The sequence below is a fragment of the Pongo abelii genome, chromosome 4 (assembly GCF_028885655.2).
Source record: "Pongo abelii isolate AG06213 chromosome 4, NHGRI_mPonAbe1-v2.0_pri, whole genome shotgun sequence".
Taxonomy (NCBI): Eukaryota; Metazoa; Chordata; class Mammalia; order Primates; family Hominidae; genus Pongo; species Pongo abelii.
Genome location: NC_071989.2, coordinates 152,984,094 through 153,272,451, shown reverse-complemented (window position 1 = coordinate 153,272,451; position 288,358 = coordinate 152,984,094).

The window sequence follows — 288,358 nt, the reverse complement described above, 5'->3', positions numbered from 1 at the left end:
CTCAACAAGAAAACAATCAGATGGGCAAAAAGATCTATACAGATACCTCACCCAGATGCATAGATGGCAAATAAGCATAGAAAGAAATGCTCAACATCATATGACATTAGCGAATTGCAAATTAAAACAATATGTTACCACTACATACATATCAGAAAGGCCAAAATCTAAAACATTAACAGCACCAAATTCTGGCAAGGATGTGGGAACAAAAGGAATTTCCACTTATTGCTGGTGTGAACAAAATGGTACAACCACTTTGGAAGATGGTTTAGTGGTTTCTTACAAAATGAATCATAGTCTTCCCATATAACCCACCAATTGTAGTCATTTGTATTTACCCAAATTTATTGGAAACATATCTACACAAAAGCTTGCATAAAGATGTTTATGGCAGCCAGCTTTGTTTGTGATTATTTAAACCTAACAGTAACCAAGATGTCCTTCAGTAACTGAATGGATAAATAAACTGTGGTACATCCAGTCAATGGGATATTATTTTGAGTTAAAAATGCATGAGATATTAAGCTATAGAAAACATGGAGGAACCTTAAATGCATATTATTAAGACAAAATGATTCCATAATGCTACACACTACACAATTTCATCAATATATTAGAGTATTATGGAAATTAAAACTATAGATACAGTAAAAAGATCAGTGAAGACCCAGGGTTGGGGAGAAGGATGGTTAAATAGAAAGAACACAGGGGAATTTTAGGGAGGTGAAACTATTCTGCCTGATACTACAAATCATGGATGCATGTCATTATATGTTTGTCCAAACCCATAGAGTATTCCACATCATAAGTGAACCCTAAAGTAAATTATGGACTTTGGGTGATTATAATGTGTCAGTGTAGGTTCATTTATTGTTCCAAATATTCTACTGTGGTGCAAGATTTCAATTGTAGGGGAGGCTGTGTGTGGGACAGGGTTATATGGGAACTTTCTGTACAGTCCACTTAATTTTGCTGTGAACCTAAAACTATTCTAAAAATGAAGTTAATTAAATTTAAATAAAACTGAACAGTTAAAAAATCAAACATTCCAATTAGAAGGTGGAAAAAAGACTTGGAGAAATATTACCCAGAAGAGCAATATGATAAATAAGCACAGGAAAAGATGTTCAATATAATTAGTTATTAGCAAACTTGCTAATTAAAATCACCCAGTACACACCTGTTTGAATGAATAAAATAAAAAATAATGCACCAAAAATTGTCGAGAATGTTACTGATTTGATCATTAAACATTGTGTACATATATTAAAATATCACTGTGTATCTCATAAACATAAACAACTATTACATATTAACTAAAATTAAAATTAAAAGAAGAAATTAGATCCGTAATACATTACTGGTGGGAATATAAGTTGATATGACATATTGAAAAACAGATTATATTCTTATAAAATTAAACATTCCCTTACCATATGACCTAGCAATTGCACTTTTGGGTATTTATTCCAGAAAATTACCTGTCATTTTACAGATAATTTACAACAAATGTAAGATTGTGCACTGATGTTCACAGTAGCTTTATTCATAATAGTAAAAAATTGAAAACTATGCAGATGTCTTTCAGTAGGAGAATGGTTTTGTCAAATTTTGGTACATCCATACCCTGGAGTACTAATCAATACTATAAAGGAACAAGCTATTGATACAAACTAGAACTGGGATGAATCTCCAGATAGTGTGTTGAATGGAAAAAGCCAATTTCAAAAGTTATATACTGGAGAGTAGCACTTATGCAGCATTATTGAAATTAGAAAATGTTACATACAGAGATCATATTAGTGGTTGCCATTGGTTAGGAATGGAAGGGCAAGCATGGGTGGGAGGTAGACATGGTCGTGAGGAGTAATATGGGGAATCTTTGTGGTGATGGAACTGTTCCAAATCTTGACTGTGATGGGGGAAACCAACACGTGGTAAAATTGCACAGAACCAAACACACATACACACACACACACACACCCCCGAGTACAAGTAAAAATAGGGAAATCCTGAGTAACATTGATGAACTGTATCAATGACAATATCCTAGTTGCGATATTGTAGCATAGTTTGGTAAATGTCACCTTTTGAAGGAAATGGGTAAAGATTACATTGGATCACTTTGTGCATTTCTTACAAATGCATGTGAATTTGTAAATTTCAATAAAAAGTATACTGGTAACTAAGTTTGAAAACTAAAAAAAGAGAGAGAAAACAGGAAGAAAATAGATAACATCAGTTTCTAAAGCTGCTTATTACCCCAGCTAAGCTTTATAAATCATTTTCCAAAGCTTCTAGATCCACTAAGTTGCAGCTTTTCATAAATGCCAACATCATTATCTTGTAATGTAAGCAAGACACTGTAATATGTTTCTCAACATCTCCTTCTTCATTATCTTTGCATTCAAAGACGTGAACAAGATATTTACAATACATGCATAAAACAAAGGATTTGTATACATGAATACGGCAAGAACTCACTCATTTCTCACTCAGGGAGAACATTAATCTATTCATGAGGGATATACACCTATGACCCAAATACTTCCCATTAAGTCCTATTTCTAACACTGGGAATCAAATTTCAGCCTGAGATTTGGAGGGGATAAACATCCAAACTATAGCAAGCACAGGGCACCATCCTCCAGGATGCAGTGTATGGGTGAAACAAAAGTATTTGTAGAGCTGTGTCCCCAGTGGGAAGAAGGCATGGATCCAAACAGCAAACTATAGCAAGACCCCAAACCAGAAATAGCTGTGCAACAGTCTAAACTGTAATTAAATATTCTTGCTGCTTAATCCATAAAATCCAGCAGACTCTGTGGTACTGATTATATCCTAGGGGCAACTAAATGTATCAATTTTGTGGCAAAACCCAGTAGGAGAAGAACATCTCAGGCCAAGGGAAACTAGAGTAAGGCTATGCTATATGTGGTAAAGAACTATATGCACATTGAGAAAAAAACAACCCTTGGCCTGCTACTGAGCACTGATAAAGTTGGAATTTCAGACCGTGAGCCCGTGTGCCTAGAACTGGCAAACCCTACAACTGAAGAGGTCAGGCCAAGCAACAATCCACTGTAAGACGGAAGTGAGAAATTCAAGATTGAGCATAACAGGATTAGAAGGCCCAAGCAAACGTTATGATCAGGTAACCCACATCCACAACTTCTGCGCCACTGCTGCTTCCCTCAGTGTATGTCTATGACTACATGGGGACCCCTTGCTACTGATGATAAAAGAGGAAAATAATTCATATTCATCTTTAATTGTCTTTCATTGGTCTTTAATTGTCTTAATATGTGGTTGCAAATTGAAATGAATGATGGCAGCACTGAGGCCCACTTAAGGGTGCCCTTCAAGGGGTTCTGAGGAGAAATCCTCTCAATGGGTGAAGTATTGGCCAGTGCACCTGGTTATTCAGCTAGCCTGGAAAGAACAGTGGCCTGAGGTAAGGATGGATGGATGGATGGATGGATGGATGGATGGATGGATGGATGGATAGATAGATAGATAGATAGATAGATAGAGTCCCAAGGGAAATGACAAATGGCCTAGCCAGATGGTCAGGGATCTAGAAGGAAAAAGATCAGGATATTGGGAACAAGAAATTCTAGAGTAGAGCCATGTGGATTGAACATATGGGAGTGGATAGAATATGTGATGACCGTTTTACAATGTATCTACACCTTCCAGATGTAAAATAAAACAGGTACTAAACAACCAAGTAGAAAAATTACCCTAATCTGTTGGCATCAACCAATTTTTGTTGTAGGTTTCTCCACCAATACTAACCCAATGGGCATGTGAATGAAAGTGCCCAAATTATAAGAGATGAGAGTTTTTCAAAGTCAGAACAACATGAACTTGTGATTACCAAGACTGGTTTAGTTATAGCTGTTGGTAAATGTCCAAACTGCCAAAACAGAGACTAATGCTGAATCTTCAGACTCAAGGAGACTCATGTACATCTTGGAGCAAATTGACTTCATTGGGGTACGTACATAATGGAGATGTCAGTGATTTGTAGATGTAGACGTGTTCCAAGTACAGATTTTCTGTTCCTTCATGAAAGACCTCAACCAGCACTACTATGTGAGGGCTTAAAGATATTTGCTCCAGGCCAGGCGCGGTGGCTCATGCCTGTAATCCTAGCACTTTGAGAGGACAAGGTGGGCGGATTACCTGAGGTCAGGAGTTCAAGATCAGCCTGGCCAACATTGTGAAACCCTGTCTCTACTAAAATACAAAAAAAAAAAAAAAAAAAAAAAAAAAAAAAAAAATTAGCCGGGCATGATGGTGAATGTCTGTAATCCCAGCTGCTCTGGAGGCTGAGACAGGAGAACTGCTTGAACCCAGGAGACGGTGATTGCAGTGAGCTGAGATTGCACCACTGCACTCCAGCCTGCGTGGCTGAGTGAGACTCCATTTCAAAAAACAAACAAACAAAAAAAAGATATTTGCTCCAGTTATATTTGTTATAATATAACACTGCATCGGACCAGGGTATTCATTGTTCACTGCCAAGGAGGTGTGGGGTGAGCTCATGACCATGGATTCCCCGACTGCATCACCCAAAAACTGATAATAAGGTATAACAAGCTGCTGAAGGAATAGCTGAAGCACTAGATTAGTAGTAAAACTCTGCAAACATAAATGCTATCCTCCAGGTGCTATCCTCCAGGATGCAGTATATGCATGAAATGAAGATACTTGTACAGAGCTGTGAGCTCACTTGGAAAAAATGAATGCATGGATCCAAAAAGCAAGGGTGGAAGACAATGTGGCTCTAATTTCCATTACTTCCATATATTGACTCTGTTTCTCCAAACTGATGGATCAATGGGATTGGAGATCTTCGTCCCCAAAGGGGGCACACTGTTACCTGCAAACACAGTAAGAGTTCCATTGAATAAAAGCTATGGTTTCCCCCTGAGCACTACAAGTTCCTCGTGTCCAGGGACCGACAGGCAAATAGTCACTGTCATGAAGGGGTGGTAGATGGGATCATTAGGAGGATGTAGACATACTTTTACCCAATTGGAAAGAATAGAGCAATAAAGCAAGGTAATCCACATGTGTGCCTCCTGCCACTCTCCTACACATTTGTGACTAAATGGAGACACGAAACAACCCTAAGAAGGACATGGTGACCAGGGGTTTGGAAACCTCAAAAATAAGTTCTGAGCCACCTCTAACAGGTAAGGCAATGAGGTCAACAGTGGTGTTAACTGAGGGCAAGGTGAATCTAGAATGGATGGTGAAGAGCGGAAACAATGAATATCCACTGCAGTCCAGAAACCAGATTCACTGAAGCTGTGGAAGCCATAGTTTGTCCCAACATACCTCTCTCTCCTAAGTTTCTCCTCAGAAAGAAAGCCCACTCAAGTCTTGGAGAAGAAATTGCTTCTCAAAAATACATGGAGAAGTGAATTTCACTGCACAATGACAAGAACACAGAGATAGACTCCCCAGACCCCACAGCAAAGAGGGACTTGCTGCCTGTCTCTAGGAAGTGCAGTCAGTGGAGACCATTCAGTGGCGTGTCTACCTCAGATACAAACAGCCACTCTCTTCTCAGGGCAGCCTGCATTTGGTGACTCAAGAAGGTGGTGCTTAAAGTCTTGTCCATTTTAGTCTGATGTAGGATATTCTGAAGGAACTGCTTGCTGCCAGCTTCTTCTAGGCTTTGTTGGTCCTGCATTGCAATTTGAGTTTTTTTCTTCGCACAATCCGTTTTCCTCTCTCTCTCTCTGTACAGGTGTTGATCTCTAATAAATATCCAGTTCCCAAACTCCACAAGAACAATTTAAAACTCACATGGACCTAATATTATTGCCTTGGATTATATGAAGGAAAAGGTTAATAGACCTATAAAGAAAAAGTAGAACACTCACCCGCATAGTAAGATATTTTCACATGTCTCTATAAATGGTCATTAAATAGAAAGTCTAGTAAGATTAGTGAAGTTCTTAAGAATATAATAAAAAGTTTGATCTATGGGATGGAATAGAGTATTACACTTAAAAATGGAAAATACATATTCTTCTCAAGCACTTAAGAAAATTGACTATGTCTTCTACCCTTGTGCTAACTTCATAAAATTTGAAAGGATTGCTACAGTAAAGACCATATTCAAAAATAACAATGCTATGAAGTTAGAACTTAACAACAAAAAGAATTTTTAAAAACCCCATGTTTGTAAATTTAAGAAAAATTTAAGAAACTCATAATCCAAAGAAGAAATAATAGTACAAATTTGAAAATACTTGAAATTTAGGAATTCCATGTCCAACCATAATAACAGAATGAGAATTGAACTTATCATCTCATAACAACTATAAAACTAAACCAAATGACTATTTTCTGCCATTGGACAATAGGTATAGGAGAAGCAGAAATATAATCCCTGTGGTCCTTGACAAAGAAAAAGGGAAACATATAGGTAAGTCTCACTTTTCCTTCTGTGGTGCAAGAAGAGGCACACAAACTAAGAAATCAGATACTGGGTTCAGGACTAACAGGTGAGCTGGAAGTTAAGGATGGTTAAAGGAAAAGGGGTGATATATAAAAGGAACCCCACAATTCTGCAAGGTGGCTTATCATGGGTTCTTGATTGGGTTTGCATGTGTAGTGCAAAGTGCCACAAAACTTAGCAGAGAACAGCTGATTTGTGCTGGGAGAGGAACAGAGATAGCAATAGGTATTTCACAGAAGAGGAAACACAGATGACTAAGACAATATTAAAAGATGGTCAACCACATTAGTTGTTAGGAAATGAAAATAAAATTACATTGGGGTATTATTTTATACTCAACTCATTGCTCCACCTTCCACTCTCCTACATCATCAAAAATATAAATAAATCAAGTCCAGCAATATCAGGTATTGGTGAGGCTAGGGCAAATAAGATTCTTATACACTGAGAATATGAAAAGTCATTTGTTACAACTACTGTGACATAGTTTGGGCATTAACTAGTATATCTGACATAGTGATTCTACCACCAAGTAGACCTTAGAGAAACTTTTGCCCATGTGTCCAGGAGACATGTGCTTGAATATTCACAGCAGCATTGTTTATGATTGCTTATAATAGCTAAAAACAAAAAAGTAATGCCTATCGACTGTAGAATAGACAAAATACAATTTTGTTAATATACAGAAATATACCAGTGAAAATTAATGAAATATGGCTTCATTCATAGATCTACAAGAATAAAACTCAAAAATAAAAGTACATCAAAATTTTAGTAAACTACATACACTATTATATAAAGTTCAAAGTAGAAACAATGAATAATATAGTGATTAGGTATACTAATATATAATCAACATATTAGAGGGGATATATGGATAGAAAGGTAGGTAGGAGATAGAAAGATAGATAGATAGATGGATAGATAGATAGACTATAATACATAATTGATATGTTAGAGGCAAAAACCATAAAGGAAAGAAGATAAATATATAAAATTAGGTTATTCATTACCTCTGAGGAGGGAGATGAGCTATATAATTAGAGAGGGGCACAGAGAATATATACTGGTATGCTTTCACATGTAATCTGATGGATGGATCACAGTTGCTAATGTTATTCTTTTCATTAGTTGTTTATTAATACTTTTTTACCTGTATGTTTGTGTGTGTACAATAAGCAGTTTATATATTTTTGTATGTATGATATATTTTATAATAAAATAATATTTGGTAAAAGAATTGAGATTTAAATTCAGAGAGAATTACTGTAGAACCCATTGTCTTAATAAATATACATACAATGAATTAGTAAAAGGATGGAATTATCTGTTCACATTTGCTTTCCTTTCACAGGTGGTCTTTCCTTTGACATCTTTCTATAATTTTGAGCCTAATAATTCATAGTCATCAAGATATGCTTCTAAATCTTCATTCAGTGTTTGATGCAAACACTTTCTGTGAATGGTCTCTTTTAATCTTCTCAACAAACTGACATGGGAAATGCCATTTTTATTTCCAATTTACAGATGGCAAAATACCGGAGAGGTCACACAGATGTGAAAAGTAAGAGTGGAGATTCAAGACCTGCTTTATCTGTCTCCAAAATGAGTGTTCCTTAGCACCACCAAATATTGTCTAAGAAAAACAAAGGTTAGCTTTTCTGTGTTGCTACCTCTTTAGGAAAAGAACTACTAGTCCATATATATAATACAGCACTGGTGACTATTTCAGTTCTCACTTTTCCAGATTTGCTCTATTTTGTACAGCTTACTCATACACAAAATGGACATATTACAAACTCCATTAGACCAAGATCTTTGTTCTAACTTTATTTTATTGACAAGCTTTATAATTTTTATTTAAGCAAAAATGTGTAAAATTGAGAAAGGAACATATTTCATAAATTAAATTAATCTAGGTAATTTTGTTTTCCATATGCAGATGTATTCAAATTGACTGCAAAGTCCTGAGTATGGCAAAGTGCTGGCTGTGGCAGCCAATTTTTCTGTATCTCATTCACACTTTCTTTTGCTAGGCTCTTTCAGTTCATTTCAAATTAGACTAATTTGTATATTTGTACACACAGTTCTATTTTGTTCTCTATGAGTATCTTTCTAAAGGATAACAAAAGAAAGAGAGTAAGACCTTTAAAAATCTTATTCCTTATTTTTATCACTTTACTTGATGGAAATTTGCGGGGACAATTTAATGTAGTTGACTCTTCAAACATTCTAAAGTTTTATTTCTGAGATACTAATGAATATTAATAAGCCTTTAAGTGATTTGCTGGAAAAAAATTAGGAAGAAAGCAGCAGATTGCAGCATTGTGAGGATACAGTTTAAAATAAAGAAATAGTTATTTTAGTTTCACATTAAAGCATAAACTGAAGTTATCTCTCGTATTTATTTTTTTCTGTTGCAAAACATGAATTGAAAATAAAACCCACAAACTCCCAATAAGGAGAGCTTGGGGCTTGAAGTTCCTAGACATATGCAATATACACATACGTACGTGAAACTGGCTTAAGTAGCTGAGGATTTTAGGAGTGAAAATAGCCTCAGTGCAGCTGTAAAAAGGACGCAAAAGGACTTTCTTTCTCACTATCTCCCCATCCTCATCCTCACCATTTCTCAGCAATACTTTCTCAGAACCATCTTCTTTCTCAGCAAACCTCTTCCACATGATCTCAAGATGACTATCAGCATATTAGTGGTTCCATATTTTTTTGTCAAAGTCCATATAGGGAAGAAACAATCTTTTTTTCCACAGCTAAACATCTTTAACTGAATTTCACTGACTTTGAATTAACCTATTTTTGTGTCTTGTGCCCATGTCTGAGTTTATTGCTGTTGCCAGGAAGATAAAAGGCTGATGACCTTAAGAAAACTTCAATTAAATTATAAAACTAGCAGTGAAATCAATTCCACTCATTTATATAGCCTGGAAATTTGGAGTACTGCTAGGAAGAAAAAAGATAAAATGATTATAAAAGAGAAAAACATCAAATGACCACTGAAATATTTATATGGAAATTCAAGCTAAATGTGAGGAAATAAAAGTATCATCTTAGGTCAATCCATGGTGGATAAAACTAGAATTCCGTCTCTGAAGGTGGCACATGTCAAAAAAAAAAAAAAAAAAAAAAAAAAACAGGACAAATGTGTGCTAGTCACAATGTCTTCCTTAGAGATTGGGGTAGTCCCTTAACTCACTTTAATCAACTTTTCATTTTCTGATTGAGTTCAAACTACTTTTAATTAATTTCTCACCAATAAATTTCTGTGAAGTAAAATATAATTTTCTTGTTCCTAGAACTTTGTTTGTTTGTTTGTTTGTTTTGAGATGGAGTTTCACTCTTGTTGCCCAGGCTGTAGTGCAGTGGCATGATCTCGGCTCACTGCAACCTCTGCCTCCCGGGTTCAAGCGATTCTCCTGCCTCAGCCTCCCAAGTAGCTGGGATTACAGGCGTGCACCACCATGCCTGGCTAGTTTTGTATTTTTAGTAGAGACAAGGTTTTCCCATGTTGAGCAGGATGGTCTCGAACTCCCAACCTCAGGTGTTCTGCCCGCCTCCCAAAGTGCTGGGATTACAGGCATGAGCCACTGCACCCACTAGAATCTTTACTGGAGATGGGTAGTGATCAAGCAAACATGACTTTATTTTGCACTCTGCTGAATTACCTGCATCAGATTACTATGCGTGAAAAAAGAAAATTCCCACTTTAAAGTTGGCACTAATTCTGGGTGTGTGCCTAATTGTCAAATGAAGAGAAAAATCAGACACCTTGTGCTTATAAATAAAAATACCCCTTATATGAAATTCCCTCTATCCTTAACTAAACCCCTTAAAATCTAATGGAGGAGGTAGATGTATTTCCCTGCAATATTTGAGGCAAAAAAAGAAGATGTTTAGACAATAGTTTTAAAGCTAATAATATTAAATATATTACCCATATAGGAAACTATCTTAGAAAGTGGGCAGATAGAATACGTAACTAATTTGTTTGACTGAAAGAATATTCAGTCAACGGTGTCCATCTGCACAAAAATGGGTCTCAAAAATTTCTGGTCTTTAATTGCTTCACGGACATGATTAATTCCAATACTATTTTTGAGTACTTTCTTGTGCTGGTTACTGGGAACTTGAAGATGGAACAGAAAAGACAAAGACCCATACTACGTTGGAGCTGGGATGACTATCTTTTAAAATAATTCCAACTAGGCGGCTAATATTTCTCAAGATAGTTACAATCGTACTTACAGCTCGTTTTTTTTTTTTTTCTGAAGCATGTTTATTGGTAGAATTGGCCACGTCAGTATCATAGACCTTGGACTCAAAGGGTCTCCCCATTTACCACTTGAGCTTTAGTGCAAATGCTTTAATCTTAACACTAGTAATTTTCTCTTTTGAAAAAGGTTGAGTGATTTACTTTATAATAAAGTAATTTTTATAATAGATAAATAAAATGTAATGTAGGTAAAGAGCTGAGCAGAGTTTGTGGTATAGAGTAAGTGCTCAACAGATGTCAGATATTATTATAATTTTTATTATGATGGGTAATTATATGATGGGTAATTTTAAGTGTCAACTTGATAGGCTAAGGCATGCTCAGATAACTGGTAAAACATTTTTTCCAGTTGTGCTTGTGAGGGTGTTTCTGGAAGAGATTAGCACCTGATTTGATAAACTGAGTAAAGCAGATGGCCCTCCTCAGTGTGGGTGGACATCATCCACTGAAGTCCTGTATAGACCAAAGAAGTGGGGGGAAGGGTATGAGCTGAGACATTCATCTTTTCCTACCCTCAGACTTTGGTGCTCCTGGTTCTTGGGCTTTTGGAGTCAGGCATAGACTTCTTTCATCATTACCTGTCCAGATTATCAGACTTTCGGACTGAGATTGAATTACGTGAACTACTGGCTTTCTTGGATCTCCAGCTTGCAGATGGCAGACCATGGGACTTCTCAGCCTCCAGAACCACATAAGCCAATTCCTATAATAAATATCTTCTTATCTATATTTCTATTTATCTATGTATATATGCATGTATGTACATATCTATCTATCTATCTAATCTATCTCCTACATCTCTTATTGATTCTGAAAAACCCAATATGATTTATTATTATTACTATTATTATTTTGAGATGGACTTTTGGACTTTTGCTCTTGTTGCCCAAGCTAGAGTGCAATGGCGCCATCTCAGCTCACTGCAACCTCCGCCTCCTGGGTTCAAGTGATTCTCTTGCCTCAACCTCCCAAGTAGCTGGGATTACAGATGTGTGCCACCACGCCCAGCTAATTTTTTGTATTTTTACTAGAAACGGGGTTTCACCATGTTAGCCAGGCTGGTCTCAAACTCCTGACCTCAGGTGATCCACCTGCCTCTGCCTCCCAAAGTGCTGGGATTACAGGCATGAGCCACTACACCCAGCCCGTTATTTTCTATAATTATCTGGCCAAATAGAATAGCTGAACTTTAGGGACTAGTCCTCTTGACATGTAATATTAAGCTTGTTGTATCAAAATATTAAGTTTATGTACCAGAAATTATCGGGAAGTAGGACTTTTCATGGAAGACTGTTTGAAGTATATTCATTTTTTTTCTATCCCTCCATATATTTTTTGAATCTACCTAGATAGGTGGAGAACAGAATGCTTATACTATATCATACTGGTCATACCAAGGGTTATTTTTAATAAATTGTACTAGATAGAGTTTCCCTGACCATTATCTAGGGCTAGTGAGAAAAAAATAACACTATAAATTTTGTCACTGTATCCCCTTTTTAGAATGTTGTCATGTATGATGTTCATTATACCAAAATGTCCACTTCATGATGATTGTCAAGAAAGATTCCATCTCAGTGAGACTACCAAAAAAACCTGTGCTTCCCTCTAAACATTATGTGTGTTTTTTTTATTGGGGGAACTATAATTTGTACAACTGACCTTTTTTTTTCTCTTTTACCAAGAGTTTAGATCCAAATTTTTCATGCATCCATAAGCAAATATATAGACCATGAATGGCAAATTATGAGTCATAAATCCCCCTTCAGTCTCCAATGCAGATGCCACACATCAAACACAGTACTATTACCCATGAAATGTGGCCTCAGAATGCTTTGCAACATAGCCCTTCTGGAAATTGCTACCAAACAGTGAAAGTTGGAACAATGGCTGAAACCCATTTGGCATTCTCAGAACAGTACACTGTGGCTTGCATTTTAAGTCTCATTTCTAGTAATATTTTACATTTTATTTTTCTCCTTCTGTATACTAAATTGGGCTTGTGTTATCTTTCATAGATTCACATTTACAAGTTACTTTAAATTCTATCCAGACCAAATTGTGGAAATCAATCAAAGCACACCTAATCTACCCCCTCGAGGAGCTCCCAATGCTATGGGGACTGAGATATGTGAATAGGCAAACTTCTCAAAGTATGAAAATTGCTGTGATAAAATAAAGCATAGAGTTATTAAATGGATGTTAGGAAAAGCATATCCCCACCAGAACTCAGGAAACTTTTACTCATGGTGGATGGTGAAGTAGGAGCAGGCATATCACACAGCCAGATCAGGAGCGAGAGAGGGGGAAGAGACACACACATTTCTAAACAACCAGATCTCATTTGAATTCACTCACTGTCAGGTGAACAGCACTGAGCTATGAGGCATCCCCAGAAGCCAAGCAGATGCTGGCACCATACTTGTATAGTCTGAAAACTGTGAGCAAATTAAACCTCTTTTCTTTATAAATTACTCAGCCTTGGGCATTCCTTTATGGCAACACAAGGACAACTGAATACAGATGGATTCGTGATTCCTGTTTCCAGCATTCCTGCGAATGCTGATGTATTTGAAGGAAGTTGAGGCCAGGGTGGTGCTACTAAATCAGGTCAAGCAAAGTAAGAATTGATAGAGCTTGGCACAGTAGACCTGGAAAATGCAAGGGAGTCTTGGTCCTCCATTCAAGTCTACTTCCTGACTCACTCTCTCCTTACTCTCTGCTAAACTCACACTACTGAATTTCTACGTTCTTAAAAACTAAAAGCAATAACCTTCAATTTGACTTTCATTTGGCCTTTAGAGTTGTAAAACATAATTCAGAATGGATAAAAAATATACCCCAGATAGAGCTTATAATATTGCATAGACTCCCACTGAAACTTCATTGCTTCTCTGTGACACTCAAAGAAAGCAGAATTTGAAGAGATAGCCAGGTGCCCAGTGACCAATCCCCACATAGACCAGAGTCCGAAGCCAGGAAATAAACAACAGGCATCTGCCTTTCCAGGCAGTCTCTGAATAAGATATAACAAGTTCTCTTTTGTTTATTTCTAGGGATTTTATATATGATAGAAAGGAAAACGTGCTCTACTGAAGCATATCTGAGTTGTACACTGCATGTGAGCAGAGCTTCCATTTTACTTGTACTACCCAGAGGTTCTGAAGTAAATCTCATTGGAATGTAAGATCCCAAGGGCAGGGATTTGGCCTGAATCATAAACAATAGTATCCTCTCTCTCTAGAATTGGGTCTGGCTGGTGATATTTACTCAAAAAGCATTTCATAATAAATATGTATCAGGTAATTTTAGCTGCAAGTTACAGAAAACTCAACTGAGATTGCTTTAAACACTTGGAAACTGATCAGCTCGGAAGACTGGAAATCCAGACATAAGACAGGTTAAAAGGAAGATATAGGGAACAAGGGCTTACCAATCTCTGAATTGACAGTGGTATTTAGTGCTTCAGAGGATAATGCTCAGAGGAAGACTGCGATAGTCATTAATTTTGACCAACAAATATTTCTGGTTTCTTCCCCAGCACATACAGATTTGCATACCCCTGCTCCCTTGAAGTTAGAGATGGTCACCTTTGCTAGTACAATGTGAATAGAACTAATGTGAGGTCCCTCCTTGGTGTGGGCTCTAAAGGCACATGTAGATTTGCATTTTCCTGCTCCCTTGAAGTTTGAGGTGGTTACATGCCTCACTTTTGCCAGTGCAATGTGAATGGAATTGATATGAATTTTTTCTGGGTATGGGCTCTAAAGGACATTTTTCTCCACTACAATGATAAACATTGTTCTAGATAGGGGCTGTTCTGCTGGCCTTATGTCCTGGGGAGAGGACAGCACAGAACTCCTCCCATCACACTTGTGATAGAAATTAATGTGAAAAGTATATAAATCTTTGCTCTTGTAACCCACTAATAACCTAGCCTATCCAGATGAGTAACAAAGAGGAAGCCATTCCTGAATGGTCTCTCAGAAAAGAAAGGGAGATTTTAATGAGAATTCCCCCAAGTCTGCTCCTTTCAACTCATTGGTGTGAATTCTTGTTACTGAGTAAGTCTTTGTCGAAGGAGATCATTGACCTAAGATCAGTCAGCTAAACCCTAGATTTTGAATGGTGGATTCTAACTTTTTGAGTTTCGTAAGGTATGTGTATGGATACATCAAACCCCAAATAAAAAAAGATTTTGATAGGTAAGAGGAAGACAATTTACCACCACAAATCAATGTGATTATTTTTCCATCAGTTGGTTTGAGAGGGTGCTTAACAGCCTGTTCCTTAAATACAACAAGTAGAAATCTCTTCCTTCACATTTCCCATAATCTCAGCTGGACCTTTCACAACAGAAAAAAACTATCTCAAACAATGTGTTTAGGTGATTTCACCTCCTTTTTTTTTATTATTATACTTTAAGTTTTAGGGTACATGTGCACAATGTGCAGGTTAGTTACATATGTATACATGTGCCATGCTGGTGTGCTGCACCCATTAACTGGTCATTTAGCATTAGGTATATCTCCTCATGCTATCCCTCCCCCTCCCCCCACCCCACAACAGGTGGGAATTGAGCAATGAGAACACATGGACACAGGAAGGGGAACACCACCTCCTTCTTTTGAGACAGGAGTTAGAGGAGACACAGAACTTACTATAGATTTTCTTGTTACCTAATAAGGCACAGGTAAGATATCCACATAATAAATTTCAAGTATCCAAGAAAATCCAATTGCCCTTATTGGATTCACTAGTAGTACCATTAGTGCAGACTATCAGCAAGTGGTGAGGACAATCTCTGCAATTACAGTTTATAAACTTTTAATTGTAGTTTGTCTCATATGGTCATCTTCCTAGATATATTCTAATAACACAGAACATACCAACTACAAATGAACAAGACTTCAAAATCAAGAATTTATTTATAATAGAAATTATAATAGAAGTATTAAGTCCTCTGAGAATTATATGTAAGTTAACTCATTCCAAATTTCAACATTAGAATGAGTTACATGAGGAACACGTAATTGTGTATACTTGATTCTAAAATTCCTATCCTAAGATTTTACCAAGGTGGCTAGTAACCTCTGTTTTTTGTTCTCAAGTCTAAAACAAAATAAGAGCAAAATATGTGAAATACTCCTTGAGAATGTAAAGACCTTTCAAATAAAATCATGTGCATGATAAGTTACTCTAACTCACTTTACCTTGAGTCTGATTTATGGTAAGTAACACCATCTCCAATTATGCACAGTGAATTTGAAACTCCTGAAGAGGCACAATATTAAAACAAGACTGAAGTCCTAAATACTGCTGACAATTCAGAGATTGCTAAGCCTTTGTTCCGTATATCTTCCTTTTAGCTCATGGAAAATCTTCCAAAATTGTCTGTTACATCAACTGTGAATCTCTAATACATTTGTTCATTTATTCATATAGGAATTCACTTGGAGAAGTGAGAGAAGAGGAGAGAGTGTCTTGGTTGTGAATATAGTTAATTGGATAAGCACTACTGTGCCAAAATATACATAATAAGGTTTTTGGAAATGTTATGTTTTGGATTATGTATTTGAGTAATGTTGCTCGTTTTATTTCTCCAAGATGTTTTCAAAATGGAGCAGAAATTTCAAAAAATGTACCTGCAGCCCTGAAAATAATCCTTGTGCCAGGCATCAGGGTCTAAAAAATTCAGGGCAGCAGACAAACAATTTATTTCCTAACTTATTTCATTCCATGTTTTCTAGTAAGAAACACAGAGTCTTAATATCTGAAAAAAAAATTCTGTATGTCTACAAAAAAAAAAAGAGTAGGAATGATTTAAAAATTTGAGACAATGCGGCAATCTAAATATAATGCTAGAACCTTGGTTAACCATAATTCAACCAAGTGGAACCTTCAAAGAAGTTGAGAACCAGAAGAAACTCTAGAGGCAATTTAGTCCAACCTCCTGGCAACATAGTCATCTCTTCCACAACATCCCTTTATTAGTGATCATCTTTCCCCTGCAGAAATGTTTCCAGGAGTGGCAACTTACTTCCCGATATTGCCTATTTGATTCTCGCACAGCTCTAATTATCAGATCATTATTTATCAAGTTCTAGTTAAAATCTTCTTTCCTCTAGCTTGGCTATAGTTTTTCATTCTAAAATGAAAAACATAAGTCTTCTCTTTCTTAAATTAATATGACACTCTAATTTTAGATGTAGGTGAAGAAAAGAGAAAGAAGCAAATCATTAAAAAGCAAGTATTAAGTGAACCAAACCAGGTACAGAAAGACAAATATCACATATTCTCACTCATAAGTGGATGCTAAAAAATGTGTTCACATGGACATAGAGAATGGAATGATAGATAATGGACACTCAAAGGGGTGAAAAAGTGGAAAGAGGGAAAATGATAAGAAATTATTTAATGGTTATAATGTATGTTATTCAGGTGTTGGATACCCTGAAAGCCCTTACTTGGCAACTATGCAGCCTATGCATGCAACAAAATTGCACGTGTATCCCATAAATGTATACAAATAACATAAAAATTATTTTTTTAATTACATAATTCATTTTTGGACATATTCTGTAATATCTCCATATTTACTTTCAAATTCTCACCCTTATACACCCATAGCGGGAATGATACACACAAATTTAATTATGCTACTCCTCTGTTCAGAATCTTTCAAAGGGTTTTATCTTATCCTAAGTTAATATCTAAACTTCTTTCCATGTTTTAAAAGGACCTACACACTCAGGACTCCTGCTACCCCTCTCACCTTCTCAATGCACCTGCCCACTTGGAGATCAACAGTCCCTTTATAGTAAAAGTATTTCAGTACTTGAAAACCAGTCTCTCCTACTCCCCCTCTCTCTCTCCCTTTCTCTCTCTTGGAATCACCTGTTGAGATTCTTTCATGACTCTTGCTCTACATAACTTGCGCTACATAACATGACTCTTGCTCTACATAATTCTGGTCTCATCTCAAGCAACTTCTCTTGTGAAGCTTCTCTGACCATCCAAACTTGGATCTGGATCTTCCACAAGCCCTTGTAGCATCCTATAGTCTCATTAACATAGATATTGGTATATTGTATTATAGGTTACTCACTAGAATTGCAAGTTACGTAAGAGTAGCAGTGATATCTAACACATTCACTGCTTCAGTTATTTGTTGTTGTTGTTTGAGGTGGAGTCTCACTCTGTTGCCCAGGCTGGAGTGCAGTGGTACAATCTTGGCTCACTGAAAACTCTGCCTCCTGTGTTCAAGCTATTCTCCTGCCTCTGCCTCCTGAGTAGCCACCACGAGCGTCTAATTTTTGTATTTTTAGTAGATATCGGGTTTTGCCATGTTGGCCAGGCTGCTCTTCAACACCTGACCTCAGGTGATCCGTCCACCTCAGCCTCCCAATCTCAGGTGATCCGCCTGCCTCAGCCTCCCAAGGTGCTGGGATTACAGGCATGAGCCACCATGCCTGGCGCCTGGCACACGGTTATGTTGGTGAATATTTGTTAAATGTATCCATGAATGATCAAATATGAAAAAATAAATGTAAGCCAGTGCAAAGTCTGTCACCCAAGAACAATGAAATTATTTCTAGTATATTCTTCCTAATAAAGCTGGGAATAAACTATTTTAGAAAGTTTCCAGTAATCAAAGATAATAGCAGAAAAAGAGATTTCTAGCTAATTAAGCTGTAAGATTCTTGTGGTTAAGGTCTATACCAAGCTTGTCCAACCCACAGCCCATGGGCTGCATGCAGCCCAGAACAGCTTTGAATTCAGCCCAACACAAATTTGTAAACTTTCTTAAAACATTATGAGACTTTTTTGTGATTTTTTTTCAGCTTATCATCTATCGTTAGTGTTAGTGTATTTCATGTGCAGCTCAAGACAATTCTTCTTCCAATGTGGCACATGGAAGACAAGAAATTGAGCATCCATGGTCTCTATCTTATATTTAATTTTCACGGTCTTTGACACAAGGTGGTTTTTCGGTTATATCTTTGCTGGTGGATGTAAGTCTTACTGTGTTGTGATTAAATTACGGACATGTTTACAAAGAGTTACAGTTCCATGACCAGTTTTTAACAATAATTTTAAAAGGCTCTATACACACTCAACTATTATTCTTGACACTAGAAGGACATAAGTTACCCCCAAATCAATGTTTTCCTTCTTTTGGCAATGAATAAATTGGGTTGATAAAGGTTGTTTCCAAATCTCACACTTAGGGTGGACTATTAAGTCACTACATGTTATCTCTTACAGGATAAGATCATAAAAATAAATTAACAAAAGGAGTAAATAAATGACCAAGAGATGTATGGTTTGCCTTGTAAAACTTAAGCACATATCCAGCTTTCCTTATTACTTACCCAGTATGGACCTACAAAACAGTAAGCCAGCAAAGAAGCCTAGAGCTAAATTTTATGTAATCAATGCCATGAGTTATTGCCTGGCCCCATTGCACAAAGGCTGTTTCAACCTTGAACGTGGCCTTTTGTTTGAATGTATCACCATATGTTCACAAATTGCTATGCAAAGATGGATTGTTCCACAGTCTCCTATTAATATTTTGCCTGGGCATAATGTTCACTTTTATTTGTCTAAAATGTTTTAAATTGCCAAGTGATTTTAAAAGTAATTGTTAAATTTTGCAAGTAGAGTCTTCTATTCTGTGATTGAATTGCACAGTTGAAATACATGAAGGCATCATGATCTGAGTTAGAATGGTATAGTAAAATAAAGATGACAACTGTCATGTTTCAGTTAAAGGGATTGGGACTGAAATCCAGGAAACAGACTTTGAATGTATTTTTTTTCTTCTTTCCATTGCCCTGTTGTTCATATTCAGCTCATTAGTCTTGAACTAACATAGTAGAATGATCTTTTAGGGAATTTAAATCACTTGAACAATACTCATTCCAGAGTTTCTGTAAAGGGTAGCATATGTCCCTAGTAAAATCTTTAATATTAATGGTCTCAATTATTCCTTTGTTTTCTTCAAGGACACAACCAGTGTGACTCTGTTTCTCAAAGGGTAGGGAGGAGTCTATTTGGAGAGCAGGACTTCATTTTCCTCCTACCCATGGCAGCCTACATGCCCTCTGTCATGCTATCTTCACTATAAAGCAGCACCCAGTAGTCTACAGCAAATGTGACCTAGGAAAAATCACAGAGCAGCATACCATAAGAAGCAACAACATAAGGAAGGTCACACATACAGACATACACACACACACATTTTAATATCCTCTTAGCAAAATGTGAGATCAGAACACAAATGAGACATTGAAATGGTGTAACTTTTAATCCTTTTGCATTACCATATCATAATGTTAAAAATACTATTTCTGGCTGGGCACGGTGGCTCATGCCTGTAATCCCAGCACTCTGGGAGGCTGAAGCAGGTGGATCACCTGAGGTCAGGAGTTCAAGACCAGCCTGACCAACATGGCGAAACCCCATCTCTACTAAAAACAAAAATTAGTGGGGCATGGTGGTGGGCATCTGTAATCCCAGCTACCTGGGAGGCTAAGGCAGGAGAATTGCTTGAACCTGCGAGGTGGAGGTTTCAGTGAGTCGAGATCACGCCATTGCACTTCAGCCTGGGTGACAAGAGTGAAACTCTATCTAAAAAAAAAAAAAAAAAAAAAAAAAAACAAGGAAAAGAAAATACTATTTCCTTATTGGTCTCCCCCTACAGACCCTCCCCAGGGAATAAAAACATTTTATGGTTGTTATTTATGTTTCTAGTGTCTCCTGGGGAGAGAAAGGCCTAGTGACTAAAAACATAAATTTTAGAATCAGTCATACTTGAGTATGAACCCTGGCTCTGCTACTTAAAAGCTATGTGGTCACAATTTTCCCCATTTGCAAGAGGTAAAAATAATAATGCTGTGTTGATGTGATGTGATATGATGAGGGGGTGATGTGAGGAATGAATACATTTTACATATAAAGTGTATAAGTCTGTACCTAACTCACAATGAGCATTCAGTAAAAGCTGAGCCATGGTGACAGTAAGGAGGACGAGCTGCTTTAGCTCAGAGACACATTGGAGAATACTACAGGATACTTTTATTTCTCTATCTTAAATAAAAAGGTACATACTCAGCAGTATGTGTAAACTGAGGCTTAGAGATATTTACTATACTACCCAAGATCAGACATCTAATAAATGGCTGGGCTTAGAGTTAGGCGAAGATGTGTCTGCCTTCATAGCCCATATTGTTTCTTGGTCTACCATATTGACAGCATAGCCCTACATACTTTGGGGAAGCGAGTGAATCTCTCGTGATAATATGAAAAGCTCTCATTCTAGGTCGTTGTCCAATATTCTGGCACCTTTGCTTGCGGTGATCCTATTTTACTGTCATACTGTACCTCTCTTTCCTCAGATGTAAATGGGTATCTTCGTAATACTAATACCTATAGAATTGTTAAGGGGATTCAATGAGTTGATAAGCCTAAATCTCTTAGACCTTTGCTGTCACATAGTAGGAAATACTATATTCGTTAGTCTAGGTTTCTAAGTACTTTTATTATTATCATTATTGTTACTTACAGCATGAAGGGAATGCTTTCAGTTTTGAGTAACAGAGATCCAGCTGGAAGTGACTTAAGCAAATAGTAACATAGCTTTTCCTCATGTAATTAGAGGTAGAAATAGGCAGCTCCTGGCCTTGGTTTCACGGTTTTATGATACCCTCAAGGACCAAAGGTCTTTCAGTCTTTTTATTCCACTACAGTTAGCTTGTTGCTCTTTAATTCTGGAAGTCTCAGGATATCTTCCAGAGATCCAAGATTCACACTTGTATTTAAGTTAGGAAGACGGGAATAGAAGAAACAAACAAACAAAAAAGTAGTACAAGAGGTAACTGCTCCTTTCATGACAAAAATGAAATTTTCCTCAGAAGACCATCTCTGCACCCCACTAGAAGACATCCACAGATTTTTCCTTGACAAAACTAAGTCAGATGGCCTCCAAGGTAGACCAGGAGAGTGACTTTAGGTTTTTTGGGGTTTTATGTGGGAGACGGCCAGGAGAATGGAATTAGGAATGGATGTTGGGTGGAGCACCCAAACCTGCCTGCTGTATTCACACAGATACATTTAAAAGTCCTGAAATATAAGGTAAGTTGATGGAAAAGGTATCATCTATACTGATTTAACTTTAAACTATTGTTTCAAAAGCTCTGAATGAAATACAGAGAAATTCTATTAAACTGAAATACAATGTTCTCATTTTTGGCAGTGTGTTCAAGTTAACAGTGAATATTTAGACATTCCTGTGTCCTGGGGACTTATCTACAGAGACAACCTTAAAACCAGCTTTGAAAGCCATGAACACCATATGTGGAATCCTACAAACTGGTTACCCTTGACACAAACCTTGCCTGTAGGAAACTGACCATGAAACCCTGAAAGTTTATAAAGACCAAACATTCCAGAAAGGCTTTCACCTTATTTGTTTACAAAACAATGTAACTTGCTATCCCAGTAAGTTAATAAATAAAAACACACATAGAAATTGGTTTTGGTTGATAAATTAGATTTAAATTAAGTGTTTCTGCGAGCACTTTCACTGGAAGTATTTTGATTTGTGAATTTAATTGTTCTATTGTCTTTGTCAAAAAATTCTGTAATTTAGGCCGGGCACGGTGGATCACGCCTGTAATCTCAGCCGAGGTGGGTGGATCACCTGAGGTTCACGACCAGCCTGGCCAACATGGCTAAACCCTGTCTCTACTAAAAATACAAAAAATTAGCTGGTGGTTGTGGCGTGTGCCTGTAGTCCCAGCTACTCGGGAGGCTGAGGGAGGTGGAGGTTGCAGTGAGCCAAGATCTCACCACTGCACTCAAGCCCGGGCAACAGAGTGGGGCTCCATCTCAAAAAAAAAAAAAAAAAAAAAAAAAAAAAAAAAATTAATTCTGTAATTTAAAACAGCATATAAAGTTGTGTTTTAGATATGCAATCAGGTACTTGTAAAGGCTTAAATTTAATACCTAGCTATTTCAAGATAGTTGCTTGCTAAGTATGTATTTGAAACCAAATTTTAATGAGAAAAAACAGACTCATCATATTTGCAAACAGACATGTTATGAGTGACTGACCAAAATTATAGAGAAGATAGAGAATATTTTGGAAAATGCAAATGAGAAAAATTAACGACACCATCATTAAATAGCATTATCTGCGTTGTGCCTATTTGTAATAAATTTATTATATCACTATTTGCTTAAGTCATTTCTGGTTGGATCACTCATAACAGAAATATTCCTTTCAGTAATAAGCACAATGTGATAAGGATATTTAATAGACTTTCGTATACCAGAATGTGTGTAAATGAGATATGGGTCAAGTAAAAAATAAAAAGAAATAAACAAAAAAGATGTTGCTCAAAGAAATGTCACAAAGGGTTGCCTCTAAAGCCACTTTCCAACGGCAGAACTTTTCACAAGTCACTTTTTGACTTTTTTTTCCCATAAGTGATTTAAGAATAATGATTGCTGTCCTGCTAGGTGGTCAAGAGAATTAAAATGTGAACATAGTTAAAACCCTTCACAATACTTGGTATAGATAATGTATTTAATACATCTCAGTCCTGTTTCCATTTCCTCAGAAATATCAGCAGGGATTTTATGTCATAAGTCTATGTTTAACTATTATAGATAACTAACTGCTATTTAATTTCTCCGTACTTTGATTTCCTATTTGTAAAGAAGAAATACAGTACTTTCCTTCTTAAGACTTTTTTTAGGAGTAGTGGATATGCCTGTGGTGGTCAATTTTAATGTGTCAACATGAAGGGTATTTTTAGATGAAATTGACTTCTAAAATGATAAACTTGGGGTAAAGTAGATTGTACTCCATAATGTGGGTAGACTTCAACCAATCAGGTGAAGGCCTGACTAGAACAAAAAGACTGACCTCCCCAAGGAAGGAGGGGATTCTCTAGCAGACTGCCTTTAGATTTCATCTGCACTATCAGCTCTTCTGGGTCTCTAGCCTGCCTGCTGTTAGACTAGAACCACAACTTGCTCTCCTGGGTCCCCAACACGTTGGCCCATAAGACAGATTTTTAACTTGTCATCATCCATAATTACATAAACCAATTCCTTAAAATTAATAAATATACATACATACATACATACATACAATCTCTTGATTCTGTTTCTCTGGAGAATGCTAATCCTAACTAATACAACACTTTACAATGCTTCCCATGATTTTCTCCCCCTAATAGTATCCCATGGAATAGCAACAGTTTCTTTCTCTCTTTCTCTCTCTCTCTCTCTCATTGCAGGATTTGAAAAGGACATTACTGTGACATTTTCAGCCTTAAGGAAAATAATTCTGAATTATCAAGCTTGTAGTTATTTTTTAAACAGCAATAGAAAACTAATATATGCTTGTCATTATTAAACAGAATGAGCTTCTAAATTTTTTTCTCATTAACTCTGCAATTTCGGTTTCTACTATTTCAGTGGTTTTAATTCCCAGAGATTTGATTTATATCAAACCAGCATACTGAGTTCCTTTCTCAGGGCAAAGGAAAAATGGAGTGGAAAGTGGAAGAAAGAAGTTATAAGTTATAAATATGAATCATAAGACCAGTTCAGAAACAAGGACTGTAATCATGTTGTGAATTTTTTGTTTTCTTTGCTATTAATATGTCTGCATATATTTGTTATTTTCTCTCTCTCTCTCAGCCCCATACTATCTAATGTAAATGTGACAATCACATTTCAACCCACATCTCAGTATCTAAGTATTAGAATATCAAAGCCGGAGTGAAACTCAATTGGAAGAGCAATAAGTTTCTCCAAAGATGGACAGAATCCATTAGATTAGTGCTTCCTCTTTCAGGGAGAGATTAATTTGTCTTCAGCTGTATGTGGAAAAGATACAGTTTTGTATGAGATAGTAGCATCATATGAAGCAGAAGCAGGATATTGTTCATTTTATTTGGAACCTAAATGTGAATAACAGGAAATAAAAATGCTAAATTGACAGAGGGCAGTGTACCAGAATGGGTGAATGAATGCTGTCCACATGGCAACATCACCACCAATGCTTTTTGTATTAGTTAGGGTTCTCCAGAGATACAGAACCAATGGGAAATAGATTTATTATGAAAAATTGTCTTATGCAAGTAAGGAGACTGAGAACTCCTATGATTTGCTGTCTGCATGCTGGACGCCCAGGAAAACCTGTGACCTGAGAACTCAGGAAGTCAACAATATAGGTCCCAGTCCAAGTTCAAAGACCCAAGAACTAGAAACACTGATGTCTGAGGGAAAGAGAAGATGAATGACCCAGCTCAAGCAGAGAGCAGAGAAGGGAAGAAAGAGAGAGAGAGAGAGAGAGAGAATGAGAATGAGACCTTTGCTTCCATAGGATATTATTTTTAGTGGTAAAAAAATCATTTTGCCTTTTTGTTCTGTTAAGGCCAAAAATATATCAGATGATGCCCATCCAAATTGGTAGGGGGATCTTTACTAAGTCTACTGATTTAAATGGTAATTTTTTCTAGAAACAATCTCAGAGACACACCCAGAAATAATATTTTATTAGCTATCTGGGCATCCCTTAGCTCAGTCAAGTTAACACATGAAATTAACCATCACAACCATCACTCCTATTAAGACTAGAAACTATACTTTCCAGAATCCCCTTTGCCATACAGGTCAGTTTTGAATTTTCAAATGAGAGGAAGTCATGTGAGATCAACAGGCAAAGTGAGGCAGAAGCTACTATTTTTGAAGGCTGTGGTAGTCAGAAGTGGTAGGCTTCCATATCTCTTTACAAGTTCACCTCCTTGGTCTTGGTGCTATGCAGATGTACTCATGACTGGTGGCTTTCTTCTCCAAATGCAGTGCTTTGGACTGTGTAGTGACCATTTATGCAACCCTCCAAGTGTGATTTCTCATATTTTCATTTGCCCAGACCTCTCCCCATTTACATAAGCTCTAATTTTAGTCCCATAATATGTATAGTGGTTCTTTTCTGCTGATTAAGTACAGATTAATGTGATATGTAAAGTGTAGTAAATTCTGTGCTAGTGTTAACTTATTATTTCCAAGTATTATATCTTTGAGTAAGTGCATCTTGGCTTAAATCTTCCCTAAGAACATTCTTGCTATACTCAATAAGACATCAAATTATGTACTAACAATGGGGCTTTCTTTTCTATTAGAGGCCAGGTAATTAAAGCAAGTCATGATTTGACTTCAGTACACCTCTTGACAAGATGACTTGTTGTGCACGGGTATAGTGGAATGTCATCTACAGAGAAAGCAGTTACTTTGAGTGACAGTTAAAAATTTGTCAAACTGAAGTTTCTGATCTGTGATAAACCACTTTATCACAAGAAAAGTTTGGACTCATATATTTTATTCTAGACAAGTTGGCTCAATAGAAGGAGAGCTCAGGGTCAGAAAGCACATCTCCAATTGGTCAAATGTTCCAGACTCAAATGTTAATCTCTTTTGGCAACACCCACACAGACACACCCAGGATTAATACTTTGTATCCATCAACCCAATCAAGTTGACCCTCAGAACTAACCATCACAATGTGGAATCATATAGCTAATATGTGTTCTTCTGTGGCTGGTTGCTTTGCTCAATATTATGTTTACAGAATTTGCCTATGTTGTTCCATTTAGTAGTAGCTCATTTTTAATTGCTGCAAGCATTACATTGTATAAATCTACTACATATTATTTATCTATTTTAATACTTATTAGAAGTTGGGTTATTTCTAATTTGAGGCTATTATATAGTGCTCCTTTCTTAAACAGTCATAAAATTTCATCCCTGAATGCTGAGCACAGCTGAAAATATTTTGAGTCATCTAAAGTGGTTTTTTTAGGGCTCAGCTTTATGGAAGAATAAAAAAGTTTCCCGTTACTCAGGGAGCATCTCAGTATCTCTCAGAAAATGCCCCATATTTTCTCATAAAGTAACTTCTATGTAGTAGTTTTTGTCTTGTTCTTGCCTTTGTTAGGAAAAAAAAAAAAAAAAAAAAAGACGACTCCTGTGGTCCAGTTTATAAGCAATTTTTAAAAATGCCTTCACAAGAAGAGAATTGGAGAAATTATACTGTATTGTTCATAACGCAATCTTATCAATCATAGAAGCAAGGTCCATTTTTATTGATTTATCTTTTTTTGTTTGTCTACTTTAATAATACAGTAAGCATCTATGAAACTGCCATCCAACTCAAAAGGTAATATCTTGGCAATAACTCAAATCTACCTATGTTTTCTGACCAGGCAGATTGAAATCCTGCCTTGTCCACCTGTGCTAATCAGTATTCTGAATCCTCTGTATATTAACTTGATTACCTTTTAGGGTAATCTTCTCCATATATAGGCTCCAGAAATATGATTTTCTCAAGATTTTCTAAATTGTTACTAAAATATACAAGGAATATTTACGTTTCAGAGCTTACAATGTTATTATATATTGCTGGGTTTCTGGCCACTATAGAATAATTGGTACTGGACCAGATTTTCTGTTGTCAATATCTAAAACTCATTAACAATATTTGGGTCCGGGCACAGTGGCTCACGCCTGTAATCCCAGCACTTTGGGAGGCTGAGGCAGGTGAATCACCTAAGGTCAGGAGTTCGAGACCAGCCTCACCAACATGGTGAAACCCTGTCTCTACTAAAAAATAAAAAAATTAGCCAGACATGGTGACAGGCACCTGTAATCCCAACTACTTGGGCGGCTGAGGCAGGAGAATAGCTTGAACCCAGGAGGCAGAGGTTGCAGTGAGCTAAGATCACGCCATTGCACTCCAGCCTGGGTGGCAGAGCAAGACTCCGCCTCAAAAAATGAATAAATAAAATTAAATTAAAGTTTAAAAAATAATAAAATAAAAACATGGGAAGTAACTGTTTTCAGGCACCGGACAACAAGCAGTACATGACAACAATCCCTGAGAAAACTCATAGAAAACTCATAAAGTTCCTATTTTGTCCCATCTTTCTGCATAGGAACAGTTTCTAGAACGTTTCAGATATGGAATACAAGCAGAAAATTGTCGTCCCACTGAGCTTAGATGGCAGAGGGTAGAGTTCCAGGCTGCTGAAATGTCTGAAAACTGTACAGCAGGGTACTAGAGAGAAGGGAGTTTCACAGAGAAAACAAATCTAGAAGTCTGTGGAAGGAAGTTAAAAGCAATTATTTGGCAGAGGCTAGACTTTAGATGCTTACTAGGGAGTTACTGCTATTGGGTTAGGGACAGAATAGAGATAAAAGAACAAATAAAGTAATGCTGAAAGATAATGCAGTTCTGGACCATGCCGAATAAATAGACCCTGTTTTAACACCGTAGCCATCCAGGTGAGACACCAGATCACACATTAGGACTGAGGACCATGCTCTAGGGTAAAGTCTACTCTGGATTTCTACTAACAGAGACAAAACCAAGCCTCAATAAAAGTGGCATGGTCCTCAGAGTTTGGAGTTGAGTCTTGCCAAGTTTGAGAAATTTGGTAAAACAGCACATTGGGCCATCAGCAATACATAAGAAATATTTGCAGGATACTTTGAGTATATTAGGTAGGCTTGGTACCCCTTATAGATACATTGATTAATCAAAGGAAACTTTGGATAGATAGTTGCTATAATGGATTTTTGTTGGCTTATTTTCCATTATCTACTCCCGTTGTTCTAGTAGACATCCCCTGATATCCTTTTGAAAAGATTGAAAATATTTGACTTCAGTTTTGATGGGATTACCAAAAAAGATATCCTGCCCAACCCTGGATAAATGGTTTTCATTTCACCTAAGTGAGCCTAGTTCGGCTCTTCTTCTCTTCTAAGACTTTGAATCCTCAGTGAAATAAGTACAGAAACAAGCACAGTGAATTCCTGCTGACATCGATGGCCCCAAAATGTAGTATATTAATCATACTACTCCCTGTAGCATATGTCTTCAAAAATGATATAATCCTCCTATTATTTCACTCTTTTTGAGCCTACCTCTTTATGTTTCATTTCTTATGATACCCAAGTCATTATAGTATGTTTGAGTTCATAAGAAAAAACAATAAAACTGTTTTGCTTACGTATCATTGTCTCTCTTTCTGTTGCTTATAGCCAAAGATCCTTGGCTAACTAGAACTAGTACTTAGAGATGTCTTCAGGGTTCGCTGTCAAGCACTGCATCATTGTGAGTTGTCAGCACAACTTCTCAGGAATTAAAGGCATCTTCCCATCTGCCTGGGTTTCATGTTTATGTGTGAGTTTATTGACATGCAATAGGATTTGGATCTCTTTCAGCTGAACACAAGGGAGAAGCTGCTGAAGATGACTCAAAAGTCTTTTAGCAATTCTATTCCCTTCTTCCAGTTTGCCTTTGGCTGAGCCTGGTTTATGCTCCTCTGTCTGGTCAAGCCTCAGCAAGTAAATAATGTGACTATGACAGTGGTTGTAAACAATGGTTTTGCGTATTTTCAGAAGTAAATTAACATGTTTAATCTGTTACACTGGCATCTCCCAATATAAAAGTAAAACCTAATTACAATTCCCCAGTGTTCCAAGGGATCCACATTAAAAAATATTTTTTCACCAGTACTTACTAAATTCAGACCAAGCAAGTTAACAGAATCACTCCTAGTTGTCTGTCTAAAGGTGGGAATTTTCAATTATATGAACAGTTCTAGGCCCGCATATGGCAAGGGAGGATGGTCAATAAAAGGGTGTTTAGCACAGGTACTAACTCCTTATATGGACTAAGGAGAGACTTTTCCAGAAAAGTGAGAGGAATGTTCTTACCCTTTGTTTTACTTTCCTTAGGGCAGAATTTGTTGGTCTTTCACTTTATATATTCACTGCTTTCATTCAGCAATTTTCAGTATACAAGGTATTTTACATATATAATTTATATGAATGCTTACAAAGCAGAAAGAGTAAGAAGGCATAATTTCTCATCAAAGAGACTTTCAGCATTTCCACGCAATATATGTTCCCTTCCACTGGGCACAGTAAGCAGAGAGACAGCCTGTCTTATGGATTCAGCTTAAGAACATACTCATAGCTTAAGAACAATGGATAGAATCTTTTTAGTGCCATCTTTTCCTGTGAGGGGGAGAAAATAACATGAAAGCCTCAAATTCTACTTATGGGATCATTCTTCATGTCTCCTAAACCTCATACCTGGCTATAGTAACTGTGGGTTTCTTAAATATTTTCTCACTCTTCCTCTTTTAAATCATACATGGGGAAGGAGATAACAATGTATTGTGTCTGGCTCTTATTATTTTTATTTTAGGTTAGATTACCAGAGCACAACCCAGTGGAAATATGTGGTGGAGGTCAGTATAATTGTTGATACTGGTCACTGTCCAATTAATATGGTTGATAGGATCTGGCTGAGTCTATGCCAGTCTATTTAATGTAACTCATGTAAACTGAACTAACAAGGCAAAGTGATCCAAACATTGAAAAAAACAGTTTTATAATCTGTAGACAAATCTTTTAGTTGAGAAAACCTATTAGTTGTCTAAATTTATAAAACTTACAGACATTTGCCTAGTTCTCCACTTTATATGCCCTCACTGTATAACGGGGTTACAGACAAAACATGTACTCTTATTGACTCACCAGGAGTGTTCAGCTCAAAAACTCTGTTGAGGCATCCTTCCTAAAACTCTACTATATCTGGCCTGTTAGGAGAAAACTTGTAACCTTTTTCTAAAGTATAAAGATGGAAACCTAACAAATTCTGAAATATACACAATTACTAAATATACAGCTTTTTCTGTAAATTAACATTGTATAATAATTTACTAAAGTGGTGTGCCTGTAGAACAAATGTTCATAGATTAATGTTTCAGGTAGATGTTTATCCACATCCCCATTACCTTATGTCTAATCAATGGTTTTTAAGGTAATATTTTTGGCAAGTTCTCTGTCTTCAATGAGAGAAAATGTTGACTTTTTGTAACTGGAGTTTATGTTATTCTACAAGATTAAGGTAAAGTGACTCACTGAAAATATTACATTGACTATTTACTGTTATCATGGTAATATTTTATTGTCGTGGCACTATTAATTTACTAATTTTGGACAAAAGGAACATTTTTCAGATAGACTGTCTAGAGGGCTCTCTTGATTAAGATTACTTCATTTTTGTTTGTGTGCTTGAAAAGAAACCAAGGAGAATATATACAATAAAATGGATAAAAGACCTAAAAAAGGAAATACAATTATTTTTGCAATTTGAGTATTTTGTTTCTGATTAATTCTGATATACCACAAGGCGAATATAACTAATAAATCAAACGGAGTTAATCTAATTACAAGGAAATTCATAAAATAGGGATATTAAATGGCAAAGTCAATGATTGTAATATTTACTCGTTAAAATGCTATGTATTAGTGGACATGAATGTTTGTGAAAATAATGTTTCATGTTTTGAGAAAACATAGTGCTTCTAAACTCATTTAACCCTTAAAACAATCCTATGAAATACATACTCTTATTATCCCAATTTTATGATGAAGAGAAAGAGTGCAAGATTAAAGAACTTGCCCAAGATCCCACAGCAGGTAAGCCGAAGGGGCCAGATTCTGAATTCTGAATCCGGAGTTTGCACTCTTATACTGTCCTCACTGTCCGTGTTTCATCAGAGAAAATGTCTGTTGATTTTCTGATTCTGCAAAACCAGAGCATTGCATTTGCTCATAAAATGCATTAACTGATTGCCATAGTGGTGGCAAAAAGACTATTTCTGGGGATCTTTAGGAGAAAATGAGCAGCATTAAATCCTCTGCTTTACTGTAAACATAATTTTCTATAGAATAGGGAATGCCTTTAACTTAAAAAAAAAAATTTAAACAGCCTAGGAGGCTGAATACATATGTAGTGGAGATAGTCTATCTCTTTCCTACAGGTGACAGCTGAGGGCATGATTAGCTTCTGGAATGCTATCTACACACAAGAAATGAGTAGATTAACTGTCTCCACTGCTCACTCCTAGGGCACAGACCTGCTCTGAGATAACCATAACTCTAAAATGCCCAATAATTTATCCCAGCTATATTAGAAACTTCTTTGGTAATTTTCTCAGTCTGGTAGGAAAGTTAGTGAAAAAGGTTACCTCTGTCCCACAAGAAGACAATTTTTTTTTTATTTTTAAAAATTCTAGCACCTTCATTTTTTCAGGTACCCTTCTTTTGTTGCATGTACAAAATTCTGAAGAAAGGGCAAACTGTTTGTTTTCTCTGTTGAAACTGATCTTGCCCGTTCAGAAAATTACTACCACCAGTAAATTAACAGTATACTACTAGTGTAATGGAAAATATTTGAAACTATTTTTTTTGGGGGGTAAGGTTTTGGATTTTTTTCTAAACTTTCTTTTTAAATTCAGAGGTCCATGTGCAGGTTTGTTGTATAGGTAAACTCGTGTCATAGGGCTTTGTTGTACAGGTTATTTCATCACCCAGCTACTAAGCCTAGTACCCAATATTTATTTTTTTTCTGATCCTCTCCCCGCTCCCACACTCCACTGTCAAGTTCCTGTGTTCGCTTGCTAAGGATAATGGCCTCCAGCTCCATCCATGTCCCTGCAACGAATATGATCTTTTTTTATTTAATGGCTGTATTGTATTCCACGGTTTATATATGCCACATTTTATTTATCCAGTCTGTCACTGATGGACATTTTGGTAGATTCTATGTCTTTGCTATTGTGAATAATGTTGGAATAAACATACACATGCATGTATCCTTATAATGTAATGATTTATATTCCTTTGGGTATATACCCAGTAATAATATTGCTAGATCAAATGGTATTTCTGTCATTATGTTTTTGAGGTATTTTCACACTGTCTTCTACAACGGTTGAGCTAATTTACACTTCCACCAACAATGTGTAAGCATTTCTTTTCCTCCACAGCCTCACCAGCTTCTGTTAATTTATTTATTTATTTATTTATTTATTTATTTATTTATTTATTTTGAGATGGAGTCTCGTTCTGTCACCCAGGCTGGAGTGCGGTGGCGTAATTTCAGCTCACTGCTTCCTCTGCCTCCGGGGTTCAGGCAATTCTCCTGCCTCAGCCTCCCAACTAGCTGGGAATACAGGTGTGCACTGCCACGCCCAGCTAATTTTTTGTATTTTTGGTAAAGACAGGGTTTCACCATGTTGGCCAGGATGGTCTTGATCTCCCAACCTCGTGATCCACCCACCTCGGCCTCCCAAAGTGCTGGGATTACAGGCGTGAACCACCATTCCCGGCCCAGCATCTGTTATTTTTTGACTTTTTAATAATAGCCATTCTGACTGGTGTGACATATCTCATTGTGGTTTTGATCTGCATTTCTCTAATGATCAGTGATGTTGAGCTTTTTTTATATGCTTGTTGGCTGTGTGTTATGTTCTTTTTGGAAAAGTGCCTGTTCATGTCCTTTGCCCACTTTTTTGTGTGGTTGTTTATGTTTTTCTTGTAAATTTGTTTAAGTTCCTTATAGATGTTAGGTATTAGACCTTTGTCAGATGCATAGTTTGCAAAACTTTTCTCCCATTCTGTAGGCTGTTTATTCTGCTGATAGTTTGTTTTGTTATGCAGAAGCTCTTTAGTTTAATTAGATCCCATTTGCCAATTTTTGTTTTTGCTAAAATTGCTTTTGGCATCTTCATCTTGAAATCTTTGCCCGTGCCTATGTCCTGAATGGTATTGCTTAGGTTGTCTTCCAGTATTTTGATGGTTTTGGTTTTACATTTAAGTCTTTAATCCATCTTGAGTTAATTTTTGTATATGGTGTAAAGAAGGGATACAGTTTTAATCTCCTCTATATGCCTAGCCAGTTATCCCAGCACCATTTATTAAATAGGGAATCCTTCCCCCAGTGCTTGTTTTTGTCAGGTTTGTCAAAGATCAGATAGTTGTAGGTGTGCAGTATTGTTTCTGGTTCTCTATTCTTTTCCATTGGCCTGTGTGTCTGCTTTTGTACAAGGACCATGCTGTTTTGGTTGCTGTAGCCCTCTAGTATAGTTTGAAGTTGAGTAGTGTGAGGCCTCCACCATTTTTTTTAGTTGTTTGATTTTTTTTCTTAGGATTGCCTTGACTATTTGGGCTCTTTTTTTGGTTCCATATGAGTTTTAAAATAGTTTTTTTCTAGTTCTGCGAAGAAATGTCGGTGGTAGTTTAATATAAATAGCATTGAACCTAGAAATTATTTTGGGCAGTATGGCCATTTTAATGTTATTGATTATCCCCATCCATGATTATGGAATGTTTTTTCTATTGTTTGTTTCATCTCTGATTTCTTTGAGCAGTGCTTTGTCATTTTCCTTGTAGATATCTTTCATCTCCCTAGTTAGCTGTATTCCTAGGTATTTTATTCTTTTTGTGGCATTTGTAAATGGCAGTTTGTTCCTAATCTGGCTCTCAGCTTGACTGTTGTTATCATATAGAAATGCTAGTGATTTTTGTACATTGATTTTGTATCCTGAGACTTTGCTGACGTTGTTTATCAGCTCAAGAAGCCTTTAGGCTGAGACTATGGGGTTTTCTAGATACAGGATCATGTCATCTGCAAATGGATATTTTACCTTCCTCTTTTCCTTTTTGGATGCCCTTTATTTCCTTTGATTACCTGATTTCCCTGGCCAGCACTTCCAATACTATGTTGAATAGGAGTGGTGAGAGAGAGCATTCTTGTCTTGCACCAGTTTTCAAGGAGAATGCTTCCAGCCTTTGCCCACATATGATAATGTTGACTTTGAGTTTGTCATGTATGGCTGTTACTATTTTGAGATATTTTTCTTCAAAACCTAGTTTATTGAGAGTTTTTAACATGAATAGATGTTGAATTTTATTGAGAGCCTTTTCTGCATCCATGAGGTAAGCATGTGGTTTGTCTTTAGTTCTGTTTGTGTGATGAATCACATTTATTGATTTGCATATGTTGGACCAACCTTGCATCACAGGGATAAAGCCTATTTGATCGTGGTGGATAAACTTTATGATGTGGTGCTGCATTCAGTTTGCCAGTAGTTTGTTGAGAATTTTTGCGTTGATGTTCGTGAAGGTTACTGGCCTGAAATTTTTTGTTATTGTCGTTGTATCTCTGCTAAGTTTTGGAATCAAGGTGATACTGTACTCATAGTATGAGTTAGGGAGGAGTCCCTCCTCCTCAATTTTAATAGCCATTTTGACAGGTGTAAGATGGTATCTCATTGAGGTTTTGACTTACATTTCTTTAATGATCAGTGACATTGAGCTTTTTCACTTTTAATTAGAACAATGTTTTTGTATGGTAGTTCTGTTTTTAATTTCTTGAGAAACCTCTATATGGTTTTCCATAATGTCTGTACTCACTTACATTCCTATCAAACTGTGTAAGGATTCTCTTTTCTCCACATCCTTGCCAGCATTTATTAACTTTTGTCTTTTTGATAATAGCCATTCTAAATGGAATGAGATGATATCTCATTGTGGTTTTGATTTGCATTTCCCTGATGATTAGTAATGTTGAACTTTTTTCATTTACCTATTGGCCATTTTTATGTCTTCCCTGAAATATGTCTATTCAGGTCTATTGCTCATTTTATTATCAGGTTATACATCTATTTGCTATTGAGGTTTTTGAGTTATGTGTATATTTGGGATATCAGCCTCTTATCAGATATATAGTTTGCAAATACTGTAGGTTGTTTCTTCACTATATTGATTGTTTTCTTTGTTGTGCAGAAGGCTTTCAGCTTGATATAATTCCATTTGTCCATTTTTTACTTTTTTTGCCTATGCTTTTAAAGTCTTATAAAAAAAAATCCTTACCCAGAGCAATGTCATGAAGCTTTTCCCTTATGATTTTTTCTAGTAGTTAAGAAATTGTACTCTGAAAGTAAACTTTTGTCTCTTTGTCTCCTTGTCTCCATGCATTCAGTAAAAGTACCTAGATTCCAAATCCCAGTAGTTCAAAATAGGAGTGAAGATTTCCAAACTTATTTATTGTTATTTTTAAATTTTTCCTCCCTAAAATCTCCAGAGTGAAGTGGGTGTATATCCAAAGAAAATGAAATCAATATTTTGAAGAGATGTCTACACCCCATTTTTATTGGAGCACTATTTACAATACCCAAGATATAGAATCGACCTAAATGTACCTCAACAAATGAATGGGTAAAGAAAATGTGGTGTATATGTACAGGATGGAATACTATTCTGCCTTAAAAAGTAAAAAGTAAGAAAATACTGTAATTTGTGACCACATGAATGAACCTAGAGGACATTTTGTTAGATGACATAAGCCAGGCACAGAAAAACAAATACAGCATGATCTCACTCATGGGGAAATTTTAAATGTTGATCTTATAGAAGTAGAGAACACAACAGTAGTTACCAGAAACTGAGGTGGGGAGTGGAGATGAGGAAATGGCCAAAGGACACACAATGGCAGTTAGGCAGAAGAAATAAATTTAAGAGATTTATTATATCACAGAGTGACCATAGTTAATATATTGTACTCTTGAGAAATGCAGAGAGTAGATGTCGAGTGCTCTCACCACAAAAAGATAACTGTATGAGATAATGCATTTGTTAATTAGCTAGAGTTAACCATCTAATGATGTATATGTACCTGAAAACATCATGTTATACATGATAAATACATGAATATTATTTATCAAATTAAAAACAAAAGTTGCATGAACAGTTATGGGGTTAATCAGCAGCATGTGCCTCCTGATGTGATGCACTGAGGACAACTCAGTATTGCCTTCTGGGCTGCAACTGCCAAAAGCACTTAACTTGAATCTATTCATGAGGAAACATGAGAGAATCCATTGAAAGACATTTTACTAAATTATTGACCTACACTTTTCAAAAATGTCAATGTCATGAACTACAAAGTAAAATTCCGGAACTGTAGAGAAAGACACAGTTTAAAAGAAGACTAAAGATACAGGAGTCTGAATTAAATGCAATGCAGATTTTCAATTTTCTTTTGCTGTAAAGGAAGTTATTGGGCCAACTGACAAAATATCAGTCAGGTCTATAAATTATATAATAATATTTTTGGGTATCAGTTTTCTTAATTTTTTTTTTTTTTTTTTTTTTTTTTTTCTGAGACAGACAGTCTCACTCTGTCATGCAGGCTGGAGTGCAGTGGCATGAACTCGGCTCACTGCAAGCTCCACCTCCCGGGTTCACGCCGTTCTCCTGCCTCAGCCTCCTGAGTACCTAGGACTACAGGCATCCGCCACCACGCCCGGCTAATTTTTTGTATTTTTGGTAGAGACGGGGTTTCACCGTGTTAGCAAGGATGGTCTTGATTTCCTGACCTCAGGATCCGCCCGACTCGGCCTCCCAAAGCTCTGGTATTACAGGCGTGAGCCACCGCGCCCTACCAGTTGTCTTAATTTTTATAATTATACTGTGGTTACATAAATGAATTCCTTATTTTTATGAAATACAAACTGAAATATTTAGGGATAAATGGGCCAAAAAATGTAGTGTTTTCTTTGAAGTGGCAGTGGGAAAAAATTAAAGTATGAATAGAATTTATTAAATTGCATCCTAAATGTAAACTTTTGTCTCTTTTCCTCCCTGTCTCCATGCAATCAATAAAAATTACTATAGCCCAAATATCAATGTTCAAAATAGGTCTAAGGGTTTCCAGAAGTTTTTTTTTTTTTTTTTAATTTTTATCGTGCCTACCTAAAATCTCCAGTCAAGGCAGTCCATATACCAACTGATTAGTTCTGTCCATTCTTGAAATACTTTTCTATTATTTCTTAATTGTCCTTATACCAATAATTTCAATTACATCAGTAAAATCTCCTTATTTCTCTGGAAGAGTCTGACATATTAGTGTCATTTTAAAGAAAAACATCCAATAGGAATCTTTCTTTTCTTGAGCTATTTACTCTGCTGATTTTTTGTATACTTTTATTTTGTTCAATTACATTTAATTGCAATATAAATTCCAGTGAACTTTACATTGAAATTAGGCACATACATGAAATATATGTGATTCTGCAAAATGTGTCTCTTGGAACAATTCTTTTCAACCAAAAGGGGATATCTGAAATTTTCTTAAGTGTATCTGAGGCACGTTTATGAAGGTATTTAATTAAGATTTAGTAATTTTTTCTTATCCATCAAAAATATTAATAAATTTCTATCTACACATTTATTCTTCAATAAGTATCTACCAGTATTTATATAAAGATCTATATAAAATAATGTTAAGTGTTCTACCTTAGTTTATTAGGCTAGTCATATGCTACAGAAAATGTTTTCATTTTATTTTTGTTTTTTCTCTGCACTAAAATTGACTTCTTAAAAATAAATACATTCAAATTACTTTTCTACAGGGTAACAATCTTACTACATTATGAACTCTTTGAATCCAGGGTCAGCCACTTATTAAAACATTTTTATTCCAAATTTCCAATTTTCTGTATTCAAGAACTTAGCAGGTTTTTTTTTTTTTTTTTTTTTTTAATGTAACAGACACTGATAATTTGTGGAAAGATCTCTGTATCTAGCGGAATAGAGAAACCATCATGGAGTTGCTAATGAGATAATCATGATGTTGGTAATAGCATAATAAGAGGCAGTGTACATGGTAATTAAGTAAAAATTATTTGCATTCAGACAGATCTAGGCTTAGTCTTATGTCCCATCATTTGCTAGCTATGTCCCTGGGCAACTTGGTAAACTTCTGTGATCTTCAGTTTCCTCATCTATAAAATGTAAATAATAATAGTACCTGCTTCATAGGGATTTAATGAGGATCAACTGACATGATGTTTCTACAAAACTTATCACAGCGTTTGGCATACTTAATGCGAATTAATGTTGTTTTTAATTGCCACTGTTGTTATTAGTCTATTTGCACTAATCAACCATCAAATACTTTGTGGTGCTGAATACCTTAATCTAAAATATTCTTATGTATTTATTTATATTTAAAATAATCATTTTCATTAACACACAATCAGAATTTGCCCATGGTAGAAATGTTGAAAATAAAGACTAGTGACATTGTTAAAAACAATAATAATAATGATAAAAACTTTGCGTATCTACCAACGCAGATCTCAACTGATATCTTCAGCTCATATGTTTCTGGATTTTCTCTATTCTAGCATGCTCAGGTACACACATATTTACACATGTGCACAGTTGTTTTTTACTAAAGTGAGGCCATATTTTACATACTGTTATATATATATTTAGATTTACTTCCTATTTTCCCCTTATTGATACCAAATATCCTTTGTAACTTCTTTATCTAAGCCAGTATCTAATCTAAGACCATGTCTTACATATGGTTGTTAATCTTCCCAACTACTCTTCCAATCAAGTAAAATACTTTCTTATAAAATGACTGACTGATTGTAGAGATCAGATAACAATTTGATTTTTCCATCACTTTCTCTTTTTGAAAGGAGTCTGGCTTAATAGCCATGGCTTCTAAAGTTTATATAATAGAAAGGGAGAAAAGACAGCCCTGTTTCAATCTACCATCTTCAAACAAGATAGTTACCTGTTTTTCTACCTCTTTTAAAAATGTTGACCTGGTGTGGTAGCTCCACCTGTAATACCAGCTCTTTGGGAGGCCAAGATGGGGGTCTCACTTGAGCCTCAGAAATTTGAAACTAGGCTTGGCAATGTGGTGAGACCCATCTCTTAAAAAATTATCACAGATAATATAATAAAAATATGGATAATTATTAGATAATTATATAGGATATTCATAATATTGGAGTGAAATAGGGCCTTTGCCCATACATGGCTCAGATAGAAAAATTTTCACCAAGTTTTATAAATGTCAACCACCATTTCAATGTTTTATACATATCTCTTCTAGTTCTTGACATTTCAGTCTCCCTAATATTAAAGACTGGGGCAAATGTGTAACTAACCATTGTACAGATGACTTCCATTTCAGATTGGCAAAGCAGCCAGGACCAGACACTTGATAAACCCTGGCTACTTTAAAAATTCTAAATTACCTAGATGTTTACGTATAAAATACTAACAGAAATTATCTATTTCCCAGTCTATATACATTTTTATGTAGTCCTAAGGCTAGTCTTCAGCTAAGATTGCACCAGCCCTTGACAGAACTATTCTAATATGTAACAAAATTGAGAAGTCAGATATACAAAGTCATTATGAAAATATCTATTTGTACAAAAGAGAAGATTATGTCCATTACAGGCAAAGGGGAAATAAATGTTTCATATTTCTCTGCAATCTCTTCCCTTTATGTTTTACTAATAAAAAGGCAAAAATTTTCCAATTCATATCAAGATTCTGGATGGCCGAGTATATGAGTCCTTAAGATATGCTGTAACTCTCTAGAGCAACAACCTTTCAACAACCCCAGTACAAAAACTGCAGCTAATCTATGGGTGGGAGACGAAAGTAAAATCAATTAGGTGGTCTCTGGGAGGCAGGTATATTGCTGTTCTGAGTGTCCAATAAACTAGAAGTAGTAAATGGGGTATCCTGATCACCTCTCAGAGCTTCTACCATTTGATCATCTTCTGTTTCATCCAAACATGTTTTTCGTCATTCCTAATTCTATTGTACTTAAGCCCAAACCAGTAAATGAGAATACAGAAAATTATAAATATAAAAAATAAATAACTGTACAAATCTCTGTAGCAAAGCCCAGCAATTCCTTGGCTAATTATACATGCAACAGAAATGCCCATGTATGCTTACCAGAAGACACTGTACAAGAATCTTCAGAGTAGCACTATTTGAAGGTTAAATTATTTGAAATTTCCACCTCAAAACTGTCCCAGTGTCATTCAACGGTATAATAGACTTGTAAAACAAAATGATGATATATTCAATAATGAAATATGCTAAAGCCATGAAAATAAATTATAATGACACACAATATTGGTGAATTTCTTAAATATTATTGAGTAAAAATACTAAGACACAAAAGAATACACATTGTCTGCTTGAATTTATACAAGGTGAAAACCAGGGTAAAGCCAATCCATTCTATTAGAAGTCAGGGTACTGTATCCTCCAGGGAGAGGTTAGTGGTTTGAATGAAGCATAAGAGATCCTGTGGCACTAGTAATATCATTCTTCTTGATCTTGGTGCTGGTGACATGGGTATGTGAAAATTATGGTTTGTGCATTGTTTACACACATATACTTACACACATATATTCACATATATTTCATATATTTATATGTATTTATATATTTCATATATTTTTTATATATTCATGTGTGTGTAAATATTATGTATATGTATACTTATAGTGTACTCTCATACTTATAGTATACAAACACATAATACTTTGATAGAAGTGAAAAACTATTCCTTTTTTTCTTTAACATCCATTCCAGCTCCAAGTTTTTGTCATACAAGAGTAGCAGTTCTGATAAAATGGAAAGTACAAAAACTTGAATTCAGAAGACCTCAATTTTTTATCGTGTAACCTTGGGCAGGTAACCTCACTAAATATCAGGTTCTTCATCTGTAAAATTGAACAAATTCCTTATAAAGTTATCATGAAGATTAAATTAGATTATGCACAGTAAAGTTATTTGTTACTTATTAAAAGTAACATAAATGTATTGCATTAATAGAGAAAAAGAGACTGAAGAAATATATTTTAGATGAAATGAATGGTATTTGACACAATTACAGGCATAGGGAAAATATCTGGTTCTGTTTTGAGTAATTGACAAACACTGCTAAAATCTTATATTACTGAGCAGGTGCTACATCATAGTGGTTATGGACATAAAATTTCAAATTATCTATTAACATTTTCATGCTTTATAAAGCAAATATTTATTCAGAGTCCACTGCATGCTGTTAATTCCTTGAAGAACAGAAGAAAATAAAGCATTGTGCATTCATGAATCATGCATTCTATAGAGGGGAGAGACAAGAGTTACACCTGAATCTTAGCTCTGCTATTTACTGCCAGTGTAACTTTGGGCATATTACTCCAATACGTGTCCTTACCTGTAAAACATAAACGATAACAGTGTGTACCTCAAAAGTTGTTGCATTATAAGAGCTAATGCCTGTAAAGTTACTCACTAACAATGTATCATTCAATAAATAAATACTAATAGTTGTTATACTCCTACCATGGGCCTAGCATTCATGAAATCATATGGAAGTGCTCCCATTGTCACTGTAAAAGAGCCTGTCCTATTTATTTAATCCAGTCTTCATAAGACATGGTAACTATCTTGATTTGGATTTGCATAAATTAAAAATATTTAATTCAAAATTCAGAAAGAAAAATTGTATTGATTTTCTAGACAGCCTGAATTTTCCAAAGTTCTCAGTCCTGGCAATACTTGACTAATTTGCATGTGACAATTAGAAAAATACACATGATATGCACCACTGATACCACTTCCCAGCTGTTCTCCTTGCCTGTATTTCATTATCTGTCATTTATTTTGGTATATTCACTTTCAAAGTGATCCAAATCAAAACAAAAACTTAGAATTTCACTTTTATCTTCTACTCTTCAAAATTTCTAATTTCCTAGAAGACAAAGTCCCGGCTCATCAAAATAACACCTAGGATCTAGCAGATTCTGGCTGTCACCAAGCTACCCAATGTCATCTTCCAAATTTATGCTCCCAACCCCATACTCAAGACTCCATCAATGAGAACCACCTATATAGTCCCACAGGCATTCTGTATCATTTCTGCTAATGTGTCTTAATTGGGGCAATCTTACCTATTTGACATGTCCTTGTACCTTCTTCCTGACTCATCCCTACCAGCTCAGAGGGGCCTGATTTTCCTGTACCAAAAAAAACAAAACCACTAGCCTAATTTACTCAGCTTTTCTACTACTTTCCTTTTTCATCCCATAGAATTATAAATAAAATTCTAATATATAATATGGGTAAGGGCAGGAATCAGTGTTTGCTTCTTGCCTTTTCCTTTATTTCCCAGGGTTTTCAGAACCACTAATTAGGGTGAGCATACTTTTTCTGTAAAGGTCTCTGCAGCAAGTATTCAATTCTACAATTGTGGGAAAAAACCATCCATCTACAACACATAAACAACCAAGTGTGACTGTGTCCCAATACAATTGAATTTATAAAAACAGGTTGTGGTGCAGACTCAGCTGTCTGCTATAGTTTGCTGATCCCTGGTCTAGATGATAGTGACAAGGATGATGATAATAGCGCTGAAGCAGTCAGCTAAAACTTTTTGATTGTTTACCATATGTCAGGTATTGTGAGAAATATGTAATGTAATGCAATAACATTATAGCATAAGAACAGTTATTGCCATTTTATGAATAGGAAAACTAAAGGTCAGAAAATTAAGTACCTTCCCCATTTCCTGCACCTGGAATGTGTCTGACTACAGCATTTTGCTCTTCTTCACCCCTCCTTACTGGCTAGAGCGTTTCGTAAGGCACTTCACATTGTAATACTATGCCATTCTCTGACAGCTACTACAGGAATGAATTTACAGCAAATAATCTTTTCATTAACACTTTGACAAGTAGACTATTATCAGGACTACAAATGCCTTTACAAATGTGTAGAGCTCCACATGAGAAATTCCACATAAATTGCAAAGCCTTTCCAGGATGCTGATGCTGATTTTAGGAGATGCTAAATTGAATGTTTTTAATGATCTCTGAAACAAGATGGACCAGTTAATGCATTTAGATTCATGGGAAAAGCCACCCAATCTCTAAGGAGATGAGGCCTGGCACATCTTTGTCCAGGTCTGGAGACCTTGTGACTTGAAAACCACTTCTTGAGACAAACATGTCAGATGTGAGTAAGATATAAAAGTCTCTCTGAGTTTTTCACAGTAAGACTAGTAATAAAAAGTGATTACAATACTACTTGATAACTGACGGATTAAGAGGCAGTGTCTGACTTGGAGTTTTCTTCAGTTCATGTTAAGAGAGAAAAAAGACCATAATTCCTAGTACTCAGGGCTCAATCAGAATGATGAATCCAGCCAACTGAAGCCACATCTGAGGCTGGCTGCATCCCCACAATGCAGCACCTCAAGTTACTTTATTCTTTACCTTTGTTTCCCTCATGAAGCAGTGGGTTTTGCTGAAAGCCAGCCTTCAGATTTACTCAGATCTATATAAATTATGTAGGAAAAGCAATGACAGGAAAAAAGAAGAGAGGAAATTAAGTATATAGAATGTCAGCCAATAACCCATAGGACAAAGGGGATATTAAGGGCACTTTTAAACTGAAAATTCGGATTCTTCAGAAAAATGTAAAGTCTTCTAGATTCAGGAAAAGGATGATGAAAATAGGAGTAATTTATTTTCCTTCACTAAGTTAAACTTCCCTAAGCAGGTGCTGTCTTTCACCCCTATATTGGTGGCATGTACCATATGTTACCTTGAATTATTGTTATTTGGGTATTTGCCTATTCCTCAGTAATATGATAGAGGCAGCCAGGCTTTGTAATGGAGTACATGGGCTTTGTGGTCAAATAACTTGTTCGAGTACTGGATTAGTCTCTACTAACTCTATGACTTTGAGCAAAGTCATTTGTCTTCGTTGATCCCCAGTTTCTTTTCTGTAAAGTGGATATGACAACAGCACATATACTATAGAATTTTTAAAAGGATTACATGAGATCATGCACATAAAATGTTCAGGGCAGTAGCCAGAATATCATAAAGACAGTAAGCAAACAATAAATGCTAGTTATTATTATTATTATTGTTTGAGACAGAATCTCACTCTGTCACCTAGGCTGAGTGCAGTGGCATGATCATGGCTTAAAGCAGCCTCAACCTTCAGGCTCAAATAATCCTCCTGCCTTAGCCTCCAGAGTAGCTAGGACTACAGTCATGTACCACCATGCCTGGCTATTTTTTTTTCAGAGATGGGGTCTTGCTACGTTGCCCAGGCTGGTCTTTAATATCTGGACTCAGGCAATCCTCCTGCCTCAGCCTACTAAAATGCTGGTATTACAGGCATGTGCCACCTCACCCAGGCTTAATGTTAGTTATTATTGACATTATTATGAAATTAGGAATGTACATAAAAGCAGTCATTCTAACATGTCCTTCATAAATTATTAATTTGCGTATCTTCTGTGTTTCATGGGGAACATGCATCACATAACTATATAAAGCAGGAACTATATAAAGTAGGAATAGGAATAGCTGTAGGAACATGATGGGTTTACTAACTATCCTTTGAGTGAATAGTCTGTTTCTATCACTATGTACCCTTTCTTCTAACTTCTCTGTAGCCCTCCTGAAAACAAAGACTATCTCTATCTGCTCATCTACATAATAGAATATTTATTGATGTGGGAACCACATTGGCCTGTATGGTTTCTCGCTCCATTCCACTGGATGTCATGTAGAACTAGGACAAATCACCCTAGACCCAAATGTCTACAGGGGCCAGAGACAGAAAATGGGGATATGACTAAAAGTTGAAGTAGTCCAACTTATTCAAAATTGTGGGGTTTTTCCCAAATATTATCATGATTTTGTACTAAGTTATACTAAGAGGCCTCAATAGTGGTCTGATTGGCTTATTTATTCATGTGTTAATTCATCAGTTATTTATTAAGAATTTACCACATGCTAAGCAGTGAAAATAAAAGCACAGTCTCTGCTGTCACAGAACTTAAAATATGATAATGAATAAGCCAGAATATTACTTAAAATAAAATATGAACATTGTAATAGGGCATGTACAGGCTGCTTTGACTGCTAATAATAGAGAGATACTACCCAGTGACAAGAAAATATGGTGGATATGACAAAGTTCCCTTTTCCCACATTGTCCTTCCTCACATGCAGGCATCTGGGCAGGTCTGTTTTTGCTGCCTTAAGGACAGGATGTTGCTGTAGAAAGCAGAGGACAAAACAGATTTTCCTGACTTTTGATTGTCAAATATACAGGCTCTAGGGAAACAAAAAGGACTCCTGGCCCATAAAAATGAACCAGAATAAAGCATCATGAGAAAAAGCAAGGCTGCCTCCTGCCAAATATAACTTATTTATTAGATGTAGAAAAAGAAAAGACCCTTCAGGAGTTCACAGACAAACAGACATTGCTGGGTCCCTGAAAAAGATATTCTGTAATCTATTTCATGGGCAAAACCCCAAATGGATATGCTGGATCCATGAGCAGTTCTTTGCTTCCTAAGTAGATCCCAAATAGAACCAAGAGAGAAGACATGACTTTCCATTGGTTCCAGACAGGCATAAAATGTTAGATTCACAGTAATTTCCTCACTCCATTATGATGCTGAAGCCAACTTGTTCCTGTGATAAGGTAGATTCTGGTAATTTGAGTTATTCTATCAGGAATATATGAGGTGATATATTCACACACATGAAAAGGAAAATGTTACTGAGTGAAAAATACTTCTATTGTTAACTAATTTAAAACATTTTAGTGTTCATTGTTTGACTAATGAAAGGCCCGTGTATATCTACATTTTTAATAAAATTATCTGAACCAAGAGATTAATTCAGATTATAGAATAAATCAAACTTTTTTTAAAAAAATGTATTATTCTGCTAATTTGCAAATATCACAAATTCATGAATGGCTGTTAAAGATAGAAAAAGTAACAGGTCAGCTCCCCTACCAGAGGAGACTCATGCAAAACTTATGTTATATTTTTATTACTAAGTTGTTGCATTTGACATGATAGATCATTTTTATAATCATGAATAAGGTAAAATTTATTATAAAGAAAACAAAAGAATGAAAGAAACTTGAAATGATTTCAAAAAAAGAATAGCAATTTTTAACAGTAGAAACCTAATAAAAGTAATTATATGTGAAGATACAATAGTAAAATATAAAATGCCAGAAATATATATTCAAATGTATTTTCCAATAAAAGATCTGTTGGGGATAATTGAGTAAGAGTTTCTGTTTAAATTAAAGCTAAAATTTTTAGTGTTATATTCTGGTACCAAATCTCTTGTAATTTTCTGATGAGGTTAAAATGTGGTTCGGTAGGAAGACGGTGAATAGAAGACAGACCTAACATGCACCCCCAACTTGAACAGAAAGAACAGTGTGTGGAGGCTCATACTGTGAACTTTTGCTCCAAAAACCACCACAAGAACATACCAGGAAAACTGAAAGAATTCACTGAAGCTTTGAAAGAAGTGGCATGCCACTGCAAATTCCAAAAGACAGATGTAAAACTGTGAGATTCCAAAGTGTGAGAGGGAGAAAACCTTCCTCCGAACACACAACCCCACTGGGGAACCTAAAAATTCAGATCATGCACCCTCTCAGACCACACTGGAATGAAACTGGAAATTAACTCCAAAGAAACTCTTAAAACTATATAAATACATGGAAATTAAGTAATCTGCTCCTGAATGATCTTTGGTTGAACAATGAAATCAAGATGGAGATTAAAAATGTTTTGAACTGATAATAGTGACACAACTTATCAAAACCTCTGTGATACAGTGAAAGCTGTGCTAAGAAGAAAGCTTATAGCATTAAATGTCTACATTGAAAAGTCTAAAAGAGCACAAATAGACAAACTAACATCACACCTCAAAAAAACTAGAGAAGCAAGAACAAACCAAACCCAAACCCAGCGGAAGAAAATAAATAACAATGAGAGGAGAACTAAACAAAATTCAACAAAAAAAGTACAAAAGGTAAATGAAACAAAAAGCTGGCCCTTTGAAAAACTAAACAAAATCAATATACCATTAGCAAGATTAACCAAGAAGACAGAAGATCCAAACAAGATCAATTAGAAATGAAACAGGAGAAATTACAACCAATACTACAGAAATACAAAAGATCATTCAAGGCTACGATGAACACCTTTATGCAAAGAAACTAGAAAGTCTAGAGGAGCTGGATAAATTCCTGGAAATACACAACCTCCCTAGATTAAATCAGGAAGAAATAGAAACTTTGAACAGACCAATAGCAGATAGTGAGATTGAAAGAGCCATTCAAAATTACCAATTCAAAAAAAAAAAAAAAAAAAAAAAAAAGACCAGGACACGATGAATTCACAGCTGAATTCTATCAGGCATTCAAATAATTGACACCAATCTTATTGAAATTATGCCAAAAGATACAGAAAGAGGGACTCCTTCCTAAATCATACTATAAAGCCAGTATCACCCTAATAGGAAAACGAGGAAAGGATATAACAAAGAAAATTATACACCAATATCCCTGATGAACATAGATGCAAAAAATTCTCAACAAAATACTAGCTAACCAGCAGGGCACAGTGGCTCACGCCTGTAATCCCAGCACTTTGGGAGGCCCAGGCAGGCGAATCACGAGATCAAGAGTTCAAGACCAGCCTGGCCAACATGGTGAAACCCCGTCTCTACTAAAAATACAAAAAATTATCTGGGCATAGTGGCAGGCACCTGTAATCCCAGCTACTCGGGAGGCTGAGGCAGGAGTATCGCTTGAACCTGGGAGGCGGAGGTTGCAGTGAGCCGAGATGGCACCACTGCACTGCAGCCCAGGCAACAGAGTGAGACTCCATCTCAAACAAAAAAAAAAAAAAAAAAAAAAAAAAGAAAAAAAAAATACTAGCTAACCGAATGCAACAGCATATCAAAAAGATAACACATCATGGTCAAGTGGGTTCCATACCAAGGATGGTTTAACTTATGCAAGTCAATAAACGTGATACACCACATAAACAGAATTAAAAACAAGAATCACATGATCATCTTAATAGATGCAGACAAAGCATTTGAGAAAATTCAGCATCTCTTTATGATTAAAAACCTCAGCAAACTTAGCATAGAAGGGACATACCTCAAGGTAATAAAAGCCATCTATGACAAACCCACAGCCAACATTATACTGAAAGGGGAATACATTTCCCTTGAGAGCTGGACAAAGACAAGGATCGCCACTTTTACCACTTCTATTCAACATTGTACAGGAAATCCTAGCCATAAGAATCAGACAAGAGAAAGAAATAAAGGACATCCAAATCAGGAAAGGGAAAACCAAACTGTCACTGTTTGCTAGTGATATGATCATATAGCTAGCAAACCCTGAAGACTCATACAAATGGCTCCTAGATCTGATAAATGTATTCAGTAAAGTTTCAGGATATGAAATCAGTGTACACAAATCAGTACCACTGCTATATACCAACAACAACCAAACTGAGAATCAATCAAGATTTCAACCCCTTTTGCAACAGCTGCCAAAATAAATAAAGAAAGAAAATACTTAGGAATATACCTAGTCAAGGAGACTAAAGATCACTACAAGGAAAACTACAAGACACCGCTGAGAGAAATCATAGACAACACAAACAAATGGAAATGCATCCCATGCTCACAGATGGGTAGAATCAATATTGTGAAAATGACCATGATGCCAAAAGCAATCACAAATACAACGCAATTCCCATCAAAATACCATGATCATTCTTCACTGAACTGGAAAAAAAAATCCTAAAATTTGTATGAAACCAAGAAAAGACCCCACATAGCCAAAGTAAAAAGATCCAGCAAAAAGGAACAAATCTGGTGTTATCACATTCTCAACTTCAAACTATACAACAAAGCTATAGTTACCAAAACAGCATGATACTGGTATAAAAGTAGGAAGATAGACCAATGGAACATAATAGTGAACCCATAAATAAAGCCAAATACTTACAGCCAACTGATCTTTGACAAAGCAAACAAACAAACAAACAAACAAACATAAAATGGTGAAAGGACACCCTATTCTAAAAATGTGCTGAGATAATTGGCAAGCTGCTGTAGAAGAATGAGACTGGATCCTCATCTCTTACCTTATACAAAAATCAACTCAAGATGGATCAAAGACTTAAATCTAAGACCTGAAACCATAAAAATTCAATAAGATAACATTGGAAAAACCATTCCAGACATTGGCTTAGACAAAGAGTTCATGATCAAGAACTCAAAAGCAAATGCAACAAAAACAAAGATTAATAGATGGAACCTAATTAAACTCAAAAGCTTCTGCACAGCAAAAGAAATCATCATCAGACTAAATAGACAACCCACAGAGTGGGAAAAAAATCTTTGCAAACTATGCATCTGACAAAGGGCTAATATCCAGAATCTATAAGAAACTCAAACAAATCAGTAATAAAAAAAAGTCATAATTCCATCAAAAGTGGGCAAAAGACATGAATAGACAATTGTTAAAAGAAGATACACAAGTTGCCAAAAAACAGATGAAAAAATGCTCAACATCACTATCAGGGAAATGCAAATCAAAACCACGATAATATACCACCTTACTCCTACAAGAATGGCCATAATTTAAAAATAAAAAAATAACAGATGTTAGCATGGATGTCATGAAAAGGGAACACTTTTACACTGCTGGTGTGAATGTAAACTGGTACAACTACTAGGGAAAACAGTATGGGGATTCCTTAACAAACTAAAAATATAACTACTATTTGATCCAGCAATCCCACTACTGCATATCTACCCAAAGGAAAGGAAGTCATTTTACGAAAAAAAAAAAGACATTTGCACATGCATGTTTATAGCAACACAATTGCTAAAAATATGGAACCATCCTAAATGCCCATTAACCGATGAGTGGATAAAGAAAATGTGGTATATATATATATAGCATGGAATATTACTCCACCATAAAAAGGAAGAAAATAAAAGCATTTGTAGCAACCTGGATTAAGTTGGAGACCATTATTCCAAGTGGTGTAACTCAGGAATGGAAAACCAGAAATTGTATGTTCCCATTTATAAATGGGAACATACAAGTGTTCGGGGGGAAGGGAGCGAAGAGTGTGAGGGGTAAAAGACTATACATTGGGTATAGTACACACTGCTCAGGTGACAGGTGCACCAAAATCTCAGAAATCACCACTAAAGAACATATCTATGCAACCAAATACCACCTGTTCCCCAAAACTATTAAAATAAAAAAAAATAAAAACAAAATGTGGGAGAAGTTTCTTTTGATTATCAACTGAATGTTTTTATATACTATAAAATTTACTTCTTTGAAATTTACATTTTATGTAACATATTAATTATTTTCCTGGATTATTTTGAATAAAGCCACGTCTTATTTATTTATGTAAGTACTTTCTAATAACAAGGGTTTCTTAAATGAATAAATAAGTGAATGGGTTAATGAATGCAATCAGATCTTTAAGTACATTAACAACTATCACAGAAAATATGTATTTCCTAGTACTAAGAGAAATTCATACAACAATAATAATTACAATTACCTTTTACATTTGTGTGGTTGGCTCCAATTCTAATATTTTTCAAACATTTGATGGATCTGTGGGAGAAGAGGAGAGCAAAGTATTTCTAACAAGTGTTTCAGAAAAAAAGATAAAAGTTGTTGCTCAAAGAAGCAGCTCACTGAATTTTCCCAAGTGTTTTAAGGAAATATCCAAGCAAAAGAAGTTACAATGTGCTAACAGTTAAAATCAAGTTATAATTTGACCTTTATTTAACTAGATAATCCAAGAGATAATAAAGAAACTTTACATTGCATTTTATCATGTACTTGTGTTTTCCAATTTGATTTTCACTAGCCATCCTAAGAAAGGTAATTGGTGTTCCGTATCTGTGGGTCCAAACAACCATAGATCAAAAATATTTGGGAAAAAATGGATGGTTATGTCTGTACTGAATATTTCAGTTTTTTTCTTTACATTATTCCCTAAATGATACAGTATAACTGTTAACATAGCATTTACATTGTCTTAGGTGTTATAAGTAACCTAGAGATTATTTAAAGTATACAGAGCATGTACATAGGTTTATATGCAAATACTATGCTATTTTATATATGGCACTTGATCATTCATGGATTTTAATATCCATGGAGGTCCTGGGACCAATCCTTTGTGGATTTCAATATTTGAACGTACAGCACAAGAATTATAACTCCTAAGAGAAGACATTCTCAGAGGTTAACTGCCTTTCCAGTGTCATGTAATTCATGTCTACTAATTCTTCATTTACCAATCTTTCCACTCTTCAACTTCCCGTTATGATCTCTCAGTCACAAAGACGCTTATTCTCATCATCTGTTCACTCTGACTGTAGGTGTGCCCTGGGATCCCATAATTCCAGCATGGAATCATACCAAGTCCTGCTTATTTGGTGGCCACTAGTCACCAGTGATTTATCAGATGCTGTATCACTGACACACTTAAACAATCTTTGCCTGTGGATCTTCATAGTTTTCCCTGGTCCACTCATACTTTGATTAAAAGTGTCAGATATTTTGGCTATCCAGATTTGCTGTTTGGCTTTTTTTTTTTTTTTTTTTTTAGCATCTGTTAGAGATTGGAACATTATCCTATGGCCTTTATATTTATTTGTTTCCAACGAGGTATCTCATAGATTCTCTAATTTCTATTGTCCCTGGATCCTGTCTTTGGCCCATAGGGCTCAATCAATAAAAGGTACTGCACGTTTCCTAATGAACATCAAGTGGCTTACCTAGTCCTTAACTATTAACTCTCAATTTTGAGAGGGGCTTTCAGAGAAGAACCACCACCTGGTGGAAATAGAGTGTAACAATCCTGCATACCTGTGTCCCTCCTAGCTTACTTCTGCTTCTCCTGGCTTACTTCTCACAGTTTTCTATTCCTATATGTGTAATTGAAATTATCTTTAGTTACAAAAAATCCATACTGGGTAGTCTAACTGCATCATCCACAACTGGGCTTAAAACTAGACCACCTGGCCTGGACTAGGAGAGACCATCTATCACAGTGCACTGAATATAGCTGCACTAGGCATTTCTTGCTTGAAATACTTCCTCCTTTATTATGTTTATTTTTAATCCTTTGGAAAATGTGATCAGGGTGTTTCTCAGTAATTCAATTTTATTGCTAACCTGAAACAACAATGTAAACATGAGAGAAAGAGATGAGGGAAAAGGGCAATCTAGGTTTAAGGAGATAAACCACTTTTTACAGCCAGGAGAGAATTATCAAATTCCATTTAACATGTAATTCAGTAAAACACAACCTAATTAGGTTTACAAACATACACGTGAAATTATACAACATTGCCGAGTACAAGTCAATCGGCATGTGAGAGCACATGTGGATAAATGGAACAGCTACCTCCCTGGAGCTGAAAAACACAGCATTAAAATCTAGTCAAGGGTGAAATATCTTTTTATATTGGTATAATATTTCTCTGGCTTTCACCAAGCAAAAAAAAAAAAACAAAAAAACCTGTTGTTTTAAAATCATACATACTCTTAAGTCTAAGTAAGTTACCCAAATGGTTAATATGTGGATTGGGAAGTAAACACAAACCTAAAGTGTAAGAAAACTTCAGGTATCCTAAGCTCTGATGCTTTTGTTGGTCAGGTAAGGGAGCAGATAAATAATATGCCAGGAAGGCCCTTTGCTTTTGTTTTGAAGTATCTGGTCAGATTTGTCCTTAGTCATGGATCTAGCTTGAATTTCTTTCTTACTCTCAGGAGAAGCTGCCATCTCAAAATGAGAATTTACTCTTTCTCCTTGCATTCAGTTGGCAATTCTCAGTCATCACTCTGACTATTTCGAAAGACCATCTGTAACAGGGACATCTGCCTCAGCCATCCTTCCACAAATTGCCATGCTCAGTGATGTTCAACTAGCCATTTAACAATTCTAACTTCTCCAACTTGTAAATATTTACTACTTAATGAGCACCCTCAACCATATATTTATTAAGACATAGAGAAAAAGGAACTGTGGCTCTCTCAAAGGAGATGTGTGCTTGTAGAATTTGTCTGGTTGTCATTAACAATTAAACAGAAGACATCAATTCAGGTATACACCAATTATTTAGCATTGACAACTGTCTAGGATTGTTCTGGGTGCCAGGGCAATTTAAAATGTGTACACTTGAGAGGTAGAAGACAGACATTAAAAAATAATAGACTAGCTTAGGAAAAGAGAACCTTTCTCATGAGGGCAACTACATTCATCTCTGTTTTCATGTCAGACATCACTTATCAATTATTGTATACTTTACTTCTGAGCCCAGCTAGAGTCTTATGCAATCTGTCTACATAGCATTCCAGGCAACTTCTGCCAATTAAATTGTGTTAGCACATGAGTTGAAACTTACTTGTTACCCTTGTGTTGAAAGTGTAATTTTCCCAAACACCATATAGTTTACACATTCTAAATCCCCTTCAACAATCAATCAGAGTAAACACTAAACATATGTTTGTTTATTTAATAAATTAAAAATCTCCCCACACCTCCAAATGTTTATACATTATAGCTCCTCCTAAAATGACATTAGTTGCTAAAATTTCAGTGAAAAAATTCTCAGTCATCCTTTTCCATCTTCTTTCTTCATGAACACATCAATATTGCTATGGTAATTATCCTCCTTCAATCTTCAGTTTTTCTTTCTTTCTTTCTTTCTTTATTATTGTTATATTTTAGGTATATCTCCCAATGCTATCCCTCCCCCCTCCCCCCAACAGTCCCGGTGTGTGATGTTCCCCTTCCTGTGTCCATGTGTTCTCATTGTTCACTTCCCACCTATGAGTGAGAATATGCGGTGTTTGGTTTTTTGTTCTTGCGATAGTTTACTGAGAATGATGATTTCCAATTTCATCCATGTCCCTACAAAGGACATGAACTCATCATTTTTTATGGCTGCATAGTATTCCATGGTGTATATGTGCCACATTTTCTTAATCCAGTCTATCACTGTTGGACATTTGGGTTGGTTCCAAGTCTTTGCTATTGTGAATAATGCCACAATAAACATACATGTGCATGTGTCTTTATAGCAGCATGATTTACAGTCCTTTGGGTATATACCCAGTAATGGGATGGCTGAGTCAAATGGTATTTCTAGTTCTAGATCCCTGAGGAATCGCCACACTGTCTTCCACAATGGTTGAACTAGTTTACAGTCCCACCAACAGTGTAAAAGTGTTCCTATTTCTCCACATCCTCTCCAGCACCTGTTGTTTCCTGGTTTTTTAATGATTGCCATTCTAACTGGTGTGAGATGGTATCTCATTGTGGTTTTGATTTGCATTTCTCTGATGGCCAGTGATGGTGAGCATTTTTTCATGTGTTTTTTGGCTGCATATTTCTTCAGTTTTTCTTTATTTTTTGTTTCCAAACTCTTTTGTAGCAGATGAATTTAAGGATCTGAAGGGACTACATGGCTTCAAACAAAGTCTTACAAATAATAGTCCATAACTGCTTACATTAGAATTCTTTGGGGAAGTATTCTAAAAACAGAGATCCCACTACAGACCTAGCAGACCAAAATTTCAGGAGAGGAATGTTTAAATGTTTGTATGTGGGGTGTATGTGTGTGTGTATGTGTGTGTAGGAAGGTAAGCAGCATGTAAGTTTAAAAACCTCCCATGTAGTCACTGAAGATTTCAATGTTTTCTTCCCATTCATCTCCAAAAGCAATTGAATCTGAGAGAACAAATCACCAAGATGTGAACCTTTCCTATGAAAGTTTCAATTTCTCAACTTCAATTCCATTTTTGAACTTCATACATATACTAGTGTCTTAATACTAATAAATTTGTCTTCCCGTTATACTTTTTATCTTTTAAAAATGCGTGCTTTCTGATATGAAACTCTGATCCTAGGGTTTGGCGTACAATCAAAGGAAAAAATGGAACTCTCTAGTCAAAAGATTTTTATTGAACTTGTTTCCATTATTAAAATGAGGACTTTAACTTTAAAAGGACACAATTAGGCGTATAAGAATGCATCCTTCTTTTGCTCCATCTCTAAGGAAAAACTCTGTTTCTTATGCAGTCTTACTTAAATCACTTCTGTCTTACTCATTTTACATAATACAATAACATTAACAATTAAAAACCTGGATATACCTATGCATCTATTTAGTGCATGGTAAAATATATATTTTTCAAAAGAATTAATTTGCATTGTTTTACATAAGGCATGTGTCAGTTCACCACATTTCCAACCCAAATTATTTTCTTGTACTCAAGGTTTTTGTATTAATCTGTTTATTCTCTGTAGACATTTGATTTATGACCAATAAACTTGATTATCCTTTTGAAAATCATCTGAGAGTCTTACCTGACATCATAACTTTCTCTGTCAAAATTGAAGTAACTGGATTCCTTATTTTACTTTGACTATTTAAACTTATTTTTTATTTCAATTTGGAACAAACCTAATTTTCCACAATAAAAAATTTAAGTCTCATGCAAGAGTAACTGAATAGCCACAAACACTTTAAAAATCATGATTTTGCCTCTTTCTTGGGCAAATTTTATCCTTTTACATTTACCTTCTTCAGAGGTCAGTGGAAAGATGGGGGAAACTATTCCCAATCTATTTCAACAGGGAGAAGTTTATATTTGTTGTACAGAATCTAAACTATTTATTTTAATTTAAGACATGCACTGAAGGTGGGTTTTGAAAAAAAAAGCTGATCCAAGGGGCAGTAATTTTCTGTAATTATTCATAAACAGCCTTTAATGGCAGGAATAATTTTACCAGATAATTATTAACTAACATTAATTCAACCAACAAACATTCTTTAGGTACTTACTATGTACCAGATACTATTCTGGGTATTAGAAAGAGAATTCTAGGAAACTGAAAATAACCATTTGAATAGCGTAAACTCACTACTCCCACAAAGTTGACTTTCTAGGCTTAGATAGAGACTTTCTAGGCTCTACAGATAGAGAAAATGAGTTTTTCATAAAGAATCAAAGGCCTTGAGCTATAGTTTCAGTATTGACTGATCTAGTTTAATCAGCACCAGCTATGTGATAGTAAATATCTATAGTGGATAAACATTTTAGCCTTTCTGGCATTGCTTGTGTTTGTACTAGATCCTTATATTATGATCCAATTTAAAAATATGCATAAAGAGGAAAAGGAGTAAGGAAAGATATGAGGAAGAGATTTGCTTGGGTAAAATCTCAGGCACCAGAGAAGTTATGCATAATCACTTTTAATAAGGGTCTATGTTAATTTTGGAGCAGCTGATTTCTCGCATAATAAGACCTGTCAAATGCAAGTCATCTCATTGTCCCCACAATATGAGTAGACATTTGTATTATCTGGAATATAACAGATAGATATTGCTATTATGGGGAAAAGAGAAAAGGTGACAAGAATGTCCCATTTCTTGGTACGGCTGGGTCACATTTCATTTTAATGTGATTACGGGCCATTTGACACTTTAATCACGGTAATATCTCACACGCCTGGAACACTTAGCCTGGAACAGGAGACTGAACATTGACATTTGTTTTCTCCCCATGTTCAGTGGATCACTGTCATTCCAAGCTGGGGGTATCAACAGGTGTATGGCAAAGATTATGGTTAAAACATTTTGGTGAGTTCTCCTTGGTCAAAGACCACATGACAAACATGGCAATTCTTTTATAAATGTACTTCTTAAGGATTAAGCTAATCTCATCTTCCTTTTATGCTTCTCTTAACTCTGGCCTGTCTCTCTGTACTGAAGAGATCCCCTGACCAAAATCCAGGTGGCATATGATATTTAATATGCTAATCCTTTCATACTCTGATGGAGGTCAACTTTGACCAACATTAATCAGTGATATAGGTACCAGGCTAGTATTTTTTGATAAAATGTCACATTTAATTAGTATTACTGAACATAAACACAAATATTTTATTCCCATTTCACAGATGAAGAATCTGAGACTCTAAGACATTAAATTGCTTACTTGAAAGTATACACCTTCTAAGTGATATGAAAACTGATTCCGTCTTCATGTGTCCTACATCACTGAGAATATTAAAGCAACAGTAGGAGAGGAGACCTTATACAGATAAGCATCTCCAGAGCTGCCTACCCAACCTCAACATCTGAACCCGTATACTCTACTTTCCTTCCTATAATTGTAGAGAAAATATCCATGCTCCCTTTCAAAGCTAATATTTCCATTTGCATACTAAGTTTCACTTCTTTTTATCTACCTAAGAACAACTCTACAGAAATTGACCCTCCTACATTATCAATATTTGTTTTACTCACTGTCGTATCATTCTCATTATTATGCAAATGTTACTATTACTCCCATCTTATTACTCAATTTCTCTTGTCAGCTTGCAGCCCATTTCTTGCTGTCTTCTGTTGCAAAACACTTCTAAAAACATGTCTGTCCTACTGTCTCTGGTTAGTCTCCTCATATTCTCTCTTAAAATTACTTTAATTTGGCTTTGCTGAAACTGGGCATATTATCGTCCCAAGTGACCTCCATCTTGCTAAAATTTATAGTCTATTCTCAGTCCTCATCTTACTTGACTTACTAGCAGCATTTTACACAATTGATTATTCTATTCCCTTAATACATTATCTTCCTTTGAATTTTGCAACAACACACTTTCTTGATGTGCCCTTGGTTTCCCCTTATGCCACTGGCTCCCCCTTCATAGATTCGTTGTTCCTTCTCTTTTCCTAATCTCCTAATATTGCAGTGCTCTGGTGCTCAGTCATGAACCCTCTCCACTTCTCTGTGCTCACTCCCTTGGTGAAGCCATCCAATCCGATACCTTCTATACTATCTCTGTGCTGATAAGTCCCAAATTTGGGTTTCCTAGCCATACATCTCTCACAAATCCTAGCCGGCAAACAACCACCTACTCAATGTCTGCATTTGGAGGATCAATAAACATCGCAACTTAACATAATCAGAACTGTATCCTTGGCCATGATTAGTTGTATTTGTTTACTTCACTGATGGTTACAAATACCTAGAATAGAGTACTTACTAGGCATTCAATAACTATTCCATGTTTAAATAGCGAATAAATGTCTACTCCCTGGCATAGTTGCTGGTACAAAATTTGGAGTTCAACAAATGCTTTATGGACAAATGAATGAGTAAATAAAAGAACAAAACAATGGCAGGGCATGATTTGAATTCTAGATCATTCCTTCCTCCTCAGACCTAAATTTAATTTATTTAAAGGAATAAAAATTACTTACAAAATAAGAATTAGTCAGATGTCTCCTGTTTACAGAGCGATTCCTAACCACTGCATCTAAATTCACCAACAATGCCCAATTCCCAATGCCCAGTCATTCTCTATTGCAACTGTGGAATTTCTATATAGGTCTTATTATTTTGTATAATCATCTTGTTTACTTAGTTCTTTATTTTGTTTTTAGAATTTTCACTCCATTTGCAGAAGGACCTTTATAGTTCACCACTGCATAGAAGAGTGCCTAGCACACAGCACATGTTAATATAATTTGTTAAATTAGTGAATTAATATAATAAAGAGTAATATCCCTAAGAGTTAAATTGGATAATTTGGATTACAAATTCTATGGGAGAGGAAAAGAGAAACAAGAGCTGGAGTTGATAAATTAAAGTCTTCATAGAATAGGTATCACCTGACCCCAGATGAAACTGGTCATATTTTTATAAAGAACAGTTTGTAGCATGAAGTATAGTGTTTAATTTTTCTACATCCTAAGACATTCTCAGTGTGTTCTTTCTCCCACCTACAAACGGGTAATGCTATAGTAGAGTTTCTCAACACTTTTTTCATTATTCCTCTCCAAGGAAACTTTTTAGACATGTTTTTTCTAGTATCCCTATGACATTTTAATTCCACAGACACAGTCTATGTGTTAATATACTGTATGCACATTTATGCTTTATACATGTAAAGACTAAGGGTTTCTTTATCCTTCCTGTACAAGACCCAATTTTCACCCCTTTGTGAAAGATATTGTGAAAAATGCTGAGAAGATACTCTCTATAGCACCAGAGAGATTGCTAACTTCTTGACAAGAACTATGTTCTCTTATTTCAGACATCACAGTTTTTGAGTAGATGCACTATTTTTGCCATAATTTTTATTTGTTGTTCTCAATGTGTTGATTTTCCAAATAACAAATCCGCAATGCTGGGTGATTATTGTGCGTATCGTATCAACCCCTCTTTTCCCCCCACATTCCCACCTCCTGCTGCAAACCCTTCATCATTTGGCTTCCACAATAGATTTACCACGGGAGTTTGTATTTCACCCTTGAGACCAAACTTAATCAGGCTTTAGGAACTGATGTATGTAACATTATTGAAGACTCTGCCAAAACAAAAAGTTCAGCTCCGTCTGCTCAAGAAGCTACTTGCACTCATTGACATCATTTCAGAACATAGAGTCTTTCATCTTCTTCTTTCCTTTCCCTGCTTCCAGTGTTTGGATTTGACACATTTAATTTACAGACAGGAGAAATAATGCCCAGATTGGCAAAGCAACTTTTCCAAACTCCCTTAAGTAAAGAGTAGTTCCCTGTGAGGTTTCTTGACTCCTGCTGCAGTGTTCTTTCTAGAATATGCCACTGAGCCTACTTAGAAAAAAAAAAGTACGGTACTAAGTGTTTTGCTATGGTCCGTGGAAGAATTTCAGTTCAGAAAAACACAAGGTACAGTACCATCATGAATGCAAAGGTACCATGGACCAAGCATAACAACATAAAAAATAGTGGAGACTGAGGAACATTCAATAAAGATCGTATGTGCTAAGAGCATTCAAGTCGTGAGTTCACAACAATGGATGTCCGACTGAAAAAACAAAAAATCAAGTCAAATTCTCAGCTACCCTAGCACATCTCATGCCTTTGTGTGAAAAGTAATATGGATATGAACATTTGTATAAATCACAAATACGCAACAATTTGGAGGGATGAATTAGTAAAAGCAACCCTCTCTGGGTGTTCAGACCTTTGGAATTAGATAAGGCTCAATAATTTGAGATTGTTATTTGGGAAACATCAGTATAAGATCAATGGTTACGTGATGTGACCTTGTAACTCAAGACCTTAGAAGGTGTGTAGTGTCCCAGTGCTCCTCTTAACTGGAGAAGAAAGCCACCATGAGAACCACATCATGGAACTATGCTGCCCTCCATGCTTTGTTTTTCCTATGACAATGTCGTTGGCTTGTTCCTGAGCCCACATACCTTAGCAACCTGAAAATACTCATAGCAGGCCTCCATAACCAAGGATGGGGCAAGGGAATGCAATATATATTAATAGCTTAAGTGTGAAATGGCTCTGGGATATTTTTCAACTTTTAAAAATATCCTAACTTTCTTATGATTTAATTTCCTTTCTACAACTTCCTTTATTTCAATTAATGCCTTTTCTCATTTATCCATACATTCATTTCTTCAGCAAACTCTACTAGCTCTATCTTTAAAACATATCCAGAGCCTGCCTCCTCATCTTCCTCAGTGCACTGGTATCTTATACCACATGATTGATTGCAACATTCTTCTCACTGTGACATCCTGTATAGTAGCCACTAGCCACATGTGGTTATTGAGTGCTCAAATTGTGCCTGGTCTGGATTGAGATATGCTGGAAGTGTAAAATACATACTGTATTTCAAAGACTTAATGTAAGTCTTTGAAAAATATCTCACTGGGTTAAATAAAAGCCATCATTAATATTAAGTTCACCTAAGTTTTTTTGACTTTCTGTGTGGATACTAGAAAATTGAAAATTGCACATGTGGCTCTGTTTTATGGTTTGCAATACATTTCTATTGGATGGTACTTTTCTAATTTGTCTCCCTGCTTCTACCTTTGCTTCCTTTTAGTCTATTTTCAAATCTGCCACCTGTTGAAATATTATTCAGATTGTGGCACTACTGTTCCTAAAGATGGATTTCCCTTCTACTTAGGAAAAAAAAAAAGTCTTTACCATAATCCACAGGGCTCTAATCTATCTGACACTCACTTCATACTATTACTATTCATAAACTGCTACTTTTCTGGTTCCCACCATTCTAGCAACACTGGCCTTTTCACTTCTCCTGGTATTTCACTGCCTATTGCCTCTCTCTGGCATGTTCTTTCCCCAAGAAGAATTACACGGCTTTTTTCTTCACTTCTTTTAGTTTCTCTCTGTTTTTCCAAACCCTCCTTCACTCTGTCCCAATACTTTATATCATTCATTTCTATTTCAATTTTTTTCTCTCTACCACTTATCACTCATTAATAATATGTAAGTATGTGTGTGTGTGTGTGTGTGTGTGTGTGTGTGTATATATATATAGTATATAACTTAATGTTTGTCTTTACCCTAATAATATAAGCTGATGGCTGGAAAAAATGCTTATTATTTGTTTATACTTATACTTCCACCACCTAGAATAATGCCTGTTGCATAGTCACTATTCAGCAAATAGTCGTTGAGCAAGAATTTGTTCCAACTCTTTACTATAGCTTCATGGCCCTCTATGAAAGTTCTGCTTACCCCATCACTGTGAATTCTCACCTAACATTTTCTTTTCGTTTATGTCATTGCATAACCTGTTTCTATTCCTCAAAAAGGTCAAATTCAACCCTATTTCCAGAATTTATTTATTTTTTCTACTATCTAGAATATTCTTAATCCCAGATCTGACTCATCAAAAACATCAAAGTAAACAAGACAGATGAGGTTCAGTTTTGTTTGGAAGATTGAAAAGTCAATTATTAAGTGATAAGTTTAAAGACAGAGATAAGCACAAGGAAATTCTGTGCTTTTTGAAATCGTGAATGGAAAATAGTGTTGCAAAATAAGGAGAAAATGTGACCTAACATTTTTTACATAATTATGACCTCTTTCCCTATTGTATTCCCACAAAGATCCCTGTCTCACCCTACACTGCACACTTATAGTCTTTAAGATGTTTCGGGGGGAGAAGCTGATGCTCTCATTGTGCCTCCTAGCAATTCCTAACACTGTCTTCCAGCTAACAAATTAGCAAATTAAAAGCTGTGATCAAGATATTGGCAACTTAGCACTCCAGATCTCCTCTTGATGAGGCACTGGCTTCAGGGTTGTCGAAAAGGAAATGCTTCATGGTGTCACAATCAGAGAAGAGCCACCATGCAAAGACAAAACAGCCAATGCATTAGGGGTACAGAGAAACTTTTTATCCCCAGTGCAGACCCTCTCTCACCAAACACTCACTCTCTCTTTGATCAGTCCCAGTAAGAAGCAAGCTCTGAATACTTAGGTATTGAATGAATGAAATGATAAAATGGCCAGACAGAATACCATGATTATTGAGATGGAGAGAATCTGTCTGTATCCATGTCAACTCCTTAAAAGCCCAATGACAATTGCCATGTTGCTTATTCTTTATAAGACTCATTTCTATTATCTATAAAATACAGGCAATGATAACATTTTCCTGAGGCTGTCATAAATGTAATAAATATAAAACACTGGTTGTAGTTATGGGCACATTATAAGCACTAAGTGAGGAGTAAGTACTATTATTTCCAGGCTCGATTATATGCGTCACATGCCAAACTCTCCTGAGGGCTCTGGAGATGAGGGTGCTGTTTTTTCCCTCCCAGAGCCTTGTATCACATTCTGCCTGTTCCTGTGAGTGTGAGTAAGTCTAGCAGAATCAGACCAGTCATTCTTTCTTATTAGTCTTCAGGGAGGAAACTCATTTCCTCTAAAACACATGGACACAGATGTAAATGAGACATTAAAGATCCCTTAGTCTAACTCCATCATTTTACAGATGAAGAATGAGGCCCTTGGGTGGAAAAGGGCTTTTCTACGGAAGCACATATTTTTCCAAGGGTCTTAGTCGAGCCCTTTCCAATCTAGAGAAAAGAAGAAGATGGCCCAAGAGGTAACGGCATTATGCCTGAAACTGCTCTTAGTTCAAAGTCAGAATTTTAGGCATCCCTAATTATGTCTATAGTTAAGCAGTAAAACATTACAAATTATAAAGGATCAGTCAGGGAGTCAGCCCAATTTGCCTAATGAAATATTCTAGGAGACATTTATAAAGCAGAAAATATAGTTGAAAATTGTAAAATACTACCTGAAGTCACCGAACACTGAGCCCATAGTGTAATCCACTGAGTAATAAGCACACACAGAACTGACTTCTTATTTAGGGCAAGAGATTACAATGGGGAAAAAGACATATTGAGGGAAATATCACAGGTTATAAGCATTCATGGAAACATGTACATTTATTATTTGAAAGAGTATGAAGGGGCTTTTTTGCATCCAATTCCTGCTCAACAGAAATTCTTGATTGGGTTAGTGTGGCTAACTAGTTTCTAAAATGCACGGCCAATGGTAGTAGTTTCAGTATCTTTGGCATTATATGCATATTACTCTGCAGTGAACTCTTAATGAACTATGGAAATAATTTTCTGGTGAGGTCATTTGGAACAATAAGATGTACCCATTTTTACTTCCACTTGGCTTTTAGGATTGAAGGCTAAAAGGAAAATTCAACAGTTTTGCTTATGCCAGAGGTACTTCCAGAAGACTAGCAAGCTGCTGGTGGCTATCAGTCTTTTCCTCCAAATCTCAAAACTAGGCATACAGGATGTTGCAGCTATACAGGTATTTTAGAACAGGAACAGAGTCACATGTTTTCATATATTTCATCATGTCTTCCAAGTCTCCAACTTTAAGGAAAAACAATTAGCTTTTGCATTGTACTTGTAGGGTAGAACCCACTTGACACACCCAATAATGTATACTCAGATCCCACTTCAAGAAAGGCCTTGCTGCTCAGCTCCAAGACTCTGGCCAGCGGAAAGCCTCCAGCTACTAGCTCCTTGGAGCTGGCCTCAGTTTTTCGACCATGTTTGGCTCAAGTCAGTGACTGGAAAGGCTTTGATACAAGGGCTGAGCCACTTCTGCCAACACAGGAATCTTTCAATGGGTAATCTTTGCTCTGAGGCACCTCATTGCACTGCTAGAGAATTTGTAAGATCAATATTGTAGTCTTACATGTCTCCCTTCCCAATTCTGTATTTTCCCCTTTTCTTTCACAGACCTTTCTTCCCAATACATTTTTTTTCACTCTTAACTTTGTCTCCAGGTTTGTTTCCCAGGAGTCTCAATGGACATATATAGAAACAGCTCCTATATGGAAGAAAAACAACCTGGAAGAAAAATATCAGATATCTAAACCAAAATCCTTAAAACATTAATTTAAAGGGAAAATTTACCACCCACACAAACAAGACAAAATAATTTTTAAAATACTGGTGAATACTGCCAGAAGTTTAAAGGGTTTATAGAGTAGTGAAAATAAATAAAAAATGCACAAAATGAAATGAATTATAGAAAATGAGGAGTTTCCCAATGTCCTCTTAGGCAGAATAGAACTTCTGTCTAGCCAGATCTAAAGCCCACACTAAGGACTCTAACTGCTGGACTGTCACATTCCACTTGCACACTAGACTTCTTCTGTTAAGGGGCATCACCCTTTGACAAAAGCAACACATAAAAGAGGTGGATGGAAAACTGTGCCTCATGGAAAATGGTTTTCTTAACCTTATGTAAATGTGTGTGTATTTGAAATATTCTAATCTAGGCAATGTCACGTTGATGTAATAATCAATGATATTTTCATTTTGGGAAGAGATGCAATGTGATGCTATTCTATCCTTGATAGAATCCTCTGGGTCAAAGGACTTGATATGAAAATAAAAATGTATGTAATGTTAAATATAGTGAGCCATAGAGAACATAGGATTATTCCAACTGAGGCTGCCGCTGCATACTTTGCCCTGAGATGAAGTCCATGGGCACTTTAGCCTCAGCAGGAATTCCTAAGGATTTCTAAGTCTGTGATGGATCTCCGTTGAATATGTTAATCTTCTTTGTGGAAATGTCATGAAAACCAAAAATTTTTAAAGATACCAGTGTCCTCAAACTAAAATTCATTATCTTTTCCTTTATTGAACAACGTTGGTTCTATTTATCGTCACTTTCTATGAGACCAAAGCAGGCTGAGGTTTTTCATTCAAATATGGAAACTTGAGACTTCAATACAGGAATCAGCCATAAAGACTGTTATAAAATGTATCATTTGGTGAGTGTTTGCTGTGTTCCAGGCACTCTGATAAGTTGCATTAATTAATATAAGGGATCTCAAATAATTCAAATGCCACTGGTATCAAATGATATTTATTATTCCCAATTTGAGGCTGAGAAAACACAGAAGTTGTACCATTAGCAAGTTAAAGAAATGAGGATTTCAATCTAAGAGTTAAATTTCAGAGCCTTGACTTTTAGAAAGCCTAATAAGGCAACTAAAAATGTTGATGCATTCAATGAGTACTTACAAAAAAGCAGCATGTGTTATGAACTGACTAAAAAGAAATAATGTGCTTCTGTGGGCAGAAACTCTGCCTAACCTCATTTTTAAAAATCATCAACATCAAATGCAATGCTTGGGACTCACTGGCTTCTCAAAATTGGCTCAATATCCATTCTGAAATGGGGTTTGGAGCACTAGTATATACTTAAAAGTAGAGATAGAAAAGAAAAAGGCTGTATATATGATCCTCACACTCTTCTGGAATTTCTAAAAAAGTCAAAATGGCTAACTGACTATAAAAGAAGCATTTAAAAAATGTGTGACATGAGCATATGAATTTGTCCTAAAGTCACATTTTTGGCTCTGCTCCTTAATAACTGAGCAAGGTACCTAATTTCTTGGAACCCTAGTTTTCAAAAACATAGGTTTTATAATACCCTTATAGAGCCATTGTGAAGATTAAGTAAAATAACCCTTGCACGTTATTTAAAATACTACATTATCTAACAGAATAAACACCTGATAATTGTAATAATTTTCCTCCCTAGCCTTAGCCATGAGCACATTGTAGCAATGTATGAATAACTTTTATGGCAAACTTATTGTTTTAGTTGTAGTTACATTATTTTGGTCACTGAATTTATTGATCCGAATGAGATGCTGTGATGTAAGCTCGCCAGTTAGCAATTATCTTAGCAATTTAATGTTGTGTTTGAACTTTCTGAATCACAGGGGCTGTTTTTTCTTCCTCTTCCACAAGCAAGCGAACTTAATGAGCAAGATAAGGCAATTATCTGAATAAATCTGGAGGCCATTTACTAAACCCAATTATTCATATTCATAAATGATCACAATCTTTCTTCAAGCACATACAATTTTATATGTTTTGAATGTGTAAGAATGTTGTGAAGTAGCATTATACCTGTTTTAACTAGTTATCATTATCCTGTTTTAAACAATGATGAAACTACAATTTTAGTAGAGAGATAAAGTCAATTACTCAAAGTCTCAAAGTCCCAAAGCTAGTCCAAATAAGGCTGGTTATTTGGTGTGTATACACACACACATACATACACACACACACACACACACCAGAGATCAATAGATCTATCTATCATCTATCTATCTAATCTCATGTAAATTGCCTATTTAATGTTTGTGCTTATTTTTATGGGGTATTCAACTTTTAATTATTAATTTGTAAAAGCTGTTCACATGATAGTATCATTAAATGCATTAATTCTTTAACACACTGTTGCATATGTCTTTTCTTATTTGTCTATTTTTCTATATAAAAGGTTTAAACTTTTATGAGGTGAGACTGATATTTTTCATTATAATTTCTAGCTTGGGTGAAATACTTAGGAAGTCCTGCTTTATCTCAAGAGAACAGCAATAGTTTCCTAACATTATTTCTAATTCATCAGGAAAAAAAACCCAAAACAACCTCCTAAGATCTCATCAATATTGGAATGATAAATATGTTTGGGTTGATGGGTTATGGGTAATTTTTCACTTTCTTCCTCAGATTTACTGTTCAATGAAATAAAAGAGTATACACACAAATGGAAGAACATTCCATGCTCATGGGTAGGAAGAATCAATATCATGAAAATGGCCATACTGCCCAAGGTAATTTATAGATTCAATGCCATCCCCATCAAGCTACCAATGACTTTCTTCACAGAATTGGAAGAAACTACTTTAAAGTTCATATGGAACCAAAAAAGAGCCTGCATCACCAAGTCAATCCTAAGCCAAAAGAACAAAGCTGGAGGCATCACACTACCTGACTTCAAACTATACTACAAGGCTACAGTAACCAAAACAGCATGGTACTGGTACCAAAACAGAGATATAGATCAATGGAACAGAACAGAGCCCTCAGAAATAACGCCGCATATCTACAACTATCTGATCTTTGACAAACCCAAGAAAAACAAGCAATGGGGAAAGGATTCTCTATTTAATAAATGGTGCTGGGAAAACTGGCTAGCCATATGTAGAAAGCTGAAACCGGATCCCTTCCTTACACCTTATGCAAAAATTAATTCAAGATGGATTAAAGACTTAAACGTTAGACCTAAAACCATAAAAACCCTAGAAGAAAACCTAGGCATTACCATTCAGGACATAGGCATGGGCAAGGACTTCATGTCTAAAACACCAAAAGCAATGGCAACAAAAGCCAAAATTGACAAATGAGATCTAATTAAACTCAAGAGCTTCTGCACAGCAAAAGAAACTACCATCAGAGTGAACAGGGAACCTACAAAATGGGAGAAAATTTTTGCAACCTACTCATCTGACAAAGGGCTAATATCAAGAATCTACAATGAACTCAAACAAATTTACGAGAAAAAAACAAACAACCCCATCAAAAGGTGGGCGAAGGACATGAACAGACACTTCTCAAGACATTTATGCAGCCAAAAAACACATGAAAAAATGCTCACCATCACTGGCCATCAGAGAAATGCAAATCAAAACCACAATGAGATACCATCTCACACCAGTTAGAATGGCAATCATTAAAAAGTCAGGAAACAACAGGTGCTGGAGAGGATGTGGAGAAATAGGAACACTTTTACACTGTTGGTGGGACTGTAAACTAGTTCAACAATTGTGGAAGTCAGTGTGGTGATTCCTCAGGGATCTAGAACTAGAAATACCATTTGACCCAGCCATCCCATTACTGGGTATATACCCAAAGGACTATAAATCATGCTGCTATAAAGACACATGCACACGTATGTTTATTGCGGCACTATTCACAATAGCAAAGACTTGGAACTGAGCTAAATGTCCAACAATGATAGACTGGATTAAGAAAATGTGCACATATATACCATGGAATACTATGCAGCCATAAAAAATGATGAGTTCATGTCCTTTGTAGCGACATGGATGAAATTGGAAATCATCATTCTCAGTAAACTATCGCAAGAACAGAAAACCAAACACCGCATATTCTCACTCTTGGTGGGAACTGAACAATGAGAACACTTGGACACAGGAAGGGGAACATCACACTCTGGAGACTGTTGTGGGGTGGAGGGAGGGGGGAGGGATAGCTTTAGGAGATATACCTAATGCTAAATGACGAGTTAATGGGTGCAGCACACCAGCATGGCACGTATATACATATGTAACTAACCTGCACATTGTGCACATGTACCCTAAAACTTAAAGTATAATAATAATTTAAAAAAAAAGAAAAAAAAAGATTTTTAGTCCTTAAATACACTAGGACTCTTCCTAGTCCTTTAAACCCATCTAGGTCATGTGTCCATCCCTGGCCTAATTACAATGGCCCGGGGACACTTGGATTGTTTTAAGAGAATTGGGACCCATCCCTGAAGTGCAGAGTGCAATCAATCTCACCCAACTACATTGCTGCAAATAGGATACACTTCTTAATGGTGAAACAAACTGCTATTTGGGAGGAAAATGAGGAATGCTGGTGATCTAATAACAAACGCCCTCTACAACCTGTACAAGTCTAACTTCAGAGTAGAGAGGGGTAGGAAAAGGGTAAATGCTAAAATAAAATGAGACTCAAACATTAATGAAGTTGTTTTCATCTCTCAACCAATCAATGTCTTCGCAGAGTAAAGAGAGTTGTTATTTCTGGAGTACAAATTCTGAGGTATCATACCCAGCATCCCTGGCTTTGCTAACGACTGAACATGTTAACTATGTGGTCCTCAAAAGCACCATTCATCTGCTTAATTAGCCCTAAAGGAAGAACTTGTTTCAAATTAAGAGCAACAGCATTTCTGAAAAGGACATAATAGCATTAACAATGGCAACATGTTTAAGTAATAGAGTTTTTAAAGCTTATTTTTTTTAATGAGACTGACTGAACCCAGAATTATTTTCATTTACTTGGCTTTGCATACTTCACAAGCATCCAGATCTTTATCACCACAAAGCACAGCTACCATCCTCATCATCTAGGAGGAAATTAATTGTGCAGCAATTGGTTGACTACTAGTAGAACAGCAAAGTTGTAATAGTATTGCAATCTTAACTGTGATACTAATACATAACCATTTGGATTTTCTGCCCTGTGGTTTACACCAGACCACAAACTAGTTTCTATAAAAGATATTTCAACACTAGCATTCACGTATGTTTGAAGAAAATAATTGAGGCAGAGTAGGGGAAATATGGAGAGTTAGATAAAGAGAATGAGTTTGTAGACTTTAAGGACAGAACGTGTAATGTTTTACTACTTGAATGATTCAAGTTAATTTGGTAATATCTCTTCCTTAACAGTTAGTAGTCTTGATTCAACAGGTGGAACTGTAAATAGATTTGCTTCATCCTTTCAGTTTTCATGGTTGTTACTCTGATTTTCTGCAAATAAGCTCAGTCTCACCTTTATACTTTAGGCTGATTTCTTTACCTGAACTTATTTATCTTCATTCCTTTATTTCCAGGTTCTTCTAACACTTTTGAGGGAAATATGTAAATTATTTACAAATAACTGCATACATATAGTAGACACTGTACATATGTAGAGTCTGCTATCTGGACGCTGTTTTTACTTTCAACCAAATTTTATTTGAAGAACCAATGTTCCCTAAGTCATACTCTCTATAATGTTGTCAATCATAGATGTTGGATCAATCACCAAACAAAAAAAATGCACACAAGATGAAGTTAATTAGTATCTCAGACCCCTGGCAAAGAGATTAGCCCAAGGAAGAGCTGACATAGGCAAAAGCACTAGAGCACTAGTCTCTGTTTTGGATCAAGAGCCATAATTGTATGGGTTTCTGGTGGCTCTTTCCCACAACATAGAAAGATATGACCAGAGAATTCAGGTAAATAAAGCTGATACCCAAAGAAGGAAACAGAGCTGATTGATAGCAAAAGACAGAAACAGCCCAAACTTCATTTTTTAACTTTTAGATTTAGCAGGGCCTACAGGCAACTATACTCTTGGATCCTCAATATTCATGAGCCAATTATTCTCCTTGTTTCGCTTAAACCACTAAAAGTTAGGTTTCTGTTGCCCCACAGAGACTTATAACCAATACATGTATGAAACTTACCTTCTCAATTATGTTTTAACGTTTCATATTAAGCTGCACTTAATTTGTTGATTTTAAGTTAACAGTAGTTCTATATTAGAACCAATATACTACATAGAATGTGGACAGAGACAACCATGAGGATGAGAATGATATTGGTGATGATGACAGGATGTGACATGAAGGTTTTCAAGGGTAAAAAATTCATTAGCAATGTTAGAAGGGCCTTCCGTTAGAACACGAAGCTATTCTTCAGTCTTTAGCCACAATTTTCTTGTGTTGCAAATATAATTGCAAAAAAACGTAGTTGAGTTCATATATGCAAAGCATCATTAAACTTGTGGAGAGATTTTATTTTAATATACTTGTTTAAAGGCATAGGCAGCATATCTAGATAGAGTCATTTTCTTGTGATTTGGCTTAATGATTGAAAATCTATCTTCTCTGATCATTAAAGAAGCCTTCCCTTCCTCAAGTTTTGTCACTACAGAATGCAAAACCATTACTCCCTGACTCTTCTCATTAATTAAGAGATTCAAATTAGCATGACTAAATCTCACCACAGCTACATAGGCCCAGTCTACATCAGATTATATACCTCGGTGTACTCCAGAAACTATTTTAGTGGTTTGAGTCATATAAAAATTTCACAGCAGCATAGAATACTGGAGAGAAAGAATTGTATAGTGGTTGAAAGCACTGATCCTATGTTAAGGCTTAGCTTTCATATTCCAGCATCCCTCCCTCATAATAGGGTGACCATGAACAGGTTACCTAGCCTGCCCACACTTGATCCCAAACCCATAGAATGGGAACGATAATAGCAAACCCCCAAAGGGTTGTTGTGGGAACTAAATAAGAAAATGCTAAAAGGCTTCTTCCGGGAATACTTGGCTCTTCCTAAATGCCTGAATGTATAAATGTGTGCACGTGTTTTTGAATAGAGCCCAATATTAGAACTGTAAAAAATAATGAAAACCATAAGCTCTCTGTTTATTAATGGTAAAACTGCAGCTCAGAGTAAAAAAGACTCTGGCCCAAGATAGTACAACCTGATGATGGCAGAAGCAGAGCTAGGCCCAAAGCCTTCAAATTCAGTGAGCTCTCCACTGAACTCCCAGGCCTTCCTTCCAGAGCCTGTAGACATAAACCCAAAAGCCAATCATCCCCGTAAAGACAAATGGTAGGTTGGAGCCTGTCTGGGAAAACCACACACCCACACATCCATACACACTCACATTTTAATCTTCACTCAGCTAACCTTAAAACGAGCTACTCTGCTCAGTTCCTCACAGATTTCCCGTTTTTCAGATTTTTCTGAAATATAACCATTAACCCCTCTGTTTTGTGTTCTGCCTGTAGAATCCTCTTTCTTTCAACCTGTGTGTGGATTAGTGTGTGCATTAATTCTAGTTGAACTCATATTCCTGGTTATGCATGTACTGACCATAGGAACACCATGACTAACATAAGGGTGTGATTAAGTTTCTGGTAGCCTCGCCTTACAAGCCTGATTGAAGTGGGAGACTAAATGTTTTCCAAAGTGCTTTTCAATGCACTGCCCTTCACCCTGCCTCCATCCTCCACAAAGTATGATTCCTGGGTTTGTCACCATAGCAAGAGGTTATGTGGGACACGGGAGATACAGGTCATAGGGCCCTGCTTTCATGGTTGGAGCACCATTATCCAACTTGCAGGAAGTAGGGCAACAGCTTCAAGAGGAACTCAGTTCACTCCACAAATTCGATGTTCATTTTTAAAAATTGGCTTTTTGGTGGCAAACATTTTTTTCTTGAACCAAACACTTTATCTCAGCCTGGAAAAAGCCTCTTCAATTCCTTTAAAATGTTCTGTAATGATAAGGCAACTTGCTTTTTCTTTTTTCATTCCAAAGCAATTGGTTTTGATTTACTTTTGGTTTTTTATATTGTACTTAAAAAGCCCTAGCTCCTGAATCAATAATACAGGACTGCATTTTCTGTCCTAAACAATTATTTACAGAGAGAGGGAACACTTATAATTTAACATGCTACTTAGGCAGTACAGGAGTTGAGCTGCTTGCTTTTTAAGTCAATAGAATGGGGATAAAAGAAGCCATCATGGACAAGAGAAAGAAATCAGACCATTAGGTACCAGTATTCTAAACATCGTTGCTTTAGGAACCAGAAGAAACTTCTAGGTTCAGAGTAATTGGAGAGAAAGAACAATATTACAAGGTTAGGTTTACTGATAGTGAGAATGTCAAATCGTACAGGTACTGAGCCATATTGAAAATGTATCATTATAAATAAATAGAACTATTCTTAGCTTTATTAAAAATTTTATTCTTGAGACAGGGTCTCACTGTGTCACCCATGCTGGAGTACAGTGGGTTGATCATAGCTCACTACAGCCTCGAACTGTTGGGCTCAAGCGATCTTCCTGCCTCAGCCTCCCAAAAAGCTGGGATTACAGGTGAAAGCCATGACTCCTGACAATAAACAGATCTATAATTGTTGAATTGTTGGTTATCATAACAAATCCACAATGCAGATCATTTGATATGAGTATTCTTCATCACACCATGTAAGTCTCTACCCAGTATATTTATTTATGACCAAGGCTCTGATCTGTAGTGAACAAAAATGCCTCAGTGTCTAAAAGTGCTGTGGCAAGTGGCTAGTGGAGAGGGTTTCAGAAATGTAATAGGTATAAAAATACTAAGGAGAGAAAGATGAAAATGCCTATATATGGACCAGAAGGTCAACAGACACTTAATAGCAGATCTATCCTAGATGTGAGTAAAATCTCACAGTATCATACCACAGGCTGGAAAATAGACTTCATCTCAGCCTTCAAATCAGAACTTCTGATGTACTGATTTAGCTTTGTTGGAGTGATATGTTAAAAGGAATTCTGAGGCTGCTTGTATGCTTGACATAATCCATTAATAATTTTTATCATTGGTGTAGAAAGGGAAGGAGGTATGGTGGCACATGAGCTACTTTTTCTTTTACTCTTGTTCTGAATAACTCCCTTAAATCCTCCTTTACTAGCTAGCACTAAGTGATTATGCAATAAAGATTTGTTGGCTGGGCGTGGTGGCTCACGCCTGTAATCCCAGCATTTTGGGAGGCCAAGGCGGGCGGATCACGAGGTCAGGAGATCCAGACCATCCTGGCTAACACGGTGAAACCCTGTCTCTACTAAAAATACAAAAAATTAGCCGGGCATGGTGGCGGGCGCCTGTAGTCCCAGCTACTGAGGAGGCCGAGGCTGGAAAATGGCGTGAACCCGGGAGGCGGAGCTTGCCGTGAGCCAAGATTGTGTCACTGCACTCCAGCCTGGGCGACAGAGCCAGACTCCATCTCAAAAAAAAAAAAAAAAAAAAAAAAAAAAAAAATTGTTTAATGAATGTATTAATAAACTAAGGACTCCACCATATTATTGTTTTTCATCTAGAATGCCATATCCCAATTCTCCTTTGAGTCCTTTACTTATTTCAAGATGCAGAATAAGCAGATTAGATATTCTAACACATAGGGAGTGTTCAATTCGATGATTGCCTGACAAACTCCTTCACTGTATTCAAATCTTTGCTCAAATATCATCTTACATTGAGGTCTAACTGTCTTCTCTATTTCAAACTGCACTCATTCAATCTACCTTTTAAAATCTTTTACCCTCATCTTTTACAACAACGTCTTTATTTAGACTATTTATCATTGCCAGTACCCCTGGCCCCCAGATGAAATGTAGTCGACTAGAGTAAGAATTTTTGTTTTCATCAGGAAAAAGTCCTAGTAGGCACTTGACAAGCATTTGTTTAATGAATAACTTTTCACAGGTAACTTTTTCTGCCCAACTACTTTATTAGCATTATGAAATTAAAGGCTGAATTGTATTTCTTTTGCATTTTTCCAGGACATAGAACAAGGCACTGGGAATAAGCAATTAAGTAAACATTGCTAATTGATTTTACTTGACTTAACATTTATAAATGACTGATCACACTATGCACTGCTACTGCAGTGGTAGGAAATATTTTACATCACTTAATGTGTGCTGGGCACCTTGCCAAATGATTTACGTACATTATCTCATTTAATCCTCACAAAAATTCTATTAAACAGTTACTTTCATTATCCTCATTCCACAAATGATGACGATCAAGTTTAAGGGGCTACATTATTTTTCCCAAGTGACAATTCTTGGGTTGTATTGATGATGCTTGACTACAGAACTCCAGCATTTGACCTGTATACAGAGAAAGCGTGGATTTGGGAGCTAGTGTGAACTACCTAACAGGTTGGAAGAAACTTTCTGATTCTGGTTCTGCCTGATGCTGGGTGATTCACTCTCTTTATCTCCTGCCTTTATTTTCTGTCTGACATTGAGAGGTCATTTCTGCCCAGGCTAAGAAAACTGATTAAAAAAAATAACTTTTATCTGCAAAGTTCTTGGGTTGCCTAAAGAGAACCCTCTGTAGATGTCAAAGGTACTTAAAGGAAAATATTAGTTTGGGCTGCCAACCAGTTGTTGTAGGAAGGCTGGATTATAGCTATCAGAAAAACTCTTGAGTTGAGAAAAACTCATGAGCGGTGGCTCATGCCTATAAACCCAGCACCTTTGGAGGCAGAGGCAAGAAGATCACTTGAGGTCAATAGTTTGAGACCAGCCTAGGCAACATAGCAAGACCTCATCTCTACAAAAAAAAAAAAGAAAGAAAGAAAGAAAAGAAAAGAAAAGAAAAGGAAGGAAAAGAAAAGAAAAGAAAAAATTAGCTGGGTATGGTAGCATGCATCTATAGTCCCGGCTACTTGGGAAGCTGAGGTGGGAGGATCCCTTAAGCCTGGGAGTTTGAGGCTGCAATAAGCTGGGATTGTGCCACTGCACTCCAGCCTGGGTGACAGAGCAAGACTGTATGTCTAAAATATTAAATAAATACACACAAACATAGAAAGTCACAAACTAAAGCTCAGTGGGAAACACTCAGTTCAAAGTGGAGAGAGCCAGAGTATAAGAGTAGTACAGCCAGTCCCTTCTGAGAGATGGCAGCCATGAGGCCAAGCCGGAGGACACTGGGTACAACCACTTAGCTAAATGGGCTGCAAATGGAGCCAATATTTCTGAAGCCAGTTTTTCTGAGCTTGTTTTATTGAGATAACAAAGATACCCTTAAATATGCTCTATAGATATTAAAGAGACAATAACTATTATTTCTAATATCTATTGTCAGCTAACAAGCATTAACTTCCAAAGCAGAAAATTATTAGCATATTCATGAATTAGAGTCCTGTTTATCTTTCTATCACCCAGAAGCATCTGTGCAAACTTCTCTTAGTTAAATCTTACATTTACTTAAGGCCTGTTTCACTGCAAAGAACAGAGGTTCACTCAGAATTGCTTTATGCAAAGAGGTGCGTTGTAAGGAATCAGACCTCTGCAAAGACTACCATATAGAAACCATCATCCAGTAAAATATTACTATAAGAAGAAAGCTGTCAGGACCCAAAGGAAGTTAGGGCTGGGTCTCACACACTTGTCTATTGTGACTCTCTCTGCACATTTGCTACCTTTTCTTCTACTAACCGACTTCCACCCCTTAATTTTGATATTTCTTATTATTTCCATTGTTGTCTTCTAAAACTCCTGATAGAATATTGGATCTCCTCATCCTATCACAAATATTTCTTAATCTATCATTCACATTTTTTCATGATTTATGGGTTGCTTTCTGAGTAATTGACTCAGCCTTATCTTTTAGCTTTTTAATGTCTTTTCAGCTATACCTAATCTGCTGCTTATCCCTTCCACTGAGTTTTTAATATCAATATCTGTATATTTTTCATTTTTAGAAATCCTTTTTTGTTCTTCTACAAACTAGCTTAAGTTTGTGTAGCATTCTGTTATTTCATTGGGGTTTCTATTCATTCTGCTATAATTTTCTTTCTTCTAACATACTATTTTGTTAGATTCCCATTCCTCCAGATTGTTCTATTATCTCAGATTCCCAGGATGATAATCTTCTTATTTGAAAAATAAATAGGACTTTCCATCATAGTGAATTATTCCCTGTGTAGTTTGTAATTGTTTATGGTGTTTTGATATGTGACAGAATTTTTTATCTGTGGTAGCTCTGTGCATTCTGAGCTATCAAAGTATTCCTCAAGAGTAGTTTGAGATTTCCTTCTTCAAGTTGGTCTTGATGGTCAGTAGTTTTGTTGTGATAGGTTTTATGTTAATTTCTTCACTTATGAACTCTAAATTTAATGGATTCTGAACTTTGTGTAAGTCTGAATTTCTTAAGTGTGATCCTTGTTTATACCAAAAAGTAGTTCCATTTTTTTTTTTCTTAACATGCTCCTCATGGCCATGTGTCCTTCTTCTCTTTATAGTATGGACCTTCTTAGTCTTTTCCTGCACCCAGCTGCTGCTTCGGTTTTTAGTTACCTATCTTCAAGTTTTCAAAACTGGCCTGTAACTGAACCACTTAATCTTTGAGCCAGATAATACCAGTAACATGTAGAAGGGTACAACTGCTGAAAGTTTAGCCAAATATGTATTACTCACAGATTATATGCCAGACACTTAGCTAGATGCTTAGGGTGATCAACTGTCTTGGTTCCATCTGGCACTGAAGGATTTCTGAGGTTATTAGAATTTCAGTACAATTAGGATAGTCCTAGGCAAACTAGAACATTTGGTCAATATGCTGGAAATAGTGATCAACAGGACAGTCTCATGGAGTTTTGTGAAGCCTACAGCCTTGCTGAGAACACGGACCTTAAACATGAAATTAGATGATTGAGATGAATGTAATAAAAACCTATATATGGTAAGTAAGAAACATACTGTAAAAATATTTTGGGGAGGGCTCTGACAAATCAGAGAAGTCCCTCTCCCTTTAGGAATTGAAATATGAACAATGAATTTTAAAACTATAGTTTAAATACCTAATATATGCCTGAAACTATCAATTTTTAGAACATGGTTTAAATACCTAATATATGCCTGAAACTATCCTAGAAACTGGATGTAAGGGATGATACTGAACAATGATGATAAGATCCCTTCCCTCAGAGGAATTATGATATAGATGGATAAAAAAGTAATAATCATATGAGAAAATAAAAGGCTAAGTAATTTCAGAAAGTGGTATTATAAGGTCAATTAAGAGACTGACTGGTGGTGGAATGGTATTAGAATTTGAACTGAGGCTGGGCGCAGTGGCTCACGCCTGTAATTCCCAGCACTTTGGGAGGCCGAGGTGGGTGGATCACGAGGTCAGGAGATCGAGACCATCCTGGCTAACACGGAGAAACCCTGTCTCTACTAAAAATACAAAAAATCAGCAGGGCGTGGTGGCGGGCGCCTGTAGTCCCAGCTACTGGGGAGGCTGAGGCAGGAGAATGGCGTGAACCCAGGCGGCGGAGCTTGCAGTGAGCCGAGATTGCACCACTGCACTCCAGCCTGGGTGACAGAGCGAGATTCCGTCTCAAAAAAAAAAAAAAAGAATTTGAACTGAGATCAGAATGATGTATAGGAGCTAACCAAGTGAAGATTTGGGGTAGGAGCATTTGTGTAAAGGTAAGACCTTTGGTAACTATGAGGCCGAAACGGGCTTTAACACATTCAAACAACACTCCCAGCTTGCTTTCTACATTCCAGCTGTGTTAAACTGTATTTCCTCAGACAGAACCACCAGTTTCTTGCCTGCCTGAGACATGTGCTGTTCTCTTTTCTTTTGCCATCCCCCATCCCCAACTAGGGTCAATTCCTTTACCTCATTTATACATGCTGTTGAAATTCATCTCTTCAAAGAAATCTTCTATGGCCAGTATGTGTAAAATACCACCCATCTCCAAGGAGCTGTTTGACCTAATCCTGTATTGCCCAATATGATAGCCACTAGTCATATGTATCTATTTGCATTTAAATTAATTATAATTAAATAACATTAAAAGTCCAATTCTTCACTAACACCATCCACATTTCAAATCCTCAATAGTCACATGTGACTATTATATTGGATAATACAGAATATTTCAATCATTGCAGAAAGTTTTATTGGGCAGTGCCTCTCTAACTTGTTTTATCCCCTGCTGAGCACTTGTCATCACCAGATTTTATTTGTTTACTCATTTATTTTATTCTCCTCTAAAATCTATAAAGGCAAGACACTTGGTACTATCTGTTTTCATTTATGTATTCCAAGTGGTTAGAAGAGCACCTGACACTAATTGGAAGCTAATTTGCTGAATTAATTTTTTAAAAAGGCTTGTATAACTAGAAGACATAAGACTGTAGAGTGATCATCCCTGTTGTCTAGGGTCTTGTCCATCAGAATTTTTATTTTTGAAAATTTTTTGAGTTAAACCATTTTAAATGTTCAAATACACAAGTCCATTTTGTTGGTCAATAAGTCAGCACTTTAAAATCATGTTGTTTTAACCATTCTGGCATCCCCTTTCACTCTCAGAAGTGTCCTGGTATGTCCAATATAGTATACAATTCTAGCTAAAGGAAAATGCATTATGAGACAAGACTCTAATGCAGTATGAGTTTTACCTGGCATATAATATGTAAGTCATATTTATTTGGCTAAACTTTCAACAACTATACTCTTCTACTCATGACTGGTGTTAATGTTAACTGGCTCAAAGATTACATGGTTCAGTTAGAGATCAGTTTTAAACACTTGAAGGTATGTAACGAAAGATAGAAGCAGCAAGATAACTAAAGACTGAAGCAGCCAGGGATAGGAAAAGAATAAGGAGATCCACGATATAGAGAAAGGGAGGCCACATGGCCATTAGGACCATGTTAAGAAAAATATGGAACTACTTTTGGTTGTAAACAACCATTACATTTTTGAAATTCGGACTTATACTAAGTTCAGAATCCATTACATTTAGAGTCCATAAGCCAAGAAATTAACAAAAAATCTATCTTAGTAAAACTACTATCTGCAACAACTTGAAGAAGCTAATCTCAAACTACTCTTTAGCAATACCTTGGTAGTTCAGAATGCACAGAGATACCACAGACCAAAAAAGAATGCATATTTTATTCTAATTAGAACTGAAAGCTATTGGAGGGTTTAATATAGGATAGGATTTACCTGATTTTAAAGTTGAGTTATAGTAAGCCCAGGCACAATAAAAAGCTTATTGGGAAGAATAGCTTTCCCAATGATTGGTTGTGATATAAAATAGTCTCAGACAAGAGAGAAGGTAGATAGGTCACAGTAGTAAATAATAATAATGATAATAATAATGTGGCAAAACATAAAACTCAATCAGTAGGCAGAGACCAACTCACGGGAGCTTTGAAGAGCATGTATAATAGTTGGGGCTTTAGCATAGGGGGAAGCTAGAAAAAGAGTTTAAGCTGAGGGGCAACATCACTGGTTTTACCTTTCAGAGAGATTGCTTTGGAGGCAGTGAAGAGAACGAAAGAAGGGAAGATAATAATGGTGGGCTGTGAAAGCACATAGATGATCCTTAGGCATCTATGGATCCTATCCATAGATACTATCATAGCCTAATGCTACGGCAGAGAGATAGAGGACTATGGGTGGGCCAGAGAGGTATTTTGAAGTTATAACTTATAAGTCTGAGTAACTATTTATGGGCTATAATAACCATATATTTTGACTTGAATGACTGCATGGATGTTGGTATAATTTACTCAAACAAGAAGCTCAAAAGGAGTAAATTGGTTGAAGAAGATGAAGAGCTCAGTCAATTTCTAGTCTAGGCACCTGCAACACACTTAAGTTGAAATGTCCAGTTGATTATTAGATACAAAGGCTGAGAGTAAGGGAAAAAAAAAATACAGCTGCAGATTTGAGGCTCCAGGCATACAACTATTAAAATAAACAATAGGAACATCTGAAGTCACCTTCTCCCTAAGGGATGGAGTACTCCCAAAATAACGTTTTTAGAAATATAAGAGATCTTAGAGATCATTTAGTCCAACTCTCCTATTTCTCAAATGAATAAACTACCTAGAAAGGGAAAGTGATTTGTTTAGGACCACGTAGACAGGAAGCTGCAGAGAGAGAGTATGTCAAAACTCATCTCTCCAAATACAGTCCATCATCTTTATACTATTTTATATATATATACTTTATACTATGCTGTATATCTAATTATATATCAGAATTAGCACTCCATAAAATAAAGTTATATCTTAGCTTACTTTAAGTATATGTAAAAAATCTCTGACTTCCAAAAGATCACATTACACCTATAAATTGGTACAAAAATACTGTGTGATTATGATTAATTACAATCTATAAAAGTTCTAGTTATTGTTATGTTATTAATTAGTTTAATGAAGCATTAATATAAATTGAAAATATGATACTAGTAAGGTTTTAATTTTAGAAATCAATATCTCATTAGGAAGTTACTGCTGTATCTATAGGCATCACTAGATTAATCTCCTAGTGTAAAGGAAGCAACACCCCAAATAGCAGAAAGTACTTAGATTCATGAAGCATTTTTATTTTTAATTTATTTAAAATAAATATATTTTAGTTCTGTAGAAAATATAGAATGACTCTGATTACATCTCAGCCTTAGATTCTAGCAAGTCTGATATACAATCCCTTTCATTCTTAATCTTTATGATATTGAAAATATTTGAGCCATTTAATAATTATAATTTAGTACGACATGCACACACAGGCACACACCCCAAACTATGTTTTCAAAATGGTTATTCTTTTCTGTGAGTTAGCCCAGAATTATTACCAATAAATGAATATGCTGTCTTGTTTTCTTCTAAGCTATGGAAAAGGTCAGAATTAATGTCCAGTGTCAGAAACTGTAAAAATTAAATCAGGAAAGAACATAGGAATCATCAAAAGACCCTTCGCATGTCTCCAACCTCATCCCCTATATATCTCTTGCTCTCATCATTTTCTAGTTACATTGATCTTCTTTATGTTTCTTGAGTATGGCAAAATTACTCCCCTCCACCGCCATTCACTCTGCCTGGTAGGATGTCTCCTCAGATCTTTCCATGGCTAAACCATTTCTATCGTTTAGGCATTGATTCAAATTTCACCTTCTCAGAAGCATTCTCTACCCACCCTACCTAAGGTAAACTTCCCCCACCCCTAGTTATTCTCTAAACCAGTTTTCTATTCTATTTATTTTTACAGTAGGTATCACCTTCTGTCAATTATATATTTGTTTGCATATTTTCCCTTGCTTTTCCAACTAGAATGGGAAATCGAATGGAGCAAAGGTCTCGTCTGTCTTGTTCACGGTTGTATCTACAGTGATTAGTTTCAGCATTTCATGCATAGCAAGACTCCATAAACATTTTTCAATAAATGAATCTAATATATCTTCTTCAAGTTTGGGAGTCTGTGGCCCACTAACCAATAATAGTGCTGAGGCAAAAGCCCCAATTTTCTCATTTAAAGTCAAGAGGTCTTTTTATCACACATAATACCTCTATCTCATTTCTAACAGTTATTCTAAGGACATTTAAATATTTCTGAAAATTGATAAATAATAATAATGTGATGGATGACATTTATTGAATGCCAATTAAGCTCCAAGCATTGCATTAAATGTTTTAACTGCTTTAGCACATTTAACCTTTGCAATGACTTTATGCCAGTAAATCCTAAATCCTATTATTAGATTGGGGGGGTGGGAGGTGGGGGAGGGGAGAGAGAGAGACTCAGATAGATTTAAGTAAGGTGCCCGTGTTCACACAGCTGTTTTTTTTTATTCCAAACACTGATATCATAATTGCTATGTTACGTTGAGTGAACTTTACATGGTAATTTATTGGGCATTTGGGGTAAAAATCATGCTCCAAGAATAAAAAACCTGAGAACACATAAATATCACAACAAATCAGACTGGCTAGATTTGTATTATTTGCAAGTTACAATGTGACTCTTGACAAGAGTGGCAAGAGTTTTCACTAGCTTATTCCATATTGATCACTAGACCACTGGGCTGCTGGAAAGGTCTATGGCCTAAGGCTTACTGATAGATTGTCCATCACCATAAATTCTCAAGGGCCTAATGGTGAAGTGTCAGCATTTGGGCCCCAAGGATAAAAACATTAATAAAACTCACAAGCTCATATTTCACATGTATTTTCTACCCTAAAATAAAGTAACTCCAAATCCTACATTTATCAAATTGATTTTCTGCATGTTAATGTCAGAATTTACAGATTTCCTTTCAAGGTCCTCAAAGTCTCTAAATGTTATCACAAATAAATACTTACAAATTATTTAATTTAGGGAAAAAGATTCTCTTTTAAGTTCTCATTTTCAATGTTGGACAAAATTTAAGAAATAGAAATATTCTCCCCTTCCAAGACTGAAGTGGGAAAGGTGGAAACTCATTGAGCCTTGAGTTATTTGTATTTAGAAGTAAATTGAGGCAATTTGGATTATTAAAAATATTTGGAGACTGATTTCATACTTGAGATTTTTATAATATCTAAAATTAAACAATAGTAATGCATTAATATAAAAATAATTTTAATACATTAACTCCCTCTTTCAAGGAGCGTAAGAATCTCTGACAACATCCCTAAACTTGTATTTACTTCATCCGTAAAGAGAACTGGTTATGATCTATCTACTAGGAATAGAGTTTTCCATTTAATTATGTGTAGGGAGGACAGCAGTGTTAAAAAAAAGGAGGGCATTAATTACAATCTCCCTGGCCAACATTGTAAGAAAGCTTAGAGCTTGTGATGCTTCAGTTTCCTCACATATAACAATGCAAAAGTTGAAATGATGAGCTCAAAGGTGGCTTTCTTCCTTAGGTGGACTTAACCTTGGACCTAAGGACTGCCTCTCATCTCACCCCATGCAAGTCCTTTGAATTAAATTCAAAAGGTTATAAAAACACTGACATATATTTTAAATACATGTGTATGTCCATTACCACATTTTTTTGTTCTGAGTTAAAGGACAATAGTTTTATTTTGCTGGATTCTACAAAGTGTTTATAACAACCCTACTGCTCTAATCTTAAGAGCCACTATCTAATTCTATCTATTAGAGGCACTATCTTATAGTGGTTAAAATAACATATTCTGGAGTCAAACTCTTGGGTTTCCTTTCTACTCCTCAAAATACTAAGTTTCTGACCTTGAACAAGTTACATAATTTCTTTGTATTTCAGTTCTCTTGTCAATAAAAATAAAGGACAATTATAAAATATTCTTTGTAAGATTGCTTTAAAGAATTAAAAAGATATTACGTAGGGAAAATGCTTGGCACATTGTAAGTACTTGAGGCTATTTTTATTTACGTTTTACAATAAAATTTCCAATGGATCAGGTCACATGTTTACCTTTCTTATATGTAAGTAGAGAATAACAGAGCTTTTAAATATTTGTCAAATGAATGAATGAATGGTTGAGTCAATGAATGGATAAACTAAGGCTTTTGAGTAAGTGGTTTGATAAATATCTAACCTCAGAGATGAGCCACAATTGTGCTGAATAGTGAAGGAGCATTAGAGGAAAACACTGAGGAAAATACTTGGTCACGTCATCTTCACGTCTTTTTCTTTCCCTAGCGCTAGAGCCATCATCCAAACTTTCCGTGCAAATAAACAGCCTGCTTAGAATTATCTTTGTTTTATTTCTTTGCTCTCACAAGTATATTTTCCCCTAAATCTCTAACCAAAATGTACTGTCTAGCAAATGATTTTTAAATAGCTAAAACTAATCTCCCCAGTGTATACTCTATTTTGAGCCTTTTTTCTTCAATTTTCTTTCAGATGATAATTCTAAGTGTTACACAGATGCATTAATACTCACAAAAGAAAATGATAGAAAAAATGTGTGTGCACACTCTGTGCTTGTGTGTATGTGTGTTATGCTCCTGTAGACTAATTGCAGCACTGCTGTTACTATTTCAATTATTAGTAGTAAGTATTTAGCAGACATCTGCTAACACTGGGGTTTTAGGCAGCCTTGTTCTCTAACAGCAGGAGATCTGAAATAATGATCTTTGGATATTAAATTCATCTTTGAAATGCATTTTGCACTCAAACATTTTGAGACATTTCTCACGCTTCGTAATTATTCCAGACCTAAGACATGGTTTGATATCTTAGAAAGAGCAAAACTCAAAGTGGCTTTAGTTCTAGTGCTTGCTCCTCCTCTAACTAACAATTAGATTTCCGAACAACCCTTAAACTCCCCAGGCCTTGATCTCCTCATGTATAAAATCAGTGATGGGAGGAGTTGGCTAGATCATCTCTATGTTACAGGTCAAATAATCCTGTGATCCTAGCTCTGAAAAGGAAGTCAATGACATGAGTATTGAAAAAGTAAGTCCCATTTAGTTGCTTTTGCTAAATCAACCTGGAGATTTCTGTACTTTATTTTTCCTTTCAAGGATGAACATAGAAAAAAAAGCATAAAAATACAAATATCACTTTTAAGTACTTATTAAAAACAACCCTTATGTTACCCAAGCCCATGTAAGAAATACGTGCAAGAATATGCACCTGGCCATTTTATGCCTATTTTGATCACTATTTATATCCATCCATCAAACATTTGATGAGCATTCACTATGCAGCAGCCGTAAGACACAGAGATAAGTTGTACATAAGTCCAATCCTAAGTACCCACAATAACAAAGATTTAAGGTGACATTCAAGGTGACTTCAGCAAGATGGCAGAACAGAAAGCCTCCTACCCCTTCAAAAACACTATTCAACAACTGTACAAGGATCAATTCTCTTTGTGAGTAGTCTAGAAAAAAATTAAGAGGCCCCTGCCTTTCAGTGCAAAACCAACCCATCTAAGCCAGTAGAAAAATTTTTGGCATCTACTTACCCTAGCCGCTACCTGCAGCTCAACGCAGCATGACCAGAGACAAATCCCAGCTCCAGGCTTCTCTCTGGAGAGGGAAACAGAAGACAAAATATCCATCTAATGTGCAGAATTTCTACCCAGCAGCAGCAGAACATACATTTTCCTCAAACACACATTGATAGAACACGTTAGGCCACAAAGCGGGATCTAAATATAAGAATATTGACATAATACCAAGTATCTTTTTAATAAAGTGAAACTAAAAATCAATAGCAAAATAAATTTGAAAATTCACAAATATGTTTAAGTAAACAACACACTCCTAAACAACCAATAGGTCAAAGAATAAATCAAAAGGATAATTAGAAAATATCTTGAGACAAATGAAAGTAAAAACACATCAATACCTATGGAATACAGCAAAAACTGCTAAGAGAGAAGTTTATAGGGGTAAATGTCTGCATTAAAATAAAAAAAAATCTCAAATAATCATCAGAGCTTTATACCTTAAGAAACCAGAAAAAGAATAAACTAAGTACAAAAATAGAAATGGAAGGACGTAGCGAAGATTAAAGCAAATATTAACCCAATAGAGAAGAGAAAAACAGTAAAAGAAAATCAACAAAACTGAGGTTACTTTTTTTTTTAAGAAAAAAAAAGACAAAATTGGCAAATCTTTGGCTAGAATAACTAAAAAAGAGAGAAAACTCAAAGAAAATTAGAAATGAAAGAGCAGCTGCAATAGGCCTTTAGTAATGTGGTGGTAAGTTGTGGGCGGAGGGGAAGCTTACTACAGTCCTGTAATTAGGTCTTGTCTTTTAGTGGAACTGTGCCTTTTTGTTCTATGAACTCTGTAAGTGCTTCTCAATGTTTTGCCCTCCCTTTACGTGAGATGGAATGGCTAGAGTGTGCTGGTGTTGAGTATTCCCTTTCTCCCACATGGAAGGATAGAAGGGGCTGGAGTTGGGAATCTCTTTCCCCTAGGTCAGTTAAGCTCTCATAAAACCCCAGCAGGTTAGGCACTGGTTAAATATTTTTTCCTGACTGCAAAACGTGAGAAGAAAAGAATATTCTGATATATCTCAAATGGTTCCTTTTCCCCTCCCACTACCAAAAGCACAAGAGGATTTTTCTCTGATATTCACTGTGAGGACTTTGTGGAACTCTAAGAGACAAAGCTCATGAAAGCATGCCGCCTCTCCTCTGATGATTGGGTCTCCTTGGAGTTTTTAGCACTTAGTTTTGTTCATACTGAGCCTCAAGCAATTTTTCAATTACAGTTCAGGTTTCCCTGCCTTGGCACTGGTTCCCAAAGGGGTTTCTGCTCTTGGGTTCCTGCTCTGGTAAATTGTCATTCTCTGTATTCACCTATCAGTGTCTTTGATTTTGGGGACAGTCATTTGCCCTGTAACCTCACTTCTCTTAAGGATCGAAGAAGGGCTGAATTTTCACTTTGATCAGCTTTTTACTTCATGTTAGGGCAAAGTGGTGACTTCCAAGCTTCTCACATGTTGAACCAAAAACACAGAGCACCTGGTATACAAGTTTTAAAAATTGAAACAAATTAAATATCCTTCCTAAAAGGGTTAAATTTACCATAGTTCGTGGAATATGGTAAGATAGAGTATGAAGCCACCACTATAAATGATGTTGTACATACTTATTGACAAAGAAAGATATCTACACTACTTAACTGGAAAACAGAGTATAAAGTGTATTTATAAATAATTCTAACTTTGTTTTAAAAGATATTATACGTGCGAACATATATATATATATAATGCATGAAATCTGGTATTATATACACAAAAATATTAATACAAGTTTTCTTTAGAGAGTATATGATGAATACTTTTTTATTCTCTTCTTTATGTTTTTCTGCATTTTATTTGTTTGTTAAAATCCACATGTATTGCTTTTAAAACCAGGCTTTATATGTGTCTGTGGAGGGAACATAGTAATGCTGTGTAACTTAATAGTCACAGCCTCACATGAATAAATTGATCACAACTTCAAAGCCTGTGAAGTGAAGGAGTGATATTATTTTCTTTCAAGAAGGGAAGACCTTCATGAAATTCTGTGTTGCAGTCTCATTTTCAGCTTTATCTCTCACTCCGTCTTCTCCGTGGATGTCCTCCAGGGACCCCTCAGTCTCTGGGATCCTAAGTCTCTCTGTTTTTAGAATATCTATAGCATTTAATGTTCGTAGGTCTCATCCACACTTATCTATTGCCTTTAGTTATTAGCTCTCTCTTATGTACCTGTTTTGCCTCTTGAAATAGTCTACATGTTCTTCATGGATAGGTCTTGTACAATGTCTAAAATTAAAATGGTATAAATAATAATAATATATAATAGTAAGGAGTAAAAATGACCACTTACTGAGGACCGTTTGATTCTAGGCATTGTCCTATGGACATATGTTAACTTATTTTTATGCTCATAATAATTCCATGAGGTTGGTATGATTGACCCCATTTTACAGATAAGGGAACTGAAGCCTAGGGAAATTAAATAACTCTCTCTGGGTCATAGATCCAGTAAGTTATTGAAGCAAAATCTATAACACTCATCACTGAGCTCTCTATATTAGCAAGCACGTGACAAAGAATGGTAAATGCCATGTTTGTTAGGCATCTTCTATCTCAGGCTACTGGAAAGGAATTTTGTTTGAAATTTCTAGACCCCCTACAACATGGCCTAAACAAGTACAGTGCTAGCTGCCCATAGTCCAAGTGCACCCTTAAGTATGCAGACATGCTCTGCCACAAGCAGAATTCCAGGTGTGTACAGACCTTTGGTCTTTGCTAAGTTTAGAGTCAAGATGTCCCAGAAGAATAGGCAGGACTGACTGAGATTTACTCATCTGTTTACAGATTTTCAACATTATTCATCCTATTCACAGTACACCTCTTGGTTTAATTCACATCCAATTAGTCTCTGTTTTTGTTTTTTGTTGCTTTTTAAAAAGATTTTAGTCTCCATCATTTAACCAGTCATTGATTTGCACAACCCCATGGCTATGCTTATCGTGTTCCTTCATCTTAGAAACCTTCCTCCCCTTCCCTTGTCTACATTAAAATTGTTTACTGAAGCTTCTAACCCAGCTCAAATTTTATATTTTCTCTATAACTCTCCTGGACCTTTCTACCTTGAATCCTTATCTCTGCATCTAAGTTCTATGTAGCCTTTGTCACAATGCATTATAATCATTTCCCTAGGTGCGTGTGTCCTCCACTAGACTGTCAGCTCTTTGAGGGCAGAGTACAGCGTCACTTCACATTCCACGCCTCATATACAGTAAGTACTTACTAAATGTGGGTTAATGTGAATGGAAATGTGAATGGGACTAGGGAGATACAAAGACCATGGTAGAGTTAAGCTAGCCATGCTTTAGGCCAGTAATTGTCCTCTCTCTGATGTGATTCTCTATTTCTAGCAATGAATTTAAAAAATGAAATAATTCTGAGTTAGGAGACTCTAAAGGGAAACATTCTAGTTTTCACAGTTTATCTTTTTATGTAGGGTGAGTCTTGATCTGAATTTATAAAATATCAGGCAAACTCTTGTTAAAATCTCTGTATCAAAACTTATACCAATGCCAAGATTATTCTTGAAAAATATTCAATATTAAATTAACCATTCCCTTTCATTAGTAAAAATAATTGAAAACTGAAGCCAACCAAAACAACATTTAAAGCACACATATAAGATTTAGAGGCATAGAAATCCATGAAATGAGCTGCCACTGGATGTCCCAATAGCAACCCTTTCACCAAGACATATTTATTAAACGTTTGTGAATTGCTAAGTGCTGTCAAATGTCTTCTAGAAAGAAGGACTGGATGGTCACCTTCCTCTTGGGAGGGACTGTGCCAAGAGCAATATTGCTCATGTCATTAGTGTGTGGTGAGGAGATGTTGTGAACCCTCTTTGAGAGGTTATAGGAAAGTCGCTCTGCAACTGACAAAGCATCTTCATTCTCATTACTGGAAATGCCAAGCGGGAAGAAAGTGGGTCAGAGTGTCCCTCACTCTCCTTGAGATTGCATCATGAGTAGTTTCTGGCCTTTGTCATCCAATGACTGTTTCAACTTCTCTTATTCTGTATTGAGCCATATGTTCAATACAGAGCACAAGTAGGACTTTTTACAGTAGAAAGCTTTCTCTAATTCGTTCTCATTAATCTGCTGTAAAAAATAATGACTCTTAATTTGGCCAGTCTCTTGGCCCTGTCATCTAATTGAGTTTTCTGAACAAGAATCAGGTCAACAGGCGTTTCAGCCACTTTGTCTCTTTGTTTTCACCCCCAGACAAAATGTGAGCAAAATGTCAGTGAATTCTGTTTTTATAGAGAAAACTGATTCTGAAAAACTCATCTACTTTAGGACTGAGTCACTTCTCTTAGGATGTTTAATTCTTTAAAATATAGTAACACCAATGACTGCATACACACACACTCAAACTTCCCGTAAAGAGTTTATCTTAGAAGTAGTTTATCCAAAGGCTTTTTCAAAACTAATTACTAGCTGAAAAATGTAATTATCCCTTCTCAGGCAGTCACAGCATCTCAAAATTTTAGGGCAGGAAGGCAACTTAGAAATAATCTTAATCAATTCTTTTATTTCAAAGATAAGGAACAATTTGATAGGCTAACCACTGTCCCACTACCACACTGTTAATGACAGGACTCAACCTAGAACTTGAGCCTCCTAACTCTGAGCAGGACTTTGTGTTTAATTAGCTTTTTGTGCAAAAGGGGAGAAAACTGATAGATTGAGCTGTAGAAACAGTAGAATCATAATACGCATCTGATTTTAATCTGCCTATGCAGATAAAATAATCACACACAATCAACAAAGAGAAAACCCTCCAATTTCCAAAGAAAAATGGCTAATGTCAAAATAAACCCCTTGGTCTAATGGTAGGGGTCAAGTTCAGAATATTGGTACAGTGCACATGTTTTGATCAAACAAATGATTCATTAGGTTGAAATCAGTTTCTTATGAAAAATGCCAAAACAACCATTCAATTCAGTAAAACTGGATAAATCACTGAGAAAACAATTCCAAATTGGTCCATTTAGAAGAATTGAATGTAATATGTAACTAGATATAGCCAGAAACTAAAAGAGCAAACAAAAAATGGGAGCACAGCACAAGAATCCTACCCTGGCAAACCACAGACATAAAGAAAGAAAGGAAACCATCTGGGGATGTGTTAAGACACCTTTTAGAGTGCATGACTTCCCCCATGCCTTCTTAATTTCCCCATCCAAAAATGTGGGCTCTTGATATGGATCCTTATATACCTTGAACAATGGCCCTACCATGCTTGACTGCACCAGAGCAGATCACCTGAACCAAGCTGAGGCAATTAAGTACCCCTCTGGCAGTTGGAATTGTGACAAGAAAAGACAGCCTCATTGTATGACTGAAACCCTAAAAAGCAACAAAAGAGGGTATGAAGATGTGTGCCTTCCATATGGACTGAATATGAGGGACAGCTGGTTGACTGAAAAGTTAGCAGATAGGCAAAAAATAGAGTTTCTGATGATAATAATTGCTATCAGAAAAATAAACAGTAGCCCATGATATAGCATTATAAAGTAAGTGTAAGTCATCAGAGTGATGGTCAGAAATTTTTTAACTGAGACCTAATGGATGAGGAGCCAGCCAAGCAAGGGTCTACACGAAAGACATTTTAGGGAACATAGATAGTAAGAGCAAGGGCCATGAGGTGGGAAATCTTCACACTTTTATGGTGATTGGAGCACAGTGACTGAGAGAGACAGAGAATGTGTTTGAAGGTGCTTTGTCTCATTTGCCCAGAGCAGTATGGATTTCATTCTGTCACCAAGTATTGTCATTCATGGCATTCCTTGTACTATCAAAATGCCACAGTTTTGATAATAAATTAAGAGATCGCCCTATTTAAAGGCAAGAAATTTATATTTTCTTCCACAGGCAAGGGAAACCATTGAAGATTTTGAGCTTGCAACTGCCAACATCAGATCTATATTTTTGAAAGATCATTGTAGTAAAGAGTATGAATTAGAAAGCAGAAAGTACAATCTATGGATAACTGGGCTTTGGGTCTAATTTGGTATTAGTTTTCTTTCTCATTTTCATGTCCTTCATGTACTCAAGGACAGGAGTTGATGGGTAGGCTTCTGAAGAGACACACTGTTGTGTTCTAAATAGTGCATGCATACAGTTGCCATCATGGACAGAAGAGGACACAGAACATTCAGGTCACACCAGTACAAAACAGAAACGGTCCAGGAGCCTGGATTACCAAGACAATTATATCAGTTCTCCTTGTAGACATATCCTCAGGACAATTATATAAGAATATTCACTCATATCTATTTAATGCTGTCAATTAAAGATAATTCTTCTGTGAAAAATGCAAGCACAATCCTTAACCAAAGTCAGAGATGAAAGAAAAAATTATATGAGAACTCAAAAAATAATTCCACATATAGCTGCTCAGTTCTGCATAAGATCAAAGACAGTTTTGAAACCCCTGAAACAGGCATCTCTTTAAACAGAAAGTATGCATGGCAATCATCAGTTCCCAAAAATAAACATAGTTATGAGGAAAGAAAGATTACCAATTTAAAAAATATTGCTGGCTTTCAATCATGCTAGATGAAGCAAATTAAGACAGATAAAGTTGGTTTCCTTTTTTAAATGAGGGACTCCTCTCCACGCTCCCTACTTGACTTCGGTGGCTATGGAGAGTGATAAGGAATTGCTTTCACAAATAAGCATGACCGAGAGCTCTGTGGGGTTATCTTTACAGAAGTAAGAAGGTCAAATCAAGTGTGATGGCTGTATACACGGAAGAAAAGGCCAAGGATTGTGGTGGTTTGTAAAGGCGTCTCCAAGCTCCGTGGTGTCCCAAGTCATGGTCTATTTTTCTGAATCCAATTTATAGGTTTGGACTATTTTAGAGATGCATCCTTTCCCTAGCCCAACCTCTCCACTTTTATATTCCTCATATCCCACCCCACCACAAAAGAAACAATCTATTACTGCTTCAAACAAAGATATCAGCCTATTCCCTTAATAAAGAGCAATTTTCTTTTCTTTTTTTTATTATTATACTTTAAGTTCTAGGGTTCATGTGCACAACGTGCAGGTTTGTTACATATGTATACATGTGCCATGTTGGTGTGCTGCACCCATTAACTTGTCATTTAACATTAGGTATATCTCCTAATGCTATCCCTCCCCCCTCCCCTCACCCCACAACAGTCCCCAGTGTGTGATGGTCCCCTTCCTGTGTCCAAGTGTTCTCATTGTTCAATTCCCACCTATGAGTGAGAACGTGCAGTGTTTGGTTTTTTGTTGTTGCAATAGTTTGCTGGGAATGATGGTTTCCAGCTTCATCCATGTCCCTACAAAGGACATGAACTCATCCTTTTTTATGGCTGCATAATATTCCATGGTGTATATGTGCCACATTTTCTTAATCCAATCTATCATTGTTGGACATTTGGGTTGGTTCCAAGTCTTTGCTATTGTGAATAGAGCCGCAATAAACATACGTGTGCATGTGTCTTTATAGCAGCATGATTTATAGTCCTTTGGGTATATACCCAGTAATAGGATGGCTGGGTCAAATGGTATTTCTAGTTCTAGATCCCTGAGGAATCGCCACACTGTCTTCCACAATGGTTGAACTAGTTTACAGTCCCACCAACAGTGTAAAAGTGTTCCTATTTCTCCACATCCTCTCCAGTACCTGTTGTTTCCTGACTTTTTAATGATTGCCATTCTAACTGGTGTGAGATGATATCTCATTTTGTTTTTGATTTGCATTTCTCTGATGGCCAGTGATGATGAGCATTTTTTCGTGTGTCTGTTGGCTGCATAAGTGTCTTCTTTTGATAAGTGTCTGTTCATATCCTTCATCCACTTGTTGATAGGGTTGTTTGTTTTTTTCTTGTAAATTTGTTTGGGTTCTTTGCAGATTCTGGATATTAGCCCTTTGTCAGATGAGTAGATTGCAAAAATTTAGGTTGTCTGTTCACTCTGATGGTAGTTTCTTTTGCTGTGCAGAAGCTCTTGAGTTTAATTAGATCCCATTTGTCAATTTTGGCTTTTGTTACCATTGCTTTTGGTGTTTTAGACATGAAGTCCTTGCCCATGCCTATGGCCTGAATGGTATTGCCTAGGTTGCATATTCCTAAAGGATGCAGTGAAAGCAAGAGAAAAAGTAGAATTTCCACAGTAGTATAATTTCCACAGTATAAGTATCATTAAAAGTGCATATTAAAATATATATATTCTAACTGAAAAAGAGGTGATCTAGAATTGTGACATTATGCAAACATTGCTCAATTCAATTAAATAAATGCATACAGAGTTGTCTTGTGTGCCCTGAATCATGCTAGGCTCCATGAGCAAGATGGAGGGAACCTAAAAAATGTTCCACGCTCTCAAGATTATGGTATATTTTTGGAAAGTGTCTGCAAGGAAGAAAAAGCATCAGGGCAGGAACAGGAAATACATCTATATGAGCCGGGGGAGGGGGAGGAGGGGCGGAATCCCAAAAGATATATAGAAATTGAAGCAGCATTTGTCACAAGGTGATCCAAAGATCACCTGCATCAGAAATAGTAGGGATGCTTACACAAATGCAGACCCTCAGATCCCTTTGTAAGCTGAGTAAATCAGATTCTCTGCAGATGGGGCCTAGAAGGCCAATAAAATTATGTTATTCTCCTGCTAAAAATCCTCTAAACAAAATGAGAACAAAATTCAAATACTTTACTGGGACCTACACAATCTGGCACCTGCTTGCTTCTCCCTCCATCATCTCTCCAATCCTCTAGTCTCTATGCCCACCCAAACACATACATTTCACTCTTCAATTAGCCTCTAGGTACACTGATATTCTTTCCAGTCCCCTAGTGGCAAAGATTCCCTATACTGTCTCCTGACTTACTTGTCATGTTTCCTTGTTGGGAAGTTTTCTATCATCACCCTAGCTAGTGCTGACATCTCACCAACACCACCATTTTCTATGTCACTATCCTATATTATGTTCTTTATAATATTTTCTTAGTTTTCTGTTGTTGCTGTAACAAATTACCACAAACCTAGTAGATTAAGAAAATACAACTGGATTATCTTACAATTCTTTAGCTCAAAAGTCCAAGTGTCTTACTAAGGTTAAGATTAAGCTGTTAGCAAGCCTTCATTTCTTTCTAGAGGCTTTGGGTAATAAGCCATTTTTCTGTCTTGACTAGTTCTTCAAAGCCATCCACAACCTTGGCTCCCAGACCCTTTTCTCTATATTAAAAGCCAACAATGCTGCGTCTGTCTGATCCTTTATCTTATAGTTATATCTACCTCTGATTGCAGCCAAGAAAGATTCTCAGTTTTTAAAGACTCAGATTCAGGTTAATGCAAGATAATCTCCCCATTTTAAAGTTCTAAACCTTAGTGACATCTGCAAAGTCCCCTTTGTCATGTAAAGTAACATATCTACAGATCCTACACATTAGAATGTGGATATCTTTTAGATCCATTATTCTGCTTATCATATGTACTTAAGATTATCTTAAGTTATCATATTTGTTTGTTTCTTTATTCGCTTATTATCTTTATTATCCTGACAAAACCAAAGCTTACATTGATTCTGAGTGTCTAAAAACTAGGCCAGCATATGCAATAAACATTGACTAAATGAATGATTGAAAGGATGATGGAAATTTATATCAAATCCCTGAGTAATTATTACATATTCTTTTTTTTAAGCATTGTGCCAGAGGTTAATGAAGCTACAGTCCCCAAGTCCACCTAACATAGTCCCATCTACTAGGGATGGAGTGTCTAGTCTGTTTGTAACATATTCTAGAAATACCTTGCCTATATTGGATAGTACCTACAATGTAGAAATGCTTTATGTCTAAGAAAAATCCCTTTTATGGCCACTGAAGTTCCTTTTCTCCATTGAAGCTTGATGGGCAGAGAACATAATATTCTCTTAATACACTTCAAGATATGCAAAATAAAATTATTACAGAGGGGCATGAAGGTGATGGAAATAAGTGAAGCTAGAAGAGTGAAAGACAATACGAAGGGGTGATGACTGTGTGTCTTGGAAAATGCATGCCTCGTGGAATGAAATAAGAAACTTATGTTGCCATAGTTTGTTATTTTTCAGGAGGAAAAAATCTGAACTTTTATATGCAATGAACCAATGTCTAAAATAATATGCTGGTAAAAGTTCTTTGGCTTCAAGCTATGATAGAGTAGCATTTCTCACTGACAGCAACTAAAAAGGCAAATATCACACACACACACACACACACACACACACACACACACAGTCTTTGAAGACAGTAAAAATGACTTTGCAACAGGATATGGGAGGCCAATATCTTAGAAAAGTGAAGCTCATTAGGATGAGTTGCACATACTGAATACCACTTTTCTACTGGGAGAATTTGTCCATTTTTAGCAGAAGAGGAGAGGCTAAGAAGCCAATAGTCTAGAGGCAGCTATAAAAAGGCAGAAAAGTCAGAAGAGTGTTTTCGCAATTCCACAGGACTATAGAGACAAAATTGAAGTTTGAGGCTGCCAGCATTGCTAGTATGAGAGGGATAAACATTCCTGGGAGAAGAGAGGAGAAAGGTACAGCCTAAAACTTAGCAGGTTTCCCATGGAAGCATTTGCAAATTCTTAAGCTGTGCCTCACTTTATGCCTAATATAAATCCATTTTATTGCCTCAGAAGCTTCTTCCTCTGTTCATTCTGAAGAACAGAGAATATCCTATTGTCCTACCTGATTTGAAGATGTAGAAATCAAATGACTATAGACAAGTATGGGTGATGAAAATGAATAAGGCAAGTTGGGTACAAAACAATATTGAGTGGTGGGATCTGTAGTGAGCTAGAAAGTGTATGCCACATCTAAAGAAGAAAGGAGTCACTGAGTACCAAATAATTTCTGCCATTTAGGAATAAGAATTCTGTGAGTATTAAACAGGACAGACATTTCAGCATTTCAGTGATACTGAGTAATAGAAATTGGAGTTCAGGATCCACTAAGGAGAAAGAGTCATAATAAGCACTCCAGGTTCTCAGTTGGAACGCCTGGAGACCTACACCATAGGATTATTGATCTTTACAATGGTCTTTTAAAAAACCTCTCTCCTCAATTGTTTTGGGTGTATATGCTCAACTCTAGCTAACAGCCAGAGGAGAGGGAAAACAAATCTCTTTTATTATTATTATTATTATTATTATTATTATTATTATTATACTTTAAGTTTTAGGGTACATGTGCACAATGTGCAGGTTAGTTACATACGTATACATGTGCCATGCTGGTGTGCTGCACCCATTAACTCGTCATTTAGCATTAGGTATATCTCCTAATGCTATCCCTCCCCCATCCCTCCACCCCACAACAGTCCCCAGAGTGTGATGTTCCCCTTCCTGTGTCCAAGTGTTCTCATTGTTCAATTCCCACCTATGAGTGAAAATATGCGGTGTTTGGTTTTTTGTTCTTGCGATAGTTTACTGAGAATGATGATTTCCATTTTCATCCATGTCCCTACAAAGGACATGAACTCATCATTTTTTATGGCCGCATAGTATTCCATGGTGTATATGTGCCACATTTTCTTAATCCAGTCTATCATTGTTGGATATTTAGGTTGGTTCCAAGACTTTGCTATTGTGAATAGAGCTGCAATAAACATACGTGTGCATGTGTCTTTATAGCAGCATGATTTATAGTCCTTTGGGTATATACCCAGTAATGGGATGGCTGGGTCAAATGGTATTTCTAGTTCTAGATCCCTGAGGAATTGCCACACTGACTTTCACAATGGTTGAACTAGTTTACAGTCCCACCAACAGTATCTCTTGAAGACTATAACATCATCCAGAACCTCTACAATTTTTCCAACAAATATTTAATCAAAAATTACCAGGAATGACAAGAAAAGTAATAAAGACAAAAAACAACAAATACCTGTCTACAGATAATGCTGATATTTGAGATATCAGACACAGATTTGAAGAAAATTATGACTTATGTGTGCAAGAAAATAGGTGACAACACAGAGAATTTCAACAGAAATCTGTACTCAGTTTTAAAAAATCAAATATTACAAAACTGAAAAATATTAAACTGATATTATTGGTGAATGAGAATGTAGGATGGAAAAACCAGACTAAAGCACACAAATAGAAAATATGTTTGAAAAATAGAAAGTTGCATAAGAAATATATGGAAAATGTACAACATACATGTAATTGGAGTTGCAGATGGGAAAGAAAATGAGATACAAATGATACTTGGAGTCAAATGGTTGAGAATTTTCTACAGCTAATTATGAAAACCCCAAAACATCAACCCACAGTTTCAAGAAACTCAGCAAATCCCACAGAGGATAAATACAAGGGAACCACACACAGGCATATTATAGTCAAAGTCTGAGAAAAAGAAAAGAAACAATCTTAAATGGAGAGAGAATATAGACATCAGTTTTAAATCATTAAAATAAAACCAAGAGATTTTTATTTAACTAAAATAATAGAAACAATAAGATGATGGAGCCAAGATGGCCTAATAGGAACAGCTCCCGTCTACAGCTCCCAGCGTGAGCGACGCAGAAGACGGGTGATTTCTGCATTTCCGTCTGAGGTACCGGGTTCATCTCACTAGGGAGTGCCAGACAGTGGGCACAGGACAGTGGGTGTAGCGCACCGTGCGCCAGCCAAAGCAGGGCAAGGCATTGCCTCACTCGGGAAGCACAAGGGGTCAGGGAGTTCCCTTTCCTGGTCAAGGAAAGGGGTGACAGAGGGCATCTGGAAAATCGGGCCACTCCCACTCGAATACTGCGCTTTTCCGACGGGCTTAGGAAACGGCGCACCAAGAGATTATATTCCGCAACTGGCTAGGAGGGTCCTACATCCACCGAGTCTCGCTGATTGCTACCAGAGCAGTCTGAGATAAAACTGCAAGGCAGCAGTGAGCCTGGGGGAGGGACGCCCGCCATTGCTTAGGTAAACAAAGCAGCCTGGAAGCTCCAACAGGGTGGAGCCCACCACAGCTCAAGGAGGCCTGCCTGCTTCTGTAGGCTCCACCTCTGGGGGCAGGGCACAGACAAACAAAAAGACAGCAGTAACTTCTGCAGACTTAAATGTCCCTGTCTGACAGCTTTGAGGAGAGCAGTGGTTCTCCCAGCACTCAGCTGGAGATCTGAGAACGGGCAGACTGCCTCCTCAAGTGGGTCCCTGACCCCTGACCCCTGAGCAGCCTAACTGGGAGGCACCCCCCAGTAGGTGCAGACTGACACCTCACATTGCCAAGTACTCCTCTGAGACAAAACTTCCAGAGGAACGATCAGACAGCAGCATACACAGATCACGAAAATCCACGGTTCTGCAGACACCGCTGCTGATACCCAGGAAAGCAGGGTCTGGAGTGGACCTCTAGCAAACTCCAACAGATCTGCAGCTGAGGGTCCTGTCTGTTAGAAGGAAAACTAACAGAAAGGACATCCACACCAAAAACCCAACTTTACAACACCATCATCAAAGACCAAAAGTAGATAAAACCACAAAGATGGGGAAAAAACAGAGCAGAAAAACTGGAAACTCTAAAAAGCAGAGCGCCTTTCCTCCTCCAAAGGAACACTGTTCCTCACCAGCAATGGAACAAAGCTGGATGGAGAATGACTTTGATGAGTTGAGAGAAGAAGGTTTCAGACGATCAAACTACTCCGAGCTACAGGAGGAAATTCAAACCAAAGGCAAAGAAGTTAAAAACTTTGAAAAAAATTTAGAAGAATGTATAACTAGAATAACCAATACAGAGAAGTGCTTAAAGGAGCTGATGGAGCTGAAAGCCAAGGCTCGAGAACTACGTGAAGAATGCAGAAGCCTCAGGAGCCGATGTGACCAACTGGAAGAAAGTGTATCAGTGATGGAAGATGAAATGAATGAAATAAAGCGAGAAGGGAAGTTTAGAGAAAAAAGAATAAAAAGAAAGAAACAAAGCCTCCAAGAAATGTGGGACTATGTGAAAAGACCAAATCTACATCTTATTGGTGTACCTGAAAGTGACGGGGAGAATGGAACCAAGTTGGAAAACATTCTGCAGGATATTATCCAGGAGAACTTCCCCAATCTAGCAAGGTAGGCCAACATTCACATTCAGGAAATACAGAGAACACCACAAAGATACTCCTCGAGAAGAGCAACTCCAAGACACATAATTGTCAGATTCACCAAAGTTGAAATGAAGGAAAAAATGTTAAGGGCAGCCAGAGAGAAAGGTCGGGTTACCCACAAAGGGAAGCCCATCAGGCTAACAGCGGATCTCTCGGCAGAAACTCTACAAGCCAGAAGACAGTGGGGGCCAATGTTCAACACTCTTAAAGAAAAGAATTTTCAACCCAGAATTTCATATCCAGCCAAACTAAGCTTCATAAGTGAAGGAGAAATAAAATACTTTACAGACAAGCAAATGCTGAGAGATTTTGTCACCACAAGGCCTGCCCTAAAAGAGCTCCTGAAGGAAGCACTAAACATGGAAAGGAACAACTGGTATCAGCTACTGCAAAATCATGCCAAAATGTAAAGACCATCGAGACTAGGAAGAAACTGCATCAACTAATGAGCGAAATAACCAGCTAACATCATAATGACAGGATCAAATTCACACATAACAATATTAACTTTAAATGTGAATGGACTAAATGCTCCAACTAAAAGACACAGACTGGCAAATTGGATAAAGACTCAAGACCCATCAGTGTGATGTATTCAGGAAACCCATCTCACGTGCAGAGACACACATAGGCTCAAAATAAAAGGATGGAGGAAGATCTACCAAGCAAATGGAAAACAAAAAAAGGCAGAGGTTGCAATCCTAGTCTCTAATAAAACAGACTTTAAACCAACAAAGATCAAAAGAGACAAAGAAGGCCATTACATAATGGTAAAGGGATCAATTCAACAAGAAGAGCTAACTATCCTAAATATATATGCACCCAATACAGGAGCACCCAGATTCATAAAGCAAGTCCTGAGTGACCTACAAAGAGACTTAGACTCCCACACAATAATAATGGGAGACTTTAACACCCCACTGTCAACATTAGACAGATCAACGAGACAGAAAGTTAACAAGGATACCCAAGAATTGAACTCAGCTCTGGACCAAGTGAACCTAATAGACATCTACAGAACTCTCCACCCTAAATCAACAGAATATATATTTTTTTCAGCACCACACCACACCTATTCCAAAATTGACCACATAGTTGGAAGTAAAGCACTCCTCAGCAAATGTAAAAGAACAGACATTATATCAAACTGTCTCTCAGACCACAGTACAATCAAACTAGAACTCAGGATTAAGAAACTCACTCAAAATCGCTCAACTACATGGAAACTGAACAACCTGCTCCTAAATGACTACTGGGTACATAACGAAATGAAGGCAGAAATAAAGATGTTCTTTGAAACCAACGAGAACAAAGACACAACATACCAGAATCTCTGGGACACATTCAAAGCGTGTGTAGAGGGAAATTTGTAGCACTAAATGCCCACAAGAGAAAGCAGGAAAGATCCAAAATTGACACCTTAACATCACAATTAAAAGAACTAGAAAAGCAAGAGCAAACACATTCAAAAGCTAGCAGAAGGCAAGAAATAACTAAAATCAGAGCAGAACTGAAGGAAATAGAGACAAAAAAAACCCTTCAAAAAATTAATGAATCCAGGAGCTGGTTTTTTTGAAAGGATCAACAAAATTGATAGACTGCTAGCAAGACTAATAAAGAAAAAAAGACAGAAGAATCAAATAGATGCAATCAAAAATGATAAAGGGGATATCACCACCGATCCCACAGAAATACAAACTACCATCAGAGAATACTACAAACACCTCTACGCAAATAAACTAGAAAATCTAGAAGAAATGGATAAATTCTTCGACACATACACTCTCCCAAGACTAAACCAGGAAGAAGTTGAATCTCTGAATAGACGAATAACAGGATCTGAAATTGTGGCAATAATCAATAGCTTACCAACCAAAAAGAGTCCAGGACCAGATGGATTCACAGCCGAATTCTACCAGAGGTACAAGGAGGAACTGGTACCATTCCTTCTGAAACTATTCCAATCAATAGAAAAAGAGGGAATCCTCCCTAACTCATTTTATGAGGGCAGCATCATCCTGATACCAAAGCTGGGCAGAGACACAACAAAAAAAGAGAATTTTAGACCAATATCCTTGATGAACATTGATGCAAAAATCCTCACTAAAATACTGGCAAACAGAATCCAGCAGCACATCAAAAAGCTTATCCACATGATCAAGTGGGCTTCAACCCCGGGATGCAAGGCTGGTTCAATATACACAAGTCAATCAATGTAATCCAGCATATAAACAGAACCAAAGACAAAAACCACATGATTATCTCAATAGATGCAGAAAAGGCCTTTGACAAAATTCAACAACCTTCATGCTAAAAACTATCAATAAATTAGATATTGATGGGACATATCTGAAAATATTAAGAGCTATCTATGACAAACCCACAGCCAATATCATACTGAATGGGCAAAAACTGGAAGCATTCCCTTTGAAAACTGGCATGAGACAGGGATGCCCTCTCTCACCACTCCTAGTCAACATAGTGTTGGAAGTTCTGGCCAGGGCAATTAGGCAGGAGAAGGAAAAAAAGGGTATTCAATTAGGAAAAGAGAAAGTCAAATTGTCCCTGTTTGCAGACGACATGATTGTATATCTAGAAAACCCCATTGTCTCAGCCCAAAATCTCCTTAAGCTGATAAGCAACTTCAGCAAAGTCTCAGGATACAAAATCAATGTACAAAAATCACAAGCATTCTTATACACCCATAACAGACAAACAGAGAGCCAAATCATGAGTGAACTCCCATTCAAAATTGCTTCAAAGGGAATAAAATACTTGGGAATCCGACTTACAAGGGACGGGAAGGACCTCTTCAAGGGGAACTACAAACCACTGCTCAATGAAATAAAAGAGGATACAAACAAATGGAAGTTCAACATTCCATGATCATGGGTAGGAAGAATCAATATCGTGAAAATGGCCATACTGCCCAAGGTAATTTATAGATTCAATGCCATCCCCACCAAGCTACCAATGACTTTCTACATAGAATTGGAAAAAACTACTTTAAAGTTCATATGGAACCAAAAAAGAGCCTGCATCGCCAAGTCAATCCTAAGCCAAAAGAACAAAGCTGGAGGCATCACGCTACCTGACTTCAAACTATACTACAAGGCTACAGTAACAAAAACAGCACGGTACTGGTACCAAAACAGAGATATAGATCAATGGAACAGAACAGAGCCCTCAGAAATAACGCTGCATATCTACAACTATCTGATCTTTGACAAACCTGAGAAAAGCAATGGGGAAAGGATTCCCTATTTAATAAATGGTGCTGGGAAAACTGGCTAGCCATATGTAGAAAGCTGAAACTGAATCCCTTCCTTACACCTTATACAAAAATTAATTCAAGATGGATTGAAGACTTAAACGTTAGACCTAAAACCATAAAAACCCTAGAAGAAAACCTAGGCATTACCATTCAGGACATAGGCATGGGCAAGGACTTCATGTCTAAAACACCAAAAGCAATGGCAACAAAAGCCAAAATTGACAAATGGGATCTAATTAAACTAAAGAGCTTCTGCACAGCAAAAGAAACTACCATCAGAGTGAACAGGCAACCTACAAAATGGGAGAAAATTTTCACAACCTACTCATCTGACAAAGGGCTAATATCCGGAATCTAGAATGAACTCAAACAAATTTACAATAAAAAAACAAACAACCCCATCAAAAAGTGGGCAAAGGACATGAACAGACACTTCTCAAAAGAAGACATTTATGAAGCCAAAAGACACATGAAAAAATGCTCATCATCACTGGCCATCAGAGAAATGCAAATCAAAACCACAATGAGATACCATCTCACACCAGTTAGAATGGCAATCATTAAAAAGTCAGGAAACAACAGGTGCTGGAGAGGATGTGGAGAAATAGGAACACTTTTACACTGTTGGTGGGACTGTAAACTAGTTCAACCATTGTGGAAGTCAGTGTGGTGATTCCTCAGGGATCTAGAACTAGAAATACTATTTGACCCAGCCATCGCATTACTGGGTCTATACCCAAAGGACTATAAATCATGCTGCCATAAAGACACATGCACACATATGTTTATTGCGGCTCTATTCACAATAGCAAAGACTTGGAACCAACCCAAATGTGCAACAATGATAGACTGGATTCAGAAAATGTGGCACACATACACCATGGAATACTATGCAGCCATAAAAAATGATGAGTTCATGTCCTTTGTAGGGACATGGATGAAATTGGAAATCATCATTCTCAGTAAACTATCACAAGGATAAAAAACCAAACACCGCATGTTCTCACTCATAGATGGGAACTGAACAATGAGAACACTTGGACACAGGAAGGGGAACATCACACTCTGGGGCCTGTTGTGGGGTAGGGGGAGGGGGGAGGGATAGCATTAGGAGATATACCTAATGCTAAATGGTGAGTTAATGGGTGCAGCACACCAGCATGGCACATGTATACATATGTAACTAACCTGCACATTGTGCACATGTACCCAAAAATTTAAAGTATAATAATAATAAAAAAAAAGAAGAAAAAAAAAATGGGTTCGGGGCCAAGATGACCAACAAGAAGCATTGGTGAGTGGAGGCACTCATTGAAAACAACCATAACAGCATGCGAATCCTGAACTGGCAACTGAGGTATCCAGGTTCTGCCATGAGAACTGACCAAAAGCAATTGCAACAAAAGCCAAAATTGACAAGTGGAATCTAAACTAAAGAGCTTCTGCACAGCAAAAGAAACTATCATCAGAGTGAACAAGCAACCTACAGCAGGGGAGAAAATTTTTGCCATCTATCCATCTGACAAAGGTCTAATATCCAGAATCTACAAGGAACTTAAACAAATTTACAAGATAAAAGAATCCCATCAAAAAGTGGGCATAGGATATGAACAGACACTTCTCAAAAGAAGACATTTATGTGGCCAACAAACATGAAAAAAAAAGCTCATCATCCCTGATCATTAGAAAAATGCAAATCAAAACCACAGTGAGACACCATCCCACTAGAAAAATGTAAATCAAAACCACAGTGAGACACCATCCCACGCCTGTTAGAATGGCAATCGTTAATAAGTCAGGAAACAATAGATGCTGGAGACGATGTGGAGAAACAGGGACACTTTTACACTGTTGGCGGGAGTGTAAATTTGTTCAACCATTGTGGAAGACAGTGTGGCAATTCCTCAGGGATCTAGAACTAGAAATACCACTTGACCCAACAATCCCATTACTGGTTATATACCCAAAGGATTATAAATTATTCTACTATACAGACACATGAACATGTATGTTTATTGCAGCACTATTCACAATAGCAAAGACTTGGAACCAACACAAATGCCAGTCAATGATATACTGCATAAAGAAAATGTGTCACATATACACCATGGAACACTACGCAGTCATAAAAAATGAGTCATGCCCTTTGTAGGGACATGGATGAAGCTGGAAACCATCATTCTCAGCAAACTAACACAGGAACAGAAAACCAAACACCGCATGTTCTCACTCATAAGTGGGAGTTGAACAATGAGAACATATGGGCACAAGGAGGGGACATCACACACTGGGGCCTGTCAGGAGTGAGGGGCAAGGGGAGGTATAGCATTAGGAGAAATACCTAATGTAGATGACGGGTTGATGGGTGTGGCAAACCACCATGGCACGTGTATACCTATCTAACAAACCTGCACGTTCTGCACATGTATCCCAGAACTTAAAGTATAATAATAATAATAATAATAATAATAATAATAAAAAGAAACCTTTAAAAAAAGTCAATGAACCCAGGAGCTGTCTTTTTTTTGAAAAAATTAACAAAATAGACCAGTAGATAGGCTAATAAAGAAGAGAGAAGAATCAAATAGACACAATAAAAATGATAAAGGGGATATCACCACTGACCCCACAGAAACATAAATTACCATCATAGAATACTACAAACACCTCTTTGCAAATAAACTAGAAGATCTAGAAGAAATAGATAAATTCCTGAACACATACACCCTTCCAAGACTAAAACTCCTGAACACATACACCCTCCCAAGACTAAACCAGGAATAAGTCGAATTCCTGAATAGACCAATAACAAGTTCTGACATTGAGGCAGTAATTAATAGTCTACCAACCAAAAAAAAAGTCCAGGACCAGACCAATTCACAGCCAAATTCTACCTGAGATAAAACAAGAAGCTGGTACCATTCCTTCTGAAACTATTCCAAACAATTGAAAAAGAGGGACTCCTCTCTAACTAATTTTACCCAAATAGCAAAATCTGGCAGAGACACAACAAAAAAATAAAACTTCAAGCCAATCTCTCTGATGAACAACAATGCAAAATCCTCGATTAAATACTGGCAAACCAAATGCAGCACATCAAAAAGATTATCCACCAAGACTTCATGACAAAAACACCAAAAGGAATTGCAACAAAAGCCAAAGTTGACAAATGGGATCTAATTAAATTAAAGAGCTTCTGCACCACAAAAGAAACTAGCAGCAGAGTGAACAGGCAACCTACAGAATGTGGAAAATTTTTTGCAATCTACCCATCTGACAAAGGACTAATATCCAGAATCTACAAGAAACTTAAACAAATTTACAAGAAAAAAAAAAACCAACCAACCCCATCAGAATGTGAGCAGAGGTTATAAACAGACATTTCTCAAAAGAAGACATTTATGTAGCTAACAAACATATGAAAAAAATGCTCAACATCATTGATCATTAGAGAAATGCAAATCAAAACCACAATGAGATACCATCTCACACCATTCAGAATGGCGATTATTAAAAAATCAGGAAACAATAGATGCTGGCGAGGCTGTGGAGAAATAGGTATGCTTTTACAAACTGTTGGTGGGAATGTAAATTTGTTCAACCATTGTGGAAGACAGTGTGGTGATTCCTCAAGGATCTAGAACCAGATATACCATTTGACTCAGCAATCCCAATATACCCAAAGGAATATAAATCATTCTACTACACAGATGCATGCATTCATATGTTTATTGCAGCACTATTTACAATAGCAAAGACATGGAACCAACCCAAATGCCCATCAATGATAGGCTGGATAAAGATAATGTCGCACATATACACCATGGAATACTACTCAGCTATAAAAAGGAATGAGATCATGTTCTTTGCAGGGACATGGATGAAGCCGGAAGCCATCATCCTCAGCAAACTAACACAGCAACAGAAAACCAAACACCACATGTTCTCACTCATAAGTAGGAGTTAAACAATGAGAACACATGGACACAAGGAGGGGAACAACACACACCGGGTCCAGTCAGGGGGTGAGGGGGAAAGGGGAGGGAGAGCATGAGGACAAATACCTAATTCATTCGGGGCCTAAAACCTAGATGATGGGTTGATAAGTGCAGCAAACCACCATGGCACATGTATACCTATGTAACAAACCTGCAGTTTCTGTACATGTACCTAGAACTTAATGTAAACCAAAATAAATGAAATAAAATAAAATAAAGAAAAAATGGTTTTCTGCTGTCAGTCCCAGATTTTAGAAAATGTCTGCGTCTTTTTCTGGTGTCTTTTCCTCACAGTGTCTCCAAAACTTTCCTCAGATCAGCTCCAGGTCTAGGAAGAAACGAAGGCTCTCCCATGGCCTGGGTTTCTCAGACCCTACTGGAAATGTGATACACAGAGGGAGGCTCTCTGCCTCTCTCACATACAGAGGCTTCATCTACTTTTTTCAGGCAGTCACCATGGGGATTCTGTGCTGGCATTCTCTCCTGAATGTGGGATGTCCTTATGGACTATCTTGCTATTTTCACGTGGCTGAGGCATGCTAAAAACCTCTAATCTACCGTCTTGCAGGGGGAAAAAAAAAAGGAAAAAACTCTAATATGTGTTTTAAAACAGACTAAAGATTCATGATAACTAAATACAATAAGTTATTATGAATGAGTCCTACACCTGGAAAAATGGTAATAAAAATGTTATTGGAAGAATTAACAAACTTTTGAATATGATTTTATTTTAATTTATCAGGAGTTGGCAATCTATGTTGTGTAGGCCAAATCCCATGGCCTGTTTTTGTATGACTTATGAGCTAAAATTAATTTTTATATTTTAAAAGGTTGTAAAAACTACAAAAAAGCAAGAATATGCAACAGAGACCTAATAAGGCCCTCATAGCCTGAAGTATTTATTGTCTGGTTTAGTTTGTTAACTACTGGCCTAGAATACTAGTAAAAGTCAAGTGTATTTTGTTTTAGCTTTATATTCAGCAAGAAGATCTTTGTCTTTGCATTTATATGAGCCCACAGATCTCTCTTGTTTTTTTAAGCCACTTAAGTTAGGGCTCTGACACTCGTAGTCAAGAGTCTTGACTGACACCAACATTCTACAGTACCATGGCAACATGGCTTTTCTTTCCTAGCTCTTTGTCAGTTAATGGCAGTAAGGCTTCAACTTGAGAATTTTACCTTCAGTTTTTTTCTCCCTCACAAACCTAATGGAAAAGAAATTGAGCAACACAGTCAACTGTTTACATAATCTCTAGATGTTTTTGGCTATTACAAATCAGGATAATCACTGAATTATCTACTTTCTTTGTTAGTGAAGACCATATTTAAGTTGGTGAAATTTTTCAGAAGCCTTATCAGATTTCCAATCCTGGCTAGCATCACTGTGTATAGAAGTTTTGCATTTCATCTGGTACATATTTTTTTGCAAGTACCTTATACAGTCTGCTTCTCTCAGATGAAATATTGATAACATGTGTCCAATGTAATTAAAAATGGATTCATAATGGAAATGCCAATTCAATGAACATAATTAATAACACTGTAAGTTCATATAATTACTTTTTAAATGGCCTAAAATCTGATAGAAAAAAGGATTTCACTATCTTACTATTTCATAAATGTATATTCCCAGAAAAAATATAAAACAATTTTAAAAAGAGGAGATAGTTGAAGGTAGATAAAATAATGTCAAAATGATCTAGAAAAAGAAGAATGTTTGCTTCTCAGAGTTAATCCCAAATCCTTTGTTTGTTCTCTTTTCCATGCATCTCAGCAAATACATATTCAGCAAGTGATGTGTGCTAGGTACCGTGGCAGACTAAGGATATAATACTCAATATAACATAGTCCTTACCATCAAGGTAATCAAGGAAGGGTTTACCTTGTTGAGAAAGAGACATCTCATATAATTGCAGCGCCATTTAAATGAAATGAAAGTTTTACATGTAAAACTTATTGTCTAGGGCTTTGGAAACTGGGAAAATCTTCTCCAAAAAATGGAAGTTTGATCTAACCATCGAAGGTGAATAGGAGGTTTCTAGAATAGTCTTGATGAATGAAAGATACATATGCCTATGGGAAAAAATTAAATAATATGAGTAGGAGTTTAAAATTATATAAAAAAGCAAAGACTGTTATAGACACTTAGAAAAGAAAACTGTACAATCAAGTATAAATACAAAATAATAAAGATGCAAAAAGTTTAATTTTCCTTATAAGTTTCTAGAAAAAAACCTTGGGTTTGGAGAGAGTCATCTTGGACAAATAAATGCAGGAAAAATATCTGGAAAAAATGAAAAAAAATGAGAGAAAGGAAGGAAAAAATAGAGGAGAAGAAAAGGAAGGATGGGTGAAGGGAGGGAGGGAGGCAGGGAAGGAAGTAAATAAGAAAGGAAGAGAGGAAGAGAGGAAGGAAGGAAGGAAGGGAGGAAGGAAGGGAGGAAGGGAGGGAGGCATTTGAGTTTGTTCCGTGTCTTTGCTATTGCAAATATTGCCGCAATAAACATACGTGTGCACGTGTCTTTACAGTAGAATGATTTATATTCCTTTGGGTATATATATATATATACATATATACATATGTGTATATATATACACATATATATATACACATATATATATACACATATATATATATACGTATATATATACACATATATATATATACGTATATATATACACATATATATATATACGTATATATATATATGGAGGGAGGGAGAAAGACAGGTACAGACAGGCAAGCTGAAAGGAAGGAAGGAGCCAGCTCAATGTGGGCTGAGAAAAGTCTAGATTATTACCTACCAAGAGCGACCATGTGAAGACCTTACACAGACTAAATAAGAGTAAGCTGTGTTATCTCCCTTGAATTTGTGTCTGAGACATGACTTTGAGACTCCAAAGCTTAAGAAACTCATCAAACCATTTTAGAGATGCTGATTTACATAAGATAATGTATGGGACCCAGAGGAAACTGCAAATGTGCCACAGGTAAAGAAAATGGTCACTTACTCTCTTTGATTTTCCACCTTTCCCTATATAGTAAATAATATAACTCCAATTTGTTTTGGGCAACCACCACTTCCAGGGGATTTGGGTGAGCTAACATGACGCCTAACTAGATGCTCCATGTGACCAATGCCTGGAAAATCATAACCTTGAATGCTTGGGCTTTAGCAGTTAGTTTGAAAATATAACCAACTTCTAGTTTGAACTGTTGGAAGAGATCTCTGTTTATTGATTCAACTCAGAATTATAAAAATGTAAGGTTTATTCCCCCTAGGGTCATCATTAGTAATGAACCATATGAAAAAATCAACAGAAAGGAAGGTAGACCCATGAGATGGAGTAAGATCAATGATGACTTAATGGGTGCAGCAAACCAACACAGCACATGTATACGTATGTAACAAACCTGCACGTTGTGCATATGTATGCTAGAACTAAAAGTATAATAATAATAATAATAAAGATCAAGTCCTAATCACTTCCTTTGTGCATCTGGATCTGCCAGTGCTGGATTTGTGAAATTATTGTTTTCTAGAATGTCTTTAACCCTCATTTTGAAGAATATTGTAATAGGTATAGAATTCTAACTTAGAAGTTTATTTTTATTGCTCTTGTTCATTTACTTTCTTTTTTTAAAAAAAATTTGGCTTTAAGTTCCGGGATACAAATGCAGAACATGTAGGTTTGGTACATAGGTATATGTGTGCCATGGTGGTTTGCTGCACCTATCATCCTGTCATCTAGGTTTTAAGCCCCACATCCATTAGGTATTTGTCCTAATGCTCTCCCTCCCTTTTCCCCCTTACCCCCTGATTAGCCCCGGCGTGTGTTGCTCCCCTTTCTGTCTCCGTGTGTTCTCATTGTTCAACTCCCACTTACAAGTTAGAACATGTGGTGTTTGGTTTTCTGTTGCTGTGTTAGTTTGCTGAGGATGATGGCTTCTGGCTTCATCCATGTCCGTGCAAAGGACACTACCTCATTCTTTTTTATGGCTGCATAGTGTTCCTTAGTGTATATGTACCACATTTTCTTTATCCAGTCTATTATTGACGGGCATTTAGGTTTGTTCCATGTCTTTGCTATTGTAAATGGTGCTGCAGTAAACATATGTGTGCATGTGTCTTTATAGTAGAATGATTTATATTCCTTTGGGTATGTACCCAGAAATGGGATTGCTGGGTCAAATGGTATTTCTGTTCTAGATCCTTAAAGGATCGCCATACTGTCATCCACAATGGTTGAACTAATTTACATTCCCACTGATTTACAGTGTAAAAGCATACCTATTTCTCCACAGCCTTGCCAGCATCTATTGTTTCTTGACTTTTTAATAATCGCCATTCAGAATGGCATGAGATGGTATCTCATTGCGGTTTTGATTTGCATTTCTCTAATGACCAATGATGTTAAGCTTTGTTTGTTTGTTTGTTTCCATATGTTTGTTGGCTGCATAAATATATATATTTTTTTCTTTTTGAGATGAATTCTTGCTGTGTCACCCAGGCTGGAGTGCAGTGGCACGATCTTAGCTCCCTGCAACCTCTGCCTCCTGGGTTCAAGTGATTCTCCTGCCTCAGCCTCCTAAGTAGCTGGAATTACAGGTGCACACGACCACACCTGGCTAATTTTTGTATTTTTAGTAGAGATGAGGTTTCACCATGTTAGTCAGGCTGGTCTCAAATTCCTGACCTTGTGATCCACCCACCTCAGCCTCCCAAAGTGCTGGGATTACATGCATGAGCCACCATGCCTGACCTAAATATCTTCTTTTGAGAAGCATCTGTTCATACCCTTTTTCCACTCTTTGATGAGGTTGTTTGTTTTTTTCTTGTAAATTTGTTAAGTTTCTTATAGATTCTGGATGTTAGACCTTTGTCAAATGGGTAGATTGCAAAATTTTTCTCCCATTCTGTAGGTTGCCTGTTCACTCTGATGCTAGTTTCTTTTGCTGTGCAAAAGCTCTTTAGTTTAAATATATCCCATTTGTCAATTTTGGCTTTTGTTGAAATTGCTTTTGGTGTTTTCATCATGAAGTCTTTGCCCATGGTTGTGCCCTGAATGGTACTGCCTAGGTTTTCTTCTAGAGTCTTTATGGCTTTGGGTTTTACATTTAAGTCACTAATCCATCTTGAGTTAATTTTTGCATAAGGTGTAAGGAACAGATCCAGTTTCAGTTTTCTGCATATGGCTTGGCAATTTTCCCAGCACCATTTATTAAATAGAGAATCCTTTCCCCCATGGCTTGTTTTTCTCAGGTTTCTTGAAGATCAGATGGTTGTAGATGTGTGGTGTTCTTTCTGAGGTCTCTGTTCTTTTTCATTGTTCTATATGTCTGTTTTGGTAACAGTACTATGCTGTTTTGGTTATTGTAGACTTGTAATATAGTTTAAAGTCAGGTAGTGTGATGCCTCCAGCTTTGTTCTTTTTGCTTAGGATTGTCTTAAATCAAGATGCACACAAAATCAGCCATTCTTTGGTGACCTGGAAGCATGGCTGTGCAAGCATTTGAGTCTTGGGGCAGAGATTAGAGCACCTGCTCTGAAATGGGGTAGGGACCTCCACATCCACAACTGAGGAAATCATCTCAGCAGTAGGCACTGAATTTGTGCTCTTCCCAGTCACAAGCCTAGGGTGGAAAGCGAGCTGCTATAGCTGCAGTTTCTCCTGGGCAGAAGACTTGCAGCCAGAGCAAGCTTGGTGACCTGGAACTGATGTGTATATGCCATTGCTGGCTGCCCCAACCTGTTCCCCCAAGATTATGGTACAGCGAGGCTCTCTTTGCTCTATTCCCAGGCCGAAATCCATGCATTTTGAGCTCCCATTTACCTGGTTCAGCAGCCTGGCCAACCTCACCCTTCCTGGACACAGATTATGGTGCAGTGGCACTCTCTGCTCCATGTCCAGACATATCCCCAGACATTCAGAGCACCTGTTCACCCAGTTCAGTAGCCTGTGCCACCCCACCCTTCCTGGATATAGATCTTGGTGCAGCACGGCTCTCTCTGCTCCATGATCAGGCAGATATCCAGGAATTGAAGCACCTGCTCACCTGGATCAGTAGCTTTGCCCACCCCATCCTTTCTGTGCAGAGATCCTGGTGTTGGGGGGACCCTATCTGCTCCACACCCAGGCAGATCTCCAGGCTTTCAAGAACACCTGCTTGCCTGGTTCAGCATCCTGAAATTCCCTACCCTTCCTGGGCAGAAATCTTGGTGCAGGGGGTCCCTCTCTGCTCCATGCTCAGGCAAATCTCCAGGCATCCAGAGCACCTATTCTCTTGAATTAGAAATTTAAGGCACTCCTCATCACCATGCAGAGAACATGAAGCTAGGGAGGTTTCCCAGCTCCATGCTTACACACACATCTGGAAACATAAGAGCAATATCTGCTACCACAAAAAGAAAAAAAAAAAGAACAACATTTTAAGTACATAGCTCACAGACCCTATGAAGCAAAACACAATAGAAACCACAATGCAACCAGATGACAATGTCTTGATAGGATAAAAACCTCACATATAAATATTAACATCAAATATAAATAGTCTAAAAACCCCACTTAAAAGGCACAGAGTAGCAAATTGGATTTTTTAAAAGAATCCATCTTTCTACCATCTTCAAGAAAACCATCTCACATTTCATGACACCTATAGGTTCAAAGCAAACGGTTGAAGAAAGATCTACCACATGAACAAAAGACAAAAAGCAGAGGTCATGATTCTACCATCAAATAAAATAGACTTTAAACCAACAGCAGTTTCAAAAGGACAAAGAAGAGCATTATATAATGATAAAACACTCAATTCAGCAAGAATACTTAACTGTCCTAAGTATATACATGTCCAACGTTAGAGCACCTAGATTCATAAAACAAGTACTTCAAGGCCCACAAAAAGAAAGTCACAAAATAGCAATGTGAAACTTCAGCACCCCACTGACAGCATTAGATGGATGGTCAAGACAGAAAACTAACAAGGAAATTCTGGATTTAAATTTGACAGTTCATCAACTGGACCTAATGGATATCTACAGAATATTCTACTCCTCAACCACAGAATATATATTCTTCTCATCTGCACATGGAAGATACTCCAATATTGACCACATACTCAGGCATGAAGCATGCTTCAATAAATTTTTTAAAAAATCAAAATCATACCAACCATACTCTGAAACCACAGTGCAATAAAAATAAAAATCAATACCATGATCTCTCAGAAGCACAGAATTACACGGAAATTAAACAACTTGTACCTGAATTACTTTTAGGTAAACAACAAAACAAGACAGAAATAAAAAAATTATTTAAAATAAATTAAAATAGAGACATAACATATGAAAATCTCTGGGATGCAGCAGAACAGTGTTAAAAGGAAAGTTTATAGTTCTAAATGCCTACCTCAAAAAGAAAGATTTCAAATCAATGATCTAACAGATATTACTCTAATTACCTACAGTAACTAGAAGAACAAGAACAAACTAAACCCAAAGCCAGCAGAAAAAAATAAATAACTAAAATAAAAAACCTGTATGAAGAATCAATGACATAAAAAGTTGGTTTTTTGAAAGGATCAACAGGATAGAACACTAGCTAGACTAACAAAGAAAAAAGAAAGAAGATACAAATAAGCACACTCAGAAAAGAATAATGTGAGATTACAACTGATCTCACACAAATACAAAAGATCCTCAGACACTATTGTGAACACCTCTACACACACAATCTAGAAAATCTAGAGGAAATACATAAATTCCTGGAAACACAAAATCTCCCAAAATTAAATTAGGAAGAAATTGAAACACTGAACAGACCAATATCAAATTCCAAAATTGAATCAGTAGTAAAAAACCTTCCAACCAAAAAAGCCTCAGTCCAGATGAATTCACAACCAAATGCTACTGAACATACAGAGAGTTGGTACCAATGATTCTGAAACTATTTTTTTAAATCAAGGAGAAGAGACCCCTTCTCAACTCATTCAACAAAGTCAACATCACTCTCATGCCAAAACCTGGCAAAAACAATGTGAAAAAAGAAAATTACAGGCTAACATCTCTGATGAACATAGATGCAAAAATCCTCAACATATTACTAGCAAACTGAATTAAACAGCACATCAAAAAGTTAATGTACTATGATCAAGTAAGTTTCATTCCTGGGATGCAAGATTGGTTCAACATATGCAAATCAATAAATGTGATTTATCATACAAAAAATTAAAACCAGAAACCTTATGATCATCTCAATATATGTAAAAACAGCTTTTGATAAAATCCAACATTTCTTCATGATAAAAACCCTGAAGAAACTAGGATTAAATGAACAAACCTCAAAATATTAAGAGCCATCTATGGCAAACCCACAGCTGACATTATGCTGAATGGACAAAAATTGGAAGCAGTCCTTTTGAGAACTGGAACAAGACAAGATCGCCCAGTCTTACTACTCCTATTCAGCATAGTACTGGAAGTCCTAGCCAAAGCAATCAGGCGAGAAAAAGATATAAAGACATCCACATAGGAGAAACTATCTCTTGTCATGAACAATGTAATACTCTACAAAGAAAATGCCAAAGAATCCACCAAAAGACTCCTGGAACTGATAAATGACTTCAGCAAAGCTTCAGGATACAAAATCAACGTACAAAAATCAATAGCATTTCTATGCACCAATAATGTTCATGCTGAGAGTCAAATCAAGAACACAATCTAATTTACAATAGCCCCCCACACACAAAAAAGTAATACCCAGGATAACTGTAACCAAGGAGATGAAAGATCTCTACAAGGAGAACTACAAAACACTGCTAACTAATAGATTAACAAACATATGAAAAAACAATCCAAGCTCATGAACGGGAAGAATAAATATTGTTAAAATGGCCATACTGCCCATTGCAATCTACGGATTTGATGCTATTCTATCAAACTATCAATATCAGTTTTCAAAGAATTGAAAAAAAAAACTATTCTAAAATTTATATGAAACAAAAAAGAGACCAAACAGCCAAAGCGACCCTAAGAAAAAGAACAAATCTAGAGGTATCACATTACCTGACTGTTTTAGACAGTTTCTACATTGCTATAAATAAATACATAAACCTGGGTAATTTAAAAGAAAAGTGGTTTAATTGGCTCATGGTTCTGGAGGCTGAACAGGAAGCATAGCAACAGCATCTGCTTCTGAAGAGGACTCAGGAAACTTAAAGTTATGGTGGAAGGCTAAGAATGAGCAGGCACATCACATGGAAGAAGAGACAGCAAGGACAGGGGAGGTGCCATACACTTTTAAACAACCAGATCTCATGAAAACTGAATTACTATTGGGAGGATAGCATCAAGCCATGAGGGATCCACCCCTAGGACCCAAACAGCTCCCATTAGGCCCCACCTCCAACAATGGGAATTACATTTCAAAATGAGGTTTCGGGGGACAAATATCCAAAAGAAATCACCAACTACAAACTAGACTATAAGTCTACAGTAACAAAAACAGCATAGTAATGGTACAAAAAATAGACATGTGAAACAAGAGAAAACGATAGAGGCCCCAGAAATAAAACCACACATCTACAGCCAACTAATCTTTGAAAAGTCAACAAAAATAAGCAATGAGGAAAAGACTTCCTAATCAATATATGATGCTAGGATAGCTGACAAGCCATATGCAGAAAAATGAAACTGGATCCCTTCTTTTCATTATATACAAAAATTAACTCAACATAATTTACAGATATAAATATAAGACCTCAAACTATAAGCATTTCCTAGAAGAAAACCTCGGAAACATCACACAGGATATGGGCACTGGGAAATAATTTAACACTAAGCTCTGAAAAGCAATTGCAACGAAAACAAAAATAGACAAATGAGACTTAGTTAAACTAAAGAGCTTCTGCACAGCAAAAGAAACAATCAACAGAATAAACAGACAACCTATAGTACAGGAAAAACATTTGCAAACTATAATGGGAAAAACATTTGCAAACTATGCATCTGATAAATGTCTAGTATCTAGAATCTACAAGCAACTTCAACAATTGAAAACAAAAAACAACCTCACTAAATAATGGGCAAAAGCCATGAACAAACACTTCTCAAAAGATGACGTACAAGTGGCAGACTAACATATGAAAAAACTGCTCCACATCACTAATAATCAGAAAAATGTAAATCTCAACCACAATGGCACATCATCTCAAAACAATCAGATTGGCTATTATTAAAAAGTCAAAAAACAACAGATATTGGTAAGGCTGCAGAGAAAAGGGAATTTTTATACACTACTGCTAATAATGTAAATTAGTTGTCACTATGGAAAGCAATTTGGAGATTTTTTCAAAGGACTTAAAATAGAATTATAATTCAACCCAGCAATCCTATTACTGGATATATATCCAAAAGAAAACAAATTGTTCTACCAAAAAGATACATGCACTCTCATGTTTATCTCTGCACCATTCATAATAGCAAAGACATGGAATCAACCTAGGTGACAATCAATGGTGAATTTTATAAAGAAAATGTGGTACATACATGCCATAGACTACTATACAGCCATAATAAAAGAACAAAGTTATGTCCTTTGCAGCAACATAGATGCAGCTGGAGGCCATTAGCCTAAACAAATTAATGCGGAAGCAGAAAACCCTAAACAAATTAATGCAGAAGCAGAAAACCCAATACCATGTGTTCTCGATTATAAATGAGAGCTGAATGTTGTGCATTTATGGATATAAAAAGGACAACAATAGACACTTGGGGCCACTGGAGAGGGGAGGGAGAAATGGGGTAAAGGTTGAAAAATGAATTTCAGATACCATGCTCAGTACTTGGCTCATGAGATCATTTGTATCTCAAACCTCAGCATCACACAATATACCCAGGCAAAAAACTTGTACATGTACACCTTGAATCTAAAATATAAGTTGAAAATTCATCGATCCTTTGAAAGAAATGACATGCCACTGCAAACTCTGGGAGACAGGCAAAAAACTGTGAGTTCCCAAAGTGTAAGAAGAGGAAAATCTGTCTTTGAACATACATCCTCACTGGGGAATCTGAAAATCCAGATCATGAGGGAAGAATTTAACCTTCCCTAGAGCTGGAACAGATTTAGGATGGCACTCCCAGTCTCCAGCTAGAGCCAAAGGAAGCCATCCCTGACTTTATCCCACAACAACCCTCAGGGAAGTCAGCCGGCAGAATTAGGGAGGGGTCACAGGGTGCAGGAAGCTTCCAACTGAATTTTGTGATAATTTCGACTGGGCATAGACTTTCTTGAGCAGAATCCAGGAGATGAACAGGAGTTGCTGACATTGCAGGCAAATGGGGCGGGGGGGCAGGGTGGGAGGAAAGGGGGATGGCCTGAAAGCTATGCTTGATTTCTCAGCAGGGAAGTTTCACTGTTAGTTGGGCACTACGGAAGCGAGATTGGCCTCACCAAGTTTGTGGGAGTTGAGTGAGGCCTTTTGCTACCAGCTATCCCCACTTTTCTGGTGAACTATATGACACAACAGAGGGAAGCCAAGACTCACTCAAGAACATAACCCCATTGGCCTGAGAACCACCCCCCAATCTCCCAAGTGGTTGTGACAAGCCCTGCCCAAGGACAGTCTGAACTCAGACACATCCAACCCTGCTCCCACCAAATGGCATTTCTCTACCAACTCTGGTAGCTGAACACAAAAGACATAAACTCTCAGGTACTTTATGGCACCACCTATCACCTGAGAAACCAAAATACTTCCACTGGCCAACTTAGGGCAAGCTCAAATCCCATTGTTAATACCACAGCTGGTGCTCTCTTGCAAATGCCACCTCCTGGCTAGAGGCCAACAAACTCAGCCATTACAGCAACTCATGGCAGAATAACACTGCTTCCAGGAAGAAGAAAAAAAAAAAAACAAAAACGAGTAACAACAACAACCACGACAACAACAACAACAACAAAAAAAAACAGCTAATACCACTGCCTGCAACATCCTGGCTAACCAGAAGTCCTGAGTCTGTCCATGTGACAACTTCACTGCTAGCATAAGCAGCATTTGAGAATGCCAGCACACTAAACCTGTCTAAAACCAAAGACTCCCACAGAGTCTACTTCACTCCCCTGCCACCTCCACTAGAGCAGGTGCTGGTATCCATGGCTGAGAGACCTGAAGACCAATCACATCACAGAATTCTTTGCAGACATTCCTCAGCACCAGCCTGGAGCCTGGTAGCACTGCTGTAAAGCTAGACCCAGACGAGTATTCACAAGCACTACAGTCTGGCTCTCAGGAGTCCACACCCCTAGTGGAAGGGGGAGAGCACCACATCAAGGGATCACCCCCTGGGACCAAGGAAACTGAACAGCAGGGCTTGAGTTCCAGATCCTTCTACTGGTGCATATTTCTCACAGGAGAGACACAATTGCAGTGCTGGCTGCATGTAGGGAAAGTATGAACCTATACCCCAACTGTCAGGCAGCCTTTGTGATCTGGAAGGGTCTTGGTAAAGGGGTCTGTTTCACCCCAGCACTCCACTGCAGACAAAGCTGGGGCTTCCATCACAGGGACGTAGTGTGGCAGCACTTATAGATGACCTTTCTGGAACAATCCAGGGTGAGTGCAGCTACACAGGAGGACCACACACGAGATTCAGGCCAGCATGAGAGGCAGAGTCACAATTCCTCCCTACTTGGGATATCAACATTTCTGTAGATGAAAAGAGGTGCCTGTCTGATCTGAATAGCTGAAACACTAGGACAGGAGTGAGGCTGTGAGGTAACTAGCCTTTCTGCTGACCCGGCTGAGGTAGTTCCCATTCTTCACCCTGATTAAACCTCAACATATCTAATTGATAGCTTCCCTAGCCACAGTCATCAAGTCAGGGACCTTAGCCTACGATTGGGTATTACATCTACCCTCCTGACTTAGCCACAATTGATGCCTACCCCGGAATACCTCCCCTATTGGCAAGAAGCCTGAATTGCCAACTCAGTAAATAAAGCAACAGGAAAAAATTAAATAAATAAATAAAGTGTATACCACGAGAGAATGAGATAGGCTTCAAGAGATCCCTGCCATTCCAGCTTCATAGGAGATAGTGAACTTGCCAACACACCAAGAATATAACTACTACAACCAACATCAAGGAAAGCCAGCTCACAAAGACCCTCTCTAACTAAGGGTCTCATATAGAGTCCTCACCCCTACAAATGCCAAGAACCAAGTTAGGCTAAAATAAATAATAAAGTCTGATCCTTAACAGGGAAAAAAATTAAATTAAAAAAAGACACAGCCCAATCAAATGAGAAAGAACCAGAAAAGTAATTCGGTAATGTGACAAAACAGGGTTCTATAACACCCCCAAAAAATCACACTACTACTCCAGCAATGGATCCAAACCAAGAAAAAAATCTCTGAATTTCCAAATAAACAATTCACAAAGTTGATTATTAAGCTATTCAAGGAGATACCGGAAAAAGGTGAAAACCAACTTAAAGAAATTTTTAAAAAATACAGAATATGAATGAAAAATTCTCCAGAGAAATAAATATCATAAAGGAAAAACAATCACAACTTCTGGAAATGAAAGACACACTTAGGAAAATACAAAATGTAGTGGAAACTTTCCCCAATAAACTAGAACAAGTAGGAGAAAGAACTTCCAAGCTCGAAGATAAGGCTTTTGAATTAACCCAATCAAAGATAAAGATAAAAAACATTTTAACAAATGAACAAAGCCTCCAAGAAATTTGGGATTATGTTAAATGGCCAAACCTAAGAATAATTGATGTTCCTGAGGAAGAAGAGAAATCTAAAAGTTTGGAAGACTTATTTGAGGAAATAATTGAAGAATCTCTTCTGGCCTTGCTAGAGATATAGACATCCAAATACGAGAATCTCAAAGAACTCTTGGGAAATTCATCGCTAAAAAATCATCACCTGGGTTGATCATCATCAGGTTATCTAAAGTCAATTACACTCCTGTCCTACTGTTTCAGCTATTCAGATTAGACAGGCACCTCTTTTCATCTATAGGAATGTAGATGTTCCAAGTAGGGAGGAACTGTGACTCTGCTTCTCAAGGCAAAGGAAATAATCTTAAGAACTGAGAGACAAAAGAGTCGAGTAACGTATAAGGAAAACCCATCAGATTAACAGCAGATTTTTCAGCAGAAACATTACAAGCCAGAGGGATTGGGGTCCTATCTTTAGCCTTCTTAAACAAAATAATTGTTAGCCAAAAATTTTATATCCAGCAAAACCAAGGTTCATAAATGAGGAAGAGATAGTCTTTTCCACACAAAGAAATGCTGAGATAATTCACCACTACCAAACCAGCACTACATGAAATGCTAAAAAAAGTTATATAACTTGAAATGGAACCTCAAATACATCAAAATATAACCCACTTACAGCATAAATTTCACAGGGCCTATAAAACAATAACAGATTAAAAAAAAACAAGGTATTTAGGCAACAACTAATATGATGAATAGAACAGTATTCACATCTCACTACTAACATTGAATGTAAATGGCCAAAATGCCCCACTTAAAAGATACAGAATGGCAAAATGGATAAAAATTCGCCTATCAAGTATCTGCTGTCTTCTAGAGACTCACCTAACACACAAAGACTCACAGAAGCTTAAGTTAAAGATATTCCATGCAAATGGAAACCAAAAGTGAGCAGGAGTAGCTATTCTTATATCAGTCAAAACATACTTTAAAGCAACAACAGTTTAAAAAAAAAGACAAAGAGGGACATTATATAATGATAAAAGAATTAGTTCAACAGGAAAATATCACAATCCTAAATACATATGAACCTGAAACTGGAGCTCCCAGATTTATAAAACAATTACTACCAGATTTAAGAAATGAGATAGATGGCAACACAACAGTAGTGGGGAACGTCAATGCTCCACTGACATTACTAGACAGGTCATCAAGACAGAAAGTCAATAAAGAAAGAATGGATTTAAACTATAAACTAGAACAAATGGACTTCACAGATATTTCCATAAAATTCTAACCAACAACTGCAGAATATACATTCTTTTCATCAGCACATGGAACATTCTCCAAGATAGACCATATAATACACCACAAAACAAGTCTCAATAAATTTTTAAAAATTCAAAATTATATTAAGTATCCTCTCAGACCACAGTGGAATAAAACTGGAAATTAACTTCCAAAAGAACCCTCATAACTATATAAATATATAAATATATGAAGATTAAATAATCTGCTCTTGAATGACCATTGGGTCAACAATGAAATCAAGATGGAAGTTAAAAATACTTTGAACTGAATGATAATAGTGATACAACTTATCAAAACCTCTCAGATACAGTAAAAGCAGTGATAATAGGAAAGCTTATAGCATTAAATGCCTACATCAAAAAGTCTGAAAGACCAAAAACAGACAACCTAACATCACACCTCAAAAAAAAAAAAAAAAAAAACTAGAGAAACAAGAACAAACCAAACGCAAACCCAGCAGAAGAAAAGAAATGACAAAGATTGGAGCAGAACTAAATGAAATTCAAACAAAAAATATAAAAGATAAATGAAACAAAATGTGAGTTCTTTGAAAAGATAAACAAAACAGACAGACCATTAGTGAGATTAACCAAAAAAAAAAGAGGGAGAGAGACAATCCAAATAAGCTCAATTAGAAATGATAACAGGAGAAATTACAACAGATATCACAGAAGAAATGATAACAGGAGAAATTACAACAGATATCACAGAAATACAAAAGATCATTCAAGACTAGCTACTATGAACACGTTTATTCACACAAAACTAGAAAATCTAGGGGGCATGGATAAAATCCTGGAAATACACAACCCTTCTAGATAATCAGGAGGAAATAGAAACTCTGAACAGACCAATAACAAGTAGTGAGATTAAAACAGTAATTTAAAAATTGGCAAAAAGAAAAAAAGCCCAGGACCAGATGGATTCACAGCTAAATTTTGTCAGGCATTCAAAGAAGAATTGGTGCCAATCCTACTGAAACTATTTCAAAAGACAGAGAAAGAGGGAATCCTCCATAAATCATTCTATGAACAAAGTATCACCCTAATATCAAAATGAGGAAAGGACATAACAAGAAAAGAAAACTGCAGACCAGTATCCCTGATGAACATAGACGCAAAAGTCCTGAACAAAATACTAGCTAACCAAATTCAACAGCATATCAAAAAAGATAAGACATCATGATCAAGTGGGTTTCATACCACGGATGCGGGGATCATTTAACATATGCAAGTCAATAAATGTGATTCATCACATAAATAGAATTAAAAATAAAAATTATATGATCATTTCAATGGATGTGGAAAAAGCATTTGACAAAATTCAGCATTTCTTTATGATTAAAACCCTCAGCAAAATCTGCATAGAATGGATACCTCTCAAAGTAATAAAAGCCATCTATGAAAAACCCACAGCCAATATTATACTGAATGGGGAAAAGTTGAAAGCATTTTCTCTGAGAACTGGAACAAGACAAGAATGCCCACTTCCACCACTTCTATTCAGTGTTGTAGTAGAAGACCTAGCCAGAGCAATCAGACAAGAGAAAGAAATAAAATACATCCAAATCAGAAAATAAGTCAAACTGTCACTGTTCACCAATTATATTATTGTATACCTTGCAAACCCTAAAGACTCATTCAAAAAGCTCCTAGATGTGATAAATGAATTCAGTAAAGTTTTAGGATACAAAATCTATGTATACAAATCAGTAGTATTGTTATACACTAACAATGACTAACCTAAGAATCAAATCAAGAACTCAACTTCTTTTAAAATGGCTGCAAAAAAATAAAATACTGAAGTATATACTCAACCAAAGAGGTGAGAGATCTCTACAAGAAAAACTACAAAACAGTGCTAAGAAAAGTCACAGATGACACAAACAAATGGAAATACATCCCATGTTCACGGATGAGTAGAATCAATATTGTAAAAATGATCATACTGCCAAAAACAATCTATAGATTAAATGTAATTTTCATCAAAATACCCATCATAGTTTTTCACAGAACTAGAAAAAACAGTCCTAAAATTCATATGGAATCAAAAAAGAGCCCACATACCTAAAGCAAGAATAAGCAAAAATAAGAAATCTAGAGGTATCACATTAGCTGACTTCAAACTATAAACAAGGTTATAGTTACCAAAACAGCATGGTACTGGTATAAAATTAGGCAAGTAGACCAGTAGAAAAGAATAGAGAACCCATAAATAAAGCCAAATACTTTACAGCCAACTGACTTTTGACCCAGCAAATAGAAACATAAAGTGGGGAACAGACATCCTACTCAAGAAATTGTGATGAGATAATTGGCAAGTCACATGTATAAGAATGAAATTGGATATTCATCTCTCACCTTATACAAAAATTAACTCAAGATGGATCAAAGGCTTAAATCTGAGGCCTAAAATCATAAAAATTCTAGAAAATAACACTGGAAAAACTCTTCTTTACATTGGCTTAGGCAATGAATTCATGACCATGAAACCAAAATCAAATGTAACAAAAACAAAGATATATAGATGAGAATTAATTAAACTAAAAAGCTTCTGCACATTAAAAGAAATAATCAGCAGAGTAAACAGACAACCCAAAGAAGAGGATAAAATAGCCACCAACTATTCATCTGACAAACGACTAATATCCAGAATCTACAAGGAACTCAAACAAATCAGCAAGAAAAAAAATCACATCAAAAAGTTGATGAAGGACATGAATAGACAATTCTCAAAAGAAGATATACAAATGGTCAACTAATATGAAGAATGCTCAACATCGCCAATTATCAGGGCAATGTGAATTAAAACCACAATGAGATACCTTACTCTTGCAAGAATAGTCATAACTTAAAAATAAAAAAATAATAGATGCTATAGTGGATGTGGTAAAAGGAACACTTTTACACTGCTGGTGGGAATGTAAACTAGTACAACCATTATGGAAAACAGTATGGAGATTCCTTAAAGAACTAAAAGTAGAACTACCATTCAATCCAGAAATCTCACTACTAGGTATTTATCCAAAAGAATATAAGTCATTATATAAAGAAGGCACTTGCATACACATGTTTATGGCAGCACAACTTGCAATTGCAAAAACACAGAGCCAACCTTGGTGCCCATAAACCAACAAATGGATAAAGAAAATGTGTTATATATTCACCATGGAATACTACCCAGGCATAAAAAGGAACAAAATAATGGCATTTGCAGCAATCTGAATGAAGTTGGAGAACATTATTCTAAATGAAGTAATTCAGGAATGGAAAATCAAATATTGTATGTTTTCACTTATAAATGGGAGCTATGCTATGAGGATGCAAATGCATAAGAAGGATATAATAGACTTTGGGAACTCGAGGGGAAGGGAGAGAGGAGGATGAGTGATAAAAGACTACACATTGGGTACAGTGTACATTGCTTGAGTGACGGGTCCACCAAAATCTCAGAAATCACTACTAAAGAACTTATCCAACCCAACAATAAGCACTTGTTCCCCAAAAACTATTGAAATAAAAAAAGATAAAAATGAAAATAAAATGTAATAAAATAGCAGTTGAAAATAAATAGCAAATAATGAACAAAATAAAATGAATGTTACTTTAGCTTCTTTTGTCTTTTAAATTTTGTGTTTTTATTTTTAATATGAAGTTTTATTTTTATTTATATTAATTTTATTTTTTAAGTTCCAGGATACATATGCAGAATGTGCAGGTTTGTTACAGAGGTAAACATGAGCCATGATGGTTTGCTGCACCTATCAAACCATCACCTTGATATGAAGCCCTGTATGCATTACTTCTGTTTCCTAATGCTCTTCTCCTACTCCACCCTTCTCAAACAGGCCTCAGTGTGTGTTGTTTCTCTCCCCTTGTCTAAGTGTTCTCATTGTTCACTTACAAGTGAAAATATACAATATTTGTTTTTCTGTTTCTGCATTAGTTTACAGAGGATATGGGATAATAACTTTAGTTCACAGAGGATAATGGCTTCCAGCTTCATCCATGTCCCTGCAAAGGACATGATCTCATTCTTTTTTATTGCTGCATAGTATTCCACGGTGTATATGTACCACATTTTCTTTATCCAGTCTGTCATTGATGGGCATATGGGTTGATTTCATGTCTTTTCTATTGTTAAGAGTGCTGCAGTGAACATATGCGTGCATGAACCTTTACAATAGAATGATTTATATTAACATTTATATTTATATTAATTTATATGTAACAGAAAGTCTCAGAAAAGATATAGGAAACATTACAAAAAGTAAAATAAGAATTTGAGAACTTAATAATAAAATGACCAATTTTAAAAGAACACATAGATAAGCTGAACAGCGGATAAGGAGGAGAGGCGAAGCCATCAGTGAACTTTAAGAAAGAACAATAGAAGTTATCCAGTAAAAACAACAGAGATAATAGACTGAAAATGCATAAAAAGAGCCTCAGAGGCCTGTAGAACTATAACAAAATATCTAACATGTGTATCTTTGGAGTCCCAGAAAAAGAGAAGAAAGCTGGGTCTGAAAGAATATTCAAAGATATAATGGTTGTAAATTTCTCAAATTGGGCAAAAGACATATGTAAACAAGAAGCTGATAAAATCCACAGACAGTACTCAATAAACAATAATTTTATGCCATATCAAGTGATTTTAACAAAATCTCAGTAGCTATGCTAGTACATTAGTGACCATCTAATGTAGAGAGGTCATGTTAAGTTAACAGGTGCACAGCCTTTAGTTCAGATGTCAACAACCTATGGCCAGGAGAGAGAGGATCTTATGATTCAAAGCATATAGATTTATGTGTAGGAACTCCCCTGGGGCTCTGTTGGTCAGGAGCTATAAATCAATACAGGCCCTCAGAGCATCATGTTTATTTCACATGTTTAACACTGAATTGCCATATTAAAAACAGAGTTTCCTGATAATCACTGTCCTAAAGGTGAACAAAGTTTGGCAGTTTACTTATAATATCCTTTCTGACTGAGAAGCCCTGACATCGTGTAACTCTTGGATGACCTTCCTTGTAGTTTCAATGAACAGATTGATGCCCAATGTGATAGGCCTACCATTAATTAAAAGACTGATGTTCAAGGAGATAAGGACAAGGGTTGCGCACATGTTATTCCTTGGGAAAATGGTGAGAAGAGAGGGAAACGGGGGGAGAATTGAGGGCAGAAATTACAGAAGTAAAGTAAATAATACTTGTGAAGAATATTGGTTATCTCTTGGTTTCAAAACTTGTTAGCTTGCTATGTGTGTTTCTCTAACATTTCCTAGTTGGATGGGTATCAGTTCAGAAAGTGGAATGATATATTGATAGCATTCAGCTCTATTGCCCCTTTGGGAGTAAGAAGAGGGCAGGTAGGTATTGTATTAAAAACGTAGAAGAAGAGAATTGGGAAGAGAGGAAAAGTAGAGGGGAGGCTTGGAGTGGCCTTACAGTTCCCTCTGTATGTGCTGTCCTCTAGCACACTGAGGAGTTCATAGAACACTCTCAGTAGTGCAGTTACTCTTAAACACTGTCTAGACATTATTATTGTAGAGGAAAATAATCTCTCTTCAAGGGAATCATTTTTGTCCATTTATTCAGCATAACTATAACGGAAAACTTAGAGAAAGAATATTATCAGCTAAGCTAAAGCTGTTCAATTAGCTTGGCCATTAAACATCTGCCTATTTGTCACTAAATAACCTGCCAATAGATTGAGGGGAGAGTATGCCTTTCAGATTTTCCCATCATAAAAACATAATATAGCACTCCATACAAAGGGGTTGCTAAAAATTAATACCAAAAAATTGAAAACTTACTATATGGCAGATATATGATAAGAGTTAAGACACTGACAGTGTTAAGAGCTTCACATTTATTATCTCAATCATTATCATATAACCCAATGATATAATAATTATTATTTTCCCAATTTTATCGATAAGGATACTACGCCATATAGGTCATAAATTGTAGAGCAGTGTTGGAATCTGATTCCATCATCCAAGCCTTTAAACACTATGTAGAAACGTAGGCTTCATGGCCAAGAAAGAGGTTTAAAGTTGGGGCCAGGCAAAGAAGGCCTTGACTATCAGAATAAGAAGTCTGTACTTTATTCTCTAAACATTTGAGAATCATTAAAGGTTTTGAGCAAAGATGTGACATCAGTAAAATAATTCTCTAGGAGGATAAATGTGAGTGAATTGTACAGAATAGATGAAAATAAGGAAGGGATATTCAAAAAATTATTATATCTATCGTATATTGAACACTTGTTATGTACCAGACACACATCATCCAATTTGATAAAAGATATACAGCATGGAATGAAGCAAAGGAAATGGGATTCAAGCTAAGTAGACAAGTATACATAATATACAACAAATAGAATCAGGAGAATTAGCAATTGATTAGCAATAGAAATCAGAGTATGACTCCCAGAATGTTCTCAAATAGACTTGTGATAGCTCATTTTTCTTACCTATAACATGAAGAAAAGTGTGATTGTGGCAAGATTCAAAGGCACTGGGAAAACAGGGCACCAAGCTGTAAAATAATCAGCCTTGTTTGCTGCCAAGAACCATCATGCAGAGAAACTAGTGCTGTGGGTCAACCATGGCCAGATACAGGCTCAATCAACTTCACTTAAAGCATATGGTTGTAGCCTACACTTCATCAGTGAGTGAATAGTATTTGTTGAGAGCTAATCATGTGTGCAGCTCTAAACCTGCTGCTGTATGTCTTCTAATAGAATATCCAGAAAGTAGAAAGTATCACATCTCTATTGTGAAAAAAATACATATATTTAATAATTTATATAGCGCCATGAGAATATCTATATAAAACTTCAGAGCTTACCTCAAATTCCCTCAAAGAGATTCTTTTTTCTTGGATCTGCACATGAATTTCACAGCACTGGGGCTTTGAACAAAAATGTTCAAAATTCCAAAACTTCATGAATAGCTTTGATGTAAAATATTTTTGAAGCCCACTGAGCTGAACATATTAAAAGATTTCATTTAGCATTTCCATTTTAGGGTTGATCCTAATTTACAAGAAATAGTGGCATTATGCCAGTCTCTCAAAATTGAAATAAATTGTCCACTAATTGTTTTCTTAGCCTACAAGATCTCCAGTACCAGCTCTTCCCATTGTAGTGCTACCTTCCCATCTACAACTCTTTATAAGGACTGAAAATATGGAAAGCAAGATATATTTTAAGTGGAAAATTCAAATGTGAACTAAGGGCTAGAAGAAGACATGTATTGGGTAAGGGATGAGGGATCAGATCAGTTACGGGAGGAACTGAGTTGACTGGCATCATTACAGTGAAGGTTGATAAGAATATGGCACAAAGTAGGGAATTTTCTATTTATTAACTATGAATGACTATTTATTAATTATACTCCAAGAGTGAATACTTAATGTTTAAATATTATATCCAGAGAGTCTATGACCATTTGTGATTCTGAAGACATAAAAAACTGGTTAAATAATGCAATGTTACTTCTGAGGTTCAACAAGATAGTTAATTTTAAATAGGTCAAATATCAGTGAGAAAATACACAACATGTACTGAGTATAAAAGTGCTTAATAAGTGAGTCCTGGCACTTAATAATACAATTTATATGTCCCGTGTTTCATGTATCTCTCACCACCAACATGTAAGAAAATTGCAGCTATACTGAGTGTTGTATATACAAATTTAAATAAGGCAAGTATTTTCTTTCAAGAGAAAAGGGAGTTATGGGTTTATGTGTGGGTAGTAAATAAACTTCTTCAGTGCAGTATTATGAAAGGTGGTATTCAGAATGTGCTAGGGAAGCACACAGAAGGAATATAAAATCACATTTGGGAGATCAAGCATTTTTCCCAGAGCATTTTAAGGTACCAGAATAATCAAAGAGTTGGAGACAGACAGCCATGCAAAACAAGGAAGCTTCATGTTTTTTATGGCTATTGACTTTTGGAATAAAGTAAATCCAACTACATGAAGGCATTCTAAACTCTGAAAGTGACTCTCAATTTGATGTTTTTTAGACCCTCTCTCCTGCCTTCAAGATAATCTAGGCATGCTTTCAAGACTAATAAACTATTACACAAACAGAGGAGCTCTCCTTACTTCTTAATCTAAAAAAGCTAGCCCCTGCTCCCATCACAGTCACTATTACCTTTTTCCATTTTATTTTTATAGCACATATCACTTTTTGTATATCATTCACTTTGTATTGTCTATGCCCACTAAAATGCAAGTCCAAAGGAGTGAGAACCAAGCATATCTTGTCTATCTCTATATCCCCAGTGTCTGAAACAGTCCCTGTCATATAGAAGATGCTCAATAGACTCTTTACAAATAAAGGAATGGCTGCCTTCTGTGCAAAAGTTAGAAACATCTGGTATACTTCTGCCCTGGCATTTTTAGTAGCATGTTAATCGACTGTATTCTTTGATTTTGGAGTGAATATTGAGTCATAAAACAACATCAAAGTATCTATCAAAGCATCTATTCTCAATGGTACTAGACTTTACTGTAGTGCCAGTATTTGACAAAATATAATCACTGTCACTGTGTTAGTTTTATGCTAGAAGTCTACATATTTCTCATAAGGATTGTAAGTTTCAATTAATCAGTTTTGTACTAAGCATTTTAAATGCTTACCTACCTTATATAAGAACAAATACTACAAATGAAAATCAACTCAATTTACTTGGTATTTGTGAGTACTTATTATATGACAAAGATTTTGAATAGAGAGAGTTATTAGTAATTATGATTTCAGGGCTGTTTATAAAGTTAATCTATCTTTCTGGAAGACTCATAATTAAAATGCCTTTCCATTTGTAAACCTGCTTCATGGTGCAAGACTAAGTTTGAAATTCAGTAAAATAATCTTCAATTTAAAATTTTCCAAAGGTGTTCTCATCTTCCTATGTGCTATTTCAGTGGTGATAATAATGATGAAATTCATTAAAGTGACTATAATATATCAAGGCTCACAGCAGATCAGGATCTGTGTATATGTAACATCCCTAAAATTCTCATTACAATTTAATCAGTTGATAGTATGATTATCCTCATTTTGCTACAAGAAGACTGAGGCTTATAAAAGTTTGTTATGAAAAGTCTTAGAGGTACTAGTGTAAGGGCTTATAACTATCTGACCATAAAAGCAAAGTTTCTAGTCACTACACTATATGGACTTAACAGACTAACATTTTTTTCTTTTCAAATGAGCAATCTATTTATTTAGTTCTTACCTAGTTGCTTTACAATTCATATTAATTTCTCGTATTGAGTACAGCTTTTCTGTTTATCTGCCTTATCATAGACTTAAATGCACAACAAATCAATGATAAATTTATTTATATCGAACTAGTATCTTACTTTCATGCATAAGTTTCCTGTGGGGACCACTGACCACAGAGTAAAAATAAAAATAATCAGACATCACAAGTATTGTTGTGTTTCATCACAATTAACGATGAGAAGTTCTACTCAGAATTCTTCTCTTGATGATTTTTCTTAACCAGTAGTTGCTATTATACTCCATATTTAATGAATGGGTTAATCTGAGGTAGTGTAATCTCTTTTCTTCTAGCTGTTAATGCACCATCTCAGATAAGGTGAAAGTATTTTGTTAATCCACCTAATACATTTTCCTACTTGCCCTCTTCCCAGGTTCCAGGGATACCTCATACAAACAATGGCTTAAAGTGATGGTGAGATCAATAATTCCTGACTGATCTGGCTTTTTAGCTCAGACTTAATTGTTAAAGTGACCATCTGTGGGTAATAAAAAGCTCAAGGCATCAGCCCTCCACAGACTTGGGTTCAATTGGTGGCCCTGCCTCTTCCCACATGGATATGTACTAGGGCAACTGGCTTATTCTTCTTAATCTTCAATTTCCTCCTCTACTTACAAAAAAAGTACTCCATGTACTTCGTAAGGTATTTTTTTTTTTTATTAGAGATCATAGAAGCACAATGCTGGACATGAAATAGGCACTCAAAAAACGGTAACACACTTTGCTGTCATAAGAACAATCTCAATATTATGGTAAAATTTCTTCCATCACTGCAACCGTGGAGTTAGCCCACATGAGCTACTACAGGGTAGGACTGGCAAAAGTTGAGGACCCAAATTTTGTTTATTTTCCTGGCATAACCTGATTTCTCCCCTATCCAGCACAGTTGCTTCAGCTATGAAATTTTGTCTCCCTGGAACTACCTCCTGTTGTGTAGGCACAAATTTCACTAGAGGACATCAGAAAGCCAGTCAAGGGAAAGCTCTTTTTCTTGCACTTTGAATCATTTATTAATTAGCTCATCCATTTTTGGCATTAAGGATCTCGGAAACTCACATATAACCGATACTGATGAAGAAGTATAGATGGTTAAATCAAAGACCTATGTATTAGTGCAAGCAGCTACTTGACTAGTTAGTGATTAGTGGGAGGTAGTGCCAAATTTGAGCATCAATATACCTAGAATCTCCAGTGTTCTCCAATGAGTATAGCTTACTCAAAAACTACCCAGTCAGCATGTGTATATTGTTTCCTTACAGAATGATAATATGATTGTATGTTGTTTTCTTTTGGTGGTATTATAACTTAGACTATTCAGTTGCATGAAGTTTCTTCATTTAAAAAAAAACTTCAAACAAATCTTAATGAGAGTTAATTTGAAGAAAAATAAAACTTAAAAAAAAAATTCTCCCTAGGGCATATCTCATGTAGAAACAAACTGGAAAAAAATACTAAGACATTTTAAATCAGCTTTCCTTAAATGATTCAAGCAACTCATGTCCATTTATTTTAATCATTACTTTCCTTTCAAACAAATATTGGCCAACACTACTATCACCACTAAAGCAGGGAGCATTAGCTGGTTTTGCACTCTGCACTGCATTTAGCATAGCCTATGAATCAGAAAGAGGTTAGTGACTGGGCTTTATTTACATATGTAAATATAGGAACTTTTTTCAGTTCTTCAACAAAGTCTCTACCTCTGCTCCTAGATCCAAAATGCTGCATGAAAATTTGATCAAAACCCAAAAGCTCAAGTGACAGAAATCAGATGACCATGCTATGGTCAGGGGAATAGCAGTTTTGTTCACAAATCAACAGCAGGCATTAAGTAGTGGCAATTCTTTGTCTTCAAAGCCAGATTAATGTTGTTAGCTGATTACTCTCTAGTGGCTGCCTTTTTTATAGGCCAAATAACTCATTGGAAAACTTATGGTTTATTCATTTTTGCATTTTTAGTTCAAGTAATCATCTAGGACACAGTTGTGTTTCTATGCAATACAGGCATATGACTATATCAGATACACCTTGAGTTAATGTGAAGTATGGAGAACATGCAAGCAATAGATGCTGATCATTTCAAGGTCACTAACTCATGTACTTATTTAAGCTTTAGCTGCTCCTGAAAGCCTTTCATTAAAGATGATAATGCAAAGGCCTGACTTTACTCAACCAAAGGTGATGCCTCACAACATCTATTCCACATAGAGCTTCCATTCAGAAATTACACTATAACACTAAATTCCAATGAAACACTAAATTCCAGTAGGTTGACCTATTACAAAATTTGATTCAATCTTTTTTTAAGCACTAATTTTAACATACTGACAAAAATAGATGATTTTGTTGAATGAATGAGTGAACAAATGTTAGCCTTGGGAATTTTGAATAACTTGGATACATGGCATGTAGATTCATTCACAATTAAAATACAGACATTTTAAATCTCCAGTTTAATATATAGTTGACCTTTCAACAGCACAGGGGTTCAGCAACCCTAATGAGCCCCCTCACAGAGTTGAAAATACAGCAATTTCTGACTCCTCAAAAATGTAACTACTAGTAGCCTACCACTGACCAGATAACATAAATACGGGATTAACACATACTTTTTATATTATATGTATTATATACTGGATTCTTGACAGAAAAGGAAACCAGTGAAAAGAAAATGCTATTAAGAAAATCATAAAGAAGAGAAAATATATTTACTATTTATTAAGTGAAAGTAGATCATGAAGACCTTCATCCTTGTCATCTTAACATAGAGTAGGTGGAGGAGGAGGAAGAGGAAGGTGTGGTCTTGCTGTGTTCCCAAGGGTGGCAGAGGTAGAAGAAAAGCTGGTCAGAAGTGGAAAAGTGCATTTCAAACCTGTGTTGTTCAAGGGTCAACTGTACACATATAGATATTTAATATGTATAGTATGAAGCAAAAATAATAAGCAAAATTCTGCTAGAGATTCTCCTCACTACCTCCTCAATCCTGCTCCCAGGCCTTGGCCAATGTGCTCATTCTGTCTTGGAGTTTCTTCCTGCTTCTGTTTTTTTCTGACCCCAACTCAAAGCCCACAAGGTTTTCTCTATTTAGTTCACCTTTTGTTAGGCCTTTTCTTTTCAGAAATCTGTCTGCTTTCATGAGCAGGGAGGGTCACTAAACACTCTTAGTCTTAGTCCATACTTGCTAGGGTGCTGTCTGCTTCAATGTCCCCCAACATAGGAGAAGTTTAAATAATTAAATCATAAAAAGAAAACAAAAGGAATGGAAGCAAGAAAAGACAGGAGGGAGGACAGACAGAGGTAATGTAACCTTTCTCTCTTTTTCTTTTTAAACAGGTACCCTGCAGCTGTTTAATAAAACCATCTACTTACAGTGAAAAATTACTTGCAAATTATATCAACCCTAAATTGCCTTCCAAAGTTTCTAGCTGCTGATGGCAGCAATGTTTTATGGAGATTTAAACAAGATAATTTGGCAAAGAAGCATCAGCTCACACTTGTGCAGCCCTGAAATGACTATTTAGGTGGCAGAAAGTGCCTGAGAAATGAGGTAAATGTCTGGAATACCTAATTTGTTACTTTGTGTACTTGTGCTTCCTGAGTTGGCTGTAGCACAAATGTTTGATGGTCAAAGATATTTAACCTTCATTACTGCTTGTGGGAGCATTCGTCTATATTATTTTGTGCTAAAGAAAGGAAGTGCTTCTATGCAGATGGCTTCTGACCTCAGTCTTCAGTAGGGCTTTTGCCATTGCTTTGTTTAATGCCATGTAAAAATAGTGAGAAAAGAGAAGTGGGAAGGGAATACTTCAGTCTCTCTCTCTTACACGCACATACCTTTTTTTTTTCAGAGTGACGGCTTAATAAAAATTCAAATGTTGGCTTCAACTGAATCAAAGTTGAATCACAATCACATGACGTTTTTGTTTTAAAGTGAGAGATAGTCACTACATTCATAAAATGCAAGAATTATTATACCTAGAAATCAAATAGCACAAATGCTTGTTCTGGCTGTTGACCTGGGCTCTGTTTTGCTGGCACAGTTTCTCCCATTTCTCCCATTTAACAAAGTATTCAGCTGAGACTCAAGTGAAGGGATTGAGCTTCAATAGCTTGATTCAGACCATGTCAATGACATATATTCATCTCTCTAAAAGTCTTTATCAACAAAACATTTGCAACATTTCGGATTTCCTGGAAGACCTTCAAAAATAAGTGACTGCTTTCATCAGAAACCACCTGGCTTAGTACAGAAGAGGCGCTTTTCATGCTTGAGCATCTGGTGTGAAGACCAGTAATCCTAGGGAAGTTACCTGCTTGATACAGTAGAGACTGCTAGGTAGCAGCTTAGTAAACTAAAGCAAAAACTCTATTTGTGAAGATTGCTATTTTGACTGATACAATTTTGCAGAAATACAACAGAAACCCCAGAGATGTCCAGAATTCACAGATGTCCTAAATTGCTTAGTTTTATCAACCTCTTACATCTTATTTATTCATTAATTCATTCAATTAACAAATATTTCAGAGTGCCTCCTAGTGCCATATATTTTGTGACACACTCTAATATAGTGGCTATCAAAAAGACAGAATCTCTGCTCATAAAATTACGTTCTGAGGGAGGAAGTAAACATATAAATAAAATTATTATACATAATTATAAGTGCTATAAAGGAAAAACAATTGACTATGAGATACTCTGTAACATAGGGTGAAGAGTGGCTACACAAGATAGACTGATCTAGGATGGATTTTATGAAGATCTGAAGGGGCTACCTTTAAACAGTGACCTGAAGAATGAGAAGGCACCAGATAAACATATGCAAATAAGGCAGGGGAGGGAATTAGCATTGGGTCAGGCTGAGGCAACAGTATGTGCACAGATTTGAAGACCTTAAAGAAGTCTTGGAAACTGCAGCATGACATCAACTTAGAGAAATAGCCAAGGACATTATAAGTCACATTAAGGAGGCTAGTTTATTTCTCTCCTCAAGAGCCTTGAGAAAAAATTGGGGCTTTAATTAAAACTCATTGATGACTAATGATTTTGAACACTTTTTCATGTACTTATTGGTCATTCACATATATTCTTAAGTACATGTTTGAAATTTCCGGTTTTTATCTTTTGTCATTTCATTGTTGATTTGTAAGAGTTCTGCCTATATTCTAACATAAGTCTTTTGATGAATTAATGTATTTTGAATATTCTTTCCCATTCCCACCTACAAATTCATTTTCTTAATAATGTATTTTGAAGAGCAAACATTTTTTATTTTAATTATATTCAACTTATCAATTTTATATTTTGTAGTCAGTGAATTTTGTCCTGTTGTGTCTGAAATTGGTTCCTTCTCGGGGGTTCTTGGTCTTGCTGACTTCAAGAATGAAGCTGCAGACCCTTGCAGTGAGTGTTACAGTTCTTAAAGATGGTGTGTCCGGTTTTTTCCTTCAGATGTTCAGATGTGTCTGGAGTTTCTTCCTTCTAGTGGGTTCATGGTCTTGCTGACTTCAGGAGTGAAGCCGCAGAACTTCGCAGTGAGTGTTACAGCTCTTAAAGGTGGCATGTCCAGAGTTGTTCATTCCTCCTGGTGGATTCGTGGTCTCACTGACTTCAGGAGTGAAGCCGCAGACCTTCGGAGTGAGTGTTACAGCTCTTAAAGGTGGCACAGACACAAAGAGTGAGCAGCAGCAAGATTTATTGCAAAGAGCAAAAGAACAAAGCTTCCACAGTGTGGAAGGGGACCCCAGTGGGTTGCCACTGCTGGCTCGGGTGGCCTGCTTTTATTCCCTTATTTGGCCCCACCCACATCCGGCAGATTGGTCCATTTTACAGAGAGCTGATTGGTCCATTTTACAGAGTGCAGATTGGTCCGTTTTACAGAGTGCTGATTGGTGCATTTACAAACCTTTAGCTAGACACAGAGTGCTGATTGGTGCATTTACAAATCCTTTAGCTAGACAGAAAAGTTCTCCAAGTCCCCTACCTGACCCAGAAGCCCAGCCAGCTTCACCTCTCACTATCACAGAAACCTTTAACTACACTGACATCACAAAGATATTCTCCATTTGCTTTGTTCTAAGTAGATTTGTATTCTAGATTTTATGTTTATATCTATGATCCACCTAAAATTAATTTTTATGTGTGGGGTGAGGTGGAGCTCAACAATTTGTTCCTTTTCCCCTGCACTCCTATTTTCCATTATGGTGTTACCTTTTGTTAAATTTCTTCTGTTAAAGAACTTCTCAGGGTGGAGCCAAGATGGTCGAATAGGAACAGCTCCAGTCTAGAACTCCCAGCATGAGCGATGCAGAAGATGGGTGATTTCTGCATTTCCAAATGAGGTACCGGGCTCATCTCACTGGGGAGTGTTGGAAAGTGGGTGCAGGACAGTGGATGCAGCTCACCCAGCAAGAGCCAAAGCAGGGCGAGGCATCGCCTCACCCAGGAAGTGCAAGGGGTCAGGGAATTCCCTTGCCTAGTCAAAGAAAGGGGTGACAGACAGCACCTGGAAAATCAGGTCACTCCCACCCTAATACTGCACTTTTCCAATGGTCTTAGCAAACGGTACACCAGGAGATTATATCCCACACATGGCTTGGAGGGGCCTACGCCCACAGAGCCTCGCTCATTGCTAGCACAGCAGTCTGAGATCAAACTGCAAGGTAGCAGTGAGGCTGGGGGAGGGGTGCTTGCCATTGCCAAGGCTTGAGTAGGTAAACAAAGCGGCCAGGAAGCTTGAACTGGGTGGAGCCCACCACAGTTTAAGGAGGCATGCCTGCCTCTGTTGACTCCACCTCTGGGGGCAGGGCATAGCCAAACAAAAGGCAGCAGAATCCTCTACAGACTTAAATGTCCCTGTCTGACAGCTTTGAAGAGAGTGGTGCTTCCCCCAGCACGCAGCTGGAGATTTGAGAACGGACAGACTGCCTCCTCAAGTGGGTCCCTGGCCCCCGAGTAGCCTAACTGGGAGGCAAACCCCAGTAGGGGCAGACTGACACCTCACATGGCTGGGTACTCCTCTGAGACAAAAGTTCCAGAGGAACGATCAGGCAGCAACATTTGCTGCTCACCAATATCTGCTGTTCTGCAGCCTCCGCTGCTGATACCCAGGCAAACAGGGTCTGGAGTGGACCTCCAGCAAACTCCAACAGACCTGCAGCTGAGGGTCCTGACTGTTAGAAGGAAAACTAACAAACAGAAAGGACATCCACACCAAAACCCCATCTGTACGTCCCATCATCAAAGACCAAAGGTAGATAAAACCACAAAGATGGGGGAAAAAAAGAGCAGAAAAACTGGAAACTCTAAAAATCAGAGCACCTCTCCTCCTCCAAAGGAATGCAGCTCCTCACCAGCAACAGAACAAAGCTGAATGGAGAATGACTTTGACAAGTTGAGAGAAGAAGGCTTCAGACGAACAAACTACTCCAAGCTAAAGGAGGAAGTTCTAACCCATGGCAAAGAAGTTAAAAACCTTGAAAAACAATTAGACGAATGGCTAACTAGAATAACCAATGCAGAGAAGTCCTTAAAGGACCCGATGGAGCTGAAAACCAAGGCATGAGAACTACATGATGAATGCACAAGCCTCAGTAACCGATGCAATCAACTGGAAGAAAGGGTATCAGTGATGGAAGATCAAATGAATGAAATGAAGCGAGAAGAGAAATTTAGAGAAAAAGGAATAAAAAGAAATGAACAAAGCCTCCAAGAAATATGGGACTATTTGAAAAGACCAAATCTACGCCTGACTGGTGTACCTGAAAGTGACGGGGAGAATGGAACCAAGTTGGAAAACACCCAGCAGGATATTATCCAGGAGAACTTCCCCAATCTAGCAAGGCAGGCCAATATTCAAATTCAGGAAATACAGAGAATGCCACAAAGATACTCCTCGAGAAAAGCAACTCCAAGACACATAATTGTCATATTCACCAAAGTTGAAATGAAGGAAAAAATGTTAAGGGCAGCCAGAGAGAAAGGTCAGGTTACCCACAAAGGGAAGCCCATCAGACTAACAGTGGATCTCTCTACAGAAACTCTACAAGCCAGAAGACAGTGGGGGCCAATATTCAACATTCTTAAAGAAAAGAATTTTCAACCCAGAATTTCATATCCAGCCAATCTAAGCTTCATAAGTGAAAGAGAAATAAAATACTATACAGACAAGCAAATGCTGAGAGATTTTGTCACCACCAGGCCTGCCCTAAAAGAGCTCCTGAAGGAAGCACTAAACATGGAAAGGAACAACCGGTATCAGCCACTGCAAAACCATGCCAAACTGTAAAGACCATCGAGGCTAGGAAGAAACCACATCAACTAACGAGCAAAATAACCAGCTAACATCATAATGACAGGATCAAATTCACACATAACAATATTAACCTTAAATGGAAATGGGCTAAATGCTCCAGTTAAAAGACACAGACTGGCATATTGGATAAAGAGTCAAGACCCATCAGTGTGCTGTATTCAGGAAACCCGTCTCACATGCAGAGACACATATAGGCTCAAAATAAAGGGATGGAGGAAGATCTACCAAGCAAATGGAAAACAAGAAAAAGCAGGGGTTGCAATCCTAGTCTCCGATAAAACAGACTTTAAACTAACAAAGATCAAAAGAGACAAAGAAGGCCATTACATAATGGTAAAAGGATCAATTCAACAAGAAGAGCTAACTATCCTAAATATATATGCACCCAAAACAGGAGCACCCAGATTCATAAAGCAAGTCCTTAGAGACCTACAAAGAGACTTAGACTCCCACACAATAATAATGGGAGACCTTAACACCCCACTGTCAACATTAGACAGATCAATGAGACAGAAAGTTAACAAGGATATCCAGGATTTGAACTCAGCTCTGCACCAAGTGGACCTAATAGACATCTAAAGAACTCTCCACCCCAAATCAACAGAATATGCATTCTTCTCAGTACCAAACTGCACTTATTCCAAAATTGACCACATAGTTGGAAGTGACGCACTCCTCAGCAAATGTAAAAGAACAGAAATTATAACAAACAGTCTCTTAGATCACAGTGCAATCAAATTAGAACTCAGGATTCAGAAACTCACTCAAAACTGCTAAACTACATGGAAACTGAACAACCTGCTCCTGAATGACTACTAGGTACATAACAAAATGAAGGCAGAAATAAAGATGTTCTTCAAAACCAACGAGAACAAAGACACAACATACCAGAATCTCTGGGACACATTCAAAGCAGTGTGTAGAGGGGAATTTATAGCACTAAATGCCCACAAGAGAAAGCAGGAAAGATCTAAAATTGACACCCTAATATCACAATTAAAAGAACTAGAGAAGCAAGAGTAAACACATTCAAAAGGTAGAGAAGGCAGGAAATAACTAAGATCAGAGCAGAACTGAAGGAAATAGAGACACAAAAAACCCTTCAAAAAATCAATGAATCCAGGTGCTAGTTTTTTTGAAAAGATCAACAAAATTGATAGACCACTAGCAAGACTAATAAAGAAGAAAACAGAGAAAAATCAAATAGATGCAATAAAAAATGATAAAGGGGATATCACCACTGATCCCACAGAAATACGAACTACCATCAGAGAATACTATAAACACCTCTATGCAAATAAACTAGAAAATCGAGATGAAATAGATAAATTCCTCGACACATACACCCTCCCAAAAATAAACAAGGAAGAAGTCAAATCTCTGAATAGAGCAATTACAGGCTCTGAAATTGAGGCAATAATTAATAGCTTACCCACCAAAAAAAGTCCAGGACCAGATGGATTCACAGCCGAATTCTATTAGAGGTACAAGGAGGAGCTGGTACAATTCCTTCTGAAACTATTCCAATCAATAGAAAAAGAGGGGATCCTCCCTAACTCATTATATGAGGCCGGCATCATCCTGATACCAAAGTCTGGCAGAGACATGACAAAAAAAGAGAATTTTAGACCAATATCCCTGATGAACATTGATGCAAAAATCCTCAAGAAAATACTGGCAAACAGAATCCAGCAGCACATCAAAAAGCTTATCCACCATGATCAAGTGGGCTTCATCCCTGGGATGCAAGGCTGGTTCAACATACGCAAATCAATAAACTTAATCCAGCATATAAACAGAACCAGCGACGAAAACCACACGATTCTCTCAATAGATGCAGAAAAGGCCTTTGACAAAATTCAACAACCCTTCATGCTAAAAACTCTCAATAAATTGAGTATTGATGGGACATATTTCAAAATAATAAGAGCTATCTATGACAAACCCACGGCCAATATCATACTGAATGGGCAAAAACTGGAAGCATTCCCTTTGAAAACTGGCACAAGACAAGGATGCCCTCTCTCACCACTCCTATTCAACATAGTGTTGGAAGTTCTGGCCAGGGCAATCAGGCAAGAGAAGGAAATAAATGGTGTTCAATTAGGAAAAGAGGAAGTCAAATTGTCCCTGTTTGCAGATGACATGATTGTATATCTAGAAAACCCCATCATCTCAGCCCAAAATCTCCTTAAGCTGATAGGCAACTTCAGCAAAGTCTCAGGATACAAAATCAATGTGCAAAAATCATAAGCATTCTTATACACCAATAACAGACAAACAGAGAGCCAAATCATGAGTGAACTCCCATTCACAGTTGCTTCAAAGAGAATAAAATACCTAGGAATCCAACTTACAAGGGATGTGAAGGACCTCTTCAAGGAGAACTACAAACCCCTGCTCAAGGAAATAAAAGAGGATACAAACAAATGGAAGAACATTCCATGCTCATGGGTAGGAAGAATCAATATCATGAAAATGGCCATACTGCCCAAGGTAATTTATAGATTCAATGCCATCCCCATCAAGCTACCAATGACTTTCTTCACAGATTTGGAAAAAACTACTTTAAAGTTCATATGGAACCAAAAAAGAGCATGCATTGCCAAGACAATCCTAAGCCAAAAGAACAAAGCTGGAGGCATCACGCTACCTGACTTCAAACTATACTACAAGGCTACAGTAACAAAAACAGCATGGTACTTATACCAAAACAGAGATATAGACCAATGGAACAGAAGAGAGCCCTCAGAAATAACGCCACGTATCTACAACTATCTGATCTTTGACAAACCTGACAAAAACTAGAAATGGGAAAAGGATTCCCTATTTAATAAATGGTGCTGGGAAAACTGGCTAGCCATATGTAGAAAGCTGAAACTGGATCCATTCCTTACACCTTATACAAAAATTAATTCAAGATGGATTAAAGACTTAAATGTTACACCTGAAACCGTAAAAACCCTAGAAGAAAACCTAGGCAATACCATTCACGACATTGGCATGGGGAAGGACTTCACGTCTAAAACACCAAAAGCAATGGCAACAAAAGCCAAAATTGACAAATGGGATCTAATTAAACTAAAGAGCTTCTGCACAGCAAAAGAAACTACCATCAGAGTGAACAGGCAACCTACACAATGGGAGAAAATTTTTGCAATCTACTCATCTGACAAAGGGCTAATATCTGGAATCTACAATGATCTCAAACAACTTTACAGGAAAAAAGCAAACAACCCTATCAAAAAGTGGGTGAAGGATATGAACAGACACTTCTCAGAAGAAGACATTTATGCAGCCAAAAGACACATGAAAAAATGCTCATCATCACTGGACATCAGAGAAATGCAAATCAAAACCACAATGAGATACCATCTCACACCAGTTAGAATGGCGATCATTAAAAAGTCAGGAAACAACAGGTGCTGGAGAGAATGTGGAGAAATAGGAACACTTTTACACTGTTGGTGCGACTGTAAACTAGTTCAACCATTGTGGAAGTCAGTGTGGTGATTCCTCAAGGATCTAGAACTAGAGATACCATTTGACCCAGCCATCCCATTACTGGGTATATACCCAAAGGATTATAAATCATGCTGCTATAAACACACATGCACACATATGTTTATTGTGGCACTATCCACAATAGCAAAGACTTGGAACCAAGCCAAATGTCCAACAATGATAGACTGGATTAAGAAAATGCGGCACATGTACACCATGGAATACTATGCAATCATAAAAAATGATGAGTTCATGTCCTTTGTAGGGACATGGATGAAGCTGGAAACCATCATTCTCAGCAAACTATTGCAAGGACAAAAAACCAAACACTGCATGTTCTCACTCATAGGTGGGAATTGAACAATGAGAACACATGGACACAGGAAGGGGAATATCACACACCGGGGACTGTTGTGGGGTAGGGGGAGGGGAGAGGGATAGTATTAGGAGATATACCTAATGCTAAATGACGTGTTAATGGGTGCAGTACACCAACATGGCACATGTATACATATGTAACAAACCTGCACGTTGTGCACATGTACCCTAAAATTTAACCATATATATTTATGGTGAAAACAATTTTTATTTGCCAACTTCAAAATAATTAAATTCACAATAAAATGAAATAAAATAAATGAGTGATATTTTCAAAACTAAAAATCAACTACATATATGTCATCCTCTTTGTTACTTTAATCTATTTGCCTTTCTTTGTGCCAGTAGCATGCTGCATTAATTAACAGCTTTATAAGTCTTGAAATCAGGTAGTATAAGTTCCCCAACTCCTCTCTTCTTCTGTGAGATTGTGTTGGCTATTCTACATACTTCTTATTCCTATATACATCTTACAGTCAGCTGATCAATTTCTAAATAAAGCTTGCTGGAATTTGGATTGGGATTAAATTGATACCATAGTTCAATTTGGGAACAATTATCATTTTAGCAGCATAGAGTCTTTCAATCTATGAGCAGAGTATATCTAATTATTTTTCTTTTTTAATTTCTCTCAATAATGTATTATAGTCTTATACATATTATATGTATTTAAAGTTATATAGTTTTTTTATTTCATCATGAAAGTTTTCTTTTATTCATTTTCCAATTGTTCAATGTTAGTATTTTGAATTTCTATATATTAACTCTGTATTAATGACTGCTAAAGTCACTATTATCAGTGCTAGAATTTTTATGTACATTCCATAGGAGTTTCTATGTGCACAATCATGTCAGCTGGGAATAATGAGAGGTTTGTTTTTCTTCTCTAACCTTTATAACTTTTATTTCTTTTGCTTGTCTTTTTACACTAAGACTTCCAGGCAACATTGCTTGGCAACTATCAGATTTTATATTCTTGCTTTGTCCAAAGTCTTAGAGAAAAATCCCTCAAATTTTGTCGTTAAGTATAATGATAATTGGATTTTTTTCATGGCTATCCTTTATTTTATTGAGAAAATTTCCTTTTTTGTATATTTTAGTTTGCTAGATATTTTTAACATGAATTGGTATTAGATTTTGTCAAATATTTTACCTGCATCTATTGAGATGTTCATATGATTTTATTTTTCATTATGTTAATGTGATAAATTGCATGCATTACTTTTTAAATTATAGAACAAACAAAAAAGTCTGTGTTCCTGACAAAAATCCCATTTGGTCTTGATACTTTTAATATATTGCTGCATTTCATTGGTTAACATGTTTCTAAGGATAGTAGGAAGTTTTGTTATTGTTACTGTTTTTGTTGTTTTTGAATTGAATTACTGTACAAAATACAGAAAAACCTGTGTTTTCTGTATCATCTTGCATCAGTTTTGTTAAGAGTGTTTGTCAAAAATTTGTCTCTTTCATCCTAGTTGTCAATTATTCACGTGAAGTTGTTCATAATACCCCTTATACTTTAGTATTTGTAGAATATAAGCATTTAAAGTAACAAATGTTTCTTAAATCATATCAAATATATTTTGATATGTTGTGTTTTATTTATCATTCAGTTTAAAATATTTTCAATTTTCCCTATGATTTATTTTGTGATTCATGTGTTATTTCAAGGATCTTCTCGAATTTTCAAATAATTGAGAATTTTCTATCTTACTAGAATTGACTTTGAATTTATTATTTTTATGGCCTGAAACATAATCTTTATGATTTAAATCATTTGCAATTTGCTGAAATTTAATTTGTGGCCCATCATATAACCCATCTTGAACATTCATTTGAAAATAAAAAGTGAATTCTACAGTTCTGGAATGCAGTGTTTAAATACATTAAAAATATCAAATTAGTTGATAGTGTTTAAAAAATATTTTATTTTCTATTGGTTTGTTAATCTACAAGTGGATCAATTATTTAAAAACATGGATAAAATCTTTAATATGATTATGGGTTTCTATAGTTCTCCCTTTATTTCTGTCAAGTTTTCTTCAGATTACATGCAAAAATATTTAGAAATCATACATCTTCTTGATAAAAAAGACCCATGTATCATTCTAAAGTTTCCTTCTTATGGTAATCCTTTTTTAAATTATACATTAGTATAGCCACACCACATTTCTCATGATTAGTGTTTTCTTGGCCTCTTTTCCCACTCTTTTCCATTCAAGCTTTCTGTGTCTTTATATAAAATATATGCTCCTTGTAAAAGCATATAACTTGGTCTTACTTTCTCATCTATTCTTAACCTCTGTATTTTATTTTGCTTAAAGTTTCGTTCTTTTTTTAATTGACAAAAAAGGCTAAATGGCTACATCAAGCAAATTAACATGTGCATTACATCATATATTTATCATTTTTGTGTGAGTAGAATGCAAAATCTCCTAGCAATTTTCAAGTACGCAATATATTGCTATGAACTGAGGATCTATTGCACATGTTGGTAACAACCACTTCAACAGGAAATTTAGACCATTTATAGTTAGTATAAGTTTGATGTGGCTGGGCTTAAGCAGAGAAATTTGGAACTTGTTTTCTATTGTCCCCACTCTCTGTTTCTTTACCTTCTTTTGTGTGAATTGTGTATTTTTTATAAAAACTCATATTTTTATTGGTTTTTCACTACATATTTTTAGCAGTTACTCTAGAGATGATAATATGCATCTTTAATTTATATCAGTCTATATTCATATAACATTTTTCTACTTAATGAAAATTGTATGAATCTTATAACAATATGTAATAGTTCTATTTATCTACCACCTACCCTTTTTGCTCTGTTGTCATACATTTTACTTTTACATACACTAAAATTTCTATGATATATGTTTATAAATTTTGTTTGAATTAGTCAATAATAATTGGAATAAATGTTTTAAACCAGTATACTAAAATTAGAGAAAAATTAATTTATTTACTTCTGAATTTTTCCTCATTAGTATTTCTTATTCCTTCTTGCAGATCCAAGATTCTATTTAGTATCAACCCTTCAGCCTAATGAATTTTATTTCAGCATTTTATGTAATACAGGACTATTGGAGATGAATTATCTCAGTTTTATTTATCTTTTTTTAGACATGTCTATTTGTTTTTTATCCTTTAAAAATATCATTCCATTAACCTCAGATCTTTATTTTACTGAGGAAAAGTCAGCCATAATTCTTATCACTGTCCTCCCATATGTAATGTTTCTTCCTTAAATGGCTTTAAAAATATATATTGCTTTTTATACTTAGTTTTAAGCACTTCCATTATACTGTGTCTAGATATAGGTTGATTATTTGATTGCTTTTGTATTTGGTCTACCTGATGTTTGTTGAGCCCTAAATAATTATTATTATTATTTTATCAATTTGAAAGATATGTTGTGGCTGTGTTTTTAAGTACTTTTTTTGTACCATTTTCTCTCCGCTTTCTTGATAGTATTCTATTATAGGTACGTTATTTGGCTGGTGTTGCCTCATTGGCATCATTCTTTTTTTGATCACTTTTTTTTTCTCTTTGTGCTTCTGTTTAGGTAAACTTTAAGCTTACTGATTTTTTTTCTACTATGTCCCATCATCTGTCAAGATTATCAAATTAATTCTTCATTTTTCCTATCAAGTATTTATTTTGTCATTTTAATTTGGCATCTTTTTTAGAGCTTATTACTCTGGTAAAATTCTTGATTTGTTTGCAGATTTTGTCCACTTTATCCACTATATTTATTAATGTAATTGTCATCGTTATGTTAAAATCCCTGTCTGTAATTATCATTAGCTAAATTATTTCTCTGTCGGTTCTATTGACATTTTTCTTTCTTCAAGTTTTATATTTTCTTGTTTGTTTCTTCCATATTTTTTAAAGAAAAATTTAATGCTGGTTATTATGTGTCAAGGAACAGTAGAAGTGAGGTAAATAATTTTACATTCAGAAAAGAAGGACATGCTCTTTCTTTTACCAGGTTGCTAACTTGTGATTTATCTGTGTCTGGTTTTTATTATAGCTTTACTAAGATTCAGTTCCCCACTGGATTCAATTTTTTTTTCAGGAAAGAATCAGGACTTTACTTTCAACAGGGATTGAGATATAAGCGCTGATGACTTTCCAGAAATCTTCACATATTACAAATCATCTTCTAGCTTTTTTGGTTGGTAAGGAGTTCTCTGTGCTCCCTAGCCCTGCACCCAAATTTATGTACCTGGACAAACCTGGCTCCTCTTCTTTGTGCTTGAACTTCAGCAACTACTGCCTTGCACATGATGAGGTGCAGAGTATTGCAGGGTCACCTTTCAATTTAGCTCAAGAGTAGTAGGAAAGAGTTCAGCAGAGAATGTTCAGTGATTCCAGGCAATTGTTCAGAGAGTTTTTACAATGCCCATTTGCTCTCTTTATGGGTAAATGAAAATGCAGGAGATGTTTTACACATTCTAAAGTCCATATAATATTTTTAACATCTAAGATAATAAGTGCTTTGTGATCAGTAGACGCTCTGCATGTCTTTATTTATTTTAGTTGAATGCTAATGTAACTGGGACTGGCAAATAGAAAACCATCAGTTGTTCAGATCACATCAATTTGCACTATATAAAAATTAGAGAAGTACAAACAGGCAATTCATTGAGCAACAAAGCACAAGTAAATTCACACACCCCGTCTTCTCCCCAGTATAAAAGTCATTTTTATATTTTAAAATAAATAAAAACAAAGTATCAAGTATTTCCTGGGGACTGAGGCTAGAAACACCCATATACAGTATATTCCATTACATGCATTCTTCATTTTGATATTGTCATAGAGGTCAACAGGTTAATTAAAACATAAGATATACTGATGTAAGCATCAGTGAAGTCTGATGATTTTATAACTTCACTAACTCTTGATATTTTGCATTTCAGAAAAATATACCTCACTATACTTCTCATGTCAGTTCTTAATAGATACATGAAATTCACCTTGAATTCTCTAAAAACAATATTATAACAAAAGATTATTATTCTCATTTATTTTTAAAGAGTAGTTATTACAATTTGAGATATATAAGAATTATGAGGGGATAATGCTAAAGTGAAGATTCCTAAGTGTCCCCAAGAAATATTGATTCAGAAGTTTACAGATGAGGCTCAGTATATTAGGGTTTTCGAGAGGGACAGAACTAATATGATAGATGAAGCGGTGTTTATTAAGGAGTATTGACTCACACGATCACAAAGTGAAGTCCCACAATAGGTCATCTGCAAGCTGAGAAGCAAGGAAGCCAGTCTAAGTCCCAAAACCTCAAAAGTAGGGAAGCCAACAGTGTAGCCTTCAGTCTGTGCCTAAAGACCTGAGAGCCCCTGGCAAATCACTGGAGTAAGTCCAAGACTCCAAAAGATGAAGAACTTGAAGTCCAATGTTTGAGGGCAGGAAGCATCCAGCACATGAGAAAGATGAAGACCAGAAGACTCAGCCAGTCTAGTCCTCCCACGTTACTCTGCCTGCTTTTATCCTAGCTCTGTTAATTAGATGGTGCCCACCCAGATTGAGGATGGGTCTGCCTCTCCCAGTCCACCGACTCAAGTGTTGATCTCCTTTAGCAACACCCTCGCAGACACACTAAGGAACAGTATTTTGCATCCTTCAATCCAATCAAATTGGCACTCGATATTAACCATCACAATCAGTATCTGGATGTAAAGAGTGAGGCAAGCTCTACTTAAGATGTTGCTTTCTAATAAAGCCCCAAATTTTAATCGGATTCATTACAACCTGATAAGGACATGTCCTGGCCCTTATCTTGCTGGTAACCTCTGACACTACTGAGTCCTCATTGCTTCAACATCAGCTACACTGACTGTCATTTAGTTTCTATAAAACTGCACGTTTCAGGCTGAGGCGGGTGGATCTCAAGGTCAAGAGATCGAGACCAGCTGGCCAACATGGTGAAACCCTGTCTCTACTAAAAATACAAAAAAATTAGCCAGGCATGGTGGCAGGTGCCTGTAGTCCCAGTGACTCAGGAGGCTGAGGCAGGGGAATCACTTGAACCTGGGAAGGAGAGGTTTCAGTGAGCCGAGATTGCGCCACTGCACTCCAGCCTGGAGACAGAGCGAGACTCCATCAAAAACAACAACAACAACAACAACAACAACAACAAACCCTGCACATTTCTTCCTATCTTTATAACATCACATAAGCTGTTTCCTCTGCCTGAAACTCCCCATTTTTTTTTGGTCTGGTCAACTCCTTCCTATCCTTAGATCTCAACTTAAATGGTTCTCTAATGCATACATTATATGAGGTAGGTTTAATTTCTCTGAGTCACCCTCCCACCCCAATTAGATATATCTTTTAAAACTTGCATTTCTTCACAGCCATTTACACAGTTATAATTACTTACTTATTTTGGTAACACCGGTTAAATCACTGCCTTTTCCAGTATCAATATAAGCTTAGTGTAGACATTGATATTGCTGGTTATGCTTAACAACATACATAGTGACTATCTCAGTGCTTGGCACAAAGCAGACATTTAATAAGTACCTATGGACTGACTGATTTCATGTATGCAAAAAGAAGCAATTTCAATCATTAACTCTGTGACCTTCCATATTACTTCATTGCTGTTATGTTCAGTTCTCATTTCTCTTCTTCTTCTTGAGACAGACTCTCCCAAATTTTTCTCCATCCACATGGAGAAAAATCTCCATCTTTGGGTGCTGTCCTGTTATCTCTAATAACCTCTCCTCCTGACCACAGCTGATTGCTCAAAGCAAAGGCAATTATAGTTCTTGTACAAAAGTTTTAGAAATAAGGTCAAGAAAGAGAAGCAGTCTCTCCTTGGTTAATTGATCTAATAGATAAATAGGAAATTAATCTAATAGATAAAACACACAGGCTGCTGAACTGTCAGCAGTCATTGTTCATAGTTAACAATTGACAAAGTAGAGAAATTCCATCTCCGGAGGAAAAAGGATGAAGTACACATTCATAGAGGTATGTGGAAAAATAATCCTGTTTTAAGTCTAGACTGTAGCTATTCTTGAGGTCCAATCTCTTTCCTATATTTGGGCTTCCTAAAGAAATTCTCCCCATTGGAAATCTGACAAGATCTCACTGGGCATAAATCAAGGTGTCTGCAGGGCTGCATTCCTTTTTGTGGGCTTTAGGAAAGAATCCAATCCCTCCCTCTTTTCTAGAGGCTCTATGTTTTCTGTGGCTAGTGGCCATTTCCTCCATCCTCAAAACCAGCAATGTTACCCTTCTCTCTAACCTCAGCTGAGAAAAGTTTTTGCTTTCAAGGACTCATGTGATTAGGTTGGGCCCACCCAGATAATCTCCTCATGTCAAGGTCCTTACCTATAATCACATCTGCAAAGTCTCTTTTGCCAGGGAATATATCCCTAAGTTCTGGGAATGAGGACAGGGACATTTTTGGAGAATGATTATTCTGCCCGCCAAATTCAGTGTCCTTGAAACAATTTCCCCTATGTGTATATAAACTAAGTCAGGCTGAATTTCTGTACCAAAAAGAGTCCCCTCCATAACCTCTTATGTGTCTTCTGTCTAGATTAACAGCAATGAAATTTCTAGGTTGGAAACCCAGAGCTTCCTTCAATGTCTTCTATTCATAGTACACACATCCAGTTATTCACAAAGTCCTGCACAATTTACCCCAAGATGGCTTGATTTAATCTTCATTTTCCATTTTCATTCTGTTCAGCAATGTTTTAGTTCTGGGGTTAAACCCCTTTTTGCAACAATAATTTACAACCTGGATTCCCTGCCTATAATTCCTTTCTTTCCATAGCCACCCTCCTTGTTAATAATAGAATTATCTTTCACTACTTATCATGTAATCACATAATGTTACAAATTTCCTAATAAAAAGCATTTAATAGCCCTGAAAACCTTTAAATCAAATTCAGAAATTCACAAAATGATCAAATTTAACCCAGGTTATATTTCCTTTTATTTTGCCTTCTTTGTCCTCCCCTCCTCCTGAGTTACCTTAAGAAGTTAATGAATATTTATTTATGGCATAAAATGTTTGCTTCATCCATCATTCATTTATCCCTGCACTATAATAGGTACTATTAATGGTGGAAAGAAATGAAAGTATAGTCTAGGAAGATTGATGAAAATGTCATGGTTCAGAAGGGAGAGAAGTCTACCATAGAGGAGATAAGCAGGAAATTCTGGATTGGAGGAAGTCCTGATTATGAAACACATATAAATTGTTTTTATTAAAAAGTATTCATTTCTTGATTTTAATAATTATTTAAATGTTTACTATCATTCTATGCTCTGAAGAAACTGTAGTGAATAGCAAAGTTCTTGCTCTCACAGAGGAGAAGATGATAGAGTTCCGGGGAGAAAACAGACAATTAAGAAGTAAATATGTATACAATTTTGGATAGAAGCATTGCAATAAAGAAAATCAAGCAGGGTAAGAAATTAGAGAGTTTAGGTGAAAGCTGGAAGATCTTTTATTTGGGTTATAGAGACAGTCTCTGAAGAAGTGACATTTAAGAACAGATCTGAATGATAAGAAACTTTCTGCTATGTGAAACCTAAGGACACAGAACTTGAACATAGGAACTAGCTGTGCAAAAGAGCATGGTTTGAAAATAAACATGTAGTATTTGAGGAAGAGCAAATAAGGCCAGTATGGCAATAATGCAGGAAGCAAAGGAGACAGCCATGAAAAATAACATAAGAGAGAGAAAGGTGTGCAAATCTAAAATAAACCTTTTTCACCATGAAATGGACTTTGGATTGAATTCTATGTGCAATGGAAAGGCATTGGAGAATCTTAATGAGAACACCTGCAATTTGATGTGCACCTTAAGAAGCTCACTTTAGCGGCTATGGGGGGAATGGATTTTAGGGGAATAAAGAAAAAAGGAGATATTAGTGAAGGAGCTACAGCAAGAGTCCAGACAAGAGAGCTGGTGGCTAAGGCAAGGAATGTGGCAGGAGATGTGAGAAATAATTGGATTTGAAACATGTGTCAAGGACTGAGCTGACAGGTGTTACGGAACGGAGTGTAAAAGAGGAGGAGAAGAGGTCTAAGGATCGAGCCCAGGGTGGCACTCCAATGCTTAATGCTTAAGACTTAAGAAAAATGTCAGCAAAGGAAATTGATAAGGTAGAGTCCTTGAGGGAGCCAGGAGAGGAGGGAGTGATACCGGGAAGCCAAGCGAAGAAAGAGCTTTAAGAAGAAAGGGATCTGCTATGTCAAACGAAGTTGACAGGAAGGACAAGGAAGAGAACAAGTTGAAGATCACTGATAACCTTAATAAGAGCCCTTTTATTATTAGGACAAAAGTCCTATTGGAATAGGTGAAGGAGAAAAGGGGTTGAAGCTACAGAGCCAGGAGCTCTTTAAAGGACTTTGCTGTGAACACAAATAGAAAAGTGAGTTTTTGAAAAATTGATATGAAGATGTTTGCTTGCCTATAGGATTTGAGATAATAATAAGCTTTATTATAATAGGGTTGACTATACTGCAAATGTTGATGACATCCCGTATAAAAAATTTCTTTGCATAAGTCTAGTATTATAGTAGCCAGCACACTGTGTAATTAAAATGTTAGGCCCACATAGGAATCTTGACCCTGCTTTTGGTAAATGTGTGAGCTTAGACAAGTTAGTTAAGCTCCTTGAACAACTGTTTTCTTATCCATAATATGGGGATAATATTGGGCTTTTTAAAGGAGTAAATGTGATAATATAGAGAGAGTGTTTACAGCAGTGCCTAAAACACTCAATAGTTGAGATGAAATGTCATCATTACTATTTAGTGCTTGACTGTTAATACCTTCTACAATCAGTGATATAGCCCATTAGGATTTTAGCTGCACCAAAGAGAACTATTTCTGTCTTGATATCCTCCCCCTTTATGTGTCTCTTTTTCCAAGCTAGACCCTAATATTATTTCCCATTTCAAAGCACCACGGGGGATATAGCCAAGGGGATGAAACGGCTGTGTGTCAGGCCACATACCGAAACACAGTGAGTTAATGTCATTTTAAACATAGTTTGCTTATGTGTAAATTAGCTTGCAGATTTTCAAGCTTCCTACCACTAATTACTAAATTAGTAAGAGTTACCCTGCAGGGAAAGCAGCAATGAGGAAGACAAACATGGCATTCTTATGTGACTGCTCATTTGCATCATTCCTACAACTCTGGCTTGCAGGAAGACAACCCCCTGCTTCTCCTAGTTAAATCTAATATGGCACTTACAGTTTTATACAAGAATATTAGGCAACAAATTAGCCCAAAGCTACAATTAATTATAATCCAGAGTCAACCCAGGGGAATAGAGAACTAAACACATTTCTTAACATTTAGCTCTCCTCTTGGCCCATGCAAATTGGCAAGATAATTTCCTAACTCAGGACCTGCAGGTTGAAATTTCAGCAGAGAAGCTTTGGTAAGAAAGCTGTGACATGCATGGTTTCTGATGTATATAGTCACTTGAAAACAGTACCTCACTTCAAATCCCAATTCTTACTGACTAATTTCTTGCCTTGAGTGAATCTACTAGCCAGGACAATCTTGTATGCGAGAAAGAGGCACAAGTCCAATTCAAACAGCTTAAGAAAATATGTGGACACAGTTAAAGGGGAGGTTGCGGATAAAAATGCTTTGGCATGACTACATCCAAGGGCTGAAAGGATGTTATCAGCAACTGGTCTCTGTTTCTTGTGTTTTCTTCTGTGTACATCATCTTTACTGTGAGCAGACTCAGCAGAAAAAATGCATTTCATTTGTTTATGGCAGCTTGAAAGTGCCCCTAGAATTTAGTCATGTACCCACCCCTACACCAATCACTGTAGCCTGTGTTGTATTAATGCTGACTAAGTCAGGCCTGGGTTACAGGCCTAATGCTAAAGACAGGTGGCACCATCTTCCCCTAAGCCACACAGAATGCTGTTGATTTCGTTCTCCCCAGGGAAAATCAAAATGTTGTTACTATCCTAAGGAAAGAAGTGTGAGTTGAGGAGTGTTAGAAAGGAAAATGCAACAGATGCCCAGTATTGCAAATGATGCAATTGCTTAAAGTTTGTTTCCGTGTTTTTATATATATATAACAACTATTATTATAGTACCTGTCTGTTTTAGTCCATTTTATGCTACTATAGCAGAATACTACAGACTGTATTATATATATACAAAATATCTATGTATAATACATATGTTATATGTATAATATATGTATTATATATTATAGAGATTATATATATTATATATTACAATAGAGAGAGATTATATATTATACATAGATATATATTATGCATAGAGCTATTATATATTATATATTATACATATAGAGAGATATTTTATATATATATATACTTCTCTCTAACATATACCCAAGCTGGAATGCAGCAGTGTGAGCATAGCTCATTGCAGCCTTGAACTCCTATGTCACTGACCTCAATCCCTGTTGGACTGAACAAAGGATGACAAACATGGGAATAAAGACAAAGACAAAAGAGTATATTTGGAAGAAGGGGTCAGGGGGTTCCTTGTTTCTAGCGAACAAGGGCCCTGAGCTTTTTCAGCCCTCCGTATTTATTAGGTAAAAGAGACAGCAAGAAGTGGGGGTGATTGTCGGTCAGCAGTTTGATTTATAGCAGGCTTGCAAGACTGCATTCTTTGAACAATAGGCTCTTGATGTCCCAGTAGATAACCTCAAGGAGCACTGTGCCAGGGAGTGATTGCCTTCAGCAAACCTTCTGGCTGCAGGGGCAGATGTGAGTTTGCCCACATCCTGCATTCATGATAAACAGTTGGCTGTTTGATCATATAGCCTCAGTGGAATGCTGAGTTGGTCTCTCAGGCCTTCGACTCCCTATACTCCTAGCCTTAAGCAATCTTCCAACCTCAGTCCTCCATGTAGGTAGGGCTACAGGTTCCTGGTTAATTTATTTTTATTGTTTTATATATATATATATATTTTTTTTATTTTTTATTTTTGTAGAGATGAGGCCTCTCTATGCTGCTCAGACTGTATCAAACTCCTGGCTTCAAGTGATACTCCTTCCTCAGCCTTTCAAAGTGCCGGGATTAAAGACATAAGCCAGCAAAACTGGACCCTAGTTTATGATGAACAGAAATATATTTCTAATGGTTCTGAAGCTAGGAAGTTCGTGGGTGCTGGCATCTTGTGGGCCTTCTTGCGCATCCTCATATGGTGGAAGGCTGGAGGGCAAAAGGAAACAAATGCTGTGTCCCTATATGGCAGAAGACAGTGAACTCATTTCCACACCCTTTTTATGGGGGCATTAATCCACTCATGAGAGCAGAGCCCTCATGACCTAAGCACCTCCCATCCTCCTAACACTGTTACATTGGGGGCTAAGTTTTCACCACATGAATTATGCGGAATCAGATAAAGGCATTACCTCATGGGATAAGAACATTTGGCAAAAACTAAAGGCTAAATAATTGTTATTGCTTCCTCAAAGTTATTATGTGTATGCATTACTATAGACCCTCACAACTGATTTCACATTATCATTTCATATGTAATTACACATACATTGTATGTTATAAATAAATTATTTTATCCTGTTTAGCAAGTGGTTCTTTGAGCATATGAAGGTAAATATTTCTCAAAGGCACACGTCATATTGCAAACATGGTTAGTGTTAGCCTTCCAGTCACCACACTCAAAATATCCAACCTCTTCTTAGATGAGTGAGGAGAATTTGGTTGGATTTAGGAAGGTCAAACACCAGGAAACTTCATCTATAAAACTCCTGATGATAAACCCCATAGAAGGGTCAAGCATAGATACAATTGGTAACCCTGGTCAGTCATTCAATTGAGGTTATTTTATCTTACAAAATTTAACAAATTATCACAAGGTGTACTTAGGCCAATAACCTGCCTTAGTTTTTGACCATGTCATTTTGTAGTCTTTCTTAAATGTCATTTTAAACTCACACATTGTACCTACCAGGCTAAGTAATTCTATTAATAGATTCGAAAATATTATATATCCTGTTTTGATCTTAAATGTTTGGTAGGTCCTATGTATACACAAAAAGTAGAACTACCTGAAGACGATTTTCTCTGTACCAATTGGTATCTTATTGTTTGAAAAGAGCAGAAAACAAACTCATACTGGTTTTAATAATAAAGGAAATGCATTGACCCATTTAGCTGGATAATCCAGAGGTAAGGTGAGAGATTAAGGATCAGATTGAATAGGTTCCTATCTCATTTCTCTGCAAATAATTTAGCAGCTCTCTCCTCAATTTTTTCACTTTCTCATCTGACTGGCTTTTCTGTGGTAGAAAGATGCTTATATACATTTTGGATCTCACATCCGCATATTCACTATCCAGAGGAAGAGAGAGTAAAGTGCTCCAATGACGTAGAGAGTAAAAACAAGCTTTATTGTTAGAATTGTTATTCATAAACCATGAACAAACATATCTTTGGGTATCCCTGGCCTGAAAAGAGCCATATATCCATCTCAGATGGAAAGCATGGGCAGATGGGCTTCAGCCATTCAGAACCAATCTGTGATGGTGTCCCAGAAGAATACAAGCCAACTAGAGATGGGATCAATACCTACGTTAAAATCATGGCACTCTTACTAGAAAAAGAGAGGAGATTGGATGGTATTCGTCTCAAAACAAGAACTTTTTACTAAAAACCTCGAAGAAAAAATGTGTATCTCCAACCCACATGACAACTCAGCTATTACTAAAATGTTATACATACTTTTCTGTGGTTTACAAGTCAATTTTACAGGCATCTTCTCATTTAATTATTTTTAATTATTTTAAATTTACATACAATACACTTCTCTTTTAGGTAGTGTACTATTCTACTTGATGTAGCACATGCAGAGACTCATGTAACCAATCCCTCAAGCAAGATTCAGAGCAAGCCTATCTCTGCAAAACATTCCCTTGGGTTGGCATTTTCCTGACAAACCCTCCTTTCACTCTTCACCTCTGGCAATTGCCAGTCTTTTCTCCATGCAATAGATTTGCTTTATTTAGAATGTCATATAAATGAAATCAATATACAGCATTTTGAGACTGTTGGGGTTTTTGGAGTTTTTTGGGTTTTTTTTTTTTCATTCAGCAAAATTCATTAAAGACGTATCCACATTGTTGCTTGTATTACTTGTTTATTTCCAATTTCTAAGTAATATCCAATTGAAGGAAGTTGTTTTCAGTTTTTAGAGATTAGGAATAATGATGCCATAAACATGTTTTTGCATAAGCATGTGTTTTCATTTCTCTAGAAGTGGGATTGCTAGATTTTATGGTAAGTATATGTGTAACTTTATATAAGAACCCGCCAAACTATTTTCCAGTGTGGGCGTACTATTTGGCATTTCCACCAGCACTTCATAAGATTTCCAGTTACTCTACTTCCGAGTCAAAACGTGATATTGTCCCCTTTTTATAGCTATTATTATTGTTGTATATTTTAGACAGTTTAATAGGTATCTAGTGGTAACTCATTGTGATATTTGTTTGCATTTCCTTAATAATATTGAACATGTTTCATGTGCTAATTTGCCATGATAATTTTCTTTTGTGAAATGACTGCTCACACTTTTGGATCCCTTTTTAAAAAATTGTTGTTTAATTTTTTCTACAGTGTGCTTACAAGATTTGGTTAAATATATGATGTGGAAATAGCTTCTCACAATCTGTAACTTGTCTTTTCATCCTTTAAGCATTGTCTTTTGCAGATAAAATGATTTAAATTTGATTAAATTCAATTCGTTAATTTTTATCTCATAGACAATGATTTTTATATTATATCTAAGAACTCTTTGCTTAATCCAAGGTCACCAAGACTTCCGTTAATGATTTTAAAGTTTTAGGTTTTACATCTAAGTCTATAATCAATTTTTTCTTTTAATAATTTAATAATATCAAAATTAAAATTTATGATTTTAGAGTATAAAATTGAGTGAAACTTGTTATATTCACAATGATGTGCAACCATCACATATATCTAGTTCCAAAACATTTCTACCATTTCAAAGTAAAATTTTTACTCATTAAGCAATTTCTTCCCATTCCCATCTCCCTCTAGGACTTGGCAAGCATCAATCTGCATTCTATCACTATAAATCTATCTATTCTCTATATTTCTTATAATTGTAATCATACAATATGTGACCTCTTGTGTTCAGCTTCTTTTATTTAGCATACTGTGTTGCAAGTTTATCTATATCGCAGCATGCATCAGTACTTTATTCCTTTTTATGGTTGAATAATTCCATTGTTTTCATATACCACAATGTGTTTATCCATTCATCCAGTGATAAACATTTGGGCTGTTTTTTTACCTTTTATTTATAGTGAATATTGTTACTAAAAACATGCATGCACATGTACTTATGTCAGTAATTGCTTTTAATTATTTTGGATACATAGCTAGGAATGGAATCCCTGAGCCATATGGTAATCCTATGCTTAACTTTTTGGGAACTGCCAAACTGTTTTACACATTGGTGGAACCACTTTACATTATCACCAGTAATACATAAGTGTTTCAGTATCTCTGTATCTTTGCCAACACTTATTTTTGTGTGTTTTGATTGTAGTCCTTCTAATGTAGGTGAAGTGAAATCTCATTGTGATTTTGATTTATACTTCCCTGATGACTAAAGATTTTGAACATCTTTTCATGTGCTTGTTCACCATTTGTATATCTTCTTTGGAGCAATGCCTATTAAATTCCTTTGCTCATTTTTTTAAATGAATTGTTTATCTTTTTGTTGTTGAATTGTGAGTTATTTTATATTCTAAATACTAGAACTCTATCAGAGATATGATGTGCAAATACTTTTCTCATTTGGAAGGCTGTCTTCACTTGCTTGATAATCCTTTGATATACAAATTTTTAACTTTGATGTAGTCAAATTCATCTATTTTTTCTCTTGTTGCTTGTGTTTTTGATGTCTTTAAAATCCATTATCAAATCCAAAGCCATGAAGATTTTTCTCTATATTTTCTTCTAAGAGTTTCATGGCATTAGCTGTTATATGAGACAACAATCATTTTGAGTTAATTTTTGCACATGGTGTGAGGTAGGAGTCTAAGTTTATTCTTTTGCATGTGAATATCCTTTCATTTCAACATCTTTTGTTGAAGAAATTATCCTTTCTCCATTGCATGGTCTTGGCTCCTTTATCAAAAATCAGTTCCTCAAAAGATATGAATTTATTTCTGGACCCTCAAATCTATTTTATGCATCAATGTGTCTATCCTTGTGTCAGTATCTGTCTTGGTTACTGTAGCTTTGTGGTAAGTTTTGAAATCAGGAATTGTAAGTCCTTCAATTTTGTTCTTCTTTTTCAAGATTGTTGTAGCCTATTTGAAGCCTCTTGTAATTACAAATGAATTTGAATTTGAGAGACAACTTTCCATTTTTGCCAAAAAAAAAGCTATTGGAATTTTGATAGAGGTTGCATTGATTTGTACATTGCTTTAGGTAGTGCTGACATGTTAACAATACTGTCTTTCAATTCATATACATGGAACATCTGTTTCAATTATTTAGTTATTTTAAAATATATTTTAGCATAGCATTTGCTATGTTGATCACAGTCAGTTACATGAATGAACAACATATCAACTTTATGTACGAATTTAAAAGATTGTTTATCTAGCACCATCTTCTTCAGCAGTCACTTTTCTTCTGCCCTAGCTAGAAGGCTGAGCTTTTATACTCCATGCATTATTGTGCATTTCCCATTATTGTAACTGCCTCTGGGCAAAGCAGAAAGATTAAAAAGCCTACAGGGGTTTTGCTACCATTGCTGCCAATGCCAGTGCTACCACTACAGAGATGCAGATTCATTATGGGTCTTGCCTCAGGTCAGTCTGTGATAGTTAAAGAAGCTGTGTCCCACATATACCCCATTTTTTTTGATTCCCTGGCCATAAAGTAAGTGTTTATTTTTAGGTAGTGGGTAGTTTTTTGTTTACATTTTGTGTGTAGTTCCAGGATTCAGAGTATCCTAGAATTTAAGACACATGAAAATAAAGAATAACTGGGAGGCTTTGAGTTTTACCTCTGATATATAAAGAGCTTGTAAGTTGTCATTACCACCCTCAAAACAAGAAAAATCCTTACAAACCAAAAAGCAGTGACTTTTATTGAACCCATCAGAAAACTAAGGTCATGGGACAAGCCATCACCTTAAAATCTGGAGAGACTGGTACATCCCGAAAGATACAGTGCTTTAGATTTGCTTACCTGGTGAAGTCATCTACCACTATAAACTGCTAAAACCATGTACTTTACTAGGCATTTTGATGAATTTCTAGGAGTGAAGTGGAAACTAACATAAGAGTCAAAGTCCTGGGATCCACAGTCATAAGGAGCTCCTCCACTTTTCATAAAGTTTTATTTCCTGGAACCCCACCAACCTCTCCTGAAGTGATCTGAGAAGGACTGTGGCAGCAGGAGAAGAAGCCTTCTTGAAGCCCTCCCAGACTCTTCCTTATAACAAAGAGCTGTCTCCAGTGTAAGGAATTCTCTAGCAGGTAATTCTGAATGTCACCCCACTCTAGCACGCTACAGACTTCCAGCCTCAGCTGAAAACAGAAAATATCCATAGTCAATGGGGCTTCAAGACAACAGATTAATGATGATGCAGTCGGAGGAAAGGAGAGAGGAGAAATAGGTCTACTCCTGGAGTAGGGATGGGAGCACTTGTGAAGGTCACATCTCTGTGATACAGGTCCATGGAAACATCAGCATTTAATAAGATTATAAGATCTTTTTCCACACACTCTAACCATACCGAACAGTATAATAACAATGAATTAGAGCTGAAAGAGCTGCAAGAGTCTCTCCCTGCAGAGCAGTGCTAGAGAAATCCTCAAAGACTAGAAGGGAGAGCCTCTAAAAATTAAGGAATAGAGGAATTGAAGGCTCTGGTACCTATATCTAAAAAGAGTTAAACACAGCCAAGATCCTAGCCATATTGATTAAAATCCTTTCTCTAAAAATCTATTTACTCATTACCATTTATGGAGTAACATGTGTCTAACTTTACCTCTCAATTAGAAGGCAAACCAAAGGACAAATTAAAAAAAAAAAAAAAAGAAACAGTCTTAAGAGACAGAGCAAGCATCAGAACCTGACTCAGATGAGACATGGATATTGGAGTTACAAACAAAGCATTTAAAATAACTATGATTAATATGTTGAAGACTTTAATGTGAAAAGGAGACTACAGGCAAAGTCAGTTGGGTAATGTCGGTAGAGAAATGAAAACTATAAAACGGTTAGAAATAACCAAAAGGAGATGCTAAGAATCAAAAACACAGGAACAGAAAATAAGAATGCCTTCAAAGGGCTTGTCAGTAGACTTGACACATCTGAGGAAAGAATCAGTGAACTTGAAGATAGGTCAATAGAAACTTTCAAAACTGAAATGCAAACGAAATAAAACAATTATTATTTTTTTAAAGAACAGAGCATCCAGGTAATGTGGGACAATTGCAAAAAGTAAAGCATTAACCATAATTGGGACACCAGAAAAAGAAGAAAAATGGAACTGAGAAGAATAAATATTTGAAGTAATAATGTCTGAGAGCATTCCAAAATTAATGACAGATGCAAAACCACAGACTCAGGAAGCTCAGAGAATAGAAGTAGGATAAATATAACTCCCCACAACAAAACACTAACAAATCCAAAACTATAAAAACCATGTAGGTGTATCATATTTCAATTGCAGAAAACTAAAATCAAAGAGACAATCTTGAAGAAAGCCATACAGGGGAAAAACACCTTACCTACAGGGGAACAAAGATAAGAATTATAGCAGACAACTCATCAGAAACCATATAAGCAAAGAGAGTAGAGATTACAAGTAACCAAAAAATTCACTGCCACATGGCCCATTCCACAAGTTTTTGCTTTTCTCTTTTTAGTTGGCCTGCTGTTGTTTATTTTTTCAGAGTCATCTTTGCTTTATATATTTCTTCTAGGATTTTTAGTTGTAATCAATGGGAGAAATAGAATAGAGTGTGCTGGCCGGGTGTGGTGGCTCATGCCTGTAATCCCAGCACTTTGGGAGGCCAAGGCGAGTGGCTCAGGAAGTCAGGAGTTTGAGACCAGTCTGGCCAACCTGGTGAAACCCCGTCTCTACTAAAGATACAAAAAATTAGCTAGGTGTAGTGGTACGTGCCTGTAATCCCAGCTACTTTGGAGGCTGAGGCAGGAGAATCACTTGAACCCTGGTAGGCGGAGGTTGCAGTGAGCCGAGATCACACCATTGCACTCCAGCCTGGGTGACAGAGTGAGACTCCATCTCAAAAAAAAAAAAAAAAAAAAGAATACAGTGTGCTTACTATATTATTTAATCCTAGTACCAGGCTTTCTATTTTAATTCTTATAATTATCCTATGAAGTAGGTAAAATTTTGCTAATCTTTGAAGCACGTAAAACTAAAACAGGTTAAGTGGCTTACCTGGGTGTCTCAGGCTGTTAAAAGCTGTGCCAGGGATTTCACTAGAAAATAAAAACAAATTTTTGTAAGTCACTTTCTTGTTTGTGTGCACATGCACGTGTGTGTGCATGTGTGCATATATTATAAAGCCAAATACAAGTTCTCTTACCAAACTTTCCCCTCAGTGAGTAAGAGACACTGATCACCAGAACTTATGTTAAATCAACTTAAAGACTAAAATATTTAGAATCTTATTTTAAAAATAATTTAATTTTCATTTTATTTTCCTAAGAAATTCTGGATTACTTCCTTTATGCTCTTTTTGACAGATGGTTAAGGAAAACTATTAAGACAAAGCAAGAGAGGAGAAATAATGCCATGCAAAGACAGAAGATACCATTCATTTAAATTAATCAGTTATTAATAAATAAATGTTAACTATTTTTGATAAATTTCAGACATATTCTGCATTTTACGATGATTTTTCCTACAGAAATAGTTGATCTCTTTAGAATTCCATAAGGTCAAATAGTGCTGTACCTATTCTTCATTGTAGTCATCAGAATTGCAATTTTACATACACCTATTTAATTAATATATATTCTCTGATGCTAGATGGGACCTTTAAGAGGGCAGAAATGCTCTTTGAATTTGCTCACAATTATTTCATCAATGCCTGGCATGTTTCCTGGCACAGTAGGTTTTCAATAGTTGTATATTGATTGAAAATTACCTCCATGAAAGCTCAACAGGCCCTAGACATAAAGAAAAAAGATGGAAAAGAACGATGTTTGTCTTGACACATTAAGAATCTAGCTCAGGACTTAACCCGTGTTTATAAGATTAATGAATCAATGAAATTATTAGGGCACTAACAAGACACATTATGTATTTTCATAAGATAGGGTTTACAGAAATATTGAATTAAGCAAATAAACAGAAAAAGGTATTATATGGCCATTGTTAAAATGAAAATAGACAATGGAAGTAGTTTTCATTTCAATTCAATTAGGCTGGGAAATAGGAATACAAAGAGAAGATCCTTTGCCTCTGGGAGAAAACTGCTAAGTAGAGAGGCCAAATCTGTCAAACAATCAATAGGCAATGATAAGGTACTATAATGGAAGTATGAATAAAGAGCTTGGAAATCAAACATGAAGTAGCAGCCAATTTTCTCTGGGAGTAGAAAGGGATGGGAAAGGAACTCAGACAATTTTACAGAGAGGAGGTGAACTATGAGCTGTAATTTGAAGGATAAGGAGAAATTTGTTTTAAATGGCATAGTCTCTTCTTTTCCAGTTATAAATCCAAATATCTGTGAATCTATGCTAAACCCTTAATTTTATTTATTTTTTCCACCCATGCCTATTCTTAGTGGAGAACAAACATTTTACTCATTCCAACAAAGATTTTGCACCATGTTTTACTACCTTGTCAGTTTAATAATGGGATATTGAAGGGCTATGGTGAAATGACTATCAATGTGCTTCCTACAACTCTGACAAGAGCTTGGAGATGAGTAACCTCATTTGTCCTTTAAGCTAAAATTAGAAGAATAATCCTCATTATATATTCCCATAGTAACCTATACTTCTTTTGTTACAGTTGCTCTGAGTACATTTTTTTAGTCTACAGTCTTCATGAGGGAAGAGACTACATGTTCTCCTTTTTTTTGTATTGTTAATGAAAAAAGTCAAACTTTGTAAAGTATTTGAAAAGATTTATATGAATGACCATGGCCTGTGACACAGCCTCTGGAAGCCCTAAGAATGTGTGCCCAAGGTGGTTGGGTTACAGATTGGTTTTATACACTTCAGGGAGAAAGAAGTTACAGACAAAGACATAAATTGGTACATATAAGACATACATTGGTTCAGTCCCAAAAGGTGGGACATTTCAAAGCAGAGGATGTGGAAGAGGGTGGTGGTCCACAGGCCACATAGGCAGTTTCAAAGATTCTCTGACCGGCAGTTGGATGAAAGAGTTTAGCTTTGCCTGAGGAGTTGAAGTCAGCAGAGAAAAATGCTTTAGTTAAGACAAGGGGAGCTATGGAAGCCAAGGTTCTTGCAATGTAGATGATGTCTCTGAGTAACAGGCTTCAGAGAGAGTAGATGGAAGCTGTTTCTTTTCAGATATAAAAGTGGTCAGACTCTTGGTTTAATCTTTCCTGGATGAAGAAAAGACTTGGAAAGAGAAAGGGATTCTCAATAGAATGTAAATTTTCCTCACAAGAAATGACATTTCAGGGACATTACAAAATATATCAAAGAAATATATTTTGGGGTGAAATATTTTGATTTCCTTTAAGGCCTATTTTCTGTCATGTGATGCTATACGAGAATCAATTTGGAATTTGTTATCTTATTGCTACAAAGAGTCTTTTTTGTCAGTGTTATGATCTCTATTTTTGAAGGTTAATGCTGGTCAGTTGTGCTTCCAAGCCAAAGGGAGGAGGGTATAAAGAGGCATATCTGACCTCCCTTCCTGTCCCGTCATGAATTAGTTTTTCAGGTTTTCTTTGGGATCCCCTTGGCCAAGAAGAAGGGTCCATTTAGTCAGTTGGGGGGCTTAGAATTTTATTTTTGGTTTACAGTATCTGACTTTTACCTAGTGAGTGCCTAATAAATACTTGAGTAAATAAAGAATCATCAAAAAAGGAGAAAGACGTAGACATAAACATGGGTAGTATTTTTTTTTTCTCAAGAGCAAAGGAAATTTTAGCCATCCTCAATAGCAAGTGAAAATAAATTTAAATAAATTCCAGAAAGGTACAAGTCTTTCAAAGAAAAAAAGAACATGATAATTATTAAAAGAACCAAAAATAAATGCTCAAAGTGAAAAATTGGATAGCAGAAATGAATAATTCATTTGGTGGGCTTAATAGCAGACTAAACATAGCAAGAAAAAAATAACTTGAAAATTACTCAAGAGAAAGTATTCAAAGGGAAAGAGTGAAAATATGAGAGGGAGTAAAAAATCAGCTGTTCACTTGACAATAACAGTTGGTCTAATACATAAGTATTAAGAGTCCCGGAAGAAGAAAGAAGAGACAGGCAAATATTTGTATAGATAAGGACAAAGGACTTTCTAAAGCTGACAAAATACATCAACTCATAGATGCAAGAAGCTTAGTGAAACTGAAGAAAAATAAATACAAATAACCTTACATCTGAATATACATCATGGTCAAATTGATGGAAGACAAAGACAGTGATAAAACAATATATGCAGTGACATCGTTTGGCTGTGTCCCCACCCAAATCTCACCTTGATTTCCCACATGTTGTGGGAGGGACCTGGTGGGAGGTAAATGAATCATGGGGGCAGGTCTCCCCACTGCTATTCTCATGATAGTGAATAAGTCTCATGAGATCTGATAGTTTTAAAAGGGGGAGTTTCCCTGCACAAGCTCTCTCTCTTTGCCTGCTGCCATCTACATAAGGCATGACTTGCTCCTCCTTGTCTTCTGCCACAATTGTGAGGCTTTCCCAGGCCTTCCTATGTGGAAATTTAAGTCCATTAAACCTATTTCTTTTGTAAATTGCCCAGTCATGGGTATGTTTATATCAGCAGTGTGAAAATAGACTAATACATGCTGTGAGAAAATAAAGAAGAAAGGTCAGTTTTTTTTTAAAATTCAGTAAGTCAAATCTACAACAATCAAATGATGTTTTTCTCATAAATGCAACTTTGTTTCAACATTTAAAAATCAATCCGTGTAATTCACAGTAAAGAATAAGGGAGAAAATTCATATAATAATATAAATGCATATATAAAACATTTGACAAAATTCAATATTCATTCATGATAAACACTCTCAGCAAATTACAAGTCAAAGAAAACTTCCTTGCCTGATAATTAGCAGTTAAAATAATCTTGAAATCTGGCATGATATATAACAGTAAAATACTTGAGAGGCCGAGGCAGGCGGATCACGAGGTCAGGAGATCGAGACCATCCTGGCTAACATGGTGAAACCCCATCTCTACTAAAAATACAAAAAATTAGCCAGGCATGGTGGCGGGTGCCTGTAGTCCCAGCTACTCAGGAGGCTAAGGCAGGAGAATGGCATGAACCTGGGAGGCGGAGCTGGCAGTGAGCCAAGATCACACCACTGCACTCTAGCCTGGGTGACAGAGTGAGACTCTGTCTCAAAAACAAACAAACAAACAAAAAAACACAGTAAAATACTGAATATTTTGCTTCTTAGGTCAAGAACAAGGCAAGAATGTCTATTCTAATCACTTTGATACAATACTGTACTGGTGGTCTTGTCCAAAGAAATATGTGAACAGATTAGGAAGAAAGAAGAAAAATTTGAGTTTGTTTGATTGTTTGGAGATGATGATTGCGTATGTAAAAGACTGAATGGAATCTACAAGAAAACTAAAATTAATCAATGAGTTTATCGAAGATGGAAGATACATGGCCAATATGCAAAAACGACATGTATTTCTATATATTAGCAAGAAACAATTTGCAATCTACTCATCTGACAAAGGGCTAATATCCAGAATCCACAATGAACTCAAACAAATTTACAAGAAAAAAACAAACAACCCTATCAAAAAGTGGGCAAAGGATATGAACAGACACTTCTCAAAAGAAGACATTTATGCAGCCAAAAGACACATGAAAAAATGCTCATCATCACTGGCCATCAGAGAAATGCAAATCAAAACCACAATGAGATACCATCTCACACCAGTTAGAGTGGCAATCATTAAAAAGTCAGGAAACAACAGGTGCTGGAGAGGATGTGGAGAAATAAGGACACTTTTACACTGTTGGTGTAAACTAGTTCAACCACTGTGGAAGTCAGTGTGGTGATTCCTCAGGGATCTAGAACTAGAAATACCTTTTGACCCAGCCATCCCATTACTGGGTATATACCAAAAGGATTCTAAATCATGCTGCTATAAAGACACATGCACATGTATGTTTATTGTGGCACTATTCACAATAGCAAAGACTTGGAACCAACCCAAATGTCCAACAATGATAGACTGGATTCAAAAAATGTGGCACATATACACCATGGAATACTATGCAGCCATAAAAAATGATGAATTCATGTCCTTTGTAGGGACATGGATGAAGCTGGAAACCATCATTCTCAGCAAACTATTGCAAGGACAAAAAACTAAACACCGCATGTTCTCACTCATAGGTTGGAAGTGAACAATGAGAACACTTGGACACAGGAAGGGGAACATCACATACCAGGGCCTGTTGTGGGGTGGGGGGAGTGAGGAGGGATAGCATTAGGAGATATACCTAATGTAAATGACGAGTTAATGGGTGCAGCACACCAACATGGCACAGTATACATATGCAACAAACCTGCACGTTGTGCACATGTACCCTAGAACTTAAAGTATAATAAAAAAAATTAAACTAAAATAATACCATGTGCAACAAAGCCTAAAATATTAAATAATTTGGAACAAATGTAATAGCAAATGTGCAAGACTTAAGAAAATCATTGAGAATTCCTGCAATAAATCAGTTTTACGCAACTTGCCTTATAAATATTTTAAGAAATTAGATTTCATTGACAGGAAATAAAACAATCTTGAACATAAGTAGCAAAATGGTTCATCTCATGTAATAACCTTGGTCAGTTGCTAAGGTATGCTTAGAACTTTCTGTTAAGAAGGATGGACCTGGTCTCAATGACAGAGTGCTGTCAGAAACTAGCACTGTTATATCTGTTATAAATAGAGGACAAGGCTCCAGGGTAGAAACACATGTAGTTTCTTATGACAGGGCTAATTCGGTGCTATCTGATACCAATCCTCCAAAACAATCTATTGTGGTAAGCAGAATAATGGTCTCCAAATATGTCCATGTCCTAATCCCTAGAACCTGTGAATATATTGTTAAACATTCGTGTAATATTCATGGCAAGGGGGAATTCAGGTTCAGGATGGGATTAAGGTTATTTATCAGCTGACCTTAAAATAGGAAGATTTTCCTGGATTATCCATTTTGACCCAGTGTAATCACAACAGTTCATGAGTGTGGAAGAGAGAAGCAGAAGAGTCAGGGTCAGAGTGATGGGATGTGAGAAAGATTTGGCAGGCCATTGCTGACTTTGAAGATGGGTGAGGTCATGAGCAAAGGAATGCAGTGGATTCTTAAACCTGGAAAAAGCAAGAACACAGACTCTAGCTGATACAGCTTGCTTGTGTTTCCACCGAAATCTCATCTTGAGTTGTAGTTCCCTTAACCCCCACGTGTCGTGGGAGGGAACTGGTAGGAGGTAATTGAATCATAGGGACTGTTACCACCATGCTACGGTTCTCATGATAATAAGTGAGTTCTCATGAAACCTGATGGTTTTATAAGGAAGGGACTTTCCTCTCTTTTGCTTGGTATTTTCTCCTTTCTGCTGCCATGTAAAGAAGGATGTGTTTGCTTCCCTTTTTGCCATGATTGTAAGTTTCCTGAGGCCTCCCAGCTATGCTGAACTGTGAGTCAATTAAACCTCTTTCCTTTATAAATTACCCAGTCTTGGGTATGTCTTTATTAGCAGTGTGAAAATGGACTAATACACTACCCTAGAGCCAACAGAAAGGAATGCAGCGAATACCTTGATTTTTAGCCCAGTGAGTTCCACATTGGAATTCTGCCTTTCAGAACTATAACGTAATAAATTTGCGTTATTTTAAAGAACTAAGGTTATGGTAATTGGCTATGAAAGCCATAGAACACTAATAAACTTACTTGAATAATTAGATAGAAGCTAAAGTGTTAACTTTTTAGCATGAAAACAAAAAGCTTAAAAAGTTTAAAGTATTTAAAATATCTAGGTAAGTTAGTTTTTCAGCAATCAATTTTTTTCTTAGAAGATTATAAAAATTGTAGACTTATTCTTACCTATTTATCACTTATTCAAAAGTGGAGGGTTTAAAATAATTAGGGTTTCTCAGACTATGAAAATAAGCCATCTTAAGACACTAAAAACTTCTAGAAGCATTCTATCACAGTGTTAAGCAAGAATGAGTGCCAAATATAACCACTTTTGCAAAAATTATCAGTGAGAAAAGTTATAACAGTGAGCTGAACTCACCCATCCCTATCTTGACTTTCCCTTAATTATCCCTGACCTTTGGGGCCAAGCTGACTTTAAGAGACATTTAGGCTATAGTTTAAATAATAGTTGGCCTTCCCCCCAAAACTCAACCACTTTTTAAGGCTAATGGGAGGCCAGCAGGCTGGGAGGAGGGGAGGAGACTGAGTCCTGCTAAGGAGTAGACATAAAAGATTTTCAACCATTATTTCAGAGTTTATAAGATATGTTACGTCTCCAGTTATTCCTGCAGATAAAACCACTATTATAGATTTGTCTTTTGAGGTATCTTTTCAGGATTTCTGTATGTCTGACACTCATGGCTCCACCTGGACCCACTCACCATGTTCCTGTGGCACTACCCAGAAGCAATTTAGCACACAGCAGGACAGCTTCGACTCCCATGATTTAATCTGTGCCCCAACCAATCATCAGCAAGCACCCATTACCTGGCTACCTCCATTGCTTCCCCCAAACTGCCTTTGAAAAACCCCAAACCTATGAGCTTTGGAGGAGAGATGATTTGAGTACTAACTTTGTCTCCCATGTGGTGTGGCTGGCCTGGGGTCTATTAAACTCTTTCTTTACTGCAATGCCATGGTATTTGTGCAGCAGGCAGGAAGAAGCCTTTGGGCAGTTACACAAATGTCATTTGGGGATCAGTGGGAAGATAGATAATGCCCTTGTTGTTGCAAAAGAACTGCTCCTCTGTTCATGGAAGAAATCCATGTGTCAAGACTCTATCTCCTTCTGCATCTATCTTCCAGAGTAAGAAAAGTACAGTTATGATTTAGCCAAACCTGCCATTTTTTAATAATCTCCAGATCTTATTTATAACTCTGGGTTATCCCAACACATAATGAATACAGCTGTTATTTTCCTATGCATCCCTGAGTGTCCATGAGTTCTGTTGTCTCATATTAGTGACTCATCCTCCTTCACCTTCTATTCCATGCCTCCTGTTTCCTCTTCAGATGGCACTGGCTGTGAGGGGAAAAGTGAAATCGTGCTGTAAGCACGTCTCTGTTTCTCATAGCTGTGTGCTCTGTTCTTTGTATTAAATTCAAAATTGCACATAGGGGAACAAATGTACCATCATGGATGGATGAAGGGAGTGCTAGTTTTTTCACATGTAATAGAAAATAAAGTCTACCAACTATGCACACCACAAATAGGACATCTTTATGGAAACATTAAAAAGCCCAGAACAGCCTCAAAATCCCAACTGCAGGCTATGTCCAAGAAAAATAAGCTATTAAATAGCTACCTAAAATTGAAAATTAAAAGGGGAAAATATAAAGGTGGAGGGAGATTTTTTTCTTTCCAACGTGTGAGTTGTTTCCAGCTCCATGAGAGGCAATCAAAACTAAACGGAGCATTAATGAAGCCCTAAACCAGGACATAGAGGCACAGGGGAAACATCAGGGGTGCCACATTCCCTTCTGAGAGTCAGGAGAGAGTGAGAAGGCCTGAGGGCTGGAGGAGCTTCTAACTCAACTGTGAAAGGTGCTCTCAGAAGAAAGATTATCACCTTTGATCTTCTGGTTTGTATCCAAAGGGATATAATTTCTAGTACTGAAACTTAAGAAAAAATTGTCTGTTTTATCTTTCTTTTTTTTTTTATCATGGAAAACCTTGACTCTTTGCATACCTTGGGTTCTCACTGCTGTTTTATATCCTTGATGAATAAATGATTGATGTTATAGTTCATAAAATTTTAATTGTTGCAAAAATACCTACATATTTGGAGGCTTTGACGAGTGTCTTTCTGATATATCTTCCAAACAGCAGAACACACAGTCATTTATACCTAGAGTTATTGATGGGATATTTTGAGGGCCTTAAAAAATAATGGGGAAAGGAAGTGTTACCAGTATCTTACAGAAAGATTAGGACATGAGAGAAAAGTTTTTAAATTTGCAATAAAGTATTACCTGTATTTAACAACATATAAATAAAGTAGTATCGTTTTCTCATTTTTCTCTGGTTCTGTCATGCATTCAAGCCACATGTGATAGGCTGTAGGCAAGTGAGTGAGGTAAAAATACGAAAGACTCAGGTTGGAAATACAATACTGCTGATTACTAGCAGAATGATCTTTGCTAAACAGCTTAAACTCTCTGAGCCTCTGTTCCTCATCTGCATTCACTACTTTTTTGTGAAAACTAGTAAGAGAATGCTTGGCACATATTAGGCACTTAATAAATAGTTATTGAATGAGTGAAAATGAATGGATGAATGAATACATAAATGCATTTGGGGAACTCCAGATCTTTCTCCCAAAAGTGCTCTACTCACAGCCTTTCCCATCTCCATTGATAATCACACTGTTTGGCACACTTCACATCAGATATGTCAGGAAATTGTGAAGAACTTGATCTCTTCACCATATTCATTGCTATCACCTGATCTGAACCATCTCTTGGATTTCTATAATAATCTAATAATAGATTTTCCTGTTTCTACCTTTGCTATCCTACAGTCTAATCTCAGAATGATTTATTTAAAAAATAAAGAATAGAATAATATTCCTGTCTGCACAAAACCTTATTTTAATCAAAATGAAGACCAAAGTCCTTACAATGGCCTACAAAGCCTGTGCAATCTAGCTCTGGGCTCTCTCTGCAGCCTCATCTTTTTCTGGCCTCCTCCTTCTCTCTTGGTTTCTGCTACCCTGGCCACTTTGAAAATCCCAAACTTGCTGGGCGTATGGCTGCCTCAGAGTCTTTGCACTGGCTGTCCTCCTATCTGGAATGTTATTCCTCTAGCTTTACACTTGCAACTCTCTCATCACCCCCTAAAATCTTTATTCATATCTCACCTCCTCGATGCTTATAATGGTCAGCTCATTTAATACTACAGCCAGCCCTTATCCCATATTTTCTATTTTTTTACTTTGCTTTACCTTTCCCCCTTTCTAAATGGCCTTAATGTTATACATTATATATTTTTTAAATTTTACTTATTATGTTTTTATTATTATTTTGTATCCATGTCTACAAGCTAGAATTAAAACTGAGAGTTTTGTTTGCTAATGCATTCCAAAAGCCTGGAATATAGGGTATGCTCAATAATTATTTTTTAAAGAACATATTATTATTGTGAATAATATTATCACATAGTATTTACACACAATGGTCTCCTGTATTGCCTCTTTACCTTGCTAAAGGATGCCAGTGATAAGAAGAAGGTACTGGAAGGATGGAAGGACTTTTGACACCAGAAGTTCTGTCCCTAAGGGATGAAGATTGATTTTCTCCTCCCTGGCATGTAAAAATAAAGCAGTTGTCTTTGATGCTTATCCCCAGGACTTTAGACACAGCACCAATCAAAAACCCAGGGAAACTCCAGCTAATGGAATCAAATCACATATCAGTATCAAAGTCATCTCTGAGAAGAGAAATAAACAAGGAGGAAAACATCAAACTTTTGACATCAGGGGAGAAATCTAATAAAGAGAAGTCAGTGAAAAGCTCAGGGCAAAATAAAAACCAGAACTGTTCTCATCTTTTCATCAAGTTAGAAGCATTTTATACATTTTCTTTCCACAGACCCTGATAACATGCATGCTTGATGAAGTGAGATCACTGTACAATGATCTGTTGCATGTAAAGATAAAATATAGCCCCCAAATTTTACTGTAATGAGAATTATTCAAAGTGTTTTTAAATCAACACATAATCGTACATATTTACAGTGCACATAGCAAAGTTTTGATAAATACAATACATAGTAATCACATCAGAGTAATTAGCATACCCCTCACCTCAAATATGTATTATTTATTTGTGTTGGGAACACTCAAAATCCTCTCTTCTAGCTTTTGAAGATATTACATGATTGTTAACTGTAGTCATCCTACAGTGCAATACAACACTAAAACTTATTCCTCCTATCTATCTGTAATTTTGTGTGCTCTTTAACAAATCCATCCCCATCCTTGGTTTCCTTCCCCCTACCCTCCAAGCCTCTAGTATCCTCTATTCTACTCTTTACTTCCCATGCGATCAACTTTAAGCTTCCACATATAAGAACATGCAGTGTTTAACTTTCTGCTCCTGGCTTATTTCACTGAAGGTAATGTCCTCCAAGCTCATCCATGTTGTCATGAATGACAAGATTTCATTCTTTTTATAACCGCATAATACTCCATTGTGTATATATTGCCACATTTTCTTTATTCATCTGTTTTTGGACATTTGGGTTGATTCCATATTTTGGCTATTGTAAATAGTGCTACAATAAACATGAGGTACAGATATCTATTTGATGTGCTGATTTCTTTTCCTTTGAATAAATTCCCAGTAATGAGATTGCTGGATCATATGGTAGTTTTGTTTGTAGTCTTCTGAGAACTGTTCTTCATTGTGGCTGTACTAGTTCACATCACCAACAACACTGTACAAGGGTTCTCTTTTCCCCATATTTTCTCCAGCATTTATTTTTCATCTTTTTGTTACTAGCCATTCTAACTGGAATAAGATGATACTTCACTGTGGTTTTGATTTGCATTTTTCTGATTATTAGTGATGTCGAGCATTTTTCATATATCCATTTGCCATTTAGATGTCTTCTTTTAAGTAATATCTGTTCAGATCATTTGCCCATTTTAAAAATGAATTGTTTTGGCTGGGCGTGGTGGCCCACGCCTGTAATCCCAGCACTTTGGGAGGCCGAGGCCAGTGGATCACGAGGTCAGGAGACCGAGAACATCCTGGCTAACACAGTGAAACCCCGTCTCTACAAAAATATAAAAAATTAGCCGGGCGTGGCGGCGGGTGCCTGTAGTACCAGCTACTCAGGAGGCTGAGGCAGGAGAATGGCATGAACCTGGGATGTGGAGGTTGCAGTGAGCCGAGATCGCGCCACTGCACTCCAGCCTGGGCGACAGAGCAAGACTCCGTCTCAAAAAAAAAAAAAAAAAAAAAAAGAATTGTTTTGTTTTTGTCTTGCAGTTGAGATATTTGAGTTCCTCGTATATCCTGGATATTAATCCTCTGTCAAATGTATAGTTTTCAAATATTTTCTCCCATTCTGTAGATTGTCTTCTCACTCTGATGATCCTGTAATCAGCGAGTGACAATGAGAACACATTCTTAGGTCGGATCCCCTATGTGACTTTGGTAAATCATAGCTTGCTCATTGGTCAGTGGAGATAGGATTCTTGTAGAGATAAAATTATGTAATGCTTATGCAGGTCTTAGCACAGTGTTCATCACATAGAAAAATTTTAATTCTAGCTTGTGCTATAATATCTCATGTTTTATAAAGCAACGTTCTGTCAGTGCAGTGGATTCTGTGGTCCCACGGAGCCATTCTGCAATGGAAGTGGCAAGGGGAATGAGCTTAGTGATAATCAGACACCATGGCCTTGGGCAAGCAATGTAAACATAATGATCCTTTTCACAAATTAAATGAGGATAATAATGCCCACCTCATAGGAGTTTATAGCCAAGATAATACACACAAGGGCAGTGTCTGGAACACAGGAAATGCTTAGTAAGTGGTTATTATTTTTATGATGATGATCATGTCCACTAAAAGAATATATCCTGTGACTCTCCCCACCTGTTTCTAAGTGTAGCTCTCCCTTCTTCCTGCCTTTCATCCTGTGAGCTGTTGCTGGGCCTCTATCCCTGATTGACTCCCTGCTCTTCTCCCTTTGCTGATCAGGTCATGAATTTCAGTTGGAATGATGTGCCCTTCTTCTTGGCCCCTTCACCAAAGCTAAAGCCAGTGGCAGATTCCCCAGCCCTTGCCCTAGCCCAGCTCTTCACTTTATTCTCCATTCAAAATACCTTCTTGCTATTAGATCCCGGTCTTCCTAATCAAGGCAAACCCAGATGTCAACCAATGTGAAAAAACCTGGATGTGTTTTCTCTCTGTGAAAACATAAGGGAATCTAACTTTACTTTGCTATCCATATGAAGATTCATTATTAGCATTCTCAGTAATTATTTGTTATATTTGCCTGTCCAGCATCCATTTTTTTCCTTTTTGGTAATAGAGTTTCCTTTGAGGACCCACCCTTCCCTACTCACAGCCTCGTGGTGTGGGTAAGCATTATCTTAGCCTGTAAGTCAAGAGAGGATATTTGATTCTTTAATACTCACATAAAGAAAGCTGGAAAAGAGAGTCAGGGGGATGAACACAAAGCTGAGAGAAGAAGAGAACAAGAGCCAGTCTTGATGACACTGTTTGAACCCTAAGAAGAAGCCATGCCTGAAGCTGAACCACCTCTCTGTCAGTTACCTCAGCCAATATATCTCTCAATTGTTAATCCGTGTTAAATTGAGTTTGCTGTCATTTGCAACTGATACTCTATCATGTACAATTTGCAACATGATAGAGTTATCATGTACAATTCTTCTGTTTGCTGAGGTATTTAGGTTTTTATAAGATCACAGGCCCATTCAAGAATCTGATGGAAGCTATGAACACCCTCCACACACAAAAGATACAGAATACAGAAACACATACGTTGCAAATATTTCAAGTTATCTAGTATTGCCTGGAAACCCAGATTCAGAATCTTATCTCTATAGATTTAAGGGGAAAAAATTAGCACAATATAGCTTCTGAGAATGAGACATTTATTTCTTAATTATTTGGATGGGTTAAGGCAAGAGAAATTGCTTGAAGGGTAGATGTGGTTAGCCCTTTTTACAAAATCCTATAAAGGTAATATGCTTGAGTTAAAGATAGAAAATAGAGAAAATATCTACCACTAAAATTTGTTCTGCAATGGGTAAATTAATATAGGCAAAAACTATATTAGGTGCAGAATCAAACTGCTGCTAATACATATTTGTTTTTCTTGTTTCTATTTATTTTTTATGAAAAGTTTTAAAAATATACAAAATACACAAACTAGTATAATGGTCCTTTCTATACCCATTAGCCAGCTTCAAGAATTGTCAAATCATGGAAGATATTGTTTTACCTATAGCACTTTCTACTCTCTTCCTCTTACTTTAAATTTTTTATTTTTTAATTTAGGTGAAATTTACATAATATTAACTATTTTAAAGTAAATAATTCAGTGGCATTTAGTGCACTTACAATGTTGTGCAATCACCATCTCTGTCCACTTCTAAAATATTTTCATCACCCTAAAATAAATACCATACCAATTAAGCAGTTGCTTCCCATTCCCTGCTCCTCCAGGTCCCTGGCAACCATTAATCTGCATTCTGTCACTATGGATTTATTTATTCCGGATATTTCACAAAAATTGAATCATAGAATATGTAACCTTTTGTGTCTGGCTTCTTCCACTTAACATGATATTTTCAAGGTCCATTTATATTGTAGCATATATTAATTCTTCATTTTTATGGTTAAATATTATTCTATTGTATGAACATTCCATAATTTGTTTATCCATTATTTGATGGACATTTGGGCATTTTCCATCTTTTGGCTACTGTAAGTGGTGCTACTGTGAAGATGTGTGTGCTATGTACTTGTCTGAATACCTGTTTGCAATTCTTTTGGGGCATGATTCTAGGAGTAAAATTGCTGGATTATATGGTAATCCTGTGTTTAACTTTTTGAGGAACCACCAAATTGTTTTTCACAGTGGTTGAACCAGCTTACATTCCTATTCACAGTGTATGAGGGCTCCAATGTCTCCAAATCCTCACCAACATTTGTTATTTTCTGTTTTTTTGATTGTAGACATTCTAGTGGGTATGCAGTAGAACCTCATTGTGATTTTGATTTGTATTTTCCTAGTGACTAATGATGCTGAGCATCTTGTTCACGCGTTCATTTGGAGAAATATCTGTAAGTCCTTTGGTCATTTTTAAATTGGGTTATTTGTCTTTTTGTTGTTGAATTGTAAAGGTTTTTTAAATGTATTATAGATAATAAAACCTGATCAGATATATGACTTGCAAATACTTTTCCCATTTTGTAGGTTTTCTTTTTACCTTCTTTATAATGTCTTTTGATACACACAATATTTTAATTTCGACGCAGTCAGATATATCCATTTTTTCCTTTCTTTTCTTTTTTTTTTGTTTTTTTGCTCATGCTTTTGGTGACATAGCTAAAAATACATTGCCAAATCTAAGGTCATAAAGATTTACCACTATGTCTTCTCATTATTTTATGGATTTAGCTCTTAGATTTAGGTCATTGATCCATGTTGCAGCTAACATTTTTGAGCCTGGTACTTATTATGTACCAGAAACTTCACCTAAATTATCTCATTTAATTCTCTCAAAAACCTTTTGAGTGAGGTACTTTTATGATCCTCATTGTATAGATAAAGAAACTGTGATCTGCATTTGACCTTAGGCCCAGGATAGAGCCCAGCTGAGAAAAGAACTATTCAGCTAAGCCTAGCCTGAATTACTCACCCACAATATTATGAACTAATTAATTTAAATAGTGGTTGTCCGAAGTGACTAAGTTTTGGAGTGTTATTTTTGCAGCCCAAGCTGATACAAAGAAACAGGTACTCGCAGACACAACTGGTAGGAGTATAACACTTTTCTATGAAGGAAATCTGGCAATATCTAACAAAATTAGACCAGCAGTACCACTTCTAGATATCTATACTAAAGATATACCTGTAAAATTATTAAATGAATTATGTTTGGGTTATTTTTTGTGACATTATAGTAGCAAGTGACTGGAAACAAACAAACGCTTAACAATTTGTTAGCACAGATCAGAATGCTATGCAGTTGTAAAAAAGAACGAGGAAGATTTCTATGTACTGACAGAGTGAATTCTGCAATACAAATTTAAGTGAAAAATGCAAGATATAAGGAGGGGTGTTTATTAGGCTGAATGTTGTGTAAGAAAAGGGAGGAGATAATATGCATGCATATATGCTTCTGCTGGAAAAAAGCATCAGTGAAAATATAAATCCAAAACTAATAAAAATGGTTACCTATAGGAGGTGAGAGTTGGGGTGAAGAGAACAGGGAAGAAAATGAAAATCGCCCGAGAGTACCATTTCACATAGTCTTTACTCTTTAACCACTTAAATATTTTATATATTTAAAACACCATGAAATACTCAACAAAAAAGTTATAGTAACACATATGAAATAATCATTTTGTGTGCTTTTAAAATACAGCTTTTTAAACTGAATATACATAGTGAGAGACACAAAGGACAAAAAGAAATATGAAAGTTATTCAATATATTTAAATGTAATATAAGAATTTTTTTTGAGAAGGAGTCTTTCTCTGTTGCCCAGCCTGGAGTGCAATTACACAATCTCGACTTGCTGCAACCTCCGCCTCCCAGGCTCAAGCGATCCTTATGCCTCAGCCACCCGCGTAGCTAGGATGACAGGCACCTGCCATCATGCCCGGTTAATTATTTCTTTTTTAAAAAATATTTGTAGACACGGGATTTCACCATGTTGGCCAGGCTGGTCTTGAACTCCTGACCTCAGGTGATCCACCCATCTTGGCCTCCCAAAGTTCTGGGATTACAGGTGTGAGCCACCATGCCTGGCCCTAAGAATATTTTATAAACATTGTATAAAAATCTAAATAAACAATTATGTTAATGTTGCTAGAAATCATGGATCTTCAAAATAAGAGAAAAAGAGATACCCAAGTGTAAAATCAAAGAAGCTGAGTAAAAACTGAAAATAAATATATTTTATGATTTATTTTTTTACACATACACTCTTTCACATATTTCTTGCCTTGGTCCATTAAAAGAATCTAGGGGCACTGTTATCCCAGCACCAAGATTTCAGTCTCTAAACACCATTCATTTTAATAGAAATTGAGTTCCTTGGAGAAAGAGTTAATTCCAGGCCTGAAGAAGAGGAGGTCTAGATATACTTGGGACAACTTTTGCCTAAAGACAAGATAGTTTTTACAGACTAACTGGGTTTTTTTAAAAAAAAAAGAATAGAGGAGATGACTGGAAGGAGATCTCAACTGGGGCAATCTGAGCACTAAAAAGGAAATTGTGGCTAGGCGCGGTGGCTCACGCCTGTAATCCCAGCACTTTGGGAGGCTGAGCTGAGCAGATCATCTGAGGTCAGGAGTTCGAGATCAGCCTGATCAACATAGTGAAACTCCAGCTCTACTGAAAATACAAAAATCAGCCGGGCGTGGTGGAGGGCACCTGTAATCCCAGCTACTCGGGAGGCTGAGGCAGGAGAATCACCTGAACCCGGGAGGCGGAGGTTGCAGCGCTGAGCCAAGATCGCTGCCACTGCACTCCAGCCTGGGCAGCAGAGTAAGACTCCGTCTCAAAATAAAAAGAAAACTATATTGATGAACACAATTATACACACTCATATACATATGTATATATGACATATGTATACATATATGGCAAATTGTTAAATATACTAAATAAATATGTGGTTGATAATTTTGCTAACCCTACTTACACTAAAGAGTAAAAAGTAATGGGGTTATTACTCAGCGCTACTTCTACTATGCCTGGTGCTAATTGTAAAATTCAAAGGAAGGCATATAGAATAGTGATATGGACTCAGATCTAGCTAACCTCAGATCTGCTCAACCCTTTTATGAGTAAATCAAATCTCTGATATATTGTCTCTCAATCCTGAACTATCTTAATGGGACTCATTAAAGTTAAATGACATAAGACCATGTGCTTAGCAGATAGTAAACATTCAATAAGTTTTATTCATAATCATCATCACCTTCATTATCTTCATGCTAATTGCACTATCCATTAATTTATCTATTTGATATGCTATTTCAAAAGTGGATAAATTTGCCACATGGCTAAATTTAGCTTTTTTCAATTCTCTAGACCAAGGTTTCTCAAATTACGCTCCACATAAATATGAGTTTAGGAAATATCAGTGGATGCATCATAAAACAAAACAATTCTATAACAAACAAATATAACACACAGAACAATTCTATATTCAAGTAAGTTTGGGAAAAGAATATCTCTATTTCCTCCCAGAGAAAAACAAAACAATTCTATAACAAACAAATATAACACACAGAACAATTCTATATTCAAGTAAGTTTGGGAAAAGAATATCTCTATTTCCTCTCAGAGATTCACATTATATATTAATATTTTAGAGATTATAAGTCAGAAATGAAGGGGCTTGTACAACTGTGTTTATTTGCATTTAGCCCACTGTTCTCAAATTTACCAAAGCCTGGTACTCTTCCTGCACTGCTTACATATTAATGCCATGGAAAAAAAGTGTTCTGAGAGCACCAGTTTGGGAAATGGCTACACATGGGCACCCGCATAAGAAATGTAGAGTTAGTTCCAACCCAGAGTTTTAGAGGGTTTGATTGCCTGGGTGTTCATAACCTGTAGAACTCTGGTACTTTTAGCTCCTGTCATTCATAAAGCTGCTTTCTAAGACCAACTTAAGGACTCAGATTCATCAAATTTTTCATATTTGTTCTTATTTTTAACCAACCCCAAATCTGAACTAGCTTCATTTCTTTGATTAATATATTTTACATATTCACTTATTGATTCATTCATTTATCACTCTACATCTAAATATTAACCATGAGCAAGACATCATGCTCACAGGGGTTACAAGAATGTATTATACATGCTCCTTGCCCAGAAGGAGTTTGCAATCTAGTTGATTTCACCCATCTGATATCCTACAAATGACATTTTTTAAAATGTACATGAATGCATTGGGCTAACAGTTCAAAATGTACACAAGGAAAATCTAAACTCATTGCAAGCTCACAAAAGACTTTAATATTGAACTGTAATCGACAAGTGATTATCTTGGCAGAATGATGCATTTCAGAGTTTTCACTGTTGTTGTTTGTTTTTGTTTTATTTTGATGAGTAAGGTAGTTTATGTTTGTGTAACTGAGTGTGGGGATTTTTCCTAAAACTTGTATGCGTATTTTCACTACATGTAATAGGCACCCTAAATGTATCATTGAGCATGACAAAAGGAGAAGGCATCCTCTTGTTGAATTCCAAGCTCAAAAAGAAATCAATGCATCTGCTTTCAACAAGCCAGAGTACATTCCAGCTTTTTCTTTAAAAAAGGAGAAAAGCAGGGTTATTTTTAAGTCTTTCTTAAAATTTAATAGCATTCTTCTACTGACGTGTGAAAAATGGAGAGCAGGGCAGTTTGGGATTCAAAAAACCTAGGTAAATCTCATTTATCACTTTAGAGAAACCACTTTCTCTGTATTTCTCAGATTACTCACAAAATTGATAAAATCTAAAATCATATTGATCAACAGTGCAGTTCAACTGCATTTTCTATGGAGATATTTGCTATGATATTCTAAGTCTTCCATTGGTCTTGTGATAATAATGGCATTAGAGTAATAACAGTTATTCTTCATTCAGTCTAGTTCTGTCAATGCAGGGTTCTACTTACAGTAGCTATTTAATGAATTCTCTCTGAATAAAGCATTTCATTGGAGACAAAATCTTCTTGATTTTTAATTGAAATTTAATTGCTTCGTCCCCAGAGTTAAAAGATGATAGTAAAACCTGGTTGTAAAATAAAATTATAATTGGTTTCAAGATAGACAGCCCCTCATCAGCCAAATGTTTCTTGCAATGTTGTAATATAGAAACTCATCATCAAGCAACTTAATTTTCATCACAGTATAGTGTACATCAGGTAGTCATATCCTAAATGTTTGAGTAATACGCATCTAACTGCCATGAATTTTTATGAGTATCACACATTTAGAAAATAAGTTTTGAATAAACTGGAGATTTTCTTTTCTATTTGCCAAATTAAAGAGACAATGTTTAAGGTGTGGAGAGATTTGAGAAGAATCGGTATACAAATGTGAAAAAGGTCTTTATCAGAAAAAAAAAGTGTCTGAGTTTTCAGTGTCTAAGAATCCTGATTTCTCTCTTGTAATAATTACACAGTATGAAATCCAGAGTGAAACATCTGTTCTGTTGTATAAGAATTTGCATGCAAACTGGATCTGAAATGCCTTAACTTTCTTCAGAGAAAAGGGTATGGAAGAGAGGAGTATACATCAATTTATATCTCACTATGTGCCACAGTGACCTGTATGTTTTATCCTTACCCCATTTAAAGAACACTTTTGTGCATATATTTTTATGGAATTATAAAGATAAAAAACATGGCACTTTTATTTCCCCCCTCAGGATTTTATTTTTAACAATAAAGTACAAATATTTTTTAAATGTTAGTAATGCTTACAGTCCCTTTTGAAGTTGCCAGGATTATCTGTATGGTTATTAAGGGACTAACAAGATATTGCAAAAATTTCAGACTAGGATATAAATTGAAAAATTATGAAGTCTAATTTTGTAAACATAAAGTGAAAAAAGTGAACTTAGAGTAAAAAGTGAACTTGGAGTAAAACTTCTAAAAAGTCATTATATCCCAAATGCCTTTAGAATAAATCTAACAATCATCACATGCTATGGAAAAACACATGTAAGGAAAAATTATTAACCTCTTTCCATTCCCGTAAAGTGGATACAAACTGGGTTGGCTGACTGCTTCACAAAATTTTCAGACTTGTGCTACATACACCCAATTTCGCATCGCTACTTTTGGTAATACACTCAAATCACTGGTTAGAGGGGAGGGTACTGACCTAAGGTAACAGTATCTTAGTACATCCCTCCATCCTTTGCCACAGTGTGTGGGCATGTGACCTAAGCAGTGACAACCAGACTGCTTGCCCAGATTTTTCAAAATCAAGCTAGGGTTGTAGAAATGCTCCCTAAACTGATGGTGACATGAGGACAAGTTCCACGCTGTAAGAAGAATATTCATCTGTAAAAGAAATTTAAAAACTAAAGCACAGAGATCGCCAGAGAAAAGAAAAAGAGAATGAGAAATGTTGATCAACTCCTATTCTTCTTGATGCCAATTTCCCTCTAAAAACTAATTCATGTTTGGTTTCTGTTACTTGCAACCAATAGTTGTCAAAATAATATTGCATCCAGTAGCCCTAATATATTCAGAAGTTTAGAACTAGTTGTCAATATTGGATAAATCAAACATAGATTTGAAGCAATTATATATTTTCATGAAAACCTTGGACCTGATTTTTTCCAATTGGTAATTAAATTCATAGAAAAATTATGATGGCAGTGTTACTACTCTGCAATCACAGCTAATTTAAACAATTCAAACCACAACTCCCCTCCTCTTACCTATTTTTGCTTTTTTGTTGTTTGTAATTCCAATTATTATCTCAGTCTTCCATGCAGTATAAATCTGCTTAGATTTAGAGTATTTTGTTTACTATGATCTACATAACTATTCAATAGATGATTATTAATAATACAACAAATTAATATTAATATCGTTATTAGAAGCTATTATAATGAGCATTAACTAGGAGAGACATTGTGCCAAGCTCATTTTATTTTCTCTTTTATTGGCTCAATGGTATTATAAGTCAGGTATTATAATAATCCCATCTTATAAATACAATGAGGCACAGAAAAGTTAAGTAATGTGGCCAAACTTACACAGCTGGTAAATATGAAGGAGCCAGGATTTAAATCTAGCCATTCTGAATCCAAAATTAAAGAAGGCATATTTAAACATAAAGCATTGTTTATAAGACTGATTGATTCTGGAGTCACAAAGTAGTGGAAAATTTAAATAAAATGTATATCAAATGAGGTAGGAAGAATCATAAAGGCTGCACTCCCATTCCCATTGGAATTGTCAGTAATTATTTGGGCAGTTATTTAAAATTTCTCTCATCCTCTATACAGTTTCTTGGTTTCAATAGCTAGTGCCTGGCATAGTGTCTAGGACATACATAATAGTCACTTAATAAAAACTAAATGAACAGAAGATTCATTAAATAACTGAATGACTGAATAAGGCCAGGTGACAATAAGAGTGGAACACAAAAAATGTATAAAGAAATATTAAATCCAGAATTTATGAACTCTGTGAAGGGCACTGAAGAAAATTAAATCCCTTCCCAAGAACTTGGAATTTTATGGCACTCCATTCTCCTACCAGTTTCCACTGCAAACCCATTATTGGGTAATTTTCAATCCTTTTGGGGATGTTGAAGGGCTTCAAGGACATCAGATTCCAGCCCCATGCTTCTTCACCCCAACACTTCCTTAAGAAGGAATAACTATGTACATGTTGTAGGGTGCCTAGTTTAGGGATGGCTCTCTGGTTTCTCAGCTAATTTCAAGCTTCCCAAGACCAGCTTGTTTCTTGAATATTTAATGAAGCCCACAGGCAAGTGGAAAAACAAAGCAGAAAGGAAGTCAGGCCAGGATCTCTTTTCCCCCAGTTAGCATAGTTTGTTTTAACTGTGATAACTAAAAGATAAGTAAAACTAAAGTTTCCAGGTCCTTCTTGATTTTCCTTTCTTAGCTTCTTTGCCAAGAGAAACTGTTACCCTTGAGGATTTGTTCACTGCTGACCTCTCTCCTCTTCTTCACTTGGCTTTGTTGGGACCAGGGACATAGTGTTAGGAACAGCGGGGCCAGGGGAAGGAAGAGAAATTCTATTGCAGTCCAACACTAATTTCTCAAGGGCTGCCTTATCCTGAACTCCATCACAGAAGAAAATTTTGTGGATGCTGAATTAACCCTTGATTTTCCTGCTTTCTGTAGACTAGAACAGATGACTAAAGAGAACCAGGCAATTTTAATCCCCTAGGTCAGAACTCACATGGGTAACTTATGCTCTCAATTTAGTCTACAGATGTGTTTTATTCTCCTGACATGGTCTTAAGAAACATTAAGACAATATTTTAAAATTTACATGTTTCACATAAAAATCCAAATTTTCTAAATAATCTTGAAATAGCAAGTCTTTTTCTCTTGAAAAAGTCTGACAATACTTGATCCGTATTCCTACAAGGTAACACTCACCAGGAGCTGGAATGTGACTGGTTCCCCTTCCTGAAAAACTAGGCTCAGGGTCACTTGCTGTTTGTCATTATGCTTAAATGTTATTTTTCCTTAGAGCAATGAAATATCACTCTCGATATCACTATCAAAAGGACCATAAAGAGGAGATTAAGAGGGCAAAATGATTTCTTATGCCTACCTGTCTTCACTTATATACATTACCTCCTGCCCCTGTAGACTTCTGAGTTTATGAACCTTAGATATAGATAGCAAAATGGTACCTACTCATGGAGAAAACATGACAGTAGTCACAAAGATACTGACAATAATAGCTAACATTTAATTGATCATTTAGTGTTATTACGTGCTTTATATACAATGCATAATAAATAGTATTAGAACCTTTATTTTACAAATGAAGAAGTAGAGTTTAGACAAGTTATTTAATTTCTCAAGGGTATGCAGCTCGTTAGTACTTAATTTAGGAGTCAAATGCAGGTGTCTTTGACATCCAAGGCCATACTTTCAATCAATATACGCACTGGCTCCATAAGATATAAAATGTTCAACTTAATAAACCAGCGATTCGTGCTCTTCATAATCTTGTATTAATGATTCCTGGGACCCTTTTTAATAAGACCTCTAGATAAGCATTGAGAGTAACAGTTATCCAAGACTCAGTATAGATTAAAAAAAAAACATAAAACGTATATATTCAACAAGTTTCCAACATTAACTTTTTAGCATGATTATTTACTGGTTTGGTTAATTATTTTTACCATGATATATTGGATTAATTATCAACAACTTCAAGCTGAATTATAAATGGCTTTTTTTGGAGCTATCAGTGCTGGTCTATCACTTTATAACATGGATACATTTCTTGGGCCAGGATCCGGGCAGCTGGGAGAGTCATAGGTTTAAGCAGGGAATTGCATCATTGGCATTCCTAGGTATGAAAAGACATGGTAAGAGAGCACTTAACAAAACCTAGAGATTGAGAGAGTTGTGCGGAAAGACTCACTTAAAAGCACCATAAGCTTTGCTTAAGGGAAGCAGTCAGGCCATGGTGATGCTGCAGGGAGGGACACAGAGAAAGGAACATCACCACCATACTCTTTGGGCCTCCAATCTCTTACCAGCTCTTGACACAAGTCAAAGGGAAAGAGAAGCCACTGATGTAACCTACACATGGTCAGCCCTTCCAAGGCACAGAGTGAGATGGAAAAGGGTGTAGGGTGCATCTTCAGTGGCAAATGGAAGATATTTGGCACACCTGTCTTACCTAAAATGACTAGGATTTCCAGATGGACAGATGTATTTTCCAATATAAATTCAGGCAAAACATCAAGCAACCTGCATTTAACTGGGGAAAGCTCCAAAATAACAAAAAAAACTCTCACAGAATTTTAATATGGGAAATTCATTCAAAGGTCTGATTTTATTCCTTATCTGAAGCATGAATAACTGCTAACAATACCTCTGAGTGATCTTATCCATCCTTAGCTTGAGCACCTAAAATGATGAAGAACTTTCTTAGTCTCAAATAACCCACAATTCCTTAAGTTGCAAGTGATAGAAGTACAACTCATTGAAATTCAAACATTGACATAACTGGGGATACCAAGTGTGCATTCATGCGAAGCTGGATTCAGGAGCTCAAACAATATCATCAGGGACAGGGCTTTTTGTTATTGGGTTTACTCTCAAACAGGCTTCTCTGGGATGTTGGCAAGATGGTTGCTGAGAGCTCCAATTTTTCATGCTTCCCACTTCAGATACAAAGCTTCAGGAAAATCCAGAACTTGAATCTCATTGGATGGACAATTATTATGTTTTAATCCCTGAGCCACTAACAGTGTCAAGGGGATAAAATAATGAGTTAGTCAGGCCTTAGTAAAGTGCCCAAACTGGAAATAGTTTATCCCACTCAGAGCACTTGAATTTAGAGTGGGAGACAACTGGTCTCAAAGATAAATCAGGATTCTATTGTTCCCAACAGGAGGAGAAACGGGTACTGGACAGGAAAAAAAGATGTCCACTACATTCCCATTATTAGAAAATTATTCAAAAATCTGCTTCTTGGTCCTAGCTCTGGCCTTGTGGAGTCATCAGGAGACTATCTATTCCCTCTTCTGTGTAAATCGCTTCAAATACCTGAAAATATGTCTTACACTTCTATATCACACCAAGTCTTCCCAATTCAAAACACTACATCAGCTTTTATCTACTGTTCATGGCACGTATTTTGTAGACCTCATGTCATCCTGAACACTCTCCTCTGTATTCTGCACAGTTTATCAGTGATTCTCTTAAGGAACACTGCCCAGAGAAGGACACCAAATGGGTAACTCAGAAAAATAATAAAAGTTTACATTTATTGAACTCTTTCTATTTGCTAATCATTGGTTCCAATAATGTTATATATTTTAGCATAATCTTAATATCAGTCTTCTGGATTAGTTACTATTATTCTTGCTATTTTATAAGGTACGGAGAAGCTAAGCAACTTGCCCAAGATTATTCAGCTAACAAATGGAATGCTATACATTCCAATGAAAAATTTTGCCTCCCAAGTTTGTACTATGATCCACTATAGGAATCAAAAGGCACGGCAAAGTTATGTTAACCCTTTAGGAAAAATTTTCATACTGGAAAGAAAGGAAATGAAAATTCTTCTAATATCAGAGATCATCTTTAACTGTCACATTATCTTTTAAAAAAAAAATAGCCAAAATTGGTTGGTGAGAAATGCAAACATTTTTATGCTGCCAATGGAACTTGTGTAACATTTCTGCAAAACAATTTGGCATCATGTAACTAGAGTCTCAGGAACATATATTCTTTCAAAACATATAGTTTATGGATGTATTCAAATCCATAACTAAAAGAATGTATAGTCCAGGCACGGTGGCTAACACCTATAATCCTAGCACTTTGGGAGGCCAAGGCAGGCGGATCACAAGGTCAGGAGTTCGAGATCAACCTGGTCAATATGGTAAAACCCTGTCTCTACTAAAAATACAAAAATTAGCCAGGCATGATGGCGGGTGCCTGTAGTCCCAGCTACTCAGAAGGCTGAGGCAAGAGAATTGCTTGAACCCAGGAGGCGGAGGATGCAGTGAGCTGAGATTGTACCACTGCACTCCAGCCTGGGCGACAGAGCGAGACTCCATCTCAAGAAAAAAAAATGTATAATGCTATGAATAATAAACATCAGAAACAATCTAAATAAACATTGAGCTTTTGGGGATTTGTTAAATAAAATGTTAAGACATCCCCAATGGAACATGAAGCAACTATTAAAAAAAAATACTGATATACATGGTTAATAATACACAAATATGTTTATTTTATGTTATGTTATTCGATTTTATTGAATTAGCTTAAAAAAAGTAAAAAGTAAATTGAGAGAAATGAAACTAGAATGAAAGAGGAGGAGCTAAGGAGCTAATTATCTTTCATACAAATTGTCATTACTTTATGTAGTGACTTCATTTTGCAATTACTTTATGCAGTCACTTTATGTAGTGACTTCCTTTCACAATTGAATTCACAGAAATTTAATCCCTACGGATATTTCTAGGAGTCTATCTATTACAGAGGGTGGGAATATCTGAATGAAGTGAGAGCCGTGCCTGCATCCCACATTAGCAATGACCATTATTTATCAGATTGTGTTATGCCAAGGAACATTCATTTTCTGCGTCACTTCACCAGTTATACAGAGAAAATCTCTGTTAGGTCTTTACATGCCACATTTCGGCAGAGTTTTCAACTTCCTGATCTCCAGTCCTTTTAGAAAAAGACCTATGGAGGCGTAAAGGAAATTATCTGAATCTCTGCTCCTGTGAAATCTGCCTTATTTTCTCTCTAAATTTAATTGAAAAATGGAGTCTCCACCCTATATAAAGACTTTTCCCCTCTGCTTTGTACTACTCAAGCCCTACAACTTGAGGCATGGTGTTTTTGTGTACAGAATAACACCATGTTCATTGCGGAAGGTATTAAAAATAAGGACAAACTTTTTAAAAATGAAAGAAAATTATTCACAATCCTTACCATTAGTGCCACTTTTAACATAGAGACACGCACCTTTTTTTTACATAAATGAAATAGCATTCTGCATCCTGTGCTATATCCCTTTTATACTTACTGAAATCGCATAAATATTCTTATCTATATTTACTACATGTTTTAAAGCAGGATAATTACCAAATATATGTGAGTATATTGTTTAAAAAACTTTATTTCTCAGGTGAAGAAGTAAGAAACCAAGATGCTTTTGATACCTTAGTATGTGCTCATATTATAGTTGCCATAAAACGCAATCAAGGAGGAGGGCTGTGGAGGACAAGAAGGAATCTAATCTATGTATTATTATTATCCCTAATTATTGTAGGTACATAGCAGGTACATGTATTTATGGGTTACATGAGATGTTTTGATACAAGCATGCAATGTGAAATAAGCACATCATGGAGAATGGGGTATCTATCCCCTGAAGCATTTATCCTTTGAGTGATGAACAATCCAATTATACACTTTAAGTTATTTTACAATGTAACACTAAGTTATTATTGACTATAGTCACTCTATTGTGCAATCAAATAGTAGGTCTTATTCATTATTTTTAAATATTTTTTGTACTCATTAACCATCCTCACTTCCCCAACCCAACCCCCCAGTACCCTTCCCAGCCTCTGGTAACCATCCTTCTACTCTCTGTTCATGAGTTCAATTTTTTTGATTTGTAGATCCCACAAATAAATGAACATATGTGATGTTTGTGTTTCTATGCCTGGCTTATTTCACTTAACATAATGATCTTCAGTTCCATCTATGTTGCTGCAAATGATAGAATCTCATATTTTTTAATGGCAGAATAGCACTCCATTGTGTATATGTACCACATTTTCTTTATCCATTCATCAGTTGATGGACTCTTACGTTGTTTCTAAATCTTAGCTATTGAAAACAGTGCTGTGTTTATTCCCCACTTCCCAAATGAAGAGTTTTAGACTCTGAAAGGTTATGTGATTTGCCCAAGGTTATTTTACTATAAAATTGGGAGCCAGGAAAGAACTTGCTTGTGTTTGACTCCAATCATATTACTATAATATGGGAGAACGAGGCTATAAACAAAGTTGGGCCTTAGTCCCACATCTTCATGCTATTTCACTTTCTACTGCCTCCAGAAAATTCCTTACAGACAAAGTTCATTTTTTTGGACAGTTATCTATTGAATGCCTATGACTTTCCAGGTACTGGGTTAAGAACTGTGCATGTAAAACTTAACAAGCCAGAAAAGGTCCCTTCTTGGATGAATCATATATGCTAGAGTGGGAACACTAGTAAACGGGCAAGTAAACACATAAACCACAATAAACATATAAACAAATAGGCCCTTCCACCCCTGTTTTCCCTTAGGAAAGAAAGTCCATACTTTGGGCTTTCCTAGAAGGGGTCTCTGAGTCAAAAAGCTATGTCCCGGAACTGTTAGATATCAGGACTGTTCAGCCACTAGGGCTCTCAATGTGAGAGATCCTTTATTTTTCTCTTTTTGATGTCTAGAACTCAGTACTGGTTGATAGTGTCCACTTGCAGAGGAGTTCAGATCATGGTAGGTTTTCCTTCCAAATCAGTGATCATGGGACCTTGGGATCAAGAAATACAAAAATACCATAGCCCATATTGTCAAAGTGTATTGCACACTGCTTGAAAGAACTAATTCTGCAGCCAGACTGCTTGGGTTAAAAACCTTCAAAGTTCCCAGCTGAGAACTCAGGCAAGCTATTAAACTACTCTAGCTTTGATGCTTTCCATATGTAAGATGGAAATTACAATAACACTTATTTCATAGATATCGTGAGTATTAAATGAGCTAAAATGTAGAGAGGACCTTGAACAGTGTTAGGTACATAATAAATACTTTTTAAGTGCTATTGCCATAGCATTATGATATGATACTGTAACAGTGGAGGCACATCTCAACATTATGAGCATTGGAGTGGTGTACATCTTGTCATGCATCTGAGCCTTACTTACTACTTATTGCCTGTGTAACATCAAACATATTACTTAAATTCTCTAAATTGTTCTTTTCTTTTTTTTTGGCATCCTTTAGACAGATTTCAACAGTGCCTACTTCTGGAGACTGTTTTGAAAATTAAATGAAATAATGTAAAAAAGGACTAAGAATTCTGCACAGCACATGGTAATATCCTACTAAATGTTAACTCGGATTAAATTTGCAGTCACAGAGCACATTAGAACATTTCTTTCCTGCCCACTGTTCCACCACGCTCCAACTTTATCCCTTCAAGTGCCCCTGGTCTCTAATTCACTTCAGCCCCACATTGTCAAGAGAAAAAATATCTCACTTTCTATCAGGTGAAATACTTACTGTAAATAAGCTAAATCAGGAAGTTAAGACAGTGGAATAGTAAATGTGTGTGTGTGTGCATGTGTGTGTATGTGTGCACAAATGCATGTGTATGTGTGTATATGTTAAGGAAATTAATGATTATTATAGCCTGAGAGTACATCTCCCTGCTTGTAGATTCCCTGTGAACCTTCTTTAAATTGTTCTCTCTGTTGCCACACCGTTTTTTAATTTCCCTGGGTATATTACAGTATAAAAATTTTTTTCTCTTGTGATACTCTGGCACTATTATGTAAAAGAAGAAAAGAAATGAGTTCTGACATAAGATTCACTATAGTAGCTTTCTGGAGTCCCTGTAACATTGTGTTATGCTAAACCTGTGGGTCAAGTTCTCTTTGATTTTAAGTCAGGACTGCTGCTTGTTTTGCTGTTTTATTATGCCAAGACTACATTTTCCTGTAGAGTGTCAAGCAGAGACTCATATAATTGAGCAAACTCTCTCTCTTGTTTTGATCTTAATAATAATAATTAGTAATTTTCACATTCAGGCTCTGATTATTAAGTACAATACAATCCATATAATAGGAAACTATTTTACATGGAGGCATTAGAAGCACTTCCTCATATGATATTTCTCCTCGTTACAAAATTCGTCTGTACAATCAATAAGGTTTACTAAGTGACTACTATGTGCACTGAACTGAGGATTCAATATTGAAAAAGATGGGTGAGTTTACACTTTGTTGATTGTACATTCAAGTGGAGGATACAAGCAATTCATAAATACACACATAAATAGAAACAATATTATCCAGAAAATGTAAAGTGGTGGGGAATGAGTAGAGCTGATGACTGTGGGAGAGGGAGCTCAGGAAAGACCCCTCACTAGAGGTAATACCTAAGCCCAGACCTGAAGTCAAGAAACAGACAATAAAATGAACTCTGCCAGGGAATGAGAAAATAGCAAGAGCAACATTTTGAGGTAAGAATAAATTTATCATATTAAGGCACAGAAAAAAGGCCTGTGTGCCTGGTACATGGTTAATGATGAAAGGATAGGTGATCAGAGGTGCAGGCCTGTAGTCCCCTACTTGCTTACTGCATGGAAAGAACTCTGATCCATTGTATCTTATTTTTCTCATTCGTTAACTTTTCAACAAATGAGTAAGTGAAAGGAAGAACAGGTATAATGCTAAAGGTGCACAATTGTCCTATAATTGCTATTTAAGCCATGGAGTGTCATTTCCTATGTCTATATGATGTAAGCATAGATCAATTCAGATTGGAGTCTTCACAATCTTACACTATGATCTTGAAAGGCAGGATATGAGAAACCAACATGTCGTTGAGGTTCTTCTCAGCGTTAGCTTCCTCATCTGCAAAATGGGGCTGATAATAATAGCATATCAGTATAAGCACATAATATCCACAGCATCAAGCTGCAGCATGGTGATAAACACATTGAAACCTGCATTTCTGAGATACTGTGGCATTAATCTTCATTTTGATTTATGCATTTACACAGCAGTTGGGAAAACTGCCTTCTTAGGAACCCAATGTTGTGCTCACAGGGATGAATGACTCCACAATTCATTTTCAAGGCATAAATCATTTTCCCTTTACTTTTTTATGCTTCATAATGATGCTAATGGCTGAAAGGTCACCAATTTTCTGGCTGTTTATATTCAGCAGGGTTAATTTTTTCAACTGGTCAGAAAATGTCAAGCCCATCAGTAGCATTATTCACTTCATTAGCTAATGTAGTATAATTTAATGTTTGGGGGATCAAAGAAAAGACACATTTGAAGAATACCTTGGAATAAGACTGAGAATATTATTCAAAAGAGAAATTCTCTACCTAAATTACCATAATCACTACAGCTGATGATCTTTTCTCAGAAAATGACCCTATATGTCTGTATGTCAAATGACTGTATATATCATTTTCCAAATAGCCCTGAGCCATGCTTTAAAAGAAAAAAACTTTAGTACCTTTATATAATCATTCTAATGAAAAATATTTATTAAGCCCTTAATGCATGCAATGCTCAGCTGGGCATTTAAAAAATTATCTTACAGAACACTCATGACATTCCCATGAGAAGAAACTATTGTTCCTGTTGTGCAAATGAGAAAAATGAACGTCTCAGAAAGTCTAGGGGGAGGGCACCATGGCTCTGAGGGTACGCTAGTTGAGCCTTTACAGTGGGCATATGGGCACTTGCCTTGCCTGACTCTTGGTTATGGCTTGGAATTAAGTGAAGTGGTGTTTTAAGGAGTAAATGGTAGTAAAAGAGCATGCTACCGCTTTCAGCTTTGTGCACAGCTCTGTACCGGCTTTGCCCTCAGCCTTCCTCTCTTCACTAGAATCTACTTCACTGGAACGTTAACCATTGAGATAAGAAATATATCATTGCCCTGGGATCTCTGTACCAAGATCCCTTGTGATCTAGCTCATGGTGACCTCTGGGAATGCATTTCCTGATGCCTACCTCTTCCTCCACCTTGCTGCAGCCACCCTAGCCTCAGTCCTCAGCATGTAGGACAGTGCTAGCACATAGTAGTCAATAAAAACATGTTAAATGCAGTATTAAATCCTACAGTGAGAAAAGGTAACATGTGAAAGTATTTGTAATCCTTTCGTTAAAACACAGTTTTCAGAACTTTATTTTTATTCCTATTTGAACCTTACTTCCAGGGCATATAAATTAAAATAAACACAAAACGTGGTACAGAATTTGCTCAGTTATTGAAGTAGGGATTGTCATCTGACACTCTAAAGGCGCTTATTCTTGTCATAATGTAACAGCAAAGAAAGTGATAGTACTGACTTAGAATCAATAGGAAATAAACCTGCAGGTGGGAAACCCTCTAATTTAGCACAATACCAACTTACAGCTGCCTCAAGAAAAGTCAATGATTTCTTTACTACTTTCACAAAATATTTTCAGAATATCATAACAGAGAAAATCATCTTGATGTCCTAATTCCCAGGAGAAAAAGCAAGCAAAAATAAAATGATAATGGTGTTAGAGAATAGTATCATTTTTAACAATTATTTAAGTAGATTAGGTGAGTGCTCTAGCAACATTTGTCCTATTTTTTCACAAATTATTTTCTTTTCCTGTTGATAAAATACCAAGCCATAAGCTGTTGAAAAATAATGTTATTGTGTTCTTTAATCAGTGTTATTTATAGCTCAGTAAATCTAATAACCCAGAGCTGATGCTGAAATATTTGTCGCAAAAATGGTGAATTCCATGCTTTTGTATTCCCATGCTGTGAACTGGGCAGACCACTCCTAAACGCCCAGAGATGGCAAATCTCATAGGATGGGATGGATGCCCAAGTGACCAGGCATATGCAAGGGGATGTGGAGTGAGAAACTCTGCCCAATTTACAATTTTGTCAAAAGTTGGCTCTTGGAAAATCGATGACAAAAATAAACATATTTTTTGTTAGACCTAAGAATAATCCACATTAAAAATAGTCCTCATTAAAAATAAAAGCAGATCGCCAAAAAGAAAGAAAAAAAAACATGGAGGGAGGGAAGGAAGGAATGAAGGAAGGAAGAAAGGGAGGGAAGAAGGCAAGCAAACCCTGATATCCTGATGATCTGGTGGCCTGAGTATGGTATTGAGAGTCCAGAACACTCGTATTCTAGATGGCTCTACCACCCACCGAGTGTGAGGCTTAGGATCACAGCTTAAACTCTCTGAGCTTCAGCTTTCTACTCTGTAAGATGGAAGGATAGCAATTTCTATCTCAGAAACACCTTTAGTGATAAACAAAACAAGGAATTTTTAGCAAGAAAGTGCTTTGTAGATTAAAATGCCAAACAACTGATCTATGAAGACTGATGTGTGAAGCAATTTCTATAGCAGTTGTGAGTGACTGGAATCCGTCCATTTTTGTTGAAATTCCAGCTAGTGAGCTGAATGACTTTGAACAAGTGAGTCTTGCTTTCAGAACTTTAGTTTTCTTATCTTTAAAATGGGAATAGTAACAGTATTTCTTTGTGCTTTTTTTTTTTTTTTTTTTTTTTTTTTTGAGATGGAGTCTCACTCTGTCACCCAGGTTGGAGTGCAGTGGCACGATCTCGGCTCACTGCAACCTCCACCTCCCAGGTTTAAGCAATGCTCCTGCCTCAGTCTCCTCAGTAGCTGGTACTACAGATGCATGCCACCACGCCTGGGTAAATTTTTTTGTGTGTTTTTAGTAGAGATGGGGTTTCACCATGTTGCAGGATGGTCTCGATCTACTGACCTTGTGATCTGCCCATCTCGACCTCCCAAAATGCAGGGATTACAGGCGTGAGCCACCGCGCCTGGTCTTCGTGCTATTTATTTTCTCTTTGCTCCATCACGATCCCTCTCCTTTTGTGCCCATCCCGCTCTTTATCCTGGGAGATGAGCTCTGTGGAGTGGATCAATAGGCTGCCTGTTCATATGACTTTCAGCTGGATGTGGCCCATGGGAAGCACGGATGAACAGAAAATGGGAAAGAGTGAGGTAAACACTGATTCTTCTGGATCCCTTCCTATCAGATCTCACTAGTTTGCCTGCCACTCTCCACCTAAACCAAAGCTCCAGTTAAATGGTCCTCTCTCACAGCCACAGCTATTCTCTCCAGATTCTGTAGTAACTTCCCATCCTGGTCCGTTCAGGCCTAGAGGCAGTAACGACTAACTTGCTAGTTTATTCACCCACTCTATTATCTTCTCTAACTGTGATCACAATTGTGTAAACAGTAGTTCCTTTATTCAAATCTTTTTCATTACTCTATGTGAATGTCTCATTTGTTTTCTCACTTGACCACAGCTGATATGAAAGGAAGGCTTGAGGAAACAAATCCTTACAATAGAATTCTGAGAGTAGGTACTTCACATATTTGAGGACACAGATACTGTCCTTGCAGGAGGTAAGTGGAAAGAGAGTATTCCATGAGCTATGATGGTATTATAATTACACAAGTTATCACTGAAGATGTCCTGGGATGAAGTGCAAATGAAAAGCACAGTATCAGGAGATCAAGTGATTTTGGCACTTGGTTTCTATGGTGACAGTATTGATCAGAATGTGTTGGGGTTAGTTAGCTCCTTCTGACAGCCCTGGAGAGCTGATAGACCCCAGAGAAAGCACAAATTGGAGTTTTTAACCTCACAGCTCATAACTCAAATGGAAAATCAGAAAGCCTTGATGATAACTTTGTAGGAGCCCTTTTCAGTAGTCTCATAGTCATGCATAGGGCTGATATATCTGCAATGGAGCCCAGGGTCTGAAAGTAAGTGATGCTGAGTTGAGAACCAATTAAATGTTCAACCTCATCACATCGTTTATACAATGACAGTGATGGAGAAGGAGCAGTAAGGGATACACTGGAAGGCTATGTTTAGGCAGAACACAGATGGGGCTGAGAATTTTGCATTCCTAAAGCTTCCTAACAGAGACAGGTATTCTAAATACAAAATCAATAAGGTAAATCCTAGCATAGTCAAAACAGAGAATCATAAGGCCTGATCTAAAAGGAAATAGTATATATGCCAAAACAGCTTCAGGACATTGTCAACTTATATCAGGAGGAGGGAGTTAGGGTAGCAGGTACAAGAGTGAACATTAAGGGTATTAGACTAACAATGCCAAAATATAAAACTGTCTATGAGCCAAATTTATTGATAGGGGTTCACTAATTTATTGACAGGGGAATATAATTAATCATCTGTTTGGTTGATTCATTAAACTTGGATTCAGTAATATCCTAAAGCCAGTGAGGTTAAAATGTCAGAACTTCTCTGGCACCATTACTTGGGAAGGAGTCAGAAGATACAGAGAGATGGGAATAGTAGAATAGACCTGTTCAGTCCTGTCCTAATCACCACAGCACCAAGAGATTCCGGAGAACACTCTCTTTACCAAAATCTTAAGAAATGCATCCATGAGGGGATATTGGCATCCTTTGAAAACTATAGGTTGGCTGTCCTCCTAAGTTAGGCATAACTGGAAGTGTTATAAAGAGAGCTGTTTCCTGTCTTGATGGGAAAATTTGATCCTAGAGTAGTAGGGCTACCTAGGACTTGGATGCTGAGACTGAAGGTTTTGTCTCACTCCACCGGGTACAGAATTTTCCCCAGCCAAAGTGCTGGCAGATGGCAAGAGTGTAATGGGTGGTGAAATAGAGAAGTTACAATTATAAACCTAGGCATCATGTCCAGAAACAGAAGTTGAAATTGTAGTAGCTACCTTTGTTTATAAATACATTCTCTCCTCCTGCCTCATATAAAGAGTAGCAGTGGTAGGTGATTCTTTGGGAAAACTTCCCAGTTGAGTGGCCCTCTGCTATATCTATACCTATTCTCTCTAATTTCTAATAACTGCTCCTTTTTCAGACCCCATGAGCCTAGTGTTGCTAATGGATCAATGTTGCTCTTCACCAACCCCTATTGATTTTTCTTAATATTATCCATACCTTGGTAAATTGTCTCTTTTAGAAGACTTTTTTAAATTTGCTGCATTTAGGCATGCTATCTGTTGCCTTACAGGACCTCAACTGCTATACTATCTCATTAGTTTGTTGTGAAGATCAGGTAATTAATAAAGTCTTTAGAGCAGTACCTAGCACGTGTAACTACTCAATAAATGTTAGCTATTGTTATCCTGGCTGCTGTTGATTATTATTATCATATTTAAAGGAGTTAGATAATCTGGTAAAGAGATATCATGACACAGTGGAATGCTAATGAAATGTCTGGTAAAGAGAAAACATTCAATAAATAATTTCTTTATTACAATATTAAATTCTTAGTGTTTAAAAAGGATCCACTAATAGTCATTGAAATAATGAGCCTCTCTACCATAAAAACTTTATTTTACTTATTTTCTTCTTTTATAAGTGTTCATTTTCTCTAATTAGCCAATCAAAACAGAAGACTTTAAAAGGAATTTTTCATGCTTCAGTTCTCATGCTGATAATCCAGTCTCCCTTGGGCTGGCTGGCACAGGAAAATCTAGGTGGTCCACTGACAGTGTGTTTACTGATAAATTTTGACTTAGAAAGACATGCAAACTGCATGAAAAATAAAATATTTAAAATTCCCAAGCATGTGTAGATATCACACCATAAAAATTCATAGCAGCAGTAACAATCATGCAAAATTGATGTGGCTTTTCCACACCATCACCTAAGAGCCATAACTTGGGTCACTATGGAAAAGAAATCAAACCAGCCAGTTGAATAGAGGCTTCTATTGTGGAGAGTGAGGAGGAAGACATGGAAAACATATTTCCAAAATATGTTCAAATAATACGAACTAATTTGTGAGTGGGATCAATAAAGGAATATTCCCTTTACAATGCTAAGCCCAGCAGCCATCATCAAAGGACCCTCCCTAAATAGGTAATCTTTCTCATGGTCTGATTTAGTTCTTGATACTAAATATGCAACCTAAAGAGGAATAACAATTTCAGATAGATTAAATGATACAATGTAATTCTGCAGAATTTTTAAATTTTGCTCAATAAAGGACCTAAGAACCCTGACATTTGAGATCTCCCAATATAAGATAAGGTGACTGATATGTTTTTGCTGTATCCCCCACCCAAATCTCACCTTGAATCATAATAATTCCCATGTGTCAAAGGCGAAGACAGGTGGAGACAATTGAATCATAGGGGCAGTTTCCTTCACACTGTTCTCATGGTAGTGAATAAGTCTCATGAGATCTGATGGTTTTTATAAATGGGTGTTCCCCTGCACAAGCTCTCTTGCCTGCCACCGTGTAGGACATCTCTTTCCTCTTCCCTCATCTTCCACCAAGATTGTGAGGCCTCTCCAGCCATGTGGGACAGTGAGTCCATTAAGCCTCCTTTCTTTATAAATCACCCAGTCTTGGGTACGTCTTCATTAGCAGCATGAGAACAGACTAAAACAGTAAATTGGTAACAGGTTGTGGGGCACTGCGGTAAAGATACCCAAAAATGTGGAAGTGACTTTAAAATTGGGTAATAGGCAGAGGTCAGAACAGTCTGGTGGGCTCGGAAGAGGACAGGAGCATGTGGGAAAGTTTGCAACTTGCTAGAGATTTGTTGAATGGCTTTGACCAAATGCTGCTCCTCTCAGAGGGAGATAAGGAACTTGTTGGGAACTGGAATAAAGGTCAATCTTTCCATGGTTTAGCAAAGAGACTGGTGGCATTTTGTCCATGCCCTAGAAATTTGTGGAACTCTGAACTTGAGAGAAATGATTTAGGGCATCTGGCAAAGAAATTTTTAAGCAGCAAAGCATTCAAGAGGTGACTTGTGTGTTGTTAAAAGCATTCAGCTTTATGTATTCACAAAGATATGGTTTGGAATTGAAACTTATGTATAAAAGGGAAGCAGAGCATAAAAGTTCAAAAAATTTGCAGCCTGACAATGTGATAGAAAAGAAAAACCCATTTTTTGAGGAGAAATTCAAGCTGGCTGCAGAAATTTGCATAAGTAACAAGGAGCCAAATGTTAATTGCCAAGACAATGGGAAAAATGTCTCCAGGGCATGTCAGAGACCTTCATGGCAGCCCTTCCCATCACAGGGCTGGAGGCCTAGAAGGGAAATATGGTTTCTCGGGCCAGGCTTAGGCCCCCCTACTCTATGCAGCCTCCAAACATGGTGCCCTGCATCCCAACTGTTTTAGCTTCAGCTGTGGCTACAATGAGCCAAGGTACAGCTCAAGCCATTTATTCAGAGGGTGCAAGCCCCAAGTCTTGGTGGCTTACACATGATATTCGTCCTGTGGGTGCACAGAAGTCAAGAGTTGAGGTTTGGGAACCTCCACCTAGATTTCAGAGAATGTATGGAAATGCCTGGATGTCCAGGCAGAAGCTTGCTGGAGGGGTGGGCCCCTTATGGAGAACTCTGCTAGGGCAATGTGAAACGGAAATGTGGGGTGAAAGGGAAAGGTAGGGCACTGCCTAGTGGAGCTATGAGAAGAGGGCCACCATCCTTCAGACCCCAGAATGGTAGATCCACTGACAGCTTTCACCATGTGCCTGGAAAAGCTGCAGACACTCAATGCAAGCACATGAAAGCAGCCAGGAGGGGGCCTATACCCTGCAAAGCCACAGAGGCAGAGCTGCCCAAGGTTCTGGGAGCCCACCTCTTGTATCAGTGTGACCTGGATGTGAGACATGGAGTCAAAGGAGATCATTTTGGAACTTTAAGCTTTAATGACTGCCCTATTGGATTGTGGACTTGCATGGGGCCTTATAGCCCCTTTGTTTTGGTCAATTTCTCCCATTTGGAATGGGTTTATTTATCCATTGCCTGTAGCCCCATTGTGTCCAGAAAGTAACTAACTTGCTTTTGATTTTACAGGCTTATAGGTGGAATGGACTTGACTTGTCTAAAATAAGACTTTGGACTGTGGACTTTTGAGTTAATGCTGAAATGAGTTAAGACTTCGATGGGCTGTTGGGGAGGCATGACTGGTTTTGAAACGTGAGGACATGAGATTTGGGAGGGGCCAGGAGTGGAATGATATGGTTTGGCTGTGCTCCCACACAAATCTCACCTTGAATTTTAATATTCACCACGTGTTAAAGGCAGGTGGAGATAATTTAATCATGGGGGCAGTTTCACCCATACTGTTCTCATGATAGTGAATAAGTTTCATGAGATCTGATGATTTTAGAAATGGGTGTTCCCCTGCACAAGCACTCTTGCCTGCCAACATGATCTTCCTTTACCTTCTGCCATGATGCCTCCCAAGCCATGTGGAATTGTGAGTTCATTCAACCTCTTTCCTTTATAAATTACCAAGTCTTGGGTATGTCTTCATTAGCAGCATGAGAACAGACTAATACAGTGACCAACCCAAATTTGGGGTGTAGAGTTTTATTAGTAATCTAGTGCCAAATAATGTCCCTTCCTAATTGCCCTAGGACCTTTGTGAGCAAATTTCCTCTGATTCCAAGTAGCAATCAGAGATAATTTTATTCTCCCCTGGATTCTTAATCTGAAAAATAGATTGATCACTTTTTCAGCTAATATTTGAGATTGGGGAAAATGTTTTCTTTCCTGACTTCTATCATCCTGGAGGACTCTGTCTCTGGGTACCACTGCCTCTGTCTATCCACACAAATCAAGAGACTCTGAACATTTGGCCTATTTCTCAAGTAGTGTTCCTGGTAAGGTCTTTGGGAATGGAGCCCAAACATGTGGAACATATCTGGGGATACATGGCCTTTTAGGTAACCCATGACAAGTCAGGTGTGCCAAAACTTAAAAAGAGTGGCTTCTTTACTAGACGGAAAATGCAAAATAAACAAACATAACACTTGGAGTCCCAGAACTAAACCTTCCAAGGTTATAAATGAATATAAGGAATATCCAGGGAATTCATCCCAGTTGCTGAAAGGCCTAGAACTTTAAAATCACAGGTGAGTCTTTTAAAAGAGTTTTGAAAAAATCCTTAAGGCAAGTACAACATAAAATACTTCTTTTATATTTTTCTGTAGTATTCAAAAAGTTTTAAAAACCTATGGCCTGAGTCCCATTCGAAGTCAGGAGAGGAGGGAAATAAGTCATTTACATGAAAAGAAAGATGGGACCCTTTTAGGGCAGATAAAATGCTTATTTTCTTGGCCTTTGTATCTATTACCAGAGCCAGGCACTGTGCTTGACATATGGTAGGCATTCAGTACATGTTGCTTAAATGAATACATGGAGAGGAGAGACAAAGGTAAGCTGAAGATTTTCGGAAGACAACATGCACCTACATTATTTATCATTTCCCAATCAGCTAAGTTTGAAGCCATCATGAGGCCTTCCTCTAGAAGACAATTGCTTTTCCAGAATATTTTCTTACTATGCTTATAACCCAAATGGAAACAAAAAGCAGGCATACAAGATCATTATCTTTCAAAATTTGACCTAAAACAACTATGTTCCATAGCATCCTCTCCAGGATTTCATCCAGGAAGTGGTTTTATTGTCTGATATACTATTATCCATAAAATTATTTACTTACTCAATAAGACATGTTTATTGAGTGTTCTAATTATATTCCTTTATATATTCAAATAAGTTTCTCCTATCCTCTTTCCTATTTTCTTTCGTCCTTTCTGTCCTTTCTTTCTTCACCAATATCAGTCATGTCAACTCATTTCTTTCCCTTCTCTATTTCTGTATTTGTGGTGAAACATGTCCTATCTTTTCTGATTCTTTAATTTAAATATTATCATGTTTCTTTGATGTAACAATTTAATTACCCTTTCTGGAAAAAAACATATCTAATTTTAATTTCCCCCTTTCCTCATAATTCAATAATTGTACCTTTGGTAGCTTAATCAGTTAATTGTCCATGTGCAAAATATGCTTTAATATTTTAAAGACTCTGTTTTATTTAGTTGTTATCAAAAGGGATTAATGTTTGGGTTTAGAAGATTTGTGGGTAGATTATTTTATAGCTTCCACATCCTTTAATGGCATCAGGGTCCAACGTGACTTCTATTTTTAATAAGGAAGAGCTTCTTATATACAGACTTTGGAAGCCTAAGAATTGAATGGAGGATATTTCTTAAAACTAAGAAAATAAAACAAAACAAAACAAAACAAAAACAAACAAACAAAAAACTGTGTTTTACTGATATAGAGGCTTGTGGTCATTATTGAATTGATTATCCAAAGCAGCCACCCCCTTTTTGAAAATGGTAGAAAGTGTATAGAAAATAGGACATATCTTAGCCAAGGTCCAAACTTGCTCAGGCCCTGATTTGTAAATTTATTAAAGTTTCATTATTGAACCCTGAGGACTAGAAGTTAATTAATAGCTTTTTTTCTCTATCCACCAATATAAAGCATCAGAAATTTTTTAATGAATCCTCCAGCATTAATCTTTTACCCTAGGGAAAGATTCCTATAGGTAATGAGATTAAAGAGAACCACCAGCTACTTCACCCTTCCTTTGTTCAGTGCATTTAAAAGTGACTTTGAGTTGTGAGTATCAGGCACCTCTGAAAAAGAGCTGATGCCCTACTATGGCTATAAAAACTCTGCCCTTCCTTCCTTACCCTAGTTCATCTCTTGTTCTTAAAGGTGCTGAAGAGGATAATTGCTCAGTTGCTGAGGTTCTGCAAATCCTTCAAACCACAATAAGGGAAACTTAATTTCCCCTAAAGCACAGTCAAGTTTAATAAACGTTGAACATCCTTGACGATAACACCTGTCTTATTTTTCTTGGTGTCTCTCCTGACAGGTACAGTCCTTCCTCCACAGAGATAAAGTTTCAAAATTTCACCTTCTCCTCCCACATGATTCTTCTTTGTCTTCATCTTCACCTCCTAACTTTAAGTCTTTCTGTCACTTGCTTAGCCTAGTGAGTTTTGCTTGTTTGTTTGATAGTCGTGTATTTACAGCTTAACTTCTGACTTGCTAGTGGGATACTTACATCTGACTGTGCACTGTGAGGGCCAGAAAATGCCTCAGTGTACAAGTAAAATTCAGTGAGCTAAGGGCAGGTAAGAAATAACTGCTACATTCATACTTTAAAACTTTTCAATGTCATATTACAAGAAACAAGTGCATGGTAGATGCTCGAAGTTAGCTATTCTTATTTGTCAATGAATTGATAAGGTAATAATGGAAGAATAATGTACGGTCACCTGTAAATGCAGATAAACACCTACCCAAAAACGTGACGTTGACATCAAGGCTTTATCATACCACATACAGAGAGATATGAAAAAGCCTGTTACTTTCACAATTTTAAGAGCAGGCAGACCTCTCCATCAGGTTCAAAGTATCTTGAGAGAGGAAGCAAAGGTGACTAGCTCAGAGCGAGTGTCCCATCAACATAGGAGGTGCTAACATAAAACTTAGCAGAAGTCCTTCACCTACATCTGCAGGTGACCATAACAATAACACACAGGAATACAAAGTAGTGTCAAAGAATAACTTAAAATGCATAGTTTTGGCTGGTCGCAGTGGCTCACGCCGGTAAAGTCAGCACTTTGGGAGGCTGAGGTGGGAGGATCACCTGAGGTCAAGAGTTCAAGACCAGCCTGGCCAACATGCTGAAATCTGGTCTCTACTAACAATACAAAAAAAAAAAAAAATTAGCTAGGTGTGGTGGTGCATGCCTGTAATCCCAGTTACTCGGGAGGCTGAGGCAGGAGAATCATTTAAATCCAGGTGACGGAAGTTGCAGTGAGCCGAGATCATGCCACTGCGCTCCAGCCTGGGTGACAGAAGACTCTATCTTAAATTAAAAAATAAAAATAAAATGCATAGTTGGGAAATGACTCTTGTAAGGATTTGAGGAAGTCAACATTCCCAATGAACTGAATTATCAGGGCCATCAATAGAGAAAATATTATGCATTGGGTGCATTTATTCCAAAAGCGTCTACTGAGTAAACTTTGTGCCAAGTGTTATGGGTAGAAAGTTAAATACGACACAGATTTCCTTCTGAAGGAAACTAAAGTCCAGTAATGGACTAAAAAAATACAAAATCATCATAATAGAATTACCCTGTAAAATAAGCTCTGTAATGATAGTATGAAGTTGGTATATGGAAGCCTAGGAGAGTGATTGATTAATTCTGTCATTTGTGGGTTGAAAAGATTTCTTTATCTACTAGAAGATGGGAAAGAAAGAGAGCAACTAATGAGAAAGTCCAGCTTAGCTACCAGACCATGGCACTAGCCCTGATTGGTCAAAACACCTATGATGAGTCCAGTGGTCACTCTGTCCACTCGGGCAACCCTTAGCCATTGACTCTTCCAGCTCTTAGGAAAGAGCTAGGCCTATGAATAAGCAAAAGGAAAATAATAATCTTTCCTATCTCCGACCAAAAAAAAAATATGTATGAAGAACTCATCACCCTAAAGAGAGCCAAATTTTTTGCTTATGGAATAAGCATCATTTGGAAATATATTATTTAATATATCAGGTACATTGAATGCCAGCTCTTAAAATACCTTAAACTAGGTCTCTAACATGTGTATGTTTGTCCCTATCCTCTACTGACTCAACTCAAGTGCTCTTTTTTCTAAAGATGGTCAAAAGAATATTATTTTGCAAATACTCTAAAATGTTCCCATGATTTTGATTTAAGCTATTTTAGATATAGATGTGGTTGCAGGTTACAAAGTCAAGATTCTGCTCACCAGCCAGCTCATAATCTTACTCTATTATCCTGTATCATTAAACAATACAAAAAAGAAAGACTAAAACGACTCCCCCTCTCACACACACACACACCATCAAAGTCAAAGAGAAAATAAAACATAGGCCACTTGCTCTGCCATCAATAAGCCTATGAAATAAAATAATGAGTAAAAATAGTCATAAAGAGACAAACATAATAGACACCTTAACCTAATGCCATGAATCTGACAGTAATGTCTGTTAACTGAATACAGAAAGAAATCCAGTGATTGACCAAGGCTAAGTCCTTTTGAGCATCCCATTATTTATAAGCAAAAGAGAAAAAGATCAAGGGAAATAACCGTTCAATGAGCTGAACACTAATTGGTCTCAGTCAAGCCCTGCCTAGGGAAATGGCAGTTTCTTTGCCAACTATAATAAGAAAGGATTTTCTGACTGCTATCCCCCCCTCCCCGCCCCCGCTCTCTCCTTGCCTTTACCCAACACTACCTTCGGTTCAAACAATAAAAATCCATTTACAGACATATCATCCATTTACAGACAAATCCATTTACAGACAGATCAGTGGGCAAGGATGTTTGGTCCTTAGCTGGACCATCAAATGGCTGCATAGCCTGCAGTGGCAGCTGAAGAATGGCATTAAAAATAGCAAAGTAGCGAAAGTGGCAAAACCAATTCAATGGAGGATTTCAATAAATGGTGCAGGAGCAATTGAACATCCATTCCAAAAAACAAAACAAAAAGAACTTTTACCTAAATATCACCTTTTTATTAAAGTTAACTTGAAATAGATACTAAACTTAAATGTGAAACACAATACTGTAGAAGTTCTAGAAAAAAAGCATAGGTGAGAGTCTTCTGGAAAAAAGCGTAGGAGAGAAGCTTCTAGATCTAAGTCTGGGTAAAGTGTTCTCACACTTGTCACCAAAAATACAATTCATAAAAGAAAAATTGAACAGCATTGAAATTAAAATCCTTTGCTCTGTTACAGATCTTGTTAAGAAAATACAAAGACAAATTTTAGACTGGGAGAAAACATTTGGAAATTACATATCCATCATAGTTCTTTTATGTAGAATACATAAAGAACTCTCAAAACTCAACATTAAAAATTCCTAACAGCACTGTCTTAGTTCATTCAGGCTACTACAACAAAATACCATACACTGAGTTGCTTATAAACAACAGAAAATTATTTCTTACAGTTCTGATGTCTCAGAAGTCTAAGATCAAAATGTTAGCAGATTTGGTATCTGATGAGAACCTGCTTCCTCCATAGATGAGCATTTTCTCACTGTAACCTCATGCGGCAGAAGAGGAAAACAAGCTACCTTGGGCCTCTTTTATAAGAGCACTAATTCCATTCCTGTGTCTGCTCTCATAATTTGATCACCTCCTATAGGCCATACCTCTTCACACTATCATGTTAGGGGTTAGAATTTCAACATATTAATTTTGAGGGGAGACAAACATTCAGACTGTAGCAGATGCTCAACATCACTAATCATTAGAGAAGTGCAAATCAAAACCACAATGACATTTTACCTCATACCCATCAGGATGGCCACTATCAGAAAAACAAAAAATAACCAAGGGTTGCAAGAATGCAAACAAGTTGAAACCCTTGTGTGCAGTTGGTAAGAATATAAAATGGTTCAGCCTTTATGGAAAACAGTATAGAGGTTTCTGGCTTAGTCTATTTTGTGCTACTGTAACAAAACATCACAGAAGGGGTTATGTATAAAGTAGAGAATTTTTTTTCTCACACTTCTGGAGGCCAGGAAGTCCAAGATTGTGGCACCAGCAGGCTCAATTGTCTGGTGAGTGTTGCTCTCTGCTTCTAAGATAGCACCCTGCTAATGCATTCTTTCAGGAGACATGCTGTGTCCTCATGTGGTAGAAGGCAAAAGGGCAAGGAAGCCAATGCTGCAGGTTGTCTTTTTTATAATGGTCTTAATTCCATTCATGAGTAGAGAAATATTCATAACCTAATTATCTCTTAATACCATTACATTGGCCATTAATTTTTCAATGCCTGAATTTTGGAGGGGACACATTAATACCTTAGCAGTTTCTTGAAAAAATAAAAATAGAATTATCATATGATACAGCAATTCCACTTTTGCATATACATCCAAAAGAATTCAAAGAACTTTGAAGATATGTTTGCACATTCATGTTCTTCATATAGTTGACTATTCATAATAGCCAAGAGGTGAAAGCAACCCAAATATTCACTGACAGTTGAATGGATAAAGAAAATGTGGTATTTACATGCAATGGCATATTATGTAGCCTTAAAAAGAAAGACATTCTGTCATGCACCACAACATTAGTGAACCTTGAGGACATTATCTTAGGCAAAGTAAGCCGGTTACTAAGGGACAAATACTGTATGATTCCACTCGTATAAAGTAGCTAAAGTAGTTAAAATCATAGGTACAGAAAGTAGAAAGATGGCTATCAAGATCTAGTGGAAGCAGGAGGCAGAATTAGTGTTCACTGTGTATAGAGTTTCAGCATTGCAAGATAAGTGTTTTAGAATCTGTTACACAATAGTGTCAATGTACTTAATACTACTGAACTATATATTTTAAAATGAGTAAGATGCAAATTTAATGTTACGTGTTTTTTAACACAACAAAAATATCCCATTAGAAAATGAGCAATCAAGAGGTTGAAAAAATAACCAACAGATTGAGAGAATATATTTTCAAAAGACATACCTGATAAGGAGTGTTATCCAAAATATACAAAGAATTCCTAAAACTCAACAGTAAAAAAAAAAGAAAAAAAAAACAGTTCAAAGACTTTCACAGACACCTTACCAAAGAAGATATACGAATGGCAAGTAAGCATATGAAAAGGTGCTCCACATGTTGTCTCATTGGGGAAATACAAATTAAAACAACAGTGAGATCATCAGAGAAATGCAAATCAAAACCACAATGAAATCCCATCTCGCACCAGTCAGAATGGCAAATATTAAAAAGTCATGAAACAATAGATGCTGGCGAGGCTGTAGATAATTAGGAATTCTTTTATACTGTTGATGGGAATGTAAATTAGTTCAACCATTCTGGAAGACAGTATGGCGATTCTTCAAGGATTTAAACAAGAAATACCGTTTGATCCAGCAATCCCATTACTGGGTATATACCCAAAGGATTACAAATCATGCTAGTATAAAGACACATGCACACGTATGTTTATTGCAGCACTATTTACAATAGCAAAGTCATGGGACCAACCCAAATGGTCACCAATGATAGACTGGATAAAGAAAATGTGGAACATGTACACCATGGAATACTATGTAGCCATAAAAAGGGATGAGATCATGTCCTTTGCAAGGACATAGATGAAGCTGGAAGCCATCATCCTCAGCAAACTAACACAGGAGCAGAAAACCAAACACCACATGTTCTCACTCATAAGTGAGAGCTGAACATTGAGAACACACGGACACAGAGAGGAAAACAACACACACCAGGACCTGGTGAGGGGTAGAGGGTGAGGGGAGTGAACTTAGAGGACGGGTCAATAGGTGTGGCAAACCACCATGCCACATGTATGCCTATGTAACGAACCTGCACATTCTGCACGTGTCCTGTTTTATTTAAAGAAATAAAGAAAAAAAATGAGATATCACTACCTACTTATTAGAATGGCCAAAATTTAGAACACTGACAACACAAAATGCTGGTGAGGCTGGGAGCAACGGAAACACTGATTAACTGATGGTGGGAATTCAAAATGTATTGACACTTTGGAAGAAAGTTTCGTGATTTATAACACTAAACATTCTTACTATATGATGTAGTAATCACACTGCTTGGTATTTACTCAAAGGCGTTGACAACATGTCCACACAAAAACCTGCATATGGGTGTTTATATTATTAGCAGCTTTATTCATAATTGCCAAAACTTGGAAGCAACCAAGATTTCCTTTGGTAGATGAATTGTTAAATAAACTGTGGTACATACAGACCTTAGAATATTATTCAGCACTAATAAGAAATGAGCTATAAAGCCATAAAATGACATTGAAGGAACTTAAATGCATGTTATTAAATGAGAAAAGCCAACCTAAAAATTATACATAGTGTATGATTCTAAATATATGTCATTCTAGAGAAGGCAAAACTGAGGACAGTAAAAAGACCAGCAGTTACCAGGCAATGGGGGAGAAAAGGGAGAAAAGGGTGAATAGGTGGAGCACAGAGTAGGGCAGTGAAACCACAGTCTATGGCACTGTAATGATGAATACATTGCATTATAAATATGTTCAAAGTCATAGATTGTACAACACCAAGAGTGGACCCTTTATAGACACATCCACCCCTTCTCCCCCATTTCTCATTCATGACAACCACTAATCTGATCTCCATATCAATAACTGTGTTATTTCATAAATGTTATTTAAATAGAATCATGCCAGATGTATCCTTTTGAGATTTTTTTTTTCACTTAGCATAATTTCCTTGAGAGTCTTGTCATAACATAGTGAGTATCATGATTGTCATGGTGGTTACATGAAGCTCCACATAAGATATAGCTCTATGAAAATAGAGCTATAAACAGACACATACAAACACACACTATATACACACAAATGAGTGCATATATAACTGGTAATAAGTGAAAAAGCTCTATAATTTGTACTAAGGTGGACTTCCTGGTTTTGATAATGTACTATAGTTATAGAAGATGTTGACAATGAAATGGGCTGAGTAAAGGGTGCACAGAACCTCTTTGTACATTTTTTTACGAATATAATGTGCAATGTATAATTGTTTCAAAATAAAATAATCTTTTCAAAATAAGTTGGAAGAAAATTTCAGTCCAGACAAGAAAATATAGACCTGTTTTTGCCCTGTTTCTCCCCATTAAGTCCAATTATACATTCTAAAAGTGGTATAAGAGACACTGAAGGTAGAAGTCTTAAAGGTGTTTAGGAGGCGAGCTCGTTTTGGACTGCAGATCTGGAAAACAGGGCATCTAGGTACCCACCCAACAGATGGTCACACAGGCCTGGTGTCTTTTAACTCAGCAACAGTAGGCAATACATGTGGGTTATTCCTGCCCCAAATGGAATGAGAATCCCTACAATGACATCAGGTAAGCCAGATACCAATAGCAAGGGGAGACCCATTAGGAGTCTCACCAAAAATATGCATCCAGGATAAACACTCTCCTTCTCTGCCTGGTTGAAGATTCTCTCTTTCTGCCAAGGGAAACCCAGGTGGGTGAGTGGAAATCGCAAGAGAGATACAGCAGTTCATTCTGAGGAGCCACTTTGTCATTGCAGGCCCAAAACTCTCCTCCCCTACCCAGAGACTCGGATATAGTGGGCAGAAACAACAAGGAGGATCCAGCTATAGCAAGCCTCCTGATCTGGGAAGCCTTGGCAGTAAACAAGTTAAAAAAGAAAGGAAGAAAGAAAGAAAAGAAAAGAAAGGCAACTAACAACAACCAAAAAATGGCCAGGTGTGGTGGCTCACGCCTGTCATCCCAGCATTTTGGGAGGCTGAGGTAGGTGTATCACCTGAGGTCGAGAGTTCAAGACCAGACTGACCAACATGGAGAAATCCCGTCTCTACTAAAAATACAAAACTAGCTGGGCATGGTGGTTGGCACCTTAATCTCAGCTACTCAGGAGGCTGAGGCAGGAGAATTGCTTGAACCCGGGAGATGGAGGTTGCAGTTAGCCAATATCGCGCCATTGCACTCCAGCCTGGGCAACAAGAGCAAAACTACTTCTCAAAAAAAAAAAAAAAAAAAGGCAACAACTATAAAAAGCAATAAAATTATGAAATGGGTGAAGAAAATGAATAGACATTTTACCAAAGAGGACATACAAATGGCAAATAAGTACATCAAAATCAAAAGATTTTCAAAATCGTTAGCCACCAGGGAAATGCAAATTAAAACCACAATAAGATATCACTACACTTCTAGCAGAATGGCAAAAATGAAAAAAAATAGGACCACCACCAAATGTGGGCAAGAATATAGAGAAACTGGATTGCCTGTGCATTGCTAGTGAGAATGTAAAATATTACAGCCTCTCCGATAAACATTTTGTTATGTTCTCATCAAACTAAGTATGCAACTAAATACGTCCCAGAAGTTATACCTTTGCACTTTTGTCCCAGAGAAATAAAAACCTATGTTTACACAAAAATGTAAACATGAATGTTCATAGTAATTTCATCCAAAATAGCCTCAAACTGGAATCAACCCATGTATCATTCAACAGGTGAATGGTTAAACACACTATGGTACATTCATAGTATGGAATATATTAGCAATAAAAAAGATTGAACTACTTATGCATCAACAACTTGAATAAATTTCCAGGTAATTACTCTGAGTCAGGAAAAAAAAAGCCAGTCCTAAAAGCTCATATACTGTGTGATTTCATTTATATAGCAGTTTTGAAATGACAAAAATTTAGACATAGGGGGCATAATATTGGGTAGAAGGGTTTAGGGGCAGGGAAGGAGAAGGGAGAAAGATATGTAGGGTATATAAGAGATAGCATATTATTAATATAAAAGACTAACAGGAGAGATTCTTGTGTTGGAACTTTCAGGGTCCTGATTGTGGTGGTGGATAAATTAACCTACATGTAGATAACTGTGTAAAACTGAACACACACAAAAACACAAATGTAAATGGGAAAATTTGAATAAGATCAGTATATTGTATCAATATTAACATCTTAGTTGTAATATTATATTATTTCCTCACAAAATGTTACCATCAAGGAAAATGAACAAAATTTACATGGGATCTCTCTGTACTATTTTACAAAACTGCATGTGAATCCACAAATATTACAATAAATATTTCAACCACAAAAAAATCAAAGACCCATCGTTAAAATAGAATTGGAAATGAATTCAGATGCAAAGTTTCAAATCTGCCACCCTTTTCTGTCTCCCATGAGCTCTGTAAAGCAAGATGATCTTGAAAAGCCAGCATCCGACAACAGCGTTTTTTTTTTATTTGTCCATTCCTAGCTATTTGAGTTATGTCTTCCTAACAAACAGAACTGCAGACACTGACTTCTTCTTACCTGTCCTTGTTACTCTGTTCTAACCACTAAGACTACTTTAGATATCCCTGGAAATGCCTGTACTTTCGCACCTCAGGGTCCCTGCATTTACTGTTCGCTTTACCTGGTTACTTCTTCCTTCAGTCATCTGCACACCTTGCTTCCTTACTTCCTTCAAATCTCTGCTTAAAAGTCACCTTATCAGATAGATTTTTCCTAAGTATGCTAAATAACAGTACACCAGTTCTCCCTAGGTAACTTGTCTCCCTTACTGTGCTCTGTTTTTCTTCACATCACCTGTTATATCAGGTGTACTGTGCATGTGTGTTTGCTGTCTGCCTTTCTTTCTAGAATGTGTGTTCTTGAGTTCAAGGACTTTGTTTGCTGTTCCGTCCTAGCACATGGAACAGTGCTGGGCACAGAGCTGGCACAACTAAATTCATGTTTAATAAACTGTTGAACAAATAATATTCCTTTCTTCCTGCCAGGACCCTTATGAATTGTGAGTAGTTCATCATTAGGCTGTATGTAGGCAGTGGAATTGGTGAGAAAGATCTTGGGATTTTATTGTCATCTTCTAACTTATTAATATTTTTGTGAAAGCCCATCTTTTTGAATCAGAGATCACTTGTGCCATTACTTCTCTTGTTTGCATGATTGAGGGGATGTCAGTTGATGGATACAATTTTTTGAATTACAAGTTTTTGTATTACAAGTTTTAAATTTACAAAGAGGTGTTATTTTAATTTACAGTATTCTAGGACCCATGTGGTAAAACTAGGGGCATGGTGGGGTGGGAGGTGGATCTTGACAGTTGTCTGAGTGGCTAAATCAATAACATAACTAAGGTTTTGGCAATAATACTGTACACTGTTTCATGATGAGTTTGGATTTTTCTTTCCTATACTTTATCACAAACTAAAAAGTGCCCTGTTAGTGACTCCTAACTCCTCATTCCTCTTCTATTTCATGTGCACTCCCCTTTAGAACTTTGTAATCCAAGTTATTTTTCCTTCTTCTCTCTCTCTCTGTAAAACTAAAAAGGAGAAGAAAATTGCTTTCCTTGACACCATTTGCCTTACTCTCACCGTTTAAAATTTCCTCTCCCTCTCTATTTCATACCAGCTCAGAACAATATATGGCTGCAGCTGTTATATTGGATTTCTTGTCTCTTCTCCCTGACATTTCCTAGATTCCCGTTCCCTCTTACTGCTAAGGTCAGTGCTCTATTCTCTGCTTTTTCTGCACAAAACACTATCTCCTGCAGCCTTCTGCTCCAGAAGGTCTTTATGAATGTTATTGAGATTATCAGATGCCCATGATGTGAAAGGTAAAGACATTGTATTGATGTTCTTTTAGCTAATAAACCCATGTCCCCTGGGGGAGATTTTTTTTTTTAATCAAATTGCTTTTCTTGGGCTTTTAAAGGACAAATGAAATTAGCTGAAACAATTGCTCAGAAACTCAACCTTTAGAGCAACAGCTGCTGCTGATAATGAAATAGGATTTTGTTCTACACTATGTCACCATTAATCACATTTCCTAGATAAGTTCTTGACCCTCTACTTAGCCTTGTTGGAAGAGACAGTGAGCAGCACACTAGAGTTGAAAATGTAGAAGAGAGTTAACTCAGTAACTTAAATCAATTGAAGTTGTTTTTGGATTTTATACTCTGAATATGGCAATTGTAATTGATAATGTGAACAATTCACTTCTCTATTACAAACTTGAACAATAGCCATGTTTCCAGTCTGTCTTACCTTGGACATTTTTTTAAACAATAATAAAAAGTAAAATGAAATGATTGGATGTTTGTGAAGCAATTCTAACCTGGGTTAACTATTTTGTTATTCTTGAGAAAGTGTTTGGGGGACCTGGAATTTCTTGCTTTCTACACTTCATGTGACTAGAGGTTTCAGTCAGCATTATGGTGTGGCAAAGAGCAGACAGATCTATGCAGACAATCATATGCACTGAACTGATTTCTTAATAGTTGGACCCAAGTGTCACTCAGTAAGAAAGTTTTTTAATTAAAATTTATGTTTTAATTTTGTGGGTACATAGGTATATACATTTATAGGATACATGAGATGTTTTGACAGAGGCATGCAATTTGAAATAAGCTCATCGTGGGGAATGGGATATCCATCCACTCAAGCATTTCTCCTTTGAATTACAGACAATCCAATTACACTCTATTTAAAATGTACAATTAAGTTATTATTGACTATAGTCACCCTATTGTGCTATCAAATAGGTCTTATTCATTTTTATAACTTTTTTTGTATCCATTAACTATTCACACCTTCCCCATCCACCCCCCAACAAGCCACTCACTACCCTTCCTAGCCTCTGGTAACCATCTTTCTACTCTCTATGTCCATAAGTTGAGTTGTTTTGATTTTTAGATCCCACAAATAAGTGAGAACATGTGATGTTTGTCTTTCTGAGCCTGACCTGTTTCACTTAGCATAATGATCTCCAGTTTCATCCCTAGTGTTGTAAATGACTGGATCTCACTCTTTTATGGCAGAATAATACTCCATTGTGTGTATGTACCTCATTTGCTTTATCCAGTCATCTGTTGATGGACACTTTGGTTTCTTCCAAATCTTAGCTATTGACAACAGTTCTGCAACAAACATAGGTGTGCAGATATCTCTTCAATATACTGATTTCCTTTCTTCTGAATATATACTCAGCAGTGGGAATGCTGGATCATATGGTAGCTCAATTTTTAATTTTTTGAGGAACCACAACACTGTTCTCCATAGTTGTTATACTAATTTATATTCCCGCCAATAGTGTTACCTTTCCTCCATATTCTTGCCAGCATTTGTTATTGCCTGTCTTTGGATAAAAGCCATTTTAACTGGGGTGAGATGACATCTCATTGTAGTTTTGATTTGCATTTCTCTAATGATCAGTGATGTTGAGCACCTTTTCATATGTATATATGCTATTTGTATGTCTTCTTTTGAGAAATATCTATTCAAATTTTTGTCCATTTTATTGGATTATTGAACGTTTTCCTAGAGTTATTTGAGCTCCTTATGTATTCTGGTTCTTAATCCCTTGTCAGATGGGTAGTTTGCAAATATTTTCTCCCATTCTGTGGATTGTCTCTTCATTTTGTTGATTGATTGTATTCTTCATTGTGCAGAAGCTTTTTAACTTGATGTGATCCCATTTGTGCACTCTTGCTTTGATTGCCTGTGTTCGTAGGGTATTGCTCAAGAAATTTTTGCCAAGACCAATGTCATGGAGATGTTCCCCAATGTTCTCTTTAGTAGTTTTATAGTTTGACATCTTAGACTTGCATCTTTAATTCATTTTTATTTTATTTTTGTATATGGTGATAGGTGTCTAGTTTTGGATATTCAGTTTTCTCAGCACCATTTATTAAAGAGACTATCTTTTCCCCAGTGTATGTTCTTTCATCTTTGTCAAAAATGAGTTCACTGTAGTTGTATGAATGCTTCTGAGTTCTTTATTCTGTTCCACTGATCTATGGTGTCTGTTTTTAGGCCAGTGCCATGCTGTTCTGGTTACTATAGCTCTATAGTATAATTTGAAGTCAGGTAATGTTATTCCTCCAGTTTTGTTCTTTTTGCTTAGCATAGCTTTGCCTATTCTGTGTCTTTTGTGGTTCCACATAAATTTTAGGATTTTTTTTATATTTGTGTGAATAATATCATTGGTATTTTGATAGGAGTTACATTCAATTTGTAGACTGCTTTGGGTAGTATGGACATTTTAATAATATTGATTATTCCAGTCCATGAAAATTGATGTTTTTCCATTTTTTGATGTCCTCTTCAATTTCTTTCATGGGTGTTTTATAGTTTTTAATATAGAGAGCTTTCACTTCCTTTGTTAATTCCCAGGTAGTTAATTTTATGAGTGGCTATCACAAATGAGATTATGTTTTTACTTCCTTTTTACATTGTTCACTGTTGGCATGTGGAAATGCTACTGATTTTTGTATGTTGATTTTGTATCCTGTAACTTTAATGAATTTATCAGTTGTAATAGTTTTCCTGTGGGGTCTCTAGGTTTTTCCAAATATAAGATCATATTATCTGCAAACCAAGATAATTTGACCTCTTCCTTTCCAATTTGGATGCCCTTTATATCTTTTTCTTTTCTGATTGCTCTAGCTAGGAGTTTCAGCACTATGTTGAATAATAGTTCTGACAGTGGGCATCATTGTTATGTACCAGATCTTAGAGGAAAGGCTCTCAGTCTTTCCTCATTCAGTATAATACTAGCTGTGGGTCTGTCATATATGGCTTTTATTATGTTGAGGTACATTCCTTCTATCCCCAGTTTTTAGGGGTTTTTATCATAAAGAGATGTGAAATTTTATTAAGTGGTTTTTCAGCATCAATTAAAATGGTCATATGGTTTTTATCCTTCATGTTTTTGATAAGACATATCACACTGATTTTCATATGTTGAATTATCCTTGTATCCCAGGGATAGATCCTACTTGATCATGATGAAAGATCTTTCTAATATATTAGTTAAATTTGGTTTGATAGTATATTGTTGAGGATTTTTGCATCAATATTCATCAGAGATATTAGCCTGTAGTTTTCTTTTTTTGCTGTATCTTTGTCTAGTTTTCATATCAGGGTAATACTGGCCTTGTAGAATTTGGTAATATTCCTTCCTCTATTTTTTGGACTAGTTTGAGTAGTATTGATATTAATTCTTTAAATGTTTGGTAGAATTCAGCAATGAAGCCATCAGGTCCCAGGCTTTTCTTTAGTGGACAATCTTTTTTTTTTTTTTTTTTTTTTTTGAGATGGATCCTCACTCTATCACCCAGGCTGGAGTGCAGTGGTGCTATCTCAGCTCACTGTAAGCTCTGCCTCCTGGGTTCCTGGGTTCACGTGAGTCTTCTGCTTCAGCCTCCCAAGTAGCTGGGACTACAGGTGCCCACCACCATGCCCAGCTAATTTTTTGGTATTTTTAGTAGAGATGGGGTTTCACCGTGTTGACCAGGCTGGTCTCAAACTCCTGACCTCAAGTGGTCCACCTGCCTTGGCCTCCCAAAGTGCTGGGATTACAGGCATGAGCCACTGCACCTGGCTGACAACTTTTTATTATGGCTTAGATCTTGTTGCTTCTTGGTCTTTTCAGGTTTTTGATATCTCCCCAGTTCAATCTTGGTAGGTTGCATGTATCTAGGAATTTGTCCATTTCTTCTAGAGTTTCCAATTTATTGTCATATAGTTGTTCATAGTGGCCAATAATGATCTTTAGAATTCCTGCAGTGTCAGTTGTAATGTCTCATTTTTCATTTTTGATTTTATTTACTTGGATTTTCTCTCTTTTTTTCTTAGTCTGGCTAAAGGATTGTCAATTTTGTTTAACTTTTCAAAAAAACCACTTTTTGTTTTGTTGGTATTTTGTATTTTTTTCATTTTAATTTCATTTATTTCTGCTCTGATCTGTATTATTTCTTCTACTAATTTTAGGTTTTGCTTGCTCTTCCTTTTCTAATCCTTTAAAATGAACTGTTAGAGTGTTCACTTAAAGTTTTTTCTCTTTTTGGATGAGGCACTTACAGCTACAAACTTCCCTCTAAGTATTGCTTTTGGTGTATCCCATAGGTTTTGGTATGTTGTGTTTCCATTATCATTTGTTTCAAGAAAGTTTTTAATTTTCTTCTTAATTTCTTCATTGATCCACTGGTCATTCAGAAATATATTGTTTAATTTCCATGTGTTTGTATAGTTTCCAAAATTCCTCATTATTAATTTCTAGTTTTATTGCCTTGTGGTCAGAAAATATGCTCGATATTATTTCAATTTTTTGAATAAGACTTGTTTCGTGACCTAACATATGGTCTTTCTTTGGGAATGATCTATATGCTGAGGAAAAGAATGTGTATCCTGCAGCTCTTAGATGAAATGTTCTGTAAATACCTATTAGATCCACTTGGTCTACAGTGCAGATTAATTCTGATGTTTCTTTATTGTTTCTTTCTGTCTGGAAGATCTGTCCAGTGCTGAAAATGAGTGACTGAAGTCTCCAGCTATTATTGTATTGGAGCCTATCTCTCTCTTTAGCTCGATAATATTTCCTTTACATATCTAGATGCTATAGTGTTGGGTGCATATATATTTAAAATTGTTATATCTTCTTTCTGAATTGACCCCTTTATCCTTATATAGTGACCTTCCTTGTCTCTTCTTATAGTTTTTGTTTTAAAAGCTATTTTTTCTGATATAAGTATAGTGAGTCTTACTTTTTAAAAAATTTCTATTAGCATAGAACACCATGTTCCATCCCTTTGTTTTCAGACTATGTGGTCTTTATAAGTGAAATGTGTTTCTTGTAGGCAACAGATCAATGGGTCTTGCTTTTTCATACATTCAGCCAGTCTATGTCTTTTGATTAAAGAGTTAAGCCCATTTACATACAATGTTATTATTGATAAGTAAGAACTTACTCTTACCGTTTTGTTATTTGTTTTCTGGTTGTTTTATAGTATTGTTTCTTTTTTCTTTCCTTCTTGTCTGCCTCTACTGAAGGTTATTTTCTCTTGTGATATGATTTTTTCCTTGCTTTTCATATCTTTTGTGTAACCTTTATACATTTTTTGGTTTGAAGTTACCATAAGGCTTATGAATACTATCCTATAACCCATTATTTTAACCTATTAACAATTTAACACTATTTTCATAAACAAACAAGCAAGCAAGCAAAGAGAAAACTAATAAAAACTCTGTATCAGTGTGCTTTCATGCTGTTGATAAGGACATATCCGAGACTGGGAAGAAAAAAAAGGTTTAATGGACTTACAGGTCCATGTGGCTGGGGATGCCTCACAATCATGGGAGAAAATGAAATGCACATCTCACATGGCAGCAAACAAGAGAAAAGAGCTTGTGCAGGGAAACTCCCCTTATATAATCATCAGATCTTGTGAGACTTATTCCTATGATGAGAACAGCACAGGAAATACCTGATCTTATTATTTAATTACCTCTCACTGGGTCCCTCCCACAACACATGGGAATTCAGATGAGATTTGGGTGGGGGCACAGCCAAACCATATCAAACTCTATGCCTTAACTTTGTCTCCCCACCTATTAACTTTTCATTGTTTCTATTTATATCTTACTGTACTATGTCTTGAAAAGTTGTTGTATTTATTATTTTTGATTGGTTCATTTATTCTTTCTACTTATGATGAAAGTAGTTTACACATCACAGTTACAGCATTATAATATTCTGTTTTTCTGTGTACTTATTATTACCTGCTTGTATTGTGCCTTCAGATGATTATTTATTGCTCATTAATGTACTTTTAATCTGATCAAAGTACTTTAGCTTTTTTTTTTTTTTTTGAGATGGAGTCTCGCTCTGTTGTCCAGGCTGGAGTGCAGTGGTACGACCTCGGCTCACTGCAAGCTCCACCTCCCAGATTCACATCATTCTCCTGCCTCAGCCTCCCAAGTAGCTGGGACTACAGGCGCCCGCCACAACACCTGGCTAATTGTTTTGTATTTTTAGTAGAGACGGGGTTTCACCATGTTAGCCAGGATGGTCTCGATCTCCCAACCTTGTGATCTGCCTGTCTCGGCCTCCCTAAGTGCTGGGATTACAGTCGTGAGCCAGCATTTCTTTATTGGACAGGACTGGCATTAATGAAATCCCTCAGCTTTTGTTTTTCTGGGAGTGTCTTCATTTCTTCTTCATGTTTGAAGGATATTTTCACAGATATACCCTTTTAGGGTAAAAGTTATTTTCCTTCAGCATTTTAAATATGTCATGCCACTCTCTCCTGGCCTGAAGGAGTTCCACAGAAAAGTCTGCTGCCAGACATATTGGAGCTCCATTGTTTGTTATTTGTTTCTCTTGCTGCTTTCAGAATTCTTTCTTTATCCTTGACTTTTGGGAGTGTGATTATTAAATGCCTTGAGGTAGTCTTCTTTAAGTTAAATCTGCTTGGTGTTTTATAATCTTCTTGTACTTGGATATTGATATCTTTCTCTAAGTGTGGGGAGTTCCCTGTTGTTATCCCTTTCAATAAACTTTCTACCACTATCTTTTTCTACCTCCTCTTTAAGGCCAATAACTCTTAGATTTGCCCATTTGAGGCTATTTCCTAGATCTTGTATGCATGTTTCATTGTTTTTTTTCTTTTGCCTTCTTTGACCATGTATTTTCAAACAAAAACCTGCCTTAAAACTCACTACTTCTGCTTGATAAATTCTGCCATTAAAAGGCTCAGATGTATTTTTCTGTATACCAATTGCATTTTCAGCTCCAGAATTTCTGCTTGATTACTTTTAATTATTTCAATCCTTTTGTTAAATTTATCTGATAGAATTCTGAGATTTTTCTGTGTTAGCTTGAATTTCTTTGAGTTTCCTCAACACAGCTATTTTTAATTCTCTGACTAAAAGGTCATAGATCTCTGTTTCTCTAGGATTGGTCCCTGGTGACTTATTTAGTTCATTTGGTGAGGTCATATTTTTCTGGATGATGTTGATGCTAGTAGATGTTCTTCACTGTCTGGGCATTTAAGAGTTAGGTATTTATTATAATCTTCACTATCTGGGCTTATGTGTACCCATCCTTTTTGGGAAGGCTTTCCAGATATTTGATCTGTGTTGTGATCTAAGTGTGGTGATCTAAGATGTATTAGGTTGGTGCAAAACTGATTGCAGGTTCTGCCATTATCTTTAATTATGGGGCACCCTAAGCCCAGTAATCCTGTGGTTCTTGCAGACTTGTAGAGGTACCACTGTGATTATCCTGAATCAGATCTGGGAAAATTATCTAAATTATCAGGAAGGGACTCTTGTTCTCTTCTCTTACTTTCTTCCAAACATACAGAGTCTCTCTCTCTCTCACTGTTCTGAGCCACCTAGAGCTGAAGGTGAAATTGCACAAGCACCCCTGTTGCCAGCACCACTGTGATTGGGCTGGGTCAGACCTGAATCCAGCACTTGAATCCAATACCTGCTGTAACCACTCCCTTGCTACTGCCTATGTTCACTCAAGGCCCTGGGGCTCTATAATTAGCAGCAAAGCCAGCCAGGCCTGTGTTCTTTCCTTCAGGGCAGCAAGGTAACCAGGCCCTGGGTGGGTGCAGAAGTGCTGTCTGGGAGTCAGGGAATAGAATCAAAAAACTTAGAAGTCTACCCAGTGTTCTATCTTGTTGCAACTGAGTTGGCACTTAAACCACAAGCTGAAGGCCTTCCCACTCTTCCCTCCCCTTTCCAAAGGCAAAGGATCCACACCCCATAGCCCCATAGCCACCACCACCCTGGGCCATGAGGAGTACTGCCAGACTACTGCTGATGCTCCCTTAAGGCCCAAGGTCTCTTAAGTCACCTTGTTGTGAATGCTGCCTTCTCAACCAGAAGGAGTTTTGCTCCGTAGCCACTACTGCTGAGAATCCCTGGAAGCCAGCAAGCCTCAGAGGCTTTCTGTAGGACCTGGGTACTACTTCTGGTTATTCAGGACCCACAGGCTCTTCAGTTACCAGGGGATGAATACTGCCAGGTATTGGGTCCTTTCCTTCAAGGCAGTGGGTTCCCTTCAGGCCCAGAGTGTGTCTAGAAATGTCATCTGGGACGTGGGGCCTGGAACAAGGGCCCCACAAGTCTCACAGGTGCCCTATCCTGCTGTGGCTGAGGTGGTATCCAAGATGCAAGACAAAGCCCTCCCTACTCTTCCCTCTCTCTTCTGAAGGGGATGGAAATAGTCCCTTTTGGAGCCATGGGCTCTGCATCCTGGGATTAAGGAGGGGTGAGGCCAGCACACCCTTGGCTCCCCCAGTTGGTGTTTCACTATGTTGAACAACATGGTGTTATGTATCCTCTCAGTTCACTGTCTCTGGGCCTACTTCAGTACTAGCACTCGCCTAAGAGTTGCATCCTTGCGGCCTACACTGCCTTTCAAGTTGACTTGGAGGCACAGAGCTATAGCCCTCAGTGACTATGTTTGCAGGCACTCAAGTTTGCACTGCTAGGATGCATGATTCCTTCCTGCCTAGGGCTGGTTCAAATGCTCTGTCCATGAGTGGGCATCAGCTGAGTTTGACCCGGGTTTCCTACCTGTTCTAACAGGACAGCAATGAATTCAATGCTTTATAATTGCCGTGTTCTTCCTCCTCTAGTGCCCGGAGATGCTCTTTGTCCCACGCCATGGTTGCACAAGGTTGGGGAAGGGTGGCATCAGTGATTTAGGACTGTATTTTCTATATTTTTAGTGTCTCTTTCAGTGACAGGAAGTTAAAACCAAGTACTGTAAGTGCTCACCTGATTTTTAGTTCTTATGAAAGTGTTTTATTTCTGTGTAGATAGTTGTTAACTTGGTGTCATTGCAGGAAATGTAATTGGTAGCTCTTTCTATTCCATCACCTTGCTCCTCATTTTCCTGCAGTAAGAAAATTTCAGCTTGGAGCCACTTATACACACATCAGCCACTTGCTAATGCAATTCATGTGTTGACATTGGGAGAAATCCCTGTGGTCATAAACTGCCACATCAACATCTAAGCCAGTTTGCTGAAGTTCAGCCCATAGTAAACTTTCCTCACTTCTGCAAAGACAGAAGGCAAAGAAGATCCTGGGAAAAAAACTTTGTTGAACTACTGCTTAAGGTAGCTAGAGTAGAAAGACAATGAAAAGGGAAACATAAGAACTTAATTTAATTATTTTATTGAGATAGAAATAAAAGGAGACTCCAGAGACAACAAGTAACAGACTCTAACGAGAATGTAGTAAGCATCTATTAAATATCAGTCATTAATTTAGTGCCTGGGAATGGAGCCAATAACAACAGAGCCAAAGTCTCTGTTACGTGAAGCTCATAGTCTGAGGATGAGAGAAAATATGCAAGTAAATAACATGTAAATAAGAAAATTTTAAATCATGTGATGTAATTATTTAATTATTAATTAATTATTTTAAACACTTTAAATAAGTAACATGAAGATAAAACAGAGTGATGTAACTGAGAGTAACTATAATGCAGAAGACAGTAGAAGGCAGAGTAAACATGGAAGGTATCTAAGGAAGGGACACTTGAGCTAAGATCTTAGTGACAAGATTTCCATGGGCAACTACTGGGAAAAAAATTCCTGACAAAGGGAAAAGCATGTGTGAACACCTTAAGAGGGAACAAGCTGGGTGTGTTTCAGAACTCTCATTCACACAGATAAAATATTTTGTGTAAAGAAAGTTAATATGGGGGGTGGAGCCAAGATGGCCAAATAGGAACAGCTCCAGTCTACAGGTCCCAACGTGAGTGACAGAGAAGATGGGTGATTTCTGCATTTTCAGCTGAGGTACTGGGTTCATCTCACTAGGGAGTGTTGGACAGTGGGTGCAGGACAGTGGGTGCAGAGCACCGAGTGTGAGCCGAAGCAGGGCGAGGCATCGCCTCACCCGGGAAGCACAAGGAGTCAGGGAATTCCCTTTACTAGTCAAAGAAAGGGGTGACAGACAGCACCTAGAAAATTGGGTCACTCCCACTCTAATACTGCACTTTTCCAACGGGCTTAACAAATGGCACACCAGGATATTACATCCCACACCTGGCTCAGAGGGTCCTACGCCCATGGAGCCTCGCTCATTGCTAGCACAGCAGTCTGAGATCAAACTGCAAGGTGGCAGCGAGGCTGGGGGAGGGGTGCCCGCCATTGCTCAGGCTTGAGTAGGTAAACAAAGCCGCCAGGAAGCTCCAACTGGGTGAAGCCCACCGCAGCTCAAGGAGGCCTGCCTGCCTCTGTAGGCTTCACCTCTGGGGGCAGGGCACAGACAAACAAAAGACAGCAATAACCTCTGCAGACTTAGATGTCCCTGTCTGAAGGCTTTGAAGAGAGTAGTGGTTCTCCCAGCATGCAGTTTGAGATCTGAGAAAGGGCAGACTGCCTCCTCAAGTGGGTCCCTGACCCCTGAGTAGCCTAACTGGGAGGCACCCCCCAGTAACGGTGGACTGACACCTCACATGGCTGGGTACTCCTCTGAGACAAAACTTCCAGAGGAATGATCAGGCAGCAGCATTTGTGGTTCACCAATATCCGCTGTTCTGCAGCCACCACTGCTGATACCCAGGCAAACAGGGTCTGGAGCGGACCTCCAGCAAACTCCAACAGACCTGCAGCTGAGGGTCCTGACTGTTAGAAGGAAAACTAACAAACAGAAAGGACATCCACACCAAAAACCCATCTGTACGTCACCATCATCAAAGACCAAAGGTAGATAAAACCACAAAGATGGGGAAAAAAGGGAACAGAAAAACTGGACACTCTAAAAATCAGAGCACCTCTCCTCCTCCAAAGGAACGCAGTTCCTCACCAGCAACAGAACAAAGCTGTATGCAGAATGACTTTCACTAGCTGAGACAAGAAGGCTTCAGACAACCAAACTACTCTGAGCTAAAGGAGGAAGTTTGAACCCATGGCAAAGAAGTTTAAAACCTTAAGAAGTTAAAAACCTTGAAAAAAATAGATGAATGGCTGACTAGAATAACCAATGCAGAGAAGTCCTTAAAGGACCTGATGGAGCTGAAACCCAAGGCATGAGAACCATGTGATGAATGCATAAGCCTCAGTAGCTGATTTGATCACCTGGAAGAAAGGGTATCAGTGATGGAAGATCAAATGAATGAAATGAAGCGAGAAGAGAAGTTTAGAGAAAAAAGAATAAAAAGAAATGAATAAAGCCTCCAAGAAATATGGGACTATGTGAAAAGACCAAATCTACATCTGATTGGTGTACCTGAAAGTGACGAGGAGAATGGAACCAAGTTGGAAAACACTCTGCAGAATATTATCCAGGAGAACGTCCCCAATCTAGCAAGGCAGGCCAACATTCACATTCAGGAAATACAGAGAACATCACAAAGATACTCCTCGAGAAGAGCAACTCCAAGACACATAATTGTCATATTCACCAAAGTTGAAATGAAGGAAAAAATGTTAAGGGCAGCCAGAGAGAAAGGTCGGGTTACCCACAAGGGGAAGCCCATCAGACTAATAGCTGATCTCTCTGGAGAAACTCTACAAGCCAGAAGACAGTGGGGGCCAATATTCAACATTCTTAAAGAAAAGAATTTTCAACCCAGAATCTCATATCCAGCCAAACTAAGCTTCATAAGTGAAGGAGAAATAAAATACTTCACAGACAAGCAAATGCTGAGAGACTTTGTCACCACAAGGCCTGCCCTACAAGAGCTCCTGAAGGAAGCACTAAACATGGAAAGGAACAACCAGTACCAGTCACTGCAAAATCATGCCAAATTGTAAAGACCATCGAGGCTAGGAAGAAACTGCATCAACTAACGAGCAAAATAACCAGTTAACATCATAATGACAGGATCAAATTCACAAATAACAATATTAACCTTAAAGGTAAATGGGCTAAATGCTCCAATTAAAAGACACAGACTGGCAAATTGGATAAAGAGTCAAGACCCATCAGTGTGCTGTATTCGGGAAACCAATCTCACGTGCAGAGACACATATAGGCTCAAAATAAAGGGATGGAGGAAGATCTACCAAGCAAATGGAAAACAAAAAAAGGCAGGGGTTGCAATCCTAGTCGCTGATAAAACAGACTTTAAACCAACAAAGATCAAAAGAGACAAAGAAGGCCATTACATAATGGTAAAGGGATCAATTCAACAAGAAGAGCTAACTATCCTAAATATATATGCACCCAATACAGGAACACCCAGATTCATGAAGCAAGTCCTTAGAGACCTACAAAGAGACTTAGACTCCCAAACAATAACAACGGGAGACTTTAACACCCCACTGTCAACATTAGACAGATCAATGAGACAGAAAATTAACAAGGATATCCAGGAATTGAACTCAGCTCTGCACCAAGCAGACCTAATAGACATCTACGGAACTCTCCACTACAAATCAACAGAATATACATTCTTCTCAGCACCACACCTATTCCAAAATTGACCACATAGTTGGAAGTAAAGCACTCCTCAGCAAATGTAAAAGAACAGATATTATAACAAACTGTCTCTCAGACCACAGTGCAATCAAACTAGAACTCAGGATTGAGAAACTCACTCAAAACTGCTCAACTACATGGAAACTGAACAACCTGCTCCTGAATGACTACTAGGTATATAACAAAATGAAGGCAGAAATAAAGATGTTCTTCGAAACCAATGAGAACAAAGACATAACATACCAAAATCTCTGGGACACATTCAAAGCAGTGTGTAGAGGGAAATTTATAGCACTAAATGCCCACAAGAGAAAGCTGGAAAGATCTAAAATTGACACCCTAACATCACAATTAAAAGAACTAGAGAAGCAAGAGCAAACAAATTCAAAAGATAGCAGAAGGCAAGAAATAACTAAGATCAGAGCAGAACTGAAGGAGATAGAGACACAAAAAACCCTTCAAAAAATCAATGAATCCAGGTGCTAGTTTTTTTGAAAAGATCAACAAAATTGATAGACCACTAGCAAGACTAATAAAGAAGAAAACAGAGAAAAATCAAATAGATGCAATAAAAAATGATAAAGGGGATATCACCACTGATCCCACAGAAATACGAACTACCATCAGAGAATACTATAAACACCTCTACGCAAATAAACTAGAAAATCGAGATGAAATAGACAAATTCCTTGACACATACACCCTCCCAAAAATAAACCAGGAAGAAGTCGAATCTCTGAATAGAGCAATAACAGGCTCTGTAATTGAAGCAATAATTAGTAGCTTACCCACCAAAAAAAGTCCAGGACCAGATGGATTCACAGCCAAATTCTACCAGAGGTACAAGGAGAAGCTGGTACCATTCCTTCTGAAACTTTTCCAATCAATAGAAAAAGAGGGAATCCTCCCTAACTCATTTTATGAGGACAGCATCATCCTGATACCAAAGCCTGGCAGAGACACAATAAAAAAAAGAGAACTTTAGACCAATATCCCTGATGAACATCGATGCAAAAATCCTCAATAAAATATTGGTAAACCAAATCCAGCAGCACATCAAAAAGCTTATCCACCATGATCAAGTGGGCTTCATCCCTGGGATGCAAGGCTGGTTCAACATATGCAAATAAATAAACAAAATCCAGCATATAAACAGAACCAAAGACAAAAACTGCATGATTATCTCAATAGATGCAGAAAAGCCCTTTGACAAAATTCAACAACACTTCATGCTAAAAACTCTCAATAAATTAGGTATTGATGGGACGTATCTCAAAATAATAAGAGCTATTTATGAAAAACCCACAGCCAATATCATACTGAATGGGCAAAAACTGGAAGCACTCCCTTTGAAAACTGGCACAAGACAGGGATGCCCTCTCTCACCCCTCCTAGTCAACATAGTGTTGGAAGTTCTGGCCAGGGCAATCAAGCAGGAGAAGGAAATAAAGGGTATTCAATTAGGAAATGAGAAAGTCAAATTGTCCCTGGTTGCAGATGACATGATTGTATATCTAGAAAACCCCATTGTCTCAGCCCAAAATCTCCTTAAGCTGATAGGCAACTTCAGCAAAGTCTCAGGATGCAAAATCGATGTGCAAAAATCACAAGCATTCTTATACACCAATAACAGACTAATAGAGAGCCAAATCATGAGTGAACTCCCATTCACAATTGCTTCAAAGAGAATAAAATACCTAGGAATCCAACTTACAAGGGATGTGAAGGACCTCTTCAAGGAGAACTACAAACCACTGATCAAGGAAATAAAAGAGAATACAAACAAATGGAAGAACATTCCATGCTCATGAGTAGGAAGAATCAATATAGTGAAAACGGCCATACTGCCCAAGGTAATTTATAGATTCAATGCCATCCCCATCAAGCTACCAATGACTTTCTTCACAGAATGGGAAAAAACTACTTTAAAGTTCATATGGAACCAAAAAAGAGCCTGTATTGCCAAGTCAATCCTAAGCCAAAAGAACAAAGCTGGAGGCATCACTCTACCTGACTTCAACCTATACTACCAGGTTACAGTAACCAAAACAGTATGGTACTGGTACCTAAACAGAGATATAGATCAATGGAACAGAACAGAGCCCTCAGAAATAATGGCACATATCTACAACTATCTCATCTTTAACAAACCTGACAAAAACAAGCAATGGGGAAAGGATTCCCTATTCAATAAATGGTGCTGGGAAAACTGGCTAGCCATATGTAGAAAGCTGAAACTGGATCCCTTCCTTACACCTTATACAAAAATTAATTCAAGATGGATTAAAGACTTAAATGTTAGACCTAAAACCATAAAAACCCTAGAAGAAAACCTAGGCATTACCATTCAGGACATAGGCATGGGGAAGGACTTCATGTCTAAAACACCAAAAGCAATGGCAACAAAAGCCCAAATTGACAAATGGGATCTAATTAAACTAAAGAGCTTCTGCACAGTAAAAGAAACCACCATCAGAGTGAACAGGCAACCTACAGAATGGGAGAAAATTTTTGCAATCTGCTCATCTGACAAAGGGCTAATATCCAGAATCTACAATGAACCCAAACAAATTTACAAGAAAAAAATAAACAACCCCATCAAAAGTGGGCAAAGGATATGAACAGACACTTCTCAGAAGAAGACATTTATGCAGCCAAAAGACACGTGAAAAAATGCTCATCATCACTGGCCATCAGAGAAATGCAAATCAAAACCACAATGAGATACCGTCTCACATCAGTTAGAATGGAGATCATTCGAAAGTCAGGAAACAACAGGTGCTGGAGAGGATGTGGAGAAATAGAACAGTTTTACACTGTTGGTGGGACTGTAAACTAGTTCAACCATTGTGGCAGTCAGTGTGGCGATTCCTCAGGGATCTAGAACTAGAAATACCATTTGACCCAGCTATCCCATTACTGGGTATATACCCAAAGGATTATAAATCATGCTGCTATAAAGACACATGCACACGTATGTTTATTGCGGCACTATTTACAATAGCAAAACTTGGAACCAACCCAAATGTCCATCAATCATAGACTGGATTAAGAAAATGTGGCACATATACACCATGGAATACTATGCAGCCATAAAAATGGTTGAGTTCATGTCCTTTGTAGGGACATGGATGAAGCTGGTAACCATCATTCTCAGCAAACTGTTGCAAGGACAAAAAACCAAACACCGCATGTTCTCACTCATAGCTGGGAGTTGAATAATGAAAACACAAGGACACAGGAAGGGGAACATCATACAGTGGGGCCTGTTGTGGGGTGGAGAGGGGAGGGATAGCATTAGGAGATATACTTAATGTTAAATGACGAGTTAATGGGTACAGCACACCAACATGGCACATATACATATGTAACAAACCTGCATGTTGTGCACATGTACCCTAAAACAAATAAATAAATAAAAAAGAAGGTTAATACATATCAGATACACACAGTGTATGGCACATGCACTGTTTTATTTAATCCTTTCTCCTTAATATTACACTGAAAATACAAGCCTGGGTAACTTTAGGTGTTTTGAGTAGATTGTATAGATATTTGGCTATTTATATATTCTCCTCATTTTGGAGCTGAAAAGATGGAGGCTCAGAAAGGTTAAGCAACTTCTGCAAAGTTACCGAGCTACTAAGTGCCACCTAATTTCCCCAAATTCTTAATGTTGAAGAACCCTAATGATTCCCATTTTCTATCAACATCAATTTCATCGGTGATCTCATCCAGTCTCACGACTCCAAATACCATCTGTATGCTGATAACTCCAAGTTTTTAACTCCAGACCAAGGCCCTATCCTACAGCTAGGTCATGGCATGTTACTTAGGTTGGCCACTGAGATATAGAATGATGTCTTTCAGGAGGGTTTTTAAAAATAGTTTCCTCTCTGAGAGAGAGATGCATGAGGACAACTTGCTGCCCCAACTTATTTTTTTAAAACATTATTTTATAAGGATGTGTTGACCATTATTAAGTGATTCTTTCCAACACACTTAGTTTGGCAGAGTGAAAAGATGGGGACACTCTGGGTCTTTGATAATTATCGAGCCAATAAATCACTCCATGACTATTGTCCTGAAGACTGTTTATTATGTAGGAGAATGTTAAATCCCAGTTGTTTAAGTCTTTTTTACTTGAGTAGTCTGCCATCTGTACCTGAAAGTAATCTTGACTACAAAGGCCATCATAATGATTATTCAGAGCCTGTGTCTAGTCACCCCAGCTTTCTCATCTTTCAATATGATTATTGTACAGCTTATGTACTAAGGAAAACTCTAACAAAGTCCAAATATCTGCCACCCAAAGCCCTATCTGGAGGAACTAACCTCCAGGTGATTTTTTTCTGCATTTAATTGACAAATATTCAGCACCAATTATGTGCAAGAAACTATTCAAGGCTTTGTGGCTACAGCAGCAGTGAATTAAACAGACAAGCATCCTGCCCTCATGGGTTTACATTCTCATAGAAGAATGTAACGTATGTGGTGTAGATTTCTAGTACTCACATATATACCATTCTCCTTTTTCTGTCCAAACACCCATACCCTTAGCAGGAAGAGTCATGTGACCAGCTCTGAGTGAATAGATTGTGAGCAAACCTGATATGTGCTCCTTCTCAGCCAAAACATTCTATTTTCAGTGCAACAGACAGTCTCTTTCTCTGTGTTCCATGGTTGAAAGAATATGTATTAAGATAGAGTGAGTGCCACAAGTGACCCGGACTTGAAAGTCACCTAATGGAGGACAGTTGTACTAGAGAATCATCAAGTACTTTGTACTTTGCATAAGGGAGAAACAAACTTTATTATGTTCTGCCACAAAATTTCATAGTTGTAGTTTTAATTGTCCTAACTAATGCAATATGTTAGATGGAATATTTGGCCATGAATCTCTTTTCAAATATAATTTTCTCAAATAAATGCAACTTGAATACACATTTATAAATTTTTCTCTGCAAAATTTATAGCAAAATGTATAGCATGTTAGACACACATATATCTAACAAAATAATTACAAGTAAAATCAGATTGTGATTCTTATGTCATTGTTCACCACTTTCCTCTAAAAACACTCTCTCCTGTTCTAAAAAATCACAAGGTAATGATTATAAGAATCCGTACATTTTAAAAAATTATTCAGGATACTGGGGAAATAAATAAAAAGAAGCTAGAACAGATTTGTCAATTTTAGAATAGAAATTGGAACCAAGTAGAAGAATAGCGAACATAGTCCATTTGCTGTAGAATAATAAGTGACTCTCCACCATATTTTTTTCTGGGCTTTTTAATATGATTTTCTCTGAATGTCCCAGGAAACTAAGCACCCATCTGTCATTCCAGGAGATTATTCTGTTGTGAAGAGTGTTCTTTTTCAGCTATTTTGTAAGACATTTGTTCTATGATCTTTTCCATTTCTAATTATGTACTATTACAGTTTTTCTGCAAGATTTCAAGCACCAAATTCATCATGTTGTAACATGTTTTTAAATAGTTATTAGATTAACTCTCAATGTAACACATTTCGTATTTCATACTTCATCATTTTTCATATACTGGTAACGAGGATTTCCTGCCATCACCCAAATGTCTCTAGGGAAAGACCTTTAGTTATAAAAGTGAATTAATATTAATAGTTTTTAAAATGCTCTTCTAGAGTTTCCTCAATAGGATGCCCCATTGGAAGATTGTGGGCTCCATGAACATAGAGAATAGGCATGTACCATCCATTGCTATATTTCCCAGGCTGAGTTTAGTGTGTATATGTGGTAGGTATTCAATAAAACTTGTTATGTACTGGCACATCTCAATTACCTTTAACCATTTGCATAAATGCCACTATAAAGTACACATAGTGTACTTTATACATGGAATCCATATGAATCCATATGAATCCATAATGGCTGCACTAATTCACATTTATACTAACAGTGTACAGATATTTCCTTTTCTCCACCTGCTTGCCAACGCTTGTTATCTTTTGTCTCTTTGATAATAGTGATTTTGACAAGTGTGAGGGTATATGTCATTGTGGTTTTAATTTGTATCTCACTATTAATAAGTAATGTTGAGATATATATATGCATGTGTATTATATATGCACACATATATATACACACACATACACACACATATATATCTACATGTCAAAATCACTAATCAGATTACACATATGTTGGTCATTTGTTAATTTGTATGTCTTTTTTGAGAAATGTCTATTCAGGGCCCTTGCCCATTTATAAACTGAATTAGTTGTTTTATTTCTATAGAATTGTTTGAGTTTCTTGTATATTTTAGATATTAATCCCTTATCAGATATTTGGTTTGCAAATACTTTCTCTCAATCTGTAAATTGTCCCTTCCCTTGCTTAATTGTTTCCTTTTTTATGCAGAAGTTTTTCATTTTGATGTGATCCCATTTGTCTATTATTGCTTTTGCTGCCTGTGCTTTTGGAGTCAAATCTAAAAAACAAATCACTGCCAAAACAATTTTGTGTATTTTTTTTGTTTTCTTCTAGCAGTTTTACAGTCTCCAGTCTTACACCATATAGTTCTTAATTCTAAGGCATGGTCCTTTAGGGATTTAACTCAAAAGCCCAAGCTGCTTGGTAATCTGCCCTAACTTAATGAGGACTGTACCCCAGGCTCTTTTCCCAGCACCAGAGAACCATTAAATTTTTAGCTCTTTCACTCCTAGGTTTTGAACTCCTTGAAGCCTCACCCTATGCACATATACAGCTCAGGAATACATCAAAGATTTTGCCAGGCCTCTGAGCCCAAGCTAGGCCATCATATCCCCTGTGACCTGCACGTACTCATCCAGATGGCTGGTTCCTGCCTTAACTGATGATATTCCACCACAAAAGAAGAAAAATGGCCTGTTCCTGCCTTAACTGATGACATTATCTTGTGAAATTCCTTCTCCTGGCTCAAAAGCTCCCCTAATGAGCACCTTGTGACCCCACTCCTGCCCTCCAGAGAACAACCCCCCTTTGACTGTAATTTTCCTTTACCTACCCAAATATTATAAAATGGCCCCACCCCATCTCCCTTCACTGACTCTCTTTTTGGGCTCAGCCTGCCTGCACCCAGGTGAAATAAATAGCCTTGTTGTCACACAAAGCCTGTTTGGTAGTGTCTTCACACGGACGAGCATGAAATTTGGTGCTGTGACTCGGATCGGGGGACCGCCCTTTGGAGATCAATCCCCTGTCCTCCTGCTCTTTGTTCCATGAGAAAGATCCACCTTTCTCATGACCAACCAGCCCAAGGAACATCTCACCAATTTTAAATCTGGTAAGCGGCCTCTTTTTACTCTCTTCTCCAACCTCCCTCACTATCCCTCAACCTCTCTCTCTTTCAATCTTGTCACCACACTTCAATCTCTCCCTTCCTTAATTTCAATTCCTTTCATTTTCTGGTAGAGACAAAGGAGACACATTTTATCTGTGGACCCAAAACTCCGGCGCTGGTCACGGACTTGGGAAGGCAACCTTCCCTTGGTGTTCAATCATTGCGGGGATGCCTATCTGATTATTTACCCACCTTCCATTGGTGTCTGATCTCTGCGGAGATGCCTGCCTTGATCATTCACCCACATTCCCTTGATGGCAAGTCAATTGTGGGGATGCCTGCTTTGGCTGCTCACCCACGTTGCAGCCCAGGGCTGCTCCCCACCCTCTTCTCTGTGTCTTTACCCTTTTCTTTAAACTTGCCTCCTTCACTATAGGCAAACTTCCACCCTCCATTCCTCCTTCTTCTCCCTTAGCCTGTGTTCTTAAGAACTTAAAACCTCTTCAACTCTCACCTGGCCTAAAACCTAAGCATCTTATTTTCTTCTGCAACACCGCTTAGCCCTAATACAAACTTGAAAATGGCTCTAAATAGCCAGAAAATGGCAGTTTCAATTTTTCCATCCTATAAAATCTAGAAAATTCTTGTCATAAAATTGGCAAACGGTCTGAGGTGCCCGATGTCCAGGCATTCTTTTACATATGGGTCCCTCCCTAGTCTCTGTTCCCAATGCAACTTGTCCCAAATCTTCCTTCTTTCCCTCCCACCTGTTCCCTCAGTCCCAACCCCAAGCATCGCTGAGTCTTTCTAATCTTCCTTTTCTACAGACCCATCTGACCTCACCCCTCCTCGCCAGGCCCAGTTAGGTCCCAATTCTTCCTCAGCCCCTGCTCCTCCAGCCTATAATCCTTTTATCACCTCCCCTCCTCACACCCAGTCCAGCTTACAGTTTCATTCCGTGACTAGCCCTCCCCCACCTGCCCAGCAATTTCCTCTTAAAAAGGTGGCTGGAGCTAAAGGCATAGTCAAGGTTAATGCTCCTTTTTCTTTATCTGACCTCTCCCAAATCAGTTAGCATTTAGACCCTTTTCATCAAATATAAAAAACCCAGCCCAGTTCATGGCCCCTTTAGTAGTAACCCTGAGATGCTTTATAGCCTTAGACCCTAAAAGGTCCAAAGGCCATCTTATTCTCAATATACATTTTATTTTATTACCCAATCTGCTCCCGACATTAAATAAATCTCCAAAAATTAAATTCCAGACCTCAAACCCCACAACAGGACTTAATTAACCTCACCTTCAAGGAGTGCAATAATAGACTAAAGGCAGCCAAGTAGCAACATATTTCTGAGTTGCAATTCCTTGTCTCCACTGTAAGACAAACCCCAGCCACGTCTCCAGCACACAAGAACTTCCAAATGCTGGAACCGCAGCTGCAAGGGGTTCCTCCAGAACCCCCTCCCCAAAGAGCTTGCTACAAGTGCTGGAAATCTGGCCACTGGGCCAAGGAATTCCCACAGCCCAGGATTCCTCCTAAGCCATGTCCCATCTGTGTGGGATCCCACTGAAAATTGGACTGTTCAACTCACCTGGCAGCCACTCCCGGAGCCCCTGGAACTCTGGACCAAGGCTCTCTGACTCCTTCCCAGATCTTCTTGGCTTAGCAGCTGAAGACTGAGACTGCCCAATTGCCTCAGAAGCCTATAGGACCATCACAGATGCTCTGGGTAACTCTCACAGTGGAAGGTAAGTCCGTCCCCTTCTTAATCAATATGGAGGCAACCCACTCCAAATTACCTTCTTTTCAAAGGCCTGTTTCCCTTGCCTCCATAACTGTTGTAGGTACTGACAGCCAGGCTTCTAAACCTCTTAAAACTCCCTAACTCTGGTGCCAACTTAGACAATACTCTTTTAAGCACTCCTTTTTAGTTATCCCCACCTGTCCAGTTCCCTTATTAGGCCAAGACACTTTAACTGAATTATCTGCTTCCCTGACTATTCCTGGGCTACATGCTGCCTTTTCCCCCAGTTCAAAGCCTCCTTCACATCCTCCCCTTGTAACTCCCCACCTTAGCCCACAAGTATAAGATACCTCTACTCCCTCCTTGGCAACCGATCATGCACCCCTTACCATCTCATTAAAACCTAATCACCCTTACCCCACTCAACGCCAATATCCCATCCCACAGCATGCTTTAAAAGGATTAAAGCCTGTTATCACTTGCCTGCTACAGCATGGCCTTTTAAAACCTATAAACTCCCCTTACAATTCCCCCATTTCACGTGTCCTAAAACCAGACAAGGCTTACAGGTTAGTTCAGGATCTGTGCCTTATCAACCAAATTGTTTTGCCTATCCACCCCATGGTGCCAAACCCATATACTCTCCTATCCTCAATACCTCCCTCCACAATCCATTATTCTGTTCTGGATCTCAAACATGCTTTCTTTACTATTCCTTTGCACCCTTCATCCCAGCCTCTCTTCACTTTTACTTGGACTGACCCTGACACCCATCAGGCTCAGCAAATTACCTGGGCTGTATTGCTGCAAAGCTTCACAGACAGCCCCCATTATTTCGATCAAGCCCAAATTTCTTCCTCATCTGTTACCTATCTGGGCATAATTCTCATAAAAACACACGTGCTGTCCCTGCCTATTGTGTCTGACCTCTCAAACCCCAGTACCTTCTACAAAACAACAACTCCTTTCCTTCCTAGGCATGGTTAGATACTTTTTGACATTAGATACCTGGTTTTGCCATCCTAACAAAACCATTATATAAACTCACAAAAAGAAACCTAGCTGACCCCATAGATCCTAAATCCTTTCCCCACTCCTCTTTCCATTCCTTGAAGACAGCTTTAAAGACTGCCCCCACCCTAGCTCTCCCTGACTCATCACAACACTTTTCATTACCCACAGCTGAAGTGCAGGCCTGTGTAGTCAGAATTCTTACACAAGGATCAGGATCACATCCAGTAGCCTTTTTGTCCAAACAACTTGACTTACTGTTTTAGGCTGGCCATCATGTCTCCGTGCAGTGGCTGCCACCACCCTAATAGTTTTAGAGGCCCTCAAAATCACAAACTATGCTCAACTCACTCTCTACAGCTCTCATAACTTCCAAAGTCTATTTTCTTCCTCACACCTGAGGCATATACTGTCTGCTTCCTGGCTCCTTCAGCTGTACTCACTCTTTGCTGAGTCTCCCACAATTACTATTGTTCCTGGCCTGGACTTCAATCTGGCCTCCCACATTATTCCGGATACCACACCTTACCCTCATGACTGCATCTCTCTGATCCACCTGACATTCACCCCATTTCCCCATATTTGCTTCTTCCCTGTTCCTCACCCTGATCACATTTAGTTTATTGATGGCAGTTCCACATTTCCTACACATCAATCTCAAGGATTTGCCCCTGCCCAGGACTGGCAAATTGACCTTACTCACATGCCCCGAGCCAAAAAACAAAAATACCTCTTAGTCTAGGTAGACACTTTCACTGGATAGGTAGAGGCCTCTCCTACAGGGTCTGAGAAGGTCACCATGGTCATTTCTTCCCTTCTGTCAGATATAATTCCTCGGTTTAGCCTTCCCACCACTACACGGTCTGATAACAGACCAGCCTGTACTAGTCAAATCACCTGAGCAGTTTCTCGGGCTCTTAGTATTCAGTAGAACCTTCATATCCCTTACTGTCCTCAATCTTCAGGAAAGGTAGAACGGACTAATGGTCTTTAAAGACACATCTCACCAAGCTGAGCCTCCAATTTAAAAAAGATTAGACAGTACTTTTACCTCTTTCCCTTCTCAGAATTCCAGCCTGTCCTCAGAAAGCTACAAGGTACAGCCCATTTAAGCTCCTGTATAGATGCTCCTTTTTATTAGGTCCCAGTCTCATCCCAGACACCAGACCAACTTAGACTGCGCCCCAAGAAACTTGTCATCCCTATTTTCTGTCTAGTCATACTCCTATTCACCATTCTTAACTACTCATAAATGCCCTGCTCTTGTTTACACTGCCAGTTTACACTATTTCTCCAAGCCATCACAGCTGGTATCTCCTGGTGCTATCCCCAAACTGCCACTCTTAACTCTTAAAGTAAGTAATCTTTGCTGGCAAGGCTATGCTAAACCTCCTTAAGCACTTTCTAATTAGATGTCCTAGGTCCTCCCAATTCCTAGTCCTTTAATACCTGTTTTTCCCCTTCTCTTACTCCATTTAGTTTTTCAATTCATACAAAACTGTATCCAGGCCATCAACAATAATTCTACATGACAAATATTTCTTCTAACAACCCCACAGTATCACCCCTTACCACAAAATCTTCCTTCAGCTTAATCTCTCCCACTCTAGGTTCCCAAGCTGCCCTAATCCCGCTTGAAGCAGCCCTGAGAAACATCGCCCATTATCTCTCCATACCACCCCCCAAAATTTTCACCGTCCCAACACTTTACCACTATTTCTTTTTATTTTTCTTATTAATATAAGAAGACAGGAATGTCAGGCCTCTGAGCCCAAGCTAAGCCATCATATCCCCTGTGACCTGCACATACGCATCCAGATGGCGTGTTCTGCCTTAACTGATGACATTCCACCACAAAAGAAGTGAAAATGGCCTATTCCTGCCTTAACTGATGACATTATCTTGTGAAATTCTTTCTGGCTCATCCTGGCTCAAAAGCTCCCCTACAGAGCGCCTTGTGACCCCCACTCCTGCCTGCCAGAGAATAATCCCCCTTTGACTGTAATTCTCCTTTACTTATCCAAATCTTTTAAAATAGCCCTATCCCTATCTCCCCTCGCTGACTGTCTTTTCGGACTCAGCCCACTTATACCCAGGTGAAATAAGCAGCCTTGTTGCTCACACAAAGCCTGTTTGGTGGTCTCTTCACACAGACGTGCATGAAAGATTTGATGTATGTAGAGAATATGTATGCAGATTTTGGAGTTTCTACCTTCTGTGGACTTCCTCTTTTTCTGAATTCCTAGCCATTGTTGAGAGTGGGGGAAAAACATGTAAATATGGATTGCAAGTAGTATATTTCCTTTTTTTCAATCATTTTATTCCCTCAAGTATCTGCCTGCTTGTATCCTATGCTTTCAAATAACTCTTTTATATGTCTTGTTTGACATTTATAATTGTTAGTAGCAGAAATGTTAGTATAGTAAAATCTGTGCCAACATTATTCAAGGCAAGATGTCCTTAGGAAAACTTTAAAAATAAATTCCTGAAATGTAAAACTTAAGCAAAAATAAAATACATATATTCCACAAATGAATGGACTCTCAATTGAATCAATCCTTTATATCTACCTACAAGCTTATAGGGGAAAAACATAAGATTAGCCAAACCATGAGGGAATAGGTAAATTCAAAATGTGCAACATTCAGCAGGACAAGAGATCTAATTTCTCCAACAAATCAATGACATAAAAATTGAATAGAGATTTATAAGATAAAGCAGACTAAGGACACATAATCAAATATTATAACTGGTTCTAGGTTATAGTTTGAACTTTAAGAGTAAACAAAAAAAGAACATTTTTGAAATAATTAGAAAAATTCAAACATGGACTAGGAATTAGATGACATCAGGGAATTATTGTTATATTTATATGCAACAATGGCATGGAGGTAATGTTAACATAAGTATTAGTAAAGTAGTTAAAACTACTAAAATTAAGTAGTAAAGTGATGCAACACTGGATCATGTTGTGTTTCAAACATATTCCAGTGATACCACACTGGGATATGTTTTAAAATTTAACAGAAAACAACAAATAGGAAGCATGAATATAAAATAGCATTAGCAAAATGTTGATGTTTTGTGGCAGACACATACAATTGATTTTACTATTCATTTTATGTATCTTTGACATTTTTATACTAAACATAGTTCAAAATAATAACTTTGTAATAATATACTCACAATTTTTACTTAAGCCAGGAAAGGCAAGTATGTGGTTATGCCATCACTTCTGCCTTCCTTGACCAGGGAAGACACTGTTAAATGATGAAGGCACATTTTCCAATAAGCAAGACTAACTTTCTCAGTCAAACCCTCTCTCTGGACAAATAGAAAGAAAATAAATTGATGCTAGCATGAAAAAATAAAACATCTCTGCAACTGTCCCTGTGATATAGTCTAGATATTTGTTTTCTCCAAATTTCATGTTGAGATTTAAACCCCAGTGCTGGAGGTGAGGCCTGTAGGAGGTGTTTGGATCATGAAAGCACATCCTCCATCGTTTGGTGCCATCTTTGCAGTTATGAATGAGCTCTCACTCTTAGTTCACATGACAACTGGTTGTTAGAAAGAGTGTGACACCACTCACCCCCTTTCTCTCTTGCCATGTGATGCCTCCTCTCCTTTCCCTTCCACCATAATTGGAAGCCTCCTGAGGCCCTCACCAGAAGCAGTTACTGGTGTCATGCTTCTTGTACAGCCTACAGAACCATGAGCCAACAAAACCAAACCCTTTTCCTTATAAATTACCCAGCCTCAGATATTCCTTCACAGCAACACAAATGAACTGAGAAATCCTTTATTCCATTTTATTTTTTCTGTCTCTATGAGCCAGCATTTCTCTGATTTTATCATAAGATTTTTACTATGTATACCCAAGAATCTACTAGGGAGAAGAAGATTGTGGAAGATGTTACTAGAGCTCCTGAATACCAATTTTCCACTTCTAGGCCCACAGAAGTGTCTTCTTGTGTTGAGTAGATGGGAACAACAACAACTAAAAAGCAAGGCAACCTGTGTTTTTGAATGGCAATATAAAAGACAGCTGGCCTGAGGAGTTGTTTGGAACTACAGAAGTCTTTACGTCAACAAGAAATAATATTTCATTGTGTTAAACTGCTGTTATTTGACAGGTTTGTTGTTGTTGTTGTTGTTGTTGTTGCTGTTGTTCCAGCCCTGCCTATAAGGCTAGATTAGCTTGATTAATAAGGAGGTAGAAATGGCAATATTTATTGTAAGTATGTAATAATTTTAAAATGGGTATTTTAAAATTGTGCACTATAGTACATTTTAGTAATGATAATAACTATTAATCAGTTGATTATTGTACATTAGATACTCTGATTTGTGCTTTACAAAAATTACTTTATATTTGTTACATGAATTACAGTCATAAGAACATACAAGGAGGGTTTTACATTTTATATCCAAGAAAATTAAGGCTGAGCTGATAAACAATTTTCTCATGTTTACATAACTATAAAACAAGGAAGCCAGAATTTGAAACTAGGTCTGTATAACTCTGAAGCCCATGCTCTTAACCATTGTGCTATAGGCTTTTTGAGGGTAGACACAGGGCTCTGTATTTTTATTGTAGTTTTCATTCTTAGTGAAAAATGCTAAGTTCATATTGTATTCAGCATACGCTGAATATAATAAATGAACACATTTTAATGCAGAGAGTAAAGAACACAGTTTTAGGAAATACGTTGGGAGAGGGAGTTCATTAACTAATAAAAAGTCATCTTTTTCATATTTTACATCATTCATAACAGATTGGAAGTTGCTAGTATACTGTTCCATTGCTAAGTATGCTTTGGTTTTAAGGAGCTCATTTTAAACAAGCAATGTGTGTGTGAAGGTGAGAAGGGGATGGATTGGGAATACCAGGAAGAAACTCTTTAATCTTATTATTTATGCTGTTTTCAAATATTTGTTGAATATTACAAATATTATAGTAATAGAGTCATGACTAATATTTATGAAGCAATTGATAATGAGCCAGGCTCTGTGATACTTTTCATATATTACCTCATTTAGAGCTCAAGCAGTGTTATATGAGTACTATTGTTATACACACTTTACAGGTGAGAAACATGACAGTCAGGGGGGTTAAAGGACTTGCTCAAGGTGACAGATTAGTTTAGTGGCCCAAATACTGATCCCAGCCCAGAGCAAAAGTTCTTAACTACTACACTTTGTCTTCAGCATTGTCCTTTCTGCTTCTCCTTGCCATCGAAACAGTGGCAATGATACTTTATGAAAAAGAGAAACGTTTCTGGCAGAAGTTGGAATGCTGGTAAAAAACACAAAAATTTGAGATTTATTCCTGTTTAGAAAATTATCTTTTTCTTCAAATGAAAAAGTCATTCCTTGGCATTTTCTTTAGGCAAAATTTATGGCTTCTTTTGAAATTCTTAACATTATTTCTGAATTTCCAGGAGCATCTCAATGGAGATGAGTAAATTTTAATAATTAAGGTTTCCACATAATTTGAGGCTCCTCTTGCAACCAGGTCAACAAGATCCAGACCTAAATTAACACTGACTTTACCTTCCCGCTTGACTTGAACTTTGACCCAGAACATTTTTGACATCTGTTATCCAATTCTGACCTTTAGAAAGATTAGTTGAAACAAGAATAAAATATTTAGGTGTAATATCTATGAATTATAGCATCTTAGACTTAGAAGATACTTTATATTATCATCTAGTCCAAACTTCTCATTTTACAGATGAAAGGAGGGGTCTTGTGATCAAAATCTCAATATGAAATCATTCCTATCGTTATAGAATGGCAAAATAGCCACCAAGCTTAATTTTAAGTACTGGAAGATTTACATGATAGGAGTAGTTAAATAGAAAATAAAAAACTAAAACAGCTATAGAGTTTCCTTCTCTATAAATGTGGAAAATCCAAGTGATTTCCACCAATATAAAATAACATGTCATAAACAGACACTTTTCAAAGGAAGACATACATATGGTCAACAAGCATGTAAATTGCTCCACATCACGAATCATTAGAGAAATGCAAATCAAACCACAAGGAGAAACCATGTTACACCAGTCAGAATGGCTATTATTAAAAGGTCAAGCCACCACCTTGATGCTGGTGAAGTTGTGGAGAAAAGGGAATGATTAAACACTGCTGGTGGGAATGTAAATTAGTGCAGCCATTGTGGAAAGCAGTTTGGTGCTTCCTCAAGGAACTTAAAACAGAACTACCATTCAACTTGGTAATCCCATTCTTGGGCATATACCCAAGGGAATATAAATCATTCTACCATAAAGACACTTGCATGTAGTTCATTGCAGCACTATTCACAGTAGCAAAGTCATAGAATCAAACTAAATGCCAATCAATGGTAGATTGGATAAAGAAAATGTGGTACCTATACATCATGGAATACTATACAGCCATAAAAAAGAATGCTATTATGTCTTTGGCAGCAACATGGTCAGAGTTACAGGCCATTGTCCTAAGTGAATTAACACAGAAACAGAAAACAAAATACCATGTTACCTCTTGTAAGTTGGAGCTAAATGTTGAGTACATATGGACACAAAGAAGGGAACAACAGACACCAGAGCATACTTGAGGGTACAGGTAGGGAGGAGGGTGAAGATCAAGCAACTACCTATCAGATACTATGCTTATCATCTGGGTGGTGAAATAATCTATACACCAAACCCCCATGATATGCAATTTACCTGTACAACAAACCTGCACATGTACACTTGAACCTGAAATAAATTAAACATTTATTTCAGGTAAAGTAGGTAAAGTACTACCTACTTTACCTACTGGATTGTATATATATATAATCCATCAAAAAAGAAAAAATGACATCCTTATACTCCCCATAATAGCCAATCAACATTCGTTCATTGCTTCACAAATGTTTATAGAGTGCTTCCGAGGGGCCCAATTGCTTTTGAGTTCAAGTGGCAAGCAATACAGAAAACATACCTGCCTTCATGAAGCTTATGTTTTAATGAGACAGAAAGGTAATTTAAAAATGTAAAAATTAACCAGATAAATGTAAATTAGATATTATGAAGGACATAATAGAGTGAAGGAAGAGTAAATGGGGTGGAATCACTTTATGAACGGTAATCAAGTAATCTATTGGACTGAGATCTAAAATATAAACACAATCACCAGGCAGAGCAGATGCAAAGAATTCCAAGAAGAAGGAACAGCTAGTGTAAAGGTTCAGAAGTGCCTTGTATGCATAAGAAACATGGCTTTATGGTCAGCTAAACAACAAAATATATTTCTCCTCTGGCCTCACTAAATCCTTGTATTAAATTTCCCTACCATTATCCACTTACATTTCTAAATTTTCTTTCCTTCCCCCAACCTGATTTCTTTTTTTATTTTTTTTATTTTTATTTTTTGAGATGGAGTGTCACTCTGTCACCCAGGTTGGAGTATAGTGGTGCAATCTCAGCTCACTACAACCTCCACCTCCCAGGTTCAAGCAATTCTCCTGCGTCAGCCTCCCAAGTAGCTGGGACTACAAATGCACACCACCACACCTGGCTAATTTTTGTATTTTCTTTTTTTTTTTTTTTTTAGTAGAGATAGGGTTTCACCATATTGGTCAGGCTGGTCTCAAACTCCTGACCTCAGGCAATCCACCCGCCTCAGCCTCCCAAAGTGCTGGGATTACAGGTGTGAGCCACCACACCCAGCCCCGACCACCTGATTTCTTTACTGCTTTTATGTGGATGTCTGTCTGTCCCAATCTAAAATCTCTAAGGAGATTCTAATCTTTCAATAACAACTGGAGGTATTCCCTGTACACATTTAATTCCAATATGTCTATACTGATCAATCTAATTTCTGACACAGGCCAAGAGCCAACATCTCCATGTGTGTAGACAGATGGAAAAGAAATGTCTAATATCCTATCCCACAGAGATACTTTCCAGTAATTCCTTGACCACTATACCCATGGGACAACAAAAAAAAAAGGAGTTTATAATTTCAGTGCTGTGTTAATAGAACATACTGATTAGCATTACTCATGTGTGTTGTCAATGTGTCAGCTTTGATTTTCTACTCTGACAGGCATTTAACTACCAGGAATGGGCCTATTCTAGGTACTGTAGAAATTATAAATAACATTTGGAATTACGGTTTCTCTCTTCAAGATTGTAATATTTTTCTTCTCTGAGGGTAAAAAAATGAATTTATACTATTCATAGCGTCCTATATTTTTCCTCATTAGCAAATATGTTAATTGTAATTAAATATCCTTGTGAATAATTATTTGTTTAATATCCTCCACTAAAGGTTAAATGCCTTGGGAATAAGGGGAAGGTTTGTATTAATTTAATATTGCATAAATGAACAGCTGACACAGTGGTACATAGTAGGTATTAATCAAATATTCTTGGATATATGAATGAAGAAATTAATTATACTTATTTGTGTCACTCACAATCGAGAATGGCGCTAATCTGTTTGGAACGGGAAGAGGCAAGACATCAATGCATGAAATTTCAACTCATGAAATCTCACTCAGCAGATGTTTTAGTAACTGTTAGGTGCTCAGCCTTGTGCTGGGAATAGATTAATGAGCAAAATTAGGAATGTTCTCTGCTTTTACTGAGCTGATCATCTGGTTGTAGAAACAGAACCTAGTCAGAAAATCACATGCAGTAAAGCACACCTCTGACAAATGCCATGAAATTGCTGGATAGTGGCTCATTTAGATTTCAGGAGCTCTAAGCAAGAGGTTGCCAGTGGAAAAGTGAAGACAGTCACCTGCCCATAAGAATGCAGGTATAGTTTGGATTTGTCTCTTTACTACTCAATAGCTACCTCTTTGTTCATGCCCACAGGCAACATAGAACCTGCTGCTACATTTCATCCACTGAGATACTCTTCTTATGCTCTATATCCCACAACCCTTTTCAATCTTTCTTCCTGATTTTTATTCAGCAGCTTCACTCCCGGATTCTGTCTCTTCACTTGGTCAATTTAGATAGACTCACAGTTGATCACTCTGCCAGGCTTTCAGGTTTGGTTGGATTATACATATCGTTTTCCCCCTCCAGATCCTTGCTTGGCAGTTTTGTGGACCAGTCTCTGTCCATCCCAGCAACCAACCTATGTCTTAGAATCCCAACCTCTGGGCTTTTGTTTGCATTGTAGGGGAGTTGTGACTTATGCCACATACCTCCCTGCCTCTGTGTCAGTAGCCTCTTTTTCACCAAGCTGAAGTGCACGTTCCATTTTTTCCAGCTTCTCTAAATCTAATCTGCATGTTCCAGATCTGTTCAAGTCTGATCTCCCCCAGGAGGTTTCTCATCACTTTGTTTTCTCTGTACTTTACACAATTTTCTGTTACTCCACTCAGCAATAAAAGTAATACTTAAAAAATGTAAGTCACTTAATGTCACTCCTTGCTTGAAACTCTCTACTGGCTCCCTTTCTACTCAAAATAAGACCCAAATCCCTTACCATGCCCTGCAAGGTCCTACTTGATCTGTCCCTATAATCGTCTTAGATAATGTTCAATATTATTCCATCACTCCCACAAAGTTTCTGCACACTGTCTTTCTTTGGGTTTGTAAAACACGTCAAGCTCCTTTCCACCCAATGGCCATGGCATTTGGCATTCCTTTTGTGTGCAAAACTTTCTCAGTCTCCATATCATTGCCTGCTGTCTAGTTCCTTCCAATCAACCATTGTCTGCATTAAGAGACCTTCCCAGGGCACCCACTCCAAAGCTACTTCTACTGAACCCTAGCCAATCTCTATTATATTGTCCTAATTTATTTTCTCCGTAGCTTTTATCACTCTCTCAAGTTATCTTGTTTACTTATATAAATATAAATCATGACCCTCATAAGTGCCTAAGGTGCCCAGTCAATCTTGATTATTCAGAAGGATGAATGCATCTCTATTTTGCAGATGATAATTTACTCTTTCCATGAACATAGGCATCCATTGGTACCACACATTTTTTTCTGCTGAAGTCTGTTGACTCTTCCCTGAACCCTCTTAGATAGGAGTTAAATCATCCTCCTCTTTCTTGCATGTTCATGCACATTTGATCCATGGAGATTACTCAGATATTATCTGCCTCAACAAACTCAAGGACTGCAGGCTACTAAATGCTCCATTAACCACTATCAAAGCGACTAGCCAACCCATCTTTCACTTCCTTATTATGTACTCCAGGAGGAAAAGATTCAGGTTTACTGTGTACCAAACTAAAGAACAATCATATTAAAATTAAGTAGTTGTTCCTCAAACACCTTTCCTTAACCTGAGATGAAGATGGAAGCAGCCACACTTGTCCCATCCTTAGAGGAGGGGATCACACTCAGAGAACCCCAAATGCTCTCTCCAAAAATCTTGTCTTCAAATGCTGACATTTAGTTGTGCTCATTGCAGGTAAGGGCTTTTGGAGATGTAGAAATAGATTTCAACACCATTTTTGAAATGTTTATATTATGGCCTCACATTTCACTTTAGGACATGGTATTTATATCATGATGCTTCATCCAAAACTTCCATTTCAACATTACTTAGTAATTATCGATATCCATAAGTGCATTCAAGATCTTAAGCAACCGATATGGCACAGGCACCTATAAATCACAAGGGGAACTGGCTGAAAACTGGTACAACTATGCTATTCATATCAAAGTAACGTTAGCCCTCTCTGCCTCCTACCACTAGAATCTACACCCTATGAAAGCAAGGAATCCATCTGTTTTGTTCATCACTGTGTATTATTTGAATCAAAAAGAATACCTGGCATAGATTACCTGTTTAGAAAATATCAGTTAAATGAATTGAGTTAACTTTTACTATGTGCCAGAAAACACTGATAAAACATTTATATTAAAAGACACTCCTCAAACATATTTATTGTTCTTTTTTAGATAAAAGGACTGAAGTTCAAAGCAGCAAAATGGCTTTTTCAAGGTCATGCATGTGAAAATGTCTGAGCTGGAATCCAGATCTAGACAGTTTGACTCCAGAATACTTAACTCATTCTATTAGACTGTCTTTTAGGTGCAAGTCTAATAGGTGCAGTGTACTGCCAGCCCTCCATGGCTAACAATGAGCCTGATACTTCTTAGATTCTAACCAAAAAAACTAATAATAAAAACGGCACAGATAACTACCGTACGATGTGCAATTTATGTGCCATAGGACTTTAGGAGAAGGCAGGATCAAACTTCATTGGGTAGTTTGCCTTTCAAAAAAGGTTGTTAAAGATGGTCTTTTCTCAGACAACTCTGAAAAGAAGCATTCAATAATTTTAGAAGGGCAGTAAAAATATTCTAGTAGAATGAAATGGTAAGGTTGTGGTACAAACAGAAAGAAGAGAATTAAGAGAAATTATGAAGCCAAATCTATCAAACTTGGTGACTGATCAGATATTAAAGATGAGGAGAAAGTCTAATTGACTCTTGATGTAAGGATTTGAGAGCTCCAAATTAAAAACAGGGAGGCAAAGGAAATGTTACCATTAAGAGAAATACAAGTCTAATAGTAATTTGGAACAGAAGCTAAAGGGAATATAACAAGAGTCCTTTGGACCAGAAACATAAATAAAAGGACTAGTTTGAATCCTCAGAGGTCCACCCCAGGTAGTGAGGTTCAAAAATTTGTAATGAACCTAAAGAGCATCTTTCAAAAGCTCTAGCTTTGATTCCAGAAAATGGACAAATTGGTTAATTAACCTATCTCTTTCCACAGAAAGATAAGAGACGGTAATTGGGCCAAAATGGTCTTTGTGGTTCCTAATAGGTCTTTTATTATTTCTGGGACCCTCATTACAATGCTTGGCAGATATGCAGAGATTATGTTTGTCTTTCTAGAGTCTTGTTTCCTGAAAGTTACACAGAGTCTTGCCTTTTATGTGTGACTACAGGAAACTGTATATATGACTACAGGATGGCTTTGAGAATTGCTCATCCTGCCTCTGAACAACATGGAACAGACAGAGTGAGAGATGCCAGTAGTAAGGTATATAGATAACATTTCATTTTTCACATATACATCATTATCAAGAACCATTCACAATTGAGATTATAGTTAAAAAATCACCAGAGATTTGTGAACTTTTATATATTTATCCATAGGTCATTCACTTCTGTATCTATCATTCCCTAAATGATGCCCTAAAATACCAAACAAGAATTTATTCCTGAAAGTGCTTGATTAATGTGAATAAAACAAATCAGAAAAAGGTCTCTGCATCACCAAAGGAATGCTGAAATGATTAATATTGCTAGAATGTGTTTCAGGATGTCAAACCTTGACATGGGGACCATTCCCCAACTTAAGAGCAATCTCAGCATGTTTGAAGCTGTTGAATGATGTTGAAGATGTTGAATGATGACAGTAGAAAATGTGGGAATTTTCATGTGATTCTTATCCTGTCTTTGGCAATCAGCAACTATTTGTCCAGTGTCTCAAGTCATGTCCATTAAAACAAGAACAGAGTAAAAGTTGCATCCAAGGTTAAACCCTACGTTACTTCTGCCATATCAAAAAGTTAGAGTTAAGAAAGCAAAACTAGCAACCAGAAAATGCAAGTTCTAGTTCAATATTGGCAAAGTAAAAATATTTTTTACTTTGCTTACTTCCCAAGGTAGTTCTGGGAATAAAAAGGTTATAGTGGTTGTAACACTTTGCAATAAGCAGAATAATTTTGTCTACTCATGTGTTCTTGTCATTTATTAATTTAACAAATATTTACTAAGTATGGTAATCTCCCTCTTATCCTCATGGTATACATTCAAAGACTCACCATGGATACCTGAAACTTCCAAGATCTGAATCCTGTATATACTATTTTTTTAATGTAATAACTGAAACAGCTACTAAATGACTGATAGGCTGGAAGTGTATACAGGGTGGATCCTCTGGATGAAGAGATGGCTCATGTCCCCAACAGGACACAGCCAGATGGCATGAGATTTCATCATGCTGCTCAGAACAGAGCACAATTTAAAAATATGCATTATTTCTGGAACGTTCTATTTAATATTTTCAGAATATAGTTGACCACGTGTAAGTGAAACTGTGATACACAAAACCATGGATAAGGGAGAACTACCTACATTTGTGCAAGGTACTGTACTTAATCTCTAGGTAAACATCAGTGAGAAAAACAAATTGTCTCTGCTCTTTTGGGTCTTCCTTACTAGCTAGTGGCATATTTATGTCAGACATTAGTATTAATATTATGCCACGCACAGGCTATATCCTAATCTAAGAATCATGGGTATACATATGAAATACACATATGCAGAAATATTTCAAATTCTGCTCAGGGGTTGTTCACTTAGAAGGTAGCATTGGAGCCAAGCAGACCTATGCTTGTAAGTAGGCTCTACCACTTATTAGAATGTGACCTGGAAAATGTACTCAATTTATATTATTCTTTGAAGTCTTCATATGTACAACTAGGGGAAAAATAATTGCTTAATCTTAGGGTTGCTAGAATTTAATGACATAAATTTTATTAAGCACTCATTTGGCATACACAGAGTCCTCTATAAATTATGACTTACAATTATATTTGGTTGAAATAAGCCAGTCGCAAAAAGACAAATACTGTGTGATTCCATTTAGATGAGGTACTTAGAGTAGTCAAAAATCATAGAGACAGAAAGTAGAAAGGTGGTTGTTAAGGGTAGGGTTGAAAAAGAGAAAGGGGAGATTTAATTTAATTTGGAAAGAATTTCAGTTTTACAAGATGAAGAGTTATAGAAATGGATAGTGGGTGATGGTTGAGCAATATTATGAGTGTATACGGTACCAGTGAAATGTATGTATACTTAAAAATGGAGGGCCTGGCGCGGTGGGTCACAGCACTTTGGGAAGCCGAGGCGGGAGGATCATGAGGTCAGGAGATCGAGACCATCCTGGCTAACACGATGAAACCCTGTCTCTACTAAAAATACAAAAAAAATTAGCCGGGCATGGTGGCGGGCGCCTGTAGTCCCAGCTACTGGGGAGGCTGAGGCAGGAGAATGGCGTGAACCCGGGAGGTGGAGCTTGCAGTAAGCCAAGATCGCACCACAGCACTCCAGCCTGGGCTACAGAGACAGACTCCGTCTGTTAAAAAAAAAAAAAAAAAAAATGGAGAACATGGTAAATTTTACGTTACATGTATTTTATCACAATAAAAAAATTTAAAACAAAATTGACTTGCAGAGGTTCACTTTCGTCACACAGCGATGGGAGGATGGACTGCCTCCCCTCCCAGCTCTCAGCTGAAGCCTGTAGCTGAGGGCTACTTCGAGCGTTTCTAAATAATGCAGGTGGCTAGAGGCAGGCTCAGGCCTAGGTACAGGTGCTAGTTCAGCCTGCCTGATTACAGCTTATTCCCACGCAGGATTTTCAGGCCCTGGTGCTCTCATAATAACCCAAAGCTGGCGAAGGTACATCCGCTCAAAGCTCCCCTGCCGGCTTAAGGGGAATACGAGGCCCCTGCAACAGCTAGAAGCGGAGCCAAGTGAGTCAAATGTCACCTCAGGGAACAGCTCAGGGACACTGATTATTCACTTCCACTGGGAGCGATATGCCTTCCTCAGGCCATTCCCCAGGAACCGAACGGGAAATCGGTTGGCCGCCTCTCTCTCCACCGGAGGCGGGCAGTGGAAGGAACACCTGCGCAGCCTGGAGCCTGGCAGCCCGCCCGCCCCGCTGCTGCCGGCCCTTGTGCTGCAGGTGACAGGCGTGCACACCCCGCCCCTCTCGGAGGGCCAATTAAGAAAGCCTCTGGGTATAGTGCGGGAAGAATCGCTGAGGTAAACCTGCAAGAGTGTCAGGGGCTACTTCTACAGAGTCTCGACGCGCACGCTGCGCTGTCAGCTCCTGCCACTTGAAAGCAATTGAAGCAGGCTCTGCATTAATATGTATTATTCCTCCTTTAAACAGCATTTGATCTGAGGGTGTGAAATGCCACGCACGGAAGCTTCCCCATGAGCCTGCTCTCTAGCGTCCTACTTCTCTCAGCCACATCCGCTACCAAAAACCTGGAGGCTGGAATTTCCAGTTAATTAGCAGAAGACTGAGCTGCCACAGTGCTGCTGATGCGATGTTCTTTTCTCCTCGGTCTATCTATTTGGAGTTCTTTTCTGCTGGATCACATCAAAGATGCTACCCTAAAGTGCTAAGGGGTGTGCCTTAGTTTCCTAGGGCTGCTGGAACAGACTACCACTACGTGGGTGGCTTAAAACAACAGAAATTTATTCTCCAGCTGTTCCAGAGGCCAGAAGTCTAAAATCAAGGTGTCTGCAGCATTGGTTCCTTCTGGGGGATCTGAATGAGAATGTGTTCTGTGCTGCTCCCCTGAGTTCTGGTGGTTGCCAGCAATCCTTGGGTTCCTTGGCTTGCAGAAGCTGAACTCCAGTCTGCCTCTGTCTGTACCTGAGCTTCTTCCCTATGTGTCTTCTCTGTGTCTCTGTCTTCAAGCCTCTCTCTCCTTATTAAGACACCAGTCATTGGACTTCGGGTTCACCCTAATTCAGTATGACTACTTCTGACATTTATTACATTTGCAAAGACCTTATTTCCAAATAAACTCACGTTCACAGGTACTGGGAGTTAGGACTTCAACCTATCTTATGGGGAGAGACAATTCAATCTGCAACAAGGTAGAAGGAGAGAGAACTAACTAGAATTCTGCTCTATCTTTAGAGCAGTTTCTTCAAAAAGTCTCCTGGTCTTCCATGTAGTGAGTACACGGTAGAGCTAGAATCAGAATTCAGGTGGCAGCTGCTTACTCAGTTACCAGAGAAAGTGACAGGAAAATGGTGCAGTCAATTCTCATTATTCACGGTAGTTGTTCTAAAATATTGTCTTGAATACAGAAGTAGCAGATATTAAACCACTGCTCCAGGGGAAAAACAGGATTAGGTTTCTGCAAGCCTCTGGTGACAACATTTTTGTCAACTGATCAATACATAACCTTGTTTTATATGTCTCTGTTTATAGACATCTTATTTCATATATATTGTTGATTCTTTAACATTGAACTCACGGCAAACACTATACCTTGAGCCTGAACAAAGCTTACCTAACACACATATTTTTTCCTTAAAAGAGTGAAATCACCAGCAAAATGCTCAAAAAAATGTGAAAAATGTAGCACTAAATAGATCCCCAAAGGACACTTGTTTAAAGCTAAAACAAGAAGGCAAAGCATTGCCTTGTGAAACCTCAGCTGGGAATATGCCTGTTAGGCAGCTCAAATTTTATGCCACTCAGAACATATCTGAGTGTGACCATCAAAGCACCATGACTATTTGTTTTAGGATTACAAATATAGTAAGTGTGCAAATTCACAAATATGGAATCTGAATAATGAGGACCAACTATAGACTGTATATTGCACCCATTCTCAACAGGTTTATGAACAGGCACCATGCTGGATACTGATGATATAAGAATGAATAATACAGAAGGAGCTTAATAAGAAAGACAGACATTAAACTGATAGTAACAATGTATACTCAATATTTACCAGTGTATGACTAAATGCTGAGTCCCTAGCATACAGTAGGGATTTAAAAGTATGTTTCAATGTAGCTGTCATGGAGCATCTCCTTGGAAAAATAATGTTTAAGCTCATACCTGAGAATGAGTTAGCCCTACAGTTTAATGACGTGAGTGATTTTCCCAGGAGAAAAACAAGTTCTAGATGCTAGAGAGAACAGAGTTAAAGGCATGGAAAGTTTAGTGGGACTGCCATGTATTGTTCAAGGAGGAGAACAGTTCAAAATGGGCCATGAGAAACACAAAATAAAAAATGTCAATGTCAGCAACATTAAGAAGGTTGGCACTAGAAGTATCTACCCTAAAATGGAATGTAGGATCATTGGCTTCAAAATCCAGCTACCACAGACAAAGGCAGCTTGATATAACAAAGCAATACTTTTATGGACACCAAAGTCCCCAAGACCCTTCCAGGAGGACCATGAGATCAAAACTGTATTCATAATAATAAGATGTGACTTGACTTTTTCACTGGGTGGACATTTGTAGTGATGAGGTAAAATCAATGATGGATAAAACTGCTGGTTTCATTGTGTAAATCAAGAAAGTGCCACCAGCAGCTCCCAGCGAGATCAGTGCAGAAGGCAGGTGAGTGATTTCTGCATTTCTAACTGAGATACCCAGCTCATCTCATTGAGACTGGTTAGACAGTGGGTGCAGCCCACTGAGGGTGAACCGAAGCAGGGTGGGGCATTGCCTCACCCAGGAAGTGCAAGGGGTTGGGGAACTCCCTCCCCTAGCCAAGGGAAGTCATGAGCGACTGTGCCATTGTGTCCAGAACTGGTGGATTCTTGGTCTCACTGACTTCAAGAATGAAGCCACAGACCCTCATGGTGAGTGTTACAGTTCTTAAAGATGGTGTGTCTGGAGTTTGTTCCTTCTGATGGTCGGACGTGTCCGGAGTTTCTTCCTTCTGGTGGGTTCATGGTCTCGCTGACTTCAGGAGTGAAGCCGCAGACCTTTGCAGTGAGTGTTACAGCTCTTAAAGGCAGCACGTCTGGAGTTGTTCATTCCTCCCAGTGGGTTCATGGTCTCACTGGCTTCAGGAGTGAAGCTGCAGACCTTCACAGTGAGTGTTACAGTTCATAAAGGTGGTGCTTCCAGAGTTGTTCATTCCTCCCGTCTGGAGTTGTTCGTTCCTGCCGGTGGGTTCACAGTCTCACTGGCTTCAGGAGTGAAGCTGCAGACCTTCGAGGTGAGTGTTACAGCTCTTATTTAAAGGCATCACGGACCCAAAGAGTGAGCAGCTGCAAGATTTATTGCAAAGAACGAAAGAACAAAACTTCCACAGCATGGAAGGGGACCCAGGTTGCCACTGCTGGCTCAGGTGGCCTGCTTTTATTCCCTTATCTGGCCCCACCCACATCCTGCTGATTGGCCTGTTTTACAGAGAGCTGATTGGTCCATTTTGACAGAGTGCTGACTGGTGCATTTACAAACCTTTAGCTAGACACAGAGTGCTGATTGGTGCATTTACAATCCTTTAGCTAGACAGAAAAGTTCTCCAAGTCCCCACCCATCCCAGAAGCCCAGCGGCTTCACCTCTTACTGGCACTCACTGCAGGACTTTGCAGCACCAACCCCGGGCACTCCCGCAGCCCAGAGGGAGCTTGTCCCAGGTAACCAAGAAGAAAAGAGGGGAAGTGAGAAAGAGACTGAGACCCGCCATCATGGCCAACGACCCCGTGAAGAGGGAACGGCATTGCACGCATGGGACCCAGTCTCTGATCAAGCCCAGCAGGCACCACCGGCCGCCAAGCCCACGCCCACCTAGAACACACACCAGCCCGCAAGCACCATGCATAGCCCCAGCTCCCACCCGCGCCTCTCCCTGCACACTTCCCCGCAAGCAGAGGGAGCTGGCACAGGCCTTGGCCAGCCCCAGAGAGGGGCCCCCACAGCACAGCGGCAGGCTGAAGTGCTCCTCCAGTGCAGCCAGAGTGGACGCTGAGGCTGAGGAGCACCAAGAGTGAGCAAGGGCTGCTAGCACGTTGCCACATCTCACCATGAGGAACGGTGAATTCCAGCCCAGATACTATGCTTTATCCACGGTCTTCACAACCCACAGACCAGGAGATTCCCTCAGATGACTACACCAGGAGGGCCCAGGGTTTCAAGCACAAAATGGGGTGGCTGATTTGGCAGACACCGAGCTAGCTGCAGGAGTTTATTTTCATACCCCAGTTGTGCCTGGAACACCAGCGAGACAGAACTGTTCACTCCCCTGGAAAGGGGACTGAAGTCAGTGAGCCAAGTGGTCTAGCTCAGCAGATCCCACCCCCACGGAGCCCAGCAAGCTAAGGTCCACTGGCTTGAAATTCTTGCTGCCAGCACAGCAGTCTGAAGTCAACCTGGGATGCTCGAGCTTGGTGGGAGGAGGGGTGTCCACCATTACTGAGGCTTGAGTAGGCAGTTTTCTGCTCACAGTGTAAACAAACCTTCTGGGAAGTTCAAACTGGGCGGAACCCACCTCAGCTCGGCAAAGCCACTGTAGCCAGAATGCCTCTCTAGATTCCTCTTCTCTGGGCAGGGCATCTCTGAAAGCAAGGCAGCAGCCCCAATCAGGGGCTGGTAGATAAAACTCCCATCTCCCTGGGACAGAGCACCTGGGGGAAGGGGTGGCTGTGGGCGCAGCTTCAGCCAACTTAAACATTCCTACTTGTTGGCTCTGAAGAGAGCAGGGGATCTTCCAGCAAAGCTCTCAAGCTCTGCTAAGGGACATACTGCCTCCTCAAGTGGGTCCCTGACCTCCACGCCTCCTAACTGGAAGATACCTCCCAGCAGGGGTTGACAGACACCTCATACAGGGGAGCTCTGGCTGGGGTCTGGCAGGTTCCCCTATGGGATGAAGCTTCCAGAGGAAGGAGCAGGCAGCAGTCTTTGCTGTTCTGCAGCCTCCACTGGTGATACCCAGGCAAACAGGGTCTGGAGTGGACCTCCAGCAACTCCAGTAGACCTGCAGCAGAGTGGCCTGACTGTTAGAAGGAAAAATAACAAACAGAAAGGAATAACATCAACATCAACAAAAAGGATGTCGAAACAAAAACCCCATCCGAAGGCCACCAAAGTCAAAGACCAAATGTAGATAATACACGAAGATGAGGAAAAACAAGAACAAAAAGGCTGAAAATTTTAAAACCAGAACACCTCTTCTCCTCCAAAGGATCACAACTCATCACCAGCAAGGGGACAAAATGGGACAGAGAATGAATATGACAAATTGACTGAAGTAGGCTTCAGAAGGTGGGTAATAACAAACTCCTCTGAGCTAAAGAAGCATGATCTAACCCAATGCAAGGAAGCTAAGAACCTTGAAAAAAGATTACAGGAATTGCTAAGTAGAATAATCAGTTTAGAGAAGAACATAAATGACCTGAAGGAGCTGAAAAACTCAGCACAAGAACTTCGTGAAGCATACACAAGTACCAACAGCAGAGTCGATTAAGTGGAAGAAAAGATATCAGAGACTAAAGATCAACTTAATAAAATGAATCATGAAGAGAAGAGAAAAAAGAATGAAAAGGAATGAACAAGGCCTCCAAGAAATACGGGACTATGTGAAAAGACCAAACCTACTTTTGATTAGTGTACTGAAAGTGACATGGAGAATGGAGCCAAGTTGGAAAAGACACTTCAGGATATTACCCAGGAGAATTTCCCCAACCTAGCAAAATAAGCCAACATTCAAATTCCGAAAATACAGAGACCACCACAAAGATACTCCTTGAGAAGAGCAACCCAAAGACACATAATCATCAGATTCAGCAAGGTTGAAATGAAGGAAAAAATGTTAAGGGCAGCCAGAGAGAAAGGTCAGGTTACCCACAAAGGGAAGCCCATCAGATTAATAAAGGATCTCTCTTCAGAAACCCTATAAGCCAGAAGAGACTGGGGGGCAATATTCAACATTCTTAAAGAAAATAATTTTCAACCCAGAATTTTATGTCCAGCCAAACAAAGTTTCATAAGCAATGGAGAAATAAAATCCTTTACAGACAAGCAAATGCTGAGAGATTGTATCACCACCAAGCCTACTTTACAAGAGCTCCCGAAGGAAGCACTAAATACAGAAAGGAAAAACTGGTACCAGCCTCTGCAAAATCATAGCAAATTGTAAAGGCCATCAACACTATGAAGAAACTGCATCAACTAACAGGCAAAATGACCAGCTAAACATCGTAACGACAGGATTAAATTCACACATAACAATATTACCTTAAATGTGAATGGGCTTAATGCCCCAATTAAAAGACACAGACTGGCAAATTGGATAGAGTCAAGACCCTTTGGTGTGCTATATTCAGGAGACCCATCTCATGTGCAAAGACGCACACAGGCTCAAAATAAAGGGATGGAGGAATATTTACCGAGCAAACGAAAAGCAAAAAAAAAAAAAAAAAAAGGTAAGGGTTGCAATCCTAGTCTCTGATAAAACAGACTTTAAACCAACAAAGATCAAAAAAGACAAAGAAGGGCATTACATAATGGAAAAGGGATCAATGCAACAAGAAGAGCAAACTAGCCTACATATATATGCACCCAATACAGGAGAACCCAGATTCATAAAGCAAGTTCTTAGAGACCTACAAAGAGACGTAGACTCCCACACAATAATAGTGGGAGACTTTAACACCCCACTGTTAACATTAGACGGATCAACGAGACAGAAAATTAACAACGATAGTCAGGACTTGAACTCAGCTCTGGGCCAGGCAGACCTAATAGAGGGAAATTTACAGCACTAAATGCCCACAGGAGAAAGCAGGAAAGATCTAAAATTGACACCCTAACATCACAATTAAAAGAACTAGAGAAGCAAGAGCAAACAAATTCAAAAGCTAGCAGAAGACAAGAAATAACTAAGATCAGAGCAGAACTGAAGGAGATAGAGACGTGAAAAACCCTTCAAAAAAAATCACAAATCAAGAGAATATACATTTTTCTCAGTACCACATCACACTTATTCTAAAACTGACCACATAATTGAAAGTAAAACACTCCTCACCAAATGCAAAAGAATAGAGATCCTAAGAAACAGTCTCTCAGAACACAGTGCAATCAAATTAGAAATCAGGATTAAGAAACTCAGTCAAGCACTTTGGGAGGATGAGGCAGGTGGATCACTTGAGGCCAGGAGTTCAAGACAAGCCTGGCCAACATGGCAAAAACCCATCTCTACTAAAAATACAATAATTAGCCAGGCATGGTGGTGGGCACCTGTAATCCCAGCTACTCAGGAGGCTGAGGCAGGAGAATTAACCCAGGAGGCAGAGGTTGCAGTAAGCAGAGATTGTGCCATTGCACTCCAGCCTGGGTGACAAGAATGAAACTTCATCTCAAAAAGAAAAAAAAAAAAAAGAAACTCACTCAAAACCACACAAGTACATGGAAACTGAACAACCTACTCCTAAATGACTATGGGGTAAATAATGAAATTAAGGTAGAAATAAATAAGTTCTTTGAAACTGATGAGAACAAAGACACAACATACCAGAATCTCTGGGACACAGCTAAAGCATTGTTTAGAGGGAAATTTACAGCACTAAATGCCCACGGGAGAAAGCAGGAAAGATCTAAAATTGACACCCTAACATCACAATTAAAAGAACTAGAGAAGCAAGAGCAAACAAATTCAAAAGCTAGCAGAAGACAAGAAATAACTAAGATCAGAGCAGAACTGAAGGAGATAGAGACGTGAAAAACCCTTAAAAAAAAATCAATGAATCCAAGAGCTGGGTTTTTGAAAAAATTGACAAAATAGATAGCCCACTAGCCAGACTAATAAAGAAGAAAAGAGAGAAGAATCAAATAGACACAATAAAAAATGATAAAGGGGAGATCACCACTGATCCCACAGAAATACAGGCTATAATCAGAGAATACTATAAACACCTCTATGCAAATAAAGTAGAAAACCTAGAAGAAATGGATAAATTCCTGGACACATACACCCTCCCAAGACTAAATGAGGAAGAAGCCAAATCCCTGAATAGACCAATAACAAGTTCTGAAAGTGAAGCAGTAATTAATAGCCTACCAACGAAAAAAAGTTCAGGACCAGATGGATTCACAGCCAAATTCTACCAGAGGTACAAAGAGGAGCTGGGACCATTCTTTCTAAAATTATTCCAAACAATAGAAAAAGAGGGAATCCTCCCTCACTCATTTTACGAGGCGGCCAGCATCATCCTGATACCAAAACCTGGCAGAGACACAACAAAAAAAAAGAAAATTTCAGGCCAATAACCCTGATGAACATTGAGGCAAAAATCCTTAATAAAATACTGGCAAACCGAATCCAGCAGCACATCAAAAAGCTTATCTACCATGATCAAGTCAGTTTCATCCCTGGGATGCAGGCAGGTTCAACATATGCAAATCAATAAACATAATCCATCACATAAACAGAACCAATGACAAGAACCACAAGATTATCTCAATAGATGAAGAAAGGATCTTCGATAAAATTCAACACCCCTTCATGCTAAAAACTCTCAATAAACTCGGTATTGTTGGAACGTATCTCAAAATAGTAAGAGCTATTTATGACAAACCCACAGCCAATATCATACTGAATGGGTAAAAGCTGGAAGAATTCCCTTTGAAAACCGGCACAAGACAAGGATGCCCTCTCTCACTACTCCTATTCAACATCGTATTAGAAGTTCTAACCAGGGCAATCAGGCAAGAGAAAAAATAAAGAGTATTCAAATAGGAAGAGAGGAAGTCAAATTGTCTCTGTTTGCAGATGACGTGATGTATACTTAGAAAACCCCATTGTCTCAGCCCCAAAACTCCTTAAGCTGATAAGCAACTTCAGCAAAGTCTCAGGATACATAATCAATGTGCAAAAATCACAAGCATTTCTATACACCCATAATAGAAAAACAAAGAGCCAAATCATCAGTGAACTTCCATTCACAACTGCTACAAAGAGAATAAAATACTTAGGAATATAACTTACAAGGGATGTAAAGGACTTCTTCAAGGAGAACTACAAACCACTACTCAAGGAAATAAGAGAGGACACAAAAAAATGGAAAAACATTCCATTCTTATGGATAGGAAGAATCAATATCATCAAAATGGCCATACTGCCCAAAGTAATTTATAGATTTAATGCTATCCCCATCAAGCTACCATTGACTTTCTTCACAGAATTAGAAAAAATTACTTTAAATTTCACATGGAACCAAAAAGAGCCCATATAGCAAGACAATCCTAAGCCAAAAGAACAAAGCTAGAGGCATCACGCTACCTGACTTCAAACTATACTACAAGGCTACAGGGCTACAGTAACCAAAACAGCGTGATACTGGTACCAAAACAGAAATACAGACCAATGGAACAGAACAGAGGCCTCAGAAATAACACCATACATCTTCAACCATCTGATCTTTGACAAACCTGACAAAAACAAGAAATGGGGAAAGGATTCCCTATTTAATAAATGGTGTTGGGAAAATTGGCTAACCATATGTAGAAAACTGAAACTGAACCCCTTCTTTATACCTTATACAAAAATTAACTCAAGATGAATTAAAGATTTAAACATAAGACATAAAACCATCAACCCCCTAAAAAAAAACCCTAGGCAATACCATTCATAACATAAGCATGAGCAAAGACTTAATGAGTAAAACATCAAAAGCAATGGCAACAATGCCAAAATTGACAAATAGGATCTAATTAAACTAAAGGGCTTCTGCACAGCAAAAGAAATTATCATCAGAATGAGCAGGCAACCTATAGAATGGGAGGGAATTTTTGCAATCTATCCATCTGACAAAGGGCTAATATTCAGAATCTACAAGGAACTTAAACAAATTTACAAGAAAAAAAATCAAACAATCTCATCAAAAAGTGGTTGAAGGATATGAACAGACACTTCTCAAAAGAAGACATTAATGCGGCCAACAAACATGTGTAAAAAAAGCTCATTATCACTAGTCATTAGAGAAATGAAAATTAAAACCACAGTGAGACACCATCCCACACCAGTTAGAATGACGATAATTAAAAAGTCAGGAAACAGCAGATGCTAAAGAGGATGTGGAGAAATAGGAAGACTTTTACACTGTTGGTGGGAGTGTAAATTCAACCATTGTGGAAAACAGTGTGGCAATTCCTCAAGGATCTGGAACCAGAAATACCACTTGACCCAGCAACCCCATTACTGGGTATATACCCAAAGGATTATAAATCATTCTACCATAAAGGCACATGCACATGTATGTTTATTGCAGCACTATTGACAACAGCAAAGACTTGGAACCAACCCAAATGCCCATCAATGATAGACTGGATAAAGAAAATGTGGTACATATACAACATGGAATACTATGCAGCCATAAAAACGGATGAGTTCATGTCCTCTGCAAGGACATGGATGAAGCTAGAAACCATCATTCTCAGCAGACTAACACAGGAACAGAAAACGAAACCCCGCATGTTCTCATTCATAAGTGGGAGTTGAACAATGAGAACACATGGACACAGGGAAAGGATCATCACACACCGGGGCCTGTCGTGGAATGGAGGCTAGGGGAGGGATAGCATTAGGAGAAATATCTAATATAGATGACAGGTTGATGGGTGCAGCAAACCACCATGGCACATGTATACCTATGTAACAAACCTGCACGATCTGTACATGTATCCCAGAACTTAAAGTATAATTAAAAAAAAAAAAGTAAGTGGCTCCAAACTGCATTTGTAGTTATCCACTGTATTTTTCACTACTGTGCACTTTCATTTAAAAACAAACAATTTCACTAAATGATATCATTGTAGAAGCAGTATAAGTCAAGTTTATTAAATCTTGATCTTGAATACATACCATTTTAATATTTTGTGTGACAAAATGCTGAACTGAAATTTATGCAAGAGGCATGAAGTACCACTGCTGCCTACCAATGGATGATGGTTGTCTTGAGGAGAAAGATTTGTGCAAGTGTTTGAGCTGCAAGCTAAAGCAACTGATTTTTGTAGGGGGTATTGTATAAAATATAAATTCTGTTTGTTCAGACTTGGAAATTTGACATGAAGATATATTCTTGAGAATAATAAAGTGAGCCTATCACTTCAAAGAAACAACATTTGGTGTTAAAGATAACATTTGAACTGAAAAATGAGAATTTTGAAAACCTTGTAGCTGCAATCATGAACTTGACAGCTTCTCAATACATAAAGACTTTTCTGAAAATATTGGTGATACTATTAACAAATGTGATTTTTGATACTATATAATAAAATGTGATCAATAGAAAATCTTTGTAACTCAGTGAATTAATATTTTCCAAATGAACAGAGCATAATGTCATAAAATAGTATATGGGGAAAATCTTCATTAAATTTACAAGATAAATTAATGTATTTTAATGTAACAAAGTACAAAATGTTCATTAAAAAGGATGCACATTCAATATTACAACTGATATTTGAGGATCTATCACTTGAGTTTTGGTGTAGTATCAACAAAATATCTACAATTATCTGTAAAAGGCATTAAAATATACAACTATTTCAAACCACATATCTTTGTGAGTCAACATTTTTTTATATACATCAACCAAAATATCAGTTGCAACAGGCAGAATGCAAAAGAAAATACAAAAGTCTTCCATTAAGCCAAATATTAAAGAGAGATTTTAAGATGTAAAAAAAACTGTTCTATTTTTTGTCTCAAAAAATATGTCTTAATATAGTAATGTAAACACACACTCTTTATATTACAATGTAATTTGTTTACTAATATTATTTTAAGTGAAATGACAGATCATATTTTTAAATTTTCTCAGTTTTAAATTTTAATACAGTAAGTGTCTATAGAGACAAATTTTATCAATAAAATATCTTTGGGGTCCTCAATAATTGAGATCCTGAGGCAAAACCATTTGAGAACCATTGATATAAGGACTAAGGGAAAGAATATGGACTTATAAAGTCAGGGCCTGGAATACTCCATTTCTCCTCCTACATCACTAGTAGCAGAGTAATCCTAGATAACTCACTGAACTCTCCAACACTAGGCTCTTCTTTTGTAAAATGTGGGTAAACATGGTAATAAATGCTCACGGGGTCACTACAAGAACAAAATGTGCTCATGTATGTAGATGTACTTTGTGTCCTCCAAAAAGGACTGCACAAAAGTTATTCCCTTATTATTATCCATAACAATAACAATTTGTACTAAAATTTGGTGAATCACGTCAATAAAGATAACCTTCCAGTGAAAAAAATAAAGTGTTTTTATGAATCACGTAAATCGTACTGCCCAAACATTTTTATCTCATCCCAAACACGGGCTCATTTGTTCGACTTTTATTATGCTGTTAGAGTCTTTAGAAACCTCAGAAATTCTGGTTACAGATAAGACCAATTTGGAAAACAGTTTCCCAAATACTTACTTGGAAGCAAATGCAGATATTGCAGCAAAACTCAGGAAAAGATTCACACTGGTCTGGAAGTAATGAGTAATAGTGTGGGTGCATTGGCCATCCATGAGATCCAAATTAAAACACAAAGATGAGATACTCTGACCACTCACTTCCTGCTGGTAGGAGCACAGAATGTTAGCATCAGAAGCAATATTATTAGCAGCCTTCTTATTCAATGCCTCATCTAAAACAAGAATCTCTTCTATGAGCCTCCGACATGTTATCTCATCTATACTTAAATATTTCTAATTGTTGGACACATGCCATATCACAAGGCAGTTCATTTCATATGTTACAATCTTTTTTTTTCACTATGCACATCTAATTATACAAAAAGTGAATGATCTTCTTGCACTTCTAAGATCCCAGCTGCGTGTCTGCTGCTGCTGTTGTACAGGGACCACACTTTGGGAACCACAGACCTAGGGTCTAACCACAGTTCCTCACACAGCTTACAGGGTAACATGTTCTGAGTTGCATGCAACGGACTTGCAACGGTGCTCGTTCAGTTTTGGGACTTGTCTGGTTGGTGAATTATGAATAAAGGCTTTGTTAATAGGAGAGCAGTGGTGTGAATAATCTACCACTGTGGATAATCCAAAAGCCATTTCAGCTTGGTTTTGGAAGGTGTTCAAGCTGGAATTTAGTTTTGCAGCAGCCCTGGATTTACCTTCATAAATAGGTTTGCTGAGGCCAATGTTAAAATTGAACGACTGTTTCCTGAATAAACACATGCTTTCCACAGTGGGGGCAGCAAGCCAGCCGGCCTAGCATGCTGGCCATGGAGATAAACCTGGCAGTCATAATTCACAAAGCAAACAACCTCCCTGAAGGATAACTGGGAGCTAAGTCCATATAAGAAACTACAAATTGTAGTTCCTAAGAATGTGTGGGAGAGTTGCGGAAACCCCTCAGTTCCTCTTAGTATACATTCCTGTACTAATTAAATTCATGTAGTTTATGACACTTAAATTATTTCTCTTGTACCCTCTGCCTAGTCCCTCCAAAAATCTATGTGTGAGAATATGTGTGTATATATGTTTATGATTTGCTTTACAGAGGTCATAAAAGAAAGATGCTACCCAAAAGCTCACAAATCCCAGTGTTATGAGCGACAGGCATGTCAAGGCTTGTGGTTAAAGGTAGTAATAACCTCTATAAGTAGTTTCTAAGTGTTGGTTTGTGAATGGGCACTATCACAATAACCTGGGAATTTAAAAAATACAGATCCCTTCCCCTTCACTCTACTGCTGAAACTGTGTTAGTGGTTATGTTTATCTTTACTCTTCTGACAACCTCATTTGTCCTCTTCCATTTTAGTGTCTCATCTATAACACAGAAAGAATCGGTTATGGTAGAATAACTTGTGGATATTTGGCAGAAAATTTATTTAACGGCTTTATAAATAAAATCTAATTCCCACAGAAATGTAACATAATCCCCAGAAATGGAGAAAATAGTGATATCACCTATCAAATTTTGAGTGCTGATTAGAGATTAGATGCTGTGTTAAATGCTGCACATGAGCTGCTTTATTTAAGTAAAGCCTGTAAAGCAGGTCCTTTTCTTAGCCTCATTTTACAGGTAAGAAATCTGTGGCCCAAAGTCACATAGTCATGAAATGGCAGAACTAGGTTAAAAACCTCCTTTACCGGACTCAAAGTCCTATCTTTTAACCTCTGTGCAAGATTGCCCCCCAAGTGGACATATGCTAATGACAGTTTTCATTTAAGAAAAATGCCTCAGGCCGTGCGCGGTGGCTCACGCCTGTAATCCCAGCACTTTGGGAGGGTGAGGCAGGCGGATTACTTTAGGTCAGGAGTTTGAGACCAGCATGATCAACATGCTGAAACCCTATCTCTAATAAAAATAGAAAAAATTAGCTGGGTGTGGTGGCAGGCGCCTGTAATCCCAGCTACTCAGGAGGCTGAGGCAGGAGAATCGCTTGAACCTAGGAGGTGAAGGTTGTGGTGAGCAGAGATCACTGCAGTCCAGCCTGGGTGTCTCAAAAAAAAAAAAAAAGTCTCCTTGTAAATTAACTTGGATGCCAAAGACCTCTTATGTGCTGCTTCAGATGTTTTTGGCCTCATCAGTCTCTGGCCCCTTGTCCCAGTCCCAGCTGTCTCTGACAAACTGGACCCGACTTCCCATAAACACAGGCCGACAGCATCATAACCTGTCTACGCTCTGTGCACTACTCACCTGTGTCCTCAGTGCACTGGGATGCTGAAGTGACAGATGCTGCTGGGAACTATAAGGGAATTAACGTCCTAGAGGAGTGAAACTTTGAACCCATGGGAATCTGGGGAGACCAGATAAATGTCTTCCTTCTTTCATTGTACGAACTGCTCCAAGAACAAGTCCATGAACTTCTCTGAAGACAGCCTCCGAGATGGCGCTATCAGTTCCACTTGATACCAAGTGACTGCTGTGTTGATAACATGCGTTCATACTGACACATTAGTTCTCACTCCTTCCCTGCTGCACACCCCTTCTCCTTTTCTCAGGCTTACTAGAATTACATTCTCTTCTGAAAATAATACCTCATAAGCCTTTGCCTAGGCTCTGCTTTTTGGGAAACTCAAGCTAAGATAATTTGGAACCCCCCAGCTCCAAGGTGCATGCAAGTGGTGTTACTTTTAGCCCTTGTTATGGGGTGGGTGGGGGGATGGGGCAAAAAAGAATAAGGAAACGAGAAATTGAGAACTGTGTTTTGTCTCTTTCAAAACTCTGATAAAAGCACTTCTCTGCTCTAAGTGATTCAACACAAATATTGCCACAGCTTTGTAAACAAAGAGAGGCACAGTTACAAATAGGTAAATAATGAATGCCTTGCTTTTCTTTTCTTACAGAAGCTCTTATTCTTTGTCTGCCTCCAGGGCTGTATAGAACTCTATCCTGGGAATCCAGTCTATTGAGGCCAGGTCTTTTTAAAGGCCCTTCCAGTCAAAGAAGAGAAGTGAGCCTCTCAATCCAACATCAGAAACTAAAATGAGCCTTTCAGACCTCACTCCAGGTGGGACTGAAAAGCCATGGCTACTTCCCCAGAAATGAAGCAGTCTAGGGAAGGTGTGGCTCAGAGCCAGGGCTAGGAATGAGAAGGTGTGCCTCAGAAGACACATTTCCAGCACCTTCCCCAGGCGAACAAAATTAACATGTGTTTCTTTTCTCCTCTATTCTAGGAAAACCTGCCCAACGGGCCCAGAAAAAAAGCAGAAAAGATAAAGGAAAGGGAAATGGTTATTTCCGAAATCCTTAGAAAGCACGTATTTATGTACACTGAATGAAATGAAAGGTGGAGCTGAAATATGTGTCTAAGTAATACAAGCTTCAAATATATTGGCCTGACATAAGTTTTCAGATGTGAAGGCACTAGATAATTGTGTTGTTTATTGCACGTTCTTTTGCTTAATGCATTTTGATAGGATATGTAAATTCAGTCAAGTTTCCCGTAATCATAATGACCTAAATGCTGAACAATAGATCAGATAAATGAACAGTTTCCAATGTGGTCACGCCAGCGGTAGAATAACAATGTAACTGTGTGTTTATGTGTATGTGCGTGTGCATATTTGTACGTGCATGTGTTCAAACTCAATGCTTATTTTCTGAATGAATGTGTAATGGGCTTAAAAATGGATGATGGGCTATCACGATATTAAGATTCAGAAAATACATATTAAGTTTGAACAACATGGCAAGCCCTATGCTGGGATTACTTTAGAGTAATAAATAAACATGCATAAAACCTAATTCCAACATCCAATGAACTCAATAAATAAACATGCGTAAAATATAATCCCAACATTCAATGAACTCACAGGCTACCAGGAGATTATGGTTATTAGTATTGTTATAACAATGGTTGCTAACATTTACTGAGTACTTACTGTGGTATTATATTTCTTTGGATATGTTATCTCATTTAATTCTTAGAGTGACCCAATAAAGTAGATATATATAATCATTCTCATTTTACTGATGAAAAAACAGACTCAGAACAGTTAAGAATCTTATCTAAAATTACATAGGTAGAAATAAGTTTTCTAGCTTCTTAACCTGGATTAAGTTTTTAACCTGGATTTGTCTGTCTATAGAGCTGACTCCACTGTTCTATCTTACCTTTTAAAATTATCATTTGACTTCCATAATCATAGGTAAACAGGACAGTGACTCCTTCTAGTTTACATTGAAGTATAGAGAGAGGTGCAATGACCCATTTCTGTTCAGACAGTTCATGATGTAACTACTACTTGAACTTTTGTTGCCTTTGATTTTTAAGTTTTGAGCACTTTCCCTCATACGAACATGCTCTCGTGGAGGGCTGCACTATGTTTTCTATCTTTACTTCCAGTGCCTTTGACAGGGAGTGGCATCTCGCCTTCCACTCAGGATTGCCTAAGGCTTTATTGTGGAAACCTGTGGAGGTATAGAGGTTTGGTTGACCAAGCATTGACCCTTCTCCTTAGAAAATGTCATGTTTAAACATGCTCCTACCCCTCTGGCTACAGTTGATTAATCTCTGAGTAAGCAACCAACTCAAGACATACTAAGTAGCTCCATTCCCTAAATGTTTGTACATTGGGCCAAAGAAAGTCTGGGCATTTTCTTTCCAGAGATTGAAGACACAGAGATAGTAAACTCAGAAGCTATTGATACCATTCTGTTGCTCCTTAAGGAGAGAACAAGTCTGCAGTGAGATAGAGTGAAACTGACTTCACCAAAAAGGGAATTTCGAGAATCAGGAGGAAAGACTTGGTGGCATTTGAGTTCCTAGATCTATTTGTTCCTGCAGGGCAGTTGCTTATCTGCCTTTCTCGTGGTGTGCTTATTCAACCCTTCCTTGAATTGTGTAAGTTAATAAATTCCCTTCTTGGACTGAGCTTAATTCGAGTTTTGTTTCTCTCATATATAACCAAAAATACCTTGTTTTAATACAGGATCCAATGAGAAAGCAGACCAAAAAGCCACAAGTCAGCCAGGCATGGTGGCTTAAGCCTGTAATCCCAGCACTTTGGGAGGCTGAGGCTGGCGATCACCTGAGGTCAGGAGTTCCAGACCAGCCTAGCCAACCTGGCGAAACCCCGTCTCTACTAAAAATACAAAAATTAAGCATGCATGGTGGTGCATGCCTGTAATTCCATCTACTTGGGAGGCTGAGGCAGGAGAATCACTTGAACCCAGGAGGCGGAGCTTGCAGTGAGCAGAGATCACACCAGTGCACTCCAGCCTGGGTAACAGAGTGAGACTCTGTCTCAAAAAACAAAACAAACAAAACACACACATCAATTATCGAAGTATATAATTATTTTATTGAGATTCATCTTTGTGACCAAACTGGACCTCTCACTTACTATCTGACTCATGGGTCTCAGCCTCGTCCATCCGGCAGAGCCCACGTGCTATGTCCATGTGAGTGCACACCATCTGGCAACCCCAGGACAGCACCGCCTGCTCCCACGCCAAGTTGCGCAGTCTGCATTTTCAGGGCCATCATTTTGGGCTGAGGAAAGACGTCTGCTTTGGCTCTGTAATGACAGGATACAGACCAGCTGCTGCCATTCCTGCCTGGCAACTTCCTGGAGGGGCTCGGATTTAAAATTCGGAATAAGAAGATTTCTCTCCTATTCTTTCAGAATGACTAAGGCCTAGACAGGAGAGTCCAAAGCCTGTGCGCTGGAAACGAGGTTATCTTATGTTGGGTCCCCTAGATATAAGCCTGAGATAAAGGTCTGGGGGCACGTGACTTATGGAGGGAGAGCTTTAATAGACAGCATCATAGATCTTCACAGGTTAGTCCCTTAGATTGCCATTCCAGTCTCACTAACCGTTAGAATAATTAAGCTCACCTTGCTCCTGATGCTAAGTGTTGCCTCTGGCTTCTAATAATCTGCTATCTTATTATATCAACTGCTTCTAGGATCTCAGTTCTGTACCAGTGTCTCGTATTGTCAGCCCCACATACAGAGTACAGCCTCCACTGAGCTTCTCACCCATCCTTTGATGCAGGTACTGTCCTTACCAACACCTTTTTATCACCTTGGTATAGGGTGCACTCAGCACCCCTGCCCCAAGGATATAGTCAGCTGGTGGGTTTTCTATTCTTGTATAGTAGACTCATCCAAGCATACCAGTTCTCAGAGGCTTCCGAGGCCTTCCTCCACTGTCTGCTAGGGCAGTTCTGGAATCTCTATGCTATTTAATATGGTCCACCATTTTATCTAAGCCTCCAAGTCTCATCCCAGAAATATATCAGGGCCATCTCCCAGTGCTCCCCAACCCCCCACCAAGGTGTTAAATCATATGATATGAGAGAGTCCCTAATTCAAAAAGGGCTCCATTATCTAGTTTACTGACCCTTTGCCCCGAGAATCCATCTAAGTCGAGCTCTGCCAACTCCACTTAGTCTATGATAGCCAGGTTCCATGCTTCTCTGGCATAGAGTTCCTCCTGCACCTCAGTAGGCCCAGAACTTGTTACCGTCTGCCCTTCATTGTCAGTCTGGCAACCAGGAGGGAGGTGGAGTCAGATCAGCATTATCTTATAAAGAACCTGCCTCATTTGAGTTTTCTCCACTGCCTCCAACAAAGGGTGGAAGTGGGCAGTTGGGGCTCTATGTCCAACAAAGGAAAATGGAAGGCTTCTGCAGCCCCAGAGAGATCAGAGAATCTTACACTTCAAGTTGCTCAAGCACATCTCTGCAGATATCCTCATCCCAATCCCGAGGTCACAGTTTTTCTCTATCATGCCCTTACTTGGCATGGGTGAAGTGCCACACTGAGACTATCAGCTTTCTCTGAAATTCTGCCAGTCTCCCAGTTACATTATCTGCATGGTCCTCAGTTCCCCTACTCTCTAGTTCAGGTCATGAGAATCTCTAAGTGCTGCCTAGGAGGATCTCTGATCCTCAAGCTTTACTTTGAATTGGTTATTTATTCTGAGCTTGTACCTCTGCAAAGCTTCAGTGATGGTCAGCACAACATAATCATTATAATTAGTATTTCCCTACATCTTTCATATAATATGCTAGAGGTATTGCATGAGTCAGTGCACTCATCCAAGCTGTGTCCTGCACTGGGTCATCACAGGTGAAGGTCTTCACTCTCCAAGTGCACTGCAACCTCATGCTAGATCTACCACCACTCCATCTGCCATCAGTGACAGTATCCTCATTGCCAAATGGCTGGTGGGTGATCCAACTCCAAAATTCCATCTCAGCCAGCTGCTCCTAAGCCCACTCCTAGTACCAACTCTCTTAGGCAGGTTTCCTAGCAGCAGAAACTAAGATAGGATTTCAGGTGCCATATTAAGAGAGTGCTTTTTTGGTTTCCTTCTTTTTAGTATCCTATTATTCTCTATTGCTGCTTCTGTTTATCTGCTTAACTTCTTTCACCCACAATTCCCTCCTTCTTCCTCTTCTTTTTCGCTTTCTCACTCTCAAGGCAAACTTCTGCTATTCTTGAGCCTATATAGCCAAGAATGACAGGATAAAATCAGTTTAAATCTCTTCTCTTCAAATAGCAAGGAGTCTTTTTAGTATCTCTGATTTTTAATTTCAAATTTTAGATGGAGGAAAAAAAAACCCAATTGGCCTAACCATGAGAAAAGCCAACCAGCCATGACCATTGGTGTTGACAAGGTAATGGAACACAGAAAACACACAACTTCTTGGGCCCATATCTGTGGATAGCAGGAACTTAGAGAAAAGTGTAATAGATTAAGCAGACACCCAAAACTTGGGTGGAAGCTAAAGCTTCCTTCTTTAGCAATAGACTAGCCAGCTTACTGACATGAGATTAAAGTAACTTACAGAGGATGAAATACCCCAATATTTAAAGTAACTTACAAAGAGTGAAATACCCCAATATTTTTGGGCAAAATCTTCCTTTTGCTTGAATAAATGATACAAGAGGCAGGGTAGCCCTGTGTAGATCATTAGAATAGAAGTTTTATGAGGGCAGAAACTTTATTTTGTTCATTAATATATATTCCAGAACTTATAAAATTACCTATCTCATAGTTAGCTGTCAATAAACTTCCTAAATTGATAAATTGATTAATGTCTAATGTAATAAAGATCTATTTTAGAGTTTTAGATCCGCACATTGGATTCTGGCTCAGTTTTCTCATCTTTAAAATGGGAATAATTATAGGATCTATGCTACAGGGTTATTGCGAGGGTTAAGTAAATATTGACTCTATCATATTAAACACAGTTTCAAGCACATAATAAGTATTTAATAAATAATAGCCATTACTAACAGAAAGTTGGAATGCACTAATACTGCAGTGGAAAAGAAGCCATAAAACTGGGAGTAAATGACACTTTCTCTAGACAAGATGTATTTTCTTTTTTGGGAGAATTCAGATAATAATACAGATGAGTAATTAGAGCAGAAGCAAAGGCAGTCATCCCTACAAAAGTAGATCCTTCCAACTGGTCATAAAAGAATAATTAAAAACAACAGCTGCAACAGCAGGAATAAAACTGTTAGCATAAAATCTCTTCTGACAGTTCAGCCTCTTGAGAATTAGTAGTCTTTGCCCTGCCTTTTCTACAAAACCTGTTATATGGTCATGTAGGAATTATTTGAGAAAAGCAAATCATATAATAGATGCTATCTATACTATGTCAGAGGCCTTCAGTTTACAACCAAGAGTATGAAATTGTGAGCTAATAGATGCTGGAATGAAACTATGTCTAACTCTCTTCTACCTGCTTTTTTCTTTTCTTTTCCTCTCCGCCCCTTGAAAACAGCACAGATGGGGAGGAGAAAAGCAGACGATTCAAACTGGTACATTACGTGGGCACAAACAAGTTAGGGAAAAACATCTTTGCATGGTGAGAAAAATTCCACTCCTTTCTTGGACAATTTCTGAAGTATCTGAAACCATGGCAACTAATATAAATGTAGCCGGTGCATTGTACATTCTCAGTCTGAAACAATAAAAAACAAACTTAGTATCTTCTTAGAAAGTTAAAAATAAACACAACTTGGGCAACAGACTTCAACAAGTTTCTCATTTCCTTTGATCAAAACTTATAAAAATTCAGTATTTCAAAAGAAAAGTAACTCTATATTTTTGGGTCATATAAATAAATAAACATATTTGTACACATACATGTATACATAATGTATCTATAGTATATATGCAGGCAGTATATAGTATATGCATGTATATATATTTTACATATATATACATATCTTCAGGGCTAAGTATATTTTTGGAACATAGCATTGTTGAATAATGATTATATATTAATAAATGTGATATATAAGTGTGTTAAGTGTATATAATATGTAATTAGTATCATTCAACAATACCATGTGTTAGGAAAAACACTGAGAATATAGGAATGGACAAATAGGATTCCTGTCCTCTGGAGGCATATAGACTAGTGGGGGTAAAGAAACATTAGTTACATAACCAACAAAATGAATAAATAATTACAAACAGCTCTAAAGTCAATGAATGGAAAGCACAGTATAACATGAGTAAGCATGATAGATGCAGGCGCCCCAACCCCCCAGGGCCACTGACCAGTTTTCATCAGTGTCCTGTCTAGGAACTGGGCTGCACATCTGGAGGTGAGTTGTGGGCAAGCGAGCATTACCACCTGAACTCTGCCTGCTGTCATATTAGCGGTGGCATTAGATTATCACAGGAGCCAGAACCCTATTGTGAACTGCGCTTGCAACAGATCTAGGTTGCACACTCCTTATGAGAATCTAATGCCTGATGATCTGAGGTGGAACAGTTTCATCCTGAAAATCTTCCCCTGGCCTGCCATCCCCTCTTTGTACCTCCCCTACCCCCCACCCCACCCACACCCCTCTATTTGTGGAAAAATTGTCTTCCACAAAACCAGTTCCTGGTGCCAAAAGTGTTGGGGATCGTTATGACAGAGGACTTAATTTAGACAGGGGATATGAAAGTTGTTTAGAAAAATAAAAAACTCATCTTGACAGCATGAAAAACTACTGTGTGCATTGTTTTGGATACAGCTGTAAAGTATCTTATGGTACAGGAAAAATCAAATTCAATTAGTGAAAGAGTGAGAAAAGAGACTAATCCCTGGCTTGCCCTCATTAGAGAAAGCTAGCAGAGGGATCAATTATTTCCATTAGAGGAAGGAAACAAGTTATGCCAGGTCTGTGTTGCAGCATGGAAAACGCTGCTTAAATGCTTAGAAAACATCATCAGAATAATTTGGTGATGGAAGAAGTTGCTGATGGAATCAACTACTCTGGGGAAGCCAGAGGTGGTCAAAGGAGAAAAAGTTGCTGGAAGAAATAATTTTTTTTTTTGCACATCATAACAAAATAATTTTTTTTTCCTGTTTCACAAATATCACTTCATAAAACAGTGTTCCAATATTTCAGGTGGATCCACGTGACAATTAATTAAAATGCCTCACCATCTTGCTTTTTCTGTGTCTTGGTTTCAGATCTTAAAGCCTTACATAAACCTTTTTTTTTTTTCTTTTACTAGAAGGCAATGTTAAATACATTTTCCTAGTCAGTAAATGAAACAAGTGATTTGCTGTGGGTTAGTCAGTAGAGTTGCTGGTTGACCCAGGAATGGAACATATATATTTGGACTGTGACTTTTGTGTATTAATGAGGACCATGTTTCCCGCCCTACATTGGGAACTAAAAACTTAATATTGGCTTGAAAAATAAAATTAAATAAAAACAGCAAGTAAACCATACACTTGAGAAATTAGCTTCACATTATGTTGAGTTTTTTACATCCTGAAACAGGCTGCTTCTTACCTTTAATAAGTTTGAGTTTGCTGTGCTCAGCATAATTGGACACAGCTGCCTGCATTTTCTGCCAGGGTATGAGGAAAAATTGAGTTATTATTAGATTTAGGTATAACAACCTGCCTGGCCAATGTAAATCTTAAGATTCAAGTGTTTATTGGTTGTGAATTTTCCATTGTAAGGGCACCTTAGGAAGTCTCTTCACTAATAGGAGCCTGAAGAAGAAGACTGAAAAGCACCCAGTATACAATCAGAAAATTAATTGGTTGACCCATCTGTAATGTCAGAGTCAACAATAGATACATCAGACCACACAAAATTGGGCTGTCCTCAAAATGAGTAACTGCAGGCAGCAATTTTGAGGACTTCTAAGTGAAGTTCGTGATGCTTTAAATTAGGGGCCTTTGTAAAAGCATTACTTCCATAGAAAAGTAGGTTTGAAATCTGTCTTGGTTTGGATTTCCCCAGCAGCACACTCTGAGACAAGGATTCAGATGCAAGTAGTTTATTTTGGAGAGTCAGGGAACACTTGCAGTGAAGAGAATAGTGACAGAGGGAATGGAAAGTAGCCAATAAAGGGTGCCTCATTAGGCCAGATACCATAATGAGCAAATTGAGCTTAACCTCATGGGGAAACTCTGGGAGATTTTGTTAAAAATGTCTCATAATTATCCTACCCGAAATGCAAGAGAGCTTGGGTATTTATACACCAACTCCTGACACTGCTCCCAGAGGTGTTAATTCCTTGGCATTTCTGGCCGGCTGTGAGTAGGAGGAGAGCCACCTTCAATGACTTTGGAAAAAGCCCTTGGGCAAAAGACGTACAGACACTGGCAATGGAAGTCAGCTAGAATACACTAAAAGGTTAGAAAAATAGGATTGGAAACACTAAGAGACTGTCACAAAATTCTTCTGAGTATGAGGACTTGCAGGCTAAAATGACAAATCCATTAGGTTGGTAATAACTTTTAGGACCACTATGCTGGTAGAGATTCTGAAGCAGATGGAGGAGAATTCGGTAAAACATTAAAGATGTCTGCCATTGGCAGAGCAGGATAGAATATCAGCAAATAAGCCATAGACTTGTCATCTTTGATCTAGATTAAAGGCTGGCAAAACTTTTTCTGTAAATGGCCAGGTAGTAAATATTTAAGGTATTGTGGGTCACAAGTAGTCTAAATCAAGTTAGCCTTGCAGGCTTGAAGACTAGGGCTGTGGGGTCTCACCTGGTACCAGGGCAGTCTCTGGAGTCTCAGCCTTTGAGTACCAGCCTGAAATCAGTAGCCATGGGGGGCTGCCCAGCACTGGTTTTACTGTAATGGGCCTGGTGTTGGAGTCCAAAGCAAAGCCCTGTGCTTACTTGTCTTTCTTCCAAGTGAACAGTATCTCTCTCCAGGCTATGCTGCTGAGGATTGGGGGAGGCTAAATGTAAAATTGTCCTTTCTGTCCTCTTCAATGTGTCTTTTCTTATTGTGTGTGACAACCAGGTACTATGATCTTTGAATTGCTTTCCTTAGCTCTTGTGAAGGCATTTTCCTGCATAGATAGATGTTTATATTGATGTTTCTGCAGGGAGATGATTGCCGGGGAATCCTAATCTGTCATCTTATCTGTCCCTTCCAAATCTTCCTTTAAAAAAAAGTATGAATAAATACACAATATACATAAATACATATGCAATGCAGTAGTCCTCATAATGGCTATATATAAAATGTAGTTACATATATATATAATGTAGTTACATATAGTTAACATAATGTGTCTGTCATTTTGACATACATATACATACATATATCATAATAACATTAGGTAACATCAATTAATATTTCTTAAATGCTTTATCTATGAGACAGCATGTCTTGGAAGAGCTGTATATAAATTATTTTATTTATATACTTTTAAACATAAATTTATTTATATATTCATTAAATATATTTAGACCCATAATATACGCCAGTCATTGTGCTATGATTGAAGTACACACTCAGAAGGTAGAAATTAGTATCTTGCCCATTATAAAGAGGAGAAATTGCTACTCAGTGCCATAATATGTCCCAGGCTGCATGGCAAATAAGGAGCATAACTATGAGCACTACTCTTCTGACTGTAGGTTTTGTCTCTTTCTTTGTTATGTGTCAGAGTAAAAAGAGTTCAAAAATTTCTCCTAGTAACAAAGATTTCAATGAGATTTAATGTAGTCTTAACATTTTTGCAATCAATCACCAAGTTATTCAGTAATTCATTTCTGTTCACTACCCTCTCCACCATAGCTCTCCAACATTATTTTCCACTGCTTCTGTAAAGGTTTCTTTTTGTGTTGCTCTATTATTTTCCTCACTTCTTTTCCAGTGTGAAGTGGTTTAGATACAAAAAAAAAAAAGTTATCTATGCTCCATTAGTCAGTTAACAAATCTATACCTAAACCAAAAACACACTATATTTATTTCCATTTATGTGACTTCTATTTTTTATAGTACCTGTATTCTGGAATGCTGGAAACAGGGACAAAATAAAGTCCCCAGTGACCAATCCGAAAGAAGTGAAGTTGTATAAACTGTCCAGCAAAGAATTCAAAATAAGTGTTTTAATGAAGATTGCTGCCTACAACAGTAAGTTTTACCTGTCAATAATTACCTTGAATATAAATGAATTGGATTCTCTAATTAAAAAAAAAAACATAAAGGAGAGGAGGCAGAACAAGATGGTCAAATAGAACACTCCAGTGATCACCCTTCATGCAGGAGCACCAAACTGAACAACCATCCACACAAGAAAGCAGCTTTCTAAGAACTAAAAATCAGGTGAGTATTCACAGTACTTGGTTTTAGCATCATATCAAGGAAAGAGGCACTGAAGAGGGTAGAAAAGATAGTCTTGAATTGCTGATACCATTTATCCCGCATTACCTAGCAAAAGCTGTGAGGCACAGAGATAGAATCTGTATGCTTGGAGGACTTCGAGTGTAGTAATCGTGAGACTTTGCACTGGAATTCAAGTGTTTCCCTGTCACAGTGGAAAGCAACACAGGGCAGAATTCAGCCACGGCCCACAGAGGGAACATTTAGACAAGCCCTAACCAGAGGGGAATCATCTATCCCTTCAGTCAGAAACTAAGCTCTGGCTAGCCCCACCACCATGGGCTAAAGTGCACTAAGATGCCCAAGGTAATTTATAGATTCAACGCCATCCCCATCAAGCTACCAATGACTTTCTTCACAGAATTGGAAAAAACTACTTTAAAGTTCATATGGAACCAAAAAAAAGCCTGCATTGCCAAGTCAATCCTAAGCCAAAAGAACAAAACTGGAGGCATCATGCTACCTGGCTTCAAACTATACTACAAGGCTACAGTAACCAAAACAGCATGGTACTGGCACCTAAACAGAGATATAGACCAATGGAACAGAACAGAGCCCTCAGAAATAATGGCACATATCTACAACTATCTGATCTTTGACAAACCTGACAAAAACAAGAAATGGGGAAAGGATTCCCTATTTAATAAATGGTGCTGGGAAAACTGGCTAGCCATATGTAGAAAGCTGAAACTGGATCCCTTCCTTACACCTTATACAAAAATTAACTCAAGATGGATTAAAGGCTTACATGTCAGACCTAAAACCATAAAAACCCTAGAAGAAAACCTAGGCAATACCATTCAGGACACAGGCATGGGCAAGGACTTCATGTCTAAAACACCAAAAGCAATGGCAACAAAAGCCAAAATTGACAAATGAGATCTAATTAAACTAAAGAGCTTCTGCACAGCAAAAGAAACCACCATCAGAGTGTACAGGCAACCTACAGAATGGGAGAAAATTTTTGCAACCTACTCATCTGACAAAGGGCTAATGTCCAGAATCTACAATGAACTCAAACAAATTTACAAAAAAAAAACAAACAACCCCGTCAAAAAGTGGGCAAAGGATTTGAACAGACACTTCTCAAAAGAAGACACTTATGCCACCAAAAAACAGTGAAAAAATGTTCATCATCACTGGCCATCAGAGAAATGCAAATCAAAACTACAATGAGATACCATCTCACACCAGTTAGAATGGCAATCATTAAAAAGTCAGGAAACAACAGGTGCTGGAGAGGATGTGGAGAAATAAGAACAGTTTTACACTGTTGGTGGGACTGTAAACTAGTTCAACCATTGTGGAAGTCAGTGTGGTGATTCCTCAGGGATCTAGAACTAGAAATACCATTTGACCCAGCCATCCCATTACTGGGTATATACCCAAAGGACTATAAATCATGCTGCTATAAAGACACATGCACACGTATGTTTATTGCGGCACTATTCACAATAGCAAAGACTTGGAACCAACCCAAATGTCCGACAATGATAGACTGGATTAAGAAAATGTGGCACATATACACCATGGAATACTATGCAGCCATAAAAAATGATGAGTTCATGTCCTTTGTTCAGACCTAGATAAAGCTGGAAACCATCATTCTCAGCAAACTATTGCAAGGACACAAAAAACCAAACACCGCATTTTCTCACTCATAGATGGGAATTGAATAATAAGAACACTTGGACACAGGACAGGGAACATCACACACACACTGTCATGGGGTGGGGGTAGGGGGGAGGGATAGCATTAGGAGAAATACCTAATGTAAATGATTAGTTAATGGTTGCAGCCCAGAAACATGGTGCATGTATACCTATGTAACAAACCTGCACGTTGTGCACATGTACCCTAAAACTTAAAGTATAATAAGAATAAAAAAAAAAATGAAAAAAAAATACACAGTTAGGGGATACAGAAAAAAAGAGAATGAAGCATGCCTACAAGATTTAGAAAATAGCCTCAAAAGGGCAAAGCTAAGAGTTACTGATTTTAAAGAGGAGGTAAGAAGAAAGAGATTGGGTGGAAAGTTTATTCTGAGTGATAACAACAGAGAACTTCCCAAACCTAGAGAATGATATCATGTTCAAGTACAAGAAAGTGAGGTAACACCAAGCAGACTTAAGTAAGGCTACCTCAAGACATTTCATATGCATACCCTCAAAGGTCAAGGATAAAGAAAGGATCCTAAAAGCTGCAATGAAAAATAACACACAAAAGAGGTCCAATACGTCCCAGAACAGACTACTCAGTGGAAATCTTACAGAACAGAAGAGAGTGGCAGGATATATTTAAAGTTCTGAAGGATAAAGAAACTTTTATCCTAGAATAGTATATCCAGTGAAAATATCCTTCAAACATGAAAGAAAAACAAAGACTTCTAGACAAACAAAAGCTGAGGAATTTCATCAAACAAAATCTGTCCTACAAAAAATGTTAAAGTTATTTAATCTGAAATAAAAGGACACTACTGACCAACAAGACATCATGTGAAGGCAGAAAACTCACTGGAAATACTAAATATACAGACAAATACAGAATATTCCAATAACTATAACTGTGGTATGTAAACTACTTATATCTTGAGCAGAAAGACTAAAAGATAAACTATCAAATATCATAACTACAACAACTTTTCAAGACGTAGACAGTATAAGAAGATATAATTAGAAACAAAAACTTAAAAAGCAGAGGGAATAAAGTCTAGAGTTTTTATTAGTTTTCTTTTTGCTTGTTAGCTAGTTTGTTCATTTTTGCAAATAATATTAAGTTGTCATCAGTTTAAAATAATGAGTTATAAGATGTCATTTGCAATCTCATGGTAACCTCAAATCCAGAAAGCTACAACAGATACGCAAAAAATAAAAAGCAAGAAATTAAAACATACTAGAGAAAGTAATTTTCATAAAAAGAAAGAGAGGAAGGAATGAAGAAATGAAGGAAGAAAGGAAGAGAGGTTTACAAAACAATCAGAAAACAAGTAACAAAATAGCAGTAGTAAATTCTTACTCATCCATAGTAACATTGAATGTAAATAGACTAAACTCTCCAATGAAAATACAGAGTGGTTGAATGGATATAAAATAAACAAGCCCTAACTATCTACTGTCTATAAGAAACACACTTCACCTATAAAGACACAAATAGACTGAAAGTGAAGAGACAGAAAAATACACTTTGTGCAAAAAGAAACTGAAAAAGAGCAGGAGTAGCTACACCTACATAAGATTTAAATTTATTTTCAGTCAAAAACTGTTTTAAAAAAACACCAAAAACTTGTTATAGAATGATAAGTGAGTCAATTCAGTGAGAGGACAAAACATTTTAAATATATATGCACCAAACATTAGAGCACCTAAATATATAAAGAAAATATTAATAGTTCATGGATTGCTATACAATAATAAAAGGGAACACTCAACTTTCAGCAATGAACAAATCATCAATAAGGAAACGATGGACTTACACTGCACTCTAAATCAGGCATTGACTGTAATTTTAGTCCATCCAAGAACTTTTGATCCAAGAACTGCCTTTTCTCCAGCTGTGGCCTGAGGCTGTAAAAGAAAGATTCCAGCAGTGGAGATTACATTTGCTGCAGGCCCCCAGAGGTCTTAAAGCAGAGGCAGTGGTAAGCAGAGGGATTACAGTCAGCCTGAGGACGTTTCAATGTCTGCATATTTTGCCTGATTATAGAAAAAGTAAAAAGTTTTAATTTTACTTCCGATGGTTTCATCCATTAAAAGGAACATATATTAAAGATTGGAAACATCATCATATGGCTGAGTAAATGTACCCAGCCTTTACTCATGTGCTCCATATAAAAAGACCAAAAGAACAAATAAATAACAACATATTTAATAGAGTGTCTAGGGGTTATACTGAAATTAAGCAAAGAAGTGATGAATACCATCTGAGTCATGAAGACTTGGAATGGCAGTATAGAGAGGGAAGCAATGCACGTAGCCCACATCAACTTTGAAACAAGAGGGACTCTGCACAGTAAGGAAAAGTTAAGCAGGAGTCCCTGCAAGACCACATTTCCATCACAGGCACCGGCAATCCTAGCTACAGGAGAATATCATAGTCCTAGCTGGCCTTGAGTCCAGTATAGGAATGTTTCTGGAGCCCACATGACTGCATTAATTCAGAGGAAGAATTCAGTCTGTGTCTCTTCCACCCCCATGACTCCAGAAGCCACAGTACATTAGCATTTTCAGAGAGGAATCACCACCAGAGTGCATCCTGCCCTGGAATCAAGCAGCCCCTGCAACTCCACATTCCTGAAGCTCTCCCAACAATCTATTACATTAATGCATGAGCTGCAGCATTACAGCAACAGCCACACCCAGTAATGCAGCCATGACTCCAGCACCCGAGCCCACACAGCACCCTGAAATTCAGGAAAAAAGCAGTCTAGAACAGAGGAGAGGCTATGCCTAGGTCATAGGGGTTAAATATGTATGCACACCAGAACCTAATATCTTCCTGCCCAGGGTCTGCTGCCCCTGCTGGCAACCTCATCCCCCAGAGGCAAATGTGGGAGCATAGCAGGTGGCAAAGCTATTGGGTTTGGCCCAACTAGCATCTCTGCTTCCAGCAAGGCTTTTCCACAGCTTCCAAAACAACCACAGCCTAGGCTATTGAGGCACTTGCACACACCATTGATGTGCATTACAATCAAAGAAATTATATGAAGTGTAAACTGCTATGTTCACCCAAGGCCAAAACTAAAGCACTCTACCCAACCAACACTATAGAACACATTACAGAAAAAAAAAAAAAAAATCTTCCCCAAGAAATCTACTGCATAAAATTAGAAGAGACTTTTCTACCAGATGCACAGATATCAATGAAGGGGCATGAGATATATGAACAAGCAAGGAAATATGACACATTTGAAGAAACACAATAGTCCATAACAATTACCCAAGGAATGAAAATATTTGAAAGGCCTGAAAATGAATTTAAAGTAGTGCTCTTAGGGAAACTCAGCAAGATAGAAAATAACACAGATAGCAAATTCGACAAAATTAGAAAAGGAATGTACACTCTTAATGAGAAATTAAAAGAAAGAGATAAACATCATGAGAAAGTATCAAACAGATATCTTAGATATAAGGGCTTTAATGAGAGATTAAAAACATAATTGAAAGTTTCAACAATAGACTAGCTCTAGAATAAAAAAAAAATTGAAATTGAAGACAGATCTTTTGAAGTAACCCAGTTAGAAACAAAAAAAAAAGAATAAAAAATAAAAAGAATGAAGGATGCCTATGGGATATATAGGATACCATTAAGTGAAAAAATATTTGTATTGTAAGAGTTTCACATGAGGAAGAGATGGGAAAAGGCATAGAAAACCTATTTAATGAGATAATAGCTGAAAACATTTCAAGTTTTCAGAGAGATATGGAAATCTATAATCTACAAAATCTACAAAATGCCAAAGATGTCCAAATACATTCAATACAAAAAAAAAAAGCCTCTTGAAGGCACATTATAGTTGAATTGTTAAAAGTCAAAGACAGAAAATTCTAAAAACAGCAAGAGAAAAGTGACTGGTCACATCTAAGGGCAACCACATTAAACTAACAGCATATGTCTCAGCAGAATCCTTAAGGACTAGGAGAGACGAAGAAAATATATTCAAAATGCTAAAAGTAAATAAAACCCTGCCAAGCAAGAAGACTATAACCAGCAAAGCTATCTTTCAGAAATGAAGTATTTTCCAGATAAGCAAAAATGGAGGGAACTCATCACAACTAGATCAGTTCTACAGAAAATACTTAATGGAGCTCAACATTTGGAAGCAAAAAAAAAAAAAAAAAATCTACCGATATAAAATACATGAAAATATAAAACTCTCTGGTAGAGAAGATATACAAATGAGAAAGAGAAAGATGTCAAAAGTTGTTACTACAGCAAACCACCAGAATGCAAACATAAAGAATTAAATAGAAAGAAAAAATAAAGGATACAAAAAACAACCAGAAAATAATTGAAAAAATGGCAGAAGTCCACACTTCCCAATATCAACTCTGAATGCAAATGGTTTAAATTCCCCAATTAAAACATACAGACTGGCTGAAAAGGTAAAAGCAAACACATGTTCCAACTATATGCCTCCTATAAGGAACTCCTTCACCCGTAAAGGCACAGAAAGACTGAAAGTGAAGAGATAGAAAATATATTCCATTCAAATGGAAACCAAAATTGAGCAGAAGTAGCCATACTTATATCAGATAAAATAGAGTTTAGGTCAAAGAAACATAAAAAGGAGACAGAGAATATCATTACATAATGACAAAAAAATAAATTCAGCAGGAGGATATAACAATTTTAAATATACCCAACACTAAAATACAAAGATATACAAAGCAAATATTATTAGCATTCAAGGGAGACATAGATTCTAATACAATAATAGTTGGGGACTTAGACACTCTACTGTCATCACTGGACAGATCACCTAGACAAAACATGGACCAAAAAAATGGGACACAAACTGAAGTAGAGACCAAATAGATCTAACAGATATATACAGAACATTTTATTCAACAACTGCAAAAGACATTCTTCTCATCAGCATATGGAACAGTTTCCAGGATAAATTGTATGTTAGGCCACAAAACAAGTCTTAACAAATTTTAAAAATCAAAATCTTATCAAGTATCTGTTCAAGCCACACACAAATATAACTAGAAATCAATAACAAGAGGAACTTTGGAAACTACACAAATACATGGTAGTTAAACAACATGCTTCTGAATGATCAATGGGCTCAAGGAAGAAATTGAGAAGAAAATTGATTTAAAAATTGAGACATTTTTAAATCAATTTTCTTCTCAATTTCTTCCTTGAGCCCATTGAAGCAAAGACTTGGAACCAACCCAAATGTCCAAAAATGATAGACTGGATTAAGAAAATGTGGCACATATACACCATGGAATACTATGCAGCCATAAAAAATGATGAGTTCACGTCCTTTGTAGGGACATGGATGAAATTGGAAATCATCATTCTCAGTAAACTATCGCAAGAACAAAAAACCAAACACCGCATATTCTCACTCATAGGTGGGAATTGAACAATGAGAGCACATGGACACAGGAAGGGGAACATCACACTCTGGGGACTGTTGTGGGGTGGGTGGAGGGGGGAGGGATAGCATTGGGAGATATACCTAATGCTAGATGACGAGTTGGTGGGTGCAGCGCACCAGCATGGCACATGTATACATATGTAACTTACCTGCACATTGCGCACATGTACCATAAAACCTAAAGTATAATAATAATAATAATAATAATAATAATAATAAAAGAAAAAAAAAAGAATGAAAAAAAAAGAATGAAAAAATTGAGACAAATGAAAATGAAAACAAAACATAATAAAATCCATGGAATACAAAAAAGCAGCATTAAAAGGGAAGTTAAAGCAATAAATGCTTACATCAAAAAACCTCAGGGAACTAGGAAAAGAAGAACATACGCAAACCTAGTAGAAGAAAAGAAATAATGAAGAGCAGAACTATAAAATTGAGACAAAAAATTTACAAAAGATGAACAAAATAAAAAGCTGTTTTTTAAAAAGATAAACAAAATTGACAAATTATTTGCTATACTAACGTAGAAAACAGAAAGAAGAGCTGGGCATGGTGGATCATGCCTGTAATCCCAGCTCTTTGGGAGGCTGAGGTGGGTGAAACCTGCTGAGGCAGGAGAATCACTTGAACCCAGGAGGTGGAGGTTGCAGTGAGCTGAGATCCCACTACTGCACTCCAGCCTGGGTAACAGAGCAAGACTCCATCTCAAAAAATTTTAAAAAATAAAAAGAAAGAAGAGGCAAATAAGCAAAATCAGAAACCATTAAAGAGACACTATAACTGATACAGCAGTTATACAAAGGATAATTACAGACTATTATGAGCAACTAAATGACAACAAATTGAAAATCCTAGAGAAAGTGAACAAATTTACATGCACATATAACCTACCAAGATTAAACCAGTAATAAATAGAAAACCTGAAATGACAAATACCAAATAACAATATTGAATCAGTGATAAAGACTCTCCCAACAAAGAAAATATCAGTAGTGGATGACTTCACTGCTAAGTTCGAACAAACTTTTAAAGAACTAACAGCAATTCTTCTCAAACTATTTCCAAGAAGTAAAGAGGACAGAAATCTTCCTAACTCTTTCCGCAAGACCACTATTACCATGATACCAAAACCGGACAAGAACAAACAGAAAAGAAAACTATAGGGCAAATTCCTGATGAACACAGATGCAAAAATTCTCAACAAAATACTAGCAAATGGAATCAAACAGTACATCAAAAAGATTATACACAGTAATCAAGTGTAATTTATCTCAGGATGTAAGGATAGTTTAACATATGCAAATCAATAAATGTGATAGTTTTACAGAATGGATAACAAAAATAATTATATCATCTCACTGGAAACAGACAAAGAATTTTTGAAAATTTATTATCTCTTCATATTAAAAACTCTCAAATATTAAGTATAGAAGAAACATTTCAATACAATAAAGGCCATGTATGACAAAACCTGAGCTAACAACATACTAAACAAAGAAAAACTGAAAGATTTCCCTTTAACAACTGGAACAAGATAAAGATGGCAATTTTTACTATTCTTCTTTAATACAGTATTGGAAATCCTAGATAGACCAATTAGGTGAAAAGACAAAGACAAGAAGGAAGGAAGGAAGGAAAGAAGGAAGGAAGGAAAGAAGGAAGGAAGGAAACAACGTGCATTCAAATTGGAAAAAGAAAGTCAAATTGTTTCTCTTTGGAGATGACATAAACTTACATATTAAAAAAACCCTAAAGACTATAAGAAAACTCTTAGAACTAATAAACAAATTTAGTAAAGTTGTAGGATACAAAAATCAACATACAAAAATCAGTAGCATTTCTATTATATATATACCAATAACAAACTAGCTGAAAAAGACATTAAGAAAGAAGTCTCGTTTATAATAGCTATAACAACAACAAAATAGCTAGGAATAAATTTAATCATACAAGGGACAGGATAGATCTCTGCAATAAAAGTATGAAACACTGATGAGAAACTGAAGAGGACAAAAAAAATAAAAAGACATCCCACATTTATAACTTCAGAGAACTATTAGGTTAATGCAAAAGTAATTTACTGACTTAATAATATTGTTAAAATGACCACACTACTCAAAGTGATCTGCAGATTCAGTGTAATTTCTGTCAAAATGCCAATGACATTTTTCACAGAAATAGACAAAACAAGCCTAAAAGACCACATATAACTAAAGCAATCCTGAGCAAAAGAAAGAATCTGGAAGCATCATTCTACCTGGGACTTCAAAATATACTACAAAACTATATCAACAAAAGGAGCATGGTATTGGCATAAAAACAGACACACAGACAATGGAAAAGAAGAGAGAACACAGAAATAAATCCATGTATTTACAGTAAAACTGATTTTTGACAAAGGCAACAAGAATATACATTGGGAAAAGAACAGCCTCTTTAATAAATGGTGTTGGGAAAACTGGACATCCACATGTGGAAAAATCAAACTAAACCTCTCTCTCTCACCATATACAAATATCAAATCAAAATTTATTAAAGATTTAGATGTAATAACTGAAACTATATGACTACTAGAAGAAAACATATGGGAAATTCTTTAGGATATTGGTCTGGGCAAAGATTTCATGAATAAGACCTCAAAAGCACAGGAAAAAAACAAAAGTAGACAAATTGAATTATTACAAATAAAAAGCTTCTCCACAACAAAGTCAACAATCTATAGAATAAAGAGACAACTCATAGAATGGGAAAAAACCTATACATATGACAAGAATTAATATCCAAAATCTATAAGCGACTCTAACAACTCAACAACAACAGCAAAATAATCCTATGTAAAAATAGGCAAAGAATTTCTCAAAAGAGACAAAAAAATGGCCAAAAAGTATATGAAAAAATGTTCAACATCACTAATCATAAAGGAAATGCAAATCAAAACTAAATGAGATATAAT